Source organism: Phascolarctos cinereus, unplaced genomic scaffold (assembly GCF_003287225.1).
Source record: "Phascolarctos cinereus isolate Bilbo 61053 unplaced genomic scaffold, phaCin_HiC Scaffold_9;HRSCAF=440, whole genome shotgun sequence".
NCBI classification, from domain to species: Eukaryota; Metazoa; Chordata; class Mammalia; order Diprotodontia; family Phascolarctidae; genus Phascolarctos; species Phascolarctos cinereus.
The window spans coordinates 7605390-7893747 of record NW_027556402.1 but is presented as its reverse complement, the minus strand read 5'-3'; the positions used below and the strand labels follow the sequence as shown (position 1 = coordinate 7893747).

At 38.4% G+C, this 288358-nt stretch overlaps 1 protein-coding gene and 1 long non-coding RNA gene across 2 annotated transcripts; one reads left to right on the top strand and one right to left on the bottom strand.

Annotated features, from left to right (window-relative positions):
* The first annotated feature begins 63530 nt into the window (after positions 1 to 63530).
* Positions 63531 to 244738, top strand: PRDM5 (PR/SET domain 5). The gene is given in 17 exon segments (XM_021008339.2): positions 63531 to 63877; positions 72306 to 72389; positions 116689 to 116716; positions 116719 to 116810; positions 138177 to 138360; positions 140068 to 140242; positions 143425 to 143517; positions 143794 to 143915; positions 148461 to 148540; positions 153373 to 153457; positions 156269 to 156426; positions 167368 to 167461; positions 173931 to 174091; positions 181652 to 181745; positions 196134 to 196219; positions 228658 to 228762; positions 238318 to 244738. Coding segments are annotated over 17 exon segments (1899 nt in total). The 5' UTR covers positions 63531 to 63784; the 3' UTR covers positions 238483 to 244738.
* LOC144455146 (uncharacterized) lies at positions 65378 to 84297 on the bottom strand. The gene is made up of 3 exons (XR_013483828.1): positions 84223 to 84297; positions 68981 to 69030; positions 65378 to 65519 (listed from the first exon to the last, which is right to left on the bottom strand). It is a non-coding gene; the product is annotated as an uncharacterized LOC144455146 (long non-coding RNA).
* Positions 244739 to 288358: the final 43620 nt, after the last annotated feature.

Here is a 288358-nt window from a genome sequence, read left to right as displayed (position 1 = left end):
TTTTAATTTCATTTATTAATTAAACTAAAATAATTTTATCTAATTTATCAATTTGATTAAAATAGTTGATAGAATTAGGGGCTGCAATTTCTAGAGCCCCTGGTCAGGATGACCACACTCAAACAATTCTGGTGGCTTCCTATTGCCTCTATAATACAATAGAAGAAACTTGTAACTTTAAGTTTTAAAGCCCTACATAATCTGGTCCTGACCTATCTTTCCAGTCTTATTTGAAATCATTTCCACACCCTGCTCTCCTGCCAAAGTAAATTTCTCACTCAAAACATACCATTTCCCTTCTGTGAGCCTTTGACCTAGCCAGTCTCGATGCCTAGAATGGACTCCTTCCTTACTTCAGGGTTGTAGTATGCCTATTCCTTTAAAATGTATCTCAGGGACCATTTGATATAAGAATCCTTTGCTCACTTCCACTCCCTCCCTGCCAAATATCCTTCCTCCCTCCCAAACCTTGTATATATTTGTATTCATTTTACCTTATGTTTACCCTGTACATATATATATATATATATATATATATATATATACATATATATATATGTATATATATATATATATATATGTGTGTGTGTGTGTGTGTGTTTATTTACCTATCTATCTCATTAAACTCTAAGTTTCTTACAAATAGGGATTGTTTCATTCCTTGTACTTGCAGCCCAAGTGCCAGGCACATAGCAGGCACTTCAATACTTGTTACTTGGCTGACTGACTTCAACAAGGAATCTATTTTCTCTGTCTTCATCATTCTTTTGGTATAATATGCCTTGTAATCTTTTTCTCCAGCTCCCTACTCCCAAGAAAGAAATATAAAAATCAGAAATTATTCTGATTGACTGCCAGCATTCAGTACTAACCAGAGAGGACAATACGCATGAATAACCATAAATATTAAAGTGCGATCAAGTTTTTGATTTAACATGTGCACTCTACAGGGTGGAGAGAAAAAGTCGAGGAGAGAGACAGGAAAATCACTTTCAGTAAGAGTTTTCCCAGAGGGAAAAAATTCTGCCATTAGTGGCTACAGACATGCTTCTCCTCTCAGCCTTAGGTTACTCAGTTGTGGTGGGCAGAGGGAGAATCCCAGCAATGAGCCTTGTTGACTTTTCAACACAAATGCTAGTCACACATTACATTTCTAACCCCAGGCTCTCTAAGATTTGATTTCTCTTTAATCTGTGGAAAATAACAGCTCCCCTGCCCCCAATCCCCAACCTAATTCACAGGCTTCATTCTCATCCTACATATCTCTTTGGTACAAGGGGTTACATTATTACTTAATGAAATAATAAATATAAAAATCAATTGTCTTAATATCAGTTTTCACATGGTGAGAGGGGGAAAATTGTATTTGGCAGTTGTTTTTCCTTTGTTTTTTGAAGAGGACCAGTGACATCATGGGGTGATGTCTTGACTTGCCCAGGAATTGGATTTAAATAAGGCAGAGCTACATAAAGTCATCAGCCTTACTCTCTCTTCCAGAGTCATCAAAGTCCAGTGGCAAGACAAAAATCAAAATAACCAGTGATGACCCAGGATGCAGGGGATGACCTTGGCATCTTTGATGCCTGACCAAGGTCTAAGTGCTCAGCTGCTTTCATGACCATTGGAACAAATTATTTTCATCCATTCATTCCACAGGGGAAAATCTTCACATGCTTGGGGGTAGACATCCCACTAACTTACTGATTAGTTTGAGGCCTGTGAGTAATTTAGGAGTAGGGAACAAGTAAAAGCTTGGCTTAGAGGCAAAATGGATGAACAAAGGTACATATATTTGAAAATAGTCACTCATTATCAAAATTCTCTCCCCAGCCCCATTTCAGAACCCACTCAGATCCTTTCCAATGGTGCCTTGTCTCCCACCCTGCATTCTCAATTGCCCCTGAGATTACCCTTTTCTAACTACCTCATGCAATGGGAAGTTCCATCCAGTATGTAGCTATCCTTCTGTAGCTCAAATTCATTAAGCTAGATCCTTTCTTGTATTGTTATGCAATGGGGAGATATCTTCCACCCACAAATTCAGTGCCTACTCCATACTACTCCAACATACTCACCTGATGAGGAGATGCCTCACTTCCCCATATCTAACACCCACTTAGATAGTTCCTTCCTAATGTACTTATCCACTGGTGAAATATCCTCACCATCCTTTATACATAGTACCTACCCAACCATCTCTTTTTTAGTGTATTTACTACTTTAAGGAGAATATACAAATGTCAGTATTTTAAGCAACACAAATTAAAGAAAAATAAGAGAAATGGGAACATTTCCTATTTCAATTCAATTCAATGAGCAACCGTTAAGCTTTTAATATGTGCTATGTGCCTTAGATTAAAAGGGGGAAAGCACTCCATGCCCTCAGGATGATGAGTTTCTAATGACAATTGAGGACAGGTCTTATTGATATTAGATTTCATGTGGGATAGCAAATGATTTGTAATTCTGTTTCATAATGGGTATTCTGATGACCAAAAAAAATCTTAAAAGTTTGCCCCCAGATTTTTCCTTTAAAAGTTAAAAAAAGAATATTAAAATATTTGTACATGTAATTGGTGGAAAATAAAATAGTATTTAAAAAATAGTATGAAGACACAATTTGCCTATTAAAATGTTCTTCCTTTTGCCAATGACATTTCTGCCTGAAACCAATTTTTCTTCTTGTACTTCAACCTAAAGATCATATCACGATAGCTTGAATGCTGAAGCAGTTAGGAAAATCCAGCTCTCTTTTATGAAGCCAGACAGAAAGAGCTTTGCAAAAATACATAAAAACAATCCCACTCTTATCACCATTTTTTAAATTTTAGACAATATAGTTAGTTCTATTCTTTAAATGCTTCACATTAAAATATAATGAGTTTATTATATTTAAAATGTTTTAATAAATGTTGTTTTAAAATAAAAAGCTTGTCCAGTATGAATATCAGTTTAGAGAGAAAAGGGGTCCATTAAAATTTCTGAAGGTTTTTTTTGTAAATAATAGCCAGAATTAACTTGCTAACTGTATTCAAACTTTCAAAATATTTTCTTCTAATTACCAGTGTTGTCTCTGTTTATCCTGATATTTATTTTGCTTCCAGCAAGTCAAAAAACATGAAAGAAAAACCAGCACATTTTTCAAATCTAGAAAAAACACACATCATGATAGATCTTGGAGGGGGGGATATTAAAGACTGAAAGGGCTTGCTTTAATGTTGACAAAAGATTTGCTTAATTGTTTCAGAAGGAGATTCTGTCTTTGACTTCATTTTAGGGGCTTCAGAATCTGTCAAGTAACATGTGGTTTGTGTTGATCTCACATCAATCCAATTTGTTCCAGGTCTTATATTTGTGACTGTGCAGCTCCTATTAACATCAGAGTAGGAGCCAAGGAGGGAAGACAAAGATCAGGATCAACATTATGGCTTCAGGAAGTAGCTTCTCATTCTCAGCCCTTCCGGTAACCCTGCTTCTGCCCCATGGTGATGCCTGATCTGAATGTGACCCTTGCTGCCTCCCAAGCTCAGAGAATTGGAGCCTAAGAGCTCCTGCTGACAGGAACAGAACCCTTTCCTCTAGCATGCCCTAAAGAACAAAAAGACTTTGAATGTCCCAGAGACCACATTCATTGTGGAGCAGAAACTCTTGTGAGAGGGTCTAAGAACTAGGATTAAGAAGTGAATAAGCATGTGGAATTGGGATCAGGTCTTTCCACAGAACAAATGACATGATAGAGAAAAGATAGATGAGTATGGTCAACATAGCCATCACCACTGCTGCTGGCCCATCTACCTAGTGCAGAGAGAGATGGGATTGGGAAGAGAGAGGCTGAGGAAGAGATTTGATCAGATTCTGGTGAGTAGGAGGAGTGAGGAGGAATGATGATAGACACAGAACAGGAATAAAGAGGGATGGCCAGCCATGGCTGGTGTTGAGAGTGGCTGGGCTCCACCAAGGCCAGATGGGATAGCTGAGGCTACATACAGTAAGAGGTGTGTACAATTAGTGGTAAGGTTCTCCTGCCCGAGAATTCATGTAAATGGTGAAGTTATTTTTTCTTTTCTTCCCTCCCTTTTGGTATAAGAGGATGGATGTCAAATCCAATTTTTTCCCTATTCTTTATGATTGTTCATAATTTCTTATTTGTTTAATATGTAATACTAATTTGTTATAACTTCATTTGTGTTTCCTTATTTGTAAATTTGGAGTGATCAAAGAGAGAAAGAGTGACTGATTTTGGTACAGAGGTGAAAATGAATTATTAGTGAATCTACATACCAACTCGGGTCTTGGGAGAGATGAGAGAGAATCATATTGATTTAGTAATTTTAATAAATGCTGCTGGTGGGTAAACCTGAGTCCAGTGCTCTCACCCTTAGGGGAAAGTTGCCATTGCTGTTTGGGAGGAAGGTCAGCTGGTACAGCATGATTCCTTCTCTATTGCTTCCATCCTCCCCCTCATAGTCCAGTACCACTGGACTCCTACCTATTCCATCAGCAAAATCCTACACCTCTCAGCTCCAGGCATTCTCTCTGGATGCTTCCCATGCCCGGAATGGACTCCCTCCCCTATTCTAATTTTTGACCTCCTTGGCTTCCTTTAAGTCCCTACTAAAATCTCACCTCCCATGGGAAGCCTTACCCATCGTCCCTTAATTCCAGCACCTTCCCTCTGTTCATTATTTCCTATTTATCCTATGTATGACTTGCTTTGTATATGTTTCTTCATATGTTGTCTCCCCCTCCTCAGATTATAAGCTCCTTGAAGGCAGAGACCACCTCTTGCCTCTTTTTGAATTTCTAGGGTTTAGCACAGTACCTGGTATATGGTAGACATATAGTAAATGTTTGTTGAATTGAATTGAATCATACATCCAAAGAGAAATCTCATTGTTGGGGTGAGGTTAAAGCTGAAGACTACAGAATAGGTCCAGCCCAGAGAAAATAGTAAGAGAGTGATTGGCTAAGGTGGTAATGTCCACATTCCACAGGTGGGAGCACTCCGTAGGAGGAAGTTCCTCTCCTGTTTATTTTTATTCTCAATCAACAAGCCTCACAGTAAAGGGCTCCATTTCTTGTAATTCTTACTCCTCATGATGTCTCAAAGGGTCCTCCTTATTTAAAAGGTGTTGCTTTGGAAATCCTGCATGTGCTAAAAGAGGTGATTACCAGAAAAGACTGATGGCACCTTTCAGAGTCAGCTCTGAAGACAGAAGTAGAGCCCACACTCTCCACTGGTCTGCTGGTTCCATTCACATACATATATGTATGTGTCTTTTATATAAATATATATATGTATGTGTGTGTGTGTTTGTGTGTGTGTTTATGTGTATATATGTATATATATACACACACATATGTATATGTATATGTATGTATATATGTACACACATATGTATATGTATATGTATGTATATATATACACACACATTTATATATACACACACATATATAAATGCATATGTATATATCTATATATAGATATATGGAGAGAGAGGAAGAGAGAGAGAGAGAATACAAACATACATGCAAAATAAGTCACAAATCAAACTGCTCATAAAAAGCAGTTGTTGTATCGAAGTAAATTAACAGACTATAATACACTGTCTTTACTCCTGATGAGCATTTCTTCACAACTTTCTAGCGTGAATTGTTTTCTTTCAAAATTTGGCTTAACTTGAAAGAATTCTGTAAGTGATGTAGATTAAAATAAGCAAAATCAGGAAGACAATATCCACAATCACCCCAACAATATAAATGGAAAAACCAAACAACTCTGTAATTACAATGACCAAGTGTAGTCTGAAAGAAGAACTGAGAAAATACATTTAGATTCTCTCTGTACAAAGTTGGAGAACTAAGGATGTAAAATAGTGGATATATTGTCAGACAGGATTGTTGCTAACATTGACCATTGCATTTGATCAGAGTTGTTGCTTGTACGTAAAAGAATTACATATACACACACACACACACACACACGCACACACACACACATTATTGCAGTAATTATGTAAGTTCGGAGAAGACATATGTATCAGTTCTCCATATGTGAATTCAAGAAGTTTATCCTTGTTTAGTACCTTATCTTTTTCATTCATGCTAAACTTTTTGTTTCTCTTCACCCCTGTATTTGTGCTCCAGTGCTTCTCTGCAGCTCTGGCCTTTTTATTGAGAATGCTAGAAAGTCCCTTATTTCATTAAAGATTCGTTTTTTCCCCCTATAGCATTTATACTCAGATTTGCTGAGTAAGTTATTCTTGACTGTAAGCCCATATCCTTTGCTTTCTGGCATATCACAGCTCAAGCTCTTTACTACTATGTTATGATGTTTGCTAAATCATATGCAATCCTGACTGTGGCTTCTTGATATTTAAATTCTTTCTTTCCAGCTCCTTGCAGTATTTTTTCTTTGATCTGAAAACATTGGATTTGGGTTCCAATTGGAATCTACCTCCATTAGAGTGCCCTAAAATGGGCCTGGAACTTTCTCTTACCTTGGTGTAAAGCCTGTCTTTGGATACTGGAGTAAACTAGGTTCAGCACATTCTTGGTCTAGCCTGACTCCATTCCCATTGTCTGCAAACCTCCATATTTGTCCTCCTATGCTATGTTGCTCTAGACAAACAACTCACTGTGACTTTCTGCTCTTCTCCATCAGGAATCAGCCTGGTGCATTTTGTAGGTCTGTTTAGGGTGTTTGTGAAGCGGAGCTCTCCATACTGTTTCCTACCACTCTGCTCTCTTGACTTTGCCTTTCCAAAAGCATTATTTATGACGAGGCAGTCTCCAGTGGATAAATAATGAAAGGAAAGGAAGCATTTTTCAAAAGAACTGAAAACTATTAATAATCATGTGAAAGATTTTTCCCTATCACCAACAATTGGCAGCTGGTGGTACAGTGGATAGGGCTCTGGTCCTGGAGTCAGGAAGACCTGCATTCAATCTGGCCTCGAATATTTCCTAAATGAGTTAACCAGATCATGTAACTTAACCTCTCTTTACCCCAGTTTCCTCAACTGAAAAAAAATGTGATATTAATAACACCTATCTTATAGGGTTGTTGGGAGCATCAAATGAGTTAATATTTGTAAAAAGCACCTAGAACAGTGCCTGGAATATAGTAGGCATTACATAAATGCTTTTTCTATCCCTGTTTCCCTTCCCCTAATAACGATAAAAGCAAATAAAGAAAACTCCAACAACTTCCTGTCACAACCCCACAATTGATAAGAATGATAAAAATGAGAATAATCAATGCTTGAGAGGTTGTAGCAACAATGGGTACTTTGATATGCAATTTGGAATTATGTGAAGAGACTAGAGTGTCTATACTTTAATCAGAGATCCCATTGCTAAGCCCAAATTCCCAAGGAGCATAAACATAGAAACAAAGATGTTACATACACACCAGAATAGTTGTAGGAAGAATTTATGTAGTAGCAAGGAACTAGAAACAAAGTAGAGGCCCAAACATTAGAAAATGGCTAAAGAAACTGTGACATATAAGTGTTATGAAATGTTATGGTATTATAAGAAATTACAAATACGAAGAACTGAGAAAAGCATGGGAAGAAACATGAACTGATACAGTAGGAAAATAATCAGGTAGGAAAATTGTATGTATAATGATTCCAACAATGTAAACCAAAGGTCAAAACCAAAGAAAACTGAAGGTTACATAATTATAGTGATCAGTTTTGTTATTAAAGGAGAGACAAGAAAATGCACCATTCTCCTTTCTTTGCAGAGGCTGAGCAATGTGGGAATGCAATATCTCCTATGCTATTATTAGCTTGGTTGACTGTTGACTTGATTCATTAAATTTGCTTTCTTTCTTTTTAAAAAAAATTCTTTGTTGCAACAGATGGCTGGTTCATTGGGTAGGGGAAGAAAGGTAAATATTTGGAAATGGTGATAGAATAAAAACAATAAAAGAACAAAAAACTATATCCTTTATCATTTGTCTAGTGAAGAATATGTCTTAATCTTTTAGATTTTTATCACTTCATCATAGATTTTGGAGGTCTGGTTTTTATCAGAGATATTTAATAAAGTTTTTTTTTTCCTAGTAAGTATTATTTTCCTTTAAGTGCATTTGCGTTAATTTTCATTTTTCAATGAGGAAATCAACATATGAAGAAGGTGTGAGGAGTAACCACCGTCAAAGTAGGAGGAGTCAGAAAGTGAGGGAAAAGGGAATATGGAGAAAAGAGGCTAAAATTACCAACTGTTTTATCAGGAAGAAAATTCCATTAAAAACCTAGATGGGAAATAAGGAAATCAATAGAGAAGGCCCTAAAATTAGGAGGATTACTACAGTGATCTCAAAAAGATAACAAAAGTTTTGTAAATAAATATTACAAGAATAAGGAAATTGAATCAATGTTTGATGAAACACAAAAGCCTGAAGAATATCAAGAAAATGTAAAACAACATGTTTGGAATGATTCATATAAGAAATTGAAAACAGCAGAGTAAATTAGAAGAGAATGAATTTCAGAAGTTACGTCTTGCACTGCAAAAAATAAATAACAGAGCAGAAAAAAATTAAATCAACTATGGTGATTCTTTCCAAGGAAGGAAAAAAAGTAATTGATTTAGAATAAAAAAAATACATACATGAAGGACAATCTCAAAAGAAAGAAGCAAAAATATTATATTAAAAGAACACATCATCTCCATGCAGGCAAAAGATACTGACCTCAAAGACAGGTTGTGCAGAGACAATGTCAGAATCTTTGGTCTCCCCAAAGAACATTACAAATTACTACAACAACAACATGAACTACTACTACTACTATTGCTACTACTACTACTACTACCCACCACTACCGCCAAACACTGTGAAGCAAAAAAAAAAAATTTTTAAGTACCCAGACCATCAGGATACAGAAAACAATGCATGGCTCAAAAGACTCCATAGACTGCTCTTGAAAAATGTACAAATAAACAAATTACATTTCAAACTCCAAGCCACATAGTGGCTAAGTTTAGTAATTCCTCTGAAAAACACATTCTAAGCAGTGAGGAAAAATAAAATATAAAGGAAATAAAATTAATATGGAAGAAAGAGTATTATGCATGCTCTAGAAACCACAGAAGAGAGTAGAATACTACAGGATGACCCTAGTCTTAGTGCAGTTTTTAAGCTTGTTTTTTTTTTGTAATAACAAAACTGCAAGGACTTTTGAAGCATTGTGCATATTCCAAAAAGCAGCGATGAAGCAGCATTTAAAAATGATATCCTGAAAACTTCCCACCCATCATAAAAGATGAATGTTCAGTAAAAAGGAAACATTTGAGGCATTCCTCAAAATCATGATAAAATTCATAAGCATATTCATCTTTCAAGCACAACCCTAAACAACAAACACACAAGAAAGAAAAATAAATAAAACTACGAAGAAAACAATAAATAATGAAATAAATTAACTATAGCTGGAGATTATTTTTAAAAAGAAAAAGAGAAAGAAAAGCATGACCTATAGGTTTAAAAAAATAAAAACCACTAAGATTTTTTAAAAAATTCCCAAGAGGATAGAGGTTAAATTTGGATTTCAAGAAATAGGAGACACAATGGTGGAGGAGCAGGCCAAAGACACCATTGGCCAAGTATCATACACCACTGTCAATACACAAACACACACATATGCACACACACACATACACACATATGTATATATACATGTATGTATGTATGTAAACACACACATATAAATAAGGAAAGGGGAAATAGCAGACAGAGGAGAATGCATTATGTACCCTAGTCAAATCCATGTGTTGAGAATTAAGGGAAAATAACTCCAAAATATCTCAGCAAGAGGAACTACAGGAGATAGGGAGAGGTGGCAAACGGGAGGGATTTAAGCATGAGGGATAAAATGGAGACATTTCAACCAAGTGGTAGGAGAGACTCCAAGTAAAGATGCCTATGGGAACAGTGTCTGAACTTACGGGGGAAGTAAGAATGAGGAGTTGGGACAACACTTCCTCTGAAAAAGTGCAGTAGCTTCATGGGCAATATTCTGCCTTCAGAAAAGGGAAATTTGAGTGACTAGACCTAACCAGCACTGAGAAGTGTGGGAGGGCATGGACCCAGTTATGAGGTTTAATGGCAGATGAGGAGAATTACCATGAGGAGGACAGCAAGTAGAATTAGATGCACAAATTAGGACGCAGTAATTTTTTACCGTAGGGCACTGTTTCTACATGTAATTTTGCTCATGAATTGGTAACTCAAAAAATGAGGCAAAATAAAATACAAAAAAAATAACGTGGAAAGACCTCTAAAGATAATAATAAAACCTCATTAAAAGAATAGAGAGCTGAAACGTCTTCAGAAGCTTTGGTTCAATGAGGAACACAAATTGATTCAAGAAGTAATAAGCAAAACATAAATCATAAATCAAAGAATAAAAGCTCGAAATGAACATAAAGAGAACAGAATTAAGGAAGTAAACAAGAATAAGAAGGTATTTTTAGAAAAAGGTACAGGAAATGAAAAGAAACTAAGAAATACACAAAGTTACAAGGACAGATGGGGTGGGGGTTTGATCTCACCACTTAACTGAGAGTGGTAAAAATAAGTGAAAAATGAAAGAGTACTAGATAAATATAAAAAAATATTTTAAACAAAATCCCTAAACTAGATAATGAATTAAAAAATTTGAGGGGGAGGGGAAGGTGAGGAAAGAGCCTGTAAAAATAGGGTTGCATTAAAGTTTAATCAAAATTAATTGCAAGGCCAAAGACCTAAAATAAAAGAGGAAGGGAAACAAAAACAAAATTTAAGAACAACAAAAATATTACAGACGCAAAAGGAGGAAAATAGAAAACAAACTCTCATAACTTTAAATGTGAATCCATGTAACAATCCAATAAAATAAATCGCTAGTGGTAGAATGGCTAAGAAAACAACACCCTACAAACTCTTGCTTACAAGAAACACATGCAAAATGAAAAAAAAATTGCATAGCCAAAAAATGAGAGGCTAGAACATGAAATACTAAGCATCAGGTGAATCTAAAGTAACAAGAATTACACACATGATAGAGGTTAAAGAGAGATAAACATTCACAACACAGAGGAAACAATCCTATACTTAAAGACCTCGTGGAGAACAAAATTATATCAGGATTAAACTTATAGGCAACAAATGACATAGCAATGGAATTCATAAGTGAAGGCTCACCTGAATCAGAGAAAGATATAGAGAATAAAACAATAAGATTAATGACTTTAATGTTCCCCTCTCAGGGTTTTGCAAACCTACAAGAAAATTATAAAATAGAACAAACTTTCAGAGAATACAGATTTAAAAGACTTATGATACCTTATAAATGAGACCACTAATGAAAACACATATTTCTAAGGATGATATGGTACTTTTAAAAAAAATAGGCCATATAATAGGGCACAGAGGAAGTGCAAATTACTGTGGTAAAATATACTAAATACATCTTATAGGGGCTAAAATGCAATAAAAACAGTAATCAATTCAGGGATCACTACAAAAAGAGACAGAACTAAATGGAGACAGTAATGAAATCCTAAATAATGAGTAGGACAATGAATAAATAAAAGAAATGTTAATGGCTTTGTCAAAATGAATGATAATTGTTAGATCACATGACAAAATTTCTAAGACGGAGCTAAAGCAGTACTCACAGGAAAAAAAATCCTTTAAGGATTTTATATATTATATATTATATATATTATATTTTATATATTAACAAAATAGAAAAAGAGAGGATTAATTAACTCAACATGAATTTCAAATTTTAGAAAGGCAACAAATAAACACACACACACAAACCACAAAGGAGGACATGTTAAAAATAGAGAAGAAATAAATAGGAACAGGAAAAAATATAGAGATGATAAATAAAAAGTTTGTTCTTGGTTAAAATAAAACTAAGAAAATTTTTGAACCTTTGGTTCATATTAAAAATAAGAAGGAAGAAAATAAAATTGTCAAAATGCAAACAAAACAAAACAAAAACCCCAAGGTTAAAATAATTAAAAAAAAAACCAAAACAAGCAAAAAGGATTATTAGAAACTACTGTGTTATATATATATATATATATATATACATATATATATATATATATATGTGTTTGTTTGTTAACACACAAACACACACACACATTAATTAAATTGAGAATACAAAAAAAATAGAAAGGTACCTGAAAAATATAAATTACTCAAACTAAAAGAACATCCTTTACAGGTCATAAATAATCCAGTCCATAAAAGGAAATGGAGCCAGCTATAAAGGAAAAACAACCCAAACTCCAAAACCCTCCATCAGTTTGATCTCTGGGAGAACAGGCTCAAAAGTAAACTCATATGCTACAGAGTGTTGGCCTCACAAGTTCACATCCAAATTGGACCCTGGAAAACTGGGATGCTGGAGTGCCCTGAAGGGGACCTTTCAGACTTACCGTGTCCAAAGGCCCCCCCTCCCTTCATCTAGAAAGAACAAATTAAAAGGGACAAGTAAAGAGGTTCATTGCTTGAGGCCTTTGGCCTTAGAAGGGGAGGAAGGCCCAAAGGACATCCCTTTTCCACATGCTTTCTCATTGGTTACCATGAAAGAAAGAGTCACTGTGATTCACAATTCATTCAGACATGAATGAAGCAAAGAGAGAAGCAGCTTAAGTCCATGGACCTTTCTAAAGATACCCAGAATCCCCTCTGCCCAGCCAATGAACAAAGGGTCCTTCCAGTTCAGTACTTTGACACCTGGAATGAATAAGATGTTGCCCTTACTTTCCTTTCTTTTAAAAAGATAACTTTTATTGATATTCCTATGGTTTTTGTCATTGCCTATGTTTCCCTCTATATTCCTACTCTTCCACCCTTCCAAAGAGCCATCCCTTAAAAGAAAGATTAAAAAAAGAAGAGAAAAGCTAATTCATCAAGCTTATTTAAAACATAGGGAAAATATAGCATATGAAACATCTGTGACCCTATGGGTTTTCTCACATCTTTCATTAGGAGCCAAGCTTGGTGTTTACAATTTTTTGACATTTACTTTAAATTGTTTTGTGGTTGGTGTTCTTTCCAATTCCATTGTTGTAAGTGTGTATATTGTTTAATCCATTCCATTTACCTAATTTTGCATTACTTCATATATCTTTGCTTCACTGAATGCATATTTTTGGAGACAGTAATTCTCCATTACTTTCATCAGCTAGTACTTTGTGTAGAAGGTGGTCATGTGCTTACCTTGAAGGAAGTGAGGGAGTCTCAGAAGCCACAGGTGAGGAGGGAGTGCCTTCCAGGCATGCAGCATGACCAGTGCCAAAGCCCACATACAGGAAATGGAGTGCCATGCCAGAGGAACATAGAGAACTTTGGCTAGGCCAAAGAGTGCAGAAGGGGATGATAACAAGGCTAGAAAGATCAGTTGAGGCCAAGCTGTGAAGGGCTTTAAAATTCAGTGAGAGGAGCACATATTTGATCTTAGAGACACTGGAAAGCAATTGGAATTATTGAGTAAAGGAATGATACGGTAAGATGTGTATTTAATACCAATTATTTTGGGGAAGATTCTTGAGCTAGGGAGATAACTTGGGAGGTTATTGCAATAGAGAGAATTGTTCAATACCTGGACTAAGGTGGCAAATACAAAAAGATACCAAAGATATTGTGGAGGCAGAAGCAAGACTTGGCAAAATACACTGGGCTGAGTAAGGGTAAGAATTCATGGATGACACTAAGGTCATCTATCTGGGAATTAGCAACACTTCTCTTATCTGAGAGTTAAAAGGTAGTATCCAAAAGGTAGTATCATATGGAATACTGAAAAAAAAATGAAGCTGAAAGAGACCTTAGAGATCTTCTAGTTCCAAACTGGTGTTTGATAGGTGAGGAAACTGAGGTTCAGAGAAGATATAATGATGTGTCCAGGTGCAGATAGTAAATGTGTGAGGCGGCATTTGAACCCAGGTCTTCTTGGCTTCAAGTCCAATATTGTATCTAGGATGCCATGTTGCCTCTAATTGCTTCCTGGAAAATATATACCATAAAAGCATACCTATACTTATGCATATTTATATTCACAATTGAGACTTCCCCCCCATGTTAGGAACCTTGTGTACTGGAACTTTAATCTACCTCTCCCTGAATTAGGACTCCCAATGGAAAAGCATAAGGACCTCCCTCAAAAGGCCTTTGATCACTACTTGAAATATCATCCCAAGGCCATCTTTCAGTCAATGGCCTGGCAGAACTCCCTAGGCTTCTATTAATTGGCTACAATCCTGTGTATGTATGCAGTTGTAATTGGTTCTCAAATTAATTGGCTTTTACCACTAGAACCAATGAAAAAGTTCTGCCTTTGCTTCCTTTATTATAACTTCACATATATCCCAAAGAGACTAAAGAAAGAGGAAAAGGACCTATGTGTACAGAATTATTTATAGCAGCTCTTTTTGTGGCTGCAGAGAGTTGAAAACTAAGGGGGTGAGATTTGGTTGGAGATTGGCTGAATAAATTAAGGCACATGAATTTGATGGAAGACTATTGCTCATAAGAAGTGACGAAAGGAACCATTTAAGATACATCTGGGAAGAATTATATGAATGGATGCAAAGTGAAGTAAGCAGAAGTTTTGTTATTGTCATTCAGTCATTGTAGTTGTGTCTGACTCTTTGTGATGCTGTTTGGGATTTTCTTGGCAAACGTACTAGAGTGGTTTGCCATTTCCTTCTCTAGCTCATTTTATAGATGAAGAAACTGAGGTAAAAAAGTTTAAGTGACTCTCCCAGGGTCATACTGAGGACAAATTTAAACTAAGGAAGATGAGTCTTCCTGACTTCAGGCCTAGCTCTATCCATTAAGCCACCTTGCTCCAGCACACCCCTGCCTGTAATATGTACTTTATAGTGTTATCGTGAAGTGCAAATGAAACAATGTGCATAAAGTGCTCAGCAAACCTTGTGTTATTTACATTTCAACTATTATTATTTCCATCATATATGATTAGGGCCTGACTCAACTATGCTGGAAATAATCTGTTTTGTAACTCTTGGGGCACATGTGAAGACCTGTTTCTTCTCTTTGGGTGAGGGAAAACAAGCAGCATTACCTAGCTTGCTAGATATTTGCAGACACTGCCCTTCATGGTACAATCTTGCAAAGTATCTTCATGTCCAGATGAAAGTTGACTCTCCCAAGTTATCTGTTGGCCCAGTTCTTATGAGGTCCCCAGAGGGCAGGCATTGTGCTTTATGGGTTTCTGGAGACTCAACTCCAGGTGCATGGAGCTGGAGGAAGGAACTGGAGGCTTGCCCAGTTTCCTTGTTTCCTCAGTCCTTTATCATTGCTTCCAGCTGTCGAAAGCAGCTTGCTTAGCTGCAGCCTTTCTTACCTCTGGAGGGCCTCTTTTGTATCCCTTCCTACCTGAATGGGTGTGAGTGAGTCAGCTCTAAGTGAAGGGCTGCATCACTGTAGGATACCCAGACCTCCACAGTAGAAAGGACTGGGCTTCAAAGAGGTTAGTTTGATTCAAAGGATCTGTTTCATACACTTTCTGACTTGGGCTTCCTCGCTTCTAGCAGGTTTCCTTTGCCTTTGACGCCTCTGAATTGCAATCAAATTCCCTGCCTATGTCAGGTCATTGATTTAGTGCATAGTCTAGCTTTTATATCACTCCTGTTCTTCTCCCAAGGTGGAGCTCACTTTCCAGGGTCAAAATTATCCAGGGCTTTCATGAATCTTTATTAATATGCCAGGGTCTATTTTTAGTCATTGCATAACTTTCTAATGATTTGTGGGTCACCTGCAATGCTTGATTTTCTGAGATTATGATATGCCATCGTTGACAGCTGTATACCATCACAAGGAAAACATTGATGTTAACAAGTTTTTTTTCTTTTTTAAAAAGTGCATTCTAACCTGATAGCCTACCACTTTTCAAATGTAGGCCTAGCTCTGTTACTGAGCCATACCTGCCCAAGACATATGAGATAACCCATTGACTTATTTGATCAACTGCACCGCATATTTTTCATCCACTTTATTCTTCTAGTGTAGATGTTACCTCATTCTTTTTTTTTTCCCAAAAGACTATGGATATCACTGTGAAGACAATATTCCAGGTCCAAGTGCAAGTAATATAAAGTGACCTATGAAGAATAATTTAAAAAACTCCAACATTGGTAGGGATTTAATACTATTTGGGCTCTGTTCCTGGTGGCATCCTTTGTGACTGATAAATACACATTAGCATTCAGGTTTCTTACTGAAAGTTCACTGACTCTGAGTCAAAGGACCTGCTACTGTGACCTCAGACAAACTTAACCTCCCTGACACTCAGTTTCCTAATCTATAAAATAAAGATTCTGGACTGGTTGGCCTCTTGGTCCCCTCCCAGATCTCTATCTGTTCTATGATTCTTTAGCCTTCAGTGAGACTATGTCTTCACCAATTTCCATATTTAATGGATGGTGGAACAAAGTTGTCCCTACACTCACAACTGGCACACAAATCTGATTCTAACATACAGATTCACAGAGAGAATTCACAGATTCTATTGTTTGAAAAGAGACTAATATCTTATGCCATCTACTAAGATAAGATCAAAATGAATACATGACTTAGATGTAAAGAGATTTTACAAGAAGATTAGAAGAACATGTACATATGTAAAATATTATTTATCAGACTTATAGATAAGAGAAAAAATTATGAATAGGCAAGAGACAGAGAGCAAAAGTAGGTGTCAAATGGATGATTTTGATTACATTAAATTTAAAAAAAAGGTTTTGTACAAATAAAACAAATGTAGCCAAGATCAGAAGGAAAACAGAAATTTGGGGGAAAAAAAAACTATAGACAGTTTATCAGACCAAGGTCTCATACCTAAAATACATAAGGAACTTTCCCAAATCTATAAGAATATGAGTCATTCTTCAATGGATAATTGGTCAAAGGATATGAACAATTTTCTGAAGAAATCAAAATAATTTATAGTTATATAAAATGCTCTAAATAATTATTGATTAGAGAAATGAAATTAAAATAACTTTGAGATATTAGTTTACACCTACCAGATTGGCTGAGATGCTAGAAGGACAAAGCGACAAATGTGGGAGAGGATGTTAAAAAATTGGGACACTAATTCATTGTTGGTGGAATTGTGAAATGATCTAACCATTTTGGAGAGCAATCTGGAATTATGTCCAAAGAATTATTAAATGACCTATATCCTTTGACCCAGAAATACTACTGCTTGGTCTATTTTGAAAGATGATTAAGGAAAAAGGAAAAGAACCTATATGTTCTAAAATGTTTATGGCAGCTCTCTTTTCTCCAGCAAAGAACTGGAAATAATGTCCGTCAACTGGGGAATGACTGAACAAGTTGTGGTATATGATTGCGATGATAAAATACTGTGCTGTAAGAATTGATGAGCTCAATGATTTTAGAAAAACATGGAAAGACTTACATGAAATAATGAAGAGCAAAATGAGCAGAACTAAGAGAACATTGTATGTGGTAACAGCAATGTTATTTTTAAGAAATACTTTGAGTGAATAAGTTATTTTGGCTATTATAAATACCCAAATTAACTTTAAAGACTATATGAAGAAAGATGCTATTTGCATTCAGAGAAAGAACTCAGAAATATGCACAGAATAATTTTATACATCTATCTATCTATCTATCTATCTATCTATCTATCTATCTATCTATCTATCTATCCATCTATCTATCTATCTATCTATCTATCTATCTATCTATCTATCTATCTACCTATTTGTGTCTAATGGTAGCCATCTCTAGAGTGGGGGGGAAGAAAAAAAGAAATTTACATGATAATTTAGTTGTATATTTGAAAGAAATAGCAAGCTGTACATAGTAGATTTACAGTTTCTTATCTGTTTTTATTGTACTGTGTTATGGACATGCTTGTTTTATTCCATAAATTCAAAACAAAAGAAAACAACAAAAAAGCTTATGATTGTATTTTGTTCAGGTGAACATAAAGTTTTGAAAAAAATAAACAAGAGATGCAAAAATCCCTTTTTCATGGTGCAATCCTCAACTTAGAGCTCCCAGTATGGAAACTCCCTCCACCAATGCAGATCAACCACTCCAATTGGATTTTAATTTACATTCTTAGAGAGTTGCCTAGGGAGCAGGTTTACTGAGAGGTTAAGTTTCTTGTCCTTGGTCACATAGTATATCTGGAAGACATTATACCACTTAAGCTTTTTTTTGAACATACACCCCAATCAATAAAGAATCTTTGAGCTTGCAGCACCCAACATGTGGGTACTTACTTATAAATCATATATATGTACTATAGCATTAATGATTATATATGTACATATGTTATAAAACTTACCCAAAAAACAAAACAAAAATTAAAAGACAAGATAAAAATGAAATAATATTTTATAATAGAGTCAATAGGGAGTTCCTGTAGTTTATTGAGGACAAAAGTGACATGGTCAGACACTAGTTTAAGAAAATAATTTTGCCAGTTGTGTGGAGGAGAAATTGGAGAGTGGAGAAGTGAGGCAAGGAGCCTGATTGGGAGGCTGTTGCAGTAATCTAGGTAAGAAGGGATGTAGGTCTAAATAAGGGTAATAGGTATTTGAATAGGGAGAAGTGGGCTGATGGTAGAAATGACCAAATTTTCAACCTGGATGACTGGAAGGATGGAAATGGTGAACTTAACAATAACAGTAATTTTTAGAAGAGGGATAGGTTTTTTTGTGTGTGTATATGGGGGGTAATAATGCAATGAGATTTTTGATCTGTTGTAAGCAATCCACGCTTATCCATCATGTGGGGACTCATTCTATCCTCCCTAAAACAAAGGTAGGAGGCTGGGCTCATATTTATCAGTCACTGCCCTCAAGCACTAAGCCTATCCTCTTTGGGGTGTCTGCTTCAGCCATGAGGTGATCTAGGGTCAAGAATGGTTATGCTAGTCATCTATGGGAGATTTTCACAATGGCACACTCCTAGTTGATTCTGTGTGTGCCTATACAGCAGTTAGCATATTATTAGCCCTCAGAGTTGGGACCAAACTCAGAATCAGGGGGATTCATAGCTTATAGAGCAAAGCAAGGGAGTGATGTGGGTGAACATTAGGTTAGTGTGGTTACAGAGCTGGAGACAAGCCTGAGGAATTAACAGAAAGAGTGGAATACGACCTGTCTTTTCATTCTCTGATTGGGTCATAGTACCCTATATCTCAAACTAGGTGGGACTTTAGAAGTCATCGATCTGACAACCTCATTTTAAAGATTAGAAAACTGAGGCCCAGGGTAGTTAAGTGACTTGCCTAAGGTGAATAGGCAGTAATCATCAGAGATGATGCTGTGGAATGGGCCTGACAGTCCAGTCCCCTGGACTCAAAGGACCATTCAACAATTAAGGAGATGCAATTTACTTAGCCATAGCAGAAGGAGATTCAACAATGATTTGTTGAACCCCATTAAGTTGGCATTGAGAACCCCATTGAGTTGATTCAACTGAGCAAAATTCTCCTTGTGATCCATCAGCCAAGCATGTGAGAACCCCTACATTTCCTTACAGTTGCTTTGTGCTTAGATGGTGATCAAGCAGTGCCCACAGCCAGAGCCTTTGATAACCAGAGCCAACACAGTCTTGAGGAATGTTTCAATAATGTTTTAAAGAAAAGAAAAAAAACAGCATAACTTTCATGTGGGAAGAGTTAGGAAATTGTTCCTACCAAAGGTGGGATTTCAACCAAGCCATCCTCTTACCTCCAGAGCCAGCGGTCTTTCCATCGTTAATTCCACACCCTTTGGAATAAGGACAGCTCCCTCAAGAGATCTGGACCCTCATTTTGAAGAACACTGCTCTATGTCACAGCTTCTTTATAAATGACTTATATTGGACTCCAAAGGCACTTGGGAGCTACTGTAATTTTCTGTCTATATTTAACTCATCCAATTTAAGTGGGGTGGCAGAGGGTGGGGTGGGGATTTGGGGAACACAGAGAAAAAAGAAATGATGAGAATTGAAGTGAGGTATGAAAAGTTTCATTTTATTGATCCAGAAGAACCCTTGATCTACTGTAGGCAATCTAGGTTCTTTCTTGGATATCAGTGTAAATGCAAATCACATTTATTTGGCATAAACTTATCACCTCCAGCTTTACAGATGAATAGCCCCCCTTTAGGGAGTTTGGTATTGGCCTCCACTGTATCTCTGAGGTCTACACATACACTTTAAAGGTATTAGATGAAATCTAGAGACTTCCTTATTTGCAAAGTTCTTTAGGGGGCTTTTTATTACTAGTAAACTCACTAATTCAGTAATTTGGGGCAACTAGATGGCACAGTGGATAGTGTTGGTCCTGGAGTAAGGAAAACTCATCCTCCTGAGTTCAAATCCGTCCTCAGACACTTAATTAGTCATGTGATCCTAGCCAAGTCACTTAACTCTGCCTCAGTTCCTCATCTGTAAAACGATGGAGAAGGAAATGGCAAACCATTCTAGGATCTTTGCCAAGAAAACCCCCAATCGGGTTACTAAGAGTTGGACACGACTGAAAATGACTCAATGCAAAATTCCTTAAAAGGGTGTGGGTCACATTTACAACTGTGGTCCCCACTTAAATATTTTAAAATGTTGACTATCCCTAGATTAGCGTTGAATAGTGAACAAAAACTTGGATCTTAAAGAAGTTATAAGAAATAGAGCCACGCCAATGCATCAATCCTGCCAGATATCTCACTCACTTTATGAAGACGTTTTTCCAGACACTTAGATCTTATAGAAATGACACCGAAATGAGAACTGTTTGTAGGTTATCATAAGATAAAGTGTTAAGGACTTTGGTTATTTTTAAAGGAATAGGATGAATTAAAATCCAGGTAGGGAAATAACACCTTGTCCACTAAATCACACTTCCTTTCCTCTTTGACTTGTCAAGCACTTCACAAATATTAATTTATCCCCACTTCTCCCCTAAAGCTATTATCATCTTCATTTTTAAAAATAGAAAATACTAAGGTCCATTAAAAGTGACTTAAAATCATATTTCAGAGAAGTAGCAAAATTCTGATCTTTCTTGGGGCTGGGTATAAGGTTATTCTTGTTAGCCATGGTCCTTTCTTGCTAAATGTTGACCATGCCACAATACAGAATAAGAGCATATTGTAACAGCCAGATTGCTGGATTTAAAGTCAGGTGATCTAGGTTCAAATCTTACCCCCCCAAAATTATTATTCTTTGTGACCATGAACAAGCCACCTGAACCCTTAAGAACATCAATTCCCTCATCTACAAAATGGGGCATCATGGTGTATGGATCACAGTGCAAGAGGTGAAATTAGAAACACCTGGATTCAAATCCCATCACTGAGTCTTTCTAACTCTGTGGTCATGGACATATCTCTCAACTTCCCTGAGTCTTAGTTTCTTCATCTGAAAATGAGGATAATAAAACCTATTTTAGTTGCCTCCTTGAGACATAGTAAGATAATATCGGCAAATCATTTTGCAAACTTTTAAGTGGCCTATTAATATCATAGGATCAGAAATTTAGAATTGACAGAGACCTGAGAGATCAAGTCCAACCTACCTAATTTCACAGATGAGGGGAATGAGGCATGGAGATATTAAGACTTATCCAAAGTTTCTATACGCTAGTAGACTGACACATATAGTAGTAGTAATATTATTAAAAATTAATTACTATCATGTGTTAAGTATGCAATATTTAAATAATTTATTTTTAATTTATAATTATACTGTATTTATATATTATATAATTCATGTAGAAGATATATTTGTATAATTCTACAGCTATAATTGTATATTTACTATCAACTGATTATTAAATATTAAGTAAAAATTTATGATCAATTATTGACAAACAATTGTTAATATTATTGTATAAATAACAGCTGATTTTGACATTGTATTTTAAGGATAAGGAGGACATTGCCATAAATGGGAGTGGGCATAGTTCATCAGTACACATAAATCCTTTTTCCTTAGCCCAACTGATGAATTTTCAGAAGATAAGAAGGCAGGTAACAGAAACAATGAGAGATAATGGTCTTCAAGGAATTGCAAAGAGTTACCTACACTTTCTTGCCCCTTTACAAGATATGAAGAAATTCTTCAGGAAAGCTTAATGGAATTAGAGGACAACTAGCTATTGACTGGTAGGAGGTTTCCCTATTCCTGGTGGCCCTTTAAAACATGGGATACATTCTTTAAGGAGTCCTTCAAGACCGTCCTGAAGACTATAACTTTTAGCAGTAAAGAACAGAGCCACTGTTGGAAGAACTCACTTTTTGAGAAGTGATTGATCATTCCTTAACTTGAGGGTAGGGAGAGTTCTCTCTTTTCTCTACCCTGATTGACCAGAACATCTTGTAACTGAGTTATTCACCCAATAGAGACACCATCGGGTGTGCTGCTAAATATTTAGCAATCAGCACCTCCCTCATTCCCCAAAATGTATACATGATACACTTTGAAGTTTAATATGCAGTATTAACATTTTTAACCATCACTTTCTTAAATTTATACGATTGACAAAACAGTAAGTCAAGTCTTCATTTGCAACATTTGTCAATTTCCAAAGTGTAAACATTCACACGCTTAATTCAACAATTGGCTCTCTTACCCCAGTGCAAGCCAGCTCCAGAGACAGCTCTGAATAATATTGACTTTGTGAAGCAAGAATAGAGCTTGCCTTAGAACTTGAGCTCTCAAAGAAAAACAAATAAGGGAGCTCGGCTGAGCAACTTAGCGATCTGAGACTCACAAAGGATCAGCATAATGGTACCATAAGAAAGGAAAGGATAGCAGAGCCCTACATTGTCCAAGGAGTGAGTGACCTGGGCTATGTATGCAGCCCTCTACTACTCTCCTTTGTTTATGCCCATTCTTCCAACCTTTATGTAGTTGTGAAGAGTGCACCCCTGAGTTATGTGATGGAGGATATTGTTGTCTATGTTGTTATGATACTGCCTTAGAAAATGTCTTTACTTTGAGCTAATTGTGCTGCTAAACTGACTTCTAAGGGTAAATGAACTGATTGAGGTTTGTAAACTATAAGTTTACTATAAGGATGCCTTAGATCTGAGAGTAACCACATACCACTCCCCTATGAGTCTCGACCTTGAGTATGACTTGGGGAACATCTACACATACATTATCTCATTTGATCTGTAAAACAGTGCTATGAAGTGGGCAACTATATTAGTTTCCCTATATTACCAATGAGAAAACTGAGGATTCAAAGATTAAATAATGTGTATATAAATCACAGCTAGTAATTGCTGGAGATGGGACTAAAACTAGAAGTTCTTCTTTCTCTCCGTGTCTTGTGCTCTTCAGTCCCCTCATTTTAGAGATGCAGGAACTGAGACCCAGAGAAGCAAGACGACTTAGAATGGTATGATCAAAGATTTAGAGCTAGAAGGGACTTCAGAGGGTTCAAACCCCTTATTTTGGAGATGAGAAAGGTCAAGGGAAATTAGATGAATTGCCCAGGTTTCATTTGAGTAGCAACTGGAAAACTAGGCTTTGAAGTCAGTTCCTCTGATTACAAATCTAGCATTCTTTGAAAACACTGTGCTGCCTCATTTCTTGTTATTCTTGTGTATGTCCAAGGATTGTTTCAAGGCTCGAATAAGATAATATTTGAGAAGTCACTTATAAACTTTCAAATACTCTTTATATATCAGTTATTATTATTTCAAAGATATTTTATTACACCACCAGATAATTTTTTCCCCTAAGGTATTTCCTTGAAATTCCATCATAAGTTGTTTAAATATAAATGAAAGTCCAGGTTGTCCCAAAAAGATTCTCCCAAACTTTCAGATGTTTTACATCTTTGTTTTTTTTCCCCTCCTCCCACCTTGGCTGCATTAGATTTCCCTTTTAACTTTATTATCAGACTTAAATAAATCATCAAAGCCATTGGGAAAATCTTGCCCTTTCACCAGCTGCAAACTTCATGAAACTGGTGGTGAACTTGTGTTTCTTCTCTAGGCTCAGACCATGCACAGCACAGCTTGGATTTCTAGCTAGAGTGTAATCCCTTTAAGAGGAGAATTTAGGCTGGGGTTCTCCTGACCTTCATAAAACTGTACTCTATGGTTTATGATAGTGACAAACCTCCAAGAGTGAGTTATGGCCTTGTGTTCAAACTGGGAATAGCCACGGCATGATTCTACAAGTTATATCCTGAGTGGGTGCACTTCATCTCTTTACAATGGGATATTTTATTTTATAGGGCTTAGAAATAGTTGGCAAAAAAGCAAGGAAATGCTCTCCCCCCCAAAGGTTTGGGTTCCTTTTTCTCTAGTTTTCTATGGTAATTAATTCTTCAAGTATGGTATTACTGTAGCTTCTTAGACAAATGAAAAGTACTTAAAGCTGTCAGATTAGTTTTTGACTAAAAACAAATATACCAGCTGGTTTGTGAATCATGTTTGACCTAACATTGTGAACCTCTCCCTCCTGATTTTTCTACCTCCCCAGATCTCATGCAATGTGTAAATGTCATTCTCAGGATCAGAAGATCCTAGTTTTTGAGATGAAATGGACCTTCAAAGTCATCAAATCCAAACCCCTCATGTTATGGAGAAGGAACTAAAGGAACTAAGGAACAGAGAGATTAAGTCACTTGTCCTAGGTTATACAGGCAATAAAGCAGCAGAGAGCCTGGATAGGAAACCAGAGAGACTGTAATCAATACCACAACAAAGAGAATAATAACACCTACAGAATTTCTCATAGAGCTACAGGAGAGTTTAGAGATGTTCAAATCCAAAACTCCCACCTTACAGGTAGAGAAAGTGAGGCCCATGGAAGTCAATATTTAGACTCAAATTGTTACTTTAGTAGATATATAAAATGTGTGTGTATATACATATATGCACATATGTGTGCATACATGCAAGTGTTTGTATGCATATATATATATATATATACATATATATATATACATATATATATACATATATATATATTTGTATGCATATATATATATACATATATATACATATATATATATATATGCCAATTTTAATGTTGGCAAAACATTTTCCTAATAACAACTTTGTTATATAGATAATGTATTATTATTATTATTATTCCATTATCCAACTAAGGAAAGTAAAACTAAGAGCTACAGTGACTTGCTCATGCTGACATAGCTAGTATCAGAAGCAGAAGTCAAATTCAGGTCTCCTGATTCCAAACCCAACACTCTATTCACTATAGTATATTGTGACCTTTTTTTCTTTTTAACACCAGTGGATCAGACCTATGCAAGAGAGAGTATTGTGTTAGTGCTACTAAGAGTGGGATATAGAAAGGAGAGAGTGGATGTGGGATGACCCTCAAGAAGCCAGTTGAACTAGTCCCAGCAAGAGATAAGGAGAATGTGCACTACAGTGGTAGCAGTAAGAAGAGAACGGAAGTGATAGAAGATTAATATTATAGGGAGAAAGAGGAGTTAAGTACAACATCAAGGTATTGAACATGAGAGATTAGGAGAATGGTGCTCACAAAAGAAGCTGTTGTTAGATAAAGAGAGAGAGATTTTGAAAAATTCAGTTTCAGGCATATTAATTTATAAATTTTGAGGTGCTTCCCCAACATCAGGTTCTTGTTTAGAACTCAGAAGAGAGGTGAGGGCTGAAGACTTTTGAGTCATTGGCATAGAAAGTAGTTTAAGCTAAGGAAATGAATTAGATTGGTAAGGGTGATGCTTGAGATAGAAGAGAATAGGTCTAACAATTAACTTCAGGGAATAATCTATTATTCAGTGCTAAGGAAGAGGATAAAGAGCTAGCAAAGGAAACAGGTAATGAGTCATTAGAGACAGGAGGCAATCCAGGAGAGTACAGTGTTTCTGAAGTCAAGTGAAGAAATAGTATCCAGTAGGAGAAAGCCAATATATCAATGGCTAAAGAGAAGTCAAGGAGGATGAAAATCTAAAAAAAATGATAATTAGGAAATCGTTAGATCCCTTTGAAAGACTGTGTTCAAGGGGCAGCTAGGTGGTGCAGTGGATAGAGTACTGGCCCTGAAGTCAGGAGGACCCAGGCTCAAATCCAGCCTTAGACCAAATACTTGACACTTACTAACTTTGTGACCCTGGGCAAGTCACTCAACCTCAATTGCCTAAAAAAAATATTGTGTTTAATATTCAAGAGAATAGAAACCAAATTGCAAAGGGATGAAGGAGGAGTTGGTAGTAGTTAATTAACTATAGATACTTTATCAAGAAATTTGTTGGTTGATATAAGAAAAATAATAAGATAGCATTTAGATCCAGTAGAAGGTTTGAGGAAAGGATTTTTTAAGATTAAGAAGTACTGGATATATTTGTAGTCAGATGAAAAAAAAAGTCAGTGACAAGGCAGAATTTGAAGTGGTATGAGATAACTCCAAAAATAAGGTCCCAGAGAGGCAGAACCAAAATGGTAGAGAAAAGGCAGGGACTCACCTGAGCTCTCCCCAGAAACTCTCCAAATACTTTTAAATAATGTCTCAAAACTAATTTTAGAGTGGCTAACCCATAAAAAAATGGAGTGAAACAATTTTCCAGCATGAGACAACTTAAAAGGTCAAAAGGAAAAGTCTGTCGCCCCAGGGTGAGAGTAGAGTGAAGTCTAGCACAGGCTGTACCAGCACAGACCAGGTCCCAGAAAACTAGGAGCAGACCTTGAGGGCTACTGAACCAGTGGTGGCAGTGGTGGTTTCCAGACCTCTCAGCCCACAGACAGTAAAAGGGTCAGACAATTGGTCAAAAGGAGATTACAGTGGTCCCTTTGCTGGCAGTAGGGTCAGGACACTATTGCGTTGCCTATACTTGGATCTGGGTAGCAGTCCTGGGTCTCAGTCCAAAGGCAAGGAGGAGCACTAGCATACAAGAGCTTATGGCTACAGGGGACTCTGGTCACAGTTCCAGGGTGGAAAAGAGTGCTTGTGGTCACTCACAGACCAGTACAGTGCAGAAGAATAGTACACATACTTTTCCATAGATTATGCCAGTTTGGAAGAACCCAAAACTTACAGGTGCCCAAAATTACCTCTGAAAACAGCTGCACAAAAAACCTGAAGCTTGGGATGCTGTTCCCTCCAGTCTGGAAAGCAGAACCCTACTTTAACATAGAGTTAAAAGTCAAGAAATAGGCTGGAATATGAGCAAACAGCAGAAAAAAGATCCTGACTATAGAAAGTTATTATGGTGACAGGGAAGACCAAAACACAAACTCAGAAGAAGGGAAAACTCCTACATCCAAAGCCTCAAAGAAAAATATGAATTGGCCTCAGGCCATGGAAGAGCTAAAAAAGGATTTTAAAAAGCAAATAAGAGAGGTGGAGGAAAAATTGGAAAGAGAAATGACGGTGATACAAGAAAATCATGAAAAAAAAGAGTCAATAGCTTGGTAAAGGAAGCACAAAATATACTCTTGAAAATAACATCTTAAAAAACAGAATAGGCCAAATGGTAACAGAGGCAAAAAAAAATCCAATGAAAAGAAGAATGCCTTGAAATGCAGAATTGGCCAAATGGAAAACTATATATATATATATATATAATATATATATATATATATATATATATATATATATATCTATATATATATATATATATATATATATCACTGAATTGAATAATTCCTTAAAACAACAGAATTAACCAAATGGAAATAAAGGTACAAAAATCCACTGAAGAAAATAATTCCTTAAAAATTAGAATTGGGCAAATGGAAGCTAGTGACTTTATGAGATACCAAGCAACAATAAAAAAAAAAATCAAACCAATGAAAAAATAAAACAAGTTCCCAGGAAAACTAAGAGGGAATGGAGTCAAGTGTTCAAGTAGAAGTGACAGAGTGAATAATGAGGTTGATACTAATAGAAGGAGCAAAGGGAGCTCATGCCAGTGGCCTCATCTCAGTGAAGAGAGAGGCAAAGTCACCTGCTAAGAATGTTGGGGTTGGAGGAAGAGGAAAGAAAAGATTTGACACAGTTGCCATGGGTAATGTGATAAAAACAATGAAGCACTAAAATGATATCACGATATCAAAGCTGAATATGTAGGAATGAAAAGTAAGAATAGGAGAGATGGACAGAGAGAACCTGGTAGAATAGGGAGAGATGGATCAGTGAACCAGAAGTCAAGCTAAAAGTGAAGACTAGTTCTAGTAGAGTGGGAAAGAAGCAAAGTTAAGAAGCTGTGGGTTGAATCAGAGATCACACCCCACAAGCAAGAATGGGAATGGATCTATAGGGGACATTCCTTTGAGTGTGGGCCTAAATTTCCCAGATTACTTCCTAGGAAACACTTCTGAAGGACTTGTTGCTTTGGGCTAATGCAGCAAAATCCTATGCAGTCCTTTAGTGCTTCATTCTGCATTGATGAATGGGTCAGGGGGGTGGAGGCTGTACCAGTGCTACATGAGGTAGGATTGGCTACTAAGCCAAGAAGGGTATCCCACTAATTCGACCTTAAAAAGTTAATGACTTTATCTTCTCCCTCTCTTCTTTTAACTCTGCAGGTAATGCCATGTAATAAGTCCTCTCACAGAAGGGGGAAGGGATGATCCTCCTCCACCTTAACAGTATTGTAATTATTCCTATATTACAGTTAGACTGTATCTTCCTCTTCTACTTTGTTTCTCTTTAACTAATTGTTGGTAACTGAGTAGCAATCTCAAGATAGAAATGTCCATCTCAGAGACAATCACACAAATTCAAGAGGTCAGGAGATCCTGGGTCCTCAGTCAGTTCCAGCTGCATGATGAGAGATTTTTTCTGTAATCCAGTGTAGAACTTTGTTAAGGAGAAGAAACCATTGGCAAGAAGATAAGCCCAACCCCTTTTTTGGTTTCCTAGAGGAATTGTTTGAACAGTACAGAGTCGAGCTAAAATGTGAGATGTTGATTCAGAAGCCCTGTGAACCAACTTACTGATGGTTTTAAGTCTCAAATTACCAAGAGTACAATGAAAGTTGCATTATTATTGCTACTTTTCTAAGTTTTTCTGGTCATTTGCTTATGATTCTTTTGTTTCAAAAAAAAATAGCTGTCCTATACCTGGCTGATACTGTATATTAATTATTGTTCTACTACTGGCTATGGGGAAAAGACCCTAGACACTAGTCAAAATAGTTTTCAGTAATTTCCCAGGGCTCTAGGGTAGGGATACACCATCCAAAAAATGTGAGAGGAGAAAAATGCTATGCCTTCTTTTAGTTCATTAGGCTTATTCATAACTGAACCTAGTATGCATTTATAAGGCTAGAACTATTAGGGAGAGGATGCAATGACCCAGTCCCCAAACCCAGAAGCAGTTTGTCATTAAATCTGTATTTTACATGTAGAGAAATTTCAAAAGATAGTTCATCCTAATTTATAGCCATATATATGCATTGCTAAGGTTAAATCAAAAAGAAAGTTATGAAAATTATGGAGATTGGAGAATTGTGTGGTTAGAAAGGCTATTAACCCAAGTATTAAAGACCCTGGTAATATTGGAAGGCAACACTGTGTAGTAGAAGACCATGAGATACCTATGGCATGAGAAAATTGGAAAAAGAATGGGGAGAAGGGAGTGAGAAATCCTGTGTTGAAATTCCCCAACAAGCAGTTTGTTGGGACGGTTCTCAACAGAACCAGAATAGGGAGAATTGTGCCACAATGTGCATCAAATGCACTATGTTTAAATTTCTGCCATGGCCAAGTGGTATTTATCTATGATGAAAGTACAGCCTCTGTCTGTCCAACAATAGAAGGTAATGGGACTTGAGAGGTGCATCAGAGTCTAGGCTGTCTGTCATGGACAAGATAATTCTCCTTAAAAACAATACAATAAGTGTTTCCATGTGAAAACATATGAAGTGAGGAGAATCAGCAGAATCCCTGATCCATTGGATCAATTTCTCCACCCACCTGAAGAGATGACAGGTTATGGACTTTCATTTCGATGTGTCAGAGGGCTTCTTCCTCTTGAAGGTTACATGCCCACTGGTGCCTTGCTGACGGGACTTAGCAATTACATGATTTGTTGCTCGATTCAAGATGACAGAGTCTTCTTTTTTGATTGGTTTTGTTTTTAATTGATGCCACTGATATCTAAAATATAACATTCATTTATATATATACATATATATATATATGTATCCTGTTACCTACAGATAATAAAATTTTCAAATAAAATTTTAAAAGATTAAGTCTTGAAATAATGGGCTCCATCTCGTTCTCTTGATCTCTGGGGTGCTTTGTGATAGTATTGTGTCTTGTTTTTTAATGAGCCAGGAGAAATACTGAGAAAGCTTATTATTTCTTCTTCTGTCAAACTTCCTCTGCAAGTGTTAAACCCAATGTTTCTCTAGAGCACAATATGACTTATTGAAGTTGTTTTTATCTTCTCTGCCTCTGAGTTCTTATGAATGCCCAGCTTAGAACCCTAGCTTCAAATTATGTGTAAATGTATGATTTTTTACAAGTAGCTTGGATGGAACTAACCCTAAACAAAGCGTAAGACAAAATATGTTTATTCTACAAGTTGGGGCCAAGACGCATTAACATTATCATTCTCCCTACTGAGAAGCTGCTGTTGCTGTTGGTATTTTGGGGGAAGCAGAAGGCAGCTTTTCTCCCCTGACTCCATGGGACTGTGTAAGAGGTAAGAGACTTTTTGAATCTAAATTGGGGCTTTTAGGAAATAAACTGTCCATATGTGTTTGGTTTTTGCAGGGGATACAGCATCTGATCATTTGTTGGGGCCAGATATGTCAAACAACCTCTTTAGGTAAGAAGATAAAGGGATTAGTTCTAAGGTTAATCTGGTGTGTAATGGATGTGAATCCCCAAGCAAATTGAGGTCTGACCTCACTGTGAAAAGCTTGAGATGAATTGAGTAAATGATGTCTCCATTCCTTGTCCCTAACCCAAATCAATCCTGCATGGATTCCATTTCAGAATGAAGAATTCCAAGGTCTTTTTCTTCGTAGTTTGAGCCATGTGTGAACTGGATTATTCCAAGTACAAACTGAAGTTATTGGACTAAGATACAAGGGATCTTTCACCCAACGTGAATTGAATTACTTTTCTCAGTAATTCCTGCTTAAATTGCCATTGGTCAAGCCTTTCTTTACTGTCATCCTTTGTATCTGGAGGTATAAGGGCTAGAGGGTTGAAAGCTTTGCTAGACCTGGCAGATGAGAAGGATGCATATTAATGTGTATATACGATTATACCATAAATGGGTCATGTAACATAATCCCTCTAGACTATAAAAACCCGTGTATAGCATGAATATATCATTGGTCATTGAATAGGGGGCCTAGTTGAACAGATACATCTGAACCTTTCCAGGTATACATGTCCCACCAGTGACACATATGGACTGTGTGTCCCTTCACCTTCCAGTGCTCTAGGCTAAGACTGTAAGTGCAGAGAAGGTGGCCACCTGCATTGGTAAAGGTGCAGAGGTGGGGAACCCATGGCCTTGAGGCCATGTGTTGTCCTTGTGAGGTCTTTGGGTACAATCTTTTGACTGAGTCCAAATTTTACAGAACAAATCCTTTTACTAAGGGGATTTGTTCTGTGAAGTTTGGATTCACTAAAAAGGCCACACTTGAGGACTTAGAGGGCCACATGTGGCCTTAAGGCCGCAGGTTCCTCACCCTGGTAAAGGGAGTTTACTTACACAGAAGTTTCCTGAAATCATAGGTCCAGTCTCTATCCATCATCAGGTCACTGTTGATGGCTGGGAAGGCCATGAAGACAACCTTGCAAAGGCAAGCAGCATTTCCCCTACTGATCTGCTTTCACCCTCTGAACAAGAAGGCTTCCCATCTCTTAAACCACAAGTCTTGATAATATAAACTTATGCAAACAGCTGGTGATGCAGTGGATAGAGAGCTGGACTTCAAGTCAGGAAGACTTGAATTCAAATCCAGCCTTACACACTTTCTAGCTATGTGACCCTGGGCAAGTCACTTAACCTCTGTTTGCCTCAGTTTCTTCCATTGTAAAATATGGATGTATTAGCCACCTCCCAAGGTTGTTTTGAAGAACAAATGAGATAATATTTTTAAATAGCATTTTGCAAAGTGCCTGGTATACAGTAGTCAACATAGAAATACTTTTATTCCCTTCCCTTCCTGATGGTTGAATTGGATAGTCTAGAAAGATCTCTATCTTTGGTCAAAAGTGTTAGAGTTTTGTAGAGCTTTGTACATCCAAAAACCTATGAAATTAATCTTTAGATGGAAACTTACAAAATAATTTCAGGTTGCTATTATAATATCCCTTTCTCACATCATATGGAAATAATCTTACCACTACAGAAGAGCCCCACATCCCTCATGCTAAGTCACATCCACAGGGCTGGGAATACAGGAACACAATTACTTTTTCATGAACATTAGCTGTTTCTTAACTGTTTCAGACATTATTGATTTAATGATCCTCTCTGCTCAAGGATGTTGATATACTGGATGGAGTTTCATTAAAGGAAAATAGTAGATGATTTTCAGTTCATGAACTGACTCAGTGGACTCCAAGGCCTTATACTGATGCCAAGTTCACTTTTCTCCATTCTCCTCTCAGAGAAAGTAGTTCTGTCCAACCTCACTACGACTTGTCTCATGTGATGATGGCCTCAGTTGAGGGACAGAATGTGCCCTTTTCATATAGAATAAGCTACACCTATATTTGTTTCCCTTCCTAAGAACCATTTTCTCCAAGTAATGCTCCCCTCCAAGATCAGACCTCAGAAACTTAGCAAGATGTTTGGGGAAGGGTAGGGTTTCCTTTAAATCTTGTCCACATATATTACAGGATCACGCCTAGGGTCTTACGTGAGTGCCAGGAAATGAAATACGTAAACAAAGAAGGAATAATTGAAAGAGTAGGAAGAGATGGTTTCCTCCCAATTTTTGTGGCCAGACAGTACTATACAAACCTTACAAAAAGGGAAAGGTTACAATGCTACAACCAGTTCACCCATCCCAATCAGATCAGGATTTTTGTAAAGATACAGGTTGATTTTTCTTTAAATGCTGAGATGTTGATCTTTGCAATATTTATTAGTTGTAGGAATGTATTCAGGATGGATGGGTTGGTGAAAGGTTAGTAAAAGACTCTTAAATGAACTCATTTCTGGATTTTCTGCCCCTTTATCAACAGCGACAGGGGCAGCCACTTTACAGGACAAATAATACTCATAAAACAACTAACATATGTATAGCATACTAAGATTACAGGTTTTATCTAATCTGTTCAGATGGGGAAACTGAGGCTGAACAAGGTTAAGTGACTTCCTCATAGTCTGACAGCCAGAATGCGGCTTAGGTAGAATTCAGAGCCAATCCTTCTTGAGCTGGATGCTCTGTTATGTATCTAGATGCCTCAATCTACGGAGGAAATCTACAAAGTATAACAAAGCTAACATTCTTCACTAGCCATATCACACTAAGCAAACGGGAGTAGTACAATGTCCAAATGGATCTTAAAAATAACATAACTAAAACTTATGTGAAATTAGAATTAAACGAGTGGACATTTTATCCAAGGCACACGTGAGCCTGACCCTGCCACCAACGGGAGGAAAAACAAACAAACAAACAAGTAAACATCTTTTTCTATGGGAGATTTTCCTCTATGACTGATTGATGACATTACATTGAATTATTCTAAATGTAAGCATGACCCATCGAGATTAAGAAGAGTGAAAGTTTATAGCTATGGAGACTTTGAAAGGTAAAGAGGAAAGCCTTCAGATGCAAAACAGACATTCCCAAGTCTGGAAAGTGTGGGAAGCTTGAATACCTTAATTGCATATGAAGAGAGCAGCAGGACAATAATCTGGCTGCCAGGACATAAATGCATGCAAATTGGTTTCTCCTAACTACTCATCTACATAAGAGTCCCAAAGAATTATGGAAGATTAGAATGACTGACCTGAAACCAACCACCCTAAAACAACCTGGAATGACACCACTCCAGGGAAGTGCAGAAGACTTATACAGTAAGGAAGAATTATTCAGTGGGAAGGCAAGCCCTCTCCCATTTCCAGCCAGAGTGTTTCAAAAAACCAGAGCTGAGGCTCTGAGAAATTCAAACAGAAGAAGCTCCTGTGGATCCTTGCATTTATTGCTTTAGTGCATTGGAAAGAATTTTACATCTCTCTGGATGAAAAGAACACGGTTAACAACACTCCAGCTGAAGAGCGCACAGTGCCATTCAGCAAAACTGAAGGTAGAAAAACACTATGGGAATCCACAGAAGAATGAGCCCCAGAGATCAGTGATCAACTGGCCTAGTAGAAACTGCATGGTAGGAAGAACCCAGTGACTGAGCAAACAAACCTGCCCCCTTTGGCAACCCATGCTTAGTGGCAGAACTGCCCCCTCAGCCACTAGAGCCAGCCTGGCCTATTATAACAACAGTGACCTTTGGTGAGAAGTGACCAAGCAATCTGCCTGGCCTAGTCCAGAAGCAGCAGAGCCTGCCAGGTAAGGAGCTAGAATTGAGTGGCCCAGTCACCACAGCCCAGCCCACCAGCTGATTGGCCCCTCCACCCAATATGCCACACCTTGAGATGAATAGGCCTAGCTAGCCACTGCTCAGAGACTCTGCCTCCAGAAGAGCTAACACAGATCAACAGGAACAATTCAAAAAGGACTTCATGAGAACTCTTTCCTTGGAGAGCTATATCGAGATCCTCCACTTCCAAAGCTGCATTTCTTTAGCCTTGTGGGGTCTCTATATCTGTGACTCACTATTGATGAGGTCTAGAGGTGATGGGTGCTGGAACCCCAAGATCGCAACACACGGATCCTGCCATTGATTTTTAAGTTCATTCTGGGACTGTGAGTGTATTTGTAGGAGAGCATGGAGTATAGGCACCCACAGGTTTACTCTTCGGATCCTTTGAACATTCACAACCACCCATTTGGGGACCCAAACTGCCAGTGGCAGTGTGAGTTGGGTAAGTGAGCCCCAGGGCTGGAGGAAAAGGGAGGGTGGAAGCATTTCATAATGAACTAATAAAATATATCAAAACCTTTTGTTTTGTGTCCAAAGAAATGGACATTTCTTCCACCTCAATGAATGGGTCCAGATAAAGTTATATCAGTGAAAACTCTCATTGGCACCCCACTGGAGGGGCCCATGTAAAGTTCTCAACAATAACACTACAGCCAAATGCCAAAGTCTTCTACCTCGAATTCCTACTTCATACTTGAAGAATACATCTCCTCCCCTAGACATCAAGGAACTACCACTTGATCCACCTGAAACAACCATGTTTATTATGAGTCTTATATTGGCCAATGGGAAAAAGAAATTCAGCGTTTACCTGCTCACCTAATGACAAAAAGGATTCTGTGCTTCTCAGTGAAGAGGATGCATGACAACAACTTCATTACAACTTTTGAAGAGGAATAAGGTCCCACCAACTTCTGGTTTCTCAAATAAATATGGTTTGTTATCTTTCGGCTAAATCTTTCAGAACTAATCTGAACCTTCTTACTTTGGTCATAAAGTAGAATAACCAAGATAACCCTCAGTATTCAAGGAGTCAAGCTTTGAATATTTCCATGTTTTTGTTTCCATTTCCATTTATACAGTGCCTGGCACATGGTAGGAACCTAGTACATGTTTATTGAATGAATGAATATTTATTGCACACATTGTTTTCTTGGTTAGGCCTTTGTTTTGGTTCACCTAAGTCTTACCTTGCTGCTGCGCATTCATCATACTCACTGTTTCTATTATTCCATTGCACAGTAATACTCTGTTGCATTAGCAGAGCTTGTTTCCCCATTTTCTTTTTTTTTGTGTGTATTTTTTTCTATTCAGGTTCACATAAGTTTGCACAAAAGATGTCTAGCCTCACACAAAGTATTACCCATGTCATCGACATTTTCTACCAATATGCCAAAGAGGAAGGGGATTGTGACAACCTAAGCAAAGAGGAACTGAAGAAATTTTTAGGAACAGAGTTTTACCCAATTATGAAGGTAAAAGATGCATGCCAACATCAAAGGTCTACACAGTCATATTTTAGGGAGGTTTTTTTTTGTTTTTTTGTGTGTGTGTTTTGGGAAGGGACTGTGATTTCATTGATATAGAGCAGAAGTGTCAAGACCCACAGGCAAAGGACACAACTTCCAAGACTTTCCAGAACCAGATTCATATGTAATTGGAAAATATTTAACAAAATAAATAAATATACAATGTAGAAAATATTGATTTGTCTTTTTCTAAGTCAATAAGTAGTTAGTAGGGATCTGTTTCTATTTGAGAGTTTACTGCAACTGATTTAAAGAATTCCTAGTGAGGAAACACCAGAGAAACCAATACAGGTCTGCACCTGCTTTGTTGTTTCCCCATTTTCCCTAAACGATGGGAAGCTACTTAGTTTCCAGTTCTTTGCCACTAACAAGAAAAGAAAAAGGCTGCTATAAATATTTGGTATGTATTAAAGTTTTGATCTCCTAAGATTATATTCCTTTGCTGGCTGACACATTGCTTTTACTTATAAAAAATTCCAAGGGATTCCAAGGTAGTGATTGATTAATTGGGATGGTGAAAATGGGGATCTAGGGTCTTCCCCTCTGGTCTCTCCTTAGGGTGTGAAATCTGTTATCTGTAAAAACAAGGGTGCTAAAAAATGACTTAATTTGAGCTGAGCTAAACATTAGCATGATTTTGGAAATTGGGAGAGATCTCAACAGTTTAGGGATGTAAGACAAAAAAAAGATAAATTTAATAGGTAAGCAGAAAACAATCAAAGCATCCTAAGGAATTTTCCTTGCCACTCACTTTCTTGACCAGTGTCCTGGAGAATGGCCTTGGGGTTTGCTTTCTCAAGGGAGAATAATAGTGACTTTGCTTTCCTCCTCAGATTCTACATATGAATGGTGACTTAGTTGGGGGCAGGAGAAGAAAGTAGAACTTTCTCAAGGTTTCTGAAGCAAAGAAGAAAAAGTTCTAAGATTGCAAATGTGGCTATCTATGCATGCATCTAGTCTCTAGCTAGGAATAATCTATTCTTTTACCTTCATGGAAAAGTTTGCACTTACAAAAGAAATCCTAAAAGGCAAACAGTTTTATAAACAGCATTACAGAGACAAGACCTTATAGAAAGTGCAGCCAAAGTTAAAAGTTTGTTGCTCTGCCATAGGGTGTCACTCGTTGTCCCCAGTCTATATTTCATATACCTTGTTCCCTGCCCACACACATTGCCCCATTACCGCTATAAGTGCTGGCTTCCATTCTTTCAAACTTCACTCTTTACTCAAAGTTTTAGGCCCAAGCCTTCTGGGGACAATTTCACTAATTTAAATTATCTCATCTGAATGGGAAAGTGACCCAAGACTTTGAATATCTCTCTCTGATATAATATATATATATATATATATATATATATATATATATATATATATATATATATATATATATATATATATATATATATATATAATCTAGTGTCAATTTATGGTATAGCCAAACAATTAAAATTTCACAGTAAAATAAAACATAGTTACAGAACTCAGGATAAATTTCAATTAACATTTTGCTTTATGAAACAGAAAAATAATCACTTAACTTTTGGGACCCCATTGGAGAATCATTTTTCACCATCTGATCCCTATCACTACCTTCTTAGGTTTTTGCTTGTTAGCTGGTCAAAAGTGAATTCATGAGATACTTCTATTGACTAGAGTACTTAGACTTCTTCCTTCCTTAGTCTGGTCATTATTACCCTAATCATTGAGAGAGGAATCTTTCCTGGATTGATTAGGAAAAAGGAATATTGGAGTGGGTTCAAAATTAGTTGAGTCTTTGATAAGAATGGTATAGACAGATTTCAATACAGTATATTATTTCTAAATTGATAGTTAAAAAATTGATATTTCTCTTTTAGATTAATGCAAAGATTTCTAAGATAATTTAAAAGTGCTTTCTTAATACTTCTAAATGAAAGAAGGATCAATCTGCTTCCCCATAAAAGATAAAAGGCATTCAGCAAGTATCATGAACCCATAAGAAACATCCAACATTACGTGCAGTCTTCTACAGACATTCTCCTCCACCTCCCTCCCAAAAAAGCAAGGGCTGCTGGTTTGGAAGTGGCTGTTCATGTCTTTTCTTTGAAGCTGTGTGTGACAGTGACCGTAACCCAAATTAAACTCAGAGACTTCTTAAGATGGAAAGCAAAGGTTACCTTTATTACAATCTCCCGAGATGGCTCTGTGCTCCTTCAGAGAGAGACCACATAACAGGGGCTGCCGTATAAAAGCAAATCTATGCCCACCACACAAAGTCTCCCCCCCACCACTATCTCTTACCCCCAGTTAAGTTTACATTCCAGGCCCAAAATTCAAAGAGAAGGAAAGAGGCGGGAAGCCAAGGGCAAACGGCTCAGCTTGGGGGTGGGGCAGGGCTTATTCTTTCTATTAAGTGCTTAAAAGCAGGGTCTGAGTGGGGGAGGATTTTGAAAATAATAATCAAAAATTATTGACCTTTTGAGAATGCTTCACTTCTGAGAGTTCATCTCTCACAAGGCCAATATTGTTAATTATAATTCATATGTTTAGTTTTAAATCTTTTGTTACTGTTCTTTCCATTTACATTATTAGATTGTGATTTTTTTTCTCAGTTCTTAATTTCCTTTGCCTCAATCATAGAAGTCTTTCTATTCTTCTCTATTTGTCATTATTTCCTGTAGGACAGTAATATAATATTTCAGTCATGTATTTCAATCTATTTAGTCATTCCCCAATTGATGGGAATACTTTGTTTCCAGTTATTCAAAACTCTATAAAGATGGTCCTATTTCTCTGTCCATCTATCCACCCATCTATTCATTTATCCACCCACCCACCCATCTGTCCATCTTTATATAAATGTTATACACATGCATGCGTGTGTGTATACATGCCATTTTTCTTTCTTATTTCTGATCTTTTTGAGATATAAACTTTTCAGTGTGATCTTTGAGTCAAAGATATTGAGGTTTAATCACTTTCTTTGTATAATTCCAAATTGTTTTTCAAAGCAGTCGGACCAATTCACGGCATTATAAAACAATATATTTTTGTGCCTATGAAATGGGGGGGGCGCTAATAAGGACCTGATACTTAGAGCAGACACAGCATATCAAGTCCGATATCAACCCACATGGAGGCTTGGTGAGCCTGCTTTAGGCCATATGTCATGGAGACGCCTTGACTTCTACCCCTACCATTGCATTTCACTTTTTATGTACAAGTATCCTATATGCAAGAATAAAAAATACTAATACTCTACTTTGCAATTTAACTGAAGTCTGCCTGAACTATTTAATATAACACTAATTTATATTATAAGCCATTTCTACTTTAGTAAGATATCCACATTGGAATAGTCTACCCTTTCCTCCACATCATTCTCCCTTTCCTAAAACAATTTTAGGTAACTTTATAGTAATCTTGAACAAAGAAAAGATATCTTAAAATATAGTTTGGTTTAACTTCAATCAGTTACGGTTACTTGAGTAACCATATTCTATTCCTATTAAGAGTACTCTTTTTAAGAAATCAAAGGGATTCTTCCCACACATCTATAAGGAGAATCCAAATTTAATAGAAGGTGTGTTAAGTGCACTCCTTTTAATGGAAGATGATATTTACAGTCTGGTGGACTGTAGTCTAATCCCTTCTGAGGAAGATTGGCCTTAGGTTGGTCATTATACATTAGTGAAGGAATAATAGAGTAGGGGAAGTCAATGCTCTCATTTATAAGAACAGTTCACTGAGTTTCGGTTATTATCAATAAACTATCACCAATAAACTAGACTGAGGCACTACTAGGATTATGGTGCTTGTACTTGCAAATCTTTAAAAAGTGTCAGGTAGGTGGTACAGTGGATAGAACACTGGGCTTGGAATCAGGAAGACTCATCTCACCTCAGATACTTATCTGTGTGATGCTGGCAAGTCACTTAACCCTGTGTGCCTCAGTTTCCTCATCTATAAAATGAGCTGGAGAAGGCAATGACAAACTATTCTGGTATCTCTACAAAGAAAATCCCAAATGAGTTCACAAAGAGTCAGACATGACTGAAACAACCCAAGAACAACAACAAATATCATCATTGATCCATTAATCACCTGTCACCCCCCCATTAACTCCCCCCCTCCCCCCCCACTTTTCTCCTGACTTATCACAACTTTCTAAAGAACTTTCACCAGGAGTCTGAGAGGGCTTTAGAGAAAATGTTATATCCCAATATTTCTAGGAAAAAACAAAAACAAAACAACTAAACAGGAGATTTTTAATATGTTACCACACCTATGATTGTTTCCTGTTGGCTTACTGCCCGGCAGTGAAAAACCTTTCAATTTTCTTCTGAGCCACAGCTGAACATACATAGAAAGGCTGCAACAGATGAACCTGATCTCTTTTCTTGGTAGCTTTCAAGTGAGGAGAAAGGAATACTGTACAGCTCTGGGTGGAGAGTATCAGTGGTGGTGGCAGGCATTGTTGCAGTCATTTTATTTCTCCACTGGAGCCTCCATGTGGTCATGAATTGATGACATTTTTATAAATTTTGTCCCCTGTTTTGTCAATTCTTTCTTGATCTTAGGTGAATTAGTATGGATATTAGTATGGATTACCCCTGGTAAGGTTTGAAAACATGTGACAGCTACCAGGAGTCTAGTAACTTGGGTCCATATCAGGGTCAGTCAACATGAATGATAGCTGAGCTCAATGAGGAGCTAGTACTCATGACTCATGTACTGCATAACTCAGCCCAATAAGGCATCTACTTAGCAGCTGAACTACCTTGTCCCAAGCAAGGGAATCATTCATTCCTACATTATGTAATCTTCAAAAGGGAATTTGTTGTGTGCAAAGGGGAGAATGTTGCTAGTCATCACTTTAGTTTGAATCCATTCATCCCAGAGACCAAGACAGAAGAAGAGAATGGGCTCCCAGCTTCAGAGGTTTTAGTATTTTGCTTCTTGCTCTATCTTTCTAGGAAATATCCTTATATAGAAGGTAATGTTTATTATCGATATTGAAGAGACATAAACTGGTCAAATTGACATTGGAGTAGTAATCACAGGCTATATAATATTGGGGATATATCAACTGGGGATGATATGGGCAGGTGATATAGATCAGATAAGAGCTTGCAAGCTATAGTGTTAGAGAAAATTCCAACTCCTCACATTGACCCCTAAAACTCTGATGGGTAGAAAAATCTTGCTCTGGACTCTGAATATAGTTTGGGATAGTGCAGAGACTATATGTGCTCACCTTCTCAGAACTCCTTCAACAATGACCATTCCTATCTTTTGTCATCTTTCCTGATTTGCTGGATATGAAGTGAACACTCAGAATTATTTTGATTTGTATTCTATTCTTACGTCAATATACACAGAAAAATCCTTTGAGAAAGTTCTGACACTCATTTTTACTAAGAAAGACTGGAATATTGAAGACCTTTAAAAATACAATAAAAAGTATCTGTCTAAAACCCAAAGCTGTTATTTGCAATGGGATAGCACTAGAAGCTTTCAAAAGAAATTCAGGGGTAAAACAAGGTTTCCTCCTTTTCCTAATCATAATTTGACATAGTTTGAAAAATACTAGGAATTTCAATGACAAGGGGAAGAAAATAAAGGCATAAACATTGACAAAAAGAGTACAAAATTATCCTGATTTGCTAGTGATATGATGGTTTTCTTAGAAAAGCCTAAAGAATCAGCAAGAAGAAAGAAAATTAGTAGCCTCAATAAATTAATAGTATACAAAATAAAACCTGAAGAAGCAGCATCATATTTGTGTAGAGGTAAAAATCCAAGGAGAAATAATAGAAAGACAAGCCCCATTCACAGCAACTATTACATGCATACGATATCTGGGAGTTAATTGACCAAGGCAGACTAAAAACCTGAATAGTTACATTTACTAAGTGCTACCTAAACAAAGAATTACTTAAATAAGTGGAGGGATATTAAGTTCTCTTGACTGAGTCATACCAATTTAATAAAATAACAATGCTGCCTGAATTAATTAACAAATTTAATGCTATGACAATCGGACCACCAAAAATATTTTTAGAGAGCTAGACAAAATAATAATAAAATTCATTTTGAAGAATAAAAGATCTAGAATGTCAAGGGAAACATTTTTAAAATGTAGGAATAAAGTGGGATTAGGATTTCCAGACCTCCAATTACATGTGAAGTGGTAAATATCAAAATTATTTGGTATTGTTTAAAAATAGAAAAGAAGCTTAGAGGGACAAACTTGACTTTCAGTTAGCATGGCAATAAGAAAGGACCTAGAGGAGCTAAATTTCCTATGAACACTCCAACAAAGTTCTAAAAATGTATCCCAAGCAACTATAATTTACAACAAAACAAACTAAAATAAAAGAAATAGCAGGAAGGTCCTTTATTTAGCCAGGACTATCGTAGAAGACCGCAGAGTTCTAAGCATAAACAAAGCAGGGTAGGAGGAAGTTAATATGGGGAGTCTGGGCCCAAATCTCTGCTTCTCTGCCCTGGACTGTTGGAGCCACAAGGGTCAGAGCCAGACACTATAGCTTATTGAGCAAGGAAGCAGTATGGTACCTTGGAAAGAGCCTAGGTCAGAGAACCTAGGTTCAAATCTCTCTTCCTATTCTCTGACTCACTACTGTTTGCTCCTACTCTCCCTCCAACTCTTTTGTGGCTCTTTCATTTGATTAAATCCTTCCAAGGTAGCAGCAGCAGTAGAGACACTCAGACTTCCAAGATACTGCAATGTTTGGGGTGTAGGAACAGGTATGGAAATTGTAAACAAGAGTGACTTCTGCTGGTAGGCTAAGGATGAGGAAGGTGATGTCAATGAAAACTGACATGATTATGATGAAGAAATGAAAGAGGAGACAGAGACAAATGTCTCAGAAAAGCAGAGAAAATCTAAGAGAAACAGCAACAGAAGAAAAGAGAAGAAGAAATTAAGAAAATGTTAGAAGGGCCTGGAGAACATAAAGAGCCTGCACCAGGAAAAAAAAATGTCTACAGAAATTGCAGGAAGAGACAGACTTTGAATTAGAAAAAGAACCTAGGGAGAAAAAAAAAAGGTTGTTGATGCAACCTGTGGTATAGATGCCATGAACTCAGCTTCAGGAGATAACCTCACAGAGTTTGCCAGGTTATTAAAGAATAATATTATGCCATTAGAAAAATCTACATATCATGCTAGGCTTTAGGGGGAAGCGTTAGACCAAGATGTTAGTATTTCATTGTAAACTTATGCTTTGAAAGAGGCCATCAATTCATTGACAGTGCCATGCAGTGAAAGACAAACCCAAAAGCAAGCCATAAAGAAGACAAGTGTAGGTCCTGGAAGGGATTAAAGGCTGCAGTGAGAGATGATCTGGCAGTTGATGGAAGATATGGGCAATCCTTCATGTGACATTTCACCTTTTCAGCATCACCTGTTGCCTGTGGTTCTTTCAACAAAGAGCACTGGCCTCCCTCCAGTTCTGCCAAACGCTTCAAACTGAAGGGTATCATCTGTTCCTTCTCCTTACTTAACCTCTGAACACTCAGGTGCTAATCCAAGGAGGAAATAGAAAAATCCAGAAACTCAGTTGCTACCAAATCAGAATAAAAGAAATCGTAATAATGTCATCTTTTATGTTCCGGGGCAACAGAGTCAATAAAATGCAAATGACATTTGCCATGAGACCAAAAAAAGAAAGTGTAGTATTCACCAGCATCATCACTAATACAGCCTTTACCACTTCATATAAGCAGTTTATAACAAAAGCACATGGATGTGCACATACTATTAAAATTATCTTGGCTTAAGGTACACCATAAGGAGTTTTAAAAATGCATGGCAAGGAAGGCTGCCTATTTCAAAATAAGGATTCTGTGCTTGAACTAGCTAGCAGTTAAACACTTAAAGAAATTTCAGCAAGTCAGGAGGACCTGAGTTCAAATCCAGCCTCAGACACTTGACACTAGCTGAGTGACCCAGGACAAGTCACTTAACCCTGATTGCCTCACCAAGAAAAAAAAAAATTCAGCCACCGAAATCCACCAACCTTGAAGCTGCAGAGGTGTTTTTGCCATTATCCTGTTTGACAAAATTCCACTTGTGATCTCTCATGAGCACAGTTGGTCTAGATTATATTTACAATATTTCTGCTGCTGCAACTTTTACAGGGTGGGATAAGGATCTTTACCTGTTTTATTTGTCTGATTTAAATATCTAGGGAAAAACAACTCCCTTTTTTCTCCTTTGTTGTTGTCGAGTCAATTTCAGTCCTGTCCAAATCTTCATGAGGACATTTGGAATCTTCTTGGCAAAGATACTGGACTGGTTTACCATTTCTTTCTCAAGCTCATTTTACAGCTATGGAACTGAGGCAAACAGGGTTAAGTGACTTGCCCAGGGTCACATGATAGTAAGTTTGGGAGTCCAGAGTTGAACTCCTGAAGAGGAGTCTTTCTGACTCCAGGCCCAGCACTCTATTCACTGCACTACTTAGCTGACCCTTTTTTATAGTAGGGTTATAGCATACTAACCATATTATTCTCCTAGGCTTTACTAAAATAACATTTGTAGGATATTTGATACTTCCTTTCCCTTAAAGAACAAGCTTAGCAAACTATAGCAGTTACTATAGTTTGGAAAATTACTCTGTTAACAAGATATCTACAAGGTTTTAAAAAGCAACTAACTTAATAAAATCACTGGCATCTGGGGAAGAAAATACCCTTCTGACAGATATAATCTGGATGCCATTGGTGAGGTCACTTCATCTCCCCAGGCCTTAGTTTCTTCATTTATAAAAAGAGAGAGTTGAAGTAGATTGTCTCTAAGTTCTCTTCCAGTCCCAGATCTATGATCCTATGACAGAGATGGGCTGTGCTTTTCTGGAACTTTCCAAAATGGCCTGTGTTTTACTGGTAATATGTAACAAGGCTAGTCATTTTCATATGTTTATTTTATACCCTGTTGCTCTACTGTGGTATCAGTTACTTCAATTGATTTTTAATTGGATCTCTAGTGCTCTCTATGGTCTCCTTCCATATTATTCCATTTCAAGAACTCGGTCTTGAGACAAACTGGGCTAACTCTATGCCATATCCATCTCTCATCCCCTTCCTAGCTAGCTCTTCTGTTTGGCATATGCTATCTCCTCATCTTTTCCTCTTAGAATAGCTTCCATCAAAGCACTGATCAGTAGGCACCTTTTACAATGGCTTTTCTGGATCTCCTTGGCTGTCCGTGCTAGTTCTTTCATCAAATTTGTATATACTTTGTATTTACTTATCTGTAAACGTTGTATTCTTTAACTTATCACCTTTCTTTTCCTCTCCATCACAGAAAATCAGCTCCTTAAGATGGATTGTGTTGTTTTTGTCTTTCTATTCCTACAGCTGAGAGTCTATTGCCACAAAAAGAAATGACTTTAAAATATGGTCAAGTGGTACAGAAAGATTTAGATCCTTTAAAAATAAAAAAAAAACCACACACACAAAAGTTTTTCATTATTTGATTTTTTTTGACAATGTAGAAAGCATTCACACCTAGATAACACCAAATGAACAAGGTTACTTTGCAGTGACTTTTGTTATTTTTTGTGGTTTTAGAAATAATTTTCTTCTTCATAACTGCTATGTAATCAAGTGTGAAGAAATATTTTACTTACCATACAATCAACTGGAATTTAGTAAGTCAATTGCTCTCTCCAGAGGTAATTTTTATAGCACCCACCAAAGTGAAAAGGAATTTCATAGAAGTAGCTGAGCACAGAATTTGGAATTACATTTGAAAATAGATTGATATTTCCTGCTTAGCATGTTACAGGGAAATTGATCATTTGAATTGGCTGGAATTATCTACAATAAAGCATTTGAGCTTGATAACACTTAGACCTGTGGGAAAAGAAGGATAATGTTTTATTGTATGTGCTGCTATTCAGATTTCAACTTTCATTTCCCATGAAAAATATAAAACTGGGAAATCAAACATTGTCACTTTTTTCCCCCTGCTAAGCATGAAAGTTTGAAACCATTAGACTCAATGAGTAAAACATTTACCAATTATACAGCACAAAATTACATTAAATTCCAGGTACATTGATGGAAAAAGGGGAAAGGAATAACAAGTATTTGAAGAGGAAATACTGTACATGTTCTTGAGGAAATATAGACCATAGCAATCCAAGACTAATGAACACAAGGGTTTTTTTTCCCCCTTTTAATCCATACTTTACTTTCCTCCTTCAGCATTCAAGTTTGTTTTGCCTATGACTATTCCCTTATGTATCTTGCCCTCCCTTTTTATCTTTCTCTTGTCTAAGTCCACTCCAATTTTTCTTTTGAGCTTAATCTCTCTCTCTCTCTCTCTCTCTCTCTCTCTCTCTCTCTCTCTCTCTCTCTCTCTCTCTCTCTTCTCTGTTGCAGAGGGGGTATATACAATTATATTCAATCTTCCTTTATTTTAGAAAGTTGAAAGTGAGGTACATGGACTGATCATTTCCCCCAATCCCTTTTCCATGGTTATGCAATAGAGAAGCTCTCCACACTTTTTCCTTCTTTCCTCCCCAGACCTGCCCTCATCCCTCCTATTTTTGTCTTCTCTTAAAACCATTTTTAAAAGAGAGAGAAAAAAAGAAAACAATCCTAGACTCTTATTATTTTAACCTTTCTCTAAGGCCTTTAAAATATTAGGGTTGTGCGAAGACATTTGCTTCTTAACCTCCTATTAATATGTAAAAAATCTATGCCTGTATGTTTCTTTTAATTATACACATACTTAGCACCCTGCTATGTTACTCTTGGCGCTTGCACTTCCATTTTCAAATATATGCTCTGTTCTGATCTTTTCATCAGGAATACTTAGAAATCATTTAATCCATCAAAGAGCCATTTTTTCTTCTATAGTTTTATTTAGATACATGGTAAAACTATATGATTGGTGGAAACTGTTAAGTCATGTGTAATCTTTCTTGTTTTTCAGTCATTTTTAGTTATGTCCTACTCTTTATGATACCGTTTGGGGCTTTTTTGGCAAAGATACTGGAATGGTTTGCCATTTCTTTCTCCAGCTCATTTTACAGATGAGGAAACTGAGGCAAACAGTTAAGTGAGTTGCCCAGGGTCACGCAGCTAATAAATGTCTGAGGCCAGATTTACATTCAGGAAGATGAGTCTTTCTGACTCCAGGCCTGGCACTCTATCCACTGCACCACCTGTTTGCCTCAGTTTCTTCATCTGTAAAATGAGCTGGAGAAGGAAATGACAAATCACTCCAGTATCTTTGCAAAGAGAACCTCAAATGGGGTCACAAAGAGTCAGGCATGACTGAAAAATGACTGAAGAACTACAATCTTGATTGTGGCTATTTGTTATTTGAACTCTTTTTTTTTAAATGACTTCTAGTATTTTTTTTTTTGACCTAGAAACTGGATTTATGGCTATGGCATTCTAGGGCTTTTGCTCTGGGATTTCTTTTAGGAGGTGCTGGATGGATTATTTCCATATTCACTTTGCCTTCTAAATTTAAATGGTTGGATCATAAGGAGCTCCTCTCTGCCCTTGAACTATGACTCAGAAGTGGATATAGGCCATGGCTTTGCCAGACAGTGTCTGGTGCTGCATCCGATACTAGCACAGGGGTCCCTTGTTACCTCTTTCAGATCATTTACCAGGTCCCCTTACCATCGTGGTTTGAGAGCTCTCAAAGTTGCTACTGCTTCTGTTGCCACCACCTACCTATTCCCACCTCTAGTTTCATCTACATGGCCTCCAGGCCAGGCTCTACACTCCTGTCTCAGAACTCTCTTTCCAATCTCCTAAGTTGTCTTAGACTAGAAGAATGTCCCACTTCTAACCTGTTGTTGGTTCTGCGACTCCAGAATTTGATTTGAGGTGTTACTTGAAGTTGTTTGGAGGGGAATGTTGGGAGAGCCTGGCTGAGTGCTTTCTCTATACCACCTTGCTTCTGCCCCCTAAAGGCTTGGCATTTTTTTCTTCATTGAGTTTTTCCATTAGTAGTCCTAATGTATCAGTTTTCTTTACCATTCTTTCCTCTTAAGCTTTCCATTCTAGATTTTGTTTCATTTTCTCTGGGAATTCCTACAGTCCCATTGGCTAGGACTTTTTGTTCCCTGAGGATTTATCAGGTCATGTTGTAAGTTTTATCCTTTGATCATTTCTCAGACCAAGAAGGTATTTCATCACGATGTTGAAAGTTTTCCTTGAATTATTCTTGGAGATGGGGTGAGGCTGGACTTGAGTTAAGCTCCACAGCAGAATGGTGTGGTCAGGGACCGATTGGTCCTGAGTGTATGGATTAGACTAGGCCCCCACTTCAAGGAACTTCGGAAGCACTCCAGGGCTAGGCTTCCTCTTGTCACAGGGCTCTGAAATCTCTCCTCATAGTAGGCTCTGCTTGGGGTCCTTCCCCTCACTGTTAGCCTCAAAGGCATTCTGATGCTGAGCTCCATACACAATCTTCAAGGACTGCTCCAGCTGGGTTTACCCAGGGCCTTTCTCTCGCTGCTTGGATTGACCACTGGTGCCGTGTAGACCCTGCCTGGAATAGCTTCAAGCTGCTTTTTCTATTAGAAGAAGCCTGTTTTCAGGCCCTGTCTTAGGGCCCTTGAGACTGGCCTCAAGCTCTGTTTTTCCAAATGCTACCTGGACCCAGCAGGAACACCTTCAACTCGCCAGAGTTGAGAAGGCTTGGGCAGGGAGTGTCGTGCTAGACTGCCCAGAATGCCCCAAAGCACTCTCTTCAAGTCGTGGATCACAGAGAATGTTCAGACTTGGCTGGGCATGGGTGCTTCAGAGTTCAGGCAAGGATTGATCAAACTGTTCCAAAAAATCCAGGGGTTCCTTCCTGTGTTCCACCCCCAGTGCTTCACTCTTGACACTACCCCAGCTTGTCTGTCCTAGGATCTCTGTAGGAACCCAAGGGACCCTCCATGGATTTCTGGGTTGAGGGACCAAGTCTACTGGTGATTCCCTTTCTGTTGATTAGTAGATTGGTGCATCTCTAAGACCCCACAGAATGTTTGCAGAAGATCTGGCATATTTTGTGTCCTAGATCTTTGACATCATACCATAATCCCTAGAAGAGATCAGGTCCTCTACATTCTAATATGGTGAGTGGAAAACTAATGTGTTTACTTAGAACCTTAGCATACATTAATCTTCCTGCACCACTAAAATGGCCAAATTAACAGAAAACCAAATAGAAATCATAAATAATACAATCTCAATGTAAGGGTGGGGGTGATTGAGTCTATCAGGTGCTTTACCTAGTATAAAATAAATGACAAAATCCTACATCCTGATATTTTTTCAGGTAGTAGTCAGTTAGAGATTCAAACTAGAGGGGTTAACAAGGCCTAGCAATCAGTCAACAATAGCTTTTAGACTAAGTAGAAAAAAGTTCTTGATAAGTTTACAAGTCCATGAAAACTATAGGCTGAAGTGAAATGACCACACAGGAAGTGTGCTCAGAGTGGTGGAGTAAACTGGTTAAGCTAATTTCTTTTCCAGGTATACAATGTACGTGTGTTAACAGTCAATACAACAATGGAAATGGACAACTTAATAAAAAAAATTGGATATTGTGAAATTATAAAGCTCAAGCTAAAATCACCTAAAAAGAAAGCCATGAAAAGTCATATTCCTGTAATCCTTTGCTGAAGTACAATGTGGAAATTGCATAGAAGGTAAGAATTGGTCATTGTGTTGATTGGTTGTTGCAGAATTTCCCCATAGGAAAAAGGAATATTCTTTCCCTGTCTTAATTCTCTGTTATAAGGAAAGGCTCATTTGGAAAAGTAGAGGTGAAAGACAAATGGGAAAGTATAGGTGATATTAAGACACATAAACAAAATCTGTTTTTTTAAAAGCAATACCCAATGGGCAATAAGTGATAGGGGTTTAAAGCTCAGATAAGAGGCTAAACTGGACATATAGGTTTATAAGTCATTGAGGAGTCATGTATAGACAAATGATAATGGCACACCTGAAATCTGATGAGTTCACCAAAAGAGAAAGTATAGAGAGAAAAAAGGGGGTCTTATAGTTAACCATTTGGCATATGCATAGTTAGGGGGATGGCAGGAATGATGAAGCAACAAAGGGGGTCGAGGAATGGTGGTCAGATAGATTGGAGAAAGACCAAGAGAGTAAAGACCAAAACCAAATCAAAACAAAACCAACCGAAAACAACAGCAGCAAAAACAGGAGGGAAAGTAATCAGGATTAGAAGGTGACCAACAGCATCAGTTGCTGAAAGGAAGTTGAGCAAGATGAAAAATAAAAAATACCGACAGATTTCACAATTAGGAAATCATTAGTAATATTAGAGAGAGTGATTTCAGTTAAGTGATGAGTTTGGAAACCATATTGTTGAAGGTTGAAGCACGAATGATAGGAGAAGGATTAGAGATCATGAATGTAAGCCTTCAATAATCAATGCATTACTTATGTTATAATAAGTGCATAGTAGACATATATTAAGTACCTACTTTGTTTCAAGCACTGTGTGAAGTGCTGGGGATACAAAAAGGAAGTCTCTTCCCAGATCTCCCAATTCAACAGGTAAACAATATCCACCATAGTCTGTGTAGTGTGAAAATTTTTTAATAAACATTTAAGGAGATGTTTCTTAATGGCATTAATGGAAGGGTCTGGAATTACCAGCATGAAACAGGGAAGATTTCAATTTCCTGTTCAGGATGCATGTATGTGTGTGTGCATGTGCATGTGTGTGTGTGTGTGTCTGTGTGTGCATGCATGCATGTGTGTGTGAGTGTGTGTGTGTGTGTTGGGTGACAGAATATGAGAGAAGGTATAGTCATTGCTAGAATGATTTCCAGGGATACAGTTGCAGTTTTGTCTAAAGGAAGGATGAGATTTTGGTTTTCTGTAAATGTATTCCAGAAGACCAGTGACTGTGAAGGACCTTTGAAAATGGAATCTCTGTATTTTCCTCTGTCTGTCTTTATTTTACCAGGACAAGTGGAAACATTTAATAAAAATCAAGACAGAAATAAAAAGATTCCATTAGCATAGATGTATTTATACAATTAATTAACACATAATTAAAATTACATTTTTTCCTACGATGGAAAATAAGGCTCACATATGTTGAATTTCAGAAGCTATTATAAGATCAAATGAGATTCTACATGTAGTGTGCTTTGCAAATTGGAAAGTACTATAAAGATGCCATGTTTTCCTATCAGTTAAATGTGTGCTGGCTCAGCAAAGAGTAATGGAGCTCCTTTTGTCACACTGGTCCATGCTTCCAATTCTGGATAGCTCTCTTGGCCACTGGGAAGTTTCCAGCACTTATTGCTATAAGCTTATTAAACAGACCAAAGTGGGGAAAAACTCTGGAAAATCAACTTGAAATTAAAGAGAAATTTCTTGTCTTTTTTTTGCTCTTATCTTTTTGATATGTCAAAATAGCATAGTATTATCTAGAATAAATAAATTGAGTGAAGGATTAGGTTTATCATCAGGATTGGATGTCTAAGACTTCATTTGCCTGGAGCTAAACTATGGATATAAAGTAGGCTTTTAATTTCCTGTTTTTTTCAATGATGATACAGAAAGGTCACTGTATGGTTTTAATGTTTTAATAGATGACTCACTCTATAATTAGTTTCTTGTAGACTAAAAAACAGCTTTCTAGTTCATAGAGTGCATTTTAGCTTAGCTTAGTTTAGCTCTGTGTATGTGTGTGTGTTTGTGCATGTGTCTGTGTGTGCATGTGTTTATGTGTGAATAGACTGTATATCTAAGGGCTTTTCACTGCTGATTCCATGTTTGATAAGATACTTAGGATACTTAGAAGAGGGAACAAGGAGGACTTTCAGTTAAGATGGCACAGAGGAACCCAGATCTTTCACTTTTATCCCATAATTACCTGAAAAGGGCACCTGATAGAACGATAATAAAGAAAAGTAAAGAAAAATCTTCTATCTCCATTCCAGAACTACACACATCGCTCCCCCAATTCAATCTCCACAAATCAGCCCCAAACTAGGGAGGCTGGTAGATAGGTCACACCAGGGAATGCCATAGCAACTATTGTAAACTCCAAGGCGCAGATCTGAAGCCAGTGGGAGATAGGAGAGAGGTTTCATCAAGGAAGCCAGCATAAACTCCAATAAACAGGCCAAAAGCCTGAGGGAGGAAGGTGTCTCTGAATGAGGATGCTTTGTGGAAAAGGGAATCCTTGATAAAGTATACCATCATGAGCATTAGTAATTTGGGCCTGAAGTCAGTTCCTGGCCATGGCCTATCAGAGCAGAGGCGAGAGACAAAGGCAGTCTCCATAAGTCATTGTTCCTTGAGACAGGACTGTACATGCCTCAGATCACCAGAAGTCACAACAGGAGACAAGGCAACTTGGCATTTCGATGGCAGTAGCAAAGGATCTTATAGGAAGCTTGAGACTGGTTATGATCTCCACATCCAACTGAGGGACAGAAATGGGACAGAATAAACTTCTCACTGGGGACTATGAGAAAGTGACAGAGACAGGACAAGGCTAGTATCTGCAAGTATATATGGTAAGGCATAGGATTTACCATCAGGAGATAAATGAAGCAGCCAAGGATCAGGTAGAGACCAGTTCTAGCCACATCATCCACAAAAGCAGTGGTAGTGGCATCCAAAGGGAACTGAAACAAACAGGGCTTACCGGACCCATAGAAGGGCTACAAGGAATGGAGATTGACCTGCCAGAAAATCCCAATCCAAGACCTGGGTATGAAAACATGAGTGAGCAAAAGAAAACATCAGATACAGTAATGAAACACAATACATGAAGAGAAACTCAAGAAATAAATCCAGAAGAAGAGAATAATTGCATGAGAAATATGAGTAGTATCTTGGGAATTAACATCTCTTTTTCACAAAGATTACAAGAATGGCTGGGGGGAGAATGAAGCAAGAGATTAAATTTTTTAACATTAAAAATGAAACAAGAGCTTCATAGGGGAAAATGGAAGGAGAATAAATAACAGTGTGAAAGGCGGAAAATCTTATCAAAGCAGTAGACTCTCTGAAAAACAGAGTGAATAATAAGAACTTGGTGACTTCATGAAATAAGAAATATTAGAACAAAATCAAAGTACTGAAGAAAAAAAGAAAATATAGCACATCTATTATCAAAAATAGATGATCCAGAAAACAGGTCAGGAAAAGCTAATTTAAGAATCATCACATCCTCTGAAAAAATGACTAAAAAACAAGAACAAATATATATCATATTTTAAGGAATCATAAATGAAAACTGCTATACTCTATCAGAATGAGGACAAAGAAAAAAGTGAAAATAAAAAATAAAAGAATATCGAGATCATTTACTGAAGGAAACTGCAAACTGCATTTGTAAATATTATAGCCCAACTCAAGAACTTCAAGGTAAAGGAAAATACAGCAGGCAGAGAAAGCGTTTAAGTACTGAAGTAAATATATTTAAAACCACATAAAACTTAGAAAAGGAGAGAAAATCTTGGAACATAATACTTCAAAAGGCAAAAGCTTATAACCCAATAAGATGTAATTTGCAAAACTGAGAATAATCCTATAGGTAGAAAGGTGAGATTTAAACAGAGGACTGTCAAGCATCCATGATGACAACACCCTGATGCTCCTTAGCATCTTCATGTCACATTCTTGCATTCCAGGCTGCACCTCTAAACCTTGAACTTTCAACTTCAGACCTTAGGCTCCTGAGTCATGACCATTCACCATAGCTAGACTGATCTAGTTCCATCATGCTGCTGTTGGGCACCTCTACCTTCTTTTCCTGCCAAGTCTAGTTCTGGGAATAATAATCAAATCTATAATACCATTCCTGGACAGTTCATACCAATCTATTAACTATACAACTTCATTCACTATTCCTGTGGCACCCCTGATCATAAAAGCCCTTCCTGGCCACTACCCCCTAACTTCTGTTACTTTCACCTCTTGGAATATAAGTTCCTTAAGGGCCAAAGATTATCTCAATTTTGCATTTGTATCTCCATGACTTAGCACAATACTTGGCACAATGTAAGCCCTCAATAAGTGCCTTTTCATTTATTAATTTCATTCAGAAGTCCAGAACCACATAGAAACTGTGCAATTCAAACTGAGGAGTCAAGAGAAACCCAGATAGTAAATACATTTGAATAAATGGAAGGAATAAAAGCAATGATGAAATGCTTAAAATGAAGAGACAAGCGTTCCCTCAGAATTCCACTATGTTCAAGGGTCAATGGGGAAATTAAATAAGACCCAACACAGGCTCTAGATGTGGTTTTGTTCTGTTTTTGTTGGTTTTAAGAGCAGAAAGAAAAGAGAGAGAAAAATGAATGCACTAGGGAATAAAAGGGGAATAAAGGGGAGAATTTGCCATTATCATAATTGGGTGTGTGACAAGAATATAGAAACACAGAGGAAGGGATGAGAGGAGTGGGAATCTTATGAACCTCACTCTTATCTGAACTAGACAAAGAAGAGTTGAATAAACACACACAGAAAGCCAAAGTATTTGGGGTAGAAATATACTAAACTCAACAGGGAAACAGGCAGGGAGAGAAAAAAAAAGCAGTTTTTGAGGGTGGGTAGAGTCAGGGAGGGAAAGGTCAGAAACCAAACAAACTCTAGCTTGGGAGAGTAGCTCATGAATGGGGGATTAAAAAGAGATAAAGAAAGTGTAAGAACCAGAGATCAGTGTCTGAATTTAGTGAAGAGAGGAAGGACAGAGGAATGATAATGAATTGATCAGACTTCTTCTCTTTCTAAACTCCTTTTGAGTAAAGAGGGAAATGGAGAGAAGGGTGGAAAGAAAACAAAAATAGAAAAAAGATAGTATGGAGGGAAATACATAATTAAAAATCATTACTGTGAATAAGAAGGGGGTGAACTAATCTTCAAAACTCAAGAAGGTAGCAGAGTGGATTGCACAAAAGGATACAAAAATATGCTGCTTACAAGAAGCATAAGATGATGAGAATGAAGGAAATGGACCAGAATTGATTTTGCCATAGTGAGTACAAAAAAAGGTGGGGGGAAGGCAGGTGTCAAATGTAATATCAGGCAATGCAACCATAACATCAAACAAAGTTATATGAGATAGGCAGGGAAATTACATATCCATAAAGGTACTATAGACTAATAATATCAATACTTACTTTATATGCATTGAATGGCATGATGTTGAAATACTTAGAAATGCCAATCAAACAATAGGGAGAAATATAAGGCAAATTGATAAGAACTGGGGGCCTTAGTGTGCCCTTTTCAGACCTAGATAAATCTAACAAAAAGTTAAACAATACAGAAGTTAAGTACCTAAATGGAATTTTTTTGGGGAAAAAAAGTAAGTATTCTAGAACTTTGGTGAACAAAATCAGATGACAAAGGAAAATAAATATTTCCCAGTTATTCTTGGTCCCTTTCAAAAAAGAATGACCATATGCTAGGGACTAAAATGCTCATAAACAAGTGGAGAAACAAAGAAATGATAAACATTTATTGATCATAGTGCAATTGATTAAAAAAATCTCTGAGGGTTCCTTAAAGAGAAGATTTAAATTTCAATAGAGACCAACTTAATAATTCAATCCTAAAGAAAGTGGGTCAAAGACAAAATTATAGAATCAACAGATAATTTAATCAAAGACAGTAACAATAGGACAACACACTCACTCTTTTTTTGTACAGCCAAAACCAGTACTTGGAGGCAAATTTATCTCTCTAAACACCCTCAACAACAGAACAATGGATTGGACATGTAACTAAAAAGGGGGTGAGAATAGGAAAGGAAAAAAATATCAACAAAACCCCACTAGACACAAAAATAAAAATTAAAACAGAAAACAGAAAATGAAAAGAAAAACAATTGAATTAATAAACAAATCTAGGGGAAACTGGTTAAAATAACTAATAACATAGATTAGCTATTAGCTAATATGATAAAGAAAAGAGGAAATTACATTAAAATAAAAAAAGAATAATGAACAAATGAAGAGACATAAAATTATTAAAAATATTTTGCCTAATTTTGTAGCAAAACTGATAAATAACCCAATCTGAGATAAATAAATTGAAAATGGTGTAGCAGAACTCCCAAAATGAGAAGGCAGGAAACCAAGATTGAATGGATTAATAGGTGAATTCTATTAAACATTTGGTGAATAATTAATTCCAATATTGCATAAGTTATTTCCAGAAATAGAGAAAGAGAGCATCTTGCTAAATTTTTCCTATGGTACACACATAGTACTGATACATAAACCAAAGGGAGACAAAGCAGAGAAAGAAAATTATAGGCCAATATCCATAATGCTTATTGATGTAAAAAATGTCACAGAAGATATTAGCAAAGAGTATACAATATGTTTAGAGATATATACTATGATAATGTTGGACCAGAAATCTGGGGTTTGTTCAATAGTAGGTAAATTTTAAACATAGTGGACCACCTTAATAAAAAAAAATCACAAAACTATATCAGTAGATGTAGAAAATAAAGCTTTTGACAATATCTAATACCCCTTTATATTAAAATATTATAGAGATTAAGGACAAATGGACCATCTGTCTAAATCTAAGTTATAATATCTGTAATGGATTAAATCTAGAGGCATTTCCAGTCATAAAAATAATAGCTAGTGTAGCAGGGCTATCCCCTCCACGTAGCTTGAGGCTGTCTTATATGGCTCGAAGGGAGGCAGATTAGGCATCATCATCTGGAGGGGCTGGAGCCCCAATAATTTCAATTCCCCTTTAGGGCACTAAGGAGCCCTAGAGGAGGAGGAAAATAGTTAAATGTAACCTAGATGACTTTTAGGCAATGAGGGCCAGGGTGACCTGTGGTATACTAGCATTCATATAGCACTTTCAGGATCTACAAAACACTTTCCATAGAATATCTCACTTGATCCTTAACAAGCTCAGTGATGTAGGTGTTTCTGTACAGCCATTCCCATTGTACAGTCCAGGAACATGCAGATGAGAGGCTAATAACTTGCTCAGATCATATAGCTCATATATGTCTGACTCAAAGGACAGACTAAGGTCTTCCTGGTTTCAAGACCAGAGTGTTCTCCACTATGCTACCTAGCTGCCCCAACAATATGAGTAAAGTAAGGCTGTCTATTGTCTTGACTCTTATATGACATAAACATATTAACAAGACATGAAAAATAAATTTAAGGAATAAGCGTAGGGAAAGAGAAAACAAGACCATCACTTTTGTAGTTGAAATAATGATTTATTAGACAACCCAAAAGATTCAACTAAAATTTATTGAAACAATTAATAACTTCAGCAAAAAATTGGAATATTAGATGAACCTATATAAATTGTTATCCTTTCTTATATTTCCAACAAAACTTATCAACAAGGGACATAAAAGAAAATTCCACTCAAAATAATTTGAGATTGTCTAAAATATCTGTCAGTCAACCTACCAAGATAGAGAAATAATAATAATAGCTAACATTTATATAGCACTTTAAGTTGCAAAGTGCTTTACAAATATTATGTTATTTGATTCTCACAAAAAAACCTGGGAGGCAAGTGCTGTTAATACCCCCATTTTACAAATGAGGAAATTGAGGTTGAGAGAAGTTAAATGATTTGCCTAAGGTCATGCAGGATTTGTGAGGCAGGACTATTTGAGCCAGAGTTTGAACTCAGGTCTTCCTGACTTCAGCTAGAAGTTACTCTTTACCAAAAGAGAAGGAGGTAGAGATAGGAACCTGACCTATGATTTTGTTTTTATATGAAACTTCCAGGCAACAAATCTCCCTTAACCGTTGCAGGTAGGTACTTTGCCTATAATTTATTGTTTTAAAAAGTTATATTTGAGAACTTGAACGACTTGTCCAGGATCACACAGTCAGTATGACAGATGCAGAGTAAAGATTTAAGTAATTAGGCTGATGTTCATCGGTAATTAAATTAGGTATTTTATTGCCAAAATAATAATAATGACAATACTGCAGCACCAAACTGCCACAAGGTTACTTTATAGAACAAGACAAAATAACAACAAAATACATCTTTAGAAAAAAAGAAAATGTCAAGAATGTAAAACAAAATAATTGAAAAAAGTTGGAAAGAATAGAGTCTTTCAGTACCAGATGGCACACTACATCACAGAGCAGTAACCACTGAAAGCATTCGGTACTGATTTTAGGGAAAAAAAAATATGATCAAGAGCAGAGGATACTAGGTACAGAAGACCCAGAAGCAGTAGAACATAGTATTTTATTGTTTAATAACTCCTGGTATTTAATTACTGGGGTAAGCACTCACTACTCAGCAAAAGGTATTGGGAAAAGCAGAAAGCAGTTTGGCAGAAATTAGGTTAAGATTCAAGATTTAAACCTTATGCCTCAGTAAAATCCAAAGGGACACCTGGTTTAGATTTTTTTTAAATCTTATCATAAACTAATTAGAAATGCAAAGAAGGAGATTCCTTTCACACCTATGGACTTGGAGAGAGTTCTGGACCAACCAGGGATAAGGAAGAAGGACTGAATGAATGAATGAAACATTGCCAGCTCTCAAGGACCTTACACACTAATAGGAGATACAGTGTATTTATCTATGTAATAGAAACTAGCCTGGCCCTCACTGCCTAAAGGCTAGGTATGTTACATCTCATTCCAAAGCTCTCTAGTATGCTTAAGGGGCTTTGGAAAGTGTATGGACTCTCTGCCCCATACCCTGGTTCAGTTTAAATCCCAGGCACATTTCTTGGGGCTACAGGGTCTAAAGGAGAGAGTAGGAAGAAGGATGCCCTTTTTTCCTTACTTGTTCAGTTCATGACTTCTGTGCTGAAGGTTAAACTTTACCCTTTCTGGAAAGGGAGGGAGAATGTCCCAGGCTGGAAATTTGAAAGAAAGAGCTTGTTCTATCCACACAGCCAATCTAAGGAGGCTACTTTCATGCATGTGCTAGATGAATGCAGGGTGTTTTCTCCCAGAAGCAGGATGCCTCCATGCTAGGAAATATGGGAATGCTCCAAAGTTACCATTACATAGAGAATAGATATAAACAGGGCAAATATAAAGCAATTAAATACAAGGGAGTTAGGGAGGAAGAGTACTAGCAATTGGGGGGCAGGAATAAGGAAAGACTTTATTCAGAATGCAGTATTTGAATAGCCTTATGAAGAAAGAAAGGAATTTTGTGAGACAGAGGTGAGGAAGGAATGAATTCCAGCATCTAGTGATGGGTGTGTGTGTGTGTGTGTGTGTGTGGGAAGGGTGACCAGTGCAAATAACTCTTGAATCACATGTAGTGAGGACCTCATGTTCTGGGCATTAACTTCAACTTATAAAAAGCTGTAAATAGCATTTCTTTGTGGTTTCATCCTCCTAGTTAGATGCTCAGAAAATACTGATGAAGAGGAATTTTATTGAGTTTGTTAAGGTCCCATGCATGATATGCCAAGACATCTTATCCAAGAGGGGTAATGGGCCTCTACCCTTGTATGGCCCTGATACATTATCCCTGAGTGCTTTGCCAGGCAGAAAAACTCTAAGCACATTGCAGATCTGAAGAAATGATACAGTGAAAATCACAGTGGGGAAAGGGGAGAATCTAGAAAATAAGCTTCTTGGGGGAAAAGTGATTTGTGCATTTTAAAGTGTGATCCAAATGGGAATTATCATCGTTACTGTTAATAGAACTTTGAAAAATCAGTTCTCCAAAGCCTATTGCGACATGTAGGTAACCCTGAGTAATTCTAGCAATGTGCAAGCTTTGGCAAGTTCAATCATACTGGGTATGGTAAGTGAAAAGCTGATCCTGCTGTTTGAGGATGAGCCTTGGGAAATTCCCCTTCTCTTGCACCAAACCCCATTTCTCTCCACCCTAGTTCAGGCACTTCTGACCTCCTGCCTAGATTATTGCCCCAGCTTTCTGACTGGTCTTCCTGCATCCTATCTCTCCCTACTCCACTCTAGCCTACACATTACTGCCAGAACCATTTGCCTTAAGAGTAATCCCTAAATGCCAGTAGTTCCTTGCTGCTTGATGACAAGGATTTTTAAGCTTTTTTGTCTTATAGACCCTTTTGACAGTCTGGTAAAACCTATTGACCCTTCTCAGAATAATTATTAAACAAAATTAAAAATTGGAAGAAATGAAAATATATAGACATAGGTTAAGAAGCCTTGTTCTTAGATAAGCTCCTTGAGGTCAAGAATTGCTCACTGTGGAGTGTATGGGGTGGTGTGTGTGTGTGTGTGTGTGTGTGTGTGTGTGTGTGTGTGTGTAATATGTATTCTCTGGTCCTCTCTGTTATGGACAGGTAGGCTACATTTCTCCTCAGGCTTCTAGGACACCCTTTAGAATTTAAAGAGTTTCCTATTTTCTCTTGCCATTGGCTTGATCCCCTACTGGCTGTGTATCCCCATTTTAGTGGGTCGATGGTTGGTATTCCCAGTTCCATTTAATCACTTAGCAGTGAGTAACTATTACAAAAGAATATATACTTGAAGATAGAGTGAAAACAAATATACCAACATTGCTCCCAATACCTCCTTGGCAAATTTGCCCCACACCACCTTGGTGTCTGAGTTTGGGTTGGGGATTAGGCTTATTATAATTTAGCTTAGTTCCTCCATAGCACAACCAAGTTCATGTGCAGATGTTGCATGATTAGAGACTAACCTTCCACTGAGCCGTAGTATCAAAGGTCACTGCTGGAGATCATTTTATTGACTGCAAAACTTTGTCTGAATCCACACTCCTAGATTCCTGTGGCTCACTTTTTTCAAGGTTGTAGACTCCACTCCTTGCTCTTAAAGTGGAAAGAAATGAATGAGAAGGCCAAGGAGGTCCCATTTCTCTGGTAAGCCATTTGATCTCAGAGAGGACAGGGCCATGGCTCTTCCCCTTAGGACACAATCTCTCACTGGACACCATCGACCATCCAAGCACAGCTGAAGACAATGAGGAGAAGGAAAGCTGACTCAAGCCTTTTGGAAAGAGTGAACAGTTCTGGTGATCTGGCCAAAAGAAGAAGGCTTTGTAGCCAGCCACCTGGAAGCAGTTACAGAATGTCTCCACAAGACGCTTCATTTACACATTATCGAGATTCTCCAGGAAGAAACTTGCCCATGTTTTCCCCATGGAGAGAGGTCACCTGCTTTCTGACATCCTCCATGTGAAGGCACTTTGTGCCTGTCCCGTACCCCCATTACATAGATACTATGTTATAGGTTTTAAGAGGCAGTGTCATGGTGGACAGAAAGCCAGTCTCAGGCCTGTGAAGACCCGAGTTCAATTCTCACTTCTTCCATTTACTGGCTCTATGACATCAGGCACTTAATCTATCCAGTGCTCTAGGTCAAACTTCTGTGAAGTTTGGATTCAGTCAAAGGGCTGCACCTGAGGACCTTGAGGGCCACATGTGACCTCAAGGCTGAAGGTTTCCCACCCCTGCACTAGGTAAATCCCTCCAACTCTCTAGGAAGAGAGGGTGAACACTTGCCTAGTTAGAAGGAGTTTCATCATTCAAGATTTCCCGTACAAATGAAAGTAGACGTTGAGTCTCTATCCTTAGAAGGATAGAGACTCATCCACCTCAACTCCTTAAGTTAACAGAGGACATGACTGAGGCTCAGAAAAGGAGAACAACTTGCTCAAGATCACATTAGAGGTAAGTAATAACGGAGCTTAGAATGACATGTAGGTCCTCTACTCTGGACGCAGGGCTCATTCTCATATGTCACTGACATTATTTCAGCAAACACATATGAATCACCTACTGTTTGCAGATGTCTGTGCTACATGATGGGCCATGATCGATGGCTTTCAGTTTTCCTTGGTAGCTGTCCTCCTGGTATTTATAGTTTGTCAGTGTTCAAAGACATGTTGAAGACTCTCAAAATGGTTTTAAAAGAGAGCCCCCCCCCCTTTTTGAGGCAAATAGTAGAGCAATGGACCTGGAGTCAGGGAGACCTAAGGTCAATTCCTACCTTAGACACTCACTAGGTGTACGACCCCAGGCAAGACTCTTAACCACTCTATACCTCAGTCTCCTCAACTGTAAAATGGGCATAAGAGTAGCATTACCTTTCAAGGTTATTGGGAGGATCAAATGATATAATATTTGTAGAAAGAGCTTAGCATAGTACCTGGCACATATAATTGCTTCTTATCTCCCTCCCCTCCCTCATTTCTAAAATAAGTGTTATTTTAAACGACTAGAATTGATCTCCCTCTTGAACTTGCTCGCTCTTTCAGATTTCCTAGGAGTGCGTCTATGTATTCTGAAGTGTTCACATCTACAGACACATTTCTTTGAGAGTGTGAGGGAATAAAATGGGCTGGGTGCTAGAGGATAGAGTGACAGGCCCTCAATATGCTTCCCGATTTAGGCCAGGAAACTGAGAAGCTTGCTCCTTTGTTCCTGTTTTTGTTTCTACAATCAATCAATCAACCAACTAAAATTCATTTAGCATTCAACTGCGTGCCAGTCCTGTATTCTGGTCATGTGGCCTGTTAGAGACAGAAGTTTAAGGCGGAGGACATCAGTAGAGAGATCAGCATTGACAACACCTATGAATGGTGTCTGATCTCAGAATGGGACAAGATGGGGTGAGGTGTCTAAGTATAAATACTGCAGAGAATATCTAGAGGAGGCTATCAGGTTGGTGAACAGCCTTGCCAACGGAACAAAGGAAGATCCTGGGGAAGAAGTTGGGACACTTAGCTTGAAGTAGAGACTTGTGGGGAAAAAAAGCAAAGCTGGTAGCCTCTTCAAAGTTTTGGAGGGCTGACCCTCAAATGAGGGATGGAATATCTCCGCTTGATCCCAGAGGGCAAAACTAGTTATTGTGGGTGGAATTTGCAATCAGGAAGATTTCTGCTGGACGTTAAGGCAAGATTCTGAGCAATTACAGCTGTCCGAAAGCAAGACTGGTTTCCTGGGGGATGCAGTGGCTTTCCAGGCTCCCAGCAGAGTATGCCAAAGAAGGGTATGTTATCCAGATCCTGGGTCAACTAGGTGATCCCTATCCTTTTCTATCTCATAGCTCTAGGCTTTCAGAAGTTGGAGTCCTTACTCAATATGTAAGGGCATTAGTTTTAGAGCTTTCTATGCACATATATAGGAGAGAGAAAATAAAGAGGTTGATATCAATAGGATAATAGACCACTTACCAAATTTTCTTTGCTCCTAGTACTACCTGGGAACCTGCATATCCCAGGCTGAGAGCCCAGATGGCCTCTGAATTCCCTTCCTAACCTAAAATTCTGACAGACTAGTCATTCAGACAGACAGACATGTCGGCAGGCAGGCAGATACACAGTCGGATTCGGAGTTTGGGATGAGCGCATCACATTCGCAGGATGCAGGATTTGCTCTGCCCGCCCCCGCCCTGCCCCCATCCTCCCGGACTCCACAGCCCAGTGGGTCTAGGCTGAAAACTTTGGGCCAATCAGAGCCCAGCATCCTCAGGGCCGCCGGCGCTGGGGCCTCCTCCTGGCCGAGTCGCAGCTATAGCCGGGACCGGGGGCCCTTGTCTGGAGCCAGAACCAGAGGTAGAGCCGGGCCGGGGCTCGGAGCGGCGCGGGTCGTGTGCGCAGCTGCTCCGACCCCGCTGCTCTGTGGGTCCCAGCTCCCCCTTGGCCTTGGCCGTGGCCGTGACCGTGGTAGCAGCGGGGCCCAGGCCGGTCCGGGCTCAGCCAGGTCGCTGAGCTCTCGGGCTCTCTCCAGCGGGACCATGCTGGGCATGTATGTGCCCGACAGGTTTGCGCTCAAATCTTCCCAAGTTCAGGACGGGATGGGGCTTTACACAGCCCGAAGAGTGAGAAAGGTGGGTGCCCGACCCCTGCCCGCTTGCTTCCTTCCCTTCCTCCTTCCTTTCCTCTCTCCCTGTCTTCCCTTCCTTCTGCTTCCGCTGCCCACTCCCAGGAATGGGAGCCTGCCCCCAGAGGAGGAGACTGAGTGCGTGAGGCCGAGCAGGCCGGCGGGGCTGGGGGGCTCCTGCGAGATGCCGCCCCAGCCTGAGATTCAACCTCTGTGCCAGCCCTGGGGTGCCACGTAGGAGAGGGCTGGCGCGCCCTCTCGCCTCTCGGGTCCAGCTTCTTTTGCACGTTTCCAGGGAAGAAACTTCTTCCTGACTTCGGTCACCAGAGCCTTTAACTTTCTCTAGTCTCCAAGGATCTGGAGGAAAGGCTTCTGGCTAAAGAAGGAATCTGCCGCTCTAGGAGGAAATCAATGAGCAAGAACTTACAGAGAGCTTGCTTACCTGTGTGGTTCAGTAAGTGACCAAAGGGCAGGCCTGGAGGCCAAGTGGACCTGGATTCAAGTCACGCCCCGACCACCTCGGTGCTCTCACAACTCTGAGATTCTAAGTTGAAAAGGTGCTAACCTGCAATGGTAGGAGTTTCCTTACCTGGGAGTTCCCTAAACTAGTTAAATAACCACCATAGCACCCATCCCTAATTAGCTGGCTAAGATACAAAATGATGCCTTAGCCATCTTCACGTGGGAACACCACACACATCAGCAGAAATGAAGTAAATACAGATACAAGGGCTGGGGGGTGGGGTGGAGGGAGAGACAGCCTCAAGGACCATCAAGGAAGGTGAAGTCTGGAGTTGAAGTGAACTTTGAAGGAGTCTAGGGATGTGGAGCAACCTTATTGCAAAAGGGGAAGTAAGAGGAAGGGGAAAGAGACGGAGATTTATTGTAAGAGGACCTGGGTTCAAATCTCCGCATACTGCCTTTGTGACCCTGTGGTTTAAAACATATGGTACATCCTATCTCCCGATCAGGGTGCCTGCTGCTTCAGTCTGGCTGGTTTGTCTGTCCTCTTGTAAGGAAGACGTAGATTTGAATTCCACCTGGGATGCTAACTAACTTAGGGATGCGGGGCAAGTCAGTCACTTAATCCGTATCTTTGCACCAGCTGTGCTTTGTATGCAAAACTTTCTCCTTATCTCCATCTCTTGGAACACCTAGCTCCTTTCAAGATTCAGCTCAAATCCCGATTCCTTGAAGACTTCTTTCCAGATTCCTTTAGCGGTTAGTGCTCTGCCCTCTAGTCAATGTATATTTATTTTGTATATAACTGGTTTTTACTTATTTGTGAACTTGGAGATCTCCTGGTAGAATGCACACTCCTTGAGGACAGGGCTGTCTCATTTTTGTATTATCATCTCTATTTTCAGAATACTTTCTGTCCCATAGATGCATAATAAATATTTGTTGATTGTATGGCATTGAATGTCATTGAAAAATCTTAAAGTGCTAGGTAAATGGCAGTTATGAGGGTGCTGATGGGGAAGCCCTGGGAGAAACTCACCAGTGGGAGAAGGGGGCTGGAGGGTGGAGGGATGTTCCAGGATGAGAAAGTCCCAGGCTCTGAGGGAAGTTCCGGGGCAACAAGACAGCTGAGCATTTATTAGCTATCACTCTGCAAAGTCATTTAACCTCTGCTTCAGTTTCCTCATCTGTAAATAAAAGGGTTGGGCATGGTAACCTCTCAGGTCAAAACCTATGATACTACCATCAGTGGCAGCAGCAGCAGCATCCTCATTGCCAAGATTCAGAAGTTAAGTTGATGGGAATGCTTCATGAATCATATGCTTTGTTCTAGTAAGTCACAGATATTAGCCCCAGTCCCAGTTCTTGATGCAAAGAATGAGTCCATCAAGAAGGAGGATCTATCCAGAAGACTTCAAACCTATGTTTGTGTGAGAGAAGGTTGACTTCAGAGCAGGGGAAGCCAGATGGTCCCCTGGACCAGGGATTCTTCAGGCTTTTCATTACTATCTCTTCCACTTTTCACTTCTAAGCACATGCTTTCTCTCCTAGGATCCATCCATCCATCCATCCATCCATCTATCCATCCACCCATCCATCCATCCATCCATCCATCCATCCATCCATCCATCCATCCATCCATCCATCCATCCATCCGTTTGCTGTTTTCAAATACTTACTGTATCTAGAGCTCTAGGTCAGATTCTGAGGGCAATACAGAGTTCAGATAAGAAATAGTTTCTACACTAAATCAGTTAAGCATTTATCATGCTGCTGCTATGTACTGGGTCCCATTCTTGACCTCATGGAGCTTTCATTGTACATGCACATATATAGCCACATACCAAACTCATCCCAACAAGATACAAGGTAGCTTAGAAAGGGAAGGCACTAACCACACACAGAAGATGGAGCTTGAGCTAAGGCTTGAAGGGAACTAGTGATTCTAAGAGGTGGAGGGGAGGAAGGGAAGAGAATTCCACATATGTCTGACAGCTGGGGCAAAGGTATAAGGTGGGCCATGAGGTAACATGTATGAAGATCAGCAAAAAAGGCAAGTATGGCAGGACCAGAGGTGGAGAACTTCACAGAACATTTGTTCTATGAAGTTTGGATTCAGTCAAAGGGCCATACTTGAGGACCTAGAGGGCCACATGTGGCCTTGAGGTCCCAGTTCCCCACCCCTGGGCTGTATGGTTGGGGGGGAATGATAAAGAAGGCTGGAAATGTCAGGTGGGGCTTCAAATGCCAGAGAGAGATTATATTTCATACTAGAGGCAATAGGGAGCCATTGAATGTTTTACAAAGTAGGAGAATGATAGTCAGGCTTATGCTTTAGGAAAATCATGTGGGTGGCTAGATGGAGGATGGATTGCAGTGGTGAGAGATGAGACAGGGAGATAATTAAGAGGCTATCACCATCCAGAAAGAGGTGTTGAGGGTGTGGACCAGAGTAGCGGCTATGTGAGCTGACAGATGGGAACGTATGCTAGAAATTCAGGAATATCACTAAAGCAACTTTGCAGGCTAGGAGCAACTGCAGCTGTGGAATAAAGGAGAGACTTCTATGGTCCCAGCTCACAACTAGCACAGTTTTCTCCTGTATATCCCCGTAGTTCATTCCTTAAAGGACCTTGGGATACCTAGTACCCATCCAGGCTGCTGATTGCTTAGAGCAGATGGGAGTTATCAATGCTGTTCCTTTTGATGAGATGGAGGAAACCACTGGGTGCTCTGCAACTGCTTCCCAAGTTCCTCAGTGCCTTACCAACTGGCCTTTCTGATGGTCCCCAGACCCATTGCACTGTTATGTGACAGCAATAAAACCTAAACAACTTTGGGCCTTCCTCTGCACCCTTAGGACTTAATTGTTGGGCTGCTGAACTTTCTTTAGATGTTATCTTCCCACATTAGGGTGTGAGTTCCTAAAGAGCAAGGACTATCTTAAGTTTTCATGTTTCTGTACCCAACACACAATGCACCATTTGGCACATGGTAAGCTCTTATGAAGCATTTTTTTTCCCTCATTCATTCGCAGTGGAAAATAATTTTGTTTGACATGTTGAGCTTGATATTCTGATACTAATTGCAGGAGAAAATACCCTCCCAGCAGGATGCTGACCACGTCTGCCTAACCCTAACCTCATTCAATAATTTTAAAGATTCCTTGAATTGAGGGGCCTGGGCAGTAGCAGACCATGTGTAGTTGGTGGATGAAAGAGGTAGGTTGGTAGAGGGAGAAAGAATTGGATATGTAGATAGGTCAGCCAAATGTAGAAAGATACTACCTGAACCCATGAAATGTCACCAAGGGAGAGAGTGTTGAGTTGGAAGAGAAAGGGGCCCGGGATGGAGTCTAAAGGATTGGGCCATAGATGATGTTCCAGCAAAGGAGACTGAGAAGGAAGAGTCAGATAGGAAGGAGGAGAGCCAGGAGAGAGTGGTGCTGAACACTCTGAGAGAAGACAGAGTACGCAGAGTGTAGTCAACAGTGGTAAAAGCTATAGAAATGTCAAGAAGAATGAGGACTGAACATTGGGCATTAGATGTAAACAGTTAAGAAATCTTGGGATAGACGTGGTGGTGGAACCCTATATCCTCTTACTAGAATGCCAAAGGAGTTCTGAACAGCATTAAGGCTAAGGCTGAGTGTGCTCTTATTAAATCCAGTATCAATATGGGGAGTCCCCAGAAGCAGGATGCTGAGGGTGTGCAGTGCTGCTTAAGGAAGGGAAAACCATCCCAAGATGGAAATGAAAGAGAGAGAGAGAGAGAGAGAGAGAGAGAGAGAGAGAGAGAGAGAGAGAGAGAGAGAGAGAGAGGTGTGATTTCCTGCAATAGTATTGAACAGACCCAGAATAAAAGTGGAGAAGGAAAATGCTTGGATTGGCTCAGGACTGAACGTTGGCAGGATGTGACCAGCTTGTTTTTTAAATTCTTAGTAGACTGAATTTAAGGATACAAGGAGTTCAAGGTTAGAAGGCTGCATCCAATAGAAGTGCCCAACTATGTAGTCCAGATTAGGAGAGAATGTGAGGCTGCAGATGGGGTCATTGGCTGGGAAAACAGGGAGGGATGGATTGGCTGGAGGTCACAGTGAAATGAGGAATAGTTTAGTGAGGAATTAGTCCAAGGGAGAAATGGAAGGACAAGAAAACAAACCCCATATGTGCATTTCTACATGTCTGTGCAAAATAAAATAAAATGTATTTTTAAAAAGTCAGTTTCTGCTTGTACCAATGCTTTCGAAAAAAAAAAGAAAAAGAAAAACAGAACCATCAATGAGCCAGTGTTTAAAGGATTAGGGAAGGAGAAATGGAAGCATTGGAATAATAATAATAAAAAAAACCTGCCTAGAAAGCTTATTTATAACAGGTGAAAACAAGCCTAGGTTCTCTGATCCCTCTTCTCCAAACCAATATTTTATAGCCTTAAAAATCCTGAAGAATGAAGCCTTTGACGATGAAGTTTCCTGTGAATACTAACTGTATCTCTCCTGCCCATGAGTATACAATCTATAAAACAACCACCATTACCCAAATCTATCCATAGTCATAAAAAAGACCCAAAAGAAACCATGTATAGTATTACATCATCTTATAAGCAAATATTTATTAAGTGTATGCTATGAACAAGACTGTACACTTACTGGAGATAAAACGATGATGCAGTCTGTGACCTTACTGAGATTACATTCTCCTGAAAGGGGAGAGAGGAACATGTTCAAAAATAAATTTTATAGTATTAGTAAAAATAAAAATAATTATCAGTTGTGTGGCACTTTAGTAGTTGAATCCTGGGGCCAGAGAGAAAAAGACAGTTGAGGGTGGAGAGAACACTCAGCTTGGAGGGAATCAGGAAGTGCTTCTGGGGGGCTATCACTTCATCAAGGTTTGGCAGGAGGAGGACTTTTGTAGGTAGAGATGAGGAGGGCATGCATTTCAGACAAATAGGTAATCTAGTCTATAGATAGAGGGTTGGACTTGGAATCAGAAAGACCTGAATTCACATCCTGCCCCAGACACTTAACTGTATCCCTTTGGACAACTGCATACCTTTTCTTATCTATATAATGATGATAATAGTAGCACCTGTAAGAGTGGTCAACCTATGTGAAAGACTTTGTGAATCTTAACGTGCTCTAGAAATGTCCTTATTGTGAGATTAGATATGCTTCACAACTTCAGCCCTTGTTGCTTATAGATTTAAGATGAATTCCGTGAGTTTGTGTCGTAACCTGCTAGGGAGACAGTGCAGCGTTCTGGACAGTGGTGTCGCTGGACTCGGAATCAGGAAGACTTTGGTTTAAACCCTGCCTTAGACACTTAATACCCAATGACTCTGGCCAAGTCACTCAAAGTCTCTGGTCTTCAGTTCCATCGTCTAAAAAATGAGGAGATTGGACTCAATGGCTTCTGTGGCGACTTCAACTCTCAGTCTCATCTCCCTAATCTGTAAAATAAGGATGGTAGCCCCTGCCTCACAAGCCTGTTGTGAGGATCAAAGAATACATGTAAGGTACTTCACAAACCATAAGGTTCTGCGTCTAAATGCTAGCTATGATGATGCTGATGGTGCTGCTGCTGCTGCTGTAATGATGGTGGTGATGATGATGGTGATTCTAAGGCTCCAGTTCTTTGGAGGTGGGGGAGCAACAAAAGAAATGAAAGATGAAGCCCCTATTCTTGACTTTCTGCAGCCTTTGCTACTATGGGTCACCCCCTCTTCCTGGATACTTTCTCCTCCCTTGCCTTCCTCAGCCTTACTCTTGAATAGTTCTCCCTCTCCTGGCCACTTGCCCAACTACTCTTTCTCTTGGCTACTTTTGGTGAGCCTTCCTCCTTGTCCTCCCCCCCTCCATTAGCAGTGTGTGCCCCACCCCAATCTGTCCTGTGTAATCCTTTCTCATTCTATTCTATCCCTTGACCTCATTAGTTCACATAAGTTCAATTTCACCTCCATGCACCCAACTTCCAGATGTGGCTGTCCAGCCTGAATCTCCCACTTGAGTTCTACGTCTACATCACTGTCTGCTTGCTGGATATCTATACTTGCATAGCTTCTCGGTTTTTCAAACTCTCCATTTCAAAAACAGAACTCATCTTTCTCTTCAAATTTATAGTTGATCTGGCCTTGGAGTCAGGAGGACCTGAGTTCAAATCTGACCTCAGATACTTAATACTTACTAGCTGTATGACCCTGGGCAAGTCACTTAACCCCTATTGCCTCATACAAAAACAAAAACAAAAATGCCAAAAAAAAAAACCCAAAACAAAAAAAATTACAAATTTATAGTTGAGGAAACTGAGGCAAACAGAGATTAAGTGACTTGCCTAGGGTCACACAGCTAGTGAGTGGTGCTACTTGCCCCATGGTACCTCTTCTGGTCTCCCCAGCCAAAAGGTCTTCTTTCCTTCCTCAGATTTTCCTCGAATACTTTCACTAGGCTCTTTCTTTTGCTCTTATCACACTCTCCACTTTCCTGGCTTTTACTTATCTTTTTATTTGTTATGTCATTTCCAGTGGAGTGTAATCTCCTAGAAGGTAAGGGATTTCCCCTCCCTCCCATCTTTGTATTACCTAAGCATGAGGCCTTTCAATTGACAGTTACTAAAGACATGTGTTTTCAATGGAATTTAATTTCAAGAAGAGTAGGCCTTCTAGCTCTGTTAAGTAGTTAGCAGTATGACTCTGGTGAGGTCCTTTACTCTGTCTAGGCTTCAGGTTCCTCCTCCACAAAATGGGGGTGGTGGTAAAACTAGAGGGTCTCCCTGAGGTAGCTTCTAGCTTTAGAATTCAGTGAGTTCCAGCTGGGGAGTCACTTTCATGTGTATAGGGACTGAAATCTACCTAAGATTTCTCTTATAGAATGCCTAGTTCTTGAGGGTAAGGATTGCTTCCTTTCATACCTTGGTAGTGTTATTCCCCAGCATAGTGCCTTCCACCCAGTATGTACTTGATAAATTATTGTTGAATTGAATCTGGATTATACAGAATCCCTACCATGTTTGTTGCTGTTCCCCTATATCACAGTCGTTCCCTTCCCTATCCCTTTGGAGATGCTGCTGTTGGTGGCATTTTTCTCAAGGTCAGCCTATGGTAAAGGCTTCCCTTTCATGAGTAAAGGAGCACTTTCCTACCATCTCCTTGCAGATCTGGCAGAAGAATGCTTGGTTTGTGCCTCCAAATGCTGGCTATTGCAGAGAGGGCAGACCTAGGTCCACTCTGTACCTTTCTAGTGTTGTTTCTGGAGCTGGACGACTGTTGCTCAGCTACAAGGCACCTCACCCTTAGCACAAATCAAGCACAAAGTCTGCCCCTGTGACTGGCTGTTTGAGGTGCCAGCCATGGATTTTGTATATATATTTTTTTCTTTTTGGTTTTTAACCAAAGCATATGTACTCATCTGAGGATAGCACATCCGTTCTTTTCTGTCAGTGGTATGCATGGATTTATTATTTTAATGGAAACCTAGTGAAGTTTAGCATAGTGACCTTGTTTTTCAAACCAGTAAAGACGATCCTTTATGGCTTTCTAGGATGTGGAATAGTAATGATACAGGGAGAAATTTAGGCAATGTAAAGATAAAATTCATCAGTAAATTTATTTTCAAAAATCTCAGTGCTTCTGATTCTGAGACCCCTTGCCTGGGGGTTATGGACACAGTAATTTTTTTTTTCAATTCCTTCCTCATTCCAGAATTCTAAATGATTTAGTTTTTTCTATGGGATCCTGTTCAGTAATTAGACATTAAGCAGCAGATCAATTTGATTTTGGACCATTTAGGAAGACAAGAGCTTGAGTCTTTGATTGGCATTATATTTATCTAACATTTCCCCAGGGATTCCAACCTCCATGAAATTGTAGAAAGCAAATACTGCCACACCTTTTTTTTTGTGCAGCAGAGTTGTTCGTCATCAACACCATTGATGTAGTGATTGTACTAATGCCTTTTCAATGTCATTCCTGTGTAGGGTGAAAAGTTTGGCCCATTTGCTGGAGAGAAGAAAATGCTTCAGGATTTGGATGGAAGTATGGACTACAGGTTGATGTGGGAGGTGAGGACAAGGTGGTTGTTTTATTTAGGTATTTGTAAATAAAAATCAAGGCACAGAAGGTATTTTGGAGAATTTAAATGTAAAATAATTCTAGGGTCAAAGATTAAGATATAATTCCTGCTTTTCTTAGTTCGTTCAGTTTCATGTTAAAAAATGTGTATGATCTTACACACACACACACACACACACACACACACACACACAAACACATGACTGCTGAGCTGCTAATGTGATTATTCTTGTAATAACATATTGCTGGATTCTGGTTCTTGCTGCTTTTTGCTAAATCTGAACTCAGCCATAACTACTCCCAGGTAACTTATTCATAGATAACTCCCACATCAGTAACAAGTCTTTTTTTCTCAGTTAAAATATAATCAATTTTGTTTTGTGTCTTTGGGTATATGTGTGCATATGTTTGGGGTGTGGGCACTTGCCATTCCCAATACCTACCAATTCTTTTCCCTAGAGCGTGGGCACGATATAAAGTCACAAGACTCCTACCAGTAATGGGCTTCTTTTCCTTCCTCCTGCAGCATGATTTTCCACATATTTTTCTCTTTCCTCATCTTTTTACACCTTTGCATTGAGGTCACAAAAAATCAGAGTGCAAGTTGATTTACTGTGGAGGCTCTTCTTTATACAATTTCTCTACCTCTTCATCCTCAGAAATGGATGTCAGTATATCAGCAGCAATCATTTCCATGGTCTCTTTTTGCCAATGCATATCGTTAGTACTGAAATGGTTGATGAACAATTATTTCACCCCTTGTTGCCTTTGGCTATATGGTAGAACTCCACTCCACTAACTCCTTTTTTTTTTTTGGTTTTCCCAAAGAGTAACTGTAAGCTATCCTTCAGTTAGCTGAATATTCCTTCTTTCTTCTAGCTTCATTTATAATAAGGATGTCAAGATTGGTATGTTTAAACCCTTCTGGCAAAATGTGCACTTGTTTGTCATTGGACAGGAATTTTATATTTAAAGGTACGAATCAACAAATTAAATTTGGTTTAAAAGTTTGTCCCAAATGGTATGAAAACTGTTTAATTCTCAATACCCTCTGCCCTGTTTCTCGCCACTCTGTCATCATTACTGTAGGAATGGAAGGGAACAAATTTGAGTGCCATTTTGTATTTTTTTTAAATTTTATTATTGGTATGGGCAAAATACATTACCAGCAGCTGCCCACCCTGCTGATCATGAACCTCACTGAATCACGTTGTGTTTCTATCAATAAATGTAGTGTCCCATATGAAACACACTTTTGCTTTTTGTGAACTTTGGTTGCCTTCTTTCCACCTCCATCACTGTTAACCCATTCTTTGTGTTCTTCCTTTTTCTGTATGGTGATGACCATATTCTGATTTTCTCTGTTAAAATAGGTTCATGTATTGATCTCTGTGTCAAGGGCCCTTCCAGCTTTAAACATATGATCTTATGAATGTATGTACTTGTAGTTTCTATAATCATTTGATTCTTGATTTCTATGCTCTTATTTTAAATAAATAAATCTGGCATCTAAGATATGAAGAAATGTTAAAAATCAAAATAAAGTAAAATGTATTTTGTTGAGATATTGTAACTGTGGGATTGAGATTCTTTGATTTGATGCCTTTCAGGTATTGTATTCATGAACACATCCTGTAAAGGGAAGGGAGTGGGAAACAAAGAGAAATCTGTGACTCCTGATATTTTGTAGCAGCTTGGTCAAGTTTCCATAGAAGTGGAGGGCATATTTAAATGATGGACTAAGAGAAAAGTTAAAAATGCTCAAGTTCAGATTAGTTGTAATGCCCATCCTTCTGCCACTTATGATCTATTAGGGGAAATCAAACACAAGCACAGATAACCATAATAACCATAATAATGAGAGTAATATAGCATTGTGAGCCTATAGATATTTACATCCTAATGTTTCAATGAAACTAGAAAAAACAGTTATTTTATTTGCTTGTGTAACAGTCTTTAAAGCCTTATGTATAAAAGAATAGCAACAGCATAGCAGTTTAAAATTAATTTGGTATTTGAGCTCTGTTGGGAAAAAAATGAGAACAAGATGATAATTATGAAGAGAGTAGCTTACATTCATTTAGCATTTTGAGAGATATAAAGTGCTTTTCACACAGTGTTTCATTTGGCTGATTCCCACAACATCCCAGTAACACATAACATCCCAAGATAAGTACATCAGAAAGATACAATACTAGGTACTTTTTGAGTTCTTCGGTGGAAAGGCCTTGTAGATCAGCCAAGCTGAAAGAGAACACTTGGAACACCTCAGTGAGTCAGTCAACAAGTATTTCTTCTAGAAGACTTACTGTCTTCTAGACACTATGGCAAAGGCAAAAAATAAATAGCCCTTGCCCTCACAGAGCATACATTTTAAAGAGAGGAAGATGATATGTCAGTAGCTGGGTAGTATCTGAGTATTCTTGAAAGAATGGGTAGAAATTCAGAGGGAGGGGATGAGAGAGGAAGTAGGGCATTTCAGGTACAAGAAATATATAAACAAGCCCATGGAGGTGGGGCACTGATGAGACCATTTTGGCTGGAGCAGAGTTCATGGAAAAGGAATATGAGATAAGGCTCAAAAGGTGAACTGCTTCCATATTTTGGAGGGTCTAGAAAGCCATCCAGAAGATTTCAAATTTTCCTCAAGGCTATAAGAAGCCATTGAAGTGTTTTTAGGAAGATGAGTGAGGTTACTACAAGGAAGATTATTCCGCCATTGATGTGAATGATGGATTGGGGTAGATAGTATCCGCAGGAAGATCTGTTAGGTATTCTAAAACACAAGAGAAAGGAAGCTGGAATTACTTATCAACATGTATTCTTCCTCTCTCCACTCTTACTAGTACCAGTGATTCAGGATTAATATGAGCATGGTTTGACACTTGCCATATGTTTTATGACCTGTCCGGTGGGTGATTATGATTTAAAAATCATTATTTTTAATATAGATGTGGCTTCTCAATGACTTTACATTCTTGTTTGCATCTAGAAGACAATGGCTGTTCTTGGGTGATAAATGGTTACTGTTTTTGATTGGATGGGGCTGTCGGACCCCAGGCCTGAGAGCTGGTGGCCAACTGAAGGTCTGTTCTGGGGGTGGCCCTTTGCCTTTATCCCGGGTGATTTGTTTACATTTCTCTCTTTCCTTCCCCTGTCTCTGAACACCTTCAGCTGTCCTGCTGCTGTGGAATCAGCTCCAGGCTCCCAAGAGGCTTAATTTTTTAGGACAAATGTTTTTAATTTCCCAGAATCCTTGCTTGCTCCTTCTTGTTTATAGTGGTCCTTTAGGTGTTTGTGACATGGAAAGTCCTTGTCCAAATGGTTTTGTTTTGCAGATGATAACATTCTGTTTTCTTCAGGTCCAAATGAAATGGTTTAGTCAAGAACATTGATTGAATTGGCCACCCAGGAAGCCCTGTAGACTACCAAGCCCTGGCATGGAGCTGCCAAGGTCAATGGCTCCCTATTGCTTTCAGGATCAAATCCAAATGCCTCGAAGCTTAGCATAGAAAGCCCTCTGTAGTCTACCTCCCCACTCATCCAGTTCTTTTTGTTCTTACTTCATATCAGTCCTCTTCATATAATTTCCACTCCAGTCCATTTGGCTGTTTCTATACATGGCATTCAATGCCTTTTTTTGTTTTTGTTTTTACCAGATATCCCCATACTTTGAATGCACTTCTTCTCTCCTCCTCTGACTCATAGAACCATTAGCATCTTTCAAAGACAGCTCCGGTGCCACATCCCATGTGAGGCCTTCCTTGATCTCTCCAGTGGCTAGTACTATCTGCCTTTTGAGATATTTTTTTGTATTATGGAATCATAGATTGAAAGTTGAGTGAGACCTTAAAGGTTATAGGGATCCCAGATAGACAACTGGAAGGCTACCTAGTCTGGAGTTCATCAAATCTTCCACACTGTCACATTTTCAGAGGGAGAAATGAAGGCCCAGAGAAATTTAATGATTTGAACAGTATTACAATGCTAGTAAATGTCTGAGGCAAGGTTCAAACTTGGGTCTTCTTTATTCCAAGATCAGCACTCTAGCCGCCATATTGCAGCACTTCCATTCCTTTGTATTTAATTTTCTTTGTACCTGCTGTATCCATCCAGTAGAAGGTAAGTTTCTCAAGGGCAGAGAGTGTGTTTTTTTAATCCATCCACCTTATCTAGCACAGTACTTGGTACAAGAGAGTTGACAGGTAAATGTTTGCTCAATTAAATTGACCCTTTTGTCTGTGATGAGGTTTTAGAACAAAAGTGACATGGTCAATTTCAGGCCTGGCCCAATATGAATTGGATTTACTTATGACTCTCAGGAGGGCTTTGGGACAACTGGACTATAATTTGGCTGGTTTCTAGGTAGCCTCCCATGCACGCTGGCTGGTGGTTAAAGTCTAGCACCAGAAATGTGACTTAGAAGTATTGTTGGGATCCATGGCATAGAGGTTGGGTTTAAAAACAAACAAACAAACAAACAACAAACAAACTGGTTTTGGTGGAATACTTTTGTTCTGTTAATGGTACTGCTTACACCTGGTACCAAACTTTGGCCATTCCTTCCTTCATAGAGGAATTAGGATACGTATTGCAGGAAAACTTTGAGTCTTTGATCATGTATATCCTCTTAAAGACTTAAATTCTGCCAAAGTTTCCTTTATGCATTTCTAGAATCAATTATAATGTCTACTATTCATGACAATTGTTATTCAGAGTGGGAGAGTTAATTTTTGTTGTTCAATTGTTTTAGTCATCTCTGATTCTACATGACTCCATTTGAGGTATTCTTGGCAAAGATAATGGAGTGGTTTGCCATTTCCTTCCCAGATCATTTTACAGATGAGGAAACTAAGGCAAACAGAGTTAAGTGACCAGGGTAACACAGCTGGTAAGTGTCTGAGGCCGGATTTGAACTCAGGTAAAGGCTGGACACTATCCATTACATCACCTAGCTGCCCAGAGGGGTTAATAAAATATCATTAAGATCGTTTGGCAACATATAAGTATAGTACTTTTTTATATTTTTACATGGAGTTATATGATGGGTTGCAAATAATGGGAAAATGGATTTCAAGAAAATGTGTGATTTCCAATGAATGCTACATTTGGAGTCAGAGGATCTGGGTTTGAATTCAGACTCTTGTTAGCCATGTGACCTTGGGCAAATAGTTGGATGTTTGGGGGTGTTAGCTTCTTTTATAAAATGAGGAGGTTGGAGTCAATGACCTCTAAGGTCCCTTCTTTCTAGAATACTGTGACTTTGGGTCCTTATTTAACATTAGGAAGGATGAGAAGCAGTGTAAAATGAAGGGCTGGGCTACATCTCTAAGATCCTTCCTAGGTCTTAGATTTTATGATTCCATGACAGAGGACATGTCTGATTTTATGGGAACAAGTCATTTTTGTTCTCTCTCTCCCTTTGTTTTTCTTGACAATTTAAAACACATTTACAGCATTTGAGCTTTTGGAAATCAATGCAGATTGTTTTTAATTAGGATGGCCCTCTATTTGGTTTGTTTTGGGGATGAGGTGGGGATTGGATGATGCTTTTGGTTAAGTAAGATGCAAAGGAAAAGTTGGTTGATTTTTGCTTGTCAAAATAATATATTTCAGAAAGGTTATGACATTACTACTATTGAGCCAAATCTATTTCTCTCTTAAGGCTATTTAAGTAGAGTTAAACTGTGGAAGGTTTTATAATGGATGAATTAATGAATGAAAAATCATTTATTAAATGCTTATTGTATACTGGGCACTGTAATCAGCATTAGGAATACAAAGATAAATAAATAACTCCTACCTTCATGTAGCTCCAATTTGAATAGGGGAAGGCAACATATTATAGGGAAATAATGGTTGAAGAGCTGTGTCTTGGGTAGGGAAGCCAGATCATATGGTGACTGGATATTAATCATTTGTCATGGAAAAATGGTAAATGTTTAAGGATCATTGAATATTTTTTCAGGTTCAGACCATGTACATTATCTGGAAAACAGCCTTGTTAGGTACTGGAAGGCTCATGAACAGAAGTTTGGCCTTTAGTTGGTACTTTTTTTTTTCTTTTTTGGGGACCATACCAAACCTATTGAAGAAATGAAACAGTGTCACACCTGCTTGCCACATTTTGGACAGCCATATGTATTAGCTTGTCAACAGTCATGTCCAATGTAAGGTTTGGTTTTCTTTTTAGTACTAAAACAATTTTTCCTCCTGATTTGTTTCTGTCTGGCTTTTGGCCACCAAGAAAGTAAGATATTAGCATAGAACACATTTGGAGATTTTCTGAAGATTTTAACCCAGGTTGTTCTTATTTCTTGGAATGGTCTGAATCTGAGTTTGATTTAATTGAAGGCAATCTGTGAGTAGCCTGGGGTTAAAAACTGATGCCAGGCCAGGAATAAAACATCAGCTGGTTTACAGATGTTGGAATCCAGGTCAGGAGATGGAGAGTAAATCGAAAATCCCATCACGAAGGAAGAGTGTCAGGGGTGCTCAGGAATTATCTGAGACTTAGTGAGGACAACCAAGGACAACAAATGTGAATTCTTACTTGGTTTTGTTTTTTGTCTGTTCATTTCTGTAGTTCTATTGGGGAAAAGAAGAGGATCAGAAAACAGGCAGGGCCACTGCCCAGGGTGAATGGGAACAATGGAAATGAATAGAGAGAGAAGGTGGATACATTCTCTAATTTTCCTTGTTTTTTCTCTAAAACATTCTTAAGGAGACTGATTTCAGGCCCGGAAAAAAAAAAGAATAAAAATGGCTTAAAGGTTGTTGAAGCCCAGTTGAAGGAAAGTAGGGAGATAATAAGAGAGTACAATAGGTGCTCTTGAGAAATTCAAGTCATCTGGGTGAATGATAAGTATCCCAGGGTGCTGGGCTAGGGGTGGGTGGGTGGGGGAGGGAGCAAAGAGCTGAAACCAAACCAAACTCATAGAGGTGGTTGCTGAATCATTTTTAGTTGCCTTTGAAAACACAGATGACAGAAATGTCATGAACCTTGAAAAGGGAAAATCTCACAGTTTCCACAAAGGAAGTTAGGTTCATGAGTTGGACTCATATTCCTGGGAAAATTCTGGAATGTATTATTAAAAAGTAAGAATAATAGATATCGCTTATATATCACTTTAATGTTTACAAAGTGCTTTATAAATATTATCTCATTTTATCTTGCAACAACCCTTTTTGCACTATTTTTGCACTTTTTTATTTGTACTTTTTCATTTATTCATTTGCATTTTTGCACTATTATTATTGCCATTTTTAGATGAGGAAACTGAGTCAAGGAGAAGTGATTTGCTCAAGGTCAAGAGGTGTAAGTATGAGGCTGGATTTGAATTCAGGGCTTCTTCATTCAGCTTCCAACACTCTACTATACAACCAAGCAGCATCTGGCTCTCATGAGAATTTAGTAAGAAGAGTGTTGAATGAATGGGTGGGTGGATGAATGAAGGAAAATACCATTTATTAGTTACTTGGTATATACAAAGTACTATGCTAATAGTACTAAAGATCACAAAATAGAAGCATAAATTGATGGGAACACATTGTATCACATTAAAGTCCTTTTTTAATGGGATATTCAGACTGGTTGATCAGGGGATCATAGCAGCATGGATTTATAGCTAGAATGGACCTGGAAAATCATTATAATCCCCTCATTTTGTAGATCAGGAGCTCAGACCCAAGGATGGTTAAATAACTTGCTCAAGGCTGCCCATCCCCAGTTTCCCATTGGCCCACACTCCACATAACCAACTTGTTGCCAAGTCTTGTCATAATCACCTTATACCAGCTCTCATACATGTCTTCTTCTTTCCTCTGACATAGTCACCACCCTCACTCAGACCCCAATCACCTCCACTCTGGGTTTTTGCAAAGGCTTCCTATTTTTGTCTCCCTGCCTCAAGGCTCTGTCCTCTCCAATCTGTCCTCCCATCATTAGCCAAATAAATTTACTTTTTTTGTGGCTTATTGTTATTAACATCTAAAACAATTTGAGTTCTAAATTCTCTTTATCACTCCCACCCCTCCTTTGCCCAGATATACAATATATCAATTATACGAGTGAAATTATACAAAACATATTTCCATATTAGTAACACTGCAAAAGAGCAAGAAAAATAAAGTGAGAAAAGTATATTTCAATTTGTACTCAGAGTTCATCAGTTCTCTCTGGAGGTAGTATTTTTCATCATGAGTCCCTTGGAATTGTCTTGGGTCATTGCGCTGATCAGGATAGCTAAGTCTTTCACAGTTAATCATCCTTACAATATTGCAGTTACTGTGTGCAACAATCTCTTGGTTCTGCTCATTTCATTTTGCATCTCTTTATATATGTCTTGCAAAGTTTTTCTGAAACTTTCCCTCTTATCATTTCTTATAGCACAGTCTATCGCAATCATGTCACAGCTTGTTCAGCTATTCCCCATCTCATGGGCATCCCCTAAATTTTCAATTCTTTACCACCACAAAAGAACTGCTATTGATATTTTTGTTTGTATAGGTGCTTTTCCTTTTTCTTTGATCTTTCTGGAATGCGAACCCAGTAGTGATATTGCTGGATCAAACTGGCATACACAATCTTATAGCCCTTTGGGCATAGTTCCCAATTGTTCTCCAGAAGGGTTGGATTAGTTGACACCTCCACCAAAAGTTCAATTGTGTATCCATTTTCCCTATCCCTTCCAGTATTTGCCATTTCTGATAGGTGTCAGGTGGTTTGCATGTCTAATCAATTGTGATTTAGAGCATTTTTTTTTTAATGTGGCTGGAGATAGCTTTGATTTCTTCCTCTGAAAACTACCTGTTCATATCCCTTGACTGTTTACCAATTGGGGAGTGGCTGTCATGTTTGTAAATTTGATTCAGTTCTCTATATATTTGAGAAATGGGGTCTTTATCATAGAAATTTGCTATAGAATTTTTGATTCATTATCTATGATATCTTTTAGCAAAACACAGTTTCCCTGCTCATCTCTCTTAATTGGGTCTATTTTTGCTTCTGCTTTGTCTGACCTCTTGATTACACAGCAATTTTCTCAAAGTGCAGCTCTGATCATGGAACTCCCCTAGCCAGGATACTCCAGTGGTTCCACGTGGCAAATGGGATCAAACACAGACTCTTGTTGCATCTCAGTCCCTTCACAATCTGGCTCCATCCCGCCTTTGCCCTTGTTACCTTTGACCCCCCATTCATATGGACTTCAGGCCTGCCAAATTGACCTTCCTGCGGCTCTCACCCGCAATATTCTATCTCTCGTCTTTTGCACAGACTATGCTATATGCCATTATCAGAGTGGATCTTCTCCTTACCTTCAGTTCTTAGCATTCCCAGCTTCCTTCAAAACTCTGATCAAGAGTCATTTGATACATGACCTGTTTCCTGATCCTCCCAGTTATTAGTGCTTCCTCTCCTCCCCACCAATTATCTTGTATTTATTTAGTTGCTAGTCTGCCCTGTGAATAGAACATTGGCCTTGGAGTTAGAAAGACCTGAGTTCAAATCTAGCTTTAGATACTTCCTAGCTGTGTGACCCAAGGCAAGTCACTTAAGCTCTGTCTGCCTCCATTTCCTCATCCATAAAATGGGGATAATCCTAACACCTGTGTCCCAGGGTTGTTGTGAGGATCAAATATATAATGTTTGTAAAATCCTTCACAAACCTGTATAAATGTCAGGTATTACTGCTATTGTATGTACATATTTTCTCCTTAGCATGTAAACACCTGACCATTTTTGGGCTGTGATGTCTTCTTTAGGTCACTCAGCTCAGGAAACATTTCACTTTTTCATACACAAGAGAAGTTAAATAAATCCTGTGAGGGCAGAGACTGTTTTGGATTTTGTCTTTGTATCACTGGGACCTTGTGTGGTACCTTGTGCATAGGAAGAGCTTAATAAGCACCTGTGGGCTAGAACTGGATTCAAGAATTATTTTCTAGGGTCAGAATCTGGCTTTTTTCTTTCTTTATCCCCTATTTCATGAGGACAAAATTCCTTGAGTGACTAAAGCCTTGTTCTGAGGTTAGCCAGTGACCTTTACACTGGACATTTGGTTTACTTTTTTTCTCTCCTTTTGTCTTTGCATACCCATCACCTAACTCAGTGCTGTTGTATAGTAGGAACTTAATAAATAATTGCCAATTGATGTACAATAAGTGACAAAGGCTAGATTTGAACTCCGGTCTTCTCTCTCCAAATCTAAAGCTCTTTCTACCACAGACTGTTCTTGATACAGTTTTCCTAGATTTTAGTAAAGTGTATGATAAAGTTTCCTTGCTATTCCTCTAAACAAAATGGAAGGACAGTTGGATTTGGAGATGGTTGAGTGATCCCACTGTAAGCCATGATAAATGGTTCAAAGTTAGCCTAGGAGGCAGAATCTAATAGAGTGCCACAGAAATCTCTCCTTGGCCCCATGTAGTTTAACATTTTTGAAAGGACTTGGATAAAGGCAGAGATGATGTATACTAATTTGCATATGACCCACAGTTAGGCAGGATGGCTACTATACTGTTGGACAACCAGGATAGAATGTTTTTGATAGGTTAGAACTCCAGACTGAATTTAAAGAAATGAAATCTCACAGGGATAAATGTAAAGCTTTATACTTGTGAGGTTGATTTTGTGAAGGATAAGATGATGGAGGAATAGGCATTTGTTGGTCTGATAAAAGGCTAGGATTTTGGTGGCTCAATGGGAGTGTAACAGGAAGGCCAGAAAAGCGAAAACAATCTCGATTGCATCATGGAGTATAGCAGATGGGTCAAACTCATGGCCCAGTGAACTCCTTAATCCAGCCTCAACGAAATGAAAATGTAATTGGGAAATGTTTAACAAAATAATACAAATGCAATAAAGCATAGAGAATGTTAATCTATGATCTTATAAGTCAATATGTGGGCTTCAGGGATCCCTTTCTATTTGAGTTTGATACCACCAGTGTATTATATTAGGGAAACAATAGTCTCATCATATTAGAGCACATCTGAAGTACCTAGTTCATTTTAGGGAGGTATTTTTGTAGTTGTTCAGTCATTTCAGTCATTTCTGACTCTTTATGGGCCCATCTGAGGATTTCTTGGCAAAGATACTGGAGTGGTTTGCCATTTCCTTCTTTAGCTTTTTTTTTTTTTTAACCTGTGAGGAAACTGAAGCAAACAGGGTTAAATGACTTGCCCAGGGTCATACAGCTAGTAAGTGTCTGAGACCAGATTTAAATTCAGAAAGATAAGTCTTCCTGACTCCAGGCCTGGCACCTTATCCATCGAGCCACCTAGCTGGAGGTATATTTTAGGAATATTTTACCATATTTTAGGAAGACAGTCCACAGTAGGATAACCAGGATGACAAAGGGCTTTGAGATCATGCTATGAGAATTAAATGAGGGGAAGATATGTGGCGCAGTGGATAGAGCACCACTTCTGAATTCAGGAGGACCTGAATTCAAATCCAGCCTCAGACACACAACACTTACTAGCTGGGTGACCCTGGGCAAGTCACTGAACACCATTGACTAGCAAAAAAAAAAAGAATTAGATAAAAATCTTGGGATATTTCTCCTGGAGAAGAGTTGTGGGTTTTTTTTTTTTTGAGGGAGGGATAGGATAATTATTTTTGTAGACTTAAAAGCTGTTGTAGAGCCACAGAATTTTGTTTGATCTTTTTTAGTTCCAGAAGGAAGAACTAAGAACCTTATTTGGCTGCTACAAAAAAAGGACAGTCTTAATTTTTTGTTAAATCTCCTTAACAATTAGATTGTTACAGCTAGCTAGAAGCTTCTCTAACAACAGAAGGATTTAAGAAAAGCTAGTTACCTTCTTGCTGGGTACATTGTAGAGGTCCTTCTTACTTACTTATCTTTGGCCTCTGACGTCTTTTCCAAAGCCGAACAGCTGGTCAACTGAGGGCTAGAGTAGGCTAGCTAGGCTACTGTTATGACTGTGATGCTCATTATGATGTGGGTTAATGACCTAGGGCTTGGGTCATCCAGCTCCTACACACAGAGCAAAATCGCTGGTCATTTCCACTAACATAGAGAGACTTTGGGTGGCAAATCTTTCAAAGGATTGTATATTTATTGTCCAAGGACCAGCATGACTAAATTTGGAGATGGTCATCAACTAAAAGTTGGCCACTAGGCACATGATATTTTTGGCTACAAAAATTCCATGGAACGACTTACCAAGCCTTGGAGGAATCAGTGGAGAGAGGACAGAAATGAATGTAATTTGGGATGTTTGAAGTTTTGGAGTATGACTGCAGTGGTATAGTACATGAAAAGAAAATGGTAAGAAATGTATTTTGGAACAGAATATGGTTTCCTTCTTATGAAGGTCACTTGAGGTTCAGAAATGAAATCTTCCATTTATTCTAAAACAGTTTCAATGCAGCTATACATGTGTTCTGCTTTCTTACTGCCAAACTTGTGCTTTTGACCTCTGGATTGGTGGGGCTGCTTTTCATAGGAGTTAATTTTGGAAATATTTTTTTCTACCAGCAAAGCATTATGTCTTTCCCCCCAGAATTTTAATTTTAATATTTTATTAGTCTGAATTTGACATAATGTGAACATTTACATACAAAAAGGACCAGAAAAGTAGATTACATATGTATATATATATATATATATACACACACATATATATATATATATATATATATATAACTATGAGTCTATTATTTAAAGTATTTTGAAGTATGTAAAATATTCAAAACATTAGCTCCAAAACTGTCCTGTTTGTCTCTCTCTGCCTGTCAACTTTCTTCTGTTCACATATTGAATTTTAAAATTCTATATGCTCACACAATATAGATACATGTAAATATACAGGCACACATGCACATACAAGTACACACGCGCACATGCATACACACATGTGCATGTATACATACATGTGTATGCATGCATTTGTACATTCATACACACATATGTATATGTCTTTTCTCTTCTGCTCTTTTTTTGTGGGGGCATCATTCTCTCTAATTTGTTAGTCCCACTCAAATTTCATATTCCAAAAGGAAAAGCAAACAAATAAAAATGCCTCCCTTGAAACAGCTACGTATAGCAATAACAAAAACAACCACACCCTAAAATACACAGTCACCATGTGTGCAAATGTATGTCTCCTTCTGCCCTGTGTCCCTTACCTCTCTGCCAGTGGATGAGAGGTATACTTTGCCATTGGCTCTTTGGAATTGTGATTGGTCATTGCATTAATCTGTGTTTTTAAGTCTTCTCCAATTGTGTTCTTTCCAAAGCGATAGTTACGTTTAGGAGGTGACCAGTGGATTCTCTGCCCCCCCTCCCCGCCCTTTTCCTCAGGTTCTAATAGATCTGGAAAGTTTTAATTTTGATTTCTTGAAATATGATCTCCAGGTTTTTGGTTTGGATGTGGTTAGCAGGGAGACTGGCTGTTCAATGATCTCTCCTTCCACTATATTCCAGATCAGTTGTTTTTGATAGTAGATGCCTTGCATTTTCTTCAACTTATGTTTATCTTCCAATAGAAGGACATGAGGTGGCACAATGGTTAGTGTGATGGGCTTGGAATCAGAAACACATGGGTCCAAGTCCTATCTCCAGCATGTCCCAGCTGTGATTATGGGCAAGTCTTTCAGTCTCCTTGGTCTGTGAAAAACAGTGACTAACAGCAAGTGCTCAGGGCTTTTGTGAGAATCAAGTCACATAATACATATGAAGTGCTTTGCCAACTTGAAAGCGCTATATAAATGTAAGGATGATGATTATTGTTCTAATCTTTCTTGCTTCATTGGATTCTTTCTGCCCCGTCCTAATTTTCTGGGAGTCTATGACATGAGTAAAATTTTTCACCATGTGTTGTAAATTATGTATTCTTTTCCCTGTTCTTTATTCCAGAACTCTTGTTTCAATTATACAGATGTCCCAAAAGTCTTAGAGCATTTTGAAGCTTTAATATGGCTTGGTCACAAGCTGACTGTACTTAGTGTAGACTGCATTAAAACTTTTCGGACACTTTTGTCATTTTTTTTTCAAAGTCTCTCCCTTCATTTCTTTCAGCCACTGTTGGCATCGTTGTGACCAAACATTAAAAAAAAATTAATCTGAGTCTCTGCTTGTACTTGTAAAGTTACTTTTGTGCTTCTGGGCTTACCCCTTGGGTGTCTTTTGCCCCATAGCATTTCTTCATTATATCTAGTGTCTTTTATTACTAATATCTCTAGCCCTATTCCTTGTTTGGGAATCTGTTCCAGAACCCGGCCCTGCCATCTCTCATACTCTAAGATTGGGTGATTGGGTCTCGTTCAGTTGTAACCTCAACTTCCCGAGCTTCTCCAGATGACTTCTACCTGTCTTAATGTGTCTTCACTCAGAGCACCGGTAGATTTTAGGCCCCACAGGCTCATCCCAGATCAGATTGCTTTAGTCTCCAGGCCTACTGGATCAAACTTGATCAGAGTGCTCTGACCCTCAGGCTTCAATGGAGTGTGCTCTATTGCCTGACCATTTCTGTTCTCTTCCTTCTCACTCTCCTCCTTTTCAGGAGGTACTGAAGGGCTCCAGCTCCCTGGAGCAGCCATGTTCGGAGTACTGAGCGCTGCAGGCTTCAGATAGCCCTGGAACATTGCAGGCTTGAATGCTGGGAGAGGTTTACCAGCAATTTACATGTTCTGCTGGTTTCCCTGGCAAGATCTCTCTCTCTCTCTCTCTCTCTCTCTCTCTCTCTCTCTCTCTCTCTCTCTCTCTCTTTCATCCTAAAAAGGAGGTTAGTATTGTTATCATTCATTCTGGTGTCTCTCTTAGACCTTTGCTGCAGTAAGTATGGGAGACCTCTGCTCCTTTATGCTGTTTCACATAGAGATTTAAAACAGAAATACTCTCAGCATTATGTCTTCCTGAAAAAGACAGTTCTATTAGTTCACATTTCATGGTTCCTAGGATCATACATTTAGTGCCAGAAAGCACCTTGGATGTGGTCTTAAAAGCAGGTCTTGTACATAATGAGACCATGATTCTATGTTGGTTGGGGGCAGGGGGTGTTAAGTGGTGAAGGTACAGCCCTATAATTTGTAGAAGACCTTTTCCTGATCTGAAATTCTGAAGGCAGATTGCTTAGAATGGTCAATATTTGCACAGTTCCTCTGGCCACAGTGCCATGACATCCTGTATTTTCCTGGCCAGGCTATGGACCTTCAAAGGATTCCAGGAAGAAATAAATTATACACCATTTTAGGGATTTTGAAGGGTAGTGACTGAATGATTAGATTTTTCTGTCAATATATCTTCTGTTAGCATTGACATAAGGAGTTCTACAATGACTATGTTGTAGATCAAATGTAATCATGTATGTATGTGGTTCTGCTATTTGTTGATTTTTCCTTCATCTGTGCTCCATGGGCTACATATTTTTAGACTTGAATATGTTCAACTACTTTATGTCAGAAGAAGACCCAGAATGAATTAGGATTGTAAAACCATGTTTGAATAACATCTTGTCCAAATTTAGAATGTGGATAGAGTTATTTCCATTAGATATTTATTAATCCCCTGCTATGTGTGAGGAACCATACGAGATACTGTGTCTTCCTGAAGAACTTTGGAATCAGTTGTGAGACATAGGAGATGCTGGCATAGGACCACCCAGCATGGTACGCTCATCTCAAAGAAGGTATTGTGCTCTATGAGCTAATCAGAATTTCAGTAGCTCAAAAGAAATGTGAGATGCACACATTTTGAGACATTGCCACTCCAAATGTTTATGTGGAATATTTGTGCCTTACCTGCAGTAGACCTGAGCTGGTATTGGTTCGATCAGTCACAGTCAGACAAACTGTGCTTTGACCCAAACTTGGTGATGTCATTTTGGTCCTCTCCAAGAATAAAGAAGAACCACCAGCAACCATCTGGGTACCATGCAACACACTGAAATGAAGATGACATGGCCTCTGCCTTCACAGAGATTTTAGTCCAGAAGGGAGATAAGCTATGGATAAAAAGAAGTCCGCTGTGAGGTAGATTGTGATATAGTACCATAAATGGCAATGATCTGGGAGTACCGAGGGAGGAGAGTTGACATTCAGCTAGGAGGATCAGTAGAGGGGGTGGCATGGAAGTTTTAACTTGAATGAAGAACAGAAAATGTGTAGCAAAGGAAACATTTTGAGCAAAAGCTGGAAAATGAGAAAATGTAGAAATGTCTAAGGAATGTGCAATAATTTATGGAGACTAGTAGTTCTTGAAGACTAGATGTGGGAGATGAAGCTCAAGAGAAGTTGGAACCACATTGTGAATGACCTTGAATGCCATCATGAGGGCACTCTGTAGGAAATTGCAGAAAGCTTTTGGATCATGACTTAACATGATCCCAGATTAGTACTGGATTAGAAAGAGGCTAATTGAAACAGAAATCATGATAAGTATGGCTTGAAGTAGAGCAGCAGGAGGGAAAAGGAAGAAATAGTCATATGTCCCAGAAATTATATCTTGCTGACTGGTGCCTCTCTGGATGTAGAGGGATGAGAAGGAGTTAAGGAGCTGGAAAGGACATTCATGGTCATTCAGAACCCTTCATTGTACATAGAAACTTAAATTGTCAAGAAGTTAAATGAGTTTCTTTTATATCCCCAACATTCATTCATTCATTCATTCATTCATTCATTCATTCATTCATCACTGTTGTAGTTTTATCTACTTCGAAATTAGGGCAGTAAGAATACAGCTTCTCGTTCCCAGTTGAGTTCTCCTTGACCTTTCCTCCCATTGGCCCCCCCAGCTAGGACTGTCACTGCCTACAGGTGGGCCCCATTGTGAGTCTTTGTGACTTCAGGTCTACTATGTTATTTAATACCCCACAACTTATGAAGTAAGGACTTTCATTCTGGCTTTTTATTCCCCATGTCTCCCACAAATAACTCACTTAATAAATATTTTCTTATTGGGATTGATTTTATAATATGAAATTATTATCTTCTGACATTTTCTCTCAAATCATTTGTCTCCATTCTCTTATCTTTCATTTATTTCTATGGAGAAAAATAGTTATACTCTAAAAGTATACTAATGCTTGATTCAGAGGATCTGGGTTCAAAGCCTGCCTCTGGCAACATCTGTATGATTTGAAGCGAGTCTCAAAAAGACTAGCAAGCCTCAGTTTCCTGATATGTACAATGAGGGCTTAGGACCAGATGACATCTGATGTCCCTTCCAGCTCTAGGTATAAGATCATATGAGCCAACTGAGTTGAACTTGTCAATGGATGTGGAAGGGAACTCCCTCCAAAGATAGAAATCAAAGCCCAGACATGCTTGTCCATTCTTGGCCCTGTTGGACCATGTCCATACATAAATCTCCCAGGGATTAGGAACTTCCTTAGTTGAAAAATTTATATGCATATTCAAACCAGAGTAATCTCATAAGCCTCTCAAAGACCCATGCTATGCTTTCTATTTACTTTTTCACCTCATAAAGATATAATAAACTATTAACTACAAAATTCAAGAAATTGTCTACAGCGAATTCATGTGACGGAAAACTATGAAATTATAATGAATAACAAATAACTAATAAGAAACAATAAACAACTAAAAAATAAACAACTAAATAATGAGCTGGAAAGAGAGCAATACAAGACCAAAAATTTCAGAGAAAAAAATGGAAAGACCCAACCAAGAGTTCATTTGTTGATAATGATAAATTTAGACTCTATAATTGTTTTAGATTACAAATTAGTGTAGTTCACATGGACAATGGGATATCTCAAGGTGTACTAGGCTCCCCCTCTCTAGACGTGTTTGAACAAATACTGAATGGTCACCTGTCAAATATATTGTTCTGTGGCTTCTTGGATAAATTTAGGTTATTCTAGGGTTCTACTGAGGTCCCATAAAACTCTGACATCCTATGGTTTGTCATTCACACTACAGAAACCCTGTAGTATGTACAACATCCCATGCTTGCCTCCGATTCACCAGAGGGAGACAACTTAAAGGGACTGACTGACCAGTAGTAGACTAGTTCAGTATTAGAGTGCTTGGATCCAGCACACAGTATCCCACCAACAAATGATACCAGAGTAAGGTATTCCTGGCCATGGAACATGTCTTTCTTCCTTTGATTTTGAAATGACATTTTTTAAAGTGATGTGTTTGTTGAAAATTTTGAAAACAGATACTTAGTGAAATCTGTGAGTTCATAAATATGCCCCAATCTAATATCCTTTGACACTTTTTTGGGCATCCATTTTCACAGTTTTCCAAATTTTCCTCTTTTTTGAGGGTCAACATCTGTACTTTTAATAGTTTATTATGTCTTTATGAGGTGAAAAAGTCAACAGAGAGCATAGCACGTGTCTTTGAGAGGTTTATGGGATTACTTTGGTCAATAGTTTCCTTATGTGTTAAGTTCTTGATGCCAGTTTGCTGTGTCTCCATGTGTTGGCAGAGAGGACCACTCAAACAGTTTTGTAATGAAGGTAATTTTTTTTTCCAGTATAATTTAAGGCTTATGCAAAAGGAGGAAATAGATGAACTAGTAGGTAGAGGAACAGATGTTTTTAATCAGAGGGGCTTGATTGTCTCTGTAACCTAATATGAAGTCTAAAACCATTAAAGGAATATGTGGTGGGTCCTTCCTACATTTTAACCCCTCCCCCTTCCCTCCTTTAAGGGAGCACTAGCAGCATTCCAAGTTTATTAGCAGTTCTTTGCCTTGATATTGGGCATAAAGGTGTCCGTGCCTTGTGTTCCAATACAACATTTTACATGTGTTAAACCATTTATTGAAGTTTTTTGCAGCTATGATTTATGTTCAACATAGGACAAAAAGTGGCTGAAACTACATAGATTGTCATTGTTTTCTATGTATATTTAGAAATGAATTATTATAATTTGATAAAGAACAAAACATTATTTAGCAGTTGAGGTGCTTACCTAGAATGAAAGCTGTATTTTGTTCATTGATGGTGGGGGCTTTCCTCTGTCGTCTTAAAAAATCACATTTCCTTAGTGCTTTAAGGGTTACAAAGGTAGTCTCACAACAAGTCTATGAAGTATGTAGCAAAATGTATCTCCATTTTACAGATGACAAGACTGAGGCTCAGTGATTTTTCCCTTTGTCACAAAATTTAAAGATATCATACCTGCAACTTGAATTCAAGTTTTTCTTATTACAAGTCTAGCATATTTCCCTTTCTGCCACATTGCCTCTCCTTATAGCTAGTCTCTGCTTTTAGATTGCAAGGCATTTAAAAAAAAAGTTTAAAACATTTCATTGAAGTATTTTATGTTGACACAATAGAACTGAATACTGCCCCCACCTAAAAAAACCTCCATTCTCTGGTAACAATGAAGGAAAAATCATCTAATAATGTGATTGTGATGCCACTTTTTCAGGTCTCTCTCCATGTTAGTCTACATAGCCACCAAAATGGTTTTCTTAAAGCACAGGTCTGACTTTGTCATTCTCCTGCTGGTTAAATTCCAATGTCTTCTCATTACCTTTAGAATCAAATATGTCACTGAGAGCTCCTTATAGTCTTGTCCCCCCCCCCTTTTTTTAACCTTTCTAGTCTCCTAGTCAATTCCACACACTGGTCCATTCAGCACCACCATCATCATGACTATTATTTACATAGTACTTTAAGGTTTGCAAAGAATTTTAGACACACCATCTCATTTGATCTTTACAACAACCCTGTGACATCCCTATTTTATAGATGAAGAAAAAGTCTTGGAAAAGTTAAATGACTTACCCAGAGTTATATAGCTAGTGAGTATAAGGCACTCAGGTGGTCAAGACTTTAAGGCCAACACTGTATCCATAAAACCAAGCTGCCTTTCTAGATCTCATTGATTTCTTTGTGCCTCAAACACAATGCTGTTCTGCCATCTCTATGCCTTCCTACTGGCTGTCCCTTTTACCTGGGATGATCCCCTTCCTCATTTCTGCCTCTTAGAACTCCTGGTCTCCCAAATTCTAAGAGCTGCCTTATACATGAGGTCTTTCCTGGTCCCTCTAGTTTCTAATTCTCCCACTCAAAAAAACTACCTTGTTTTCATTTTGTATATATTCTGAATACACTTGTATATAGGCATATTGTATTATTCATTAGAGTGTAAGGTCCTTGTGGACAAATGTTGCCTCATTTTAAAATCTGTGTCTGCAATGCTTAGCACAATACCTAACAAATGGAGCCAGTTAATGAATTCCTGCTCATAGATTGTTTTAATTGATGATACTGCTCTGAACATTTTTGTCCATATAGGTCCTTCCTTCCTGTTGGTAACCAACTTGAGTGTGAGATCTCTTGGTTGATGGATGACAAATTCCATTTTCTGGCATCAATGCTTTCTTGGGACCATGCCTTAAGTGGACAGCTCTGAGGTGAAATCAGAACTAGATCAGAAACCTAGAACTATTAGTTTTATTCAGACTGGTGGAAAGCATTGACTCTATGGGGGAGGCCAATTCTGGAATGAAAGGTAAAGTGCAAGGCATTGGAAAGTGAGAGTGGAGCCCTGGATTTAATGGCCTAGTCTTAACAAATTCATCCCTAAGGGCACATGAGGCCTCCTGGTTAGGGATGAATGTCTTCCTCCTGCCTCCTAGAGCACTTGCCTTTGAGCATCTTTGGTGTCCTTTTATCCTTTAAATAACATTGAAGAAATGAAGGTTCACCTTCATTTCTAAATTTCTCCCTCCTATTTCTAATTCTAGAATCATCCCATCTAAAAAAGAGTAAGGGGGGGGATAGTCCAGCCCAAGTTATCAATGCATGAGATCGACTGAGTTGGAATTATATTGTGTTCCATGTCCTTGGGTCACTGTAATGAAGGAGGAAAGGCTGGATTCTCACAGGTCCTCACTGGGGCCAAGATTGCTCAATCTGTTTGTACATCTATCATCTGTCTTTCTATCTACACATACATATATACACATATATGATTTAGATAGATATGTGTATAAATGTATGGAGATACGCACACACGTAAACACACACATATAAGCAAAAGATATATACGTATCCATATCCATACACGTGCATGTGTATATGTAAGTATAAGCATAATACATACCTATATGTGTATATAGAAATACACATATGTGCGTATATATGTATATGTGCTTGTATAGATTTATAAACAATCCATACACATGCTGTTTTATTTTTGTAGAGAACTCCTGGTGAAGAAACTCTCTCTACTGATGTAGATCAGCAAATTCTACACTTGAAGAGTGTCTAGTGTCCTGAGATGTTAAATTATATGTCCAAAGTCCCACAGTCAATATGGGTCAGAGGTGGGACTTTTGGTCATTATAATTTTGTAGTATTAGATTTCAAATTTGTTGTTGTTTTTCATTTTATCAGATAAACTTTCAATGCCATGGTGTATGATCTAGTTACCTGTTTTAGTGTTTGACTTCCTTGCTTGAATGCCAATTCCATAGGGGCATGGGCTTTTATTTAAACTGTCTTTCCTGGTGCCCAAAATAGTACATTCTGAACACAGAAAGTGCTTGGTTAAAAGAATGGGCAACTTGTGTTTCCTTCTTCTTTTCTTAAGTATTTTAATATTTTTATTTAAAGTTTTGAGTTACAAATTCTATCTCTTCCTCCCACCCTCCTCTTCCCCTTCCCTGAGATGGTAAGCAATCAAATATAGGTTATAAATGTGCAATTATGTAAAACATTTTCATATTAGTCATTTTTGTACAAGAAGACTCAAATAAAAGAAAACAAAAGGAAAGAAAGTGAAAAATAGTGTGCTTCAATCTGTATTAAAAAAATCAGTTCTTTCTCTGGAGGTGTATTCTATGCTTCATTATTAGTTCTTTGGGATTCTCTTGGATCATTGTATTGCTGAGAATTGCTAAGTCATTTACAATTCTTCCTCAAACACTATTGCTGTTTCTGTGTATAATGTTTTTCTGGTTCTGTTCACTTCATTCACACCATTTCATGTAAGTCTTTCCAGGGTTTTCTGAAATCATCCTGCTTGTCATTTCTTATAGCACAATAATATTCCATTGCAATCATGAACCACAGCTTTTTTAGCCATTCACCAATTGATGGGTATCCCTTTAATTTCTAATTCTTAGCCACCATGAAAAGAGCTGCTATAAACATTTTTGTACAAATGGGTCTTTGCCCCCCTTTTTTGGATCTTTGGGATATAGACCTAGCAGTGGTATTGGTGGATCAAATAGTATGCAGTTTTATAGCCCTTTTGGCATAGTTCCAAATTGCTCTTCAGAATGGTTGGATCACTTCAAAATTCCACCAACAGTATATTAGTGTCCAGTTTTCCAGCATCCCCTCCAACATTCAACATTTTCCTTTATTTTTTCATATTAGCCAATCAGATAGGTGTGAGATGGTACCTCAGAGCTGTTTTATTTTGCATTTCTCTAATCAGTTGTGATTTAGAGCATTCTCTCATGTGACTACAGATAGCTTTAATTTCTTTATCTGAAAATTGCCTGTTCATATCCTCTGACCATTTATCAATTTGGGGATAACTTGCATTTTTATAAATTTGACTCAATTCCTTATTTGAGAAATAGGACGATGCTCAGAGATACTTGTAAAAGTTTTCCTCCAATTTTATGCTTTCCTTATAATTTTGATTGCGCTGGTTTTGTTTGTGGAGGAACCTTTTATTTCATGTAATCAAAATGATCTATTTTATGTTTTGTAATGCTCTCTATATCTTCTTTGGTCCTATATTCTTCCCTTATCCATAAATCTGACATATAAACTATACCATGCCTCTTAATTTGCTTATGGTAACACCCTTTAGGTGTAAATCATGTATTCATTTTGATGGTATCTTGGTATACCATGTAAGATATTGGCCTGTCACAGTTTTCCAGTTTTCCAAGCAGTTTTCATCAAATAAAGAGTTTTTGTTCTAAAAGCTTGGGTCTTTGGGTTTATCATATACTAGATTACAATGGTCATTTACTATAATGTAATTTGTACCTAATTTATTCCACTGATCCATCACTCTATTTCTTAGCCAGTACCAGATTATTTTTAATAGTTATCACTTTATAATACAGTTTGAGAATCAAGTATAGCTAGACCACTTTCTTTCACATTTTTTTCATTGATTCCCTTGCTATCTTTGAGCTTTTGTTCTTCCAGATAAATTTTGTTATTTTTTCTAACTCTATAAAGCACTTTTTTGATAGTTTGATTGATATGACACTGAATAAATAGATTAATTTAGGTAGAATTATCAGTTTTATAATATTAACTTGGCCTGCTCATGAGCAATTAATATTTTTCAAGTTGTTTAGATGTGATTTTATTTGTGTGAAAAGTGTTTTGTGATTATGTTCATAGAGTTTCTTGGTTTGTCTTGGCAGGTAGACTTCCAAGTATTTTATATTGTCTGCAATTATTTTAAATGGTATTTCTCTTTCTATCTCTTGCTGCTGGGCTTTGTAGGTAATATATTGAAATGCTGGTTGTTATTTATGTGGGTTTATTTTATATCCTGCAACTTTGCTAAATATGTTAATTGTTTCAACTAGTGTTTTAGTTGATTCCCTAGGATTCTTTAAGTATACCATCTTATCATCTCTGAAGAGTGATAGTTATTCTTTCCCTATTCTAATTCCTTCAATTTCTTTTTCTTTTCATATTGCTATAATTAGCATTTCTAGTACAATATTGAATAGAAGTGGTGATAATGAGCATCCTTGCTTCAGCCCTGATTGTATTCATTAGATTTCTAGCTTATCCCTATTATAGATAATGCTTGCTGATGATTTTAGGTAGATCTTACTTATCATTCTAAGGAATGCTTTCTAATGTTTTTAATGGTAATGGGTGTTGTATTTTGTCAAAAGATTTTTCTATATTTATTGAGATAATATGAATTCTGGTTTTTTTTTTTTTGATGTGGTCGACTACACTGATAGTTTTCCTAATACTGAACAAGCCCTGCATTGCTGGTATAAATCCTACCTGGTCATAGTGTATGATGCTTGTGATATATTCCATAATCTCCTTGCAAGTGTTTTATTTAAATATTTTGCATCATTATTCATCAGAGAAATTGGTCTATACTTTTCTTTCTCTTTTTTGGCTCTTCCTGGTTTAGGTATCAGCACCATATTTGTGTCATAAAAAGGAATTTTGTAGCACTCCTTCACCTATTTTTCCAAATAGTTTGGAGGTAATTGTTCTTTAAATGTTTGGTAGAATTCACTTGTGGGATCCATCTGACCCTGGAGATTTTTTTCCAAGGGAGTCAATTGATGGCTTGTTCACTTTCTTTTTCTAAGGTAAGGCTATTTAGGCATTCTATTTCCTCTCTTTTAATGTGGACAATTTGTATTTTTGTAAATATTCATTCATTTCACTTAGATCATCATGTTTATTAGCAATTAATTGAGCAAAATAGCTCCTAATAATTGCTTTAATTTCCTCTTCATTGATAGTATAGTCTATCAAAAATTTGATTTTTGATGCTGGTAACTTGGTTTTCTTTATTTTTTAAATCAATTAGCCAATTTATTTTATTTTATTATTTTTTTTAATAAAACCAGTTCCTAATTTTTTTTTATTAGTTCAATGTTTTTCTAACTTTTACTTTTATTAATCTCTCTTTTGGCTTTCAGGATTTCCAATTTGGTGTTTAATTGGGAACTTAAAATCTTTTATACCTCTTGTTTTTAGTTGTATGCCCAATTAATTGATTTGTTCTTTCTGTATTTTATTGATGTAAGCATTTAGAGATAGAAAATTTTCCCTAAGTACTGCTTTTGGCTGCATTCCCCAAATTTTGGAATGTTGTCTCACTGTTATTATTCTCCTTCATTAAATTATTGATTGTTTCTATGATTTGTTCTTTGATCCACTCATTCTTTAGGATTAGATTATTTAGTTTCAATTACTTTTTAATCAGTCCTTTATTTATTTAAACAGCCCTTTATTGAATGTAATTTTTATTGTGTTATGATCCAGAAAGGATGCATTTAATATTTCTTTAATATAAATGCTTTTCTGCATTTCATTGTGAGGTTTTCATACCCTAATACATGATCTTTTTTTTTTCATGTCTGTAGGCCCATATGTTGCTGAGATAAAGGTTAGGGTATTTTCTCTAAAGTTGTATTATTATCTAACTTTTCTAAAATTCTATTCATCTTCTTTACTACTTCTTGTTCTTGTTCTTCTTTTTGGTTAGATTTATCTAGTTCTGAGAGAGGAAAATTGAGGTCCCCTACTAGCATAGTTTTACTGTCTATTCCTCCTGTAACTTTTTTAACGCATTTAAAAAATTGGATGCTATACTATTCGGTGCATATATGTTTAGTATTGATATGATTTCATTGCCTATAGTACCTTCTAGCAAGTTGTAGTTTCCTTATCTCTTTTAATTTTTCATTTTTAAAAAAACACAATTAGAATAGCTTAGGGCTTTTCTTATTTTAAAAATCAGTTCCTAATCACTTCTTCCCCAGATTATTTCAGCAGGCTCTTAACTAGTCTTTCTGTTCCAGGTCTCTTTCCCATTCCAGTTCATCCTTTATGTTGCTGCCAAAGTGATTTTCCTTAAGTATAGGTATGAACATGTCCCTTTCCTACTCAATATATACTCCCTATTCTGGGATAACCTATCAGTTCCTCTGTTTTAAAGCCTTTCATTACCTGACCACAACTTACCTTTCCAGCCTTATTGTTTATTTTTTCCCCAACTAATACTACCATGGAGCCAAACTCTTCTTTACATATAGAAACCAATCTCTCCCTTCTGTGCCTTTCAAATGGATATCCTGCGTGCTTGGATTGCATTCTCTCCTCACTTCCATTTCATAGAATCCTTCCTTTCTTTTAAGATGATGTCTTAAGCACTACCTTCTCTGTTCAGCCTTTCCTGATACCCTAATTGTTTGTATCCCCTCTTGCCTTGCTCCTCTTGCTCCCTTCATTTCTCGTTTTTATTTATATTCATTTTCTTTACATTTATTCCATATATGCTTATGTATCTGCTTGTTGTCTACCCTAGGAGAATGAAAGCTCATTTCATTCTTTGTATTTCAAGCTCTAATTCCTAGGCATGTACCTGGTTCATATAGTAGGCACTTAATAAACATTTGTTGATGGATTACTACCTCCCCACATTCCTCTCTTCAATGACACTCCCAACATTCTAAATCAATGCTCTTTCTTGTAACAACTAAGCATCAGCAAACAAAACAAAATCACTCACTAGCTAAGCCTGTTATTTCACAGCTTAAAGGATTTTAGAGATAACTTAGTCCTACCTGACCATTTATAGTAAAAGAAACTCAGGACAAGTTATTTGGTAATGGTCATAGTGAAAGTAAATACTAAAATTGGGATTTGAACCCCATGTCATCTAACTCATTCCTTTTCTTTGCTCCCTCTTTTGGGCTGCTTTCCTCTACCTCCTCTTACTTTAACTATTTCTAAATTAGTGAGGAAAAAAAGTATTCAACTTGCAAAAATATTATTGTCACATAGATTTTCTAAAAGCATACCTTTTTTTGAAAGTGAATTTTCATTGGATGTACATCAAAGCCTTGGCTGTAACTGAATGAAACCATATTTCCTGAAGGCAAATCGTAGAAAGGACCCCCTCTTTTTCCCTGAGTAGAGAATGTTCATTTCTACTGACCAGTGTTGCTGGGGTTACTAATTCCTGGTTGTAAGGAGATTTAGGATGGAGAGGACAAAGACTTGAGTTTCTTTACCATGAGACCCCCTTTGCTGGTCCATTTTTGTCCTAGGTTGCTGGAGCCTTCCCTGCCAAATCTGTCTAAACCAGTTTAGGGCTTTGCTGCCAGTCATTTTGTTTGCAGACAGGAGATGGATACAGTTTTCTGTGGCAGTAAGCCTCTTGGCAGTACCCTAGAGAAAGAAACATAGTGAAGGAGAAACCCTGTGCCATGCTTAGAGGGCAGTGTTTGTGATGGGGGTGGCACTCAGAAATTTCATTGTGCTCAGAGAAATAGCAGCATTACTTGGAAACTGTCAGCTATGAACTAAACCTCCAAATAAGCAAGGAAATATGTCTTCTGCTTAAGAAGACTGATGATATCACCAAGATTTTCATCCTGTCCAAAGGGAGGCAGTGTGAATAGAGTAGAAAGAATAGTCGATTTTCACTCAGGGTTCAGCATTGTATCCCATCTCTTCTACCCCCTGTGACCCAGGCCAAGTGACCTGACCTTTGTTGGTCTCAGTTTTCCATCTATCAAATGAAGGGTTAGATGAGATGGATCTTCCAAATCTAAATCCCTGCCAAGTCAAGTCAAGTCAAAAGAAATTCATTAAGCACTTGCTATCTGCCAAGTACTGGACTAAGTGTGGCAAATGCAAATACAAGCAGAAAGAAGGACAGTCCCTGATCTCAAATAGCTTATGTTCCAGTGGGGGGGGGAATGGAGGTGGGGAGTTGGTAGAAACAACACATGAAAGAAAGCAGGAAGCCAGAGAGGAATGGTTGAGAAAGTCAATAGACTCAAAACAAGATGGAAGACTCGATGTTTTCTCTGATCCCTTTGACTTCTTAAACCTCTTCAAAACAGAATCTATGCACCAAAGGTAAGGCAACTTTGACTATCTCCATTGTCTTGGACACAGAATCCAAAAGGTGGTTTAAAAAACAAAAAATCAAAAATCAAACTGAGGCTTGGTCTGAGCTCATTCATTCATTCCATGCACCATGATACTGACAGTGAAGCTGCACTAGTAAACCTAAGTACTCAGTTCTCATGCTTGCAACAAAATTCAAGGACCCAAAACATGGGATTCCAAGAAAACCAACCCCATGCTTCAGTCACCCTTTTCTCATTCCAGTGCTGTGAAGAGCCTCGTTCTAAGCAACAGAAGCTTGCTGGAGCTGCAACAGATAGCCAGTGTAGCAGCAGCAAGCAGCAGCAGTCTGCACTGCAAAATATGTCTGCAGGAGACTCAAAGAATAGAGTATAAGGGGCAGGGCATGTGTCTGGCCTTAAAATACAGCTCAACACCACACCCCATACTCTTTCCTCTCCTAGAGCCTCAGATACCTAAACTATAGAAAGAAAAAAACCCTACAGCCCCAGTGTAGTAATACTATGAACTGTCAGTGCTAGGCCAGGGAACTGAGGAACAGAAGGATTGGGAAAGGACAGCACAACAGGTCACCATATATGGAGGAGCTGTGGGCCACTCCACTAAGGCTGATAGGGAAAGAGCTTAGTATTCACTTGGGGCCAATTCTGTCTCCCCCCCCACACACACTCCCAAAGTAATTTGGGGCAGGGACCTAGAATAGTGAGCCATGTATTGATCAGTGTGAGAGGAGGCTGAGATGCTTTGAGGTCTGTTCTCCATGGAAACCAACATTAGAAGGGAGGGAGTCAGAAAGTGAGCAATAGGGAAAAATAAGTGGGGATGGGTGGGAAGGGGAGGCAGAGATTACAAAAGATCTCAGGAAGAAAACAAAAACCTTAAAGATCTTGAATACAAGTAGATAAACCACTAGAGAAAGCATTAAGACCAGCAGGAAATTTGAATTCTGGATCTAATAAGTGAGTTCAGCCATCTGTGAATAAATACTACAAAACAAAGAAAAACAATCCAACACCTGATGAGACAGAAGAATCTTTGGAATTTGAGGAAAATGTAGAGCCACATCACACAATTCCTAAGTGGTTTAAAAGAGAAAAGAGAATTATGAGAGCAAAATTTATGGCCTGCCCAGATGAAAAATGGGCAGCTATGTGGTTTAGTTGATAGGGCAGCCAGGTTTGGAGTCAGGAGGACCTGAGTTCAAATATGGCTTCAGACACCTACTAGCTGGGTGACCCCAAACAAGTCATTTAACTTTGTTTGCCTCAGTTTCCTCATATGTAAAATGAGCTGGGGAAGGAAATGACAAACCAGTTCAATATCTTTGCCAAGAAAACCTCAAATGGGGTCACAAAGAGTCAGACATGACTGAAACAATTGAACAACAGCAAAAAGTAATGGGCAAAATAGAAAAACTGGAATCTGATGACAACTCTCACTAAAGAAAACAATAGATTGGGAATGCAAATACACAGAAGTGAAGGAGAATATTGAAGAGGAAAAGCAAAACAAAAATCATAACATCCTCACTATCCAAGCAAAACCTACTTACCTTGAAGAAAGGATATGTAGAGAGAACTTAAAGATCATAAATCTCCCCCAATGAATGAATGAAAATGATGAATGAAAAAACTTAGCACTATAATGAATGAAATAATACAAGAGAACTGCCTAGAACTTCTGGACATAGGAAATGGAACACAAATCAAAAGAATTCATAGATCACCTGCAGAAAAAAAAAGAAAGAAAAAACAAGGCTACAAACTCCAAGATTCAGTGGTTAAATTTAACAATTTAATTCAGAAACAAGAAGTTCTACAAGCTATCAGGAGAAAGACATTAAAATACAAAGGAAAGAAAATTCAAATAACATAAGACTATTCTGCACCTGGAGACAACTGGTTTCTCATTAGGTCTGGAATCAGGAAGACCTGAGTTCAAATCCAGCCTCAGACACTTACTAGCTATGTGATCCTGGGCAAGTCACTTGACCCCAATTGCCTCAAAAAAAGATAGAAGTCAGCTGACATGCCAGGGTGATCTGAGTGCTAGCCTCTTCTCAAATTTCCCTTAGTTTTCAGATCAACAACGGGAAATTCAAGAGAAGGCTCCATAGCTCAGATCTTCCTGGTGTGTCAGCTGACCTCTATCTTTTTCTTTTAAAATAAGAGTGATGACCTGGAGTCAAGATTTTAGTTCAAATCCTGTCTTACTAGCTGTGTGATCTTGGGAAAGTTGGTAAACTCTCTCATGCTTGGTTTTCTCATCTGTAAAATGGGAGTAATATTAGCACTTAAGGGTTGTTGCAAGGTGTAAATGAAACAACATGTAAAATGCTTTTCAAACCTTAAAATGTTATATAAATACTAGCTACAATTAACTGGTTATAAGACCATACACATAAGGTAATTTTCCTTAACTACAAAATAAGGGATCTGGATTATACCACTAAAGGTATAGGAACACAGAATTTTGAGCAGGAAGGATTTTAGAAATGATGTGATCTAATCCAGTCTTTGTAAAGAGGAGTGAACAAAGGTCTGGAGAGGAAAGGGCCAAAACTTATGGGGAGCTGTTGAAATGTGGGGTGTTAACCTGGAAAATGTCTATTTAAGAGAAAGTATTCTACTAAAATACTTAGTGATTAATTTCTTTGGCAAGGCTTTCTAGTTTCTCAGGGAAAATAAGGCTAGTTGGTAGGTCTGGGTTACCAAATATTATCCAGAGAGGAAAGAAATGAGCAGATAAGATGTATAATTAATCTCTTCCTAGGTCTAAATAAAACCTTTGGGGGTAGAATTGTTTCTATGAAACAAAACAAACACAAAACTTCCTTGCTTGGGGGACTATAAATCACAAAAACCTGTCAGGTGATGACATTTGTTGGTGACCTTGGGAATTTGCTCTTTCTTTTATTTAAATGTGAGAACTAGGTGCTGTCAGAATTGATCACTCTAAGAGGTAGAGGGGGAAAGCAGAGGGGCGTAGGAATCTTTTTATTTTCACTTGAAGATATTCTCAAGTTGAAATAATTAACACTCAAGGTAAAGACCTATAGACATCCACCAGTGAGGCAATTACAAGAGCAAGGCCAGTAATATAAACACAGCACCTGATGACATCCTTAGGGTCTGTTTTGTTTTGTTTTGTTTTGGTCTAAGTAAATACTCACTTTGTCAGTCCTGTTGAAAGACTGAAAAGGAAGTGTGTTTCGTTGAATAAATTAGTTACATGGCATAAAACATTGTGATCTTCCAATAGGAAAGCCTGGGCTCTTTCTCTCATGGGACTGGCTATCTTTCAGAAAAAGTGAAATTTTGCTTCTATTACTATAATATATTTGGGAATTCCCCCAAATAGTGCAGAAATTAGCCTACCCACATCTCATCTTGTGGGAATGTGCCTCTGTAATATCTCTAGCATGTATCCCCTATTCCCCATCATTCTCTCAATATGGATCCACCCAGTGAGTTACAGGTCTTCCTCTGATTTTTTTACTTCCTCTGAGTATTTTGTGGATACCAGGACCATTCTTGGGTTGTACATTTGTTATCTTTCCCCCTTTCTTCCTCCTCCTCCTCCTCCTCTTTCTTCCTCCTCCTCCCTCCTTCTTCTTCTTTTCTGATCACGGTCTTTTTCTCTGTGCTATTTGTTACATCTGTTCTTATGGGCAAATCATTGCTGATACCTTGCCACAGTTGCTTTGCACAAGCGGTAGCACAGTTGAAGGGAAAGATTATTGGAATTCAAATGAAAGGACTCCCTCCTCTCTTTTGAACTGCTCTTTCTCTGTCTCCTTTGCTGGATCTTCATCCACATCATGCCCAATACTTGTAGGCATTCCCCATGGCTCTGTTCTGGTCCTTCTATTCTCCTTCTATGCCATTTCACTTGGTGACCTCTGTAACTCTCAGGGTTTCAATTTTTGTCACTATGCTGATGATTCTCATATCTATATATCCAGCTCTACTCTCTCTGCTGACCTCTTATCTCACATCTCAAACTGGTTGTACCATAGATGTCTTAAACTCAACATGTCTAAAACTGGACTTAATATCTTTCTCCTCAAACTGTCTCCTCTTCCTAATTTCTCTATTACTATTTAGCACACCATCACTTCCCCAGCTTCCCAGGTTCACAACCTAGACATCATCCTCAACATCTCTCTCTCCCATTCTGCCTCCCCAAATCCATCACGATCCCAAATCTTGTCATTCCTGCCATCATAACATTTCTCATGGAAACCACTTTCTCTACTCTGAAACTGTCACTACCCTGGTGCAGGCCATTATCACCTCACTCCTGGACTATTGCAATAGTCTTCTGATTGCTCTGACTGTCACAAGTCTCTCAGACCATTTGAGTCCGCCTTTACTCAACTGCCAAAATGATCTTCCTAAAGCTCAGATCTGATCACCCCACCCCTCCTATTCGGTAAACTTCTGTGGTTTCCTGTTGCCTCCAGTATCAAATATAAAATCCTCTTGCCCTGACAGCTCTTGAAGCTCTAAATCTATTAGCCTATGTGAAAATAAATGTCATCTATTTGTTCCTTGGTGTGTTAAATTTTTTCCTGTGCCCACCCCACACAATGTTCTCTCCCTCCTCAAATTCTATTCTGTTTAGCTACTTAAATGTTGCATTTCACCCACATTAAATTCTTAAGGTTCATCAGGGAAAGGTTTTAAAAAATTTAGTGTATTTTTTTTTATCCCTAGCACTTAAGTTTATGCACATTATAAATGCTTTAATGTACGTTTGTTGAATGCATGAGAATAATGAAAAGAACACCACCCTGGGATTTAGGAGATAGGAAGTCCTGAATTTGCCAGTGAATTAACCATGTGGCCTTGCACAAATGACTATAGACCTCTGGGTCTTAGAATGACAGGCTTGGAGTCAGAAAGACCTGCCTTCCATTCCTGACTCAGAACTTTACTAGTTTGTGACAACTTAGCCTCTCTGTGCCTAAAGATCCTCATCTATAAAATGGGATAATAATATTATTGGATTCCATTTATATTATTCCATTGGATTTCATTTATATTATTCCAATATAAAGTGGAATAATGATCATTCTAATAATACTACCTCCCACTGTTATTGTGAGATAATGTGTGTAAAGCCCTTTACCAACCTTAAAGTGCTATACAAATTCTGTTTATCATCATCATCTGTAAAAATGAAGGATTTGGACGAGATAGCCTCTTTCAGCTCTAGCATGCTATGATTCTATCATTCAAGTGGAATTGCTTTTGGATTTCATCAATGATGCAGTGTGGTTTCTACTGTTGATTTGCTGCGACCTTAGAAAGGTTACTTCCCTTCTCTCTAGGAGGTTAGGCAAGCTAGCCTCTCTTTCTCAGATTCCCTGCATCCTGATGACTCTGATTGTTTTTCTAGGAAGACAGCAGGGGCACTTGATGGAAGATAAGTGAAAAATTCCTCAGCAAGTTGAGTTAATTTAGAATGTAGTAGAAAAAGGAAGAAGGGTGTCCATATTTCAGATGTTGATTTGTGAAAATTAGCCATGAATAAGTTTCTTTTCTCATTTTCTGTTTGTTCTGTCATCTTTTGTAAGAAAATTGGGAAAAAATATTCCATGAGAACACATGATGATAGACCTTGAACTATCCCTAATTTTTTATTCACATTAAGTCTTACGGTTTTCCACCAGGGGAGCCAAACCCATATAAGACCACCTGTAGTTGAGATTGGCTTAGAAGACAAAGCTGTTTGTAACTGAAGTTCCATATAGCAAAGTGTTTAGTCAGCTGGACCCATATGGTTCAGAAGTGGTAATGACCAACATATGCCTTCTGTAGTGTAATAGCATCTTATTAAGCTGAGAATTTGCCAAGATCCTAGCCAATGCATGGTATCATTTCACATAAAGTGATGTAGTAATAAAGACATGAATCTATGGAAACATTGGAGGGTTTCACAGCTGAGGGGAGAATAGGTTGCATTCTTTGGAATCAGAGAGCCTGGATTTGAGTCCTACCGTGGCCATTTATGACCTATGTAACCTTGAAGAAGTCACTTTGCCTTTCTAGGTCTAGGTCATCTGTACAATGAAGGGATTGGACTAGATCCTTACTAAGGTCCCTTTCAGAGTGGCACAATAGGAAGAACACAGGCTCTGGAGTCTTGCTTCTGAGACAAGTCATTCTGACTCTCTCAACCTCAGCTTCCTCACCTGGACTAGATGGTCTCTGAGGTCTGTGCCAGCTCTAGAACTGAGAGGCAATGACAAAACGTATTATCTCATAAGCTCATCTTTTGTTCCCCCCCTTCCTCTATTTTAGACAAATCTGAAAGGTGAAATTATTACTAGGTGGCGTGACAAATCAAATTTATTTTGGAAGAGAGATATTTGTGATTGGGAGGAAAAAAAGTTTGCTTTTTCTAAAACTGATCTTTACTGCAAAGACATATGGTAAGGGAGATAATACATAAATGTACCATTTTTTACCCCTAAATAGAACAAAAGTAAATGGCAAGAATAATGTATATTTGAGATAAGGGGAAAATGTTAAACACAAAATATGACAGATGCTGAAGGGGCAGCTGGGAAATTTCTCATTGAATTAGATTTTCAAAATTGCTTATTTTTCATTAAAATATACCTTGGACTTCCTTGATATATGAAAACAGGTAGAAATGTTCATAAGAGCCCTAGCTTTGAGCTGTTTTAATGTAGTTTTGCTCAGAGGAGAAGGCTAGGACCCTTGGAGATTATGAAATTTCCAGTTCAGAATGAAGAAAAGGGAATCTCTGGCTATGGTAAGAGAATGAAAGTGATGAGAGAAGGACACCAATGGAATGTTGAGGAGCACATTGAGGTAGGGTGATTTGTAATTATATAGTATCTCCTTGAAGGAGAGGATGGATGACTAGAATTTCAAGTGGGAAAATGTACTGAAGCTGAGTAGCTGAAAGGTTGTCCAGGCAGTGGAACTTATAATTGAAGCAATGAAAAAAGATCAGTATCTAAAGTCAGAGAACCTGGATTTAAATCTTATGTTGCCCCATTATGACCTGTGTGACCTTCATCAAGATGTTTGCCTTCTCTGGTCCCCAGGTTTCTCACCCGGAAAAGACAGAATAGATGACCTCTGGGATCCCTTCCAGATCCAAATATTTGATCCCAAGTAGATGTTAGAATTGTTAAAATAGAAAAAGTTAATTCAATTTTTTTTGGTGAATGTGAAATGGGTATCATTAGTATGTAGTAATACTGCTGTAAGAGACAACATCACATATGATCAATAGGAATTCTGGTTGTATTGGGTAATGAGACACATTTCAGAGATATTTTATGTCATATTTTTATTTCAACTTTTCCCTGAGATCTATCCTAGTCCTTTGCACACAGTAGGTGATTAAAATTTAATGAATGTTTGCTGAATGAATAATCATATTGCATTTGATGTTAACCTGGAAGTATACTGTGAGATAGTAATTATTAAATGAAATAATTAATGTAAAACACTTTGTAAATCTGAAAACACTCCAGAAATGTTACCAGTGATGATGATAAGAGAGCCCCAAAGTGTTTGCATAACCCAGAAGGAAAAATGATCAATGCATTGTAAGTAATTGTACAGGTTGGAATCTGAAGTTAGTGGGGGGGGAAGAACAACAATACTATTGATAAAGGCTCCTGTCTTCCGAATGAACAAAATTTATTAAGCACTTACTGTGTGCCCGGTACTGCCCTAGGCACTGTGAATACACATATGAAGAAATAATCCTAGTTCACAAGAAGCTTACATTTCTGTTTTTTTAAAGTTATGAAATGAACAAATATCACATAAAATGATCACTTCTACATACAAATTAGAACAGAAAAAAGATGATTGTACATGAAGCCAAAAATCTCTATTACGAACAAATTACTTTTCCTTTTAAGTATATGATGAATTTCCACACGTATCTTTCAAAGCTGTCCTGCTTGTCTGTATTAACATGCTTATATTCTACTGAGGATGACAGCAACCACATCTTTCAGTATTTACAGAATAAATGTGAGAGTATAACTGCAAATGACTACAAAATGATTAAGAAGGAAGAGTACCAGTGGTGGGGAAGGGTTAGGAAAGGCCTTATGGATTTTCCCAAAAGTGAATCAGAGAAAAATTTTTGCAAAGTTTCATATCTTTGAAGAAAAATGCCAATGTGTCAGAAACATCAGCTTCCCCCTTGCAGCAAATGGGTGGATAAGAGGGTCCATGAGCCACTTGACTAAGGGGTACTATGCAGTCACTGAAATGGAAACATAACCCTGGAGTTATATCTGTTTCACACTGGGCACTTCCTCCAGTGAGGTTAGTGGGATGATGTTGGCCACTGGTCACTGTTATGATGGAGATTAAGCTTTTCTGAGTCGATCTTGCTTCAACTACCTTTTGACATTGGGACATAAACAGGGACATGGCTTACTCTGGATAAGCAGTATCTAGAAGTAGTAGCAGTGGCAGTTAGTGTAGGCATTCAATGACTCATTTCTGCTTCTCCAAGGAAAGATTGAAGCTAGTGACCATAGGATTTCATATCAGGTGGGAAAGGGATCTCATCTAAGCTCTTCATTTAGTAGAAGGGTAAACAAGATCAGAAAGGGGGAGGGACCTCCCCAATCCTGTCTTCCTTTGACTTTCTTTTCCAGTTTTATATTCTCTTCCAAATGGATGCATGCATCATGACTATCTTCTGGGCTATGTTCTATTTCTCTCCCACTCTTTATATCTGAAAAAAAATCCTATCTCCCATGTAACCTGCAAATGGTCATCCATCCACTGCTTGAAGACCTTGATGGAGGGGAATCCCCTACCTTAAGCAGTGAGATCCTCCTTTGGACAACTACAAGTATTAAGCATTTTTTCTTGACATCAAGCCTAAATTTATTCCTTTGCAGCTTGCACCGTTTGTCTGGTTCTGCCCTCAGAAGCCAGATTACTTAAGTGTTGCCTTTTCTGTATATCAACCCTTCACATACTTGAAGATAGCTGTTGATCTCCCCACTCTTCAAGCCTTCTCTTTTCCAGAGTAAATAACCTAAGTTCATTCAACCAATAGAATCTGTACTGAAGGTCCTTCACATATCAGTTGTTCTCATCTGGATGCTACTTCACTTATTAATACTTGGCCCAAACTATGGTGTCCATGTCTGAGTGCATTGTATCAGATATGGTGGTTCCAGGGCAGAGCATAGTGAGATTATCACCTCCTTCCTCCTGGAAGCTAGACTTCTTCTAATGGAGTCTGAAAGTGGTCTAGCATTTTTGGTTGCTACGTTACACTATTGATTATGCTTAAGTTTGCAGTTCATCAACCCCTGCCTATGTTTTCCAAACAAGCTGCTATCTTGCTCTACTTCACCTGTCTTGCACTTGCAAAAACATGGGAGTCCAGGGGGGCAGAGACAAGATGGCAGAGTAAAAGCAGCGACTTCCTTGAGCTCTCCCCCAAACCCCTCCAAATACCTGTAAAAATGGCTCTAAACAAATTCTAGAGCAGCAGAACCCAGAAAAAGACAAAGCGAAACAAATTTCCAGCCCCAGACAACCTTGCATGGTTGATTAGAAAGGTCTATCATACTGGGCTGGGAGAGGAATGCAGTTCAGTGTAGGCGTGCATGCAAAACAGGCCTCAGCAAACCTGGAGCAGGCCTTAGAGGACTGAATCAAGGGCAACTGTGGTGGTTTCCAGACTTCTCAACCCACAAATGTGAAAGACAGCTTAGAAGGTCAGTAGGAAAAGTCTGTGACTGTGGTGAGAGAGAAGCTTGGTCCCACCCCTAGTCCAGGCACAGCCCCAGGGCAGTGGCTGCTTCTGGAGCTCTCAGCCCACAGAATGAGGGTGGATTGAGTGGCTGATCAGAGGGGTATTGCGGGGATCTTGTTGCTGGTTCAGGATTCTCTTGCTTTGCCTGTGCTTGGATCTAGGTTACAGCTCTGGGTGGCAGTTCTGGGGTGAGGAGAAGTGCCTGCGTGGTGGAGCTTGTGGTGGCAGTGAAGAGAGAATCCTCCTCACAGTTCTAAGGCAGAAAAGAGTGCTTGTGGTCACTCACAGACTAGAGCACAGGCCAGGAAAGGAGTAAACACCTTGCCCTTGATCATACTACCTTGGAAGAACTGAAAATTTACAGGTCCACAGAAATATCTCTGAAAACAGTTGCACAAAACCCCCGAAGCTTGGGACACTATATTCTCCACACTGGAAGCAGACACTGCATCTTAACAAAGAGTTATAACTCAAATAATTGGTGACCAAATCACAAAAAAAGTCAGACCACAGAAAACATAGGGGTGAATCTATTCAAAGACAAGGAGATGGGAGATGGAACGTCATGTGTGAGGGACAGCCAGGAGGTCCATTTCACCTGCACTGAAGAGAGTGGCGGCTAGATACCACAGTGGAGAAAGTCTTGGGCCTAAAGTCAGGAAGACCTGAGTTCAAATCTATCCTCAGACACTCCCTGGCTATGTGACCCTGGGTAAGCTCTATTTGCTTCAGTTTTCTCAATGATAAAATGAGGATAACGATAGCTACCTTCCAGAGTTGTTGTGAGAACCAAGAGATAATATTTGTAAAATACACTTGGCATGTGGCTCTTAGTGAATACTTTTTTTCTACTCTTAGGAAAGAAACTCAGAGCCATGCTGTGCAGGGCTTCAGAGGCTAAATAGAGGAATTTGTGTTTGATCATAGTAGCAATAAGGAACCACTGAAACTTGTTGAACAAGGGAGGGACGTAGTCATAACTGTGCTTTGGAAATGCAACATCCTTTGGCGGTTGTGTGGATGATAGAGTGGACCAAGGAGAGACCTGAAATGCCAAAACCAATTAGGAGGCTATTACAATACTCCATGCAAACAACAGGTGAGGTCCTGAATTAGAATGGCAGTTGTGTGAGTGGAGAGGAGGGAATGGATGCCAGAGACGTTGTGGAGATAGACTTGACAGTACATGGCAACTGATTGCATGTGGAAGTAAGGTGTGGAGACAGAATGAAAACTTGAGAATGGTTTGAAAGTTGTTAACCTGGACCATTGGGCATATGGTGATGCCCTTGATAGAAATAGAAACGTTCAAAAGAGGGGCTATTTTACTGGTGGCAAATGCGTTCTGTTTTGGATGTGTTGAATTCAAAATGCCAATGGGACCTTTACTTGGAACTGTGTAATAGGCTTCTGGGACTATAGCTTAGGAGAGAGATGAGGGTGAGATTATATCTATATCTATACCTGTAGACATAGGTACAGATATATAGGTATATTTGTTGTTGTTCAGTTGTTTCAGTCATGTCCAATTCTTCATGACCCCATTTGGGATTTTCTTGGTGAAGATACTAAAGTGGTTTGCCATTCATTCTCTACCTTATTTAACAGATGAGGAAAGTGAGGCGAACAGAGTTAAGTGACTTGCCCAGGGTCATATATCTAGTAGGCATCTGAGGCCAGATTTGAACTCAAGAAGATGAGTATTCCTGATTTCAGGTCCTGCTATCTACTGTGCCACCTAGCTGCCCATATTGTTAAATAGATATAGATAAATAGATAGATAGATACATAGATAGGATGATCTATCTATATATAATGAGTTAGTTACTTTCATAGAAATGATTATTAAAGCCCCAGGAGCTGATGAGGTAAACAAAAGAGAGAATGCAGAGAAAGAAAGAACAAGACTAAGTACAGAGCTCTTGAGTATATGCACGGGTAAAGGGCATAACACAGATGAGATTCTAACAAAAAAAAGATATTGAGAAGGAACAGCCAGACTGGTAGGGGGAAAACCAGGATTGAGCTGTGCCATGAAACCAAAGTATCTAGAGAGTATTCTAGAGAGAGGTCAGGAGGGCAAGAATTTGGAAAATTTAGAAAAGAACATGGAAATCTTTGAATGCTGCCATTTTATCAGTTCAGAATCTGTCTAATGGTGACAGAGTCTAGTCCACATCTCTCCATTTGAATAGCATGAGAGAATTTATCAGATGCTTTCCAAAAGCCTAGACAACTGCATGTACAAAATTCTTCTGATCCACCCATTTAGTATTAGTCAGAAAAAATATGGAAACACTTTTAGCCTAGTATAATTTATTCTTGACAAAGCGATGCTCGATCTTTGTAATCATGACTCTTCAGTCTAACCATATCTTTGATGGCACATTTTGAATTTTGCTAATAATCAGTGTTGAGCTTGCTAGCCTATAGTTTGGAGACTGTTTATTTCCATTGTTTTGAAAATTGGGACAACATTCGCTGCTCTCCAGTCCAACTGCTTCTCTCTTCTGTCACTCAAATATCCCTGACAGTGGTTCATCAATCATATCTGCCAGCCAGTACTTTCAGCACCTGAGGATGTAGTTCATCTGAGCCAGGCAACATGACTTCATGAATGGGCACGAGGTGCTCTCTTTTTAGCTCCTTAGTTATTTTGCTTACTAGTAGGGCATCAACTCCTGCTAAGCCATTTTTGTTTGGCCATTTTTATTGCAAAAGTCACTCTTCTTGGCAGAGAAAAACTCACCATAATCAGAATTAGAATTCAGTCCTCTGTCTCCTCTGAATTATCATCCCATTCCTTGTGAACAATATGGTCCCATATGTTCTTTAATCCTCCTCTTTCCCCTAATATAGTTTTTTAAAAAATCACTTCTTGACTTTGAATTCCTCCTTATCCTCAGGTTATTTGCTGTGTTAATTCTTCTGACAATCTTTTTATACGATTGTGACACATTCTTAGATTTATGCTGTGTTACCTGTCCATTCTTCCATTTTCCATACCTATTGTTTTATTCATTTATTTTTTTAGTGAGGCAATTGGGGGTTAAGTGACTTGCCCAGAGTCACAAAGTGAGGAAGTATTATGTGTCTGAGGCCAGATTTGAACTCAGGTCCTCCTGACTCCAGGGCAGGTGCTCTATCCACTGCACCACCTAGGTGCCCCCATATTGATTTTTTTTTAAAACTGGATCTCACCATCTCTCAGGCTGAGAGCTAAGTGGTCATTTACAATCCTAATCCCACTGGGTATCTGTGCAGAAATTTTGACCAGATCAATTTCTGATATGGGCCATTTTGTCTTGCCTTAGGTAGCCTGACAGCCTTTGTTCTTGGAGTGGGGCAGGGTTCACCATATTGATGCCTGACTTAGTGTAGACACCTGATTGGTTTAGGGCCCTGCAGCTCAGAACTTCCAGCTAAAGTGATCGACCAGCTTTAGCCCCCCCCCCCCGAAAGGATCATTAGTGTGCGTCATCATGACTGGTTGTGCCTATCTATCTTTTTTAAGTCTTGTTGGCAAACTGTCTTGTAGCCACATCAGTCTTTTTAGACAGATTTTCTTCCCCTTGTTCCCTTCCCAAATTGTCTCCTCTCACATGTTTGGAATTTTACTCTTAGTGATACATACACATACATACATAAACACGTGCATACACACACATACATGTATATATGCATATATACATATACATATTAAGTGTAATAAGTATATATGTGATAAATATGAGTGATAACACGTATACTTAGAAGTTAACTACAAGATAGTTTAGGAGGCAGGGCATTGGCAGTCGGGATCAGGAAAGGCTTCATACAGGATGGTGCTTTATCTGGGTCTTAAAGGAAGAGAGGGTCTCTCTGAGGTGAGCATTAGGAGGAAGTATATTCCAGGCCTGGGAGACAGTCAGTGAAAAGGCATGTATATGAGACAGGGTTTGAAGAACAAAATAAAGCCAGTCTGGCTCAGTCACATAGTGCTGGTGGGGGCGTAATATCCAATGAAGATGGAAAGATAGGTTGGGGGCAGTTTGGAAAGGAGCTTTAAAAGCGAAATAGAGAGAGTCATGCATTTTATCCTAGAGGCAATAGGAAGTCACTGGAATAGGTTGAAGAGTGGAGTCATGTGGTCAGATTTATGCTCAAGAAAATTGATTTTGGTAACAGTGAGTAGAATAGATTGGAGTGGTGAAAGGCTTGTCACAGGGAGACCAATTATGTGGCTGTTGCAGTAACTTAGACCAGAGGTGATGAGCACCTGAAATTTGGTGGTTGGTGTAAGTGGGGAGAAGGGATCAGATTCAAGAGATTCTGTGGAGTTCAGAAATAGCATTATTTGGCAGCTATCAGTTATGTGTGGTGAGGGAAGAATGAGGAGTAAAGGACCACGCCAAGACTATTAACCTTGGACATTGGAATGGTGGTACCTTCAGCACAACAGACACAACCATTTTAATAAAGAGTAGGAAACAGGATTATATGTGAAACTATGAACTTCCATCAACTATGTGTTTCTTTAAAATATATGTATTAAATTTCATAAGATCATAACAAAACTTCTCTGCTTGTCTGTTTCCTTCTGAATATTCTTCTGTTCTCTTCTGTGCATTTTTTTAAATTATGTTTTCTTTCTTTTCTCCTTTTTTTAGAATCACCCTCATTACTTACCAATTTTCTCCCTCCCTTATAGAATTCCTCCTTTGTAACATAAATATTGTTAAGCAAGCAAATCTGCCAGTTGTCCATGTCTGCAAATATATGTTACATTCTTTACTTTTACTCTATCATCCCTCTGCCTAGAAGAGGGGGTACATGCTTCATCAGCTGCCTTCTGGAGTTATAATTGGTCACTACATTGATCAAAGGAAATAAGTATTTCAGAGCTATTTTCCTTTACAATTTTATAATCATTGTGAAGTGCTCCGGTTCTATTTACTTCACTCTGTACCAGTTCTTAGAAGTCTTCCCCTTCTGAATCCACCCCTTTGCCATTTCAAATGGAGCAATAATATTCCATTACATTTATGTGTCATTTCTGATCAACAATTCTCCAGGCAATAGGCCCCTACTTTATTTCCAGGTTTTTTTTTTGCTATAATTAATAAAAGACTCTGCTATAAGTACTTTTCTGCATTTGAGTCCTTTCCCTCTGACTTTGTCCCCTTTGGAATATATACCTAGGAGATGCTGTGCTTGTCAAAGGGAATGGATAGTTTAATGACTTTTGGGGTATAGTTTCAAATTACTATCCAGGATTGGATCAGTTTACCACGACACTAAGAGTGTCCCCCAACAGCACCTGTAATAATTGCCATTATCTTTTGTCATCTTTGCCAATCTGATAGGATGAGGGAGTTGCTTTCGTTTGCATCTCTCATTAATTTCATATAGCTGTTGAAAGCTTGATTTTTTTTCTTTCGAAAAGAGGCTGTTCGTATTCTTTGACCACTCATATCTTGGATCTGGCTTTCTTCTCCTCTATCTCAAAAGTGAGTGATAAATTTCCCCTACTACCATCATTTCCACCCTAACAACCAGCTCCTTCTTGTTAGTGAGGATCAACTCCAGAATAGAATTTCCTCTTTTTATTTCATCTACTTGTTGAAGGAGGAAATGATCATTAAGGCAAGTCAAGAAGTGATCAGCCACTCTGTTTTTGGCAGAGAGAATGCACTCCAGCAGATATCAACATAATTGAAGTCCCTAGATCACTACAGTTATCATGCCTCTTTTCCAGGCTTGTGATATGTTTTCCAAACTCCTCATTTATTTCATTTCTGTCCATCTATTTCTTTTTTTCCCCTTGCAAACATTTGCTTCTATCTTTCTGAAAAATGAGGGGGTGGCGCTAGGTAATGCTTTTCCTTCCAACTCCCAAACCTGAGATTTCCAATAGGTGCTGTAAGTATTGTGCTCCTCTTAAGGGAAAACATCTGTGGTGGCTTAGTCCTTCCATCACCTTATGGGGCACATCTGCAGTCTTTTCCTTTGCAACTAGGTATTGGCCTAGATCCAAATAACCCAATGCACCCAGAGTGAGCATGGGAGAGCTGGCCTTGAAGTTCAGAAGTGTGAGGGTCAAATCTTGCTTCTGATATTCAGTGGCATTGTGACACTAGGCATGAATGAATGAAAGGAAGAATGAATGAAAAGATTTCTAGAGACCTTATTTTGTGCCAAGCGCTGTGATAATCTTTGGAGATATAAATACTGATGCAAGACCATTCCTGCTCTCAAGGAGCATATAGTCTGGTAAGGGGAGGCAATGCACATAAGAGAGCTTCCACTGGGGAAGGATGGTTTTACTTGGGAGGTTATAGTCATGGTAAATGGAACCATATGATAGGCAATGGATACATTCTTTCCAGAAGTATTATTATTGTGTTGGGTACCTCTCTCCCTCTCATCCTCCAGGATTTCAATATTGACATTATTTCTGACCCCTCATTCTCACCCCAAATAAACAAGTAGTTGCCAAAATTTGTCATTTTTTCTCTGCAGTATCACTTATATCCATTCCCACCTCACTACTCACATGGCTACCACCTTAGTACCTCTCTTCTGGACAACTTCAAAGGCCTTCTAATTGGCCTTTCTGATTCCTCTCCAGTCCACCTTGCACACAGATGCCAAAGTGACTTTATTAAAGTCAGATCTGACCGTATCACTTCTCTACTCAATAAACTCCAGGGGATCCCTGTTATGTCTTAGAGGAAGCATAAATTGCTCTTTTTACCTATTAAAATCCTTTACAACCTGCTCCCTTTCTATCTTTCTAGCCCCCTCCACTCAGAATCTACTGAAGGAAAAAATGAAAATGGTCTCTAATTCTATGTGATTTTCTGCATGTTAATCAGTTTTAGCTTGCTTGTTCTGATTAAGATTGAAAGCAATACTATACTTGACTCTTTTGTGTTCCAGGTGCGTGGAAGTAAGGGCCAAGTCCTCTACGTTTGGATGCCAGCAACCCCCGCTTCTCTAACTGGCTGCGCTTTGTACATGAGGCGCCCAGTCCAGAGCAGAAGAACCTGGCCGCCATTCAGGTGAGCTCTTGGTAGCAGATATTTTGTTTGTAGTGAATTCACTTTTCTACCTGCTCAGAGGCAGGGATAGAGTTCTAAATGCAGGACTGCATTCAACCTAAGTCAGCAGTGTGTCATGGCAGCCAAAAGGACTAATGTGGGTGTGGGCTATGTAGACAGAAGCTGCAGCATTCAGAGCATGGGAAGTATTAGCCAATCTGTGCCCTACCATGAGCCCTTGGCTTTTCTCATTCATTGATTTATTGATTGATTCATCTATTCATTCATCCATCTGTTTATTCATTCAGTTTGTCAATTCCTGGGGCAGATTTTGAATCCACCCATCCTTATTCTAAGTTCAGAACACATGTATGATCAGAAAAATAGGTGGTACAGCATGAAGAGAGAGCAAAGGCTAACAAATGAACTGTCTGGCTATTGTCCTAGTATACTGAAATAGCACACTTGGAAATAGCCTTTAGCTCATAGGGTGAATTTTCTTTGAAGGATTTATTTAAGGACACAGACAAGAATTGCCTAAGATAAAAAGTCACTGGTGGATTGAGCTCTGTGCACATGGAGGGATGCCCAAAATCACTGAGATCACTATTACAATGAGTTATTCAAATATGGCATAGTGGAAAGTGTGTTGAATCTAGAATCTGCAAAGGGTTGGCCTTAGATTCCACCTTGGACAGTTACTAGAAAAAAATCACTTAGTCTCTCTGAACTTTAGTCTTCTAACCTGTAAAATGAGGATGATTAGATCACAGGGCCATAGAATTAGAACTGTTAGGGACCAAGATTTGGCAACTGATTGGCTATGTGGGTGAGGGAGAGTGAGGAGTTCAGTACTGTGCTAAGATTATGAACCTGAGACATTGGAAGGAAGGGGTAATTTAAAAACAATAAACACAGACATTTAAATATTTAAAAAAATTATGTGAAAGAGGATAGCATTTGAAATTATTATTAAGGTTAGTCTATTATATGTAGTCTAACCCCCTTATTTTACATATTGGTAAGAGAGAGAGAGAGAGAGACAGAGAGAGAGAATGAGAAAAGAGAAGAGGAGAGAAGAGAAGAGAAAGTAATTTGCTCTCAGTCACAAAAGTCATATAATGTATCAGAAGTAAAATTTGAACCTAGGCCCACTGCCCTTTCCTATATAATGGGAATAGTTTCTGTGCCAAAAAGCTCAGTTTTATTTCAAGACTCTAAATGACAATATATGCAAAGTGCTTTGAGCTTTGACCAGGTGAATGAATCAAAGTGTCAACTATCATTATTAGCAAAGGAAAGCCGACTGTAACTTGGGGAGGACAGTGGAAGTCTCTTTCTAGCATCCTTTGGGACTTCCAGTGAGGGAGGTTGGGAGATTTCCATCATTGGCTGTGTTTTCCAGAACATTCATTAATCCTCCTCTCCATTTTCACTGATCCAACTAATTTTTTCTTTTGCCTTATATGGCCATTGTTTTGAATTACATAGTTTCCCTTCATTTAAGGCTCCCTGAAGCAAAACTCTTCTCAAGAGAGTGGCAGTTCATGTGATAATTTTCACTTAGGGCAGTAATTAGAATATTTGCTTACAACATGGTGCTAACGCCAGTGAAAAGTTGCCATGAAAGGGTTGAGCATTTCTGGATCTGCTCACTGTCAGGCCTCCCTCATTGTCTTTTGGGCATTCACTTTTACAGTGGATTCTATTGCTCCTCCTTGAAATGATGATCTATGATGTTTTAGATCTTATGGTATTAGCCCCAGACTCCTGTGATGGAAGGTAGATAATCTGCAACCCCAAGAATGCTGCTTCATGGGGCTTGGTCCTCAAGGGGCTAAAGGAAATGATTCCCACTTCTGTAGCACTTTAAGGGTGGCTAGGGTCCCAGGTCTGGAGCTGGATGGAACCTCAGGAACAACTGAGGCTAGGGAAGTTGAAGTATCAGAGGCAACATTTGAATCCAGGTTCACTGACTCCACAGTCATCAACCTCGTGAGTTAGGTAAAGCAAAGATCATTATTCTTATTTTAGGTAAAGAAATAATGAAGTGATTGGACTGCGGTCCAAAGATAGCTGGGACTTAGATAGATCTGGGAGGGTATTAGGAAGGGCCCAAGTTGGCTGGCCTGCTGCCTGATAGTCTTTTTGCTACATGACACTGTCTATCTAGAGACACCAGGTGGTACAATGGATAGAGCATCAGGTTAGGTGTCAGGAAGATCTGAGTTCAAATCAGACCTAAGATAGTTGTGTGGTGCCTGGTCAAATCACTGTCTCTCAGTCTCCTCCTCTGTAAAATGGGCATCATAAGGTAGGCATCACCTATCCCCTAGTGTTGTTGTGAGAATCAAATGAGATAACCTTTGTAAACCATGTAGATCAATGCTTAGCACATAGTAGGTGCTTACTAAATGCTGGTTAACTTCCTTCTTCACCTAGGAGATCAGCCTTTACTTTTGCTTAATGAATGATTCCGGCAGTCAGGTGGGCTTGGAATCAGGTAGACTCATCCTCAGGAGTTCTAATCTGGCCTCAAATACTTACTAGTTGTATGACCCTGGGCAAGTCACTGAACCCTGTTTGCCTCAGTTTCCTCATCTATAAAATGAGCTGAAGAAGGAAATGGCAAACCACTGTAGTACCTCTTCCTAGGAAACCCCAAATAGGGTCACAAAGAGGTAGACACAAGTGAAACGGCTCAACGATACGTCTCCCTGCAAACTTTGTGCTCAGTCAGTCTGTAAAAAAAATAAATGCAGCTGGGTATTGTGGTGCTACGTGGGAGGCTGGGGCTGGAAGTGCTGGAACTTAAGGGTTTGGAACTAGAGTGGCCTAAGCTGATAGACTGTCTACACTAAGTCTAGCATGAATATGATGAGACCCTAGGAGGAGAGTGAGGCTCTGAATTAGGTCATCTAAGGAGGGTTGGAACTAGCCTTGTTTAGAGATAGAGCAGGTCAGAACTCCTGTACTAATCAGAATGGGACCAGGTCTAGAAGTAGCCTCTGCACTTTCATGCTGGGTGAGATAGGGAAACCCAGTCTCTTAAAAAATATAAAAAAAGAGGCCTAAAATGCCAGATCTTTTTTGAGACGTCAGAGTAGGCCTGAGCACACCTGGTCCAGTCTCTGCTCCCCTGTGACTAGTGATGGGAAGTGAAGCTGGCAGGGCCCATTTTTACTTTACTGCGCCAAGGTTTATGATGTCATTCCAAGGGCCAAATTGGGCCAGATCCCAGATAAACTGATGAAAAGGCTTTGTGAAAGCCTGTTTTTGCCATTTTAAGATCATGAATCCTAGATATGGAGTTGGAGGGGAGTGTGAGGCCACCTAGTCCAGCCCTCATTTTATTTATTTTTTCCTTCTTTAAAAATTTTGTTAATTTATTTTGATTTATCAACAATCACTTCCATATGCTTTTGAGTTTAAAATTTTTCTTCCCCTTCCTCCCCACCACCCTCCCCAAGGTGAAGCACAATCTCATATAGGCTATACATTTACATTCCTATTAAACATATGTTCACATTAGTGAAGTTGTAAGTAAAAATTAAAACCAATAGGAGGAACCATTAGAAAGAGAAAACAAAACACAACAGAAGAGGAAAAAAAAGTGATAGCATTCAACTTCCATAGTTCTTTCTTTGGATGTGGATAGCATTTTCCATTATGAGGCCTCCGGGGATGTCTGAGATCCTTGTATTGCTGAGAAGGGTTAAGTTTATCAATATTAGTGATCACACAACATGGCTGTTATTGTGTATAAAGTTCTCTTGGTTCTGCTCACTTCACTCAGCATCAGACCATACAGGTCTTTCCAGGTTTTTCTGAAGTCAGCCTGTTCATCATTTATCTTCCAGCACAATAGTATTCCATTACATTCATATACCACAACTTGCTCAGCCATTCACCAATTGATGGGCATCCTCTCAATTTCCAATTCTTTGCCACCACAAAAAAGAGCTGCTATGAATATTTTTGTACATGTGGGTCCTTTTCCCATTTGTATGATCTCTTTGGGATATAGCCCTAGAAGTACTATTGCTGGGTCAAAGGATATGCACATTTTTATAGCCCTTTGGGAATAGTTCCAAATTGTTCTCCAAAATGGTTGGATCATTTCACAACTCCACCAAGAATGCATTAGTGTTCCAATTTTCCCACATCTTCTCTGGCATTTATGATTTTCCTTGTTTTATCATGTTGGCCAATCTGATAAGTGTGATATGGTACCTCAGAGTTGTTTTGATTTGCATTTCTCTAATCAATAATGATTTAGAGCAGCTTTTCATATGACTATAGATGGCTTTAATTTCTTCATCTGAGAACTGTCTGTTCATATCCTTTGACCATTTATCAATTGGGGAATGGCTTGTAGTCTTACAAATTTGTCTTAATTCTCTATATATTTTAGAAAGGAGGCCCTTATTAGAGAGACTGGTTGTAAAAATTCTTTCCCAATTTTCTACCTTCCTTCTAATCTTAGTTGCATTGGCTTTGTTTGTGCAAAAACTTTTCAATTTAATGTAATCAAAATTATCTATTTTGCTTTTTGTAATGTTCTCTATCTCTTGTTTGGTCATGAATTCTTCTGTTCTGCATAGATCTTATAGGTAAACTAGTATTCCTTGTTCTCCCAGTTTGCTTATAGTATCAGCCTTTATATCTAAGTCCTGAACCCATTTTGACTTTATTTTGGTATATGGTGTGAGATTTGGGTCTATGCCTAGTTTCTGCCATACTCTTTTCCAGTTTTCCCAGCAGTTTTTTTCAAAAGTGGGTTCTTGTCCCAGAAGCTGGGGTCTTTGGGTTTATCAAATAATAGATTACTATAGTCATTGACTACTGTGTCTTGCATATTTAACCTATTCCACTGATCCACCTCTATTTCTTAGCCAGTACCAAGCAGTTTTGATGATTGCTGCTTTATAATACAATTTAAGATCTGGAATTGCTAGGCCACCTTCCCCTGCATTTCTTTTCATTAGTTCCTTTGATATTCTGGACCTTTTGTTTTTCCAAATGAATCTTGTTATTATTTTTTCTAACTCTATAAAATAATTTTTGGTAGTTTGATTGGTATGGCACTGAATAAGTAAATTAGCTTAGGTAGGATTGTCATTTTTATTATATTAGCTCGGCCTACCCATGAGCAACTGATGTTTTTCCAATTATTTAGATCTGATTTTATTTGTGTGAAAAGTGTTTTGTAATTGTGTTCATAGAGTTCCTGGGTTTGTTTCAGGAGGTAGCCTCCCAAGTATTTTATAATGTCTACAGTAAGTTTAAATGGGATTTCTCTTTCTATCTCTTGCTGTTGGGCTTTGTTGGTAATATATAGAAATGCTGATGATTTATGTGGGTTTATTTTATAGCCTGCAACTTTGCTAAAGTTGTTTATTATTTCAAGTAGTTTTTTACTTGATTCTCTAGGATTCTCTAAGTATATCATCATGTCATCTGCAAAGAGTGATAGCTTTGTTTCTTCTTTGCCTATTCTAATGCCTTCAATTTCTTTTTCTTCTCTTATTGCTAAAGCTAATTTCCAGTACAATATTGAATAACAGTGGTGATAATGGACATCCTTGTTTCACCCCATCTTATTGGAAATGCTTCTAGCCTGTCCCCATTACATATAATGCTTGCTGAAGGTTTTAGATAGATGCTATTTATTATTTTAAGGAAGACTCCATTTATACCTATGCTTTCTAGTGTTTTTAATAGGAATGGGTGTTTTTTTAAAAGCTTTTTCTGCATCTATTGAGATGATCATGTGGTTTCTGTTGGTTTTGTGTTGATATGCTCAATGATGCTGATAGTTTTCCTAATATTGAACCAACCCTGCATTCCTGGTATAAATCCTACCTGGTCATAGTGTATTATTCTTGTGATAAGTTGCTGCAATCTATTTGCTAGTATTTTGTTTAAAATTTTTGCATCTATATTCATTAGAGAAATTGGTCTATAATTTTCTTTCTCTATTTTGACTCTTCCTGGTTTAGGTATCAACACCATATTTGTATCATAAAAAGAATTTGGTAAGACTCCTTCTTCACCTATTTTCCCAAATAGTCTATATAGTATTGGAATTAATTGTTCTTTAAATGTTTGATAGAATTCGCATGTAAATCCATCTGGCCCTGGAGATTTTTTCCTAGGGAGTTCATCAATGGCTTGTTCAATTTCTTTTTCTGAGATGGGGTTATTTAAGTATTTTACTTCCTCTTCGTTAATCTGGGCAATTTATATTTTTGTAAATATGTATCCATTTCACTAAGATTGTCAAATTTGTTGGCATATAGTTGGGCAAAATAATTCCTAATTATTGTTTTAATTTCCTCTTCCTTGGTGGTAGCTTCACCCTTTTCATTCTTGATACTAGTAATTTGGTTTTCTTCTTTCTTTTTTTTAATTAAATTAACCAAAGGTTTATCTATTTTATTGTTTTTTCATAAAACCAGCTCTTAGTTTTATTTATTAGTTCAATAGTTTTCTTAATTTCAATTTTTTAATTTTTCCTTTGGTTTTCAATATTTCTAATTTGGTGTTTAGTTGAGGATTTTTAATTTGTTCTTTTTCTAGTTTTTTTAGTTGTATGCCCAATTCATTAATCTCCTCTTTTTCTATTTTATTTATGTAAGCATTTAGAGATATAAAACTTCCCCTAAGAACTGCTTTCGCTGCATCCCATAGGTTTTGGTATGTTGTCTCATTATTGTCATTCTCTTGAATGAAATTATTGATTGTTTCTATGATTTGTTGTTTGACCCAATCATTTTTTAGGATTAGATTATTTAGTTTCCAATTATTTTTTAGTCTATCTTTCCATGGCCCTTTATTACATATAATTTTTATTGCATCATGATCTGAAAAGGATGCATTTAATATTTCTGCCTTTCTGCATTGGATTGTGAGGTTTTTATGCCCTAGTACATGGTCAATTTTTGTGTATGTGCCATGTACTGCAGAAAAAAGTATATTCCTTTCTATCCCCATTCAGTTTTCTCCAGAGGTCTATCATACCTAACTTTTCTAATGTTCTATTCACCTCCTTAACTTCTTTCTTGTTTATTTTGTGGTTAGACTTATCTAGTGCAGAGGGGGAGGTTCAGGTCCCCCACTAGTATAGTTTTGCTGTCTATTTCTTCCTGTAACTCCCTGAACTTCTCCTCTAAGAATTTGGATGCTATACCATTTGGTGCATATATGTTTAGTAATGATATTACTTCATTGTCTATGGTGCCTTTTAGCAGGATGTAGTTTCCTTCCTTATCTCTTTTGATTAGATCTATTTTTGCTTTTGCTTTGTCTGAGATCAGGATTGCTACCCCTGCTTTTTTCTTCAGCTGAAGCATAATATATTCTGTTCCAGCCTTTTACCTTTACCCTGTATGTGTCACTCTTTTTCAAATGTGTTTCCTGTAAACAACATATTGTAGGATTATGGTTTTTAATCCATTCTGCAATCCATTTCCTTTTATGGGAGAGTTCATCCCATTCACATTCACAGTTATGATTACTATCTGTGTCTTTTTCTCCATCCTTTCCCCCCATTTATGCTTTTCTTTCTCCTTTTTCCTTCCCCCTTCACTAGTGTTTTGCTTTTGACCACTGCCTCCTTCAGTCCCTCTCCCCTTTTATTATCCCTTTCCCTTTTCTTCCCCTTTACTCTTACTGCTTCCCTCCCTTCTTTCCCCCTCCCTTTTCTTTCCCCTTTTCCCTCCTACTGCCTATAGGGCAAGTTAGATTTCTATACCTAACTGATTATTATGCCCTTCTTGAGCCAAATCTGATGAGAGTAAGGTTCAAACAATGCTCCCCCCCCTTTCTTTCCCTCTGCTGTAATAGGATTTTGTGTCTTTTCCTGTAATGTAATTTACCCTTGTCTGCCTCCTCCTTTCTCAGTACATTTTCTAAGATCAGATTGATCCACTTATTTGGATCCATTTAACCCACTTGATTAGATTTTTTTTTATCATTACATCAAAGTCAACTAATATCCACCCTCTTTATGTATACTCCTTTAACATGGTGTAATAACAATACAGTTCTCAAGGGTTGCAAGTGTCATATTCCCTTGTAGGGGTTTAAACAGCCCCCCCTTATTAACAACATATTGTATCTTTCTGTCCCATTTACCTTTTGTCCTTCTTGAGTCCTGTACTTGAAGATCAAATTTTTTGTTGAGCTCTGGTCTTTTTATCAGGAAAGTTTGGAAGTCTCCTATTTCATTGAATATCCACTCCTCCCTTGAAAAATGATGCTCATTTTTGCTGGGTAATTGATCCTTGGCTGCATTCCAAGCTCCTTTGCCTTATGGAATATCATGTTCCATGCCCTGCGGTCTTTTAATGTAGAAGCTGCAAGGTCCTGTGTAATCCTGACTGTGGTTCCATGATATTTAAATTGTTTCTTTCTGGCTGCTTGCAGCACCTTCTCTTTCATCTGGTAATTTTGGAATTTTGCTATTATATTTGGTTGTCAATTTGGGATCTCTTTCAGGTGGTGATCGTGGATTCTTTCTATGGTTATTTTCCCTTCTGGTTCTAGGACTTCTGGGCAGTTTTCCTTTATGATTTCCTGAAAGATACTGTCCAGGCTCTTTTTTTCATCATGATTTTCAGGTAGTCCAATAATTTTTAAACTGTCTCTCCTGAGTCAATTTTCTAGGTCGGTTGTTTTACTGATGAGGTATTTTACATTTTCATCTATTTTTTCATTTGTTTCTGTTTGACTGATTCTTGCTCTCTCATAGAGACATTAGTTTCCATTTGTCCAATTCTAGTTTTTAACAGATTGTTTTCTTCTGTTAGTTTTTGTACTTCCTTCTTCAATTGGCCAATTGTGTTTTTTAGGGACTTGTTTTCTTCAGTGTACTCTTCTGTTAGTTTTTGTACTTCCTTCTTCAATTGGCCAATTGTGTTTTTTAGGGACTTGTTTTCTTCAGTGTATTTTTTTTCCAATTGGCCAATTGTATTTTTGAAGGACTCTTTACCTCTCTCATTTGACTATTAAAATCCTTCTTGAGCTCTTCTAAGAAGGCTTTTTGGGCTTCAGACCAGTTCATATTCCCTTTTGTTGCAGATGTGGGTTTGTTGACAATGTTGTCCTCTTCAGAATTTCTGTCTTGATCTTCACTCTTCTCATAATATGAATCTATGGTATGTTTCTTTTTACTCATAGTGTTTCTTTATTCCTTGGCCTTTAAAGAGATTGAGCTCTCCTGCTGGGGAACAGAGAGCACTGACCCAAGCTTCTTGTATTGGGAGCCTAGGTCTTGGTCACGGGATTTGTGTGCTGGGGCCTCTTATGTTGGCAATTGGAGGCTGTAGGTTTCTGGCAGCTTACCTCTTGTTGGGCAGGAATAAGCAAGGCTGGAACTTTCAGACAGTTCTAGGTTGCCTGTTTTTACTTTCCTTTAGCTTTCTTCAGCTCCTTTTAGATGGGTGTTCCAGGGTTTTTATCTTCCTGAGGCCCCCTGAAGTGTTGTCTCCCTTGTTTCTGCTAATGTACTGGGAGATTCCTTTGTGGTAGAGTGCTGAGGCACCTGGTGGTTTTCTGAGCTGGTTTCCACCGGTTTCCCCTGCCCTCACTGAGGCACTCGGAGGTCCAGGTGTTGGTGTTTGCTTGCTCTACCACATGGGCTTCAGGTTCTCTTCCTGCTTCACAGTTGGAGGTTCTGAGAGCTTACCTGGTGTTGGGCTGAAATAAGTATGGCACGGTCTTTAGGTTGATTTCTTCAGCTCTTTTCAGATGAATGCTGCAGGGTACTTATCCACCTGGGGCCTTTTTTAGTGCTGCTTCCCTTATATTTTTATTTTTTTTTAGGCAATTAGGCTTAAGTGACTTGCCCAGGGTCACACAGCTAGTAAGTGTCAAGTGTTTGGTTTGAGGCTGAATTTGAACTCAGGTCCTCCTGACTGCAGGGCTGGTGCTCTATCCACTGCGTGCCACCTAGCTGCCCCCTGCTTCCCTTATTTTTGCTGAGCCACTGGGAGAACTGTTTGCTGGGCTGCTGCACTACTGCTCCCTGTCTTTCTTCTAGTTCAGCTGTTCCAGGGTTGTTGTTTTTTTTTTTTTTCTGGGGTGATATTTTCTGGGTTTTCAGAGGTTGATAGGGGAGAGTGAGAGTGACTACCTTTGCACTCCACTATCTTGGCTCCCGGAAGCAGAAGTCTCTGAGCCCTCATTTTACAGATGAGGAAACTGAAGACTGGAAGTTTAAGCAAGGTACCCAAGGCCACATACCTCCCATAGTAAACAGCATGGCATATTGGGTGGTTCTGCATCCAGATACTAAGTAGATGTGACTGCAGGATCAGCTTCTGAAATTTAGGTGTTAAAAGTGGTATGGCCACAATTCAGATTAATTCAAATCTGAGCTTGCTCAGAGGCTAAGTATATCACACAAGGACTCTTAGTTGTGGGACCTAGTGGACCAACTAAGTCTACCCCCAGAGAGGTTCTGTGGTGGCTCAGGGATTATAGCACTAGGCCTAGAGTCGGGAAGACCTGACTTCGAATTGGAACTCGGAGCTTTACTAGTTGTGTGACCCTGGACAAGTCACTTAACCTCTTTTTTTCTGTTTCCTCTTCTATGAAATGGAATAATAACAGTACCTACCTCCCAGGGCTGTGGTGAGGATTGAATGGAATAACATTTGTAAAGCCCTTAGCTGAGTGACTGGTACATAGTAGGCACTTAATAAGTCTTTCCTTCCTTCCTTCCTCCCTTCCTTCCTTCCTTTCTTACCTCCTTTCCTTCCTCCCTCCCTCCTTTCCTTCCTTCCTTCCTTCCTTTCTTCCTTCCCTCCTCCCTTCCTTCCTTTTCCTATACAATGTAGACAACATCCTTCCAATCTTTCTCTCTCTTTTTCTCTCTCTCTCTCTTCTCTATCTTTTCCATAGGAAAGTAGAGGAAGGGGATAAACATTTATATAGCACCTACTATATACCAGTGAAAAGTAGCATAATGGTTATCCCATGACTCCATTCTTGGTGCACTACAGTACATGGAATTGTCATATACTCCTCTAAGAGATGTTCTTGCCTTCACAGTAATGGCAGTATCAGACTGTATGCAGTCTAGGCCTGGACCTAAGCTAGGGCAGAGAGGGAAACGACCTGGTGCCGGGTCAGGGAGCAGCCTCAATCTTGCAGTTGGTTGGAATGATCTCATGAGGTTTGCATTCCACTCTTTGGACCAGAAATACTGTGGTGCTATGAGTGTATCATAATGTTTCCTGCCTAACATTATGAATCTTTTGGATTCCAAATTGCATCTGGTATTTGGGATATTCAGGAAATTTTTTATTTGGGTTGTATATCCCTGGAGTGGAGTAAATGAAAAACATTTGTGTCTATGTGGCTTGCTTGGTGGAAAATGTCAATACTTGGTCCAATTTTTTTGGACAAGGGATTAAGAATTTGAAGTCTGTTTTGGCAAAGGATTGGAACTCCTTGTTGAAGCCTTGGTTATATTCTGAGCTCTGCTGTTTATTTGACTTAGGAAAATTTGCTTTGGAAATGATGATTTAAGTATCAAAATCATTGTGGGAGGATTTCATAAGCAAACCTTCTTCCCACGTGCCTAGATTATAAAATTGAAGGCAAATGGCCCATTCAGATTTACTGAAATATATCTCTATCTGGCAACCATGAATTTTAGAATTAGAAAGACATGTCAAATTGATCAGAAAGAAATTTCAAAGCCCATAAGTCATGCATTTAAAAGAATAACTCTTCATGTAGTTTGGGGGACTTGGGAGATTAAATAGAAAATCAGAAACATACATGTACAGTTGCAAAAAGAAAGTTTAATTGAAGTCTATTCAGTAGTTTAATGATAGAATATTTATAGTGATTTAGAGTAGTGGTTGCCAAATATTTTAAATTATACACTCCAAGAAGTTTAAAAAAGCATGAACTCACAATATTTGTATATTTCTTAAAATTTAATTTTCTTTCTTTTTCACCTACTCTCCCCATCCCCAATGAGGAAAAAAAAAAGAAAAACAAAATCATTTTAACAAATATGTTTGTATAGTCAAGTAAAACAAATTTCAACATTGCCCTCGTCCAGAAAATATATGCCTCATTCTGCAGCTCAAGTCTATCAGTTCTCTGTTAGGAGGCATGAAGCATGCTTCATTGTTGTCCTCTGGAATTGTGGTCAGTCATTGCATTGACCCAAATACTTAAATCTTTCAAAGTTATTTGTTTTTACAGGGCTGTTGTTTTATGAATTCTTTTCCTTGTCCTGCTCAGTTTCCTCTTCCTTAATTTATATGAGTCTTCCAAAGTTTGAAACTGTCACTTTCATCAATTTTTTTATAGAATAATATCCCATGCAGTCATATACCAGCATTTTTTAAAGCTGTTCCCCAGACGTTGAGCACTCTCTTAGTTTCTGGGTTTTTGCCATCATAAAAAGAGCTACTGGCATAAACTTTATACATCTGGGTCCTTTTCCTCTTTCTTTGATCTCTTCTGAATCCAGGTCTAATAATGATTGTATATTTAATTATCTAAAAATTCTATACATGTACTACTTAGCTAATATATTGCATATGTTACCAAGCATAGAGAAAAGTAAAGATTTCAAAATGAAATAACAATAAAATAAACATTATTTCAAATTACTTAAAATTTTCTGTTAGCATTCCAAAAGAAATGTTATGTTCTCAAATATCATTAGCAATAATAATCTTTTTTAATGATAGCAATGTAATTGAATATGGTGGGTTATTTTGGCAAATATTTTAATACTTTGTCATGCATCAGGAAGTTGCAATATGCTATAGTCAAAGGAACAAATGAAGGCACCATTGGTTACCTGCTTGGTTGGAGGATGCCCACAATTCCCCTCTCTGAATTTTGTATTCCACATGTGATGTGATCATATGACCTATGGAAAGATTAAAGAGATCAATGTCAATTCAAAGGTTAAGTATTAGTAAAGCTTAGTTTCTTCCTTAATTATTTACTTTTTCCCCAATGCACGTAGGAGTCAACAATAACCTTGCAATTGCCATATTCTGTTGACAAGAAGTGCCTGGTTTCTGTAAGTAAATACTGGAGGCTGGTTCTTACTGTTGGCAGGTAGGAGACACAATGTGCTTAACACAGTATTCTCTTGCTTCATGAGGTCATTTAAAAATATTGTAGTCTAGTGTAAGGTGTGTTTGGGGAATTTTTTAAAGATTTGACCACTTTCCTGGTTTCTATCCTTTAAATGGAAGGAATGCCCTAAACTTATATCTGAAGGCTCGACTCACCATCAAATACCAGTTACAAAAAAGACTATCACAAACAGTGAGGAAGCTAAGCGGCACAATCCATAGAATGTTGGACCTAGAGTTAGGAAGATCTGAGTTCAAATTCAGCCTCAGACACTTACTAGCTATTTGACCCTGGGTCAGTCTCTTAATCTCAGTATGCCCCAGTTTCCTCATCTATAAAATGAGGATAATAACAGCACCTATCTCCCAGGATTGTTGTGAGGGTCAAAGGAGGTAGTATTTGCAAAGAGTTTCATAAACTTTAAAGTGCTATGCAAATACTAGTCATTGTTCTTGTTATTATTAATAATGATATAAATAAATACCTTTATCCAAGCAGATACCCAATAAGAATCAGATGAATTGTATGGATTAGAAAATGCTAGGCTATATCCAGGGTGAATGAGCTGTCCCACTGGGAATTAGATATCTCAGTTCAACAGAAAATCTCAAATCTTACCTATCCTTCTAGTCTTCTAGGCAGGAAAGCAAGAAACCAGGGGCATGTTGAAAGACTGGTTTATCTACACATAAGTCACTTCAGAAAACATTCTCTTTTTCTAGGGGGTCTCTTCTTGAAAAGTCCTAGAACCATGTGTGTCCTTTTTAAAAGTGGGAAACAGGAAGACTATCTCCCTCTCAAGCACTCCACAACTCCACGCCTAATGCAGGCATGCAGAGCTAAGTAACCTTTCTCTCTTCCAATGAGGAGAGTCTTATGATGTAAGTGTACCAAGCTTGAACACTGGGTTACACTGGGCAGAATGATTGGTTGGAATGAACTGCTTTAATGATTATGTCAGCGAGTGTCAGAAATCTAGAGAGAAATCTAGAGAGAAGTCTTTCTTCTAGCATGCTGGAACAGTGACGTAGGATGTGGTTGTGAATAGTGAAGAGCTCTTTCTGGAGCATGGTACTTCTGTGTCTCTCCTTCTAACTCTCCCTTAGTAACAAAACAAACACGATTTTTCAGTCAACCTTTTTTCTCCCTCCAGGAAGTCAGACTTTCTAGAAACTCTTCAAGTTGTTCCTCTTCAGACATTTTTGGATCTCTCTGACGTTTGTTCTTTAAACACTGAGATTTTCCCAAGAACACTTTTCTCTTGGGCCACCACTTTCCTGGCTTCTTTCTCTTGGGGTCTTCAGGTATCTGAGTCTTGTCTTCCTCTTTGCTAGGAACATCAGATTTTAAGGGCAACTCTAGGTCCTTATCCAATGGCCCACATTTGGCTATAATAAAGAAGAAGGATGATTTTCTAAGAAGCCCTTGGACAATACGGCTCAAATCCACTTCTACCTATGGACAATGTATGGCTGCCACTGTTAGAAATTGCATTCAAGACAGAACCCCATAGTGATTTCAGCTGCATGTCCAGCATCTTGCCATCTTTGGTTCCATCTATTGGAACTCTAGAAGGTCTATATCTGGACTGACTCAAGCAGCTCCATTCAGCTAGAATGATAGAGGCAATTCTTGAAAAGCTTAGACCAATGACTCAAGGTCCACATGGATTGCTTTGGTAGGAGATGAAACTTCAGTGTCCACTCAATTTTCCTCTGCAAAATAAACCTGCGAGGAATGAACTGCTGAGCTAATCAAGGCATTGGAAGCTCTTCTCTTTTGTAATGTTTTTACCTTCATGTTTTGTTCCTTTCCTCAATATCTTGATATACATCCACAGTCTTACTTTTGGAATAGTTTTTGCATTCATTGCTTTCTTCTTTATGAAGTTCTTCAATTAGCTTTCTTACTGCTCCTCTTACATGCTGCTTTATTTCCCATCTGCCTGCCTTTGCATTTGCATCATTCCCTATCCTTGGAATGTGCTCTCCTCTCATCCATACCACTTAGAATTCCTAGTTCCCTTGAAGGTTCAACTCAAATGCCATGTTCTACATGAAGCTTTTATTGATCTTGCTAGATGCTAGTTGGTGAGGGCAGCTAGGAGGTACATTGGATAAATCACCAGGCCTGGTGTAAAGAAGACCCGAGTTCACATTCATCCTCAGTTACTTACTAGTTACATGACCCTAGACAAGTCACTCACCCCAATTTGCTTCAGTTTGTCATCTGTAAAATGAGCTGGAGAAAGAAATGGCAAGTCAACTCCAATGTCTTTGCCAATAAAGCCCCGAATAGGGTCACAAAGAGCTGGACATAACTGAAACGACTGAACAGCAATAATAAAAATGTGCCTTAACTCCTTAGTTACATATTAACTCATTAATCAGGGGACATTTGTGCATATTGACCCAGAATAATAACTGGAGTACTAAAATAGATATGTTAAGTTCATAAGAATAGTACAGGTCAGTAAGGTCTGAGGGAGGAATTCACTGTCTATGAGGGATGATTTAAGGAAGTGGGCTCTTTTACACTTTGCCTTAAAACACAGATTGCATGAATGGAAAAAATAACATTATTAAACACTTATTAGTTGCTAGATACTGTGCTAAATGCTTGGGATACAAATTTAAAGGTAAAAATTATGCCTGCTTTGATGGGGGAGCAGCAGATACAGGGGATTAACCACCATGGAAGCTTTTGATTGGAAAGTGACAGGGGTGATGAATTCAGCCATTTGGAGAGTAGATTAATGCACTTTTTAAAAGTATCAATGGCAGATTAATCTCACTATGATTCACAAACTTTAAATGGGGGGTGGGTAAGGAGAGGGTACTGAAAATGGATCCATTCAGGGTGGGAGGGTGACTGGGAAGGAAATGACCAGGGAGAAGAGTAAAGCATTGTCGGGGTTGGTCTGATGAGGGAAGTCACTCGTCAGGACCTAGGGTGAGAGAGTTGCAGCTCAAAGGTTAAAGCATCTAGGGCATGGTTTCTAGTCTGGGTGGCAAGGTGGCTGGGAAGATGATTGGAAAAGTAGGAAATTTATATATATATATATATATATATATATATATATATATATATATATATATATATACACACACACACACACACATACACACACACACACACACACACACACATATATATTTTAAGGTCTAATTCATATAGTGCTTTACGGTTTTCAAAATATTTTCAAACTCACAAACTGATTTACAAAACAATCTTGTGAGTTATCAATTGACAAACATTATTGATCATTCACAATATGCTGAACTCTGTGCTAAGTGCTGGGAACACCAGGAAAGAAGGAAGGAAGGAAAGACAGAAGGAAGGGAAAAAAGAAGGAAGGAAGGAGGGAGGGGGGAGGAAAGAAGGAAAAAGAAAAAAAGAAGGAAATAATTATTTGTTAAGTCCCTACTATGTGTCAGGCACTGTGCTAAGCATTTTACAAATGTTATCTCACTTCACTGTCATAAGATCTTCAGAGAATCTCAGTGACTTTTCCAGGGTCTCACAGCCAGTAAGTATCTAAATTGGGATTTGAACATGTGGCTTTTTGACTCCCAGTCTGGCCTCCCATCCACTGCGCCATACTGTTTCTCAGAACACGTGGGGTTTCAGTGAGGCCACATGGTCTCAGGACTGGCTAGAAGGCCAGTTGCAAGACTAGGGTTATGTTTGCTTCGTTGGACATGTTGGCTCAGTGACCAAATCACTGAACTTCTCAAGGCTCCAAGAACCTCTCCAGGAATCTAAGTTATGGAAGAGTTGCTGATCAGTAGCTATTTAGGGAATTTCCATACTGGAAGTTCTGCACATCAGTCAAAATCACAAATCTGGACAAAAAGCCCCAAATAAACGAAAAAGGATTTACAAAGCTTTAGAGTCAGGAACTGGGGAAGGAGAGACATTCACGCTGGTGGAACAAGAGGGAGGAAATAAGGGCACATGGAAGATGTGAATGGTGAGTAGTGCCTTTTGGACTGCTTTTCATACAAGTCCGCCTGTGGCTAGCCCCTCATTTTCCAGGTTGGCTAGATGGGTAAATTTGGTGTCTCTGGACAAAGATAGATAAAAAGCCTGTTCCCATTCTATGTGACTCTCTGTGATTTTGATGATAATAACCACTGACATCAATGTAGCTCTAATGTTTGCAAAAATGATGTATATAATTACCTCTGTTTAATTTTCACACATCTGGATATATTATCATCAATATTAATTCATTAATATGGTCATGAATTAATATTATTAATATTATTGTTGTTATTCTCATTTTGTAGAAAAGGAAACTGAGTCTCAGAGAAGTCAAATGATTTGCCTTGTCTTGTAACTGGCACAGACATCAGAGGCTAGTGTGGCATAGTGGGAAGAGTCAGGAGACCTGCATTCAAATGCTGATTTTACTGCTTATAAGCTCTGTGACCTTAAGCAAATCACAATGTCTCTGACAAAATAAGGCAGTTAGATGAGAAGACCTTGAAGGTCCCTTCCAGCATTAACTCCATGGTCCTAGGATGTAAAGCATTGTTAAGAAATGAGCCAACATCCTCTTGATTCCAAAGCCAGCTTTCTGTCCAACACCACGGGCTGTCTCTCACCCAAGAGGCACTTAGAAGTCGATTTCATGTAAGTTTCTGCCAGCCACCTTCCTCATATCTCTGCCAGAGATAAGAAGTTCAGTCCCTTTTCTCATTTCATCTGCTCCCCCCGTTGATTTATTTTTAATTTAGTTGTCAGTAAATGAAGCCTCCCTGAAGCACATAAGGCTGGAAATTGAGGAATGAGTGGGAGCCTGCTGATGCAGGAGGTGACAGCAAGGTTGTATTGATGCCAACTGAGTCCTCACCACAAAACCTCTTCCTCACAGCAATAGATATAATTGCATTTGTTTTCATATTCCATGATTAGTATAAAGAGATGCAAATGTGCCTGCTCCTTGGAGGCTGCAGTGCTGCCAACAAGTTTATTGAGTTAAATAGTTTTAACAGAGATATTAACATTTTCTCATTTTATTACAAAGCTGCCCAACTGTTCACCACCCTGCATTTTCTAATGACAGTTTCAATTCATCTTAGGTTACAAAATTAAAAATCATTATCTTATCCTCATGTTCTGAAGGGTGGATATATGGCCTGCTAGGCCATGAAGATGCTTCTATTAACTTTTCTGGTTATTAATCTGATAAACATAAAGACTGATGAAAATGCTAGGGAGGTATTCCTTACTTCAACACAGTTCTCTTGTTGTGTTAGGTCCTCAGCCCCCACATACTTGGCTTCTAGACAGAAGAGAAGGGTCTCTAGTGCTTACAAAGGGATACCTGCTTCTGCTAAATGTCTAAGTTGGTGATGGTGGTTGTGGGGGATGAGTGGGTTCAAAGGAGGGAATTCCTGTATCCTAAGCCTAATAATAAGAAATACTAAGGATAGCTTCCCACAGCCAAGTGCCTAAACACAGCCATGTGAATGGCTCAAGAAGCAGCCAGCTTTGTCTACTAACAGTTACCCATACCTTCTTGGGTACTAGAATGGATTCTGGCATGGGGAGATAGGGAGGTAAGTGAGTAAGCCCTCTGATGTTGGGTTCCCCTGTTCATCGAGGGACACCCCCCTGGGTATTCATACATAGGCCCCAGTGTGGAGAGCTCTCCAGACTCACAAAGTGGTGAATGAAACACAAGAAAAGAAGATCCTGTTTGGGTAAATGGCCAGATCATTGTCCTAGGAATCTGTGGAAACTACCCCAGGGCTTTGATTGTTGGGACCATGTGGCATTGGAAATAGAAAGGGAAGGAATGAATCACAGAGATTCAGGAAGAATGAATCTTGGGGAGACTGTGTCTCAGTAGTATTTATATGACATGGGTGAGTGTGGTAAAGTCATCTACAAATGATAGTTAAAGGGGGCAAGTATCCCTAGGGGAGATGGCCATAGACTTCTACCTGCCTTCCCTGCCAATCTCCTAGAGGGGCTATGCTGATAGGGAAATTCCTACGGGTAGAGGAGTTTGTGATGTGTTTAAGAAGGAAGAATGTAAGGCAGGAAGGAAGCAAACAGGCATATACTGAGTTCCTGCTATGTGCCAGGAACTGTGCTAAGTGCGTGAAAAATATCATCTCTTTTAATTCTCACAAAAACCCTGGGAGGTAGGGCTATTATTATCCTCATTTATATTTGAGAAAACTGAGGCAGACAGAGGTCAAGTGACTTTCCCTGAGTCTCATATTTAGTAAGTGTCTGAGGCTGGATTTGAACTCAGGGCTTCCTGATTGCAAGCCCATCATTCTATCCACTGTGCCACCTAGTTGCCTATTTATAATAAATTGGAGTGAAAGAAGTTTGAAAAAAAATTCTTAATTGTTTCTTATATTCTGGGCACTGTGCTAGGTACCAAGAAAACAAACACAACTGTGAGAAGTTCCCTACTCTCTGGAAGGTCACATGCAGTAGGCTGGGTTAACCTATCTAGGGGAGTGGGGCCAGGGAAGGGAGTTTTGCTCTGGGTGGTCACAGGAATGGTGAGTGGAGCTAGTGGGCGGCTGATTGTATTCCTTATCTCAAGCAAGATGTAGAAAGGGCCGGCACATTCCAAGAAGATGCCTGCTGTAGATGACTGTTTGGGGCAAGGTCCCTCATTAAAGTGAAGTGAGCTAGCTGGATTTGTGCTCATATACTCACTCACCAATCAGTTCAGCTCAGCTTTACTCCAGGGCAGGAGTTAAAAGCAGAGTGGATTAATTTCCCTGGAACTAGGGGTCTAGTTTCTGGAGGTTCCCTCTGAAGGCAAAGTGAAAGAAATAAGAAATCACCCCAGAAATCACAGTTCTAGACAGAAGAGGAGGGTCTCTGGTCCTTTACAAAGGGATACCTGCTTCTGCTAAATGTCTAATTTGGTGATGGTGGTTGTGGGGGATGAGTGAGTTCAAAGGAGGGAATTCATTTATCCTAAGCTTAATAATATCTGAAATGTCTGAATGTCTGAAAATGTTAATCTAACTGTTGGTACTCCAAAGGATTAAATAATATCAGTATCAATATGGTTATTATAAACAATGCCAAAAGGCAAAGAAGAGGTTTTAACAAAATTGTCTCCCTCTTCCTGCATTTTAAAACATCTGTCCATCCATCCATCCATCCATCCATCCATCCATCCATCCGTCCATCCATCCATCCATCCATCCACATGCACACACCCAGCACAACAATAAAATCAAATGACTCATACCAATCCATTAACTATCTGCCAGTATTTGGAAACAGTTGGGTGAAGTGTGTGTGTGTGTGCATGTGTGTGTGTGTGTGTGTGTGTGTGTGTGTGTGTGTGTGTGTGTGTGTGTATGTGTGAGACTATTGGATGTAGACTCAAATCTTCACTGGCCACATACTCTCTGTGTGACCCTTTTTCTTGTTCAGTCATTTCAATCATGTTTGACTCTTTGTGACCCCATTTGGGGTTTTCCTGGCAAAGATATTGGAGTGGTTTCCCATTTCCTTCTCCAGCCCATTTTACAGATGAGAAAACTGAGACAAACAGGGTTAAGTGACTTAAATTAATTTCAGTTAGGTAAGTTAGATGTAAGTTAAGTGACTTGCCCAGGATCACACAGCTAGTGAATGTCTGAAGATGGATTTGAACTCTGGAAGAGGAGTCTTTCTGACTCCAGGCCTGGTGCTCTAACCACTTTGCCACCTAGCTGTTCCTTATGACTTTAATTATCATCTGGCCTTTTCTGGGCTGTTTCCTTCATTCACTGCAATATACTAAATCCCCTGCTCGTGAGGAGAGTACTTTCTACTGACTACAGTCTTATGGGTCTCTATTCATTCTCCCATCTCCTGTAAAAAGGAGACAATAAACCTTGAAAGTCACAAGATGGTTATGATATCTAAATGAAGTGATGTCTAGTATACAATACTTTGCTTTGATAAAGCTACAAGGAAAGGGAGAATATTTGTCAATTTATTGGTGTAGAGAACTCCCAGACGAGGAAGCTCCCTCTACCAGTAGAAGTCAGCACCCCTCTGCAACTTGATTTTAGTGTTCTGGGAGGTTCAGTACTTGCTTAGGGTCTCACAGCCAGTATGCATCAGAGGTGAGACTTGAAGTCTGGTCTCCCGGGCTTCCAGGCCTGCTCTCTTTCTCCACAAATTCTTTGCCTCTCTACTGTAACTACAAAGCACGTGGGAAGGGTGACTGTTGTGATTTAGTTCATCTAACTAACATCACTGTGTATTTCTTTCTGCTGGCCTCAGGAAGGAGAAAACATTTTCTACTTGGCGGTGGAAGATATAGAGACAGACACGGAGCTTTTGATTGGCTATCTGGACAGTGATATGGAAGAGGATGAGGAGGAAGAGGAAGACGTGGAGGAAACAGCTGTGAACAAAGAGGCTCATGGGAAACATACCAGAAAAACCCCACCAGCTCATGCGAAAGGTACTCACCCATTCACGTTGTGGTGTGTGAACAAGAAAGTCCACTGTTATCAAGTTGCATTAAAGTCAGCTGCTCAAAAAAATGGATGGGTTACGTTTTACGAGTCTGATTTCTTTCAGGTGTCATGAATTGAGCATCTCTCAAATGGTGTTTATCTAACTACCTTTTTTTTTCTTTTTTACTTAGTCTGTACAAAACAAAACAAAACAAAAAACAGCTAGGTAGCATGGGGTTGCCTCATACACATACTGGCTGTGTGACCCTGGGCAAGTCACTTAACCTCTGTCTGTCTCAGTTTCCCCACAAGGTTTTGTTTTGAGGATCAGATAATACTGTGTAGTGACAGGCTCCTGGAAATTACCTGGCCTTGATGTCTGAGGCACTGTCTAGTATTGGAGATTGTCTGCAAGCTTTGAAGTATTAGGTAAATGCTAGTATTTATTATTCTTCTTCCAATTTTCTAGATGAGGATACCAAGGCTCAGAAATATTAAATGACTTACTCATGATCACACAGCTAGTAAATTTGAGAGACAGACTTTGGACACCCAGGTCTTCTGCCACCACATCCACTGCTCCATCCCTGTTGTAAACCTCTCCAGAGGGCCACACAATTTCCATGGCTGACTTCTTAGTGACTGCAGATCACCTCTACTTCAGTTTAAACCTATAGTCTAGGTGTGCAGTAGAAAGGCATTGGATTCAGTCAGAAGACTTGAGCTTAAATCCCTACCCTGGAAATGACAATCTGTGTGACCTTGGGTAAGTGAACCATCCCTGAATGAACAGATTTGCTTTATTTCTCCGTACCATTTGGAGGTAGAACCAGATGGTTCCCTAAATCCTTTCCAGCTTTCAGTTCAATGAAATTATTATCTCCTCTGAGACGACCTGATGGGGTGTTCTCCTGACTCATATCCACCACCTCTAGTTTGCTAGGATGCTGGGGCACACCCAGATTTTGTAGCCCATTTTTGTGGGCATGTTTGCTTGTTTGTTTGTTTCCATTTAGTCCAGATCAGTGTTCCAAGACCCAACAATAAACTTGTGCCTTCTGAAGTTCAGGAGATGTTTGGACATTTCCAGAAGACACTTAATAAATAAGAATCAATTGATTTAAAATGTCTCCTTACTCTTCAACATGGACTTGCTGTGTTTGGGTGTTTAAATGAGATGACTTCAGAAATGTATGCTTCTTTTCCATATCTGGACACTATTTTCCCTAGAGAATGATGTGCAGGGTACATGTAGTTCCCAGCACTGGGAATATAATAGGTGCTTAGTAGGTGTTTGTTGACTGACAGATGATAGGAATGGGGACAAAAGCTATGGTGTTGTGGTTAGGAGGACCTCCTCAGCCAGGAGACTCCCTATCTTAATGCAGGTTGGTTCTTTCTCTGCAATGTTTACCCTTCAAATGTTGCCTAGAGCCCTCAGAAGTTCAGTATTCTATCTGCCCAGGGTCAAACAGTCAGTGTGACTTGGACCTGGGTCTGCCTCTCCACCACCTATGCTAACGCTGTCTCTTCCTAAATGCTTTTAAAAAATAAATCAAATTAAATTATTGACTATAAAATGACAAAGGAGTGCATAGCTGGTCACTGTTGCTCATGAAGAAAATGGATTTTAATTTCTAAAACTGGGGCAGAGGGTCTGCCACCCAAGTTGACCACAAATAATCATGTTTCTCTCTGTGCTTTGTTCCCAGATTCTCCAAGCTGTAAGAAGGACCATGCCTGTCCCCACTGTGAATCCAGCTTTGCCAGCCAGGAGATCCTGGCTGAACACCTGCAGATGCTTCATCAAAAGCCAAGTGAGGAGAAGGAATTCAAATGCAAGAACTGTGGGAAGAAATTCCCAGTGAAGCAAGCTTTACAGAGACAGTGAGTACCAAGGCCCATCCCCTTCCCAGAGTGCCTTTCACTAAACAGTGGGAGCATGTCTTTCATGCGGGTGGCTGGTTTAATGTAGCTCTTTGTCCCCCAGCCTCTGGTCTAGGCATTCCCCCTCTTGCTTATGAATTAGCATTTTGGATTATCATTCTGAAGGCCAGAAACAGGGCTTTTCTTGGCTCAATCTGTCAATCCTTGACTGATTTCAATATACCATTTCTTGGGTACCTACTCTGTGGCACAGGCATCACTGGGGTCCCAAAGACAAAAATGTAAGAGTCCCTGCCCTCAAGGAATTTTCATTCTCTTACGGGGTGGGAGCGGGGTGAGAATGAACCCTGGACCCAGAGGGGTGGTTAAAAGACAAGTACAATGGAAATAAGGCAATTGCCAGAGGAAACTAGTGGAAAACTCTGCAGGGATCAAAAAAGGCACCTGAGCTGAGCCTTGAGGAAAGCTGAGAATTCCAGGAGGAGAAGGTGAGGAATAGGGGGGAAATCTGGAGCAGAAAGATCCACCGGGCTGCTAGATCTCTGTTAGCTTCATTAATAGTGAGACAACAAAGTAGCATTACCCATAGAAAACAGCTAGTGGGGTCAGGAAGACCTGAATCTAAACCCTGCTTCAGACACGTACCGGCCTTGCCATCCTGGGCAAGTCATTTCACCTCTCTTGGCCTCAACTTCCTCATCTGTAGAATGATAAAATAATACATTATATAAATAATATTGGGGATGCAATATAAATATATAATAATATATTATATAATATATAATTTTATATATAATTATATATAAATAAAATAAAATGTAATATACAAATAATATAAATATATAAAATAATACAAATAATTTTATATAAATAATATTGAGGAAACTGAGGCAAGCAGAGGTTAAGTGACTCCCCAACAGTCATACAGCTAGTGAAGTATCTGAGGCAGGATTTGAATTCAGGTTTTGCTAACTCCAGGCTCAGTGCTCTGGTTAAAAAGATACCAATTACCACACAAGTTTACTCTCAGGAAAGCACCTACCTCCTAGGCTACTGTGGAGAAAAATGACAGAATATTTGTAAGGTTCATTATAAGCCTTATTGTTGTTATTTAAACTCTTTGTGACCCCATTTGGGATTTTCTTGGCAAAGATACTGGAGTAGCTCGCCATTTCCTTCTCCAGTTCATTTTACAGATGAGGAAACTGAGGCAAACAGGGATAAGTGACTTGCTTAGGGTCACACAGCTTGTAAGTGTCTGAGGCTGGATTTGAACTCAGGAAGACGAGTCTTCCTGACTCCCAGCCAAAGTGCTGTATAGATGCTGCTGCTGCTGTTTTATTGAAGAGGAGAAAACTACAGCTTGGTTTTGATGGGTGACTTGTCAACATTCACATGCTGGTCAGTGTCATAATCTGCACTCCAAACCGAGGCTTTGAATTCTCCCCACTACCCAAATGCCTTCTTGGAATATAATTGCATTGCAGATGACCTAGATTAAAATCATTGCTACAGAGTACCAGGACAAACCACATTTTTCTCAATTCTTTTTTATGTTCTTAAAAATTAGTAATGTTGTTTTTCAATCTTGGCCCAAACCTTTGATTTCATTGTGTGGGGAACTCCTGGTGGGAAAAGCCTCTCCTCTAATGCAGATCTACCGCTGATCATATGATCCTTACATTTTGTCTCTGAGACCTGCCTGGGGCACTGGGAGGTTAACCGGGGTCACAGCTAGTACAGTCAGAAGCAGAGTGGGAGCCGAGACCATCGGGAGTGACTGCAAGGCCGATTGCTGAGGCATTTCAGAACGATTCTTTCTTCCTAAGTCCCATTCAAGTGAAGTTTAGAAATGTCCTGGGTCTTATATCAAGGCTATTGTCACCTAGGCTCCTTTGCCTTCTGTTTATGGGACTTTTAGCTGTCCTTTCATCACTCAAAGGCAAGAAGATCCAGAAATCCATCAGAGGAGGCACTGAGAGAGAGACAGAGAGAGAGACACAGAGAGATACAGGAAGAGAGAGAGAGAGAGAGAGAGAGAGAGAGAGAGAGAGAGAGAGAGAGAGAGAGAGAGAGAGAGAGAGAGAGAGAGAAACAGAGAGACAGAGACAGAGACAGTTCTCAAAACACCCCGGGGAGGTAGGTTTTATTGTCATCCCCATTTTAGAGATGAGAAACCAGAGGCTAAAAGAGGTTAAGAGAGATAGGTACAAAGAAAGGGGAGAGAGAGAGAGACAGAGAGAGAGAGACACACACACACAGAGAGAGAGAGAGACAGAGAGAGAGAGAGAGAGAGACAGAGACAGAGAGACAGAGAGAGAGACACAGAGAGAGACAGAGACAGAGACAGAGAGAGAGACAGAGAGAGACACAGAGAGAGAGAGAGACAGAGAGAGAGACACAAAGAGAGAGACAGACAGAGACACAGAGAGAGAGAGACAGACAGAGACAGAGAGAGAGAGACAGAGAGAGACACACAGAGAGAGAGACAGAGACAGAGAGAGAGAGACAGACAGAGACAGAGAGACAGAGAGACACACAGAGACAGAGACAGAGAGAGACAGAGAGAGACACAGAGAGAGATGCAGAGAAAGGGAGATAGAGAGAGACAGAGACAGAGAGACAAAGACATTGGCAGAGCCAGAGAGAGAGGAGGGAAGGAAGGAAAGATGGAAGGAAGGAAGGAAGAAAGAGAGAGAGGGAGGGAGAGACAGAGAGAAGGAGGAAGGAAGGTAGATCAATTTCTTTTATTGAAAAATGGGTGTAAGACATGCAGACCCTTACTCTATTAGTGACTGGAGCTTTCTTATTCCTAGGTGGTTCACTGAGCACTGTATGATTTGGCTTAAAAGAGTTTGGTATCTATAGGCTGATAACTTAGTTTGAGGACAACATAGGCCAGAGATCCAGGGTTGCTGGGTTTCAGTGGAGGGATGCTTCCTTCCTGATTGGGCAGCAGCTATGATGGGAACAATGCTAGACTTGGAGTCAAGACAGCCCGAGTTTGAATCTTGCCTTAGACAGGGTTGTTGGGGGGGGGTGTCAAATGAGGTAACAAATTCCTTGCAAACCCTAAAGCTATATGCCTAATTATTATCATTCCCTTGCATTCAGAATGTTTTCCCCCCAGACATGTTTATTTTCTCCTGCTGTTCATTTTTCTTTTCTCCTTTTCTCCTCAGCATCCTTCACTGCATGGAGAAGAGCTCCCCTGGGGATTCCCTGAAGACTTTCCGCTGTTCTGTTTGCAATACATCCCTGAGCTCAGAATCGAGGTTTTGTGTCTGAGTTGTTGGCCTCCTGGCTCTCCTGTCCTTGCTGAACAGTCTTTGCATGCCTCTTTTGCGCTTCGTAGGCTGTGATGGCACATGGTCAGACAGCCTAAGCCCTTTTCTGCTCATCTGCTTTAGGTAATGCATGCAGCCTGAGGCCTTGGGAGGCTCCCACACGGGGCCTACTCCTCAGGCCTACTGGGAGGCTGAGTTTGGTGGGCCGTTCTTCACTGTTTCCCTTCGCCTCTCCATCCCCTCTTTTACTGACTCCCATTCTAGTTTGCAGCAGCACAGAGAGGCATGCCGAGGGGACCCCCAATTCATCTGCAAGGCCGAGGGCTGTGGAAAGAGATTCAGAAGTAAAGACACACTGAAAAAACACAAGGAAAACATTCATGCCGGTAAGCTAAAATGGGATCTGCCCTTTTCTTGGGGGACATCAATTCTGGAGGTCTCACCGATCTGCTTTCCATTGTCCACCTCAGTGGGGGAGTTGGTCTCCTCATTATCCTTCCCACCACTATGGGGTCCTGGAAGTCATTGTTTTCATTTTGTTTGCTTAGATCCATTATTTCTCGCTGATGTTGATTTAGGCAGTTTCAAGATCTCTCCCGGGAGATGACCAGTCTAGGGAGGTAGTGGGTTCCCCTTCATTGAAAATCTTCAAGAAAAGCTTGCATGATCACTAATTGTCTGTGTTGTAGGAGGGTTTCTTGTTTAAGTGTGGGGCATCCTAGGTCCCTTCTGAGGACTCTCTCAAATTTGTCCTCCTGTAGGTTTTGGAACTGAAAAAGCAATTTACTGTTCTATGGTTGAATTTAATGGACATTTAGCTAATTACCTTGACAATGAGGCAACTTAAGAATTAAAAATTGGAATGACAGTTTTAATGCTCCCGTGATAACAAGGAAGCTTGGTATGAATAGGTTGGAAACCATTTTTTAAAAGTTTTAGTTATTTTTCAGTCACATCCAACTCTTCGTGACCCCATTTGGGGTTTTCTTGGCAAAGATACTAGAGCTGTTTGCCATTTCCTTCTCCAGCTCTTTTTACAGATGAGAAAACTGAGGGAAATGGGGTTAAGTTGGGTTACATAGCCAGTAAGTGTTTGAGGCCAGATTTGAACTCAGAAAGATGAATTTTCCTGACTCCAGGACCGACATTCTATCCACTGTGCTACCTAGGTAGTTATCACTACCCGACAATTGCACTGGAAACATGTGACTCTCCAAGAGATGGCTGACTAGAGAGCTTGGCTCCTCAAGTAGAGAGAGAAAGGGGGTAATCAACAGCTAGCCCACTTGCTCTGTTGATAATCACTCCATGTTAGAGGCATCTAGGTGATACAACGGATAGAGCACTGGCTTTGAAGTCATGAAGACGAGTTCAAGAAACAGCCTAAGACACTTCCTAGCTGTGTGACGGTAGGCAAGCCATTTAAACCTCTATCTACCTCAGTTTTACAGCCTGTAAAATGAGTATAATAACAATACCTACCTCTCAAGGTTATTTTGAAGATCAAATAATATTTTTATAAAGCACTTAGCACAGTGCCTGAAGCATAGTAGCTTCTGAAAAAAATGCTTCTTTCCTTCCGTCCATCAAGAGTTGGAGGAAGATTCCCAGGACAGAGTTTCTGCTTCAAATGCTAAAACACTGATTGGCTGCTTTTATTAATCTATGATTGTTTTTCCCCGGGGTGTCAATGACTAAGTCTTTCTCTAATGACATCCATCAAACTATTGCTCCTGAGTGCATATGCGCACAAGGCAGCTACCTAGCAATTGAGTTAAAGTCAGGAGCATTATGAATTCTGTCTCAAACACTTACTAGCTCTGTGACCTTGGGCTAGTCACTTAATTTCTCTGTCCGTCAGTTTCCTTATCTCTATAATTCGGATAGTGATAGTAGTAGTAGTAGTAGTGGTAGCAGTAGTAGTAGTGGTAGTAGTAGTAGTAGTAGTAGTAGTAGTAGTAGTAGTGGTTGGTAGTAGTAGTAAATAGTATTTTAATATAATTCTTTAATGCTTGCAAAACGCTTTTACTAACTTGATTTAATTTACTCCTCAGAACAACCTTGGGAAGTAGGTGCTATCGTTGTCCCCAATTTAGAGACTGAGAGACATCAAGAGAAGTACCCAGATTCACGATGCTAGCGTCTGAGGCTAGATTTGAACTCAGCTTTTCTTTTCTTGAAGTCTAGTGTTCCCTAGCTGCCTTGTACAAAGTGGTACCTTCCTCTCATGTGGCTGTCGTAGCAAATGAGATAACATACGTGAAGGTAGCCATAAATGGAATGGCTGCCTTGGGCCATGGTGGGTTCCCACTCACTTGGAGTCTTCAAGCAATGGCCACTTGATATAATCCTTCGTTAGGTATATTGTAATGGGGGTTCCTTTTTCAGTCGGAGTTCAGTAAGAGACTAGGTCTGGGTTCATTAACCTTCCTCTGTGTGATGTAGAGCCACTTTTGCCATCTGGTAAAGTTTATGGACCCCTTCTGAGGATAAAGAAATACGAAAATGTTAATATACATACATATACACATATGTAATTGAAGGAAATACTAAATTTCAGTTAGAGGTTAGTGAAAATCAAGTTGCATTTTCTGCCACCCAAATTCATGGACCCTCAAATCCATACACTTTCCTTTATGCCCCAGACTAAGAACTTCTGGACTAGATGGTTCCTGAGATCCCTTATAAGACGTTCCTTACTCTGATCCATTTTTATGTATCTTCTGTAGAAGCGACGTGACTATGCCTTCCATAATGTGGATCCTAGCCCAGCCACACCTTCTGCTACCATGTAATTCTTGTCCATATTCTCCCAAAGGAATTCCATGGAGGAGCCACTCAGTGTACTGGAGCCTTCCTCTATCTCTTTTTCTTATTTTTCAATTATCATTTCAATGTAGAAACTACTCTAGAAATGCCATCATCTGGAGCCAGGATTTTTAAACAGACCTATTTAAATGACGTGTCTTGGAATAAAGGAGCTTCATGGATGTCATAGTCTAAAATAAACTTGAAACACTGGTAAAAGTACAAATCTAAATAAATTATGTATGTATATATATATATATATGCATATATATATATATATATATATATATATATATATATTTCTCTATTAGAGAAAAAAAGAAGGGTTATTCATCTGGATTAGGACCTTTCACTAGTTTTATGAATTATCATGACAATTGATATTTGTCTGGCAGATTCAAATATTTTGTGATTGTTCTGCACAAATTGCCCCCCCCCCCATTTTTTCTGGTTCCAAATTTTCAGTGTGATTTGGTCATGTGATGTTTGGAATTAATGGCTTCAAGAATTTGTGTTTTCAGCAGCTATTTAATAATGTTTTTAGATTTTATGAATATGAACTTTTGCACACAAAGGCAAAAAAAAATAGGTCTAGCCTTTAAGGTCACTTTTTATGTATTTCTAACTTATTCTGTGAATTGTGTCTATGATTACATTTTGTAAGTTTTAACCATTAGGTAAAATGTTGGTCTGAAGTCAATTGCCACTTAGACTGTAATGATTATCATAATAGCCACCATTTTCCAAGGTTTTGAAGTTGGCAAAGCACTTCCTATGTAATGTCTAAGTTGATCTTCACATTAACCCTGTGAAGTAGGCCCTCTAGTTATCATTCCCACCCTGCAGATAAGAAGTTACATGACTTATCTGTGTTTGACCACTTTTGAAATGTCAGAAGGAGGATTTTGATCCAGGCCTCTCCTGAATCCCAAGCCAGCACTTTTTCAAATATATCACAGTACTTGTATCTAATGACAAAAATAACACAGAACTTCCATATAAATTAATATTGTAATATATTTTTAAAATCCTTACTCTGTCTGTGTATGTATATATATATATATATATATATATATATATATATAGAAACAAAAAAAATGTTTTCAGATGAAATTAGAGCAGTTTAAGATAGAAAATGAACTATGGCATAACTATAAAGATAAGACACTTTGTAAAGGATGTAGGCTGATGAATAATTTGCTTAGGGGGCAGACGAATAACTTTTATTCACTAAAAAACTTATGTAACTATAAAGATGCCTAATTTTAAGAGTCTAAAATATGGCAGAGGACCATTTGAGAACTCAAGGCATTTTGATCCTTTAGCTTATTTGCATATAACTGTTTAAATATCTAAGCAAATAAGACTCAAATGAGAAATTGTATAACAATTTGAAGACTAAAGGGTGATTAAATAGGACTGTTGATTTTATAAGGCAAAATTTTTGAGTTGTTACTTCCTAAATGGAAGATGAGTCAATGCCAGCAAACTAATTTAAGACATTAAAAGATAAAGGAGAATTTTACTGAAGAGATTAAAAAACCCAGCAAAAGTAAAATGACTCAGCTGTGTGTGTGTGTGTGTGTGTGTGCATGAAAATTAGCTGTCATGGAGGCATATAAAGAAACAAGTAGCAGGAATAGTTAGCTGACAAGAAGGCTTTGCTAGTTTCTGATTAGCTGAAGATAGACTCTAGTTGCACTGTTGCTGAATTTTGTGGCTTCTATAATTCACAAGGTATTTAGAAATGTCTTAAATATGTATTTTAGACATGAAAGGTTGAGCAATCCTAAAGATAACCAATTGGCCCAGGTGTATTATGTAGGGATGGGCACTGGACCTGGTATTTCATTGGTATTGGGAACTCCAGGATGGGGACATTCTCTTTATCAATGCAGGTTGGCACCTTCTTCATGTGGTGAAGAGTTGCTGACTTTGCCCTGGTCAGTTCCAATAAGCATCAAAGGCAGGTCTTAATCATAGGTTTTCCTGGCTCTGCGGCCGGCTCTGTAACCACTAGACTGGACTGATTCTCTGGGGGAATTGCACAGCTACTGGAAACATAGGGAATGTTAAATTAAGTTTCCTTAATAAGCCCATGGTTGTATTTGTTTCTGATTCAGGAAACTCCAGGAAGAAGCTTATGTGTACAGTATGCAGTAAGAAGTGTTCTTCATCATCGACTCTTCAGGAGCACCGGAAGGTTGGTAAGACTGAGGATGAGACTCCTTAGGTTTTGATTTCACTGTGATAACTCTGAGACCTTGGGAGCATTCAGCGCTCATACCAACGTGTGAGCTAAAAGAAAAACCAAAAACCCCAAACAAAAACAAACCAGAAAACAAAGAAACAAAAAGCCCTGTTTATTAATAATGATTGTATATGTTCTAGGAAAGGAATGATAAATTTGAAAAGAAAATTATCATGTCAGAATCTTTTCAAATTGTGAATTGGTGTGCAAGCCAATTAAAAACTAAATTAACAAGAAATAAAATTTCATATTGATAGAAAGTTTTATGATCGAATTAACAGCCCACTGAGGATGATAGAAAGCACTTCAGAAGGCATTTGGTTCAACATTCTCCTCTCATGTCTTCCTGCCCCCCAACCCTCATAATGAGGACTCGTTAACTTTTTCAAGGTCACAGGGACCATAAGTGACAAAAATAGCATTTGAATTCAGGTTCTCTGACTCTATCCAAATTCAGTTCTCTCTTTTTAAATATATTTAAAAAATGATCAAACTTTCATTTTTTCCTCCCCCTCCCACTAATTGGGGAGAAAGAAAAAGAAAACTCTTGTAACAAAATGCATAGTCAAGCAAAATCAGTTCCTCATGTTGGCCACGTCCCTAAATGTGTGGCTCTTTCTATGCAATTAGTCCATTACTAAAGGTACTAGTCCTCTCCATCAGGAGGTGGCTAGCATTCTTCATCTCTGGTCCTCTGGAATTTTGATTAATCATTGCATCCCTCAGAGTTCTTGAGTCTTTCAGAATTGTTCACTTCTCTAAATTGCAGACCAGTGAATGAATGGCATTGATAGAGAAAGTTCTCTCAGAGAGCTACCAATGCCAATAAAATCATAGTTCTGGGCCCTGTCTATGATTTAGTAGAAAAGTCCTATGCCCCTGAGGTAGGTAGGATTTCTGACTTATCCAGGGACACGTAATGTCAGGGGCAGGATTTGACCCTAGATCTCCCTGATTTCAAGCCCAGCACTCTATCCAAGACCCCATACTATCTTTTTTTTTTGGCAGAAAATATGACAGAAAAAAACTTTATTCCTTAGTAATACGTACAAAACTTATCTTACTGATTTTTCATATTAAAAATATGCTTTGAAAATGAGTTCATGTGATTATTTAGTCAGAAATATTAGCAGATGATGTCATTAGGGCTTAGTTTTATCAGTCCCACAGGAAGGGCTCATAAAATTAACTTTCTGTCTACCCCCACACCCCATAGTGCAGGAGATCTAGTTTCCTAAACTGATACCCTGTTTATCAGATTGAGCAGAAGCCTTCCATTTCCTCTAATAACCTAATACCAGGGAGGATATGGATGGCATCAGTGAAAGTAAGCAAAATCCAAAGAAGTTTATTTATTTTACTTTTGTTGTGATTCATTAAAGACAAAGCTTCCCTAGTATTTGGTGATGGTTCCAAATTCATTGACAGGTTTTTATACCTCCCCCACCTCCCTCCCCATGTCAAGCTCTGAAAGATCCTAACACGTTAAAGAATATCATAGGATAAATGATCTGGAGGTGGAATTAGGAAACTGAGGCCCCTGGGAATTAAGATCAAATTAAGTGCCCAAGGTCACATGGAGTAAATAAATGGTAGAGCCAGGATTCCCATGCAGGTCCCATGATGCCAAGTCAGCATCCCCCATTCAATTGCACTTTCCCCTGGGGTCACCCTGCTAAGCTGGACTCATCACTGCTAATGGCCATAACAATTCAAGGAGATGATTGGATAGTGTTAAAGCACTGTGCCCTGCTTCAGTGGAGATGCTGCTTACTGATGAACCCAGGCATCTTTTCAAGTATTAGAAGATGACCTGAGTTCAAATCCTCCTCAGACACTTAACAAACTGTGTGCCCCTGGACAAATCACTGAGCCACTCTCATTAATACTTTCCTTGTCTTTAAAATGAGAATAATAATAGCATCTGTCTTACAAGGGTTCTTATAAAGATCAAATCAAATGAGGTTAAAGTTGTAAAATCTTATGAAAGCCTTAAACTACATAAAGGTTAGTAATGATTTCTTATTACTGTCGCTATCATTTTGTCTACCTCTTATGATATTTTCATCGGCCTATAGGTAAAGGACCTACAATTACTGAAAATATTTTTGCTAGAAACGCATTATTCGTAGTACACGCCCAACATATTAATTGGCATTCAGTTTTTGGAACTGTGTTCCAAAAGACATGTTTAACATGATGTTTGTTGATTTTAATTGAATTAAATCAATGAATAGTTAATAAGCATTTATCAAATGCCATGTGCCAACTACCTCACCAGTTATTGGGGATACAAAAGTCAAAATGAAATAGCCTTGGTCCTCAAGGATCTCCTGTCCCATTGAAGTAGCTAATATAGGTCCACATTGTTCATGGGTTGGTAGTGCTTTTATGCCTGCCTCACAGAGTAGTTTTGAAGAAAGTTCTTTGTAAATCTTAAAGCGTTATATAACTATAAGTTATTTTTAATTGTTTTTCCTTCTTGTAAAAAGGAGAATTAATTATTATGAAGAAAAATTTATAACATATATGATTATTATAAACTGAAGTCATAAGATAAATTATCAACTAAGGTTTATAATAATTATTATAATAAATTAAAGTTTAACTATAATTAACGAAAATATACATAGTAAACAACATCGATATAAAGCAAACCAAATAAAATGTAAAATAGAAAATAAAATATAAATAATTCTATAAATATAATTGAGTACAACTAATTATTATGAACTGAAGTTATGTTATAAACTTCTTACTTGCTTCCAATTTAAAATCAATGAGAGGGAAAGGCTAGGCGATCAATTCTGTGATGTGAATAGTAACACTTGATCTCTAAGAGGGATAGAAAGTTTAAAAAAACCAGATTCTGATGCTGCATTTCATTTGTTAATTATTCTAATGAAGAGGAAAGGGTCCAAAGAGATCAATGTAGCTGCAAGGGAAACATTCCAAAGGTCTTAGTGCCAAAAAGGCCAGGTACATTGAGTGGAATCTGGGGCTTATTACCAAGGTTAGGTATAGAAGAAAAAGATGGACCTGGAAGAGTAATATATGAAGGAGAGCGAGGGCCAGAACCTTCTGAATAATGCTAAAGATGACCAAACGGCCTCTTCTAGATATGTTAATAATATTAATAAGAACAGAGTAGGGAGGCGTGCTGCTTTGGGTAGATGATGTAATGGTCCTAGACAGTAGAAAGTGAAATCAAGCTATTGCTTTTCTTTTATCTTATTCATTATCTTGTGATTGGAAAGAGTAGATGTGTTTGAAAGAATATAATCTCCTGGTAGATAAAAAAAGATGATAAGAGGGCACCAAAATGATTTAACTGGGTTCAGGTTTCCTGGCTTGGATAAATTTCATCCCAGAGCAGTGAAAAAAATTGCAGATGTGATCACTGAACCACCGTCAAGAATTCTGAGGAATAGTGAAGAATGGGACAGATGCCTAAAGAATCAGTGCAAGAGAAGGTTGCCTCATTTTTTTTAAACTGGAAGAAAGTTTTTGCAGATAGTAGATGGTGAACTTTATGAGTGCTTTATCAGCACTTTTAAAGGGAGATAGCTGTCAGTTGGAACCAGCCATGAGGTCACCCAAATAAATCATAACCTACTAACCACATTTCGTTTTTGATACTGCGGTAGACTGGGCAGGGGAATCAGTGCATACAATGTTGGTCACATACCTTGTGAATGCCCAGCAAAAAATATCTCTTACAGAAATGCGTAACAACCTTGTAAATAAATGTAGAAATGCAGAAATAATGAACACATCCTTTATCTATCATAAAGCAGTAAAAAATTACAATCAATGTAGGGCTTTTGAAGGTTGGTTTCAAACTTAAGTGGAAATTAATGTAATGCTAAAAAAAATTGGTGTCAAGGAACAAATCATAAAAACAATACATGATTTCATGTAAAATGACAACAATGAGCTCACATACCTAAACTTTTGAAATGCAAAACAAGAAGCCCCTAGGGGAAAACATGCATACATATATATATATATATATGTATATGTATATGTAAATTTTAATTTTTTAATTAATTTATTTAGTTTTAGTTTTCAACATTCACTTCCACAAGATTTTGAGTTCCATATTTTCTCCCCATCTCATCCCTTCCCCCACCCTGAGATGGCATGCATTCTGAATACCCTTTTCTCTAATCTGCCCTCACTTCTATCTGCACCCCACTTCTCTTATTCCCTTCCCCTTCAATTTTCCTGTAGGGCAGTATAGATTTCTATACCCCATTGCCTGTATATCTTATTTCCCAGTTGCATGGGAAAACAATTTTTTTTTTTAACATTTGGAAAACATATATTTCTAAACAAAGAGATAGAAGAGATTGTTGGATTTGGGCACAAAGCAAAACAAATATTTGAAAAGCAACACATTTTTAAAAAAGTGAACAAAATACAAATTTTAAAAGAGATAGATAATAGAACAGAGAGAAAAAATAATAACAATAAAATATTGAATTGAAACTGAAAGAAAGGCCTAGGTTTGGAGAAGTAGAGATAAATTCCATTCAAAATAACTACACAATGGGTAAACTATCTGGGAGTCCAGATACCAGAACATCCACAGAAATTACATTGCAACTATAAAGCTATCATCACAAATGAAGGGAGAGCTAAATAATTGGAGATGTATTAGTTTACATGTTATATAACAATGGCGAAACTTTTTTGTGCCGTTGGCTCACTTTGGCATATCTCCACTAGGAGCTGTTCTTTTAGTCACATGGTTAAATGCCTGTTAACATTTCATTTTGCAGGTCCATGAGATCTTTGAATGTCAGGAATGCAACAAGAAATTTATTACTCCCAATCAGCTAAAACGTCACATGATTACCCATTCAGGTAAGTTACACCCTTTTTCTATTTATATAGCTATTCTTATGGAAGTTTTTTTTTTTAAATCATTTTCAGAAGCTTTGATGACCATTGCAATGCCTTAAATACTTTGGTTTTTGAACCTGGTACTCTCTATCTTGCTGGACTTGGAAATGTAACAACACCTACTTATAGGCTCAGTCCCATATTGAGCCGTACGGGAGTTTTGACCTGCTCCATTTCTGACTTGGACTGATTTGCCCTTTCTGAGACAGTCTCCTCCCTCTGGAAAGCTCACCATAGTAGTGCTGACACCAAGTCTGCTTAGCCCTGCTGCAGTGGCTTCCAACTCCCATGCTCAAGTGATCCCCTAGCCTCAGCTTCCGTAGAAGCAGTAATTGTATTGGGGCACTACCACACTCAGATACTCAGCTGTATGTGTGTCACACACACACACACATATGTATACACATACAAAATTTTTTTTTGAAATGAAAACATTCTAATTAGGCCTGTCTTGGGAATGATTTTGAATTCAATTATTTAAATTACTTTGCTTTTTTATATTTATTTCCTTTGAAAGTTTAGACATCAAAACTTTAATCTTAGTTTTCTTAGAGAATTTATTTTGGTGATGAAGACTATAAACTGAAGTCATTGCTTCGAGGCAGTGACTATTTTGAAAACTAATAAAAAATAATTATTTTAATTGAATGTGAAAGTGTTTAAACTTATATCTGCTTTTACATTTGTTATCGTAAAGCTGTCCCTTTGAAGTGAAGCTCTTTTGGTTTAAGCTAAAAAATCAGAATGTGGTTAAAGAGATGGTTTTGCATAAGACTATGTATTTATGGTCATGTGCCATTACACATCTTTCAGATAATTAGGGTAACCCAAATTTCAATTGCATTTTTTGGTTTGTACATGACTTATTCGATTCTCACAGCATGTCTGTGAGGCAAATGCTACTACTATTCCCATTTTACAGATGATTCAGCTGAGACTGAGAAAAATTTCTTGGCCAGCCCAGTATCATATGCCTACTAAGTATATGAGGACAGATTCAAGCCCAGGTCTTTCTGACTCCAGTTCTAGCACTCTACCTACTATACCATACTGCCTCTTTTAATGTTAATGTGATCTCAGGCTTCACTAGGAGAGACCTAGAGACTCAACATGGGAGGGGAAAGTTCTGCTATATGTCAGTCTGGATCTGATATAATAATAATAGATGACATTTACATAGTGCCTACTATGGGCCAGGCACTGTGCTAAGCACTTTACAATTATTATCTCCCTTGCTCCTTATGACAATTCTATACCCATTTTACAGATGAAGAAACTGAGTAAAACAGAGGTTAAGTGACTTGCCCAGGGTCACACAGCCAATAAGTATTTGACCTCATGTCTTCCTGACTCCAGGCCTGGCTCTGGATCATCTAGCTTCCCTTGAGTGTTTGTTCACTGCATGTGTCAAAGGCACTGATGAACTAGGGATTGTCCAGAGAAGGAGCCAGAATGGACACCAGCCATGAGACCTGGCTGCATGAGGATAAGCTAGAGGAACTGATGAGGCCTAGCATGGAGAGGAGAAAACTTATGGGGAAACATGATGAATGGCATCAGGAATTTGAAGGGCTGCCATGGGGAACAGACAAAAGACTGCTTGGCCTCTTAGGGAAGGGAGGGTGAAATTTGTAGAGAGAGGCAGGCCTAACCTATGCAGTGGTGAAAACCCCAAACCCCAGAGTTAGAACCAGTTGGCCTCTGGGCTTCCATTCTCTGTCCTACACTGATTAGCTCTGAGACCTAGCACAAGTGATTTAACCTTTCTTGGCCTCAGCTTAATAATCTCTATAATACGGGTAGTAATACCTGCAGCCTTCTTAGAGGTGTTGGAAAAATCAAATGAGATAATGTGACCAATGTGTTTTGTAAGCCTTAACGATCTACGGAAATGTCAGCTGTTATTATCAAGGAATAAATTCCAAATAGGGAGAACTATGCCAGTGTGGAATGGGACACCTTGGAAGGAGGAGGTTTCTTACTCATGGGAGGACTTCAAACAAAGGTGGATGGTAAAATCCCATGAGTATATAAAGCTTTTTGAAGAAAGGGATAGTTTCTGTTGTTCTCTGTGTATCCCTGCCACATGGTACTGTTGCTGTGGTTCATTTGTTTCAGTTGTACTTGACTCTTCACCCATTTGAGATTTTCTTAGCAAAGATACTAGAGTGGTTTGCCATTTCCTTCTCTAGTTCACTTTACAGTTGAGGAAACTGAGGCAAAGTTTAGTGACTTGCCCAGGGTCACACAGCCAGCAAGTGTCTGAGGTCAGATTTGAACTCAGGAAGATGAGTCTTCCTGAACCCAGGCCTGGTACTCTATCCACAATGGCACCACCTAGCTGCCCTGACACATAGTAGGAATTTAATAATGGCTCATTGAATGAATGGCCACTAGGTGTCACTGTGGTGTAGTAGATAGAATGATGCTGGACTTGAGTCAGGAAGACGTGAGTTCAAATCTTCATTCAGATACTTGCTAGCTATGTGACACTGGACAAATTTCTCTGGGCCTCAGTTTCTTTATCTGTAAAATGAGGAAATTGGACTCTGATGTCAAAGTCCCTTCCAGTTCTAAATCTATAATCCTAAGAATGTTGAGTGAATGCTGGGCTAGCTGCTGCTGAGGTCCCTGCCAAACCAGAGATTCTCCGATTGCGTAATTAGGTAAACTTATTTGCAATAAATGTAGCTGAGGGAAGGCCTGCTTTTTTGTTTCATCCTGTACTCCTGTATAAACAGGAGATTAAACTTCTCCCCTGCTTTTCTGCAGAAAAACGTCCCTACAACTGTGAGGTTTGTAATAAGTCCTTCAAACGAATCGATCAGGTGGCCGCACACAAAATCATACACAGTGAAGACAAACCTTACAAATGCAAGCTTTGTGGCAAGGGATTTGCCCACAGAAATGTTTACAAGAACCACAAAAAGGTAAAACCTCCACCGTTGTTATTTGCCAGTCTCTCCATCTGAGATCAGCTGTGTTTCTTTTCAAGCACTTGCTAGTGTGTTTGTATTAATGTGAATACAAATGTGTGTGTTTGTGTTAGTGTGCTATTTTGTAAAACAGGGGATGGCAACATTGGAGAAAACTTTCCTGACACTCTTTGTTCCAAAGGCATTCAATATCTTTGTAATAATGCACAAAAAACCGAGTGGCTACACTGGGGTTACAGAAATTTGCAGACTTCCTCTGCTGTCCTGGCATCTCTGTTCTTCTCTTTCTGTGTCATTAGGCTATGTGGGTTGCTCCTGTTCTAAGTAGCTGATGATTTTGTCAGTAGTCAGGGATATCTTCCTCCTGTGGCTACTTCTCCAAGGTTGGAAAGACTTTGAGCATAAGCATGATAGAATATTTCCCATCATCCAATGATCAGTCTCATCAACCTTGAACAATAGATGACGATGAGGTCTTTGGCTAAGAGAGTCCATAGACAAGCCAGTTCTGTTCTCTGAGCCATCATGTCTGAATCTGTAAAATAGGGGGATTGGAGAAGTTGACCTCTAAGGTCCCAAGGAGATCTGGGAGCCTATAAAAGAAGATGACAAGATCATCACACTTTGGACATGGTTCTCCTCTGTGGTAACAAGATGTTGGAAAGCCAACTTTGGCAGGGGTGTGGTGGGGTGGAAATTGTGCTATTGAAATCTTTCTTAATCATGACATCAAACCCACAGTTTACCAATAAACCCTGTCTCCTCATGGCAGGCATAGATTGACTAACAAGAATCATCAATCACCTTTGCTTAATTGCTGGCCATTAACTTAAACTGAGGGAATATACTTTCACAGTTAAAATGGCATCAATGCTGCTTTGGCAGTTACGTGAATACGAAACTCATCTGGCTGGTTTCTTGCCCACCCTCTTGAACTTCCTCATTTTTTTTTTGTCATGAAACTGATACAGTGACATTTACAAGCTTTTCACAGTTTGGTTTATATTATATGTGAGCTGGGAGTGTGATATAGGTTCCTTTCACCATCTCTCAGGCTTTCAGTCATAAATCATGGGAAAGGAATAAGGATGACTCACAGTTGGTAGAAACAATGATACCTGGTATTTCAGGAGCAGAAAGCCAATAGCTTTTCTGTGGTCAACAAATCCATGACCATTGTACCATGATCTTAGCAACCTTATGGTTACCTACAAAGCTGCCATGATTATAAGGAAGTTCCTGAAATATCCTTTAGGGAGGCACTTTGTTTCCCCCGGCAAGCAAAGCAGTCTTTTCTTATATTCTAGTCCAGTTATAGCTAGCAGTGAAATGGAATAATCTCCCTGAGTGGACCACAGATATATATGGTACAGCTGGGTGGTGCTATGGAGGTTTCATAGCTGTTGGACATCACAGAAGATAAAATTCTGGACCTAGAGCCAGAAAGAACAGAATTCAAATCATGCCTCAGATCCTTACCAGCTGTATGACCTTGGGCAAGTCACTTAATCTGTCTGCTTCGTTTTCTCAGCTGTTAGGTAGAGATAACAGTAGCATCTACCAAGAAGGGTTTTGGTGAGGACAAAATGAAATAACATGTGTAAAGTGCTTTGCAAACCCCAAATCATTACATAAACACTGGCTATTGTTGCTGCTGTGATTTTCTTGTTTACCTATTCATGGTCATTGGGGCTATGATATTTGTTGACTAAGATGATAACATGGCAGAGTGGATAGAACTCCGTAGTCAAGAGAGGCCTGGACTCAAATCCTGTGTCTGAAATTTGCCAGCTGGGTGACCCTGGACAAGTCACATAATGACTAAGTTGTCCACCCTGTAAAATGGAAATAATCCTATCTCTAGTACTTCACAGGGTTGCATTGAGGCTCACATCAAGTAATGTTTGTTAAGCTCTTCTAAGCTTTAAAACACTATATCAATGTAAATTATTATTAGTAATTCCCTTATTTATCACCATTGTCTTTTCATCACTACTACTTATGGTATTGAGAGCCCAGTCTTATCTCTGAAATTGAAGTTCCCTGGTGGAAACTGATTTTAGTTCCCATGCAATTTAGAGCTTTCAGGTGGGAGCAATTTGGAAGGAATGCTCCTTCTAAAACTAAATTTTATATGTATATATGTGTATGTGTGTGTGTGTGTGTGTGTGTGTGTGTATACATACATACACATGTACACATACATTCACACACACACAAATATATGTATATAGTTTGTTCATTTGGTTATTTGTTTTGAGGGATGATAGCATCCAGGAGTGTGCTGGAGCCAGCTCTCGTAGGCTTGTGAGATCCAATTGTTAAAATTTCATTGTGAACACTTATACTTCCGAAATATACAAATGCTACACATCAGGGATTGACATTGTTTTGCTGATTGTCTAGTCTTAAATGACAGAGAAGATAATGATAATCAGAGTAAATTTAAACATGGGTCACGTATATTTTTTTTTTCAGAGAACTGGTTGTCAAACCAGATAAGCCATACACCACCGTTAACATCTCACTTAGGTGGCATAACTTATTTCCCAGATGGGTTTGAAATCAGAGAACCTGGGTTCAAATCCTGCCTCTGCCACTTCCTATTTCTCTGACCTTGTATAAGTCATTTCATCTCTTTGGGGTGCCTGGGGTGTTCAGGAAGGGCTACCACCACTGACATGAGGCCAGTGGAGTCCTTTTCAGGGCTGCACTTCCACCTTTGGTGTCCACCAGTCGCTCAACTCTCACTTGTGGCTCCAAGCAGCTGTAGCTTATACATCGACCACACTCCAGGAAAGCTGTCTTGACAAATGGGCTAAACCAAGCTGATGGTAACCAACAGGCCTCAAACCCACCAGTGAGTCAGGGGGATGTCTACCCCAAGCATATGAAGACTTCCCCAGGTGGTATGGGAAGATGAGAACAATTTGTTCCGATACCATGAAGGAGGCTGAAGCAGGCGCTGTGCAGTGCTTAGAGCTTGGTCAGACACTGAAGATTCTGAGGTCATACACTGTGTCCCGGGGCATTATCTGTTATCTTGACCTCTGTCTTGCCAGTAGACATTGATGACTCTGGAACAGAGAGAGTAAAGCTGACGCCTTTGTGCAACTCTGCCTCACTTAAATCCAATTCGTGTGTTGAGTCAAGACACCATCCGTCATGTCATTGGTTTGCTTCAGAAACAACGACTACCCAGAACTAATGCGCCCAAACCCACCACAAGTTTCCAATTATTTGTTGAGTAACTCACCAAGAGGCTCTTGACGCCTAACAAAGCTTCCAAGATTGCTCAGCCAACTGATCTCATTTAGAAGGCCCTGAGACGTGAAAAGCCGTAAAGTCAGAGGTGCGAAAAACAATATGCAAAAAGTGGCAATGGGAAGTCTGAGAGCAGGGAAGAAGACAGAAAAAATAGGTAAAATATGAAAGGAATTAAAAAAATACAGGGGTCAGGGGCCTTTTGATGAATCTATAGATAGCTTTACCTACAGCAGCAAGCCTGGGACACATCACTGCCTTTCATTCCAGTACAGATTCGGTCTTCATAACAATATGTCCAAAAGCATGTCCATGTCAGTGCTCAGCACAATGCCTGATACATGCTGGGCATTTAAAAGTACTGATTGAATTTAATAAAAATGGATTACATTAAACACATCTTAGCACCTGTAGGAGCTTCATCACCTGGGAACAATTCTTATAGCACACAACACTTTGTTCATTCTTGTCTGGATGATATCAAATAGAGGAATGAGGTCCTATGTCACTGGCACTTGGACCTTGCTGGGAATGACTATGTGGTGGCATGGAGGTGAACTCTGCAGAGACATGAGCTATCTTCTATATAATAAGATCATAGCTCATAAATCTTGAGCTAGAAAAAACCTCAGAGGTTTCTATAGCAAATGTTTCATTTTACAGATGAGAAAACTGAGTCCTGTGGAGAAAAAGTGAATTGCCCAGCAATAGAGCCACAGTCTGAAACCAGATTGACTCCAGAGCTGGTGCCCCTTTCCTCTGGTTCACATACTCACTACTTTCTTCTGTGATGTACCATGAGTCATTTTTGTCCTTAGACATAATTTTGAATTACTGGAATTTTGAATTATATTTAGAGCCTTAGTGAGGGAAAATACGGTCACTTAAAGGCAGCTGTGTTATGAGTTTGAGTTATTTATTAATATAATTAACTTCTTAATAATAATAATAATTTATTTGTGAATAATATACATTTTGTTTTTTTTAATAGATGTCCTTTTTGCTGTAATAATTTGAAATGGAGTATAAAATGTATTAGAAAATAATGAATCAATGAAAACTGATCAATTTACTCTTACAGTATTTCTCTCATTGGATTTTAACAAGGTGGGCAGTAAACCCATGTGGCAAATATGGAAAAAAATTTATGGAAAATCCTCTTAAATTAGCTATTTTCAAATGTGCAAGTCAGTACAGTATGGTACCATTACTTTTCATGCCATATAGTATAAATGTGAGGACTGTTTGGCTTTAGAAAACATCTATATCATTGTGAGAAAGACTGGCTACATTTCTATGAGGATTTCATTGAGAATATTTCAGCTATAATCGTGGTGACATTTCAGATATATGGGTGGAGTTTAAGAAAAAAAAAACCTTTTTTAACTGAGCCAACATTAGTTAAATGTTTGGAATCTGATCATCTGTAAAAATGAGATCATTCAGCTTTCCAACTGCCTAGAGAGCCATTTCCCGTTCTGGGGTCAAACCCTGGTATTGAGAAAATGACCCGAGTTCATGGGCTTCACGTTTACCCATCAGTTTTGCCCTAGTATTTGTTTGCTTCTGGATCTGGGAATAGCAACAAACAGAAGCCATGTGCTACCTATGAACTCATCATGTTAGCTGGGGAGGTCAAGTCTCCTACCTGGGGTATGCTATGTCGACTAATAGAAAGTTAGAGACTCGGAGCCAGGAAATATTTTGTCTATGTCTTTCTACAGGCCCCATACAGTGCCTGGAACATTGTAATAGTTACTTAAAACATTTGTGTTGAATTTAATTTAATTTAATTGAGCCTTCCTTAGAACTGACTGAATGATTATGAATCCTCAAATGAACCATTTCTTACCACCTGGATGGACTTTTGTCCAGACAAGGAGGATGCTTTTTAGCATATTCCTTCCTTTTAAAGGGCTGTCTTCTTCTTCCACTGACCCTTTGACTCGGGGAATTGTGATTTCTGAAACTTCCTGAAGCGAGGGATTTCTAGAAGTGAGGACCTCCACTGGCTGGGAAAAACGGGCACCAAATGATAAAGATGGCACTAGCCTCTTGACATGAAAGATTCAAGACTTTAAAAGCATTTAGGCACTTTTAATTTCAAGTGGAAAGTAAAGACTGGCTTTCCTAGCAGGCACTGAGACCTGGGAAATAAAAAAAAAACCTCAGAATATTTTTTTTTTTTACCCTCGAGGATTTCTAGGCCCAATAGGATTGAATGTCTTAGATTTATTTCAATTCAAAAGCATGTCTTAAGCAGCTACCACGTGGCAGACACTGTTCTAGATATTTATTGGGCATACAAAGGCAAAAAATGAAACATTCTTTGCCCTCAAGAAGCTTACATTCCATTGAGGGACATTACTAGATATCATAGAAGAGAAGAATAAGTATGATACAAAGGATAAACAAAGTAAATATGAAGTAACGCCTATGTTCGGCAAGGTGTGCTAACAATTGGCTGGATCAGGAAAGGTCTTCCTCATGTCAGAGATGTCAGAGGCATAACTGAAGTTAGATAGCCAAGACAATAGGCAATATGATCTATTGGGAAGAGATGGTCATGGCACAGTGAAAGGAAACCTGAGTTTGGAATCAGACCTGCCTTTGAGTCCCTGACTCCTCACCTTCTAGCTGTGTGATTCTAGGTTTAGCCTCTCCAACCCTCAGTTTCTTCATTTGCAAAATAGATAGGCCTAGGACTTGATCTGTAATTTCAACCATTTAGGAAACTACTGTTGAGGAACTCCTTCTACCAAGGCAGGTCAGCCCTTCTGTGAAACTGAAAATGTTATAAAGCTATCGAGAATGCTGAGAGCTTGCCCAGGATCACACAGCCAGAATGGGTCAAAGTCAGAACTGGAATGTTTTCCTGACTCTGAGACCATCTCTCTATCTGCTACTCCACACTGGATATTATAACGTCAGTGGGAATGATGATGATGATGATGATGATGATGGTGATGATGACGACACACAAAATATCTGATCTCATCAAGTTGTAATATTCAAATGAGAGGAGTCTTAAGTAATTTATAACTATAGTACTATCTAAATATACGTTATGTTTTTCTTCTCCTAGTGCATGTGCCACTAAGTCTATGGGTATGCTGGTAAAGGTTTAGCAAACAACTCTAACATATGTGTATATATATTCTATATGTTCACATACAATATGTAACATTCATATCTATGTATACATAATGTATATTATATTATATATATAATATATACATGTATGTACATTAAAAGTTTAACCTACATTATTGACATTTTTTCCATTACCTTTTTAAGTCAAGACAACAATAAAACAATAAATTGAGCCCTGATTTGTAACACATGCCAATTTCTGAGGTTTACATACACAGACTGAAAATTTAATAATTGAGTTGGCTCCAACCGCCCCCTGACTTAGGCCTGAACTTCACATATAAGCACTGTGCAGGCAGGAGAGGAGGGAAATAACTCCAGGCTAGGGATTCAGGTCTTGATCTGACTGGCTCATCTTATCAGAAGAATGACAAGTTGTGCGCAGACTATTATTTTAAAATTATGCATTAGGAGGAATAAGTTGGTAGTTGATTTCAACCCAAGTTTCATAAGAATAACCCTCAGTGGCAAGCACATTACTTAGCCTTCCCAGCTCATAGACCAAACCAGCTTGGATCAGAGTGCAGCCACATACTGTTTCAAGTAAAAATGGTGGCAGAGCTATGACTGAGATTTTGTTAAATTTTATGGAACCCACTGATCCCTGCTGAGAATGTGAGCTCCCACTCCTACTGTGCTCAGTCTCAGAGTGGGTTTGATAACTTACCCTCTAGAAAAGTGGATTTCACCATTCTGTTCCCAGATTCTATTATCTCTGGTGGAGAAATAGCTGTTTTTAGGGAACTCACTTTAAAAGCTAGCAGTAAAAATCTAATCCACTGATTTTGAAAGCAAGAAGACAGGCCTTTCATGTAACTTCAATTTTATGTACTGCCCCTAAGGGAGAGTCATATGCTTAGGACATTTTGTCTTATGCTTAGGGAGAACCATACTTTTTTAGGAAAAAAAAAAGAATGGTTCTAGCAAAAATCCTCCCTACTGGTTCTTTCCCCTAAGTTTGCTTGGTTTCTGGATTTTTCCAGCAATATTCATACTGATCTTCATGTCCCGAACATGACCTACTGAATAAGTGGAATTTCCAGTAAAATACAGGGTTATGTGGCAAAGCTCGTGTTACTGATGGACACATTTACTACTCAGCTTGAAATGGCCCTGATGAAAGTTTCACTTCTGCCATAAGGTTAATATTTGATGAATGTGGTGAGGAATTTACCAATTCAGCAATTCCCACAGAGAAATAACATCAAATGTCCCACTGAAGCAAGTTTGAAACCCTTTTCTCTAAGTAGCTACAAAGAGGACTTCATGTTTTTGCGTAGATTTTTTTGGTGTCCAACAAGGCCATAATCAATTGGGATTCAGATTCTGTCGTGGCATGCAAAGGGATTCATTTATCTAGTCAGTCACACAACAAGCTTTTTTTTTTCTTTTTAGATTTTATTTTGACATCAAATTAATTTCCAAAGATATCCTCCCCTCCCCCATCCTTTGTAACAAAAAGTAAGAGAGAAAGACTGGGACACAGAGTGACAGAGAGTAAAGCATTTCAACCAAACTCGTCAACACACTGCTCAAGTCTGACAGAATATGCATGTCACACACTCATGATATCCCACTTCTTTGAAGAAGGCGCGTTTTCTGAATGAGTTTTTGTAGCCAAATTTGGTCATTATATTTAAGTGGCATGCAGGGTTTTTGTTTTTGTTTTTTTGGGGGGGTTGTGATTGTTGGTATCCTTTTCATTTACATTTTCAATGAGCCCTTTAAAGATCTATTATGTGTCAATCATACTTAGATATTGGACAAAACCAAAATTATCCTTGCCTTCAAGGGGCTTACAAACTATTGGGAAGAAAAAAAAAAACTTGTGCACATATAAATCACTACAAAATCTATATAAGGATGGTAATGTGGTAGACTGGAAAGAGCATAAACTTGGAGTCAGGGGATCTGGGTTTAAATCCTAATTTTTCCATTTACTAGCTGTGTGACCATCTACCAGAAGTCACTCACCTTCTCTAGGATGTTATTTTCTCTTCTTGAAAATGAAGGTGTTGGATTCAATGACATCTGAAGTTTCTTACAGCTCTAGATCTGAAAAAAATTAAATACATTTTTTGGTAGGTGTGTAGGTTAGAAGGTTAGTAAGTAGGTGGAATCTACCTAGGTTAGAAACAGTGTTGTAGAAGGTGGCATAATCTGTTTTGGATGGGCGTTAGGGCTTTTTCACAGACTTACATAATGAGTTTTCCTTCAACATGCTGATGTCATCAATAATTTCTCTAGAAATTGAAATTGGCTAAGTCTTGTTGGGAACAGATCATATAATTTGGAAAATCAGCAAGGTGTTTGGAATTCTGTTCCAGAAAAAGGTTCAGCAGTCTATAGGAAGAAGCATGCAAGCTCTAATGATTTATGATAACTATAGCTTTCCAACAACACTTTAAAGTTTGTGCAACACTTTATATATGTCATCTTCATAACAACCCTGTGAAGTAGGTGCTATCATTTTTCCCATTTTACAGATGAGGAAAATGAGGCAGATAGAGGTTAAATGGCTTGCCTAGGATCACAGAGTGTCTTAGGAAGAATTTGAATTCAGATCTTCCTGACTCCAAGCCCAGTACTGTAGTCACTGAGTTACCTTTACAGAAGTGCCTCCCCTCTCCTTATCACTCCCATCCATTTCAGTCTAGTCCTGTAGGGTGCTCTTCCAAGGTGAGAAGGGCCCATTCCATGTCTTTGTGTCTAGTCTCTGTACCTTCATCCTGAGATTATCTTCAATTTATCCTGTACAGGTCTTCTGTGTGCATAAGCGTTTGCATGTTGTCTCCTCATTACCCTGTGAGCTCCTACCAAGCAGGGACTGGTTTTGGGCAATGGCTAGCACATAGTAGGTATTTAAATGCTTACTGATTTGGCTAGTCAGTCTATTGTTGGCTTCTCTACAGTGACTATTAGTAGGGTAGATAGTGCTGATGCAAGCAGTCCAGAATGTGGTGGTGATCTTTGCAGAGAGAATGCTCAATCACTTGGCCATGGATCTGTCACTTGGCTTTGGCCATTTATCAGATTAGAAAGACTTTATGGTCAAAATATGAGCCAGTTCCTTTCATGCTACTTCAAAGACTGAGCTCTGTCTTTTCCCACTTCATTCATTGCCAACCTATGAAATCTCTACCTCGAAGGAATATCTCTGTCCTTTACAATGACACCACAGAAATAAAATACCATCCTACATAGAACTTGCAAAGAGCAAAGAAACCTAGAACGTTCACACTATATGATAAGAATCAGTATCAGTCAAAATGCTTTTCTTAAACTGCAGTTCTAACACTCATTAAAATCCAGTCACTCATTGTTTCTAGGAGGAGATATAAATTCCTCATTTTTGTATTTAAAACTTATCACAACTGGACCCTTCCTCCTGCATTGTATGGGTCAGTCCTACTGGCCTGCTTTCTGTTCTCAAACAAGACACTCCATCTCTTATCTCCATATCTTTCCATTAACAGAGATCTTTCCAGGTCCCCTCACTCTAATATTACCTTGCATTTACCATGTTTATTATTTAAGTGTACATTATTACACCCCATCTCCATCAACCCCAGTAAACTGTAACCTCTTTGAAGGAAGTCACCATGTTTTTGCTTCTGTATCCCTAGTACTTAGCATAGAGTGAGCAACGGAAAAATACGTGATTGGTTGCTGAGCTCTAAATTATGAAACTGATCTTTTTTGCCCCAAACAGTTTACTTAATTGGTTCCTCTTACTTTTTAAACAGACACATCAAGATAATGTGAAAGTTATGTAGGTGTAATCTCTATCTGATTACATTTCAAATCAAGATCACTCCTTAACTATACTAATAATGTTTAAAGTTTTCAGTAATAAAGTGGTTTACATTCCAAGTGATTTCCCCTATTTTTATATCATTAATTTAAGGAAAAATTATAACTTTTCACAAGTTTCATTAGAGTGAATAAATGCATGTGAGCAGATTTTAAACTTTTCAAAAAGTTTTTGATGCACACAGAACTTACATTCTAGTCAAAGGAATAAATAAATACAAAACATAGGCAATGCATCTACAAGCTGGTCGTAGGAATGCATTAACAAAGACTATTATTGAGGAGAGGAATGCATAAACAAAGGGAAGGGAGGGGAAGAAAGATAGCAGAAGTGGTCTCTTATAAAGGATCACTCTCCAACCGAGACCTGAAGGAAGTTTGGGATGCCAGGAGGCAGAGGTGAGCAGGGAGCATATTCCAAGTATGGGGGAATAGCCTAACCCAAAGGCTGAAGGTTGGGATGTTGCATGTTTATAAGAGCTTTTCTGATAAAGTTCATGTGATCTCCTTACCAGAAGGACTGGTAAACACTTCATGTACAGGGAATGACCAGCCAGTATCACCACAGAGACATTGCAGCTGCTAGGACCTTTACAGCATTCCCTGTCTTTCAGTCTTCCACCACAAAACCCAAGTAGCTCCCCATTTCTGAAATGACTAACTGATGTTCCTGGTCCTCTGCCTGACACACTCTTTCATCTGCAGACCCACTCTGAGGAGAGGCCCTTCCAGTGTGAGGAATGCAAAGCTTTGTTCCGGACCCCCTTCTCTTTGCAGAGACACCTGCTAATACATAACAGTAAGTGCCAATTCAGGCATTTGGTTAGAGGGCAAAAGGGCAAAGAAAGGGTTGTCAGGCTCCTTGAGCCCCTGCTGACTCACTCAAGCAATATCTGTGACAGGAAAAGCCTTGTGAAAACTCTTCTATGCATAGGGAATTGTTGACTGGGTTAAATTATAGGATTGCTCAATCTTCATAAAGGAAGGAATGCTGAATGTGAAGTTTGAGACCTCCACTCAAATCATGGCTTACTTTTTCATATTCACATGACCGTAGCCTCAGTTTCCTCCTCTGTACCATGAGATGGATGGAGTACATAGTTCTAAAGTCATTTGTGCTCCTAAACGTCTAAAACAGGGAAATTCAGGGTAAGATTGGAGAACTTTGTTTCTACCTTCTGATTCCCAAACTGACTCGGTTTGTTCCCAAGTTTTCTTCCAAATCCCCTTTTAAGTTTTCCACCAGAATGACTTCTTGGGTTTAGGAGTGTTCTTGGAATTTACTAAAATGGATCTCAAACATAGTTATTTCTCATGACCCAAATGACTGAAAGGAACAGCCGTAATGATCAGAAAAGGTTTGTGATGCCATGGACCTTAGATATTATCCACATTTTGACCTGGGATGAAACAAATGCCCAGGTGGATTGTGGCATCCAACCTCACACCATGAGTTGATGACAGAGCTGAGCGGAGAGCCTAAGGCTCCTGCCTCCCAGACCACTGGTCTTTCCACTAGACTGCACTCCCTCAGGTCTTTTGCTTATTTTGAAGGAACATGCATTCAATTCATACCAAGTACGCTACAGAAATCCTATAGTCTTAGAAGCATGGAATCTTGAGAATGTAAGAGGCGATTGGTTATCTAGCCGTTACTTGAAGACATCCAGTAATAAAGAGCTCATTATCTCTCACACATCACTTTCTTTTCAGATGACTCTGACTGCCAACAAGTATTTCTGTGAACTGAACAGGACTCTTCCTCTCTTCCTCTTCCTCTCATTGTTCTTAATTCTACTCTCTGAGGACATATATTATAATTCTCCTCCTTCCACAGGCCAACCCCTCAAAGACAGTTCTTTCTTTTCCTTTCCAGGCCAGATGTCACCAATTCTTTCAACTGAGCAAGTCTTCTCACTGTACATATTTCCTTCCCTGGAATTATTTCTATCTTTCAGTGTCCTTCCTAAACTAAAATGCCCAGTCCCAAATACCGTATGCCAGGTGTGAGCAGGGAAGAATACATCATCTGATGATCATGTCTTTCTTTCCAAATATTATGCTTTTATTAATGTAGCCTAAGGTCACATTGTCATTATTATTTAGTTGCCACATTGACTTATGTTGGGGCTTATAATACACTCAAATCCTCATATCTTTTTTTTTCCTTAGAAATATTTTCCAGTCACGTCTTTTACTTGTGTAATTCATTGTTTAAACCCAAGTATGAGACTTTACATTGATCCTTGTTAAATTTCATCTTCTTACATTTGACTGTGCGTTGTAGCCTCTCAAGTTCATTTTAGATAATAAAGGCTGAGGCCTTGTATATGGACTCTGGGACTCCAGTTTTGGGTGCTATTCCTTTCTTTCCTCCTACTCCATGAAATATTCGAGTCTTTTTTCAGGAGTTCAGATCCATACAGAGTAGGAGAGCAGTTGAGATTTTGCTTAATGGAAAAAGTGGGATTCCGTAAAAATCTATAAGAGAACTGTTCCAGAAAATTTAAATTTAGGGTTTTCTTTTCTTTTTTCCCCTTCTTTTTCATAAGGTATTATAATACCTATAATTTTTTTAAGACATCAATTTTGTGAACTCGAGGCTTTAGGAAAAATATTGTGGCTTCTGCTTCTGAAAGATTGGAATTTTATATGATGGGGAAAAAGAAAATCTAAGCTCCTCTTAACTCTACCTATCCTTGGGAAATCATGACTTATGAATTTTCTCTCTTTTACCTGGACATGTTCCATAGGAGGAAGTTAATTATGTATTGCTAGACTCATTCACATCTTACTCTACTGAAGTTACAGTCTTGAAAGTTCTTTTTTTTTTAAGATAAAAAGACTCATGGGTTTGGATAATATGTTTGAAAGAAAAACACATCTTGGAGAAGTTCCTTTATGTATGAATATTAAAGTTTGAGAACAAGAGAATCAAGTTGCTATGACTTCTGTAAATGTTGCATCATGATGATAATGATGGTGATCGACTATACTAAGCTTCTTTCCATTGAGAAAGAGGGTGCTACATCTCTTAGATGCCTTTGGTGCCTACCTCTCAAGCTTCTTAGCTTTGGAGACAGAATTAAGCATCATGCAACTGACTCCCAATTTTGTATAAAAGAGGAAACAAAAATGAGATCCTATTTTGTATCACAGCAATGATTTCACCTTACTTCAAAAGCATTTTGCTATTTAAAAAAAATTTACAAGATTAATTAGTTTTAGAATGGGGGTTAAAAAAAAAGTCAGTTCCACTAACAACAGTTCGATTTGTGTAGCTAAATCTTGGCCAAACATTCTGGAAAATTTCTTCTTGTACAGTGTAACTTGATTTCTCATAGTAACAGTGAATAATCAATGGGAAGAATCCAATACTTTTCATTCCTATTTATTAGCTTTCAGACAACCAGAGAAGTATGAGATTAAAGGTGACAAGTGAAATTAGGTGTGGGTCAGGATATGATTTCAATGAAATCATATGTACTAAAAGTATATTAATCAAATATTTTCCAAAGAGCTACCCAGATGTTTAGCTAGTTAAAAATGATTCATTCATCTTTACGAATCTTCATTTAAAATCACCAAAGGAAAATTTAAATAAAAAAACCCACTGTTTTATAGTGTATAGAGGAGCAAGCATGGAGTCAAGTACTCTCTCTGACATGGACTGGCTGTGTAACTGAAAGCTGGTCATTAAACATCTCTGTGACCAAGGACAGGTTATTGAAAGTCTTAGTGCCCCACAAAAAGCTCCAGGACTAAAAGTTACTGATAAGTTACTGAGCTGTGGCAGTGAAGGGAGTTTCTGTACCAGGAACTCTTTACACTAATGAAACTGCAGGCATGCAACTCCTCATCAGTCAGGTAAGACTAACAATTTTAAGAAAAGTAATAAAATATAATAGAAGATTGTAGAAGAATCGTAACTCAAGTACATTCAATCTTCTCTTAATTCATTACAGAAACCAATAAAATGAGAAAACAAATGGCATTTATGGCTGTAGAATATGAAGAATAAATCAGAATGATGTCTGGAATTATCACAATTTTTATTTCCTTCCAATCCCAAGAGAAAGAGCTAACTAGCTCCCTCATTAAAGAAGTAAATGACAGAATATCAGAGTTTAAAAAAAAAAGATTGTTAGGGGCATCTAGTTCAACCTGTACCTGGGGAAATACTCCACCTACACTCTCTAGTCTTTATTTGAAACATACACTCCTCCCCCCCTCCCATCTCCAATGAGACAAAGCTACTATATCCTGAGTGAGCCCATTCTCCTTTTGGACTACTCTAATATGGGGTTCTGGGTGGGTGGGGGAGAAGGGATCCATATATTTTTTCTTTTCTACTTCTTGTTCTTAGGTCTTCACTGCAGATTAAATCTAATGCTTTTCCCACATGAGAGCCCTTCAGATAATTGGAGGCAGTTAACATCATCCCTCCCTTAAGTCTTTTCTTCTTCAAGCTAATCCCTACTTGTTTCAGCTGATCCTCTTACAATACAATCTTGAGACCCTTCACCACTGCAGATGCCTTCTTCGGGACATTCTCCAGCTGATTAATGAACTTTACGCAATGCTCCATGATCAGCCAGAGAGCATTTACATTCTCGTATTGCTAGAGCTGGATGTAATTGTAATACAGCGTAAACTTTTATTGGCTTTTTGGCTGTCAATCATAGTATCATAAACATAGAGCTGGAAGGGCCATTTGGAGGCCATTTAATCCAAGCTACTCTTTTGCCAGATTAGGAAAGCAAGTGAATTGCCAGAGATCACATGAGTGGTAAGTGTCAGAGTTGGGATTTGAACTGAGGTTCTATTTCTCTTTCAGCTGTATCATACTGCCCTCATTTCATATTAAACTTATTGTCTATTAACATCCCAATGAATTATGTTCTAACCATATTCCCCCATTTCATCCTTGTGCAACTGATTGCTTGAGCTTTTAGTCCACATTTATCCCTACTATGTTTCATCTTCCTAGATATGACCAGACTTTCCAAGCCTCTTGAGATCTTTTTTGAATCCCAAATCTCTTCCTCCTTAATATACATTAGTTGTATTTCAAATGATTTTGAAGATGGTTTTGACATGGGGACTATGAGAATAAATATAATGATATGGGAAAAAAACCTTTTTCAGAATTCTCTTTCTCTTAGTATCTATGCCACACATTGCACCAAGACTTGCGAATTTAATAGAGGTTTCCAAATTGACTCTTGTTGCAGAAGCCTTGTGTATGAGGAACTAAGGAATAAAAGCTGAATAAAATGGGTTCCTTGACCTCAGAGCCTAACATTGTGCATTCATCTCAGGCTTACTGGGTTCTATACTTGTATTCTTTTCTACCATCATGCCTTAGAATTGGTTCATGCTCTTGGTTCAGTACTCTTGCTGACATTACCTCTTCATCTTTCTAAACCAGTTACTTTGGCACCCAGCTGGTTTTGCCAAAGAGAGGACATAGGCCTTTCCCTTCATCTGATCTCTGAAAACAGCATGCAGTACCTCCTTTACCTTTTCTTAGGGCAGGGGTGGGGAACCTGGGGCTTTGAGGCCACTTGTAGCTGTGTAGGTCCTCAAGTGAGGCCTTTCAACTGAATCTTAACTTCACAGTTTTGTAAAATTTGGACTTAGTCAAAAGGCTACCCTTAAGGAGATAGATGGCCATCTATGGCCTCGAGGCCACAGATTCCCCACCCTGTCTTAGTGTTTTCCTGTGAACTACCATTGGACAGCAAGGTGGTATATTGGATGGAGTGCTGAGCCTGGAGTCAGGAAGTCTAAGTTGAATCTGGCCTTACCTATGTACTAGCTGTGTGACCTTGAGCAAGTCACTTAACCCTGTTTGCCTTAGTTTCCTCACCTGTAAAATGAGTTGGAGAAGGAAATGGCAAACCACTTTAGTATCTTTTCCAAGACAATGCCAAATGGGGCCTTGAGAATTTGGACACGGCTGAAATGACTGAATAAGTACCATTGGAAAACATGGTGGAAGAGAGGAGGATTGTAATAAAAAAAAAAAAGAAAACCTAAATCTTATACAAGCCTCATCCTCTTCCTTTTTAAAAATATACAGGAAACTAGGTCATATCATTTTTAAAATTGTTCTTTTGTCTGGTTTTATAGCAAATGATTTCCACTACAAATATACCACACTGGACACACACACACACACACCCCCCCTTGAAATAAACAAACAAAATACCAAGAGAAGGAATCCCCATTTGAAGTGCTCTTTAGAGTCATGTGCTGAGATTTTGGTACAGACAAAAAAAAATCTCAGCCAGCTGAAAGATGACTGAATCACTTTCCAATATAGCATATTTATATTCAATTCCATTGTTCAGTGAGGGTTGTTGAATCTCTGTGGCAGTTGGAGAGGAGCAGAAGGTGACTGTCATCAGCTTTCCTTATGGGACACTTCTGGTCCTGCTTCCATTCATATCCCTCATCCTGCTCCCTGGTTATTGAGAGGAAAATGTATAGTTTATTAAGACATTCAGATTTTATTTTTTAAAAAATCCTCATGAGTATGGGGAGAAGGAGAAATGCTTGTTAGTCATGGGAAAAGGTGCAGCTTATAAAGACTCTCAGAGAGGTTACAATAATATGGACAGTTTATTGTTTTAATTATCATAGCAAAGTCATACTCAAAACCAGTACCGACTATGGTTTTGACATTTGACAGTCATTGGACTGAGTTGGATTCTCTAGTTTGACCCACACAGCTTATGACTGAATGGCAGCTACACCACAGTTAGAAAAAGATCAAACTAATCATAGCCTATACCTTAGCTTATGAAATGGAACAGAATCATTTTATTTGGGGAATTTGGGTCCTTTGAAAATTTTGAAAAAATCGAGGCAATCTGGAAAGGAATGATTGAAATCAAAGTGTCTTTTTTGGCCCAAAAAGGTTATCTTGCACCATTTCCCCCTATATCTATTGGACACACTTGACCTTTATGTCCAGCTCTGCTGTGAAGATAAGATTTTTATCTTTGCCATGTGCATCTGGTTTAGATGAAGAGGAATAAATTCAGTGGGAATGTGAGGGAGCCCTTTCCCACTCAGGCTGGAGGCAAGGGCAGGAAGGCTTGCAGTGCTGTTTGCCAGCCAGGAGAAATGGCTTTCTTTTATGGTTAGGCAGTGTCTCCACCTAGGCTGAGGTTGGTGGGGGAAGGACAGCCAGGAGGTGACAGGAGGAAAGGGCCCCAGCCTTGCTTGGTGTCTTCACATTTGACTTTTTTGTTTCCAAGGTGAACGAACTTTCAAGTGTGATCAGTGTGATGCTACCTTTAAAAGGAAAGATACCTTAAATGTTCACATCCAGGTGGTCCATGATGGACACAAAAAATACAAATGTGATCTGTGTGACAAGGCGTTTGTAACACCTTCTGTGCTTAAAAGTCACAAAAAAGTAAGTACAAGTCCACCACAAGTTTGAATTCCTTATGTATTTTCTTTCCCTTGTTACTTGAATCTTTAAAACATTCCCAGTTCGTCTCCCAGGGCCTAAGCCTGAGGCTCTCCATTCACTGTCCTATATATCATTCATAGGTTTGTTCTCTTATTAGAGGGAATTTAGGTGCAGTGGATAGAATGCTGAATCAAGAGTGACAAAGATCTGGGTTCAAATCTAGCTTCAGGCAGTGACTGGGGGACCCTAGGCAAGTCAGGTCCCCTCTGTCTGCCTCATTTCTCTCGTCTGTAAAATGAGGATAATGGTAGCACATGCCTCTCAGGGCTGTTGTGAGGATTAAATGAAATAATGATTGTAAAGCATTTTGAAAGCCTTAAGGTGCTATGTAAATGTTACCTTTTATGGTTCAGGGGACCTAAATAGTGATAGATGCATAGTAAGTACTCAATAAATACTTCAGAAATGGAAGCTGATTAATTGGGATACATTGTCCAGTGAAATTTGCAGCTACATTGTACAAAGAAATGTTGATTTGGTTACTTTATTTGCCCAATTTTCTATTTCAAATGTACACGTGAAGTCACTGATACAATTGTGCATATTCGGGGATGAAGTTGTTCTTTTATATCATTCTTAATAACAACAACTAACATGTACAGGGTGTTCCAAGAGTCTCAGTGCAGTTTTGAACCATTAGAGCTTATAGTGCTTTTAAGTTTTACAAAGTCCTTTGCAATGAAAATATATTAAATATTATTAAGAATTTTATTGAGTTATTTGATCCTCACAGTAATCCTATGAGGTAGGTGTTATGACCATCTCTATCTTACAGATAAAGAAACTGGGGCAGAAAGATGTTCAGTGACCTACTCAGTATCAAACAGCTAGTAAATTTCAGAGGCGGATTAAAATTCCAGCATTAGAATTGGATTCCTGACCCTAAGATGAGCATTCCATCTACTATGGAACAGTCAGCAAACATCCAAAGCAGGAGATATATAAGTATTATATCCTGGGGGAAAAGCTTATTTATTCTGAAATTTTAAATACGTAAATGTCTCTCTCTATATGTACATATAATAGTTTTAATATTTTAGTAAAATAATTTATTTTGATCTATATTTAACTGGAAATATGAAGTATGTTTAAATTTAAATATGTTATTGAGCTAAGTTGATTTTGTAATTTAAAAATATTGTCACGCAAATAAATTAGTTTTCACTTCCCTCATTTTTTGGGAGGGCGGCAGGTGTGGAGTTTACATCTGTGGTTCTATTGGTACAGAGAACTTCTGGTATGAAAACTATGTCAAGGATTCTGGGCTGTCACCTTCTTTATAACTTATTATAGGCTTAGTGAGGTTTCTGGGCTCACTAGGGGTTAAAAGACTTAGGATTGCTCAGCCAGTAAATGTCAGAGTCAAACTTGACCCATGGCTACTTGGTTCTATCATATGGGTCTTCCGTATTGTTAATCAAGTTCTTTTTTAAAAAATAATTTATTTTTTAGTTTTCAACATATACTTCCATAAGGTTTTGAGTTTTAAATTTTCTTCCCCTTCCTCTCCCCCCCCCTCCCCAAGACAGCATGCAATCTGATATAGGCTCTACTTATACATTCATATTAAGCATATTTTCCCATTAGTCATGATGTAAAGAACAATTAGAACTAATGGAAGGAACCACAAGAATGAAGCAATAAAACAAAACAACAAAAGAAAAGGAGTCTGCTTCCATCTGCATTCAGAATCCATAGCTCTACCTCTGGATGTGGATAGCATTTTCCATCATGAGTCTTTTGGAGTTTTCTTAGATCCTTGCATTGCTGAGAAGAGCCAAATCTATCAAAGTCAGTCATCACACAATGTGGCTGTTACTGCATACAATGTTCTCCTGGTTATGCTCACTTCATTCAACATCAGTCCATATAAGTCTTTCCAGGTTTTTCTGAAGTCAGCCTGTTCATCATTTCTTATAGCACAATAGTATTCGATTACATTCATATACCACAACTTGTTCAGCTGTTCCCCAGTTGATGGGCATCCCCTCATTTTCCAATTCTTTGCCACCAGAAAAAGAGCTGCTATAAATATTTTTTATACATGTGGGTCCTTTTCCTATTTTTATGATCTCTTTGGGATACAGCCCTAGAAGTGCTATTGCTGGGTCAAAGGATAATCAAGTATTTCTGAAATGAGATTCTTTCTCAATTTAAAGTGAAATTTTCATAGGATGGTGTATCTGAATCTGCAAGGGACCTTAGACTCTAGTCTGGTCCTCTCCTTTTACAGATAAGGAAACCAAGGCCTGAAATTGAAATGACTTGCCCACAGTCACAAAGGTAATAAGCCAAAGAAAAAGGATTTAAATTCAGGTGCTCTGATGTTTAAATGAGCCTGGTTTCCCTTGCACTTTGAAAGTAAAGGAAATTGGCAGCTAGGCGGCGCAGTGGATAGAGGACCAGCCTTGGATTCAGGAGGACCTGAGTTCAAATCCAGCCTTACACACATAACACTAGCTGTGTGACCCTGGCCAAGTCACTTAACCCCATTGCCTAAAAACAAAAAAAAAATTTTTAAAAATAAAGGAAATTATTCCCAAAAAGAAAGAAAAAAAAATCTTGGTGTAGAAGCTACTACTGGATTATGTGTTTGGTGACTTCTGATTCTCCAGCAGCAAACACTGATGGAGGGTCTGCTAAGGCATAGGGTTCCTCCTAAGTGTTAGGAATATGAAGACACAGCATACACATGCACATTGCCCCTGAAACCAGACTCTTCAGCTGGGTCATTGCCTTTTCTCTAAAAGTTCAGCAGGAAACATAAGATTTCTGAATTTTCCTTTGGAACTTTTCCTGATGAGTATTATGGTTGGATGGACAGTCGAGACTCACTGTGTAGTTAACTTGTTTCCAGTAGCGAAGGATTTACCTCATTGGAAATATTGGCAAGAAATCATGAGCTAGAGAAAATACATCGCCAATTTGGACTTATTTTTAAAAGTTTTCTTAAAAGGTTACAGAAACCCTTTACAAAATCTTATTGCCTCAAATAACATGGTTAGGCATTCTTTATTCATAGTGAATTTTAACACACTTCCAATGGAGATTAGATGGAATTTTTTTTAAACTGAAATAATTTTAATCAATAATATTTTAAATCCATATATATGTATATATACATGATATGGATTTAAAACATTTTTGGTTACAATTATCTTAGTAAACTTAAATAAACTTATTTATATAAACTTTTTAAACTGAGATAATTTTAACCAACATATTTTAAATCTCTGTGTGTGTGTGTGTGTGTGTGTGTGTGTGTCTGTAATGTGGATTAAAATATTTTTGGTTAAAATTATCTTACTTTAAAAAAGATCACACATATATATTAGGCAGAGAGAGAGGAGAGAGGAGACAGAGAGAGAGAGAGAGAGAGAGAGAGAGAGAGAGAGAGAATGAGAATTATTCACAATACTTTTTCTGATATCTTCTGGAACTAGCAGTAGTAGTGTTGGTTAAGTTGATGAAGTGGTCATAGGTTTACAGTCATTGTCTTTTTTAAAATATTGGCTTCAATGTGGATTTTTAGATTCCAAAATGAGGGGACTGGACAATGTGGTCTGTGTAGGGACCCCTCCAGGCTGGAATTTCTAGAAACCTATATAATATACAGCTGAGTTTTAATCCAACAAATGCATGACTCCTTTTGAGCACTGTATGGAATAAATGTGCAAGCAATTGCAATTGAATTATTTCTTCTCTGATAAAAAGTATTATGCATCACAATTATCTAAGATCATTGATCAGAGGACCTTGGTGAATTCCGAGTGCTATTATTTATATTGTTGTTTCTGAACATGTGCCACCTATTTTCATGAAAACCTAGAAGACACATTGCCTGCCAATTCCACTGTTAATTACAGAATTCACTTCTATTACACTGTCGAAAAAATATACCTTTCAAATTGAGATTCTTTATTTTTAATTTTCTAGACTACAATGATTCATATACTTAACACTGTCTTTTGTAATATGAGAGTGCTTCTATATTTTCTGTATGTTACGTCTCCATGAAATTGTGATTTTATTTGTAAAGAAGGTCATGAAGTGAGGAAAGGATGTCCCCTTTTGGATGATTTTTTTTTTAACACAAATGGCTACCATTGATGCCGTGGTTTCAGTTTGTCCTATTGTAGGGCTTCCATGAACTAAGGTGAACTCATTCTGTTTAAGGGTATATTTAGTCATGGTCTTCAATACTACATTTCTATTTTTTCTCTCTCTGGATCATAAAGTTATTTGTTCACCTTAGCTTAATTTCCCTTGAATGTCTATGTGCTGGAAAAGAGAGTAGCAGTGCGGTAGAAGAGATAAGCTCTGTTTTAAATCCCACCTCTGACTCATACTGACCCTGCCTGTTGTCACAGCCTCACAACCTCTCAGTTCCCCCAAGCAACTCTTTAAGAATGTAAGTTATAGATTATCATTTTTTTTAAAAATGTCATTAGTAGAGAGAATTCACATGCTGAGAATTCCCAGCACTAAAGAAATTACAGGCATTGACACCCCCCCCAAAAAAAGACAAAAGACTTCTAACAGTTTCCTAGAAGCATAGACATAGAGCTGGAAGATCTGAGACCTTTGAGTCCAATCATCTCAATTTACAGATGGGGAAACTGAGACCCAAGGAAGAGATATGATATGTAGGATCCCAGGTCTAGAGCTTGTGATGTTTGAAAAGGTTGAGAGTCATAATTTCTGGGTAATTCATCCTTTCATTAATAATGCTAGAATTTTATTAATAAAAGGGTCATTGCCACTCTCAAACGCCAAAGACCCCCATGGCAGTGGGCTCATGCTATATATCCCCTTGGAAGAGTGGGTGTTCCTAAGGATGCCAATCAATTCTGATCGATTAACAATTGATGTGAGGTGGACTTTACAAAGAGAGGTGGGCTCATTCCAGTGAGGGGCTGGGACAGTAACATCATGTCAATCTTGGACAAAAAGACTCTCTCTATACCCAGACCACTCTAGACAAAGGGTCTACCTCCACCCAAACTTGTCTGTGTGGAATGCAATGGGCAGGAATTCACCTAGATAAGCTGGTCTTGGAGGGGTAAATTTTTGGCAGTGGTCAGTAATGTCCTTCAAAGGCTGGGCTTCTATCAAGGAAATAGGACAGGGAAAAAGTCTGGATCTCCCCCATAATTGGTTACTAATGATCATTTCTCTCAAGCTGAAAGGCATCTCAGAAGCCATCAAGTCCATACCTTTCATTTTATATGTGAGAAAATTGAGGCTCAGAAGACTTGCTCAGGGTCACAAGGCTGGTAAGAGTACAAGGCAGCATTTGAACTGAGGTCTGCTTAGCTCCAAGTCAAGTATTTTATCTGTTATGACACTGATGTTTTCTAATGACTTTCCATTCAGCCACACCATGGCTCTTGGAATTAAGGCTTCTTACTGAGAAATGAACATGTAACACGTTCATCTTAAAAATTCAAGACTTAGTAGAAAATGGTAAAACAATACCGTACACAGAACCAAATGGATCTTTAAAATGCCTGTAGTCTAAGACATTTCAATATATCAGTGATCATAGATGAACCTTTTGCCTTTAGCCTCAGTCTACATATTTCAAACTGAAATTACTTACACTCTTTTACCTAAGCACCAGTTAAATTCTTAAAATGTTGTAGCCAACCATGATTGTTTCGCCTTCACTTACCACCAGGTGGATTTTATTTTCATCTACATTTACCTTTGCCTTAGTGTGTGGGGTATTTGAGAGAGGATACACATTTGCCTTTTAGGGTGCAGTGTCATGGGAAAAGCTGAGTGGTTTCATAGAACCTCAGATCTCTACCTTTCTGATCTCTTTGTACTCTTAAAAATCATGGGTACCCCAAAGAATTTTTGTCTATATGGTTTATATCTACCAATATTTGCTGTATTAGAGACTGAAACTGATGATTTAAAACTATTTATCAATTCACTTAAAATAACAATAATAGACCCATTGTATATTATCATAAACATTTTAAAATAACTTTTCTAAAACAAAAGTGAGAAGAGTGACATTGTTTTATGATCAGTTTATGATCCTGTGTTCCTCAGGAGTCTCTTTTTGTTTTTTAGCATGGGAGCTGCTGTAAAAATAAGTTACATGTCAAGATAAAACTCACAATTTGGAATGAATGAATGAATGAATGAATGAAAGATATTTATTAAGGTGCCAATGCAGTGCAGTGTAGTGAACAGGAAGCTGAATTTGAATTCAGAAGACATGGGTTCATGTTGTGCCTATGACACATACTGGCTGTTTGACTGTGGGCAAGTCACTCAGCCTCCCAGTGCTTTAGAGGCATTTCTCTAAGACTGTAAGTTGCAAAGAAGGTACCTACATGAATAAGAAGAGGAGGAAGTTTCTGCATCACAGAGTTTCCTATACTACTGCAAACACAGGTCCAGTCCCATTCCCCATCCCTTTTTATATGCCATGAACTGTGCTACCAGCTGGGGACACAAATCAAAAAAGCAAAACAGGTCCTGCCCTCAAGGAGAATACATTCTAATATGGGACTAGGAGATTGATGGCCAGGGAGAGATTTTTGCTCAGGAAAATGGAAAGAATAGTGAGTGGAGTATTAGAGCAATTAACATCTCCTTTACTGGAATGTTAGAATTGATTTATGAGACAAATTGCACATATGAGATCTTCAAATAAAACTCATGAAGTAAACTGTAGTATTTTCAAATAAATTTCAGCCATGTTCCAAATTTGCTATAAATATTGAAAGTCTTTCTATGGCAAAAAGTAGATATAATTTATTAACTTCGGGGGCATAGTTCCAAATTCCTTTCCAGAATGATTGGACCAATTCAAACCCACACCAAGAGTGCACTATTATGCTCATTTCCCTCCCCACAGCCCATCCAGTATTTGTTTTTTTTTTTTTCAATTTTGCCATCTTGATGAGTAGAAACTCAGGGGTGCTTTATTTACATTTCATTAATTATTTGTGATTCAGAGTGTTTTGTTAAAAATATTGTTATAGTTTGGATTTCTTCTTTTGAAAAGTTTCTATTAATATTATCTAACCATTTATCAATTAGTGAATGACTCTTATTCTTCCATATTTGAATTAATTACTTATATATTTTGGAAATGATAATTTTTATCAGAAAACCTTGGTGAAAACATCTCTTCCTCCAGTTAGTTGCTTCCTTTTTAATTTTAGCTACATTGTTTTTGCTTCTGTAAAAAAAAGTCTTTTAAAAATTATGTAATTATAATTTTGCACTTTAGCTCCAGAGGTTCTCTTTATCCTCTAATTCATAAGCTGCTCCCCTATCTACAAATATGAATGGTAGCTTCTTCTTTGCTCATCTAATTCATTTATGTTGGCACCGTTTATGTCTCAGAAGTTATATCAGCTCAAGGGAATGCAATCTTGGAACGTAAACAAATGGCCATGATGAGATCTACCTGAACATCTTTAGTCCCGTGTAGTTATGCTAAAACTCTTTGTCTGTTTTCCTCCTTCTACATAGACACACACAGGAGAAAAGGAGAAGATATGCCCATATTGTGGACAAAAATTTGCGAGCAATGGGACACTACGAGTACACATTCGAAGCCATACAGGTCTGTGTCCTCTACTTGTCAATACAAAACAAATAAAGAACTGATGTGCTTTGTGGCCAAAGTGTGGCATCATGTTCCTTTTAGGTTCTACAGGTTACATGGAAGTTTAAGTTTTAACTCCCTGAAAAATTGAAGAAAGATTCTGTTCTTTTTTTTCTGCCAAAACTTGCAACATAACTGTCTCTAAACCCAGTAAAGCATGCAATCTAAGAGTACTTTGATATTTCTTTTTTGAGAGCAGAATTTAAATTTCCCTTGTGGTTTCATGCATTTGTTATCTCTATGGATAAAATTGGGATAAGAGTAAGTGGGCAGGTTTTCCTTGCATTGTGGTTATTTGTGTACATGACAGCTGCCATGGTTAATTCAATCCAACAAACATCTAGGAAGTGCCCACAGACTGAATTCAAGGCCCTGTGGTAGCCACTGGGGAGAAAAAGATAGATAAGCTATAAACTGTGCTCTCCAAGAGCTCTCCAGGGAAGACAGTCATGTACCTAAATACCTGTAATGTGAGTGAAAAGAGAAGGTCTGAGCTAAGTGTTATCAGAAATGTAATCAAGGAAAGATCCTTTCCCCCTTGGGGGAGGGAAGGGAGAGAGGAGAAAGTGATATCTGAATTGGACTTTTAATCTATAATCCCTGCTGGGTTAGAAACTCATTGACCACAAGAATCATTCTTTGGCATCCCCTTCATTTCTGAGCTCAATATATTGTACATAGTACATATTCAAATATTTGTTGAATAAATGAATGAATTATGTTCTTAACTAGGTTGATACATCTTCCTTTATGACTCCTTTGGATCAAATCCAATGAGACTCATTTCATCTAGACCAGGATTTCTTAATTTAGTGTTTATCACACACACACACACACACACACACACACACATTCTTAGACTTACACACACATGCACATATATGTGATATATACATATATATTTATAGATAGGTAATTATTTCAATATCATCTGATTCCTTTGTAATCCTGTGTATTTTATCTTATTCATTAAAATATTATTCTGAGGAGTCTATAAGTTTCATCAGGTTAGAAGGGTGCCATGACACAGAAAACCTTAAGAATATGAACTCCAATGGAATGAATCATCACAGGATCATATTGTTTGCAGCTTGAAAGGACCTTAGAGACATCTAGTGCAAACCCTTCATTTTATACAAGGGGAAATGGAGACCCAGTTAGGTGAAAGGACTTACCCAAAGTCTTACAGGTAGCTAGTGGCAGAGACAGAATTTGATTCCATGTTTTATGTTTCTAAGTATAATGACATAATGATTTTTTAAAGACCCCTGTTTATTTTTATTTTATTATTCATATATAATATGGGTTCCAATAAATAAGGGCAGTTAATGAAGAAGGAACAGTAGAGCTTAAAGGAAGCACAACTCAGTAGAACTCTGGCTGTCAAGGGACTGGCAATCTAGGAGACTCCCTCCTATTCCACAAAAGTAGTCACAAGCAAAATTGTTTAGTAACAAAGAAACAGTAAGTCTCCAAACATTTAAGGGTTTTATGCTAAAATGCAACTGGGAAAGATCTGAAGACTACATCTGATCTTCAGGGATTGGCTGGTGCTGGGAAGGAAAGAGGCACCTTGCTTGGTGACTAGCGTTTGCCGAATGTCTGCCTTTTTGTGAACAACCTAAGAGATGTGGGAGAAGAGCTTGCTGAGAAAAAGGGCAAGTGAAGTGGTGTTAGGATGGAGTGGACCGCCAGGGCAGCCCATGTGGGCCTCACTACTGTTACCTCCAGTTGTGTTCAAGAACAGCCTAGAGTATCACCTGTAAAGGATATTACAGAAGAAATGCATGAATTGGGAAGGGGGCAGGGATGAAAAAGGGGACTTCCACAAATGCCAACACTAACATTTTGTAATTCTATAACAGCAAGCAGTTATTTTTGATTCCTATCTTCTGTTTTCATATCCCCTTCATTTCCTAGCATGTTCCTCCATCTTCCCCTACCCAAAGAATCATTCTTAGGACAAAGGAGAGAGAGAGAGAGAGAGAGAGAGAGAGAGAGAGAGAGAGAGAGAGAGAGAGAGAGAGAGAGAGAGAGAGAGAGAGAGAGAAACAGAGACAGAGACAGAGAGCACAGTTCAGTAAAACTAGACAGCAAATCAACTGAGTCTGACAATAAACTTCATCTTCTACATCCATAGTAATTCCTGTGATCCTCAGTCCCTGACTGTGAAAAAAAGGAAATCTCTTTCTCAACTCCTGCTGCCCTCTCACTAATCCCTATCCCCTCAGCTCCAGCCCTTCCTCCCCCATATTTCATTTCTTTCCTGTTTGCCATCTCCACTGTGCCTTCTGGAAATCCCATTTTGCAATTAGCAAACCTCCCTTATTCAAGACCTTTTTCTTTTATATTCCTTCTGTCTACTGGCTCTCATTGAGACTTGCCCACACTAGTCAAATGACATCTCATTCCTGGCCATCTTTATCTAAGCTGGCTACACTTTCTTTGGTCTCTGTAGTAGGAATTATAACACTCCTTAATTCCCATGACCACTTCCAGACTCAGCTACCTCTCTTTCTTGAAGATTCACTCTATATCAATTTGTTACCCAATTCTGATCCTGTTTGCCATTGTCTACTAGAACATTCTTCTTCCTTTCTCAATACACTGAGTGCCTGATTCATGGTCTCTCCTTTTAATTCCTGCCTTCATGCTAGGGGATTTACCAGGCCTGTTTACATTTACTTGAATACCTTACTTACAGGTGCCTAGAAATATCTCTGCAAACAGCTGCACAAAACCCCTGAAGCTTGTGGCAGTACATCTTCCACCCTGGAAGCAGAAACCTACTTTAACAAAGAATTAAAAGTGAAGAAATAGGCTGGGGAAATGAGCAAACAACAACAAAAAAATCTGACCATAGAAGATCAAAACACACACTCAGAAGAAGATAAAAAAGTCAAAGTTTCTACATTCAAGAAAAACAGGAATTGGCCTCAGGGCACGGAAGAGCTCAAAAAGGATTTTGAAAATCAAGTAAGAGAAGTAGAAGAAAAATTGGAAAGAGAAATGAGAGTGATGGAAGAAAATCATGAAAAAAGAGTCAACAGGTTGTGAAAGGCAGAAAAAAAAATACTGAAGAAAATAACTCCTTACAAACACATTAGGCCAAATGGCAAAAGAGGTACAAAATGTCAGTCAGGAGAAGAATGTCTTGAAAAGCAGAAATGGCCAAATAGAAAAAGAAGCACAAAAACCATTTATTTATTTATTTGTTTTGTTTTGTTTTGTTTTTTGCTAGGTAATGGGGTTAAGTAACTTTCCCAGGGTCACTCAGATAGTAAGTAAGTGTCAAGTATCTAAGACCAGATTTGAACTCAGGTCCTCCTGACTCCAGGGCAATGCTCTATCCACTGTGCTACCTAGCTGCCCCTAGCACAAAAATGTATTGGAGAAAAAAAAAAACCCTTAAAAATTGGAATTAGCCAAGTGGAAAAGGAGATACAAAACTTCACTGAATTAAATAATTCCTTAAAATTTAGAGTTGATCAAATGGAAACTAATGCCTTTATAAAAAATCAAGAAATAAAATAAAACCAAAAGAGTGGGAAAAAAAATAGAAGACAATGGGAAATATCTCATTGGAAAAACAACTGACCTGGAAAATAGATACAGGAGAGAAAATTTTAAAAGTATTGGACTACCTGAAAGCCAATATCAAAAAAAAAAAAAGCCTAGACATCATCTTTCAAGAAAATATCAAGAGAAACTGCCCTGATATTCTAGAACTAGAATATAAAATAAAAATTGCAATAATCCACCCATCACCTCTTGAAAGAGATCCCAAAATGAAAACTGCCAGGAATAATATAGCCAAATTTCAGAGCTCCCAGCTTAAAGAGAAAATATTGCAAGCAGCCAGAAAGAAACAATTCAAGCATCATGGAGCCACAGTCAGAATAACACAAGATTTAGCAGCTTCTACATTAAAGGACTGAAGGGTTTGGAATATGTTATTCCAGAGGGAAAAGGAGCTAGGATTACAACCAAGAATCACCTACCCAGCAAAATTGAGTATAATCCTTCAAGGGAAAAATGGGTATTCAATTAAGTAGAGTACTTTCAAGCATTCTTGATAAGACCAGAGTTGAATAGAAAATTTGACTTTCAAATGCACAACTCAAGAGAAGCATAAGAAAGTAAACAGGAAAGGGAAACCATAAGGGACTTAACGAAGTTAAACTGTTTATATGCCTACATGGGAAGATGATACTTGTAAGTCATTAAAACTTTCTCATTACTAGGGAAGTTAGAAGGGGTATTTTATAGACATAGGGCTCAGGTGTGAGTTGAATATGAAGGGATGATATCTAAAAAATAAAATTAAGAGATGAGAAAAAGGAATGCATTGGGGAAAAGGGAAAGGGAGAGGCAGAATGAAGTAAATTATCTCACATAAAAGAGTCAAGAAAAACCTTCTACAGTGGAGGGGAAGATAAGGGAGGTGGGGGAGAGTGAGTGAACCTTAAACTTATCAGAATTGTCTCAAAGAGGAAATAACATACATACTCAAGTGGGTATAGAAATCTATCTTCCCCTACAGGAAAGTAGGAGGGGAATGGGATAAAAGAAGGGAGCCATGATAGAAGGGAAGGCAGATTGGAGGAGGCAGAAGTCAGAAGCAAAACACTTTTGAGGAGAGACAGGTTAAAAGGAGAGAGAGAATAGAATAAAGAGGGAGATAAATAGGATGGAGGGAAATGTAATTAACAATGATGATTGTAAAAAAATTGAAACTTTTCTTATAAAGATATTATTTCTCAAATATATAGGGAAATTAGTGAAATTTGTAAAAACAAAAGCCTTTCCTCAATTGATAAATGATCAAAAGATATGTACAGTTTTCAGATAAGTAACAACAGTTGTCTATAACCATGTGAAAAATGCTCTAAATCACTATTGATTTGAGAAATGCAACTTAAAACAATTCTGAGGTACTACCTCATACCTATTAGATTGGGTAATAGTTCAGAAAAGGAAAATGACAAGTGTGGGAGAAGATGTGGGGAAAATGAGACATTTATACACTGTTGGTGGAGTTGTGAACTGATCCAACCATTTTGTAGACCAATTTGGAACTATGCCCAAAGGGCCATAAAGTCACACATACCTTTTGACCTAGTAATAACCCTGTTAGATCTGTCTCTAAAAAGAGATTTAAAAAAGGAAAAAGGACCTATGTGTTCAAAAATAATTATAGAAGCTTTTTTTCTGGTAACACAGAATTGGAAACTGAGGGGATGCCCTTCAATTGGGTAATGATTGAAGAAATTGTGCTATGTGGTTGTGACATGTGGTTGTGGTGTGGATGTGATATAACTATTGTGCTATAAGAAATGATGAGCAGATGCTCTCAGAAAAATCTGGAAAGACTTACATGAGCGTATGCAAAGTGAAATGTACTGTGTACAAATAACACCAATATTGTAAGATAATCAGCTGTGAATGATTTAGGTATTCTTAGAAATACAATGATCCAAGACAACTCTGAAGGACTTATGATGAAAAATGCTGCCCATCCCCAGAGAAGGAATTGGTGGTGTCTGAATACAGATTGAAGCATACTTTTCTTATTTATTTTTCTTGAGGGTTTTTTTTTTTGGTCTGTTTTCTTTCACAACATTACTAATATGGAAATATATTTTGCATGACTACACAAGTATAACCTATATTGAATTGCTTGCTTTCTCAATGAGGTGGGTGGAGAGAGATGAAGGGAGAGAATTTGGAACTCTTAAAGTTTTAAAAATAAATGTTAAAATTTGTTTTTAAATATATTTTGGGGAAAAATAAAATATTAAATTAAAAAAAGGGGAGTGTTTAGATCTTTGTCTGGAATACAGTTCTGTAATTCATCCTTGGTGTTTCCAGTGTGCAAATGACAGAGATAATACTCCATAGATGAGCTTGAACAGTATATCACCTTCACCTGTGTTTTATCCCATTGGTTTATAGCTTCTTAGGGTCAGCGAGAACTGGGGTTAATTCAGCAAAAAGAAACTACTGACTGTGACATGAATTCTGTTGATGGTTCATAAATTGTGAAAGAAATTATAGGAACTCCTTTTTTTTTTTAAAGCTGTGGGCCAGAAGGTTAATTGCTTGCCCACAGTTCCAACCAACTTTCAGCGTTAACAGATGCCAGCTGTCATTGGACACTTCCCCCCCCCCAACTGTAGCTTTATATACATGGTTATTAAAGAGCAAATCACTGTCTTAGAGAAAAAAAATATTGGCTTAATTCAGGTTACATGTGAAAAATGGCTGCTATCTTTGGGCTCCAAAAGAAGCAGCTGAAACTCATAATTTCTTGAGCTTGAATTTTCATTTGCTATATTTCTTTTTTACAAAAAATATTTTTGGGGAGAGTAAAGTCTTCATGTAGGTCACTTGGGATTATCTGAAGACAACTTATAGTAATGGGAAGAATACTGGGTTTGGAATTAGTAGACATGTTTATAATGGCAATTCAATTTATTCCACAAACGTTAAAAATATATATATTTATTATGTATGAAGTATTAGGGATACAGTGAAAAAAACCTAACATCCCTACCCTCAACATTCTTACCTTATGCTGGAAAGATGTATTACATATAATGTACACAGATAAATAAGTGTAAGGCAATTTGATGAGGAAACAGTATGAAGACCTGTGAATAAGTTATGAAAGAAAATAGAGAATTTTTTTCTTTTGTCATCTTCTCTTCTCCTCCACTTCCCTTCCTCTTTCTTTTCTAATTCCTTCCCCTTTTCTTTTCCCTCTTGTTTTGTTTTCTGTTCCCTTCTTTTCTCTTCATTTCCCCCCTCTTTTCATTGTGGAGATTAGAAAAGCCTTTGTTTATTGTTGGAGGAGTTGTGAAATTATCCAACCATTTTGGAGAACAATTTGGAACTATGCCCGAGGGCTATAAAAATGTGTATAACCTTTGATCCAGCAATAGCACTTCTAGGGCTATATCCCAAAGAGATCATACAAATGGGAAAAGGACCCACATGTACAAAAATATTCATAGCAGCTCTTCTTGTGGTGGCAAAGAATTGGAAATTGAGAGGATGCCCATCGATTGGGGAATGGCTGAACAACTTGTGGTATGTGAATGTAATGGAATACTATTTTGCTATAAGAAATGATGAACAGGCTGACTTCAGAAAAACCTGGAAAGACTTGTATGGTCTGATGCTAGTGAAATGAGCAGAACCAAGAGAACTTTGTACACAATAACAGCCATGTTGTGTGATGACTAATATTGATAAACTTAACCTTTCTCAGCATTACAAGGATCTAAGACATCTCCAGAGGCCTTGGGATGGAAAATACTGTCCACATCCAAAGAAAGAACTATGGAAGTTGAATCACTATCTTTTTTTTCTCTTCTGTTGAGTTTTGTTTCTTCTTTCTGATGGTTCCTCCTATTGGCTTTAATTTTTATGTACAACATCACTCATATGAAAATATGTTCAATAGGAATGTAAATGTATAGCCTATACCAGATTGTGTGCCATCTTGGGGAGGGTGGTGGGGAGGAAGGGGAAGAAAAAGTTCAAACTCAAAAGCATATGGAAGTGATTGTTGATAAATCAAAATAAATTAATAAAATTTAAAAATTAAAAAAAGAAAAGTCTTTGTTTAGAAGGTGGCATGACCTGAGCTTTTATCAAAGCTCATGACTCTATGAGGCGAGGCAGATAATTCTAGACATAGGGGTCTGACTGTGAAAAGGCATGTAGATGGGAGATGAAACACTACGTTTGGGAAACAACTAGTGATACACTTTGGCTGAACTATAACAGTAGTTGTGTATATGAAATGGATTAATTCAACAGATACAGGGTAATACGAGTTTTAAAAAAAAGTATCCTGAAAAGGTAGTTTGGAAACCTCCTCTGAGAAAAGGGTGAGGAAGTGATTGGGACAATCAAGATTTTGTGTTAGTAAGACCAGGGCGAACATCACATCCACCTAAACTTGTTTTACAAATGAGACAGCTGTGGCCCATGGAGCTTAAGTAACGGTCAAAATCAAAATGCTCATGAGAAACAAAGCCAGGACTGGAGCCCAGGGGTCATGACTCCTTATCCACAGGGTTTTTTCCCCCTCCACTGCATGTTATTCTGAGATTGTGATTTTGTGATTCTCTTATCTTCCTAATCAGCGGTATCTGTCAACTAGAAATCATCCGCATGAATCCATAAAAATAGATGGCCAACTATAGTCAATTCTGCCTCTACCATATCTCTTGCACCTGGTCCACCTTTTCTACTCCTAATAAACTTTCCCACGGCCTGCTTCTAGCCCTGTGTGATTCTTCCCCTTACACACTTCCTGCCTGTCAGACTATACAACCAGCTGCTCACCTCCTTTGTTCTCTCATCTTCAGCTTCCAGATCCTTGAGTATGCCCTGCCATGAATGGGGTTCCCCTTGCTCACCATGCTACTCTATCTCTTGCCATCCTTTGCTTCTTTAGGGTCCAGCAGTGTCAGTTCCTCCATGATGTCTTCCCTTATCCTGTTCAGTCAGAAGAGAACCTTTCTTGAAGTCCTCAGATACTTTGGTTGCATCTATAGCTCATCTTTCCCTTTCCCATCCCTACAAAATCTTTATGAAGATTATCTACAGAAATAATAATGGATTCTTGAGGAGAGTCTGAGACACAGGCTTTCACTTTTTTTTATATCAAATGATATCTTTACAATTATATGGTCTACTAAAAGATCTGTCAGTCAGTACTTACTATATGCCAGGTACTGTGCTAAGGAATTGCTAACTGTAACCAGGAGCAAGGTGCTTAACCTAAGTCTTCCTCATCTTTGTCCCTAAACCTGCCCCTAATCCCAATTTAGCTCTTACTGTTGAGGGCACCACTATTTCCCCAGTGGCCCAGACTCACATCCTTGATATCATACTTGATTTCTATATTTTCACTCCTTTCCCATGGCCAATCCATTCCTAAATCTTGTGGTTTCTACCCCATAATATCTCTTATCTATGCTGCCTCTCAATAAAGAGGCCATCACCTGATTTCAGGCCCACATCAACTCTCACGTGAACCATAATTGCCCCCTATTTAAGTTCCTCTTTTCAATTGGTCAGTAAACTAGCATTTAATGAGCACCAGCTATGTACTAGGCACTGTGTTAGGTGCTGGACGTGCAGCAAGTTTCTCTCACAGAGGTCTTATTTCTCAAATATATAGAGAACTGAGTCAGATTTATAGAAGAGCCTTCCTCCAGCTGATAAGTGGTCAAAGGATAGGAACAGAGAGTTTTTAGGAGAAGAAATCAAAGCTATCAGTAGTCACATGAGAAAAACATTAAATTATTATTGATTAGGGAAGTTTTATATGAGCTGATGCAAAGCAAAGTGAGCAAAACCAGGAGAATATTGTATATAGTAACACTAATATTGTAAGAATGATCAACTGTGAAAGACTTAGCTGTTCTGATCAAGACAATGATCCAAGTTAATTCCAAAGGACTCAAGATGAAAAATGCTATCCACCTTCAGAGAGAGAACTAATGAACTCTGAACACAGATTCAAGCATGCTATTTTTTATTGGTTTGGGTATTTTCTTTTGCAACATGGCTAATAGGGAAAAATATTTTGCGTGACTTCACACACATAATCAATAAACTGCCTTCTCAAGGGGTGTGGAATTCTTTAGACAGAGGGACAGAATTTGGAAATCAAAATTTAAAAAGTAGATATTAAAATGTTTTTAAGTGTAATTGGGAAATATTTAATGAAAAGTGAAAATATATTTTGGCATATTGTAGAATGCAACCATCCATGTCATTGGATAGAAAAATCGAAAATCCTTTCTTGATCATTCAGTAGGATCATATGTTTATAGTTCAACTAGTCCAAGCTCCTCATTTTTACAGACAAGGAAAGAGAAGTCAAATAACTGGTCTAGGATCACATAACTAATAAGTGTGAGAGGCAAGATTTGAACCTATGTCCTCTAGAATCTATATTTAATTCTATATAGTATATAACCCTATTGTCATATCTGAAATTGTATAATGATTAATTCCTTATTCTACTTTTATCTATTAAGTAATAGAGTTATCTATTTTTTCTAACATTAACTCATGAAACATGTCTAATTTATCCTTAATTTTTAAGGAGGTATTATAATTCTTCTGGTGTCACTGAAGTTTTCACAAATGAAATCTATGTGCTTTTGGTTATATGTGCTTGGGTTGTGTATGTGGTGATAATTTTTAAATTGATTGAGTTTCCTTTTGCCATCTGGCATAGTATTCAAAACAAGCTCTTTTTAATGTTAGTTGTAGCACAATATGATAAAGAAAGAAGGAAGGAGGGAAGGAAGGAAGGAAGGAAGGAAGGAAGGAAGGAAGGAAGGAAGGAAGGAAGGAAGGAAAGGAAGGAAGGAAGGAAAGGAAGGAAGGAAGGAGGAGGAAGAAGAAGGAAGGAGGGAAGGAAGGAAGGAAGGAAGGAAGGAAGGAAGGAAGGAAGGAAAGAAGGAAGGAAGGAAGGAAAGAAGGAAGGGAGGAAGGAAAGAAGGGAGGGAGGGAGGAAGGAAGGGAGGGAGGAAGGAAGGAAGGGAGGAAGGAAGGGAGGGAGGAAGGAAGGAAGGGAGGAAGGAAGGAAGGAGGGAAGGAAGGAAGGAAGGAAGGAAGGAGGGAAGGAAGGAAGGAAGGAAGGAAAGAAGGAAGGAAGGAAGGAAAGAGAAGGAAGGAAGGAGAGAAGGGAGGGAGGGAGGAAGGGAGGGAGGGAGGAAGGAAGGGAGGGAGGGAGGAAGGAAGGGAGGGAGGGAGGAAGGAAGGAAGGAAAGAAGGGAGGGAGGGAGGAAGGAAGGGAGGGAGGGAGGAAGGGAGGAAGGAAGGAAGGAAAGAAGGGAGGGAGGAAGGAAGGGAGGGAGGGAGGAAAGAAGGAAGGAAGGAAGGAAGGAAGCAAAGCAGGAAGATAGTGACCATCCCAGAGTTGGAGGTAAACAACAAAGTTGTCAATTTCCTCCATAGCTGACACAGAAACTAGCCCATACTGAGCTGATTGCAGGTATTTAGTGAACACTTGTTGAATTAATGTGTATTTTTCCAGGGGTGAAGAATCTGTGGCCTCAAGACCATATGTGGAATTCTAAGTTCTTGGGGCAGGCCTTTTGACTGAGTCCAAGTTTTACAGAACAAATCCTTTTATTAAGGGTATTTGTTCTGAGAAGTTTGTATTCAGTCTAAACTTCAGACGTACAGCATTAGTGATAGTTGATTCAATTCAGTACATTTATTTCATACCACTCAGTATTTACAAGGCTCTATTCTGTACTGCAGTGTAGGAAAATAGGGTCTTCCTTTTCAAAGAGAATAAAAAGAAGGGAATAAGACAAGGTCACAACTATAACAAGGCAGAATGTGATAAGTGTGATAAGAGAGGAACAAAATATGATAGAGGTTCAGAGCAAGGACGGATCCTATCAAAGCATGGGGAGGGATATAACTTAAGAAAGGCTCTATGAAACAAGTTGGTGTTTTAATTTGCCATTGAAAAAAAGAGTGGGATGCCAACATACGTACTTGGGGGAACAGCAAGGACAAAGGAATAGAGAAATAAATAAACCCAGAAACTGTTCAAGACCCTATGAATATTGGAAGTAGATTGTTGTTGAATTAATTTCAGAATAGACTGAGTTTGGCTTTTCCCCTCACAATGAGGTTCTCAAACTTTTGGGTGTCAGGACCCCAAAAGTATTGAGGATCCATGCCCCAAAGACCTTCCATTTATGTGGATTGTACCTATCAGTATTTACCATGTTAGAAATTAAAATGCTCCAATATTATTATAAAAAAAATTTTGATCTTCTGGAATCCCTGAAAGGGTTTTGAGGAATCCTTGGGATACCCAGATCATGTTTTAAGAGCTGCTGCCCTACTATGTATGTAAGAGAGTAGTAGGAGATGAGGCTAGAGAGAAAGGTAGATTAGAACTATATTCTAGGGGGCTTTGAAAGCCATTCTGAAGCTTTGGTTATGATGTAGTAGGCACTAGAGAACCACTGAAGATCTTTGAACAGGAATGGAAGATGACTAAAATACAACAGTAATGACATGATGAGTGAAATAATATTTTTAAATGACATTTTCAAAGTATCGTTATGTCCTTAGACATTAGTATTATTTCCATGTTGTCTCCCCATTCAAGGCTGAGTTCCTTGAAATCAGAGGCTGATTTGACTTTTATTTGTTACCCCAGTGCCTAGTACAATGCCTGGAACAGAATAGGTGTTTAATAATTGCTTGTTGTTTGAGTGACAATATTAAGATGAATTTTTGCTTCCAGGCCAAGTGGAGTAGATGATGGTTTAATCCACTCTTGCTCAAAGTAGCTCTTTAGTGGGTCTGTAGTCGTCCCTAGGCTAAGATAGCAGTAGAGAAACAAAATTCTATAAAAGGGTTACTGAACATAAAAAGGGAGAAAATACATTTCAGGGGTGTGTGTGTAAGTCTAGGGGAACCTTTTCCTTTTGCCCTACGCATCCCAGACTTCTAATAGAATACCACTGGATGGCAGAATATATAGGAAAAGCATTTAGACCAAATGTGGGTATGAGATCCATTTTTCCTTTCCTGAGTGGTACAGCAGTTAGTTCTAGCTTCTAGCAAGTTTAGCAAAAGGAAACTGATTGAAACTTAAGATTCTTATCCGAAATCCTACTTGTATCCCCTGTAGACACACTGAACCTTCATTGCATTAAAAAGATATATGATCTCAGTCAAACCATAGGATGGCTTGGATTGGCCAAATTTGGTCCGATATCCTATCAAGACTGTGAATGGGAAGAATCAGCCGAATACATCACTGAGCTAGAAAGAGACCAAGGGAACTATAACCACATGGAAGAAGGATCCTGGGCTAAGAAAGCTGCATTGAGCCATTTGGAGGGATAGTTAGAAGTTGGGGAGGTTAGATCCTCTCAGAAATGAATAAGAAGTAAAACAAATATACCATCATGTGGGGATCAATCTATACTATAGTATATAATGTTTCTAGGGTCATGATTTCTTGGGAACTAGGATCCTTAGGCCTCCATCACTTTCCACAGGCTGTAAAGTGAATTTAGGATTTTCAAGATCCAGTTTAATACTAGCTTGCATGAGGATTATCCTTTGACAAGGTATTCGCAGTGAAGTGTGGAAGGACTGTTCTCAAAATTAGAAATCACTGGCAACCTGGATGTGTCATTTAACTTTTATAAACTGCTTTGCTCTCCTGTAAATGGGTTTGATAATACTTGTACTACCTAGCACATAAAGTTATTGGGGAGAAAGCATTTTATAAGTCTTGGAGCTATGGTTCAGCTGGATTCAGATAAGTTACTCAACAATCCTTTCATTTTACAATCTATGATAACTCTATATGTATATACATATATGTGTGTATGTATATTCATATATATTTGTATGTTTACATATTTATACATATATACTTACATATTTCCTTACTTTTTATTCTAAACTTAACACCAAATAAAATGAATAATTTCTTATAAACAGTAAGACAGTTTCTATATGAAACTGCAAGTCTATTATAGCTTGTTTTTAATAAATTCAATGTGTTATTTACAATACTGTTCTTCCCCGTGATTGCTTCTGGTCTTCTGTCCTGTACTTTTAGCTACACTAAGAAATGCTTCATTGAGCCTATTTTCCCTCCCTCTATCTTTTTTTCTTTCTTACTTTGTTCTTTTCCTTCCTTCCTTCCATCAGTCTTTCCTTTTTTAGGGGGGTTAATCCTATCCTTTTCCTCTCTTTCCCTTTCAATTCCCACCAAAAAGAGGAAAATGGACAGAAAAAAAGGAAAGAAAGCAAAAAAGAAAAAGGAAAGGAAACCCATTTGACAAGGCTCTGTGATCTTGGGCCATTCATTTAACTGTAGACTCAGTTTTCTAGCTATTAAATAGAGATAACAATTTTAGTAGTGAGCTGAACATCAAAGAAAGACATGTATGTAAGGTATTTGGTAATTTTTAAAGGCACAATTAATATGTGTGTATATACATATTTGTAAATATACACACATATGTATGAGTACTATATTTATAAACTATGTGTCTCTGTGTGGGTATATATACATATGCACACACAGAGAGTGTGTGTGTGTGTGTGTGTGTGTGTGTGTGTGTGTGAGAGAGAGAGAGAGAGAGAGAGAGAGAGAGAGAGAGAGAGAGAGAGAATTATTATTATTACTATTATCCTGAGAGTGATATGGTATTAAGAACCTAGCAGCTTCCTGTGTTCCTACTTGTGGACCACTGGTTAATGGTGAAGCTGCTTGGTATCCCCATTCTATTTCCTAAAGTTGGTTTCTTTCCCTTTCAGGTGAGCGCCCATACCAGTGTCATTACTGTGACAAAGCTTTTAGCAAAAATGATGGATTGAAGATGCATATCCGGACCCACACTAGGGTAAGAGTGGAGCTCATCATTATTTATAAGAATTATAAGAATTCCTGAAAATGTTCTCAGCCTATTCACTTAGAACACACACACACTCTCATACATTGTTATGTTGCTGTTTATATGAAGAAATTTCCTTTGAATGCACATGATCTCTGAGATAGAAAATCTAAACTTTAACAAAACAAGGAAAAGAGTATAAACAAAATCCACAAATATACATCAACTAGAGTCCTCAGTTTATGAAGGCAGTTTATTCCTGATTAATGAATTGGAGGTATAACATTCATAGATTCTGTCAACGGACAATAGAGAATGAAATCTTCAAACTGAATCCAGAAGTCAAATAGAAGTGGTAGATAAAAGTGATATAAATCCTTTTGCCTTCTCCAGGCAAGACATAATAAGCATAAGGTTTTCCTGTAAAAAGCTATAGCTTCCTGCATTTAGAGACTTACTGGCATTCTGAAACCCACCCCAACGGGAACAGCATGTTGAGAGCCATCAACCTTTGCAATCTAGAGTCTTAACATTCACCTTTGGAACAGTAAGATGAATAGTAATGGATTCAAGAAATATCTAGACCACAGCCAATACAATATAGGAAAGAGACTAAGGGATGAAGCTTTTCTCTAGTGCCTGATATGTGCCTAGCACTGGGCTAAGCACTTCTTAACAAATATTATTGCATTTGATGAGGGCTTGTCACCCTAAGGTAACTATGGAAAAAACTAATTCTTCCTTTTCCAAAATGAGAAAGAAAACTCATACATACCCTCAGATTGGATGATAAACAGGCTTACAATTTATAAAAACAGTGCTGGAACAAACAGCTATCATTTTAGAAAGCATCAATAAAAGCAGACAACATTAAATAGTACAAGTGACTACCACTGAATTTATCAAATCTGACTGATAGAATTTTAAATCTTTACCTCCGAATGAAACCTTTGAAAAGGCTAAGATCTTTTTGTTGTTGTTGTTTTATTCTCATGAAATAAACAAGCATTTATTTTCTCTTTCTCCCACCCCACTCACTTAAAAAAAGAAAATTAAAACCATCTTAAATATTCAAAGTCAAGCAAAACAACAAATTCCCATATTCCCATACCCCCAAATATACATTTCCTTATTCATCTTGGACCTACCAAATCCATTTCCTTGCTCTTTCAGGAGGTAGGAGTATGGTTCAATATCAGTCTTTTGCAATCATGGTAGATCAATGGATTGATCAGGATTCTTAAGTATTTTAAAGTTGAATTCAATGTGTTGGTTCTTATTGTAAAAACTGTCCTCCTGGCTCTGCTTACATCACTCTGCATTACTTCATGCAAGTATTACCAGGCTTCTCTGAAATAATTCAATTCATCATTTCTCACTACCAAAATTGTATTCCATTACATTAATATACCACAGCAGTATTGTATTAAATCAATATATCATAATTTGTCCAGCTATTCCCCAACTGATAGCGCATAACTGTTTCCAGTTCTTGCTACTATAAAAAAAAAGCTGCTATAAACATTTTTATACATATGGGTTGTGTTTCCTCTTTTGCTGATCTCTTTGGTATATAAAACTAGTAGCATTATTACTGGGTCAAATGTGAACCATTTAGTGATGTAGGGGGTATAATTCCAAATTGCTTTCTGGAATGGCTGGAACAATTCACAGCTCCATAAATTTTATATTTATGTGCCTTTAAAAAAATTCTGCACTCCTATGACATTTGCCATTTTCTCCTTTTGTCAACCTTGCAAATTTGAGAAGTATGAAATAGTATTTCAGAGTTACTTATTTTACATTTCTCTAATTGTTTGTAATTTGGAGGATTAGAAAAATATGTAGATGACTATTGATTGCTTGGATGTCTTTTGATGAGGACTGGATTTTCCTAGCCTTTGACCATTTATCAGTTGGGGAATGGCTCTTATTATAAATTTGAATTGATACCTTATATAGCTTGGAAATGTGATCTTTATCAAAATCTTTCCCCAAACTTCCACCACCACCCTCACTAAATTATTTGCCAAAAAATGGTTAATTTCTAAGAATAGAACTGGAAGACCCTCCATTGGGCAGTATCTACACAAATTCCTCCAAATGCATTCTTCTTTGTTGTCAAAGAAACTTACAGCAAGTGGCATATGGATTTGTTAATAGAAACAGAGGGGTTCAAGATAGAAACACAAAATCAGGTCCTTGCTACCGGAAACAACAAAAAAGTCATTGTTTTAAGATATCAGACTTATAGATAGGTACAGATAGTCACAGTATCACTACAAGTCCCAAACCTTTTGGACCCTATGATCAATATCTTAAGTAATAAACAGTCATCAGAGCTATACATTACGTGACAGGTGGTATTCTCGAAGTCAACTTTTCTGCTTTGTGCTTCATAAAAGGTAATGGGATGTAATGGAAAGAACACTGCACTTGGGATCAGTAGAGCCTTTCTTCTTTTTTATTTTTTTTTGCTAGGCAATGGGATTAAGTGACTTGCCCAGGGCCGCACAGCTAGTAAGTGGTATGTGTCTGAGGCCAGATTTGAACTCAGGTCCTCCTGAATCCAGGGCCAGGGCTCTATCCCACCTGCCCCAGAGCCTTTCTTCTGAATCGTAATTTTCTTGCAGCAGTGTAGCCCAGAGTAAATCAGATATTCTCTGAGTCTCAGTTTCTTCATCTCTAAAATATGGACTATAAACTTGTGCTACCTGACACACGATTCTGAAGAATCAACTTCTTTGTAAAGCTTAAAGTGCTATGTTAGTAGGAGTTATTACTGTCCTAGAAGGAATGAGCCTGTAGGCAGCACCTCCGCAGAAATGGAAAGGAGAAAGATGTCATTAAAATAAGACCTGTAGTTTTGTGAAAATCAAAAGCACTGAGGCAAGGAACTTTTTTTTTCTAGTAGTAATATGGGAGATAAAAGTCTCTTAGTGAGACAATCAGATGCTGACATTTTATGTTAGTTACTGGGATCTAATAGCGTCTACTTTGCATGGGGTATAAGAAAAAGTGTATCGACCTAAAAGCTAAATTTCTTCCTCCCCTCCTTATTTTTTTTTTGTTTTGATATCCTCTCTGACTTTCTGCATGATATTTAAAATCTACAATGAATCATATCTATATTCTTTTTTGGCTTTTTAAAAAATATATAAATGGGGTTCAATACAATAACAATATCTAATATTTCTATAGCAAATTAAGTTTCCAAAACTCTTTACATTGTCAGTCAAGAAGCATTTATTGAGGGCTTACTACGTGCCAGTCACGGTATTATATGCTGGGGATACAAAAAATAATAAAAAGGAGCAAATACAACCCCTGACCTTCAGGAGATTCCATTCTAATGAGGAAGAAAGTATGAATATAAATAGCTACAAACATACAAGGCCCATACAGAGTAGGTGGAAGTCACCTTTATATCCATCCATTATGTTGCCTGATCCTCACAACAACCCCATGACATGACACCCTGTTTTCTGAAGAAGTATACTGAAGGTAAATGAGGCACAGCTGTGGAACCAGGCTCATATAGCTCATAACTATTAGAGACAGGGATGGAAGCAAAGTCTCCAAGAGCAGAGTTTCATTCAATCGCACAGCACTGCCTCTCCATAATGAGTTGAGAGAAAATATTTTTAACATGACATACTTTATTGGTGCTAGTAGTGAAAAATGAATAGAATGACAGTTTAGAAAAGATCTAATGTGTTCATTTATAGCATCTTCCACAAATGTAGTAAAAACCATATGTATTCTTCCCCCCACCCCCATTCTATTCTCTTAACCTGAGTATTTGGGAAATGTGGCTAAACATAAGTTTGGAGCTGTGTGCCACTCCGCAGTTGCAACATATGTGGCGTGATATTTCAAATATGGGAAAAATATGTTTCTTGGAATGATAGTTTTCTTTCCTTTTAAAACAAAAAACAAATGGATAGGGAACCATGCAAGACATCGTTAGAAATTGTTGGAGGACTGGTATTGTCATGGTATTCTTAGATGTGTTCACCCATAGTTTAAAGGTAAAGTCAATTTCACTTCTCTGGTGTTTTATGTAAACGAACCAAAATTGAAGCAATTCATTTCAGATAAAGAAGGTTATAGGGTTTTAGAATTAAAAAGGACCTTGGAGATTACATCATTACATGTACTTGCTTTTGAATATCAGAATATAAACTCCTTGAGGGGCAGGACTATTTTTTTGTTTTGTTTTTTCTTTGTGTGTGTCAGGAGTGACTGGCACATAGTAGGTGTTTAATACATGCATGTTGATTGACTTGTCCATCCACAGCATTTGTGCTTCCTATGGGATTTTGTCCCCTCCTCTTTATTTACTTGTGGTTTCTTATTGCTTCTTGAAGAGCCTACATTTTTGGAAAAGCAAAGCAAAACAAACTATTCCAGAATGTTGTTATCTTCTCTATCCCTTGTTATTAGTCCTTGTTCATGTTGTTTTCCTGATTTTGGTAACTTCACTTTGCATCAGTTCACATACATGTTTCCATGCTTCTCTATTCATCATGTTCATCAGTTCTTAAAGCATTTATTGTTTAATCATTTCAGTCATGTCTGATTTTTTGTGACCCTATTTGGGGTTTTCTTGGCAAAGATACTGAAGTCGTTTTCATTTCTTTTTCCAGCTTACTTAACAAATAAGGAACTGAGGCAAACAGGGTTAAGTGACTTGCCCAGGGTCACAGAGTTAGTAAGTGTCTGAGGCTGGTTTTGAACTTAGGAAGGTGAATCTTCCTGACTTCAGGCTTAGCACTCTATCTACTGCACCACTTAACTGCCCCTTCTTACTGCATAGTAATACTCCATTACACTCAAGTGCCATGATTTTTTTCTAGTTATTTCTCAGTCTACTTTATTTCATTATCTTTGTTAACCACAAAAAGGCTTCTGTGAATGTTTTGATGTATGTGAAGTCTTCATTTTTGTCAGTGGCCTCCTTGGAGTATATATGTAGCATTGAAATGCTTAGATCAAGGAGCATTTCTTTTATTCATTCATTCCTTCATCCATTCATTTGTTTGTTATCTACCTATTTATATGGATATTTTAGTGATTTTGTTTTGCAAAATTTAAATTATTTTCCAGAATAGTTGCATCTCCACCAACAATGTGTTAGGATGCCCTTTGCTTTAAAGCATCAAAAATCAATTAGTTCCATCTTTTGTCAGTTTGCCAGTTTGCTGAGTGTGAGGAGAAACTTCAGGGTTGTTTTGCTTTGTACTTCTCTTAATATTAGTGGGTTAGAGCATTTTCCTTGGACTTTTTAATAGTTTGAAATTCTTCATTTGAGAATTATTTGTTCATATTCTTTATCAACTTGCTGAGTTTTACCCTTCTATATTTCAATATATTATTCCTTATATCAATCTTTGAATGAATTCCATACACACACACACACACACACACACACGTGTGTGTGTGTGTGTGTGTATACATACATACATGTGAAATGAAAGATTTTTAAACGTTGCTGATGAACAGGATCAGAGCTTGTTTGAATGATCAAAAATTTTAAATGCAAACACAGGAGAAAAGTGAAACCTGGAAAATGAAATACAATTAAGTAATTAGAAAAGGCTAAATGATGATAGTGTTTATTAAGTGCTTATATTCTAATAGGAATAGAAGACACACATATCTATCTATCTCTCTATCTCTCTATCTTTTCATATGTCTTCTACTATCTTCAAGAGTCACAGATGGAATTAAGAAAGTGTGGTTTTATTACATTGCATTGGTTCTAAAGGAGAAAAAAACTTATAAGAAGGAAGATATTAGAAATAGAGAGTAAATTGCTATTTCTCGTAAGTGAAGTAGGTGAGAAGAAGAGTATGAAAGCATGGAGTAAGGTTGGGATGAACAAATATCCCACAAACTTCACTTTTGCACAGAAAGGTTGAAAAGTTATACTCATACAAAATTGGTATAGAAATACCTTAAATTCCACCATAAAAGAATAAGAAACATAGAGGGGAGAGGTAAAAGGTGTTTAATAAGTTAGGAAGAGAATAGTATCAAGCAAAAGAAACTTCAGCTTTGGAAAGTTTTTCATGAAGGGGAGATTAAAGAGAGAAAGCAAAGCTAAAGACCAATGATGTTGGACTGAGGTATTTGAAGAGACAAGAGGCAGAAAAGTGTGAACAGACAAAGTCATAGATTACTCTAGTTGATCATATTTTTTTTTCATCATTTTGTTTTCTTTATGAAGGAGAGGGGTTGGAGAATGTAGAGAGGAATGGAAAAGGTAATATTATGGATTGAAATATATCATTAAAAATGAAAATATTGATGTTAATGTAAGAATTTCAGCCATCAAACAGAGGAGGGTAACCAGAATGGTTTAGAAAGCAGAATGAAACTTTAAAACAAACCCAGGAAAATCCTTAAAGCATAAAGGCTCACAAGGAGTTAAAGTGAAGGATTGAAATTAAATGAAGTGAAGCTCAGCTATTTATTTAGTTTGTGTGTTTTTTTTTAAAGCAGGGCTAGCGATCATGGTTTCAGAAGAGCTAATTTCAAAAACTGAAATGCTCAAAAGAAAGAAGCACAGAAACAACATTCTGTTTAAAGGCACTGCCAATAAAGAAATTATATCAATATTTATATAAGTACTGATCACAAAAGTAAATCACATTGCAGAGAAAAATAGATATGGAAACTATAATAGTCTGGGATCTCATATCTTCCTTTCAGACTTTGACGGAACAAAAGATAAACAAGAAATTCAGATCCTGAATATGATATTTGAAAAGCTAGATGTGATAGAAGATCTCTGTCCATTATTGAATGGAATTGAAAGCATTATATATACTTCTTAGTTGTGGATAGAATTTTTTTTATAAAGCAATTGCTTTTTGCCTATATATAACAATATATAAACCAACATTTACTTAGAGAACCCTTAGAGATTCAACTAAAATACTAACTGAAACAATCAACATTTTTAGATAAGACACGGGATACAAAATAAAGTTACAGAATTCATCAGCCTTTCTACACATGATAAACAGTACCCAGTAGGAAGAGACAGAAAAATGGTATGCACAATATCTGTAGAGTATTCAAAATATCTGGAAGTCCATCTAATAAGACATATGCAGGAATTTTGTGAATATAGCTACAAAGTATTCTTTACAAAAATAAAGACAGGCAAATAATATAAAATCTATTAATCGCTTCTGATTTAGCAGTGCCACAATAGAGGCCTCAAGGAGCATAGATTCTCAAAAGGGAAGGCACTACGTATAGGTGAAAATTGATGAGAAAGGAGGGATTTGCTTTAGGACATGACAGAGAAGATGAGTGAAATCATAGGGAAATTGACTAACATGTCCTTTTTGGGAATGATGTATTTATTTGGTTATTCTCCCTAGAGATAGAGACCAAAAGTAGGGTGAGAAGAGAAAGAAGAGAAGGGGCACAGGACAAAGCTGGACAGAGCACAGCTTTGTAGCTCAGTGCCTGGACTAGAAGGGAGAGCTCTCACCAATCATTCAGGGACTCGGGGCAGAAGCTGAAGTTCCAGGACAGATATTGAGGCTGGAGTGAGGAAGCATAGAATGGCATTAAGATGCGTGCAGTTACACTCTTAAGCCTCCTTCGTTCCTTCTTTTATTTTGTTGTTATTTTCCTTGTGGTGACAGTGAACATTTTGTTACCTGACATTGCCTTGAGGCCACAGATGTCCTGGCAGAACCACTCCAGACCTTGCCCAATTCATTGAATCGTGTACGTAGGGGCAGACAAAGCCCTCGAGACCATCTAATCCAAACTCATTTGACAGAGAAGGAAAGTGAGGCACACAGCATTTAGAAGACACTCCCAAGTTATCACATAACACAGCAAGGACAGAAGCCAGAATTATGCAGGCTCCCCATATGGGTTGGGGGCGGGGGCAGTGCTCAGTTCCCAAGTCTCCCAGGCTCACCAAAATCTTTCTTAACTGCAGATCAGTTCAAATCCTAGGTCTGAACTAAGAGACCTATGGACTTCATTTTGTACTCTTCCCAGACTCCCTGGAAAGTCACTGCACACACTGGCTTTTGGCGAGCAACTAGAATACACGTACCATTGATTTGGAATGTTTGTGCACATGTTAGAAAAAAAAAAAGCAAAATTGCCAGTTTGGTTGGTTCAGACTTTACTAGTTTGCACTGTCTATTGCATTGACTTGGCTTCTTTCATTCAGGTGGCCAGGGCAGAGAAGGACGGAATTAACATATGTTTTTAGGAGTAGAAGCAGCCAACCATGTCTTGCCAAAAAATATTGTTCCATCCAGAATGTAGTCTTCAGCAGGCAGGACAATTTATTGCCAAGTAATAAATGACTCAATGACTGGATTTTGAATTTTTAAAATATTGAATGCTGTTTCTATTTCCCTATTGGCAAGACATGAATGAGTTCCCACACATCTGTCCCCTTCACTGCTTTTGCCAGTGCTGTGGTGGTTGCATGCAAAAGTAATTTTTTTTCCTTTTTTTCTGTTCGTGCTACAATGGGTTTTGAAACCCTGGGGCCCAGGCTTACCAAACCACCCCTTTGTGTCTTAAAATGACCAGTGTATGATCTTTTATTCCAGGCTACAGGATGGAAAGGAATCTTTTGGGAATTTAGGTCTGTCCTTCATTCAAGGACAGGGAAGCAGCTGCACTAACTGAGCTAAGGTGGGGGGAAAAGGGGGAGAAATTGGGAAAACCCCATCACATGGTAGATCAGTCTGCCTATTGACAGAATAGTCTTTGTGCTACTTATATCCTATGCACTTTTTAATGTCAAAGACTTTCAAGAAATGAATGGCTTTTGAGAAACTGGCCCATATAGTGGGCACCTGTGATTTTGTGGGGTGGGATGGTACACATACGTCAATAAAAATGCATCAATACCTCACTCATGTGCCAGGCATTATGCTAAGTGGTGGGAATATAAAGAAAGGCAAAAGGCAGCCCCTGTTCCAGGAGTTTAGTCTAATGGGATAGACAATATGGAAACAGCTACATCCCAACAAGTTATATAAAAAATAAATTGGAGATAACCAAGAAAGAGAAGGCATTAATATTAATTAAGGCATTAATTAAGGAAGGTAGGTGGCACAGTGGATAGAGCACCAGGCCTAGAGTAAGGAAGACCTGAGTTCAAATCTAGTCTCAGCCACTGACTAACTGTGAGACTGTTGGCAAGTCACTTAATCCTGTTTGCCTTAGTTTTCTCATCTGTTAAGTGAGCTGGAGAAGGAAACGGCAAATCACCCCAGTGTCTTTGCCAGCAAAAGCCCTAATAGGGCCATGAAGGCTTGGATAGGACTAAATAACAACCACAAAGTGCCTTCCAGCTCCAAAGCTGTGATTCTATGAGCCTAAGGCTTGTCTTCCCTAAGTTAATCTTCCAGTGAAGAGAGTGGGCATTCACTGGTGAAGGGAAAGAATGCAGCTTTTGAATGAGGGCAAAAATGTGTGTTCATAACCAAGAGCAGCACATTCCTGAGCTCTTGATATTTTCCAAGGGTAGGAAATATGTGAAAACATCTCAATTCAAAGGCTTCTCTTCTGCCAAACATATTCTGAGATACGTGGAGCCAAGCAATTTGTAAGTCTCTTTGACACTTAGCAAAACATCTTCTTGGAAGGATACGGTCTTTGATTTTTAAACTGCTTCTTGAATCCTAAAGACGTTTTTGTTTGGTCCAAGTAAAATGTTTGTATATCCATCTGAAACAGGGGACTCTTTACCGGTCACTTCCTTCCCCTTTCTTCTTCTTTCTCTCAGGGCTTGGAACTTTTACCAACTGCTGTCTAAAGACATTCTTCTGTTTAGGGAACTCTCTTAGAAGTTCAATGGGAAGCCTTACCTGAGATCACACCAAGGAAATTAATTAACTGGAGCTACGTCCTGCATTATAAGTATGACTATTCAGGCATCTAAAGGAGAGCCAGAGGAGAGCAGAGCGACATGACAAAGCAGAAAGAGTTCTGGGTATGGAGTGAGAAGGATCTCAGTTCCAATCCTCTTTCTGATACTTAATACCCCCACAAAACAAGCAGGTCATCTAGGCTCTCTGAACCTGTTTCTTTATTTCTAGAATAGGGTTAATAAAAAAAAAACCACTTATCTTACAGCATTGTTGTGAAGAATGAAACAATATATGTGAAGTATTCCAAAAAGAGCTATATAAACAGCGCTATCATTATCATGGCCATTATTGTCATCATCATTTTTAATTTATAGACACTTCACTCTCTACTACGCTATATTGCCTCTTACTGTTTTTGTAATGAATGGACAATAAACAGAGTAGGAACTTGTATTCCCTATGCCTTTCAGAAAACTATGTGACTATAAATGGGGTCTGCTTGTAAAGAAATATTTATTTGCTTTTTATTTCCTCATATTTCCATAAAAGTCACTCTTGATACACATGTAAGTCATTCACTGAGAAATTTCACCCTTGATAAGAAAGCAGGCATATGATGTTCTGTGGATGACTCATTTTTCAAAAATTTTAAATTGTTATTCAAGTTTTTTTTTCTTCATTTCTTTGGCACCTTCACCTTCCTGAGACACCCTTCAGAATATTCCTTTACTGCTTTTGACATTATATCACGTCCAGCACAAAGTTCCTTGGTGCATACTTGGCCCATCTCAATCACACTTGGTGCTCATGGCTAGGTCATACTACTCTAATAAATATGAAAAAAAAATCCAAAGTCTTCTTTTCCCTTTTTTTAAAATATGAAATTATCAATGCCATTTCTTTTGGTTTTCTTTGATTTTCTATTAATGCTATTACAAAACATTGATTTTCACATATATCCCTCACCTACTTTCCTACCTATTGAGCCCTCTTCTGCAGCAATGATTTTTTAAAAGGAGGACAAAAGCAGTTTAGCTAAATCATCAATCAGTACATCAAAAATATTTGACAAAATCTGCATTTAATATAGAAAAAGTCCCTGACCTATGGAATGAAGGGAGGGAGGTGTGTTTTTCTAAGTGTCCTCTAGGTCAAAGCTTGTTCTTATAATAGCCAGCCTTCCTTTTCACTTAATTGTTCTTAATTGTTAGCCAATCGAAGAGGTGTGAGGTGGTGTCTCAGAGCTATTTACATTGTAGTTGCAGTCATTGATTTTGCTCTTTTCCTAACTTCATTATTTATCAGCTCATATACATGAATATATAGTTTTTATGTCTATTTTCCAATTACATGTAATTTTTGAAACAATAAGATTTTAAAATTTTGAGTTTTAAATTTTCTTTCCCTCCTACATGGTAGCAAAAAAATTATAAATTTCAAGGATGCCCATATATTGGGGAATGGCTGAACAAGTTATGGTATATGATTGTGATGGAATACTACTGTGCTATAAGAAATAATGAGCCGGACGGTTTCAGAAAATCTGGGAAAACTTACATGAATTCATGCAAAATGGAGTGAGCAGAACCAGAAGAACGTTGTAGTAAAAGAAAAAAAATATGAATGATTGAGTGAAGGAATGAAAAAAGTATTTATTGAGGGCCCACTTTGTGCAAAGCACTCTAACTAAGCACCAGGGATACAAACAAAAAAGACAGTCCCTAGACTCAAAGAGCTCACATTCTAATGTACCTTCCCTCTGAGATTACCTCCAATTAGCTTATGCATAGCTTGTTTGTAAATAGCTGCGAACACAATGTTTCCTCCTTTGGATTGGGAACTTCTTGAGGGGGAGGGCTATCCTTTTGCCTTTCTTTGTATCTCTAGTGCTTAGTATAGTTCCTGGAACATAGTAGCCTTGCTGACTTAACTAGACTTGGTGTACTTTTGAAGTTTGAAACAGACTGGTCAATACTGCTGTCTTCCCACCATTTGTAGCACGTTCACATATTTCATAGGGTGGAAACTCTTGCCCTCCTTGCTTTTTTTTTTTTTACAACTGCTAACATGAACTTGGCTGTCACTGTGAACGAATTAAGCAAACACATCACACTCTCTCTGTTAAGCTTTTATGATTTTCCAAGTCACATAACTCAATAGCTGCACTCTTCATTTGGAACTAGATTGTGTTCTGCTGATGTTTGTATTCATAGAACACCTTTCTTCTGAGGAACTTAGTATAAACTTTCTCTCTAATTTTGCTCACAAAGTATTTCCCTGCTCTGTCACCAAGTATACTATTTCAGAAGGAAAAACTGTCATGAATTCAGTTCCTTGTTGATTGTTAAAATTCAGAACGTAGATCCCATGAATTAGATTGGATCTCCCTTCATATGACAACATCCACGCCTTCCTCTTAATATAGAAGCTCCTTGAGAACAGGGGCTACCTTTGTTTTCCCTTCTATTTATCTCCCTAGCACCTAGCACAGTGTCTAGCTCAGAATTGGTGCTTAATAAATACCTGCTGCTTGTCTACCTGCCTGTGTAATGTGACAGTTCAATTCAATTCAAAGTCTTTATTAAGAACCTAGTATATGCCAGGCATTGTGCTAGATGCCGATGCTGCTACAAAGAGAAAAATAAACTAGTTTCTACCTTCAAGTACCTAACATTCTGTTGGGGAGGAAACAGCATATGCTGTCCCCCAGGCCTGGAACTGGGCAGCTAGGTGGTGCAGTGGATATAGTGCTAGGCCTGGAGTTAGGAAGACCTAACCTTAGGCACTTATCAGCTACATGACCCTGGGTTAAGTCACTTAATCCTGTTCACCTCAGTTTCCTCATCTATAAAATGAGCTGGAGAAGGAAATGGGAAACAACTTCAGTTTCTTTGTCAAGAAAACCCTCTGAAAAAGAATTGGATGTGACTGAGAAACGAGTAACTAACTATATTACAATATTTACAACACTTGCAATTTAAAATTTGGGGGGCAGTTATATGGTGTAGTAGATGGTGCACTGGGCCTGGAGTCAGGAAGACTTATCTTCCTGAGTTCAAATCTGGCCTCAGACACTAGCTGTGGGATCCTGGGCAAGTCACTTAACCCTGTTGGCCTCAGTTCCTCATGTGTAAAATGAGGTAGAGAAGAAACTGCAAACTAATCTAGTATCTTTGCCAAGAAAACCCCAAATGGGATCATGAAGAGTCAGACACGAGTGAGAAACAACTCAGTGACAACAATAATAGCATACCTGCAATGGTGTCCCTCATTGTCTCTGCCATTTGGCTTCCTGGGCTTCCTTCAAACCCAGCTAAAGTCACACCTTCTGGAGGAAGCTGTTCCCAAGCCCTCTTAATTCCATAGCCTTCCCTCTTGTGCTTCTTTCCAAGTGACCCTGTGTGTAGCTTGTTTATGCAGGGTCTTTGCATGCTTTCTCCCCATTAGACTTTGAGCTCCCCAAGAGAAGAGGGACTGTCTTTTACCCTTCTTCAGATCCCCTAGAACCTAATATAGCTCCTGGTACTAGATGCTTATATGTTTTTTAATGACTGACAGCAAATAATAAGTAACATTTACTATGTGCCAGACACTGTATTAAGTGCTTTACAATTATTATCTCATTTAATCCTCACTGAAACCCTGAGAATAGGTGCTAGTATTATCCCCATTATACAGATGAGCAAAATAATTGGAGGAAAGACACCATTAATACTTGGAACAATCAGCAAAGGTTTCCTTTAGAAGGTGGTATTAGAATTGAATCTCAAATGGAGCTTGGAATGTAATCAATATAGATTTTCATAAGTCTTCTTTTATTGTGTACATACTGAAGCAACTTAGGGTAGAATCACAGAGTTGAGGAATATAAGGGCTGGAAGAAGTCCACCCTACCATACCTGAATAAAAAATTCCTTCCATGCTTTGCTAGTGGTCACCCAACCTTTGCTTGAAGACTTTCAAAAAGAAGAATCCACTCCCTCCTGAAGTAACCTTTTCCACTTTCGGAAAGCTATGATTTTTAAGATTTTTCCTCCTAGCATCAAACTTAAATCTCCCTTGGGCCCTTTTCCACATGAAAGCCAGCCAAGTACAGAGGAGCAGCTACCATGCCCCTTTTGTCCCTCCCCTCTCCCCATTCTTGACTTCTCCAGGTTAAGTATGTCAAATTCATTCAACCTCATATGGCCCTCCACTATTCTAGTTACCTTTCTGTGAGAGCTCTCCATTTTATCTCAATCTCCTCCCCAAAATATGGCATTATAAACTAAATCCTACCCTTAGGATGCCCTTATCTTGAGTAGAGTGAGATGCTCACCCAGCAAATTCTAAACACTTCTTCTCTCTTGATGCAGCATAAAGGTTTCATGAATTTTCTTGGTTGTTTCATCATATTATTAAATATTGGGGTTGATTGGACCCAAGTGTAAAAATTTGACCTTATCTCTATTGAATTCCATCAAATTTAATTCATCTCCATATTGTAACCGTGTTTGAGTCTTTTTGTATATGGACTCATTCCTTCAGTGTGCCAGATAGGCCGGTCAGCTCTGAGCTGCTGATAGAGTTGATAAAGGAGACTCCCTATGCCTTTGTCTTCATCATTGTTTAAAATACAGGAAAGGCACAGATCAAAGAAAGATCGAGGGAGCCCTCCAGTAGAGATTACCTTCCAAGCTGCCATTAATCCATTAATGGCTTATATCGGATCTGGACATTCAACTACTTTGAAATTTATGTAATGATCTAGTCTAATTAATATACATTTTTCTATCTTGTCCATAATGGAAACATCAGGAATTTTTGTTCAATATTTTTTATTAAAACAAAGGTAACTATCTACAACATGCCATTGATCTCCTAGACTAGGTTCCTCTAATTAAAAAAAAATAAACTTAAGTCTCTCTTGACCTGATGCTTCCTACCCATCCATGTCAGCCCCTTTGATTAGGTATCCTTACCCCACTTTTCCCTACTCTTCCATTATCCCTTCTGAAGGCCCAATCTTTTGTTAACAAACTACCCTTTGTATTACAACTATGATCTCCTTAGAAATCACTGTACATGTATACACACATATGCACACATATTATATGTATAATGTATATCATACATCTATATTCTCTTCTAGTTTTAAAACCCATGATCTGATCTTATGTCATCATCTTCCTACACACACACACACACACACACACACACACATACACACACACACACACAGACACACACACACATACACACACACACCCTTTTCTTATGGATAAGGTGGAAATGAAAGGTGGAGGTATGGATGGGGATGGAGATGGGGATGAGCATAGGGCAGCTTATGATTATATCAGTGGTGAAGATTTTTTCATACATTCTAAAGAGAAAATGGTGGAAATGGTGCTCAGATTAATAACCAGCCTCTCGAACTGATTAGTCACTTTTTCAGTATTGCTTCTCTCTCATCTCACTAATGTGATGAAAACTGATTTGATTCTACTATTCTGCCTTGAATCTACAGCTCTGGGATCCTCTAACAAATGGAATTTTATATCCTCATGAACATCCATTGTGATTTAAAAAAAATAATTTATTTCCCCTTGTTCATACCTTTACAATTTTCTTTTCTTTTCTGTTTGCCATGTCTCTATGGAATAGATGTTAAAGGAAAAATATCTTAATGATTAGGGCTTTCAAAATTGCAATAGGTTGACCCTGCGCATTTATGATGCATTTCCATTGGCAATCAGGACATTTGTAATTAGCTTGATAAAGAATATCTAAATATATTTCTCCTCACTAAATTAATATAACCTGAGTGAATAAAAGTGTGTGCAGGGAGAATTTTTACTGTTATTTTCCCATGATACTGTTATACCTTTGAGTCATTTTCACGACACTGTCATTGCACCTTCCCGTCATTTTTCCATCATACTGTCATTCCAACATCTTACTGTCATTTTCACCTAGATCTTCAGGCAAGATTAATTGAGGCATTTTTACCAAGAAGTGTTTATTTTCCATGATATAAACTCTCCCTACTCATAGGTCTGGTTTTCTTTTATGAGGTCACGTCTTTTTCTTTATGGCTGACTTTCACTGGACAAATGGCTCTCTATACAGGCAGCCTCCATAATAACTCTTTTTGCTCTAACAGTACCTTTCATTTAAGGATCTTGAGGTGTTTCACAAACTAATTTTGTTGTCAGCACGACCTGATCACCAGCTCCCACTTCCTGAAAACTCTTTGGATTCTGGCATTTTAACCTCATATGCAAAGGTCATACCAGCAGAACTCTTCACAGAATCATGAATTCAAAATCACAAATCTAAGAGATAGAAGGGACCTCAGTAACCATCTCACCCAGCCTATACACAAAAGGAATCTCCACTGGAATATACTCAATAAGGGGTCGTCCAGTCTCTCAATAAAGCCCTCCAAAGAGAGGAATCTACCATCTGTCAAGACAGCCCATTCCACTTTTAAAGAGCACTAAAGTTAGGAGTATTTTCCTGACATCAGTTCTAAATTCACCTCTTTTTAAATTTTATTTACTCACTCACTCAATCAATCAACCAATAAAGATTTAGGAATATTATGTAAAAGCCAAGCACTGGGCCAAATGCTAGTAAGACAAGTTCAGTAAATAGAACTCCCCATCAGCAAGCTGTTTACATTCTAAGGGGGGCATGACAACAGCATATATAGTGAATATACACATACACAGAAACACAAACTGTGCTTATTTATTTACATATGGCCATATATTTATACATATTTACTATATATCATATACATTATTATATAGTATATATTAGACATTGTTATGTATGATACATATACATACATTCATATACATAAATTTAAAGCGAATGAGTACAAATAAGTAGAAAATAATCAAGTTCAAGATCATTTGAAAGGAGAGGCTGTTGAGGGGTTCCATAAAAGACTTTGTGTATGAAAGGTAGTGGATTTTAAAGGAAGTTGCTTCTTCAGAGAAGAATTCTTTGAGAGGGAGGTGAGGAGGGAATACATTCCCATACATGTGAGAATGCCAGGCAAAATCAAAGAGATGTAGTGGTTTGGCGAGGAACAAGGAGAAGACTATTTTGTTTAGATTGTAGAGTGTGCCAGAGAAATAATGTTGAACAAGTATGCAATGATATTGGGGCAAGAGTACGAAAGGCTGTAAATGCTAAACCAATTCTAGAAGCAATGGGCAGCTGTTGAAGTTTGTTCTCTAGGGTAAAAATATGGTCAAATCTGTTCTTTAAAAAAATAGCTTAATAGTTTTATTTCAAGTAACCAGCATTTTAAAGTAATAGTTCCCTTCCACTACCTCCCTGACTTGACTGACCAAACTGAAAAGAAAAAACTAAAAATCTTGAATTAGGTTGGTAGTTCTAAGGATAGAGAGAAGTCAAATGTTGTTTCATCCTTCATTTTCACAGAGGAGTAATGACATCACAGTGTGATGTTTGAAGTCTTCACTGGCACATGAACTGGATTTAAGTGAGGCAGGATTGCACAAAGTCATAAGCCTCACTCTCTCTTTCTGAGTTTTGAAGTACAGGGGTAGGCCTAAAGTCAAGATTACTGGCAGTGGCCCAGGGTACAGCAGATGACCTAGGTATCTTTTATGCTTGACTAAGCTCTAAGATTAAAATCTAGAATGGCCCCACAATTGTCTAGCCCTAATGTCTCATTTTACAGAAGAAGAATTGAAGTCCAGAGATGTAATGTCTTCCCCCACCTCACATAGGTAGTAAGTTGCAAAACTGGAATTTGAACTCAAGTCTTATAAATCCACATTCAATGGTTTTTCCTTTGGAGAAAGTAGCTCTGGGCCAGAAGCTGTTTTGGCTTCCCCAGATCAATACATATCAGCAGATCAAAGGAAATTGCTTGATACTTGACCCCAGGGTGGAGAAAATACTCTCATACATTTAATAACCACCTAGAGCAGACTGAACTAGGGCCAGTTCCCTTTACATGTGAGCCTTTGCCTAAAGACCCTGTTTCAGTCATACAAACACACACACACATGCATAACTCACACACAGGGACAGGTCTCTTTGCTCTGTCCAAGTATGGGTCAAGCAGATTCCTAGCACTGGTGAGTCTGGCACACATAACAGACTGGATAGGGACGTGGACAAAGCAGCAGCAGTCATTTAGGACCATCTAGAAGTGGCTTAGCTAACATCACTCTCTCTATATATTTTCTTCAATAAAGTCTCTGCCAACAAGCCAACTGTGAGTATTCTCCATTGTGTCAGACCATGGAAATCCTTTGAACCCAGAGCCAATACAGATGTTGTAGAGAAGATTCTGTCATTGGGTATGACTATGAGGACTCTAAAATCCCACAGATTCTATCAGATGAGTCAATGAATAAGAAAATTATGAAGAATGATTTTACTTCAGCCTGACGGCGTTGTTTATCATTCCAGAAAGTTCACCGGACCTGCTCCCATCACCTAAGGAGATCTTTCAGTGTGTTAGGGTTTTGTAGCCCTTCCTTCCTGGTTTTCCCCTCTCATTTGTCATGTAAGAAGCCTCAGATTCTCATCCTTTTTTATGACAAACCAAGTCTTCTAACATGTTTATGATTATGACAAGCCTTCCCAGTTGCCCAGTCCTTTGGGTAAACCACATTATCCCATGGTCCTAGACCGAGAAGTTCCTTTAAGAGCAGCTCAGAGTTTCTTCTGCTTCTATTTACAGGATCTGTGTGCCACTTGTGTATTTTTAAAAGGCATTCTACTGATGGTGTTTATTGTTGTCTTTCTATATGTGGCTTATGTGACTCATGTTCATAGTTTATAGAGAATGCGGTTTCCATTAGTGACAATGCAAAGCTGATTAGGGATAGGTTGGATCAAGACTGGCTTTTCATATTTATACAGTGCTCCGTAGTCTTCCTGAAAGTTATAATTTTTAGGTGCATTGTTTACTAGGCCATGGGTGTGTTTTGTCATATGTTGAAAGATCACACCAACTATAAAAATAAGCAAGGGATACGGTAGACATATGCAGCAGGAGGATGCTCATTAGTGGGAAGTTCTTTGTACATTTTGATTGTTTACAACTGGTTCTACATACACTGGGAGAAAATGGACCTATACAAGGAGTTATAAGACCTCTGATGTTGTAATGTGTTGTTTCATATCTGACCTTCCCTTTCCCATTATTATGTACATATTATTTAGAAAAAGGGGCTATAGATCATTAAACCATTGATTTAGAGCTAGAAAATATTTCAAAGGCCACCTAGTATGACCTCCTCATTGTACAGATGAAGAAACTGAGGCTCATAGGTGTTGAATAGCTTTTCCAGGTCACAGAGATGTGAAATATTGGGGGCAATATTTGAACCCAATTTTCCTTGTCTTCAAATCCAGCACTCTAATCATTAAACCATACTGCCTCTAGACTTTGAAATCTAGAAACCAATCTTTATATTTAATCCCCTGATTAATTTGAAATTTGTTTTTATTTTATTATTTTATTTCATTTAAGACTAGATCTCCCCATTTCACCTAGTCTGGAAGTTCAGTGGCCAATCAGGAACCTGAACTCAATGGTGATCAAGAAAGAAGTTTTTACCTGTTCCATGTCTGACCTTGACCAATGCTCCCTTCCGTAGGCATCCTGGTACCCTCTGTCTTCCCTAAATTTGGAAGGCATATTCACACTAATGAGATATGAGAGCCATTGGACTGTGGGAGTCTCCATTTGCCCAGCCTTCTGAGAGTATTGGTTATTGGGATCCTAAACAAATCAGAACGAGGTGCCTAGAAAAAAATCTTGTTTAGTCCAGACCAGTGCCACCCAATTTAGCCCAAACCAACAAACATTTATTATGAATCTGCTCTGTGCTAAATGCTGTAGTAGGTGCTGGAGATACAGAGACAACATGGTAAATAGTGCTCATTCCAAGGAGTTTCTAAGCTATGAGGAGGCTACCTTATGACTTCCAACATTTCTCGTAACACTGTCTTTTGATTTTGCAGAGGCCATCTGATACTAAGTCCAATGTGATGTTAAATAAATATTATATGATGTAGAGGGACTGTTACTGGCACCAAAATAATGAAAATAAGGGTTCTTAATCTCAAGGAAATTTTTCTTCAATTTGAATTCTACGCTATGTCTCTTCTGTCATCGAAGGACTGTTTCATAAGACATATGAAGGTGTGAGAAGATGCCAAAGGCATAGAGACAATTTTTAACCATTTCATCAAAAATGTTCGTCTGCGGGCAGCTAGGTGGTGCAGTGGATAGAGCACTGGTCCTGGATTCAGGAGGACCTGAGTTCAAATCCAGCCTCAGACACATAACACTTACTAGCTGTGTGACCCTGGGCAAGTCACTTAACCCCATTTCCTAGCCAACAACAAAAAAAAATGTTCATCTGTATTACTCAGTCACCATACAAAAAGAGAACAAAACATTTTTAAAAACATCATAGTCAGTAACCCCATACCTGACACGTAGAAAGAATTGGCTGCCAAAGGCGACACTGATTTATAACAGAAACTTGTTTGTAAAATCTTATGGAGCTTCCTGCTATCTGCCTGAATTCCAAAGCCAATAGAACCTGAGAAAAGCCATTTTGGAGTTCATGCTCAGACCAGGTAGTGTTGGCTTCCTAACTTTAATGATCGCAATAATGCTAAGATTGGCAAGCAAGCTGACGTGGGAAGATGGTGATGAAGGACCCCACATACCTACCAGTGTTCCTGCTTTCATTTAGAGAGGTCTTAGAGACAAACCAGTGTTTTAAAAGGTTGCAGATCTTGAAGCCAGTTTATCTCATACATATAAAGTTAATTTTCCTGATCCAAACAAACTTCACTTTCAAATAATAGTAACCTAGAATAAGAGTGGTGACCTAGAAGAAACGTTTCCTCTAAAATAGAAGTTGCCGGGGCTTATGACATGGCGCCTTTCAAGGTAAAACTTTGGGTTGGAATCAATTTCCTGAGGGAACACCAAATTTATGGCACAGATGGATTGTGTGGACTTTAAGAAATGTTGTGTGGGGGTTCAGTTCTTTGCCAGCATCTCGAACTTCAATAGCCCTTTGAATACTACAGCTTCAGGGCATTATCTGGAAGGCTTGCAGGACTTTTGGCATGAGGGATGAATAAAGCCTAACATTACCTCAAACATTTTGCCAAATAACAAAGGGAGATGTATTGAAGGCCCATGATAGTTTTGGGCTTCCAGATCACATGACCACCAAGGTAGAGGACTAGAAATTTTCTCCAATCCTTTTGAACTCTCAAACCTTTCCAAAGTAGGAATTATGTACCAGAGATAATAAGTTCAGCTGTTTCCATGGTCTAGGACACTAAGAACTTAAGGCAAAAGTTCTATGAACGGCAAAGGCCAATCATTCTTAACCCCTTGCTTGAGTTTACTCAGCACCTCCTTCCCTACCACCCATCATGTTCCCTGTAGCAAAGTTACACAAGATGACCGATGGGCTTGCAACAAAACCTTAGCCCACACCCTGATTCCTCCTCCTCCTTTCCACTGCCATGGTGATCTAAACTCCAAACTCAGAAATTTGTTCAGGCTGCAATCTTAGTGTGTCATTATTCTGTAACACTGAGTCAGAGAACTGGAAAACAGAGGAAACAGGGGCAACGTTTGTGGGGAGGAGGTGCTATGTGGCACTAAAACCTGAGTGAAAGAGACCAAAAGCTAGCTGAGGCTAGTACCATCCCCCAAGAAATCTCTTGAAGTTAACACTGAGGCTGGTAAACTGAATTGCTCTGCATTGGAGGATGAAATGCTTTGAGATCAATCCCCCAGGGAAACTTTCACCAAAAGGGATAGAGTCAGAAATGAGCAATAGATGAGAATGAGGAAAAAACATTGCTATTACCAAAAGTCTCAAGGGGTATGGCAGAAATCAAAGATATTGAACAAAAGCAGATAAATCAACAGGAAAGACAGTCATAACAGAAGGGAGTATGGCCTATAGATTAAGTAAAATTTCAGGCATCATGAATAAGGATTTCAAGAAAAATTGAAATGATTCAATACATGATGAAACAGAAAACCTGTGGATTTCCAAGAGACCATGAAACCACAGCAAAATATTCCTGAATATTGAATAAGAATAAGAAATATGAGACCAGAACTTATGGCCTGCATGATAGAAATTATTGGTAGAATGAAGAAACAAACAAACATTGAATCCACAGTAGCAAATCTCACTAAATAAAAAAGAGAGAAAATAACTGATTGGGAATGGAAATACATAGACATAAAGAATAATATGGCATAAGAAAAGAATAAAAAGAATGACATTAAAAGGAAGAAGGACTATGGTTTTACCCTTCAAAGTTGTATTCATTACTTTTAAAAGAGAAAAAAAAATACTTGACTTTTTTCTTCTTTAGCCTTTCTGGATTTTTTTCTGAATATTTTGGAAATATTTTGGAATATTTAGCAATATTCCACAGTAGACCACATGTTTAAGGCTAAGGTCTCCCACTACATCTGGGGCCACCTCCAGTCATCCTGATCTATAGCTTGCTGCTGGACTCAGATGGCTCTGGAGGAGAAAGTGAAGCTGGTGACCTTGTGCAGCCCTTTCTAACTCAAATCAAAGTCAATTGAAAGTCTTGTCATGAACTCCCTGATGTCCTGGTCCTCTTCAAGAATGAAAGACAAACAACAACAGCATATTTAATATCACACAATTGACTATAAGGTGTGGGGAATACAAGATCACACTTTGTATTTTAAAAGCATCTGATTTTGCAGAGAATGGCATGACCATTCTCTTGAACTCTTTGAACAAGATGCCTCCTACTCACACATCAAAATCATTTCAAGATCCCTGAAAGATTTCTCAGTGGAGATCACAATATTTGACAAATCTTTGATCACAAACATCAGGCAAGCCATAAAACTCCTGCCAAATTAGTTTCCCACGGTCATGTTAGTTGTTTTCCTAATGTTGAACTATCCATGCATTCCTGGTATAAATTGGTCAAAGTGGATACCTTTTTTAGATATACTATTGTAACATGTTAAGTAGGATTTTATTTTAATTTGTATACCAATAGTCAATATCAATAGTTGATATTTTGTATCTTCAATACAAAAGTGAGTGTCAAGGATGATAGTGAAATGTGTAAAGAAGAATCAGAGAAAAGAAATGAGAGAGGCTAAAAACTGGTGCACTCTACAGAAGCTTCATGCCTATATATCTTGAACAGTTACTTTGAGAAAAGAAAGTTTGAGCATTGGAAATGGTGAGAACTGAATAGCATCACCAAACATGAGACTGAACATATTTTAATATAAAAGAGATAACTCATTACTAATTACATTAGTACTCTGAATAAGCTGCTTTTGAATAGCGAGATCATTGACTTGTTAGGGCTAAGATCTAAATTAGTACAAATCTAGAAGAAATACAAATGAGAAAAAAAGTATGTATGTAATTGCCTGTTCCAATGAAGTCTTGATTATGTAAAATGGATAATGGACAGAAGAAATGACATTTTTATTCCCTTTGGCCACAAAAATATATTTTCTTTTTTCGAGGAGAACCTATATCCCATTCTTTCATTTAACTGCAACTTGTTTTAGAATTTTATTTATACTGCCAATGACAAGATTCATATCATTCTGTTTCTCCAGTAACATACCTACTTGCTGGTTATTAGACAAAGATTTCTGAATTAAAGTACCAATAGTCAAGTTAAAATTTATAAATGTCCTAAAAACTGTGTATTTTGGCACTCTCTGTTCCCATTTTCCCATTACTGTGCCACCATTACAGCATAAATAGAAGGGGTAGCGCAGGATAAAGGGGTGCTTTTATATTTTTGTCTTTGTTTCAAGGTTGTCATGATTTTATGTCAACAATCTATCACCAATTGGCAAACCTCATTGTTAGAGCACGGTAATATTCCGTTGTATTTGTATACTGCAGTTTATTTTCCGTTCGCTAATCATTGGGTGCGTACTGTATGCTTTTTTCTAGTCTGAGTTTGTTTTATTTTGTTTTCTCTTACTGTCATACATAGTGCTGCTATAAATATATATATTTTTTTACAAAAAAGTGTTTTTTTTTCCTTCTTCTCACTTGCCCTCTTAGACTATAAAAGTCAAAGTGGTATACCCAGATCAAAGAAAATTAATATTTCTAATGTTTTGTTGTATAATTCCTTATAGGTTTCCAAAGTGGTTAAAATAATTCACAGGTTCTCCAGCTGTGAATTTAATGCCTGTTTTCCCACAGGTCTGTCAGAATTGAATTTCATCATCTATTACCATCTTTGCCACTTTGATATGCCCATTTTTGAGGAGGTATACTTCAGAGTTAATGTATGTACTACTACATTGATGATTAATGACTCTGAACTCTTCTACAAGTAATTATTGACAATTTATACTTTTTTCTTTAAAAATTCAATGAAATGACTTTATATTATTTTTGATGACATTCATCAGAGCATGGCTCATTATGTATTAGTTTCAATATCAAATAGAATTTGAATGTCAGCATTTGTCAGAGATATTAAGGCAAAGATTTTTGCAATCTATTTATTTTCTTCATATTCTGTGTTGCTTTCATTCATGCAAAATAATATATTACACAATCATAATAATCTATTTTGTCTTTTATGATTTCCTCCATATTTCAGTTAGTTAAAAGGTTCACCTCCCCATATTCATAGTTATAAAGCACATAAACATTTTCACCATCAAAAAGGTGAAGTGACTTCATCTAACTCTAAGATCATAGTTGTAGGTATTCTTATTGAGGCAGTAGAAGTATTACAATGGAACACAATTAGACTAGATCAAATGAATACAGAAGAGATCTATGCTGGAGATGACACAATTGTGTGTTTTGAAGGATAATGTATGAAGTTATCAAAAGGAAAGGAATTGGAAGTAGCAGAAGATAGCAAAGACTGTGTTAATTCCTGCCCCGTCCCCATCCCTGCCACAAATTAAAAAGCAACCAAGAAAACTACATCACCATCTGGCCTACTCTCCCAACTACAATAAAATGTCAATTAACCTCTCAAGTACTTTAGGAAACTCTCTAAGATTATAAATGGCAGAGAATTCCTACATTGGGGTGTGGGGAGGTAGTGCGGGGGGGGGGGTTCCTGCTTCTCAAAGTTCCCTATACTAGTGAAATCACAAGTCCATTCCATTTCCTATTCTTTTGAGTATAATCTACATAAAAATTCAGAGTGTCTTCAATGAAGATGTAGTAGGGAATAGGCAGTCTTTTGTGTTCCAAAGTAGCCACCATCTTTACCATCAAACAGTACAGATGACAAGAATACAGTGTTCTACTGTACTTGAAGTAGGTTGATTATATTTTCAAAGCATTTGATCACAGCATCCTGTCACGGAGCTGCCAAAGGGATTATCCTGAAGTGTAGGACTGATCATGTCACTCCCCTACTCGATAAACTCTAGTGGCTCCCTATTACCTATAGAATCAGATATATGAATTCTTTTTGTTGGCTTTAATGCCCTTTAACAAGCTGGCCTATCTTACCTTACCAGCCTTTTCACACATCACTATCTTGTATATAGCTATTTATGTACATGGTGTCTCCTGCATCAGAATGTAAGATCTTTGAGGGCAGGAAATGTTTCATATTTATCTTTGTATCCACAGTGATCTCCAGTGTCAAGCACATTGCCGGGCACATGGTAGGTACTAAATAAATGCTTGTTAATTGATTGATTCACACACACACACACACACACACACACACACACACACACACACACACACGAATTGACCTTCTTACTGCTACAAATATGGTGTTCTCTGATCTACCAGGCTCTGTGCCCTTGCCTTGGCTGTCTCCCTATGTCTGGAATACACTCTCTACATATCTCTGTCTTAGAAAAGACATTTTTCTTCAAGGCTAAATTCAAATGTTAAAGCCTTTCTTTATTCATTCTCCCAGCTGCCCAATGTCTTCTCTACAACATTATCTTGTAAAACATACATTTTGCATATAACTATGCACATATCTCCTCATCCTAGATTGTAAAGTCCTTGAAGACAGGAAGGCACTATTTCACTTTTATCTGTTTCCCCAGTACCTTGCTCAGTTCCTGACACAAAGAGATGCTTATTAATTAATTAGCTTTAACTATATAAGGACGGCTGTACCTATGTGTCAATTTTTAAGGCATTCTTACATCCTTCCAAAATTATGCTTATCTATTTAAAAAAAAACATTATGTAGGTATTTTAAATTTTTTAAATGGAGATTTATTAATGAAGTTTATGTTAGAGGAAAGAAGCATTTGAACTTAGCAGTACTCTATTTTTTAAATGACACAACAGAGTATATGGTACTAAATACACCTTTCCTACTATATGGTCCTGCCTTTGGTTGATGGAAGACAGAATGACTTGGCTCCTGATTAATTCTACCTCTGAATGATAACAGGACACATAGAAGATTGCTGTCCATTTTATAATAATGGTTCCTGGGTAATAATAATGAGGGACAATCTTTTTGTCAGTTATGCTATGTTATTGTGCAAAAGCACAGTTAATCAGGGACCAATCATTCTGTTCAGCCAAGCTAATGAAGTCAGTTCTGCTCTCCTAGACTTCATCTTTCATCCTAAAACAAGACTTTCTTTATAAATCATGCTCAAAACATCTTTGATAAATTACAGTCTGCCTCTATTTTAAGCACTGGGAAATGGGAATAAAGGAAGTTAATATACTGGGAATGAATTGATAGATTGGGTTTAAAAATTTAACTGAAAAATAATTCATTTGTAAGGATCTGTCTGTGGGGAGACTCATGGAGGTCTCAATTGTGGAGAAATATGACTACACGCTCATAGCCTATAGGAAGTGTGCAGGTGTCATGACAGAGGTTATAATGTAACTAAGTATTGTCTCTGCCTTTCCCCTAGCTGCTACATTGGTCAGTAAGAGTCAAAGCCAGCCTCACCAGGCTTGCTCAATCAATCTCACTGGGGCTTTCACACTCCCTTACTATTAAAATTGTGCTATGCTTTTTCTCCTCACTCTCATCCTCCTTTGGTCAGCCTTGAAGCAGGCCCAGTTCCCCTTTAATAACAGAGAAGAATGGATATAGTTATCCTATCCATATTGCAACTTTCCTCATCATGGCTTCAACATATTATGGGTCAGCCTAAGAAATTAAATGGGAATTCTGGGGAAGTTTTGTGGAAGCTGTAGATGACATGCAAAAGCCAGTAGATAATGCAGAAAAAAGTTTAAACTTATAAATGCACAAAATATTTCTATAGTATTATATAATATCAACTCAAATTTTTACAATAAAATACTGTCAACACCCCATAAAAGAAAAAAAAAGAAAAATTCAGGCATCTCTGACATGAAGGAAGGATCAAAAAATTTTATACAGATTTTCCAGATCAAAGTGCTCCACACCCCTAATGCCCATAATATAGAAGGTTAACTACAAGAGACCTAAGAATCTGACATTAGAATCTTCAATGAATTTGAGAATTTCAAGTGAAAACGATCCCAGAGGCCATCCAGTCCAACCTGAACTTGTACCAGAACCATCTTGAAAGCATCCCCAACAACATTATTCAATTTTGTTTGAGGATCTATATAGGAAGAAAAACCACTACTCATAAAGGCAGCCAATTCGTCTTTGGGATAGCTCTACTAACACCTGAGGAGTTTTCCTTAGATACAGCTGAATCCGTTCAGCAACTTTCACCTTTGGGTTTGATTATGCCCATAGGGCCAAACACAGCAAGTCTATCTATTATTATCTATTAATGTACTGTAATTTATTTATCCATTTCTCCACCATTGGACATCACTTTGTTTCTATTTCTTTATTATCAGATACACACACATGTGGCACACATAGGGCCTTTCTTTCTTCGACCTTCTTGGTATTTATGTCCTATGAATGTTATCTCTGGGTCAAAGGGTATGGACATTTTAGGCACTGCCATAGCACGATTCCCAAATTGCTTTCCAGAATTTGTGGAACACTTCCCAACATATCAATATTAGTATGCTTGCCTTTTTCTACCCTTACAACATTAAGTATTTACATCTTTTGTCACTTTGCCAATTTACCAGGTGTCAGGTAAAATATGGGATCTTTGCTTTCATATTTGTTTTTCATTAGGGATTTGGAGATTCTTTCACAGATATTAATAATGTGTAATTGTTGTTTTGAGAACATGTTGTTAATATCTTTTGCCCACTTATCCATTTGGCTTTGATCTTATATATTTGTATTATTTTCCTACATATAAAGATTTTAGAGATTTACCAAAGATATTTGGTGCAAATTATTTTTTGCCAATGGTATTTGTTGCAATTATGTTTCTCTGGTTTTTGTCCCTATCCACTCCCCTATTTGTCACAGTTTCCCACCATTTCTGAATCATTGACTTTGGAGAAAAGCTTTTCAATATCATGAAATCAAAAAGTTATTTATCTTATCTTTTGTGATTGCCTTTGTTTGAGTAAGAATTTTTCCCCTAGCTACATCAGTGAAGTAATTAATTTGGTTTTCACCCATTTTGTTTATGCTTTTACTGTGTTTTTAATAGTCACACTACATATCCATTTTGAGCTCATTGTGGTATACAAAGCAGGATATTGATCAAAATAAAATATCTGTCAAACTGCATTCTTTCCCCCAGTAGGACTTATCAAATATAGAGTCCTTTCCCAAGTAACTTGGGTTCTTCAGTTTATTAGAACTATTTCACTTATCTCATTTTCTATTATGATACATTACCACGTAGTTTTAAGTATTGCTACTTTAATATTATAATTTCAAGTATGGGCATGCTAATCTCATGAACACTGGCGTCTTTTAAAAACAATCCACAAGGTTGTGAGATTTTACAGTTATTTCTCCAAATGAGTTTTGTTCTCATCTCATCCAGTTCTATGAATAGGTTTTGGTGGTTTGGTCCGTGTTGCACTCAATTTGTAAATTAATCTAGAAGGTATCGTATTTTGACACAATAACCAGAAGCAGAACACCCCTGTAGTTATTGTAGGTGATCTTTATTACTTTACGATAGCCTAGTTTGCAATTGTACAAGACATGAAATATGTATGCTTGGAGCGTGTCTTGGTAGACTCACGCTGCTTCTACTTTTTAGAAGTTCTACTCATCATCCCTGTGACTTCATCTTTCCATAGCTACCATATCCCTCTTTGTGTTGTTTCTTCTTTTTAGAATATAAGTCCTTTGAGGACAGGAACAGGAAGGAAGAGAAGAATAGTGGGAGGAAGGGATGGAGGGAAGAAGGAAGGAGGGAAAGAGGGAAGGAAGGAAAGAAAGAAAGAAGGAAGGAAAGGAGGAAGGGAGGGAGGGAAGGAGGGAAGAAGGAAAGAAAGAAGCATTTATTAAGCACCTCTGTCCCAGGTGCTGCACTAAGCACTTAGAAATATCGTCTTATTTGATCCTTCCAACAAGAGAGGCACTGGCGTGTAGGTGTTATTATTATCTCTATTTTATGGCTGATGAAACTAAGGCAGAGGTTAAGTGACTTGCCCCGGATCACACAGCTAGAAAGTTTCTGAGACCAGATTGGAACTCAGGTCTTCATGATTACTGGCCCAACAATATATCCACTGTATCACCCAGCTGTCTCTCTGTTGTATTTATTTCCTCAGTGCTTAGCACGGAGCTTGGTGTTTGATAGTTGTTTTTCATTAATTTTGGTCCATATCTTTCGTTTAAATTCCCTGTGTAAATTACCACATTTAATTATGATGATGATGATGATGATGAAAATAATAATAATAATAATGATAGCTAACATTTGTATAGCACCTACTATGTGCCAGATACTGTGTTAAGCCCCTTATAATTATTATGTCATTTGATTCTTTTAACTCCTGGAAAGTAGATGCTACTGTTATCCCCATTTAACAGTTGAGAAAATTGAGGCAAAGATTAAGTGACTTGCTCAAGGTCACATGGATAGGAGAGGTTAGATTTTAACTCATGCCTTCCTGGCTCCAGGCCAGACATATCTATTGTGCCACCTGTTTCTAAAGCTTAAATATATTTAGTTTTAAAAAACAACAACATATATTTATGTTGTAAGTATTCTCTGGCATCGTCTACCAAAATCAGTTTGTTACATCTTCCCCTCAGGTTTCTTTTAGGTACTCCTGACGAGGTAATGTCTTTTCATTAATACTATTGACTTCAGCTTTCATTCCAAGTGTGTCCCCCCCCATTTTTTGCCTCCATGATTAACACCCCAGTTACATATAACCAGCTAACATCTATTAGTTTTCACAAAAGGATAGATATGTGAAGAACAAAGCAGAAATATTTCCCTCTAAAACCTCACTGATACTTTCTTCTCTATATCACCATTGTCTCTGGAGAGATTAGGCTCATTCTTAGCACAGTCTTGCGTAGCCCTGGTCTCACCCAGTTCACATCAAAATGCAGCATCACTGCTAAATGAATCCTGTCTCCACTGGCTTGGATCCCAAAGGTCATTTCTTGCTCCCTTAATACTGAGCTGGCTGCAAAATTTAACATGGACTCTGACTTCTCAATTCACAGACTTTCATATCTCAGGTCACTTACATTTCTGACTATTCAAAATTCACAAAGTCATTGCTTCTGATGTATTTCAACTAGAATGGAAAACAAACAGGCAAACAAATACTAAGGCAGGGAACCCAGGTCAGTTTGGGCCACACGCCAGCTTCTGATAGAGAAACCTTAAGGCTTCTTCCCTCCTAAGACTGACTTTTTGCCTGGTGTTGTTCAAACTAAGAACATAGATTCAAACAAGAGAGCAAAGGTGCCTAGGGCTGACTAAGGCCATTCACTTCTGGCCCCATAATTTTAGCCAGAAATACTGATATCCATCAAGTAGATAGAAAACTGGAACCACTTACACAATGCCTAAACATGCTTAAGTCTCATTGAGGCAATTCCATTATATGTCATCTCAACTCTACTGGGAAGTCTTCCTACCCTTTTCCACATAGGGAATCTATATATGCTCCAGTCTCCCATTACACTTCATCATTTCTCTGCATCCTTTTTGTAAAAGCACCATTGATGATACAAAATTTATATATACTTTACTGTATCAACTCTAAATTCTCCAACAGTTTGTTTATTTTTCTCTCTTTTTATTTTTATGTTTCTATTAGATTTTTTGAATTCTGAGAAAGGGGCATTAAAAATACTGAATTTATTCTGTTGATATCTGTGTCTTTTTTTGCATTTCAATAATTTTTAAAATACCCTAACCTAATAGAGTCAGGATAATTAACTTAAAGATGGATGAAACTTTAGAGATTAAAGTCAGGATAAATTGAATGGGTTGGATTTTCAATGATGTGGCTCAATGACTATTTGTTAGATATATTAACAGACACAGATACTTAATCTGGGAAACAAAGGGGTCTGTTTGTAGATTTCTGGACCTAAGTGAACTTGGATGGAAAAAAGAAGCACATTTTCATGATCACTAACCTTTGGCTAACTTTGTAATTCTGTGTATCTTATTTTGTTCGTTAAAAACATTTAGAAAGGGGGAGAGGCATGGTCATAACTACTCTGCCAAAGAGGTTCATGACACCAAAAAGGTCCAGAGTCCCTTGTGTAACTTATATGTAAGTAAATAAGTAAGTTATTTGTAAGTTATTCTGTAACTTGGAAACTTGTGTTTCTAGGAAATGGTTGAGCTAGAACCCATGACCTCTCTTCTGATTCTGTGATTCTAAATTTGTGAAAATTAGCCCTTTAGATAAAAAAAAAACCTGAATAGTTTTTCCCTCTCTGATTATCCTGTAGACTTATTCAAAGTTACTTTTCATGATTTTATATATATATATATATATGTATATATATATATATAAATGTGTGTGTATGTATATATATGTATATATAAATGTGTGTGTATGTATATATATGTATATATATGTGATGATGATGAAAATTAATAATAGTAATAGCAGGCCAGGCAACATTTACATTTAAAGGTATGAAAAGCACTGTACTAATATCTTATTTTATCCTAAAAAAAAATTAACAAACCCCTTGAAGAAGATGCTATTATTTCCCTACAGTTGAAGAAACTGAAGATGGAGTAGGTTAAGTGACTTGTTGAAGGTCACTCAACTAGTAAGTCCCAGAGACTGAAGTAGAACTCAGCTCTTCACCTTGCCAAATGCAGCATTCTGTCCCTGTGTCCTCTATCTCACAAGATGAGAGGAAGTATGGAGAAGTCCAAAGAATGGTGGATTTGGAGCCAGGAGACCTCAGTTTGACTCCTGCCTCCAACACTGACTGTTGTGTGACTCTAATCTTTAGTTTCCTCATCTGCTAAATTGATGGGACTGGGGAGAAAGGCTGGATAGTGATCTCTTTACTCTCTTCTACCTTTAAATCCTGTAACCTGCACAGTTAAAAGGGACCATTGTTTTCCAGACTCACTGAACAATCCTTAGAAACCTGTGCCTGTGATTTTCCCTTGGAGGTATCAGATCGTTTCCACTGCCTGACCCACTTTTCCTTGTTGCCTCTCATTCCATGCAGGAGAAGCCCTACCAATGCTCTCAGTGCAACAAAGCCTTCAGTCAGAAACGAGGCCTGGATGAGCACATGAGGACACACACTGGTGAGAAGCCATTCCAGTGCGATGTAAGTGCTTTCCTCAGGTCTCCCCTGAGTACAGAGAGGGCCTCTGATCATCTTGTGCTTCAGGCTTTGCTCACAAGGTGAATGGCCATCATTGCACTGACCCTGCTTGCTGGTGATGAAATGACTGGACAAATATGTTTTGTGGCTTAGCGTCTATGGAGCCTGTTTTATTTTTGGAGCACAATTTAGCGGTTCTTCTGAGTCAAAAGTTCACAATGCTGTCCATAGGCCCTCTTGCACCTACCCAGCTTTTGAGCAGGTCAAGACATCTTGGCTTGTCAGGGGTAACTGTTACTGTCTGGTGAGAAAGATGAGCAAGTAATGAATTACTTACCCCAATGGGAATTATTATTTGATATGCCCTTCTATACCTCATAAAACTCTGGAACCCTGTGTATGGTAGGGATTTCCCTGGATAGGTTGAATAACCTGGCTGTTTAATCTTCCAGACCAGAAGCTCATATAGGAACCTAGACTGATCTCAGTGCCTCCAAAGCATCACTGCATTCATAGAAAAACATCAGGCCAAGCTTATGTAAACTATGAATGAATATGCACCTGAACTTAACTGAGGCAATAAATGTGAACATTTTTTTTAAATGAGTTAAAAATAGGGTATTTTTAGTTCATTTTTGAGTGATGTTGAAAGTTTGAGAAGAAAAGTCAGGAGGACAGGAATGGGGGAAGCACTAAAGGAGTGAGTGTGTATGTGTGAGTGTGTGTGCGTGCACACGCACGCTCATGTGTGGGTCTGTATCTGTGTGTATTTAAGATCCTGCTCAGTTATGTGACCCTCAGAGGTCAGCTGTTGTTCAGTCATGTCTGACTCTTCATGACACCATTTGGGTTTTCTTGGCAGAGATACTGGAGTGGTTTGTTTTTTATTCAATCCTATCACCCCGGCAGGTCAATGCTATTATAATTCATGCCATTTTCCAAATGAAGAAACTGAGAGCCAGAAAGATGGAATTATTTGCTCACAGTTACGTAGCTACTAAGGTCTGAGGTAAAATTTGAATTCAGGTCCTCCTGACACCAAGCCTGGTGTTCTAACAAGGAAAGAGAAATTTGCCAGTGATGCACTTGGATTTGGTTGCCTTATGATTTCTTTGTAAAGCCTCGACAGAGGACTTTCTGGCCATGCAGCAGGCAGATTCCCAACGACTGCCTCAGGCACCACACTCGCTGCCGTTTCATCCTTCCCTCTGCCTGGCCATTGAAGGGGATCCTGCCATTCCGCTTCTATCTCTTTTCTCTTCTGGACTTTAAGGACTGTCTTAATTCCGAAGGGTTGTCGTTGATTTCAGCCACTCTCCCCACTTCCTTTGCATCTGCAGCCAGCTTGTCATCTCTCTAATTTCTCCCCAGTGACTGTGGTGAATGCCAGCGGCTGCCCTTCTGGCCAGAATTTTGTACATCTTAAACACAGTGAGACACAGAACTTTTCGAGGAATGTCCTTTTTTATTTTAAAAGAGGTTTTATTTAAGAAAGTGGTGTCAAGAAGTCAAGTGGAAGAAATGTGGTTATTTCATCCCTGGGAATTAGGATAGGAATGATGATAAAAATAATAATGATAATCATAACAATTCTTATTATGAATAGCTAATTTGGATGGTGCTTTAAGGTCCGCAAACTACTTTTCTCATATTATGACCGTACTAATAGTCTGCTTTTCCATGAAAACAGCAAATGGTCATTTATCTTAATTCAATCTTTCGTTTTTATTGCATGTTGTTCATGTGAGTGAAGAGACTAGAAAAGACCCTGGGGATTTGGGGAATGAGGAAACAATTTCTGTTCTAGCCCCTTAATACTACTAATGCCCAATCTGCACTTCTGTGGTCTGTGGGGCCTGCCTTCCCAGGGCAAGTCATCTCTGCAGGTGCTTTCATTATTTTCTCTGAGGAGCACTCTTCTTGAGAAGCATATTGGACTCCCCACCACCCACTCTGAGAGCCCTCCTTTTCTCCCCTTCCCTCTCTGCTCCAATCCTCTCCATGACATTTCACCCCAGACTTTACACAGGACACTATGTTTTGAACCTCTCTAATATTAATAATAATAATAATAATTAATAATAACAAATGATAGCTAACGGTTACATAACACTTTAAGTTTTACAAAGTGCTTTACAATATTTTCTTATTTTATTTTCACAACTATCCTGGGAAGTAGGTGCTTTACAGAGGAGAAAAAGTGAGGCAATCAGAATTTAAATGACTTGCCTAGGATCACACAACTATTATGTGGCTGAGGGAGAATTTGAACTGATTCCATTTCCAGCACTCCACCCAATGCATCATCTGGGTACTTCGAAGGTACTTAAAGGGTGCGCTTGTACATGATATTTATCTTGAAGGGTGTTTTATCCTTCCTACTAGACTGGCTTCTAGGGGGGCAGGGAGTGTGCCTTTTCTACATTTATCACCTCCTGAGACAAACCTGGTGCTAACCAAACAACAGGCATTGAATACAATTATGGAACTGTATTGTTATAGATCACATAACCATTGTCATGACCATTTATGGCCCCGTATCCACAGAGGCTAAGAGCATATTCTGCAGACTGCTGTAGCAAGGAAGACCCTCCAGCAGCCTAGTATTAGCAGAAAACAGAGTGTGTACCCCCTAGCCTTTTTATAATTTAGGTGAAAAATTCTATGAATCATATATACATGTCCCTCCATCTATGGTAGACAAATGGTGAGTGTATAATTATTATGAAGAGGATCGCTGACATGACTGGAACAGTAGAGAGAGAGCTTGCAATCACAAAGACCTCAGTTCAAATTCAGCCTCAGAAACTTACTAGCTATTCAATCCTCGGCAAGCCATTTGACTTCTTGACTGCCTCAGTTTCTTCATCTGTACAATGAAAATAAAAATGACATTTACCTCCCAGTGTGGTGAAGATGAAATGCAATAATATTTATGAAACACTTAACATGGTGTCTGACACATAGTAGGTGTGTGTAGGTGTGTGTATTAGCTCTTATTGTCATCATCATCATTTAAATAGCCCTTTAATATTTACAGAGTACTTTACATTTGAATTTCAGCAGCCCTGGTAGTAGATAGTACAGATCTTTTTATCTTCTTTCTAAAGATAAGCAAGATTTAATGTAGGGATATCACCACCACCACCATCATCATGATAGCTCACATTTCTATAACACTTTCTGATGTGAGAAACACTTTCCACACCTTATCTTGATTTCCATGACAATCCTGAGAGGTAGACATCAGCATTATCCCCACAGTATTAGCTGTGGTACCTGAGGTTGAGAGGTCAGATAACTTGGCCAGCATCACACAGCTAATCTGTTGTCAGAGGTGAGATTTGAACCCTGGTCTTTTCGTCTCTATGTCTGGCACTCTATCCACTCCACTCAGAGGTATCCAGACTAGCCTTACCAAGACACTGAAACCTAATTCATCCTGATAGTTTTGTAAGTAAACACATCTGTCTGTGCTCATTCGGGCTCTCCTTGCCATCCCTCTTCCCTGTCCCAAACTGGGGGTGGTGGTGCTTAGAGCTTCAATTTCCTTCCCTTATGTGAGTAATTGCTCTGTTGCTCATTCATTTCCTTCTAATAACCTATTGATACAAATGGTTACAATTTACCAATCTAGCTATTAATAACAAATTGACCAGCAGAGCCTGTCACCAAGTGCCAAAAAGATTATTTGGGATCAAAATGATGTTGTCAGAGTAAAGTATTTTTACAGGCTTCATAGGGGAAAAATCACCTTTCCTGCATCTGTGCTTTTTTTTTTTTTTGGCAGGTGGAAATCCTTCTTTTTTTCTGTAATCCCAAATAGATGTGCTTTGGGGGAGGACCTTGGTTGATTTCACCACTATGCAGTTTAATAAAGTTGAAAGGATGTGAGAAATAAGATGCCTCTTCTGCAAGGAGCCAAGTTCCCTCTTGTAAAATGAGGAGGGTGTACATTATGGTTTTTGAGGTCTCCCTAGTTTGAAATGATTCCATGATTAATCGAAGGGAAGCATTTATGCGATTTGAAGTAACAATGAAGGTGGAAAGTAGGGTGCCTTCCATGCACCACAACTCATACAACTCCTGATCTTGTGCCCTGTGGAACATTTGTCCCATCATGGAAAAACTCCTTTCATCCTTGGTCTCTTCCTCATCTCTTCCCTCCGGCACCAGCTTTTTATAGAGAATTTCACTTTCTCTCAGGTCATGCTGTAATCACCTGCTTCTTTCTCCCATAAGGGTCTCACCTTGTCACATCTCCCCCCACCCTTATTGCTCTGAGGTTTAACTCCTAAGTCAGTGATTTGTACCAGGGCCCTTCTGATCTTTGCAAATCCTCACTCCCATTAGCCATGTTATTGTATGCAGGTCATTTCAAGTCTGTTTCAGTTTTTGCATTGTTGTGAGGCTCAGATAAGATCAAGTGATATAATGTATGTAAACAGCTTTGCAAAATTCAACGCATTGCAAAACTGCCTATTAGCAGTATTATTAGTGTCCTACTCAAGACATAGTTCTGATGTTCCTTTGTGTCTGACTCTCCATGGCCCCATTTGGGGCTTTCTTGGCAAAGATGTGGAGTGGTTTGCCATTTCCTTCTCTAGTTCATTTGACAGATGAAGAAACTGAGGCAAACAGGGTTACGTAACTTGCCTAGAGTCACACAGCTAGTAAATATCTAAGGCCTGATTTTGAACTCAAGTCTTCCTGACTCTAGGCCTGGTGCTTTATCTACTGTGCCACCTGGCTGGCCCACCTTTAAGATCTCAGAATCGGTGATCTGATTCTTCAGCCACAACTTGCTTATCTGATGTCGCTCCCACTACTTTGTGTCCTGCACCATCAGTGAATAAATAACTCCTCACACTTATGCTGGTTACTTGGTGGTCCAGTGGATGGACTGCTGAATTGGGAGTCAGGAAAACTGGAACTCAAATTATACTTCAGACACTTACTATGGGACTCTACACAAGTCATTGAACTTTTCTCTTAGTCTCAGTTTTCTTATCTGTAAAATGGAGAAAATATAATACCTACCTCACAAATGTTTTCAGGGCTAAATATGATAACATAGGTAAAGTATTTTGAAAATCTTAAAGTACTATATAAATGCTAACTGCAATTACTGTTTTAGTAGTAGTAGTAGTAGTAGTAGTAGTAGTAACAGGAGGAGGCGAAGGAGGAGTTGTTCAAAACTGCTATGGAGCAAAAGCCTCTCCATAGACCCAAAATTTAAGTTCAATTCCTTTCATAATTTCCCATTGACCTGTCTCCACATTTCCATCCCCCCTGCCATCACCCTATTAATCAGCAAGCATCTATTAAAGGATTACAACTTGCCATGCCTTGTGCTAAGTGCTGAGAATAAAAAAAAGGTACAAAACAATTCCTGCTCTCAAGAGGCTTACATTCCAGTTGGGGAGAGAACATGTGCATAAGTAGACAAATATAAGATACTTACAAAGCACATGAAAGGTAGCCTTGTAGGAGAAGGCATGAGCAACCTAGTCCAGATCCTTATCACTATTTCTCAGACTAGTATTGCAACTGCCTGACTGGTGTCCCTCTCCCTGGTCCTGACTCTTCTAATTCATCCTGTAAACTGCTGCTAGATACACCCTTTAAATATGATTTTTCCTCTTGAAAATTCTCCCTAATTATCCAACTTTCATTAAAAAGTGAATTTAGAGGAATTAAATGAAATATAGTAATGGATTGTTCTCAGTATTATAATGGGAAGAAAAATAGTGTGATCAAAAAAGGATGGAGTCTGAAGAGCTTATTGTCCATAATCCTCATTTGGTAATTAATCATTTCCTGCCTTGTGACAGATCTTGGATGCTTCAGAGAGCAAGGTGGCATATTGGAAAGGGAAAAACAAAAGCAGAAAAATGAAGGCAGAACACCTGAGGTTTAATTCCAGCTCTGCCATTCACTAGCTTTTAGAACTTTAGAAATAATTTCTCTCTGGATCCTAGGCTCTGCCTCTACGAAATGAGAGCTGGATGACCTCTGAAGTATCATAGTATGAGGAATAGCGTGCCAGATACATGGAAGCCTTGGTTCAAATCCTACTTATGAACCTTCCTAATTATGTGGCTGTAGGGAAATCACTCACCTTTCTGGTCCTTGTTTTCTTCATCACTTTGAGCTCAGCTCAGCCCCTGACTCCCCAGATAACTTTTCCACCTTGGCCTCAATGGCCTCCTCAGTGTAGAGATGCCTCAACCTCTCTTGCCTCTTCTTCCAATTAATGAATACCTCCCAGAAGCTCCATTTGATGAAGTTCCCACACATGCCATCCTCTCTTTTTGCACTGCTCATTCCAGCCAATGACAGTTGACTTGTATTCCTTGCCACTATTTGGGGACTCTGGTCCATCCTCCCCTCACCTTTTAATTCCTTTTGATGTGTTGTCTTTCTCCATTAGAATATTAAGCCTTCTAGGCAGGGAGAGTCTCTTTCTAAATTGTGTTTTTTATTAATACTCGGTAGAGTGCCTGGCACAGAGCACATAGGAAATGCCCTATCTATTATCTATCTATCTATCTATCTATCTATCTATCTATCTATCTATCTATCTATCTATCTATCTATCTGTCTGTCTGTCTGTCTGTCTGTCTGTCTGTCTGTCTGTCTATCAGACCTAATTATATCTTTGCTACCTTACTCTCCAGATTGTTGCCATGTATTTTAGTTTGTATACACTTCACATATACTTATACTTGCACAAATTGTGTCCTCTTAGAATGTAAACTCCTGGAGGTCAGGAACTCTTTTCTTTTTGTCAGTGCATTTCCAGTGCTTGGTGCAACGTGTCTCACATTTAAAAAAAATTCTTGTTGATTGATTAAAGTGTTCTCTTCTCTCTTTTGAAGAAGAGAAAAACTAATGCTAGGGAAAGCTTCAAGAGACTTGGCCAAGATAACAAAACCAGAAGGTATCTGAGACCTGGGATTCAAATGCAAGTCACCTGACTCCGTGCCACGTCCTTTTTCCCCCACACTGTCTCACCACTCCCATGTCCTCTCCATAATGTTCGGAGCTTTAATCTAGATTTGGCTGCCTTTCTGCAATGTGAGAGTGAAGTCCTTTCTTTTGAATGAGGTTTGTTCGTTATTCATCATCACTGCTTCTCAGAAAGTTTGACGAACGGAAGTAGGCAATGGATGCTTTCAAAGCATCTTTTTATAGAACATTGAGTATTTTCTGAAGTTGAGGTGTATCTTGGAACATTGCTCAGTCTCTCTACAATGTGGTAGGGTATTAAATACCCTCCATCAGTTTGCTCATCTATGCTTTGCATACAAAGTTTCCTAAACAGGACTCTCACCTATACGATTATCTTGGCACTGAACTTGGACATTGTACAGTCATTTCTTTCTGTTGGCATTTTTCTGAGTGGATGATGACTAAATAACGTCTCATTCGGTTCATCACTTAAACAATATTTAAGTATGTGTAGTAAGCAGGCTATGAGTCCCACCATCTCCTTTATTATCTTCAACTCTGTAGTACAAGTTGGTAGGTAGTCATAGTTATTTATCAAATATTAACAAATATGAAATAAGCCTTGTGAAGTCATTCTGAGGAGTATTATATAGGTGCAGTAGACATGATACATGCTAACTCCACTATGCTTTCTTTTTAGATGTTAAAGAGACAATGAATATATATATATATATATATATATATATGTGTGTGTGTGTATGTGTGTGTGTGTGTGTGTGTACATATGTTCACTTTGTATTTATGCTATAAATAGCCACATGTATGTATATATGTAATTATTGTGTCTGTCATTAGAATATAAGATCTGTGGCTAATACAATGCCTGGCACATGGTAGGCATTTAAGAGTTATTGACTAATTAATAATAGGCTGCAATTGTTCTCTCCTAGCACCATGAAAATCTAATGAAATCGCAAACAAAAAGGGAAAATAGAAAACTGAACACACTCTTGGAGAAATTCAAGCTAAATGACCTATGGTGTCTTCTGAAGGAGAAAATGAAAGAATATACATACTTCTCATTGGCATGTGATAATTTTGCAAAAATAGGCCATGTGCTAGGGCAAAAAAGAATAATAAATATATGTAAAAAAGAAGCAGCTATCCAAAACATCCTTTACAGACCATAGCAAATTGCAAATAATAATATGTAGACCATAAGGAAAAGATAGAGAAAAAAATGAAGAATCCAATATTCTGAATGAGTAGGTTAAAGACAAGATCATAGAAATAATTAGTAACTTTATGAAAAATAATGTTAAATAACATTCAGTGTTTTAAAAGATGAAACCAAGGCACTACTGAAATATATACACACACACACACACACACACACAGATAGATATGTATATATACATATATGCATATATTATATGTGTGTATACATCCCTGAGAACATAAATTCATAAAATAGGGGGAAATGAATGAATGAAAATATTGAACATTCAATTAAGAAACAGAATCAATAAATAAACTTAAAACAAATACAAAAGATGTTTTGAAATAAATATGAATATAATAATAAATAATGAAAAATGAATGAATAAACAAAAGAATGTGGGATTGAAAAAATACAAAATATCTAAATTAATTGCAAATAATGGCATTTAAAATCCAGCTTCATTAATGGAAGTTCAATTAACTACAAAGGAAGCATGAAAGGAGGTAAAGTGAGGAGTGAGCTACTTGAATTTAGGGAATAATTCTACCAAATATTTAATAAATAATTAATACATATATTACACAAATTATTGTCAAAATCTGAGGAAGAAAATATTATAAAACTCCTTTGATGAGTTATATACAGTTCCAATAACTGAAGTAAGAAAGGATAAACAAAAAAGTGCTGTAGATGAGTATCACTAATGAATATCAATTAAAAAAAATACAAGTGAAAAGACTGAAGGAGGATTTTTAAAGTATCTCTAGGATTGATTCAAAAATGATTCACTAACTAACACAATGTAATGTAAATGTTTGTTATCAATATTACTACAATGATAATGCTAGAAGTATACCTCAACTCAATGGCATCCTGAAGCCTAAGTTTGGAGGCCATGGACCTCTACTGTCTGTTGGAAGCTTTGAGTGAGAAATCACTGAACATAGGTTTGAGTTCTCTTACTTTCTTTCTGAGTAATGTTGGAAAAGTCTAAGGAGTCTTCTCTGGGCTTCTATTTCCTCATCTGCGTGTGTGTGTGTGTGTGTGTGTGTGCGTTTGTGTGTATGTGCATGTATATATATGTGTGTGTGTATGAATAGATGAATTCTAATGTTTCTTTCCATGTTAAACATATTAAAGCCAATAATCCTATGACCAGGTGGTAGGGAGAGAAAGGAGCATCTGGGAAACGATCACCTCTTTGGGCCTCACATTCTTTGTTTATGAAATGAAGGGATGGGGCTGTGTGATATCTAAGACCCTCCCCAGCTCTAAAACTGTGGACCCTTATATGTTTGGCAGCACGATGTTTATGTGGTATTGGGTTGAGCTTCACGTATCTTTGGGATTTTAAAGATGCTATTGATTTTAATATCATTCAGGTTTGCGACTTGTCCTTCAGCCTGAAGAAAATGTTGATCCGCCATAAGCTGACCCACAACCCCAATCGTCCCATGGCTGAATGCCCCTTCTGCCACAAGAAGTTCACACGGAATGACTACCTCAAAGTACATATGGAGAATGTCCACGGAGAGGCCGATAGCTGACCAGGCAATGAGAAGTCGGGGGAGATACAGCTGTCCTTTCTTATAACAATCAATTAAACATTTGCAGGAATTATACTTTGTCAGAAAAAAAAGGCATGTTGGAAAGCATCTGTTGTGCGAAAACAAAATGTATCAATAATTTGAACAGTGGAGATGCACAGATGAGAGGAAAGGCTTCCACAGGTCACATAGTCAAGAGAGAAAAATAAGATTGGAAGTGACCCGGTGAAAAGAGCATTGACTCATGAATTAGAACTCTGGGTTCAAAGTCTACTTCTGATGTTTACTGACTGTGACCTTGAACAAGACATTTAACTTCTTTGAGGGTTAGATTCCTCATCTATAAAATGGGGGATAGGGAGGGCCAAATGACCTCTGTGGTCCTTTCCAGATCCAGAACCATGACCTGATCTTAAAGTGAGTGTAAAGGACAATTAATGAGCATCCCATATGTTCTGTTTAGATGCAGAAAATATCTAAAGAAAGTGAAGAATGCCCTCCCTGCCCTTCTCGTTGGATGTGCTATGGTGAATTTACAGAAGGCTAAGCATATAGGGCAGTTAGATGATTCAGTGTTGGGTCTGGACTCAGGAAGACTAATCTTCATGGGTTCAAATCTCAAGATACTTACAAGCTGTGTGACCCTGGGCAAGTCACTTAACCTTGTTTGACTCAGTTTCCTCATCTATAAAATGAGCTGGAGAAAGAAATGACAATTCGCTTCAGTAACTTTGCCAAGAAAACCCCAGATAGGGTCACGAAGAGTCAGACACAAATGAAACAACTGAACAACAATAACAACAATAAGCGTGGGTAGGCAGCTGCAGCCTGGTTCATTGAAAGACACAGCCACATCCATGAAGTCACAGATTTATTGGAGATTAATTTTTTGAAGAAGAACTCTTGGTAGTAAAACCACGTTTTCCTCACCTTTGTGTTGAGTGACATCATATTGTTATATGTATTTGAGGCACACACACGTGCACACACACACAGATGAAGAACTCTGTAGGTACAAGTATATTACATGTGTCCATATCAGTCTGAAAAATCTTTTTTTAAGGTGCAAAATAAAAAGACTAAGTTTGCAGTTCTGAAGGATGTTACAACTTTAGAAGGTGGGTGGAAGTGGTCTGGGAAGGTGACCACAGTATTCTTCTGTTTGCATTTTGAGTAAATGACACTCTCTTTATACTGAGTTCTCCATGTGCCAGGGGAACTCAAGTATCCCACAATGCTCCTTTTACTTTTGTCACTTCTCCTTTTCCTTCCCTTTGCTACCCTTCCCATTACCCTTCTCTTTGCCTATTAAACCATTCACAAATAAAGGTAGGCAGCTAGCTAATGTAGTGCATAGAGCCTGGAATAAAAAAAGGCTTGTGTTCAAATCCAGCCTCAGACATTTACTAGCTCTATGATCCTTACCAAGTCACTTAACCTCTTTCTGCCTCCATTTCCTCATCTGAAAAATGGGATAATAATAGCACCTACCTCTTAAGAGTATTGTGAGCATCAAATAAGAAGATGTTTGTAAAATGCTTAGCACAGTACTTGGCATATACTAGCTACTGTGTAAATGATTTTTTCCTTCCTACAGTGCTAGACTTGTGATTTGCTTCCAAATTTCCTCCTCTTCCTCTTTTATCTTTTTTAAAGATAAAATATTTGTAAAGTGCCTTTCAAACCTTGGAGTGTTATATAAATGCTAGTGATCATTATTGTTATTATTATTGCTCTGTATGAAGGGGGCCATGAAGGCAAGGTAGTCCAAACCCCTTCTTTCATAGAGGAGGGTGAGGTCTAGAGAGGTCAAACACTCTGCCCGACATTACTCATGTGGTGGGGCAAGATTTAAATCTAGCTCTCTGACTTCAAATCCAATTTTCTTTCACCACCTCACACCGTTATTCCCTTTTAATTCAGATCAGTTGTCCCTGGAAATAAGACGTATAAAAATAGATGCAAAAGGGGGACAGAACAGATGTTTTATTATTGTTTCTGCCAAAGAAATACAATCTGATAACAGCTGCCATTCATCTAGGGCTTGAACATTTGCAAAGGGCATCCTATGCTTTATCTCATTGGTGCCTCACAACAACCTCCTGATGACAGTGTTACAAATAGTATTAATCACCATTATAAAAATGAGGAAACTGAGGCTAGGAGAGGTGAGTGACTGGCCCAGCACCGCAAAGCCAAGAAGTCCTGCGGATTGGATTTGATCTTCAGTCTCACGTGTTATCCACTCTTCCACTTGGCTTGTCTTAGTATGACATGGAAATTGCTACGTTTATAAAGGAATGTCTAGGGTATTCATATATCATTCCGCTAGGAATGTGGAAAAGACCAATTCCTTCAAGCTTATAGCCAGGGGCTTGAGAAGTGAGTGAATTTTTTGGTTTTAAGCATGTCAGTAATTGAGAAATTGAGATAAAAAAATAGAATCTTTGGAATGGTTGTGACTTCAGTTGACACTGATCCTTAATGGGCACTGGGGTAGGAAACTTGTCCGTTCGGTCGCTTTCCGTGGATTGAAATTTACAGCACACAGACATTACATTGAGGGGAAGATGAGGATATGCTAAAGCGTAGAGACAGATGTCAAAACGGTAGCAGGCCATCCAAAATGAGAGAAGACTGAGAATGAAATCTGTATTCACATAGCTCCCCTTCTGGGGATGTATCTCTTCCTGAAAAGGAGTCAATTCTAAGGAAACTGTGCTGTGCTCTAATTTGACCCAAGCAGAAAGATTCAGCTGCCTGCCACTCTTGGGCTTGTAGCTACACCACCCTCAGGTGCTGTTTCTTCCAAGGAGGCACATAAAGGAGATCTGGGCACAGTCATTTGTCCTAAAATATAGCACAAAAGCCTGCATTTGAAATTTAGTGAAGATATCTTTTCAAAAAATAAATTCAAGGACTGGAACTTAGTGAAATGAAATGAACACCAATGTGGCATCACATTTCTGAAATTCCTGATGGGATGCTGGCTGTTTTATAAAAATAGCTTGATCAAATTCCCCTCCATCTTACTTAGTGCAATTGCATATTTTAAAGGCAAAGTGTTTTCAATTAATTTTGACATGATACGTAATATCATCTGAAGGCAAAAAGAAAAAAAAAGAAATGAACAGCTGTAAAATCGTCTAGTGTGTCTATTGGAGTGTCCAACCTCTGCTCATTTCTTGGAACACTTCTCACCCCCCACTCCAGCCCCAGGCTGCCTAATTTCCTGCGTATGTGGCTCTGAAGCCTGAGAGGAGTTGTGGGTAATCTTACAGCTCTGCATATTACACCATGCTACTGATGAAATTAACCTGGAAACCACAGCATGGCTGCATGCCATGGGGCTGGCTAACCTTCTGAAGTGATGGGCCTGGACCATCCAATGGGCACCAGTGAAGGGAAGTGGGGTTTTCCTCACATAATCATATTTTATTGATGTCTTTTCTTTTTCCATCACATATGCTTTGGAATAACCCCCTCCCCAACTGCTATTGAGGAAGTCATTGCTGTCAGAGACAGAGATAGGGAAAGGGGGGAGGTGGAGAGAATAAGCATTGATATAGTACCTACTTTGTGTCAGGTACTGTGCTAAGTGCCTTTACAGATTTTATCTCAATTTATCAGCTAAATGGTACAGTGGTTACAGCTCCAGGCCTGAAGTCAGGAAGACTCATCTTCATGGGTTCAAATCTGACCTCAGATACTTACTAGCTGTGTGACCTTGGACAAGTTACTTTACCATGTTTGCCTCAGTTTCCTCATCTGTAAAATGAATTGGAGTCTTAGGAAATGGCAAACTACTCCAGTATCTTTGCCAAGAAAACCCCAAATGGTGTCAAAAAGAATTGGACACATCTGAAAAGACTGAAATGACTGAATAACAACCCTTCAAGTTAGATCCCTTTATTATACCCATTTTACAGTTGAGGAAGCTGAGGCAAACAGAGGTCAAGTGACTTGCCCAGAATCACACAGCTAACAAGTCTCTAAGGCCAGATTTAAACTCTGGCCTAGTGCTCTATCAATTATATCTCTAGCTGCTGAAGAGAGAGAAAGAGACAGACAGACACAGAGATACAGAGACTGAGGCAAACAGAGAAGTAGTTCAGCAAAACAAACCAAAACACCGATAATGTCTGAGGCTCTATAGGCAATATCAAACACCATAGTCCCCTTGCCCCTCTATAGCAAAGTGAGGGAGGTATGTTTTTAAATTGTCCCCTAGGATTATACTTGTTTGTTATAATTATACCTTTCAGTTCTTTTTGGCTCTTTCTTTTTACATTTCTGTCAAAAAGTAGTTTGTTATTTTCCTAGTTCTGCTTATGTAAGTCTTGCTGTTTCTCTGAATTCTTCATCTCTGTCATATCAGGAAACAAGGTGGTATAGTGGGTAGAACAATGGATTCTGAATCAGGAAGACAATTCAAATTTGTCCCAAGGCACTTAGTAGCTGTATGCTTCTGGGCGAGTCATTTAATCTCTGCCTCAGTTTCCTTATCTGTAAAATGGGGATAATAATAGAACCTACCTCACATGGTTATGAAGATCAAATAAAATAACATGTGCAAAGTGCCTAGAAAACAGCTATCTGTAAATGCTGACATTATTGTTATTATTATTCTATTCTTTCTGACATTCCATTCTTACAACTTCTATTACACTGTTGTACCGTAAGTTGTTTAGTCATTTTCTAGTTGATAGGCATTTACTTCATTAATAGTCCTTGCTCCCCTCTCAAAAAACACACAAACAAAAGCCCAAGTGCTGTTAAGAATATTTTGGTTTACATGGGACCTTTCTTTCTGTTTTGGCCCTCCTATGGGTACATGCCTAGCAATGTAATGTCTGGCTCAAAGGGTCTGGGCATTGTCATCTCTGACAATTCGAAAGATATGGAGTGAATTCTCGGAGTTATTATTATTTACACAGTAATTTGGAGGAGTCTTTCATGTGGTTGTTCATTGTTTGTATTCCTCCTTTTGTGACTGGTTTGTTCACACCATTTCTCTATTGGAGAATGAGCCTTAGTAAGAGACTTGTGACATTTCCTCAGGTCTCTTGGGATTTCAGAAAAAGCTACTGAATTGTCTGTTGGTCTACCATCTTCCCATTTCCCTTAAACTGGAACCAAAGTCAATGGTAAAAACCAAAGAATTCCAAATAAGCAAAGAATTCCCAGGTACATTAGCATATGCACCCTCTGAAAAGATGTTTCTAAGTTTTAAGGGCTTTATCTATCTTAAAAGGAGAAGAGATTTTGTCAGCTTGGCTTGAGAAATGGAGACACAGAAAAGAAAATAAACACGTATTTATTTGCATCTCACCCCACTGCTCCTGTATTGAAATTCCCACATACTTAGAAGTTGAATTACAAACTCCCTTTTGCCGTGTATTCATCTGTGGACGTTAGCTGTAGGCCTAGGGTGGCTCCAAGATGTTCATGAAGACCCAGAACACGTCCAAGTTAATTTTAGGGGAATCTTCTGCACAGACCTTATTCTAAATCCTGGTCACCCCTATCAGATGGGAAGCTACTCAAAATAAGTGACCACATTCTTCCTCATATTCTCTCTAGAAGTTAGCACAATATTTGCATATATCCCTGGTCATCCCTATCAGATGGGAAGCTACTCAAAATAAGTGAGCACATTCTTCCTCATATTATCTCTAGAAGTTAGCACAATATTTGCATATAATAGGACAGAGGAAGGAGCCAAACCTGAGATTTCAGTAGTGCTGGGACCTCTCAGGTGAGAGAACTCCCTCACTCTGAAGACAGCTGCCTGGGGCACTGAGGGCTTCAGTGTCTTGCCCAGGGTGCCGTGGTTAGTGGATATGAGAGGCAATACCAAGACCCTGGTCTTACTGTCTTGTAAGCTAGTTTTCTATTCACTTTGCCAAAATGTTTCTCCTTCAAATAATAGGAAACTTAAAAACAATATTAAATGAATGTTAAATAAGGCATACGAGTGTTATTTTGTAATTGCTACGGATTTGAACATGGAAATGAAGACATTGTTTCATCGTATCTGCCTTGTATTGTCTTGTTTTTTGTATTAAAATCTGCACCTGATTCCTGTTCACATTCACATAGGCAGAATATCTGAGACCAACGTGTAAGGTCCATCCCTACAGCTGTTTCTTGTATGGGTATATTCGTGCATAGGATGTAAGCTTCTCAAGGGGAGGAAATGCTTTGCTTTTATCTGCCTCATGGTAAATGCCCAATAAATGCTTGCTGAACTGAATTGAATGGGACTGAAATAAATTATTCCAATTGATCCCTCTGTGAGGTACTAATTAGATGAGTATATATGCATGCTTATACATGCATTTACATACATGTACATGTATGCATGTGCTGTTGTTTATTCTTTGTTTTTGAAGAAGACCAATGACATCATGGGGTGATGTTTTCACTTGCTCACGAATTGGACTTAAGTGAGGCAGATGCACAAAGCCATCAGCCTCACTGTCTTCCAGTCATTGAAGTCCAGAGGCAAGACAGAAGTCAAGATGACCAAAATCTTGCTCTCCCTGAATAATGCAGCAACCCCAGCCATCCTTTCCACTGCTGGTTGTACTTACCCTATCCCCCTGACTCATTGGTCTAGGAGAAGGAATTGGGATACTCCTTGATCCCCAGTGTGACTTCTAGACTCCATCTACTGCCATCATTGAAAAACTTCTACCCATTAGAGCATCACTTGGTTCAAATATATCTCCCAATCAAGATTCTGGGGCCCTTTATCAGCCCCCAAGACATTCTCTCTCCTTTATCAAAAGGTTCAGTATTCAGCTTACAGTGTCTAATTCTGTGTCTACTCCTGATCTCATACCAGGGGACTTCAAAATACACATTTATTCTCTCAAATATCCTAATTTCCCATAACTTATTCTTCTATTTGTATCTTAGCCACGCACAAGGATGGTCCCACCCTGGACCTTGCTCTTACTGACAAGGGTTCTCTTTCTATGTTAAAGAATTCTGAAATTCCTTTATCTGGTCATAATGCACCTAGAAATGTACCTAAAGAGACTAAGGATAGGGATACATGTGGTATAAATAACTATCCAGTTATAGACGCAAACGTGCCAGCACATGAAGTGGCCTACCCTAGTGGACACCATAGGGTGTAATCCCAGGCTGCAGAAAGGGGGCGCTATGGAGTTGCTGATGCAGCAGTTGCAGGACCCTCTGATGGTTTGGGTGAGTTGAGGAACACGAGGTGAGGGGCAGGGATAGTAATCAGTAGAAAGAGAAAGCATGCTACCCTTGGGTGTTGGTGCCTTTGAACAAAGCCCAGTCAAGGCAGGGACAGTTGGAGCCATGCCATTTGTAGGCACAGTACCTAGTCTCACACAGCTTCCTGTGAAATTGCAGATGCTCTTTTCTTGGCCATCCCTAACCAATAAATTGCATTCATAATAAACTGAAATTTTTGTCCACTACACAGTTGGTCAACAAAGATTTATTAAGCATTTACTATGTGCCTGTCACTGTGCTAAGCACTGAGCATACTAAACAAAGAATAAAAGCACGTTTCTAGCCTCAGGGAGCTCGCATTGTAGTGGGAGGAACAACATGCAAAACAAACAAAGAAACAAATTGTGCACACACAGATAAATGGGAGGGAGCCAGAGAGAGAAGACAGGGAAGTAAGGAGGGCTGGGGAGAAGGCGGGATCTGAGCCATCCAGAGGGAAGCCAGTCGGGGCAACGGAGGAGAAGAAGCATTCCGTTCTTGGAGAATAGCCAGTACGAAGTCATGGGGTCAGGAGGCGGAGGATCCCTTGTGAGGATCGCAAGTGTGTCACCCTTCTTATACTGGAAAATCCTTTAAGCGGAACAACACGAAAAAGAATTGGAAGATAGGAAGAGACCAGGTTGTGAAGAGACGAAATGCCAAAGAGAACATGATGCGTCTGAGCCTGAAGATAATAGGGCACCATTGGGGTCTCCTAAGTAGAAGGATGAAAGGAGCAGCCCTGTGGAAAAGCATTATGGCAGCTGGGTAGAGAATGTAACAGAGTAGGGAGAGATATGAGGACCAACCAAGATGCCGCTGAAATAGTCCCTAAATGAGGCGACGATGCTCTGTGCCAGGCTAGTGCCTCTGCAAGTAGAGAGAAAGAAGGGGGCATGTCAGGGAGAGAAAAAAGGAGAAGACTTGGCAGAGGACAGAGTGCTGGAGTTGGAGGCATCAGTAAATCCTGTCTCAGATGGTTATTTCTTGTGTGACCCTGGGAAAGTCACTTAACTTTGGGCAGCCTCACTTTCCTCATTTGTAAAATTGAGATAACACCTACCAAGATGGTTGTTGGGTATTAAAGAAGATGTATTTAAAGTGCTTTGCAAACTTCAAAACACTATACAAATTGTAATACAAACTTCAAAATGCTATACAAAACACTATACAAATATACAAAATATGCATTAGATTGTAAGCTCCTTGAGGGCAGAAACTGTCTTTTGACTCTTATTATCCCTAGGGAAGCTAGGTGGTACAGCACAGATAGATTGCTGGGCCTGGAGTCAGGAAGACTCATCTTCCTGAGTTCAAATCTGGCCTCAGACACTAGCTATGTGTCCCTGGGTAAGTCACTTAACCCCATTTGCCTCAGTTTCCTCATCTGTAAAATGAGCTGGAGAAGGAAATGGCAAACCACCACAAGTATGTCTGCCAAGAAAACCCCAAATGGGGTCATGGAGAATTGGACAAAATTGAAGGATGATAAGAAGTTATCCCTAGTGCTTAGCATAGTGCCTGGTACATAGCAGGTACTTAATAAATGTTCATTGACAGAGTATTGACTGAGATCTGAGATATCCTTATTGTTATATCATTTTTCTCATTGTTTTTGATGGGGTTCAGATTAAAATGGACCAAAGAAAAATCACTATCACACTATTATTCCTATATACCTAAAGTCCTGCGTACTAATGCACAGGTAGATTTTTTTTAAATCCCTGCTTTTTGTAATTGAATAGAAATATTAAAAACTCATCCTCTGTGGGCTCACTACCAGCATCTTTGGGACAAGTCCAGTGGCCAACATAGTTTTACTTTGCTGCACTAGTTTCTATTTTTTAGAAAGCTTTTCATTCCTTGAGGTTTGAACATTATGAGTTTTCAGTATGGCTGTCTATTGCAATGTTGTTCATTGACTGTTATGGATCAAAGCTATGTCTGGATGGTTGTGAGGAAGAGTTTGAGCTAAAGATAATGGTTTGGTTCCAGGACAGTCTACTTGAGGAAATCTCAGAGATATTTGAAGGATTGGATTTATGGTATGGGGGAATCTGTCATTTCTTGGTTTGGGATGGATAGTGAGCTTATGATATCTAATTCTAGCCACTTGATCAGGTCTGTCTAGGTATATTAAATCCTAATAACCTTAACAGTAATCAGAATTAATATATCACTTTGAGCTCTGCATGCATAAATTATCACATTTGTTTCTCACAAGGATCCTCTAAGATAAGTGTTGTTATTATCCCAATTTTACAGATAAAAGCAGCAGCGGTAGTAGTAATCTATAGCTAGCATTTTTATAGGACTTTAAGGTTACAAATAGCATTTCATTTTATCCTCACAGGAACCCTGAGAGGTAAGTGCTATTACTTTCCTGATTTTATGGATGAAGAAAATGAAGCCAACACAGCTTAGGCAACTATTAGAGTTAAATAACAAGTAAGTGTCTGAACCAGGATTTGAATTCAGGTCTTCCGGACTACAGTCCAGCTCTCAATCCATTGCCCCAAACAGCTGTGTGTATCTAACAGACACAGGTATTAGTATTTAACATCTATTAAATATTATTAGACAGTTATCTAATAGATACTGCATTTTTACATCCGCAGTAATGTGCTGCCTAATTTCATTGCATAATCTGCACTGATTACTAAACTCAGGACTCTTAAGAATAGTTTTCCCTACAATTTCTGGTGGTTTACATCTCTCCAACTTTTTCTACGTCACAGCAAGCTCAAGCCCTAAAGTTAGTTTCTGGTGTCCACAAATGGAGATTTTAGTGGCAGAGGCATTTCTTTGGGTTTTTTTTTTTTTGGCTAGGCAATGGGGTTAAGTGACTTGCCCAAGGTCACACAGCTAATAAGTGTTATGCGTCTGAGTTTGGACTTGAACTCAGGTCCTCCTGAATCCAAGGCTGTTACTGTATCCACTGTGCCACCTAGCTGCCCCTTGGCAGAGACATTTCTTGCCAGATAACCACACCCTGGGCAACAGAAGAGATCTTTGTTTTCCATTTTCTGAGACCTTAAAGCTCAAAGACTAATATTGCATAGGTGGTTTGCATGCTACTTTACATGTGATGACTTATTTGATCTTCTAAACATCACTGAGAGGCAGGTGCTATTATTCTGCCAATTTTACAGGTAAGGAAACTGAGACTTAAAGAACTGGTCCAGGTTTATATAGCTAGTAAGAGCCCGAAGTGGCGTTGAACCAGGTGCTCCTAACTGCAAGTTTAGGTCCCTATACATTTTATCATGCTGTTCCAGGTTAGCTAAATTCTGCATCGTTGGCATAGGCTTGATTCACTTCCTGTGGCCCTTGGGGATAATGTCTCTTAAGCAAGCAAATACTTGGCCTGTATCCTGACCAGGAAAATGGGCAGGAAAAGTCCACAGGGATGTGATTGACAGAGAACCCCTGGAGCTCTAGCTCTGGAGCTGGAGGACCTCACTTCCAATTCTGCCTCAGATGCCTACTTCCCAAGTGACCTTGAACAAAGTGCGGGCCTCACTTTCCTCATCTGTAAAGTAAGTAACTCAGGTCTTGCCTTCCAACTCTGGCCCTTTGACTTTTGCTTCAGAAAGCCTCCAGAGACAGAGCTGTCAAGTCTTTCTACATTGAATATTTTCTTCACAGCCTCTATTTCAATCTGAAGCTCACTCTGTTCATGCAGTTCCTGTTACTCTGCTCAGAGTCCTGTTTTAAATTAGCAAATCTCCATGAAGGAAGCCATCTTCAGAAAAGCTCAAAAATCATAGGGAAAGACAGGTTAATTATCCAGAAAAAAATGGTAGAGAGCTTGACATCAACAGGAATCACATTTCCATGTCCATTGCTTTTGATGTGAGTTCTAGAAGGAATCTCTGTGCTCTGCTAGACCCTTACTTGGACTTTGGATGCCCCTGTGAACATCAGAAGAACAAGAAGTGTCCCTCCTTAATCACCCACTTTTATCCCATGGCTTCTTAAATTAGAAGCTCAGATGGATCTGATCAAGACATGTGGTTTTCAGTCTTTGTGCTTTAAGGTCTCAGAGAATGGAAAACAAAGACCTCTTCTGTTGCCCAGGGTGTGGTTATCTGGCAAGAAATGCCTCTGCCACTAAAATCTCCTAGGGCCTCCAAGGAACAAACATTAGGCTGCTAGTGAATTAAAGTTTTCTTGTTCATTTGTGGACACCAGAAACTAACTTTAGGGCTTGAACTTGCTGTGACATATGAAAAGTTCAAGAGATATAATTTCTGGTTAACCACTTTATTAATTATGGCTAGCAAGTAATAATGGAAGGATTGGTCATTTAACCATCTCCATGGAGCAAAGATGGATCATTATGGCTTCTTGATGCTTATATACCCTTAGAAGAATGGGTGTTCCTGACAGATGGCAATCAACTCTGATTGGTTAACAATTAATGAGAACAATGAACATTATAATGAGAGGTGAACCTATTCTAATGAGGGGCTTGGGGATAGTGATTGTGTCACTCTTACTCCCAGACCACCCTCAGCCTTGGGCAATGTAGGTAAAGGATCTATCCCCAGCCCAAGCCTGAGCAGAACACTGCTGGCTTCCCCACTTGGGTGGAGTCTGAACAAGATTGAGGAGAAAGTTAATCTTACCTCGTTTTCAGCAACGTCCTTTAGATGCTGGCTGAATTACCTACAAGGGGCTGATTGCTGAATGAGGAAACAGAAAGGGAAAAAAATCCTGAATCTCCCCAGTAGTAAATGGTTAATATTATTAGAAAAATAAGCATTTCTCTCATTGCCATAGAATACAGTTTGGCTCAGCCAGAAGGAGAACCTTAGCAGATAAAAGAGTAGACCTGGGCGTGGTGGTACAGTACTTGGAGCGCTAGATTGCTAGATTCACAATCAGAAAGACCTGGACACAAATCTTGCCTCAGGCACTTACTAGCTGTATGACCCTGGGCAAATTACTTCAGCTCTCACGGACTCATTTTCCTCATAGATAAAGTGGGAGAGATGGATTCAATGGCCTCTAAATTACAGTCCTATGAAAGAGAAATTGGAAGCCCATTGACCATGTGTCAGCTAGGTATTTATGGGCCTCGGGCTGTCAAAGGAAAGCCTTTTAACAAATCACCTGAGCTCAATTAGCAACAATAACAAAAACAAAAGACACATCTATCCATCCATCCATCCATCTTTCTATCTCTGTGTGTATATATATATGTGTATATATATAAATATATATATATATATATATGTATATATATACACGTATATATACATACGTATATATATATATATATATACACATGTGTACACACACACACACACACACACACACATATATATATATATAGTTTTCTCCCTAAGCTCCTAGATTCTCTTTATGCATTGCTATGTGTCTGTAGAAAAAAAAATGATAACAAAACCACAATGGAATGTGCCTACTGGATAGCAAACAGATGGAAGCCTGATATTGAGTGAAAACTGAATTTGAATGCCACCCAAATGGTTCCACTTGCTTTGTGCCTGAGATTGGAGGATGGGACCCAAGGAGCCAAGGCCTGATTGTGAAGCTGAATGCTTTATAGCCTGGGAGTGCACAGGGGAAGGTGATGCCACTCCCAGACATTCCAAGTGCAGATGGGTTAGACTACTGGCAACTGGGGGCAGGGGGTCAAGTTCCCTTGACTACCTCTGTGCTCTTCACCATCATGCTATGTCTCATTATTGAGAAAGGCAGAGCTTCTCCTAAGGAGAAAGCAAGGAATTCAAGAAAGGTAACTGACAATCCAGGAGCTACTTTCTCTAGGAAATTTTTACCCTGGTTAAGTAAAGTCTTTAAAACCTCTTGGGCATTACAGAGGATTGTGTTTTGCAATTCCCAAATACATTTATATCATATTGTCTTTAAAAGAGTCATCTGGATGGGGTCTTATTCCCCACCTAAACAATATGAGGATGGAGGCAAGTATCATAGAATTTATAGCTAGAAGGGACCTCACAATTCTTCTAGTCCAACCCTCCACCTTGTCTCAGTGAAGAAAAAAACTGAGGCTTAAGGAAGTTAAGTGACTTGCCCAAGGTCACGTGCCTCAGAGATAGTATTTGGAACCAGATTCTCTGATTTTAGAGGAATAGCTCTGCCATATTATGCTACCTCCTAATTCAAGCAACGGATGGTTACATGTCCCCAGTATATGATATTTTGTATAAATAAATGAATGAATATTTTTATAGATCATGGCTGTAAATCTGGTTCTTGAAGTCCTAAATAATAGTCAACAAACATTTATCAAGCTCCTACTATGTGCCAGGAACTCTCCTAAGTGCTGGGGATACACATAAGGGAAAAAAAAACAACAGTCCCTCCCCTCAAGAAGCTTACAATCTAATGGGAGAATATAACACAAAAGGAAACTGAAAAGGGGGAGCACCAGAGGGTTGCATGTGTGGTTTGTTCTTCATTCTCCAAGAGGACCTGACATCAGGAAGGTGATGCCATGACCTGCAAGTGAATCGGTTTCAAGCGAGGGAAGTCTGTGCAAGGAAACAACCTCACTCTCTCCTCCAGAGCCATCTGAGCCTGGCGGCCAGATATAGATCAGGACGACTGGAGATGGCCCCAGAGGGCACCTGGTACAGAGCATGATGATCATGGAGTCAAAACCAAGTGAGAACAACTGATATAGAATGAGGATGAGAAAAGCAACACCTCTAGAGTGTCAATGACTTGTTTAGTGTCAGAAAGGATTTGAATCCAGGTTTTCCTCATTCATAGAATTATAGATCTAGAGTTAGTAGGGATGTGAGAGACCATTTATTCCAAGCCTTTCATGTTACAAAGTTAGCCCTGGAGAGGTATGATGACTTGCCTAGTATCACACAGTGAACAGGTGTCAGAGGCGAGATTTAAACTCAGGTCTTCTGACTCCAAGCTCAGTGCCTTCTCCATCAGGCCATATCGCGTCTTGCAACATATGAAGTCTTTCTTTTGAAAGCATTATTTATTTTTTAGGAGATTCACCAACAAAAATATGAACCAATTAAGCTAAATTAAGTTAAATGCTAAACAAAAATAAACAAAACTTTTTAAAAAAGTAGCATCCTTCCCAATAAACTGTAAACCCCCTGAGGGCAGAGATTGTTTTACTTTTTGCTTAGTATCCCAGCACCTCATACAGTGCTTTGTTTAACATTCTGAAATTGAAACCTCAACAAACAAACAAAACGAACAACAAAAGATTGTCTTTTAAAATCTACAGATTTGGGATTTAATATTTTTTTTGAAATGGACTGAGTAGAAGTGGATTTTCTGTTAGACAATTGAAGTCAAGTGACTTGCCCAGGGTCACACAGCTAGTAAGCAACAAGTGTTTAGTCTGAGGCAGGATTTGAACTCAGGTCCTCCTGACTCCAGGGCTGGTGCTCTATCCACTGTGCCACCTAGCTGCCCCAGAAGTGAAATTTTAAGTCCGATTTTGTAACTTTTGAGAACTGAGAGCTACTTTCCTAGAAACATCTTGTTCTACTCTCCTCCTGCCCAAATATTATCTGGAAAAAACATTGAACTCATTTAAAACTTCCTAGTAAAACATTCTAAGTACCAGGAAATGGTGTTGTGTGGTGGATAGGGTGAATGTGGAGTCAGGAATGTATGACCTTGAGTGTGACCTCAGCCATTTTCTGTGATCCTTGGGCAATCACTTAACCGCTTCAGGACTCAGTTTCCTCATATGTAAAATGAGAGGTTTGGATATGTTGACCTATAAAGTGTCTTCCAACTCTAAATCTATGATTCTATGATCAAATCACACACTGACCAAGATGCTAATGATTAAAACAAACTCACAAGAAACATTTTTTCCCCCAAGGGAATTGTATAAGTGGGTAGAATTGAGAATTTTCATGTTTCAAATAAAGCCTTTTTCACTTATACCCGGGTGTCTAATTTTTTCTTGCACAAAAGCAGAGGGATATGAAACCCCAAGAAGATGAGGTTGATTAACAAAGGATCTTGAAAAATCAACTATTGTTTTCCTAAGCATCTTCTCTAAGGCATTTTGGGATGTGAAAACTTAACACAATCCACAATCAGCTCATGAACTCTTGGAAGGGGCCAAGGGAAAGAACATGGTGGTCACTTGTCTGCCTGGCAATGATGAAGTAGAAAGCAGCCTTCCTCAGCCCCCTAGATTATATTGCTTTCATTTTTTCAGGCACACAGCCATCAATGAAACTCTCTTGGTAGATCCCATTTTGTTCCCTGTGGCCTCACAGCTCCAACCACTGGATAATAAATTAAGCAGAGCTGTGGAGATCAGCAGGAAGCTTCAATATCTATGGGGTCTTTCATAACAAACCCTAAAGAAGGCCATCAGTGCCGTGCAGTCAACACAGGGCTGGTTCTGAACGAATGGGCAGAAAGTGGCAGCTGGCAGAATGGAGGTGGCTTCTGGATTTCTTTGACAAGAGTTCTGAAATGGAGCCCACCCTGCCCCAGATCCAAATCACGAAATGTCCTGTTACCTCATCAAAAGAGAGAATGCTATCACTGTTGTTGGACATGAAAAGAAAAGTTGTGAAATAGAAATTGTGTGGATGTCTGATTCACCCTCTATTCAATGCTTCACAATGTTCACATTGAAGACATGACTCTGGGATATAATCCTCAGTTACTAAAATGAGAGTTTGTTTATTAGCCAGGGCTTACTTATGTGGGCAGGCCAAGCTATTTTGTTTCTGGCATGAGAAACATTTTCAAGATCTCTTTAGAAATAGGGATTGGACCTCTGATTGCACTGGTATATGGAACCCCCAAGAGAGGAAACTGTACCACTGCAGGTCAACACCTTCTTTGAAAAACAGAGTCTTAACTACCTAGAATACTAAGAGGTTAAGTGACTTGTCCAGGGTCACTCAGTCAGGATATTTCAAAGGCAGGACTCAAACCCAGGTCTTCCTATCTTTAAGGCTAGCTCTCTAGTCAATATACCTTATGGCCTCTCTTTATTTTCTTAGAATATAGTTCCCTTGGTTTCAATCCAGCTCCTTTTTCAGCTTTGTTTGATAAGACTCTTGCCAAAATGGAATGATGCCTATTGATTGTTAGGAATCTTTAGCTCTATTCTCCTCCTGCTGGGAAGTAACCCACCCTCAGGCTTTTCTCCTTTGTCCAGTATTAAAATCAAATCTGACAAATATTTTTCTCACATGTATCTCACTTACCAAGTCCTTATCAATGTGAAGAGAGGCAGCATGGGAAAGGATACAGAGGAGACCTTGGAACAAGGAGCTTTGGGGATTCTAATCCCACCTCCAACATACATAGGCTTTGGGAAGCTGAGTAAGTCACATGCCCTTTGTGCTCCAGGCAGTTCTCTAAAACTTAGTTGCAAAGAAAGTGACTTGTGGGCCTGAACTTTAGAAAGAGTTTCCTTACCCAGGAGTTCCCTGTATCACTGAAATCACAGGTGCCATCCCTATCCCTTGACCCTATCCTTATCAACATGAGCCATCCCTAATGATCAATAAGCTCATTGCTCTCAGTTTTCCAAACAAAGAAAGCATAAAAATGCTTGATATGCAACAACGGGAGTGTACAAGGAAGACAGGCAATCCCCAAGTTGCTGCTATGATTTTCATTGGCTCATAGATTTGGAGATGAAATTCATGAATTTAGAGCTTCATGGTCATATGATGATTTGTCCTTCCTTCTTTGAAATTTGAAGAAATTGTGGTTCTGAGAGGCTGAGTAATTTGTCAAAGGGGGCACAGGGAATAAGTGAAAGAGCAGATAGCTAGAGACAGAGTCTCAGAAGTCATCTATTCCAACCCCTTCACTTTGTGGGTGAGAAAATTTCCACTCATAGAAATTATCACTGGACAGAGCACCGGCTCTGGATTCAGGAGGACCAGGGTTCAAATCTGGCCTCAGCCACATAATACTAGCTGTGTGACCCTGGGCAAGTCACTTAACCCCATTGCCCAGCAAAAAAGAAGAAGAAGAAGAAGAAGAAGAAGAAGAAGAAGAAGAAGAAGAAGAAGAAGAAGAAGAAGAAGAAGAAGTTATCACACAGGTATTAAGTGACAGAATGGAGATGTGAACTCAGGTTCTATGACCACAAGTTTGGTTCTCTTTCTTTTTCTTTTCAATATTTCTATTTATTTTGTTAAATATTTCTAAATTACATGTAATTTTTTAACAACAATATTTTTTTAAATTGAGCTCCAAATTCTTTCCCTTCCTCCTGCCCATCCTCCCTTCTGGAGAAAGCAAGAAATTTGATATAGGTTATATATATGAAGTCATGCCAATATGTATTGCCATACAGCAATATTATAAAAGAAAACAGAAAAAAACCCCAAGAAAAATAAAGAAAGGAAACAAATTGCTTCAATCTGCATTCAGAGTTCATCAGTTCTCTTTCTGGAGGTGGATAGCACTGTTCATCATGGGTCCTTTGGAATTGTCTTGGATCATTGTCTTGATCAGAGGAGCTAAATCATTCACATACAAACTGCTCTTTGCTAGGTACAAAGTTCTCCTGGTTCTGGTCACTTCACTTTGCATCAGTTAATATAAGTCTTCTCAGGTATTTCTGTAACTATCCTGCTCATCACCAGAAGCGCAGTTGTGCTAAAGGAATTTTTTTGCTTTCATTCTATGCCTCCACTCTGGTATCTTTCCCCTCCACTCCTTGCATTTCAGCTCCATTTTGAATGTTGTCTTCTCTACTAAGCTCCTTGCAGGCAGAGTATCTATTTTCTTCTCGCATTTCTATCCCTAGCATTTAGCAAAGTGCCTGGCATACAAAAAGTACTTAATAAATATGCATTACTTGTCCTCGTTTTCTTCATAGTATCCCTGCAAAGTTGCTAGAAATAGCGTTACTACTGCTTACAGATGAAAAAACTGAGTCCAACGTTAAGGTCCTGGCCCATTGATAGCACATGTTACAAGTTGGATTTCAACCCACATCTTTATAACTCTAAGTCTGGCATCCTTTCCTCTAGCCATACTGTATCTATTGAAGTAGGAGGTTCCCCCACCTCAGATATAGAAAAAAGAAAACCATAACAATTCTATTTCCTTAAGACAGTTACATTAGAGACTAAAACTTTATTTCCCCCAAATATCTGTAATCCATGAATCCATTATATTATTTAGTCAGTCTGCTATCCAGGCCATTGGAGACAGAGTTGTCTCTCGATTTCTGACTGAACTTTTTGTTGTTGTTCAGTCCTTTTTCAGCTGTGTCCAACTCTCAGTAACTGCATTTGGAGTTTCCTTGGCAAATGTACTGGAGTGGTTTTCCATTTCCTTCTCCAGCTCATTTTACAGATGAGGAAATTGAGACAAACAGGGTTAAGTGACTTGCCCATGGTCACACAGCTAATAAATGTCTGAGGCCAGATTTGAACTCAGAAGAATGAGTCTTCCTGACTACAGGCCTGGCACTCTACCCACTGTGCCACCTAGCTGCTGAACTTAGCTGCCAATGAAAGAAAAGACCTTTCTCTAGTGATCTATTTCTCACATTTCTGATGGGAAAAGTAACTCTGAATGCTGAGTATATCTCTCACATACATTTCAGCTTATGGCATTCCCAGATAGATTCTTTTACGCTGTCCCTATGTGACTCTTTGTTTTCATCACCTTCATCACCTTTCTTGGGCCTTCAAGTTGTCCTCTCCCCTTCATTAGTTGCCCCTTCCCCGAACTTCCAGACAGACTTGACAAGTTACATGCAGAAGAACACTTGGGAGTAGAGTTCCAATGAAAACAGTTGGTAAAGTGGAGTGATGGGTGCCATAAGATGCACCAAAAACGTGGCTCTCTCCAATTTATCGTGGCACAGGCTGCTGACAAAGAGTAATTGATGTGGGGAAGGGTAATTGATGTGACCCTTTGAGAGACAATCTGGAACTGCTGAACCTCTGCTGAGTAAGCTCATTCATCATTCCTCAGTTAGGACTGAATTGATCTCTCCTAGCTGTGGCATCAAACTCAAATTGAAAAGGATTATCATGTAGCATATTGATTAAACAACAACAACACCACAGATTACCATTATCTGTGTTGTGCTGCATTTTCATTTATTTATTTGTTTGTTTGTTTATTATTTGCAGGCCATAAGTCTGACACTTCTGCTTATTGAAACATTTGCCAGTGGGGCTTTATCAAGATTGGGCTTCTGAAACAAGTCCATCCCCAAAGAAATGCTCTGGAGTCTGGGCTATTGTCCTTTTCTAGACTCTAATATGACCTGAGGGTCTGTGTGGCTCTTCTACTGGTACTCTCTTTAAGCTAGCATTTCACACCAAGAGACCAGGAAGGGATGAACCACCCTGATGATTTAATCAATGCAGACAACCTGCTCTCTCTTCTTCCTAATGCATGCATATCCTAAGTATATCACAAGGTAATAACAATTGTTGTAGCTGACAATAAGTTAGACAGCTTGCTAAGTCCTTTAGATACATTGTATTATTTGAGATAGGTCTTAATATCTCCATTTCACATTTTAGAATACCAAGTCTCAAAGACATTAAATGGCGTGTCTGTGGTCATACAGCCTGTACATGTCAGAATTAGGATTTGAATGCAGGTTGTCCGGACTCCAAGTCCAGCATTCTACAATGTCATGTAGAATGTATGTCACCAGAATGGTAGGCCCTGGAGAGTTCACTCAGCCTAGGAATCCATTTCACTGTCTAACTTGAGAAAAGACTTACGGACTATTACAATCATCAAGCATCTTACTCTAATGTGAGCCTCTGAGATGCCTCAGTTCTTGCACTGTGTGTCCAGATGAAGATGGTTCAGGGAGGACTAGCACCTCTGGTCACCTGAGGGCTTCCATGCCCTTTTCAGAGCTTCTCATCCACCTTTGGGGTCCACCTGTCACCTAACTCACCTGTGGCCCCAAGAAGTTGCAGCAGCCACAGTGCTCACACCCTGTAAAACTGTCCTAGCAGATGGGCCAAACTAGATTGAGGGTACTCTACTCAAACCCTTCTGTGAGTTAGGGGAATGTCTACTTTCAAGAACATGAAGTCTTTCTCCTGGTGGAATGGGCAAACGACAATATTTTATTTCAACGTCCATGAAGATGGCTGAAGCAGGTGCTGTGCAGTGCTTAGAGCTTGGTCAGAGATCAAAGATGCCAAGGTCATCTGCTGTATCCCAGGCCATTACCAGCTGTCTTGACTTTTGTCTTGTAACTGGAATTCTGTGACTCTGGAAGAGAGTGAGGCTGACAACTTTGGGCAACTCTGCCTCACTTAAATCCAATTCATACAAAAGTCAAAACATCACCTGTAATATCATTGGTCATCTTCAAAAACAGGACAAGCAACAAGAAGACATGAAGACTTGAACATCTGTCTTAGGGTCATAAATTTAGATGTAGAAGGGCCCTTAAAGGTCATCAAATGCACCCTACCCTATTTTACAGATGAGGAAACAAACAGTGAGTTTCCCACAGCTAGTAAGTTTCTGAGGCAGAATTTGAACCCAGGTCTTACTGATGTCATCCACTATAACACACTGACTCTCTTTAAGGCATAACTTGGTCCCAGAGAAAGATCATTTAGAAATATATTTTATTTTCAGAGATTATTCTGACAAGTTTATACCTATGAATGTCAGTCAGTAAGTGGATAAATATTTATTAATGTTTATTCTTTTATTGACTACTAAGCAACTTTTATATGCCAGGCACTGTGCAAAGCACACTGGACTTTCCAAGAAAGACAAAAGACAGTCCCTCTTCTCAAGAAGCTCACAGTCTAATGGGAAACAATGTCTAAAGAAATATTTACCAACAAGGTATATACAAGATAAATTGGAAATAGTCAAGAGAGAGAAGGCATTGGAATTAAGTGGGATTGGGAAAAGCTCCTGAAGAAAGTAGAATTTTAGCTTAAAGAAAACTAAGAAAGCCAGGAGGTAGAGAAGTAGAGGGAGGGTATTCTGGGCATGGGGGACAGCCAGAGAAACATGCCTGTAATCAGGATATGGAGTGTCCTGTTCAGGGAAGAGCACAGAGGCCAGCACATTGGATCACACAGAGTGTGTGTGGTGGGGGAAAGCAAAGTTGTAAGATGTAAGAATGCTGGAAATGCCAGAGTGAGAGAGGAGTCAGTTTATGAAGGCCTTTGAACATCAAAGGAAGATATCTTATCTTACCTTAAAATAATAGTAAGCCACTGGATCTTATTGTGTATGGGGCAACTTTAGCAGTTCTACACTTTAGGAAGATTGCTTGGACATCTGAGTAGAAGGTGGACTGGGGTGGGGAGAGAGTAGTGGCAGTCAGACCCACTCCCTGGACATTGCAATGGAGCAGACATGAAGTGATGAGGGCCTGTGCCAGGCAGTGGCTATATCGAAGGGGAGAATAGGGCATATATGAGAAACGGAAGAAGATGAAATTGAAAATACTTGGCAACAGATTGGATGAAGAGGGTGTAAGAGAAAGTGAGGAGTCAAGAATGACACATGTAGCCTCAGTCATTGGATGTGGCTGCTTCCCATTGGAGGCAGCAACAGTGGTGAAAGCCCTCACCAAGTCATGGCAGATCCAAACCATGCCAACATTCTGGGTGTCAGGATGTTCAGAGAGCAGCAACATCTGCATGAGCTCAATTTGGACTTTAAGGAGCATTTATGAAGCATCTACTATAGGCCTGACAATAGTGATAGAAAGATTGAACTGAAACAATGCCTGCTCTTACAGAGCTTATGTTCCCAGCTGGAATCATGCCTTCTGTGAGAAACCTTTCCTCATTCTTAATTCTTCCCTCTGCTGCTTACCTATAAGTTATCCTGCATGTATCTTGTTTGTACATCCTTCTTTGCAAGTTATTCCCCCTAGCAGGCTGTGGGCTTCTTGAGAACAGGACTGTCTTTTGCTTTTCTTTGTATCCCAAGTGCTTAGTCTAGTTCTTAGCGCACAGTAGGCATTTAACAGATATTTATTGATTAACTCACATTCTCCTGCAATCTCATCTATCGAGGTGAAGATTCTCTTTGGTTATGCCACAAACAATAGGGGAACTTAAGCTAAAAAAGCATCTTCCCAGATAGCCTATTCTTGAGAGCAGAAACTGGCAAACTGTAGCCCAGAGGTCAAATCCAATCCCTTTGTACTGCCCAAGTTATTTATTTACAAATATTAAAACATCCTTAGCTCCAAGGCCAGATAGAAATGCCAGCCTCTCCTCTCGGGCATCCTACTTGTCAGGCTGAGAATTTGTAATTTATCCAGAACTGTAAAATGTTGATTTCATGAGACATCCAGGATAGAGCTTGTTTCTCTACTTCAATTCAAAATCATTATTGTTTCATTGTTGACAGCCTCCTTGATACTAACTGTAAACTTCTGTTTGGATGTGTCATGTTCATGTTGTACCATCGTACAGAATGTAGAAGGAGGAGTCATTAGAAAAAGATTGGGTTAGAGAAATTCAAAGGATTCTGGATGCATAGATTTGGAACTGGAAAGAACTGCAAAGACCATCTAGTCTAAGTGCCTTGTTTCATAGATGAGGAAATTGAGCACTAATGAGGCAGGTGAGTGACTGGACTGTGATCACACAGGCAGTAGGATTTGATCCCCTCTTTTGACACCAGAGCTAGTGATCTTTCTATTGAATTATACTACAGCAATAGCCATAGCCAGATGAGACACATACAGAGAAATCTGTCAATGGCACCCTATCCATTCCATGTACAACAATACACCATCAGCATCAGTTCTGTGGCTATGAATGGTACAAGAAATTAGCAATGTGCTTCAATGTGAAGAAAATTTCCATATGTCCTATAAACAAAATGCTCTTAGATCCTATTGTCTGCCCACAGTTAGGCCATAGAACAAAAGAATGTTAATTCATGTGCTTTATTTCATCTGTACCAGCCTCTTTTTCTCCCTTCAGTGACAATATCAGCAGTAGCTCCCAGCTGAGGAAAGGAGATCTTTGAATTCTGCTCAGTTGCTTCCATCCCATTCTTTGACTTTAAGAATTTGGCTCGATTTCTACAATCACTAATATCTTCATTTTCTTTTTTATTTCCCACATGGAAAAAGTATGTTTTGATGGAGTTTCTCACACATGTTTTTTTTTTCTTAATACTTTAATTGGATAAATGTATTTCAAATGTTTGGAGTTTGAGCCAGTGTGTCACATAGTTCCAATTAATACAAGTATAATCTTTTGCATCTGTTAGGAGATGTGCAAATGCAGACCAACACGCTGTATTATATGCCTTGACTCTGGATTAATTTTGTCAGGTTATGACTGAATTACACTCTTTCTGCACAGTTACTCACTTCTAGTGAGTCTAAATCCTCAATTTACCAAGTCCTTTTCAGGTACCTACTACATGCTCTAGAAAAAGTCATGCATAACATATAGAGGGCTGAGCTTGAAGTCAGGGAACCCCGAGTTCATGTTCTGTCACTGCCACTTACTACAAGACCCTGGGCCAGTCATTCTATCCTTGAGTAGCCTGTGTACATCAGGGAACTCCCTGGGATTAGGCAGGCAAGACAGAGACACATAGAACTTGGAAGGATGAGAATAATGTGGTAATGAATTAAATAGTAGTCTCAGGGGTGACCACCGTTTATAGGTTACTAGCATATATGGGTGTGTAGTCTACCGAGAACTTTGTTATGTAATCATCACATCCTCATGTTTGCTTGTTTGTTTTTGATGAGGTTCAAATTGACCATCCTGCTCCTATTCTTTCAAATTTAACATTGATGGGCTCCCACTGTGGGTGTGAGTGGAAGAAAACACATGCTTTTTGTGGTTAAATGTATTAGTAGAAATAAGCTCACTCTCTATAGCTTCAACAAAAGCATTCTCAGTAAAACACTAGTAGGAGACATGACAGTAGGGATGATATGTACTTTGTTCTGTTTGAGTACCTTTGTTAGATCATTGCATTAAAAACTTTTGGTTTTATGTCATCTAAGAATTTAGGATGGTGACATATTAAAAAGATTTAAGGTTTTTGTGCATCAGGCTTATTTCTAAGTGACTGTGAGCAAGAGTTTAGTCTATAATGGTAGGTCAACTATAGGAATATTTACTTGTTGAGTTCTGAATATTTTGAGGAAGGTATGGAAATTTTGCATCTGGCATTTGATGAAAGATAACAAACTTCTCATGTATATTTGCAGACACCAGATTTTGTCTTATATTCAACAAGTTATAAACATTTATATTCCAGTAATGTGTTGCACAGTTCCTACCATCTTCCTGTGTGAGAGAGTTGCAGTTCATTTCTTTGGGATATAAGTTCGCTTAGAGTTCTAAGAGAAATAATTGCTTTTACTCAGAGTTGTAATATAACAGCTGATCATTTTGGATGTGAAAAGCTGTACAGTACTAGTGCAAATGAAAACTCTAGTATACTTCATTGATTCGTACATAAATAAAAGGTTAACAATTAGGGAACCTATGGCCATCAGAACTGGTAGAGGACACATGTCTTTGCCTGATCATAAACAGAGGTTGAGAATTTGGCTACTAACCACATGATAAGGTGGATTGTAAATGGTTATGTTAAAGATCAAAATATGAAATCATTGCAAATGGCTGGTTTGTGTACATGGAAGTGCATTAGTGGGGCTCAAGAGCTAAAATGGTGAATAGAAAAAGTGTATTCCACCAACAGAGAGTTACTCCTAGGACCTGGAAAGAAACTGAGTATAACTGCTGATGCTCTTTCTTTGGGAACATAGACCTGCCAGTATTAGGATCAAACCAGCCTAGATGGGAAGTTTCCACATGTTCTGTGTGAGAGATACGAGGTGGAGATACCTCCATACCCAAATGTTCCCTTGTATAACCTAATTGATTACTATGAATGAGCTCCTTATGGGCAATCCTATAATTTCTGATGTTAATGACCAGAACTACTATCATAAACTACATCATTTCCATAAACAAACCCACATGACCACCATTTTTTAAAACTCATCAACATATTGTTGGCTGGGTTCACAAGGATATCATTCATGGAGGACTTTTTGATCCTGTTCTTGGATTTTAGGCATTTTGTAGACTACATCAGGTGGTATCACTCTCTGTTACATCTGGTAAATCTAATAATTGGTGCTCTTGCTGTAAGTCCTGACTATTTTTTGGTGAAATTATGTCTACTGGTTCCAAAAATATTATAACTCCTATTGTTCTTACCGTTGCTCTTGCTGCTATATGTGCATAGAACCTCAACTACACTGTCTAGATATATTTTTTATGAGTTAGAAAAATTGTTGCTCTCAGCTCCATAAGCAATCTCTTTCTCAAATTCAGGACAGAGAGAGAGAGAGAGAGAGAGAGAGAGAGAGAGAGAGAGAGAGAGAGAGACAGAGAGAGAGAGAGAGACAGAGACAGATAGAGACAGACAGAGACAGAGACAGAGAGAGACAGACAGAGAGAAGGGAGGGAGGGAGGAAGAAAGGAAAGGAGGGAAGGATGTAAGTGGGGGGGAAGAAGGGAGGGAGAAAAGGAGGAAAGAAAAAGGGGGGAAAGAAGGAAAAAAAGTCCATGGGTGATTCATCTAGCTTTCAGAGGAACCCAATGTTTTAAAATATCAAAAGTCCTTCTAGAAATTCACAGAATCTCACTGTGGGAAGAGATTTCAGGGGTCTCCAATCCAGCTCATCACTGAACAAGAATTCCTGAGTCTTGAAGGCAGCAGTTACTTTTGGGGGTAACTCTAAATGTTGAGCGTTTTCCCCCCTTACATCAAGTTTCAATTCCCTTCTCTGCAGCTTCCATCTCTTCTTCTTGGTTTCACTCTCTGAGACCAAGCAGAAGTCATTCGAGCCCTTTTCCATATAATAGTCCTTCACATACTTGCAGCTATGTATCTTACCTTTCTTCAAAACTTTTCATCTTTAAGCTAAACATCTCTAGTTACTTTGACCTCTCCTAAAATGAACTTAGAGCCTCAAATGCACTTGGAAACTCCTCACGATCTTAGTATCCTTGTCATTTAAAAAATTCCCAGGACACTAGTTTTGAAATATTGTGGGGACACAATTGTCATATTTTACTACCAAGGGACAGAAAGTCATGAGTAAATGAACTTCTGTATCCGAGGCCATGGCTGGGACAGGGCTAATCTGTATGCTTTTAATTGGATTCCATCCCACAAGCATTTACTATGTCCAGACCCTGTGCTAAGTGCTGGGGACAAAAATATAAAACCAAAGCATTCCATGATTTTATTTATGGTGCTTTAGTGCTTACCAGGGAATTCAGGAATGAGGGTTAGGGAGAAAATGCAAAGATTTCAGAAAGCCAAAATGGAGTTTAAAGAAACAGAAAATTACAGAGTATGCAGAAATTTCAGAGGTTATGGAGTCCAATCAGTTATGAAACTGTAGTTTCCTGAGCAATCTATCCCATGAATGATCAGCCAGCTCTGGTTTGAAGTTCTCCAATTAGACCTTATACTTTCCAAGGCAGCCCATTACATTTTTGAACAGCTCATTCAGCAGAAAGTGTTTCTTTATATGGAATCACAGGACCAAATCATATTCATCCTGATGTCCACTATAGATTTTTAGAGCTTTTCCACATGATCTGTTGTCTAGCCAAGGCTTTCTTCTATTCAAGCACATTTTCAGTTGCCTTTGCTTGATTTATATTCTAAAGAAATCTAAAACAATTCTAACTTTGCTTTTTAGACATGACTTAAAAGCAGATAAAAAGGAATGACAATCCAAAAGTAGGAAGCAAAAATAGGTGTTAAAGAAAATAAAGCTTGCTTGGAGAGATAAATTGAAGGCCAAAGAGAGAGAACTGAAACTCCATAGAAGACAGAAGAAGATACCAACAGAGCATTTCCAGTATACATGAACCCAGGGTAAAGAAGAAGATGCTGAATTAAGTCAGGAAATCAGTGTTCTAGGACTCCTAGCTTCAGGACATACCAGCTATGGGATCTCAGAGAAGTCATTATCAGTTGTTGGAGTCTCTCTGAAAGGGAGTGGCAATGGATATAACTGTAGAGATACCACCACATAGCTTAGAATCTTTTGTTCTTTAGTAACACACAAACACACACACATACAATAAAACAACCCCAGAACCCGTACAACTCTAATATCTCAACTTTTCACTTTTCCTTAAGCTTTATCTTTTTATATCACAGTGATTTCTGAATAACCGTCTCCTACCCCCACCCTCTCCTCATAATTAAACCTTGTATCAAAGAAATAACAGGTAAATGAAAACACATGATACAGCTCTTATTATAACATCATTCTTTCCCCAAAGTCCACCTCCCACCCCAAACACACACCTCTCTCCTGAGAGGAGGCAAATGTTTCACTAAATATTTTATAGGACCATGATTTTTGTTATAATTACTCAACTTGACTAATATGGTGTTGTTTTAACTGATATTATTGCAATCCTTTTGTATTTTGTTCTTTTTCCCTTGATTATTTCATTTTGTATCAGTTCATACAAATCTTCCAATCTTTCTCTGAATCTTTTATATTTAATGAATCTTGTACAATAATTCATCACATTCATATAAATCAATTTGTTTACTCATTCCTCAATCAATGGATACACATTTTGTTTCTAGTTATTTGCCACCACACACACACACACACACACACACACACACACACACACACACACCTCCTACTAATATATTGGGGGGGTGTATGTGTGTTAGAATTTTTTGTCTTTCTTTGATGTTCTTGGCATGTGCCAAATAGTGGGTTTGCTGGCTCAAGAAGTAAGAAAAGTTTAATCATTTTTCTTGAATAATTTCAAATCATTTTATAGAATGATTAGATTAATTCAAATCTCTTTGAACATATCAGTGCACCTGTCTTCCTACATTCTCGCTAGAATTTACTATTTCTATTTTAGGAGCCATCTCTGACAACTTATTGGGGTGCAATGTCCTTTAGTTTGTTAAATGATACTGACAGCGTTCATTACCAAAGAATAGAAAAGTAGGCAAAAAAAAAATCCTGGTTACTGCTGGCTTTAGTTCTACTCATGTCCAGTAGCTCATGGTCATATGTCTTCTTAGAAAGAGAACTAAAAATAATCAAATACTAGATTAAAACCATTCCCCCAATGTAGGGTATCTCTCAGCTCCCACACTTCAGCTCCCTTTTCTTGTGTTGTCTTCACCCATTAGAATAGATCTTCCTTGAGGGTAGGGAATGTCTTTTTTACTTGTATTTGTATCCCTAGTACTTAGCATAGTATCCGGAATGTAGAAAGATCTTAGTTAATCCATCCTTCCTTCTTTCCTTCTCTCAATAACCACTTTTGGTACCTAATTAGTTTTCCATCTTTGTCGGAAATTAAGTCAATTGAATGAGAGTTCATATCCCATTGTGTGTTTGCAAGTATGTGTGTGTGTGTGTGTGTGTGTGTAGGTTTTTGTATACTTGGATGCATATATTCTTGACCATAGGAACAGGGCAAATAAGCTAAAAAATGCTTCCTTGGCTAAACTAAGGAAAATACCACCATTCGTTTTCATGTCGTTAAAATCTTGATAAGTTGCAACACATTAACCCCCCGCCATACATCTTTCCATTGTTGTTTGAGGCCTTTGCATTTGGTATTACTCTGGGATAGTGGGATTATAAGATTCAAAGTCATACAGGATTTGGGAGAAAAAATGGGCTTATGCAGTTGTGAATTGCTGAATGTTCTGTGTGATTAAGGATAAATTGTGGGTATCCTTTTATATTTTCAGTCTCTGGGTAGTTTTTGAATTGCCTAAGTTGCTTTTTATTCCCCTTAAGTGTTACCCAGCACAGTACATAGCTGGTTGCTGCAGCCTTCAAAGGTGAGTGTAGTCCCCCAATTACTCATGTACCCCCCATAGATTATGCTAGAATTGTCAGAGGCAGAACAACGTGAGGGCATGGGACCTAGCTTCTGGGAAGCCTGGCACCATTTCCAGATGTCCATATGAGCACACATCACCTATTTGAGAACTTCATGTTAGTGGATGACTCACCCACTGGTATTAAGAATCACCTTCCTGTTCTAGCAAATGGCACTGTGACGAGAACATCTGTCAGTTTTTCCATGACTTCATTAAAAAAAAAAAAAAGAAATGTTGGCCAACTTCCTCCATTAAGGTGAATGGTCCTTGAAGACAGCTGGAATGAACAGCTTTCAGTACTCTTAAACACTTTGCTTTTCTTCCTAATCCAATGAGACCTCCTGTTTTCCCTGTTCTACTTCTAACAGCCTCCTTACCCAAGTCTTTCCCAACAGTGATATTCACAGCAACTGAGTTAGAACCAAATATAAATGGCAAATGAATCCACTGGGACAACTGGACCTTATTTCCTTATTTGGGGCTCAGGAGGAGACTATAGTCAAAGATGTCTTTCAATAACTTTTTATTTCTCAATTAAAATCTCCACTGACAGACGGCCCAACTGTGCAAGCTTATACCTTACTTTTGTACATACCTTATCTGGTGGCCTCAATGCTGTTTTTTTTTTAATATGTGGCAGCAAAATGCCATAGATGATATTCAAATAGGGTTTCAACTAAAGCCTAAATAGGGTTCAACTTTTCCATGCTTTGAAATTTAAATGGAGTAATCTCTAGACATCTGTAATATGTTGGAAATTTAATTGGGTTTCAAGTCAAGACCAGAGATTTTGATTAGAAAAACTATGATATAGTGCTTAGAGTGCTAGACTTTTCTTTTCTTTTTAGAGAAGAGGGCTTGGATTCAAATTCTGCTTCTGAAACTAACTAGCTGTGTAACTGTGGATGAATCATTAAATCTTTGTGATCCTATTTTCCTTATCTGAAAAATGTGAATATGACAACCTCATTGTGGAGTTCAAATGCAATGTGAATGAACCTTAAAATTATATACACACACATAAACACATGTGTGTCTATACACACATATACACATACATATATCATCAATTACTATTAAAGATTTGGAGTTGGATGGGATTTCAAAGGCCAACTAGTTTCATTTTACAGGTGAAAAGACTAATCCGCAGAGAGTGAAGAGAAATGCCAGAATTCCCACAAGTCCTTGGCAGCAATGAGATTTTAACCCAGTTTCCCCGATTCCAAATCCAGCACTCTTTCCATTGTTCCATGTTACTTCAATCCAATTTGCCAAGCATTTATTAAGTGCCCATTATATTGTAGCAGTAATGGTAGGTTCTTTGGATACAAAGGTGAAAATGAGACAGTATCTGCCTTCAAGGGACTTATAGTCTATCAGCAAATAACCACCATGTTTACTATTAACAACTATTAATAAAACATATACAGAGCCATTTAGTGGAGAAGAAGCCGCAGATTTGTCATAAATAGATCAAACATTCCACAGTGGAAGAGTAAAGGAGATTGGGAGAGGAGCAGAGAGAGGATGGAGCAGATATGAATGGTGATGGAGGAGTGGGGAGAAGTAGACAGGGAAAGGAACTTCAGAGCAGGCAGCCCTCCCTTTTCCCCCATCTCACATGAAGAGGTGGCCCTTCTCCTTAGCAAAACAAACTCCTCTACTTGTATAAGTGATCCCCTTCCATCCCATCTTTTCCAGAAATTGCCCCCTCCATCATCCCATACTCTCACTTATTTTCAATCTGTCTTTATCTACCATCTGCACTCCTGTGCCTAAAAACATGTCCAGGCCTCCTTCATCTTCAAAAATCCCTTGCCTGATCTATTTCTCGCCATTTTCTATCATGCACATTTCTTCTCCCTTTTGTGGCTAAATACCTTGAGAAAGGTATTTATAATGATGCTTCCCATTCCTTTCTACTCAGTTTTTTTTTAACTCTACAATTTGGCTTCTGACCTCCTCATTCAACCAAAAATACTCTTTCTGTAGTTATTAGCGAACTCTTAACTGACAAAACCAATGGTCTTTTTTCAAACCTCATCCTTCTTGATTTCTCTGCAGCCTTTGAGACAGTTGTTCACCCTTGATACTCTCTTCTTCCTAGGTTTTTGAGGCACTAGTCTCTCCTGGTTCTACTAACCACACTTCTACTTCTCAATCTCCTTCACTATTTTTTCACCCAGATCATGCTAGATAAAGATGGATGCCCCACCTTATATCCTGGACTCTCTTCTCTTCTCCTTCAGTAATACTTCACTTGGTAATTTCATCAGCTTCTATTGATTCGATTATCTCTATGCTGATGATTTTCAAATCACTTATCTGACTCTAACCTCTCTGTTGACCTCCAGTCTCACATCTCCACTGGCCTACTGGGGATCTCAAACTGGAGTTCCTGTAGACATCTTAAATTTAATATATCCAAACTTGAACTCATGATCTTTACTCTCAAAACCCTCATTTCTTCCAAACTTCTCTATTACTCTTGAGGCCACTACTATCCCCCCAGTCACTTAGGCTCAAAATGTAGGCACTATCCTTAATTCCTTACTGTTTTTCATCTCCCATATAAAATCTGTTGTCAAGGCCTGTCAGTGTTACCTTTTATACTTCTCTCACATATGATAGCTTGTGGTTATTGTTATTTTCATTATTATTACCAATAATAATAATAAGTTTTATTTTAGGCATAGCAATGGATTAAATACTGGTTATGGAGTCAAGAAGAACAGAGTTCAAATGTGACCCAGACACTTACTAGCTGTGTTACCCTGCCTAAGTCACCTGACCTCTCTCTGCCCAGTTTCTTTATCAATAAAATGGGTATGATAACAATGCTTACTTTCCAGGGTTGTTCTGGGATTGAAAGAGATTAAAATATTTTAAAGTTATTTACAACCTTAAAATGCTATATAAATACACGCTATTAATAGAAAGAGAATCAGAATGGTTCTATGGAAAGGGGATTAGACTGGTAAACTGGAGTTGAATCCTGGTTCTGCTATTTAATATTTGTAAGACTTTGGATGAATCACTTACCCTTCTTTCTTCTAGCTTTCCTTCTTTATAAAATGAGAGATTTGACGAGCATACTCGCTGAAGTTCCTTCCATGTCTGGATCCTATGTTCTTTAAAAAAAATTAGCAACCCAAAGGTCAATGAATTTTTTAAAATTGATCAATAAACATTTATTGAGGGCTTACTATGTGCTAGGCACTGTGCTAAGTCCTAAGGATACAAAAAGAGGCAAAAGGCAGTCCTTGTCCTCAAAGAATTGATGATCTAATTAAAGGCATATAATTGGAGGGGGTGGGTTTGGCAGGCTGCCAAAGAATATCAAGATGGCTTATATAGAAGGAGTCCTAAAGACAATCAAATTTACCATGTATTGGAGTGAACTACATAGACCACCAGCAGTTTGAGTGGTAGAATTGGCTTGAGGTCATGAGGCATAAGGATCGAAGAATCTCAGAGTTGGTAGAAAATTCCAAGAAGATCTAGTGAAAGCCTAGATGGGAACACAAATCCCCTCTACCCATACCCACAAGCAGTCAGTCATTCTTCCCTGGGAGACAATTATACAAAAAAACCCACTGTTTTCCAAAACAGATATGCTACTATGGGATAACTCTAAGTTTGTGGAAGCTTTATTCCTTACATCAAGCTAAAATCTGCATCTATGCCAGGTCATGAATTGCTCTGAGTTTTGCCTTGTTGGGAGAAGAAAAGGAAACTTAATTCTTCTTACATATACAGCCTTTTAAATCCTTGAAGACAACCATTATGTCCACTATCTCTTTCTCCTGCAAATATTCTTCATTCTAGGCTGAAAATTCCTACTTTCAATCATTCTTCATACAGCATTATCCTAAGATCCTTTACTTTCCTCATTTTCCTTTGAAGACTCTGCAGCACAATTATATCATAGCTAATATGGCATGACCTAAAGTAAAGACTAATACTAAAGATGTTACCACAGCCACTGAAGTTGATCTCCAAGTGTTCTCAAACATCTTACTGTCCTTCCTAAGGTATTGTGCCCCTATTTAAGATAGAACACTAAATGAGATATGACTAGCTGGAATACAATAGGAGCACCCTCTTCCACTTTCTGGACAGTATGACCTTATTAATACATGCTAAGTTTCCAATTACTATAAAAATAATAATGTTATTACATTGTTGTTTTTTATCACCCTCACTTCAGAATATTTCCTTCTCCCCTTACCTATCCAGTAAGTCATTATTTGTAATAGAACATGTAAGAAGAAAAAAGAATAAGTTTAGCAGAATCACTCTTTTTGTTAGCTTTGCCAGTTTGTTGTGAGGTGGTACCTCAGAGTTGTTTTAATTTGAATTTCTCTGATTATTTGTTATGTAGAACTTTTTTTTTTGCTATTGATAGATTTTATCCTCTGAAAACTAACTGTTCATATACATTAACCACTTGTGAAGTAGAATACGTGGCATGTACACACACACACACGCACACTAAATAGTAATCTATACTCTCTCTCTCTCTCTCTCTCTCTCTCTATATATATATATATATATATATACAAAGATGTTGCAAAATACTCTCCTCCCCCACCATTTATCTGCTTCACTTTCAATTTTAGATACATTGGTTTTGTTTGTGCAAAATCTTTTAATTTGGTGCAATCCAAATTGTCAGTTGTGTCTTTTGTGACCATCTCTGTCTTTCCTTTGGTCATGAACTCTTCCCCTGTTCAGAAACCTGACGAGTAATTTCTTCCTTGGCTCTTGATTTTGTTTATGATATCATTCTTTGTGTCCAAGTCATGTATTCATTTGGAGGTTAGCTTGGAATATGGTGTGGAGTGTTAGTCTATACCTAAGTCTGCCAAGATTCCTTTCCTGTTTTCCCAACGGTTTTTGTTAAATACATAGTTCTTACATCAGTAGTTGCAATCTTTAGGTTTAACAAGCATGAGGCTACCACACTACTTGCTTGTATATATTTTGTAGCTATTCTTTTCCACTGATCAACCATTATATGTATTAATTAGTGCCAAATTATTTTGATAGTTATGACTTTGTAGTGTAGTTAGAATTCTGGCACTGCTAAGTTCCCCCCCCACCCAGTTTTTTTCATTAATTTACTTGAGATTCTTCAAATTTTGTTCCTCCAGATGAATTGTTATTATTTTTTTCTAGCCCTATATAATTATTCTCTAGTAGTTTGATTGTTATGGCGATGAATAAATACATTTGTTTTGGTAATATTTTCATTTTTATTTTATTAATTTGGTCTATCCATGAGCAATTAGTATCTCTCCAATTATTTACATCTGTCCTTATTTGTTTGAACATTATTTTATAATTTGCTTATATAGTTCCTTTGTGTGGGTTTTGGCAGGTTGACAGTAAAATATCTTATATATTCAAACTTATGTTAAATAGAACTTTTCTTTCTATCCTTCCTGTTGGGTTTGGGTTTTTAGTATGCAGAGATGCCAATGATTAATGTGGGCTTATTTTATATTCTGCAACTTTGTTGAAATTGTTAATTGTTTCAATTAGGTTTTTTTTTGACTGTCTAGAGTTACCTAAGTAAACCACTGTATCATCTGGGGGAAAAAGTGAGTTTTATTGCGACTCTGCATATGCTGATTATTTCAGTATCTTTATTTTTAAAAATTTTCTTCACATTTCTATAGTTAGCATTTCTAACCCTATATAGAATACTCATGGTGATGATGGACTTTCTTGTTTTACTCTTGATTCAAACATGACCTTTAACAAAGGACCGTACGAATATGCTTCTCTCTGTGGATAATGCCCCAGTTTAACAACTTGGGGAGAGGGATGTCCCCAGAACATGCCTGTCACTATTTTATCTATTTCTTCTCCTATTTTGAATATTTCCTCATTTGTACTTATTTGGGGCTTTGATGATTTTAAAGTTATTTTTAAAATCTACAACCTCAGTGCATTAATCCTCCTTTCAAAATATTTTTATTAACAATATTTTCAGAGATAAAATTTTCCACTGAGTATTGTTTTAATTGCATTGCAGAAATTTTGGTATTTTGTTTGCTATAATTTTCTTTCACATTCTTTCACATATAATCTATTTTTGACTCACTCATTTTCAGGATATCATTATTAAGTCTTTATTTAGTTATATGTCCCTTTATTAATTACTTTTTTTACTGTAGTATGATCTATAAAAGATGTGTTTAGTATTTCTGCTTTTTTATATTGACATATAATTTCTTTTTGCCCTAGTACATCACGTATTTTTGTAAAGGTACTGTTTACTACTGAAAAAAAATGCATGTTCTTTAGTGGTTCCATTCAGAAAATGCCACAAATTTTTAATATCCACCTTCTTCAACAGTGTATTCAGTTCTACATTATCCTTTTTGTTTATCTTTTTGTTATATCTATCCAGCACTGGGAAAGGAACATTGAAGTCTTCTAATATCATTGTTTTACTGTTCAAATATTTTTGTAATTCAGGTAATTTTTCCTTCAACAATTTAAATGTCATGACATCTGATGCATATATGTTTAGTATTTATATTGTTACACTGTTTTGAGTACCTTTCAGGATAATGCAGTTTCCCTGTTTATCTTCTTTGACATTGTGAATTTTGATTTTTCCTTCAATTTTTGCATTATTGTCTTTCACAAAATCACCCAATGCATAGTAAATCCTCCACTCTCGTTTTCATTCTATATATGTTTTTCATGTTTTAGATTAGCATGTGTGTTTAGCATATTGGCATTTTCCCCAAACATCCTTTCTACCACTCATTTTCCTTTTAAAAAAGTGTTTGAGCCATTCAGCTAAGATTCTGATAGTTACACTTCTGTTTTCCTCTGTTGCTTTCTTCTGTATTGATTTTACCCCCCTCCACAGTTAGTCAGCAATTTCTCCTTGTATTAGTTTGTCTTAGGGTACTTTAATGCTTGACTCCTCTCATTTACCAGCTCTGTTCCCAATTTTTTGTATTTAATTATTTCTCCTTCTTTCTTTATGTGTTTATTGAGGTGCTTATCTCCTTCTTTTGACACTTATCTTTCCATTAACAATGAAGCACTTGTTTCAAAATTTTCCCAAAGGGGAAAACATGAGCTAACACTACTTCTGACAGGGCTGAAGTACATTATAAACAGATAATTATGAAGAAACAGACAATTATGAAGCAAAATTGGCATAAAAGATACCATCAATCTGCTGCAGTTTAAGGAATACTCATATCAAGAGATTATGGATCCAGCAATATTTCAGAGTAGAACTGAAAGGATAGTTTTCAGGAGACATCCATAGCAGAGAGGGGTCTAAGTAGGGCTCATAAATGCTGCAGAGAGGAACACTTGGTCGGATCCATCACTGAGAGTTATTGTGACATCTCTGTCCTCTAAGATGTGCTGTTCATTTTTGAAGTGCTAGGTATTGGCCCACTTATACATGCACATTCAGAACTAGAGACTTTCTACAAGAGTCTTTACCTGATTCTTCCACTGAGTTACTAGCACCTCCCCTCTCCCCATAAGAAAATCCTATTTTCATTTGCTTTCTACATACTTCAAATTTACTTATCCATCTAAAATTTGTCTCCAGTTGTTTACACATTGTCAATATTCAGAATGTGGGCTCCTTAAGGAAAGAGGTTGCTTTGTTCTTCTCTTTGTATTCCCAGGGCCCTGAAGAGTTCATGAAACATAATAGGTACTTAATATTTATTCTATAAATTTATATCTGCCATATTGTGTTCAGTCCTGAGGGTCATGGTTTAAGAAGGATATTGATAAATTTGAGAGCATCTGGACGAGAGCAACTAGACTGATCAAGGGCTTTGAGTCCACCTTATGAAATTGACTGAAGGAACTGGAAATCTATGGTATACAAAAGAGAAGATTGGGCAGGGTGGGAGAGGGTTGGAAATCATCATTATCTTCAAGTATTTGAAGGGATGCTATGTAGAAGAGGAATTAGATTAGCTTTGTTTGGCCACTCTACAGAACTAAAAGAAATGAGTCGCACTCAAAAAAGAAATAAATTCAGGCATGATGTCAGAATTTCCAAAAAATTACATCAATTGAAAATTTGAGTGTCTTTAAGCAGAGACTGAATGACTCCTTGTTGGGAATACAGTAGGGAGATTCCCTTCAGGTATGGGTTTTACCTGATAACTACTGAGGACTCTTCCCACAATGGAAGTTCGTAATTATTTGAATCTGTGAATTATGAGAGGACAAGGAAATCAGGTGGTGAGTATTATGGAGCCCTATAATCAGCAGGATCTGGCCAGCCTGTGTGCCACAAGGCCTGAAGTCATCATGTGGGAAGCAGCAAAGAACGAATGGGACAGCAGCTTTCAGGGTAAGAGAGTATCAAGGAAAATGTCAACATTAATTAATGAGAGTATTAACAGCAAAGGTCAGAAAGGCAAATAGCCTGAAATGCCAAGAAAATGATTCATAGGAATGTAGAATCCTGCAAATCTTATTTCCTAGAGTGGAAGTAACCTCAGCTGCCACTCAGTCCACTCCCTTCATGCTACAGATGGGAAAACTAAAGGCCAGGGGCCCCTCAGTATTCAAGCTTGACACCTGGTGATATCCTTATGTGGATGGAGGGATACAATTGATCAAGAATCTCCCGATAAGTCCTCATGCATAGACAAGTCTATATTATTAAAAAAAAAAAAGTAAGAGGGTAATGAATAGCTGTACCTCTTCAAGAATGGCTGGGATGGAGGTGGAATTCTAAAACAAACAAGTCGTAGAGGACAACAAAATCCCCTCAATACTCTAATGAATCTTTGATCTCATTATTCTGAACGTTCCATTGATACACTGACCCATCCATTCCTCCTCATAATGTGCACCAGATGTGCTCTTCTCTGCATATGGGCACCACAAGGTGCTCATGCAATGCAGTGAAGACCACCTTTGTTTTTTCCTGATATTGTACAGATTTCCATAGAACATTTGGGCTGCCAGCTGTCATCTTTTGCCCTTGCATGTGAATAGCCCATCTTTTCTTCCCATCATATGTTTCCCTGAATGAATCTTTAACTCCTGGTCATCTCTGGAGTTTCTTATAGTTTACATATTGCTGACTACTCACACGTAATAATGACCTGCGTATTGCCTTCTGTGTGGTAGTTATTTTTAGGTTTTTTTTTTTTTGAGAATGTTGTAGGGGCAGTTAGGTGGCACAGTGAATAGAGCTCTGGCCTTGAAGTCAGGAGGACCTGAGTTCAAATCCAGCCTCAGACACTTAACACTTACTAGCTGTATGACCTTGGGCAAGTCACTTAACCCCGATCACCTCACCAAAAAAAAAGCAAAGAGGATGTTGTAGAGCCTCTCAGATGAGAGGCATAATTAGTCAAATGGTTTGACCCATGTATCCACTCCAGTGGTAATGAATTGGGCAGGTTATGACCAAGGATAAAACAAAAAAGATTTGAGTGAGCTGGATTTTCTTCAGGAAATTATCCAACTTCTTCAGTGACTTTAAAATTCTCCCAGAAACAAAGGTCAATCTTTGACATATCAGAATTTTATCAGTATAGTAGTAAAACTGTAAGATATGGAACACATATGTCCATAAAGAACTGAAAATTGTTATCATTACAAAACAAATATTCATCATTTCAATTACTTGTGTAATTAAGCTTGGCCATTCCCCTTTCTAAAAGACAGTGGAAGAGCAGGGGAGGTCTCAAGGAAGCAGATGATGTCTATTTGCATCGGTGTGTGTGTGTGTATACTTGAGAGACAGAGACAGAGATAGACAGAGGGAAACAGAAAGCAAGAAAAGGAGAGAGAGAAAGAAAGGAAAGTCCACTGGAGGAGTGATAAGGAGCTCTAGGAGTTCTTGTCCATTGTAAGAGAGACCTCAAGTGCTCTGTAGTGCAGAAGCAAAAGAAGATGATACTTCTCTGCAATTCACACCACAGATTTCTTGACCAGTTGCTTCAATTATGGGGCACTGAAGGTTAAAGGATGAAAGGAGCTCAGCCACACCACTGACTCCATCAGTAATGGGACAATAAGAGAGGAGATTATAGCTGAGACTTCCAGGTCTCAGTGGCATGATATGCACAATGGTAGATTAGCTGGACTAGTTTGCCAAGAACTCTAATAGTCAAATTTCCTCTCCCCATCCAGCTTCCCTCAACTCTTACTCACTGATTCTTTCACTTTATCTGCTTTCTGCATTTTATTGCCACGTGTTCACTAAAGAAACTGATTTATCCAAGATACCATTCATTGAGTACATGTGTATCTTTGGGGTGAGTCAATGTAGCTAAGAGGGAAGCTATGGTTTTCTATAAAGAGGAAGAGAGAAGGAAATTCTTTTGTTCCATCGCTGGGGTGCTAGCTGGGGCTTCAATGAATCAAAGAGATTCCAAAGTAGAGACCGAGATGAGTCTAGATTCCCCTGGGTACAACTGTTATAAACAATGGCATGGGGGGGGGGGGAAGAATCTTGGTAAGGAAGGTGCAAGAGTTACTTCCTGCAGCTGTATTTGCTTTAAAGGCTTAGGAAGCCTTTTTCCTCCCACACAAATCTGGAGCAATGTATGCATGTGTATGTGTGGTGGGGAGCCAAGGCTGGTTATCGGAGACAAAATCCTGCCTAAATGGGTAAGCAAAGAACAGAATAACTATGCTTAAATAATGTAGTTTATTTTCCAGGGGTGTGCAGATAGTTCTGTGATGACATCAAATACCTCCCAACCCCAGCCACCACAATTCATCAAATGGATTTTTTTTTTCGTATGGACAAATTCAATGAACATAGAATAAGAAGGGAAGTTTTTGAATGAAGGAAAATATAAACCTTTGATAAGAGTCTGATTTCTGAGACACAAGGGGAATCAAGCTAAATATATAAGCTTAGGGGCCATTTCCAAAAGGATAAGTGGTCAAATGAGATAAATGAACAGTTCTGGAAAGAATTGCACACTATTAATAACCACATGAAAGATTGTTCCAAATCACCAATAATAAAAATCAAAATTTAAAAAAAAAGTCTGAGAATTTTTTGTCACATACAGAAAATTGTCAAAATGACAAGACATAGAAACACTGAATGTTGGAGAGGCAGACATTAATACATTGTTGGTGTATCTGTAAATTGGTGAAGCCATCCTGGAAAACAATGTGTAATTCTGCTATCATAAAAAGAAGGCCTGGATTGCCTGAGTCATTGGACCCTGAGATCCCTCTGCTATACAAATACCCCAGAATTATCATGGACAGAAAGGAGGATCTTGCACATAACAAAATATTAATTGCATCACTTTTTTGTGGCATCAGAGAACTACTGTGAGAGCTGGGAAAATAAATTGTGGGAGAGACGTGTATTGAAATACTACTACTGTGCTGAAAGTAACTATAAATATGATCAGTTTAGGGGAACATGGGAAAATATGAGTTGATGAAGAGTGAATTTAAGCAGAACCAAGAAATAGAATATACAAAACAACTAAAATGAACTAAATGGAAAGAGAACTAATAATAACAAAAAGCATGCTCTGTAATTTTAACGACAGCTTGGCCCCACAGAAGAGTGAAAAAATGAGCCTGCCTTCCTTCATTGGAGAAGGAGAGATTCTGAATCACCATGGAAAGCACAGATAAGCAAGAATTGGAGAGAGTTAAACTTAAAATCTCTGTTTTTGATAAAAACCTGAGCTCCTAAATTATTTGGGGAAGAATGTCTGATTGGACGAGAATTGTTGAGAAAAACAGAGTACTTTGGCAGCAATTCAATTTAGACTGGCATTTGGTAATTGGAATATTGCATATGTTGTAGTCAATGTATTGGTTAGTTTTGCTAGCCTTTTTTTTTTCTTTCTGCAAGGAAAAGTTCACTATGTTAGGGAGAAGGGAGGGACAGATTAGCAAATGATGATGATGATGTGAAAATGAAAGGTGCCAATAAAAATATACTGAAGTTTGTCAGTGTTATAATGCAGTAGGGGGATGGGAGGCACAGAGGAAGGAGTCCTTGTGGCTTTCTCCACTGGGCCCCTTAAAGGTAGGGCATTCAGGAGAACCAGAAAAATTATTTGCATCTCTATGTCCATAGACACCACTACCTCCCAGAGCCTTTGGCTGACTGGCTTAAACCTCTCTGTATATTGCATATACCAATTTTTGTATATACTCCCTTGCTCACATCACATTTTCCCCCTTACTCCCTTTAGAAGGTAAGCTGTTTGAAAGCAGGTGCTGTTTGCATTTTCCTTTGTATCTCCTTCACTAAGCATGGTGCCCGCACATGATAAGTACTTAATAAATAATTGTTGATTAATTGATTATTAATGGCTTGGGGGTGGTGGAGCTGGTCATGACCCAAGCCTTCTCAGCCCAGGGGTCTGCAGCAACGTAACGGTTTCATTATTTTTTTTTTCACTAGGAATGTCTCTTGAATTCATAAAACTGCAATTTAGTTTTTTTTTAAAAAGCATTCTTCAGCCATGATGATCTTAACATTTTGACTATTGTTATGGCCCATAACTGGGAGCAGCTGGCTCCTTCTGGAGAAAACCCATAAAAGAAGGCACTCTTTAAAACCTTCCACATCTGAGGGCTATCTGGGCTGTGCTTCCAATCTCTAGGATGAGCTCAGAAATCAATCCTGGGCAATCACTGCTCAGACTCCTCATGGGACAAGAAGACAGTGCATCTTCTGGGGAAGGCAACCAGAGGGGCACTCATGTGTTTGGCCACACTCCTCTGACTTTCCAGCTGTCACGAAGCACACCCAAGCTCCCAGAAACCAAGGAGCAAATGGTTATATAGTCAACAAGGCTAAAAGTCAAGAGGAGATACAGAAATTGATGTAGAGTGATTTCTGCCACTGAAACTTATGGAGATCACGTGTTCTCTCTCACTAACCAGAAGCAGGCCTCTCTCTTCCAGCTGCAGTGGATATTTTCTGTTTATTCACTTTGTACATTAAGAACAAGGACTCTTCAGTGAAAACTGAATTTCCCGGCATATCTTCAGGGAAATCCATTAGACTGGCAAGAGATTATCACCACCTGTTAGTGATTATTTCCACTGTTTAGTGGCCCGAATCAGAAGTCATGTCCTCTTTCCATAGCTGAGCAAAACCAGGAGGGGCTGAGGCTGATAGCATACAATGTTGATTTGATTTCATTGGGCAGTTGGTGATCAATTTCTGAACTCCATACTGCATGCAGAAATCACATGGTCAGAGATTTAAAGCTGGAAGGTACCTCAGGGACCATTTGGTTGAACCTGCTCATTTTACAGGTAAAGAAACTGAGGCTTACTTTGATGAAGTAACTTGCCTTTTGTTACATGGGTAGAAAGTGGTAGAGGTGAAGTTTGAACCTAGGTCTTCTGAATACAAATCCATCGCTCTTTCCACCATACCATAGTGATGTCTTGGCAAGATGACGAATGATAGTAATTCCTCGTCACTTGATCTAGAAGGCGTTGCAGGGAGAAAGGCAGGGAGAGATCCAATGCCCAGATTTATTTACAAAAATTGACCTTTATCTCTTGTATTGAGTTTCCCTCAAATCTCACACTTCTGTAAAAGACCAGCAAAGCCAATATTCTCAGGAACTTACTTTTTATTGTAGAAAAATAGACCTAATACCACTGCATTGAGGTGCAGGAGGCACATTTTCACTGCCAACAGATAACAGCTGTAGAAGGAAATAAAAAGAAGCACAAATTATATGAGGCTTTAAGTTTGCAAAGTGCTTTCCGTAGATTATCTCTTTTGATCTCCTGTACAGGCTGACACAAAGAGTAGAAAGTGGTCATAGAGGAAAAGAAGACTTTCGAATGATACCTAGTTAACCACATTGTCAGGAGACAGATTTTTTTTTTCAAATGTTGACCTTATTAATTTGTAACTCTTGCATTGAAAATTGGTTATGTGTTTATAATCTAATGGATCAGTGTTTCTAGACTGGCATGAATCACTGGAGCATCAGAGACAATTATACAGAGTAGTTTGATGTCATGTAGAACACATTTGATACCCCAAGCCATCACTTCAAGAATAAAAGCAAATGAAGAGACCCACTACCTTGTGAAGTGGTCCATTCTGTACTAGGTTACTATGCTATATTAATGCTAATTATTAGGACATTTTTCTGATGTTGATTAAGCTTAACCCTTAAAGATCCTTTTTGGAATCTACCACCCTTTGCTCCTATTCCTTCCCTCTTGGGTCATACAGAATTAAGTCTAACCCCTCCTTCACATTACAATCCTTCAAATGATTTTAAAAAATTACTTGGTCCTACTCTTTGTGATCCCATTTGGTTTTTTTAGCAAAAATACTGGTTTACCATTTCCATCTCCAGTTTGTTTTACATATGAGGAAACTGAGGTAAATAGAATTCCTACAGCTGCTAAGTGTTTGAAGTCAGAAGTGAGTTCAGGTCCTCCTGACTCCACAGCTGACATTCTATCCATTGCACGACCTAGCTGTCATCAAATACTTAGGAACACCTAGCATATCCCTCTGGTCACCCTTTCTCCAGGCTAACATTAGTGTGCACACTGACATTAGCCATTTCTCCTGTTGGATAATCTTGAGGCTATCCACCACCCAAATTGCCTTTTATGGATGATTACTAATTTGTCTTATGCCATTTTCTAAAAATTTCTAAAATTTTCTAAAATTGAGCCCAATCCTCCACATTTTGTCTGACTAGGGCAGAAGATAGGGAGATTGTCACCATTCAGCTTCCTGTGGATCTTTTAATGTGTTCTGAAGTCACATTATCTTTATTTGATCATGTTCTATACCTCTTGATCCATGTCAAGCTTACAATCCACTATAATCCTTTGATCTTTCTCTGAGAAATTACATTCTTGCCTTATGTAGCCAATCTTGTCCTTGTGAAATCAATATTTTTATACTCACATGCAACATTTATATATTCCCCATTTCATGTATTGTATGTATCTCTATTCATTTATATATTGTTCAATTCAGTCAAATGTTTGAGACCTTTTGTGTATCCTGACTCTGTCTTACAGATTCCCTGTCTTACAAATGTCATCTGTGCCTTTATTTGACTCCCTAGTAAAATGTTTAAACAGTGCAGAGACAAGAATAGATTCCTGGGTGCTCCAGCATAGGCCTCTGTTCTGGAGCAGACCTCCCTCAGGCCAAGTCATTAATTCAGGTTTGGGATTAGAATGTAAGGAAACACGCCTAGACATTAGCATTCAATAAACATAAATGTATTTAAAATAAAAAATTTTAAAAGTACAATTACTAATTCAAATAGGCACGGTTTCCCTACTTGAAATTCACCATAGTAGAAAGGCTGACAATAGCCTGCAGGATTATGGGAATTAGAATAGACCTTTGGTATACCATTACCTCATAGTCTAAGATTTTATGCCTCAGACAACAAGGGCAACACTATAATGATTCAAGACCTAGTTCCTTCAATCAAATGAATCCCAAGGACGTCCTCCTTATTCTATTCAAAGGAAATCAACCCCTCTCCCCCCATTCCCACCACATATATCTTCCAATATGATGCAGAACCATTAAAAACAACTTTGATCTCATCACTCAACTCATTCTTTTCCCAAATAACAGTACTATAGTTTACCTCACCCCTCCCCATAGATAGGTTTCTTCATCATAGTCATAATATTGATCTTAAAATTTAATACTTAGAGCTAGATCACCCAGTGCAGAGAATGCTGGATACAAAGTCCAAATCCAACCTCAGATACTTATTAGCTAGGTGACCCTGGACCAATCATTTAACCTTTTTTGACTCAGTTTTCCTCATCTATAAAATGGGTATAATATCAATAGCACCTACTTTACAGGGTTGTTTGGAGGACAAAGTAAGGTAGCATGCACAAATTATTTTGTAAACATTAAAATGCTATATAAATGTTATTATTATTTTTATTATATCATCTTTTATTCTGGAACAACTGTATTATACACACTGACTTACTACAAGCTTTTTAGCCTTTTTCTAATCAACACACATCAACTTTGTTTCTAGTTCTTTCCAGCCACCAAAAAATGCTGTTATGAATATTTTGGTGTGTATTAGAAGTTTTCTTTTTCTTTCTGTCTTTGATTTCCTTGATGTAGATGGAATCTTTAAGTCTACATGTATTGTTAACAAATCAAAATTAGCCTCTGAGTTCCTTATACAGTCACATTGGTGTCTAGACAATTGCCCCTTCTCCCTCCTCACTAGAATTTTTGAATTTTGCTTTGTGTCTTCAGAAGTTCTTTCTTAATAAATTAAAAAAAAAACAGCTGAACTTTGAAACCTGACTCTGACACTTACTACCTTTATGACTGTGTGCAGTTCACTTTCCCTCTCTGAACCTGTTTCCTCATTTGTAAAATGAAGGGGGTTGGACTAGTTCTCTAAGGTCCCTGTGATCTAGTGACACCGTCCTCTTTACTATTCCTCGAACAAACTGCTCCATCTCCAGAAAACAGAAATTTTTGCTGGTTCTTATGCTCTCTTTCCTAATCTCTGTTTCATCTCTTTCTTCTGCCTAGGTTCCCTGGTTTCTCAGCTAAAATCTCTCTTTCTATGAAAAGGCTGTCCTGATCCTCCTTAATTCCATTGCCTTCCCTCTATAGATTAGCTGAAATTTATCCTATATATATCTTGTTTGTGTATACTTGTTTTCATGTTGTATCTCCTACAGAAAGCAAGAACTGGCTTTTGCTCCTTTTTGTACCGCTACTGCTTAGCACAGTGCCTGGAACTTAGTAGATCTCAATAAATGCTTACTGGCTGACTGATTCCAGTTCTAAACCTTATGATCCCAAATTCAGCAACTCAGGTACATGACTGACATCTTAGGAAGGCAGAAATATTGTTCTGTTGTTAAATATGAATGGTTGTATTGTCTTGCACAATGGATTTGGGAAAGAGCTTCTGTGCCCCTCAGAATGATGACTGCGATTGGAATTGGACAATCTCCATGGAAGCATGTCAAGGGTGACTGACTATGGCTCAGAAACTCTGGGAAAATGCAAAGAGTACAAGCTATGATACAGATTGCTGGTCCTATTTCCAGCACTCAATTCAACATCACATTTTTCCCTTTTTTTTTTTGCCACCTTTGCAGTGGAAGTGAGATTACATATTCCAATAACAAGTGACCTCAGGGGCTAAAAATAAACTCAAACATTCTATCTGTTCTTTATCCCATATTTTATACCAACCTAGTTTGGTTAGAACTCAGAAGGTGTGAATTATGCCACCTAATGAATTTGTTTTAAAAGTTAGCTGTGCTACAATAGGGACCTGAGAAATGGATTTTTCAATTTGCCTTACAGACTTCAAAGGATAGGTGGATTTTATTAGTCTCCTCCCCCAAAGATGCCAATAACAATTCATTCATGCCTTTTCATCCTAACAAACTCTAGCCTAGGCTCCTCCTTAAAACTCCCATTGGAGATAATGATGATGACAAGGATGATGATGACGAAGATGATGACAGACATCTGCATAACATTCTAAGGCTCCAAAAAGTGCCTTGCATACTTAACATTCTTGATCCTTACTTTAACTTTAAGCGCTATCACTTTCTGTGCTTTGTATGAAGGAATTAAGTATTTATTAAGCACTTAATACATGCTAAGGCAGCTAGATGATGTAATGGTTAGAATACTGGGTCTGGAGTCAGGAAGACTTGAGTACAAATCTGGCCTCAGACATCTAATAGCTGTGTGACCCTGGGCAAGTCACTTAATCTCTACTTCAGTTTCTTTATCTGTAAAATGAGAATAATAATAGTCCTAATTCACATAGGCTTTGTGAGGATCAAATGAGAAAGTATTTGTAAGATGCTTTATAAATGTTTAAGTATTGTAGAAATATGAGTTTATTAACATTATTATTATTATTCTTACAAGGTACTGTGCTAAGGTCTAGGAATATAAATAGAAAAACAAACTAGGCCCTCCTCTCTAGGAGGCCATGTTTAAATGGTAGAGATAACACATATAAGGAGGTTATAGCTGCAAATGTTATGGAAAGCTCATATGGTTCTTAGGGTGTAGGAGCAAAGCAGATGGTGATGTCTCTTCTTTCCAATGATAAAATACATACCCTTTGTGATATTGATCCATTTGACTGTGGCAATGCCTTTCTACTCCAGGTTTCCCATTAAAGTGTTTGCAGCACCTAAAGGAGAAGAGGTCAGGTTGTATCTCCGTAGCAGCTGCTTCCCAGGACAATAGCCATGGGCAGTGGGCTGGCGGCATTACTATTCCAAAGGCTCCTGGGTATAAGATGAAACAGGCTGAGACAGCATGTGCCAGAAGCCTTAAGTTGATGAACATTTCTTGAGTCCCAAGAAGTAGTGGTTAATGAATATGAATAGAAAATTCTCAAAAGAAGAATGGAAAACTATTAACAACCATATGAAAGACTGCTTCAAATTATTAATAATAAGAAAAATGAAAATCAAGCAATGCTGAAGTTTTATTTCATGCCACATGGAAAATTGGCAATCGGTTTGATATACAACTTATACAGATGACTAACAGAATATAGAAAACCAATAGGGACCCCCCCCCCGCCCCAATAGAGCAGTGGTCAAGGCATGTGAACAAACTTTGCAAAAGACACATTGCAAATTATTAATAATCATATGAGTGGTGGATGCTCCAAATCAGGTCTCACTAAATAAATGCAAATCAAAACAATCCTGAGGTTTCACCTTATACCCAGGAATCTGGCAAAGGTGGCAAAAAATGGGAATAGTCAATGCTGAAATGCTTGTGGAAAGAGGCATCCATTCATGTTTTGTGGATGGAACTGGGAAGTCATGCAGCCATTCTAGGGGAACAACTTGGAATTGTTTTGGAAAGCAGCTACATGGTATAGTGGATGGAGCATTGGGACTGGAATCAGAAAGACCTAAAGTCAAGTCTAGCCTCAGGTGTTTACTAGCTGTGTGACCTTGGGTAAGTCATATAACCTCTGTTTGCCTCAGTTCCTCAACTTTTAAATAGTGATAATAATAGGCGCTACCTCCCAGGGTAGCTATGAGAATCAAGTGAGATATTTGCAAAGCACTTAACACAGTTCCTGGCACACAGGAGAGTGTATATAAATGATAGTCATTGTTGTTGTTATTGTTATTCCGAGGAAGTAACTAAACTATCCATAACCTTTGACCCAGAGAGTCTACTCTTAGTCATATAACCAAAGAAGTCCATGACCTGAAAGACAGGTCCCATGTACTATCCTAGAATATTTATAGTAACACTTTTTGTATTAGGAATTTAAAACAAAGTAGATGCCTATTGGGGACAGCTAGTTGGCACAGTGCACAGAGCACTGGGTCTGAAGTTGGGAAGACCTTAATTCAAATCTGGCCTCAGATACTAGCTGTATGAACCTGGGCAAGTCAATTAACCCTTTTTGCCTCAGTTTCTTCATCTGTAAAATGAGCTGGGGAAAGAAATGGCAAACTACTCCAATATCATTGCCAAGAAAACCCCAGAAGAGGTGGCAGAATCAGACACAACTTAAAAACAACTTTTAAAAAAGATGTCCACTGACTAGGGAATGACTAAATGCTTGTGATACATACATGTTTAGAGCATTACTGTTCTATAAGAAATGATGAACATGATGAATGAGAAATACATGAATACACAAATACAGAGAAGATGTGCATGAACTGATACACAGTGAAATAAGCCAAAAACAGAGACAATGTCGATGTAACATGAGGACTGGCCAATGAGGTACTAGCTTTCAGAGACTGTGTAATATCTATTTGGAGCCTTGGTGAGCCTGCTTCTAGAAATGAATGATTGAGGAGCAGTCCTTTCCCACCAGCCCAGAACAGGCCCAGATAGGCTCTGTTTCCTATTAGTTATTCCTCAGTGATGTAAAGCCTTATAACTGGCTGCTGAGCTGAAACTGAGTGTAAATACAAATTTCAGCATACCAATTAATTCTGTTAGCATATTGAGCCACCGATTTCTTCTTTTTATAGCTCTAGTCTTCATGTGCCTTACCTAGAGGGGACCACTGTAAGTCACTTGTAGGTATCCTATTCATTTATTGGTTCTGTGTAACCTCGGGATTCAAGCTCAATGCCTGCAGTCTCTATGGAGTCCCAATGGTATTTTGATATCATCAGACAATGATTCCCTGAGATAAAGGAGCAGTTTAATGGCTTTTTTGTTTTGATTGACTCGTATAGGATCATAGAGCTGGAAGATACCAAAGGGGTCAGGTCCTATTCTCCCATTTTCCTGATAAGTGAGGTCCAGAGATGTTAAATGATGTGTCCATGGTCCTACAGCTGCTATGTAGCTGAGGGGGATGCTCACTCCGGTCTCCTGACCCCACATGTGGCACTCTAACCATTATACCTCATTGCTCTGGTAGCTTACTACCATCTATGTGCATCGAGAGATGGATAGGATATTCCCACTGGACCCACTCTTTTATGTAGAAGGCAATCATTAATTCTATGTAGGAGAATGATGGTGGCTTTAAATTTAGGTAGAGCCATAATGGGTTTAAAATGTCTCCTTCATGAGATCACAGTCTTAGAGCTGAAAGGGACTTTAGATGCCAGTTGCCTCCAGCCCCCTCATTTGACAGATGAGGAAAGAGAGAGAAGTTAAGTGATTTGCCCCAGATCACATAGATACCTAGAAAGTGTCAGAGCCAGCATTTGAATTAGGTCTTCCTCATTGCACTATATCCAC